The sequence below is a fragment of the Gracilinanus agilis genome, chromosome 5 (genome assembly GCF_016433145.1).
Source record: "Gracilinanus agilis isolate LMUSP501 chromosome 5, AgileGrace, whole genome shotgun sequence".
NCBI classification, from domain to species: domain Eukaryota; kingdom Metazoa; phylum Chordata; class Mammalia; order Didelphimorphia; family Didelphidae; genus Gracilinanus; species Gracilinanus agilis.
In genome coordinates, this window is record NC_058134.1 from 186722815 (window position 1) to 186928010 (window position 205196).

The following is a 205196-nucleotide window of genomic DNA, read 5'->3' on the forward strand; positions in this document are numbered from 1 at the left end:
ATATATATATATATATATATATGTATGATGCATCTTAAAGAAGAAAAGGTTTTTGAGAAGTTTACCTTCACTTTTTCCTGGCTGTGTGTGTTTCTTCTGTGTGTGACTATATATTTGTATCTGCGAGTAAAGAAGAAAGAAGGTATATTCTGTAATGGAAAGGGAAATCAAGAATGTAGTGTTTTCTTGAGGTGGAGGGGTTGGTTATGTGGCCAATTTTCTTTAGTTTTGAGAAAATGAAATGAGTGAAAGTGGTAAAATATGAAAGATAGTTTCTTAATAATAGAAGAGGGGTTTCATATAACACAGGAAGATAGGAACCTAGGAGGTATTTAGTAAGGCTCACATTGATGGAGATGAGGAAGTGAAAAATGGTAGCAGGGAAGGGGAATTTTCACCTCTGTAGCCTGTCACTGAATCTCAAGAATTTTGAGTGGAAGAACTTTTAAGACAGTAGACTTGAATACTAATTACAAGCTATGAAACATATACTGATAATTCTAATAGTTCATTAGAAAGTGGCAAAACAAATGACTATGTGAGGTTAAGAAAGGAGTATTGTAAATGACTTCAAGTTGATTAACTTCTATGGGCTTCAGTTTCTTCATCTGTAGTGTAAGGGTAAAGGGTTGGATCAAGTTGGTTATAAGCTCTCTTTTAGCTAAAAATCTGTGATTCTTGAGTCAAAAGGAAAAGGCTTACACCTCATCAGAATGGTCTAGCTATAATCCCAGACACCATTTTGTTTAACTCAGCACTAGAGGGAGCAACACTGCTAGACATGAACACCTAACATTTTAAAATGGGATCTTAATAACTGATACAAAATACTATATTGACAACAAAATACTATATTGAGTTAATAAAAAATAAGAGCATTCTCACTTCTTGATAACATCCCTAATTTGCATTAATAGTTAGGCTATGACTTTTAAATGTACTAAAAGGGAAAATGAGCCTAAATTAATGAGGCTCCTCAAGAAATTGTACATGAGCATGTTGGAACATGTATGTATTGTTACTGGCCATGGGAGCTCCCAAAGTTGGAATTTCAGGTTCACAAATTTGAATGGATTTGAGGAAACTAGCACAAGTTATCCTCACAAATGTTTGTTGTGGGTCAGTTGCTTTCAGCTATGTCTACCCTTTGTGACCCTATTTGGGGTTTCCTTGCCAAAGATGCTAGAGTGGTTTGCCATTTCCTCCTTCAGCTCATTTTACAGATGAGGAAACTGAGACAAAAAGGGTTAAGTGACTCTCTCAGGATCACACAGCTAGTAAATATCTGAGCCCAGCTTTGAACTCATGAAGATAAGTCTTCCTGACTCCAGGCCCAGCTCTCTAACCTCTGTGCCACTGTTACTCATCTCTTAAAAGGAATATGTTATAGATACTACCATATTTCCTTCCTAGGACAACCTAAAGCACAATTCCTTTACGTAAGCATTTGGTGCAGATGAAGTGGAAATCTTGATGATAATAACAGTAGCCCATATTTAATCTTTTCTTTCAATTTTATTTTATTTTCAACTCTGCGTTTCCCTAACATCCCAGAAAGTAAGTAAAACAAAACTCAATATAAATGTGCATAGTAAGTCAAAATTTAAATTCCTGCATTAGCTGTGTCCATTATACCCAAATATATATCCCAGTCTATACTGTGAGTCTATTACCTCTCTACCTGAAGGTGGGTGATATGTTTCATTATGAGACCTCTGGAATAGTTGGTTCCTGAATTAATCAGTTTCTAAGTTTTTGCAAGTTGTCTTTACAATACGGTTGTTATTGTATAAATTGTTCTCCTGGCTCTTCTTACTTCACTTTGCATCAGTTCATATAGATCTCCCCAATTATTTTCTCAAATCATTCCTTTCATCATTTATTAGAGCATAATAATCTGCCACATACATATACCATAAACTACTCATTTTCCAGCTGATAGATACACTCCTCAATTTTCAATTCTCTGTCACTACAAAAATGCTATTATAGATATTTTTAATCTATGTGTGCTATTCATCTTTCTTTGATCTTTACTGGGGTATTGGCCTAGTAGAATATTTCTGAGTCAAAGCATGTGTAGAGTTAATAGTTTTTTTTAGCATAGTTCCAAATTGCTTTCAAGAATATCTGAACTACTTAATACATTAATAACCTCTCCAACATTTTTCATTTTTGTCATTTGTCAACTTGATGGGTATGAGGTAATACCTCAGAGTTATTTTAATTTTCGTTGCACTAATTATTTGTGATTTAGGTCATGTTTAATATGGTTGCATAAAGCTTGGATTTCTTCCTCTGCCTATTCATAGCCTTTGATCATTTATCCATTAGGAAATGGAATTTATAGCATTTTGTGGATTGCAAAATAGTTTCCTTAAAACAATCCTATTAAGTAGGTAATGCAAATATTGTAATATTAACCTTAGTTAAGGAAATGTATTCTCAAAGAGAATAAATTATTTGATCATGGGCATGTTGTTAATAAGGGTCAGTCAATTCATCAAAAAACATTTAAGTGCTTGCTATATATCAGACAGTGTTTAGCAATGGGAGTACAAAGAAGGCTAAATCTACCCAGGTTCCAATGGCCTCCCAATCTAATAAAAAGGACAATGTGTAAATAAATAAACTAGTTACTTACAAGATGCAAACAAAATGGAAGAAAGGCCACATTAGAGAAAAAGATACTGGCAATGAGAAGAACAGACGGTAGACTATGCAAGCTCTGAAAATTATGTAAACAAATTAGAAATGCTAACAATTAAAATAAACAAATTAATTTAATTCTGAGAGTCTACCTTATATACATCAGATTATCAAAGATGAGGGAAAAGGGAAATGATAACTTTTGGAGATTCTATGGGAGGGGAGGCACAATGCACTATTGGTAGAGCTGTGAAATGGTCCAATCACTGTAAGCAGCAGTTTAGAACTATCCCCCCCACCAAATAACTTTGTTATCTTGAACATCTAGACTGTTTCTAAGGGTTGTTGAGCTTGCTTTTTAATGGATGCCCTAGTCATACTCAAACTTAGCAGCTAATGATAATCTACTCCACTAATTCCATCAGGCAATCTTCTTTATATTTCATAAAGGAGGATAGAGCATTAAATGTGTCTTTGCATTTTATATAATACATCAACATCTCATCTCTGTTCTTTGCCCCCTTTATAATTTCTTCACCTGTGTTTTAGGAAGGGGCTCTTTCTTTCTTTTCATATGTTTGACATTAAATATTTGCTCCTTGAAAATATATTTTTCTCATACTGACTAGCTAATTTTTAAAATGCATTTTCTGAATGTTACTAACTTACTGGGATCTAAGGGGGGGGGGAACCTGTTGTTCTAACTTAATAAAGAAGACAGAAAAAATAAACATTTTTGATGTATTACATTTGAAAAGGAGAAACAGAACCTTTTACTATATGACTGAGCCAATGCAATCCTTAGTGTTTGTCTAAACTTGGTAAATACCCTTATGATCTATTTCCTAGATTAGACTTTGCTTTCTTCTCATCCAAGAATAATATTAAGTTCTTGTTTTTTTAACTACATAACCTTCATTCATTATTTCTTAATGAAGTTTACAGATGTCATTCTAAATCTCACTACTTGTCAAAAATCACACGCAGAATATATGTGTTTGTTTAAATAGATGCATATATGTGCATGATTGTGAGTCTTTAGTATTGATTTTTCTTTTTGAAAAAATTTTAGTCCTTTGCATTCATTTAAAAACAACAGGTCTTTGTGGGAGATGATCTCTTAAACTGCTATTCTTTTGCTTCCCCTTGACACCATCGCATAATTCTGAACAAAATTCACTGCTTAAATGACAGTTTGCCTTACTTAGGATCATATTGGAATGTGACTGTACAATTGCTACCAAGTTTTGCTCTAACTTGCACACACTTTCCTTCCTCCCTCAGTCTCTGGTTCTACCCAGGGTGCCAATCCATGACAACCTCTGTACCTCCTCATAGCTAGCTCCCTTGCAATCTATTTGCCAAAGAAAGTTTCTTTTAAAAAAAAACATTTCATTGATATTTTTTGTTTTTGCATCATGATCATATCCTGTTATCAAATTGAACCTTCTCTATTGACATGTATAGAAGAGAGGAGATATATGGCTGCATCTTTTCTCTTGGTCTTTTATAGATTTTTTCTATTACTCAGAGTTCAAATTCATTTTAGTGACTTGTTCCATTATACTCTTGTAGCTGTTGTGTTTATTCTACTCTTGGTTCTACATCAATGCATATAAATCTTCTCATAATGTCTATAAATTCCTAATATTAATTATTTTTTGTTGAACAATATATTTTATTATATTTGTATACCAAATTTTTTCAGTAACTTTCCAATTAATAACTCTCCCTTTTGTTTCCAGTTCTTTGATAACACAAAATATTTTCTAATCAGTATTTTAGTTTATATTCGACTTTCCTTTTTCTATCTTTGACTTCCTTGGGGGCATATGAAATTGGATTATTGAATCATAGGGTATGAATAATTTAATCACCTTTTTTAATATTCCCCAAATGAAATTTAGATTATTTAGATCACGTCAAAGTGCATTGGTGTGCTTGCCTTTCCACTGCCACTCCAAAACTGACTACTTCTATCTTTTTGTCATCATTTAAATTGTGCGCTGTGAGGCGTTGCTTCTTGCTATTAACTATAGCTTTCAAATCTTTTTTTGAAAGTTTCATGCCTATTGATCACTTATCTAGTAGGAAATAGCTTAGAGTAATAATTTTTGTCAGATTGATATATATATTTTAGATATTTGACTTTATTGATTTTACTTTGATGCAAAAATCTCATTTTATTGTTTATTTAATAATTAACATTGTTGATTTTATTTGGGCAAAAGATTTTAAATACTATTTTCTAGTAAAAATGATTTGTTCATCTTCCATAATCTTCTCTGTCCTTTGGTCTAGAATTATTTCTCTTCCCCATAGTTGTGAAAAGTTTTCCCTTTCTCTATCTGTCTCTTTCTCTAAAACAAGACCATGCTTTATCGTATTCAGGTTTGTTTTGAGTTTATTGGGGAATATGGCTTCTGGTTTAAGATGATACTCTAAACATAATTTCTATAAAACCAATTTCCAATTTTGCAGCAGTTCTTCAGAGACAGCAGTTGACTCAGTGGACAGAGGATTGGATCTAGAGACAGGAAGATCTGAATTCAAATCTGACCTCAGCATTTTTTAGCTATGTAGTCTTAGGTAAGTAATTTATCTCCATCCTATGGAGAAAGAAATGGTAAATCACTGCAGTATTATTGTCAAGAAAACTCCATGGAAAATATTGGTGTGCTATGGTGCATGGGGTCATGAAGTGTCAGACTGAACTAAAAATCTGAACAACTTCTAAAACACTAGATTACTATATTCAATTGTTTCTAATTTTTGTTTAATTAGTCCATTATACTGATCTATTTTGTTATTTATTAAAAGATTGTCAAATAGTTTGTTGCCTACTTTTAAAAAAACATTTTTGAAGAGTTGAAATGTTATGATCCCTTTACTCACATTTATGTTCTTCAGGATGTATTTTAATACTGTTTTGTTCTATAATGTGTCTTCTAGGTAATTTGACTGGTATATCAATAAACTACAAATTATCTTAGATAGTATTATCGCTTTTATTATTGGCTTTTATGAACCACAAACAAATATTTCTCTATTTTGTTCTCCTTTTATTTCTGTAAAAATGTCTTATAGTTGTATTTATTAATGTCTTGCCTGTGTCTTGGTAGATTGACTACCAAATAATTTTTTATACTTTTTGTAGTTATTTTGAGTAGAATTTTCCTTTTTATTTATTCTTGATTTTTATTATTAATGTATAGAAATACTGACTATTTGGGGGATTTAGTTTCTATCCTGCTACCTTGTTAAAACTATTAATTTTTTCATTTGGCTTCTTCGTAGATTATCTGCTATCTGTAGATTATCTAGATATTATTTTTTAAATAGTGACTATTTTGTCTCCGCTTTGCTTCTGTTTATACCTTTAATCTTTCACCTCAGACCTTCCCCTCTTCTGAACATCTCTGTTATTGTTGAGAGAACTACCTTTCTCACAGCCAATCAGGCTTGAAATGTAGGTGCCATTCTTAATTCCTCATTCTCTTTCACCCCTTTCCCCAGCCAATGTCCAATTCATGGCCAATATCTGTTGAGTCTACTTCCACAGCGTCTCTTTAATATATCTCCTTCTTTTGTCTAACACGCCATCACTCTGGTGCTCATCACTTCCCATCACTAGTGTAATAGCTTGCTGGTTCATCTTCTTGTCATGTCTCTTTCCTTTACACTCCATCCTCCACTTAGAAGTCAAAGTTATCTTGTTAGAAGTGCAGGCTGGCCATGTCACACCTCCTTCCTACTCAATAACCAGTGGTTCCCTGTCATCTCCAGAATCAAATATAAAAATCCTCTGTTTGGCATTCAAAGTCCTTCAGCATTTGGTGCTCTCCCTGCCATTCTTATCTTCTTATATCCTATGTCCTTCACCTAACTGTGATCCAATGACACTGGCCTGCTTGTTACTCTTTGAACAGGACATTCCATCTTCCAACTCCAGGGAACCCTATGCTTGGGACACCTTTTCTCCTCTCTGCCTCCTGGCTTTCCTGGATTCCTTCAAGTCCCAAATAAAAATCTCACCTTCTGTAGGAAGCCTTTCCTGATCTCCCTGCATTCTTTTGCCTTCCCTCTGTTCATTATTTCAAATATTTCCCATGCATTGTGTGGTCTGTACTTGGTTGTTTGCATATTGACTCCCTTGTCAGACTATGAACTAATAGATAATTTTGTTGTTCAGTTCTTTCAATCAAGTCTGACTCTTCGTGACCTCTTTTAGAGTTTTCTTGGCAAAGATACTGGAACGGTTTGCCATTTCTTTCTCTGGCTCATTTTTCAGATGAGGACATTGAGGCAAACAGGGTGAAATGACTTGCCTAGGCTCATGTATCTAGTAAGTATCTAAGGCCAGTTTTAAATGTAGGAAGAGAAGTTTTTTTCACTCCAGGCCCCATATTCTATCTACTGTGCCACCTAGTTTTCCCCAAGTTGTCATTTTTTATAATGTTAATAATGTTGTATAAGCTATTTCTCAGATTCCATTCACTTCATTCTGCATCAGTTCATATTGGAAAATATTTCCAGTTTATTCTGAAACTAACCATTTTGCCATTTATCATAGTTCAGTATATACCATAACACAAATATGCCATAACTTTCTTAACCATTCCTTTGATTGTTTTCAAGAGCATAGATATTATGCAATTTGTGCATATGCATTTAATGCTGAGATATATATAAATATATTTTATACATAAATAAATACATTTTAAATTATTAAACATATTAAATATGTAAACATATTTAATATTGTGATTTTTTGTCTGTGGTTCCTATAAGCATAATACAATTTCATTATTTGTTTCTTTTAATTTTTACTGATTTTTATGGTTACTACAGTTGAGATTGATTGCAACTCCTGATTTTCTGAGAGGTTTGAAACATAATAGATTTTATCTTTTTATTTTCCCTTCTATATCTTATAAAGAAAAATGCTGGTTATTAATTTTCTTGGGGATCTCCGTGTATCTATATGAAGAGTTATAGTATGTTTGTGCTTTCTATTAATTACATATAGAAGTATTTTTAATATTAGCCACTGTGGTTTCAAAAAGACCCATGAGTCAGTATGGAGAAGAACAGGCTTTTGTGCTGCTATTAGAAATGACAAATATTAGAAATATAAAGAAAATAAGGGAAATATATGAGGAGATGTAAAGAGAATAAGAATAATACATACTGTGATTACATTAAAAATAACAGTCACAAAAAAGGAACAAAATGCCTGTTGTAGATGAGATAAAATAAAGAATAGAACAGTGAAATTGGAAAATTATCATCTACTTGTGAAACTCACTTTTTTTATTCAAGGGACACAGACACAGAGATAGGGACTTGAACTGTGATTTTATTTGTATAAGGAACTCCTACTTGAGGAAACTTCTATGTAGAGGCAGCTAGATGGCTCAGGGAAAACCAAGTTAAAATCCAGCTCAGACTCTTACTAGCTATGTGATCCTGGGCAAGTCACTTAACCTCTGTTTGCCACTGGAGAAGTAAATGGCAAACTACTCTAGTATCCTTCCCAAGAAAACCCCATGAAAAGTATTGTGCAGCATCATCCATGGTATCACAAAGAGCCAGACACAACTGAACAACTGCAATTAAAATCTTTAGAGAATTACCTAGAGCACTGAAAAGTGAAGTGAGGTAATACGTTAATAAAGAGGTAAGATTTGGATGTATCTTGATACATCAGATAGAGTACTATAGTCAAGAAAACCCAAGTTCACATCCAGCATCTGATGTTTCTGTCTGTGAGACTTTAAGTAAATCACTTAATCTCTGTCTAACTCAATTTCCTTATCTGTAAAATGAAGATAATAATAGTCCCTACATCCTTGGTTGTTGTGAAAATAAAGCTAGGTAATTTTTAGAAAGTGCTTTGTAAACTTTAACATTTTATATGAATGTCAACAATTTATATGATGATGATGTCATGCTTATTTTCATTCAATGCTAAACCAATACCATTTCCAAAAGAATTTCAGGCCTAAACAATTTCAGTAATATGTAAAACATCAATGTAAAGAAAAACATGCTAGGGATTTTTTGCTTTAAATTTTCCTGGATTCCTTGGCTTCATTAAGGGAATGATAAACTCTGATAAACATATTGATAAAGTGAGAGAAATTATTCCAGAATGAAATTCCAAATTGAATAAAAATTGTCAGACTTATTGCTGCCAATCTAACTACCAAAGAATTATTTGACCAAAGTAGAAAAAATAATAACAAAATTAATTTAGAAGAACAAAAAGCCTTTGAACCTCCAGGGAATGAAGAACAGCACTTCCAGATGTTATAAAATAGCATGTCATAGAAGAATAACCTAAACTATTTGGAATTGGTTTAAAAATAGTAAAGAAGATCAGTGAAACATTATAGAGAGCATAATCAGAAACAAACTCAATAAACCAATATTCAATAAACTCCAGAACAAAAAGTACTTGAAGAAAGATGCCCTATCTCATAAGAATTGCTAGGAAACTAGAAAACAGTTTGATTTAAAATATAAATTTAGAGTTATAAGTTTAGAAAACACTTTTATTTAAAAAATAAGTTTTTACAATTTTTACCACAGTAGGTTCCAAGTGAACATGGGTAAAAATGTAACATTATATTTAAAAATTGTAGGGAAACGATGGAGGGAAATTTCACAATTATGGTTATAGCAAGTATTCTTACCAAATAAGGAATGGAGGTGATCATAAAAAATAGACAAATTTAATGACATGAAATTGAAACTTTTTTGATGAGCAAAATAAATGCAGATAGGATAAGAAAATTGGCAATTGAAAAAAGTTCATTTCTTCAATTATTATCATGAAAAGTCTGATATTTAAGAGGGGAATTAACACGAACAATAATAATAATAAAATAGCCACCATTTACATAATGCTTACTATGTACCAGGCACTGTACTAAGTGCTTTACAATTATTATTTAAATTGATCCTCACAATACCCCGGAGAGATAGGTATTATTATCCTTATTTTTACAGATAAGAAAACTGAGGCAAATTGAAGTAAAGTGACTTCCCCAGGGTCACACAGCTAGTAACTGATGCTATATTTGAATTCAAGTTTTCAAAGAACTCCATACAAGTCCCATAGAACTTATCTACTCTGCCACATAGCTGAATCAAATGCATAAGGTCTCTTACCAGGCTGCTTGCTTCTTAACATTTCCCAATAGGCAAATGATCAAAGAATAAGAACAGTTCTCAATATAATTGCAAACTATTAACAAAACATCAAATATTGTTTGAAATCAATCAATCAACAAGCGTTTATTAGGAGTCAACATGTACCAAGCACTGAACTCATTGCTGAGGATACGAAGACAAAAAAGGAATAGTTTCTTCCTTCAAGGATCTTACATGTAAAATGTTTTATCATTTTTAAAGCACAAAATAATAATTAGTTATGATGATAATGACTAGAAGCAAATCACCAAATAATAAAAACAAATGTAAAGTAAAACAAGCTTGAAGCTTTATCTCACACCTGCAAAATGTCAAACAAGGCAAAACATGAAAAAAGTTAATATTAGGAGACTTAGGCAGTCCACACCCACTAATACACTGTTGGCAATGCTGCACATTGGTCTATTCTTTTAAGTAATTTAGAATCATGCAAAAATGTGATAAAAATTTCCATACCTTTTGACACAGAGCTCTCAAAGACCTAAGAGACATAAAGTTCCTATAGTTGTCAAAATCTTCTTAGGATCACTTTTTTTTTTTGTACTTGCAAAGAACAGTTAGTACCCATCAACTGGGGAATTATTAAACAAATTTTAGCATAGGAAAGTACTAGAATATAATTTCATATAAAATTGTGGATTTAAGGGATTCAGAGAAATTTAGGAAAGTTAGTATGAATTGATACAGGGGGAAATAAGAATAATCAGTGAAATAACATTAATAAAACTTTCAAAAAATCTATTATAATTTCATACTCATCTTTTTTTCTTGGATTTCTGATATAAACAGTTTGAGGACAAATAATGGTGCAAGTATTATTCTTTTGTATTTAATGTTTTGTGTTCTATTGCACAAGTGAAAAAAGATGCCTCCTTTTCAGAAGCAATTAAATAAGAATTCTGAACTCACTGAAAAATCTTCATGACAACTCCAGTAGCAGACAGGACAAAGGAATGACATGTATCACTTCCAGGTTCTACGTTGTATCAATTTCTTCTATTAGATCTCTCTATTTTAAAAACTTTTCATTCCAAATAGTTTGGAGATTACAAATAATACTTTTACTCATATTCATAAATAATTTAAATACTAACAATATTTCCCCATTTATATGTAAAAACCTTTTTAATTTCAATTTTTAAAAATTGTGTTTCAAATTCTCTCCTTTCTTCCCACCCTCCCTCTTTTGCTCTTCTTCCCACTCCCATTCCTCCCCAAAGTGGTAAGAAATTTGATATGGATTCTACATGTGTAATCACTTTTCCATATTAGTCATTTGTGGGAGAGATATCAAGTGAAAAAAAGGAAGAGAAAGTGAAATATAGTATGATTTAATGTTCTGAATTAAGAGTTCATAAATTCTTTCTTGGAAAGCAAATTTTTGAGGAACAGGTCCAGACAAAATGGTGGATTCCTCTCATAAGCCCATATAATGGAGAAAAAGAAAAGAAAAGAAAAAAATGGAGTCAAATTTCATTTTCTAGCTTAAGTTCCTTTTCCCCACATTTACACCAATAGGACATGATGAGCTAGTCCTAAGTAGGTAGTAACCTGCCAATGTGAAGGAGGGAGGGGACTGAGTCACTTAAGGATTAGGATAAAAGAGAGCCTGCATGCTCTCACTCCTTGTACTTGCTTGCTGGCTGTAATACCTCTAACACTGGCTTGTGAGTATCCATTCTCAGGAGAGCTTTTGCCATATTAATACTCAGTTCAAGATTCTTTTGAGTAGGTAGTTGTTCCTCTCAGCATTTTTCATCATGCGTTTCTGGGACTATCTTGGACCACTGCATTGCTGAAAATAATTAGGTCATTCACAGTTCATCAAAAAATTGCTGTCACCATGTACAATGTTTTTCTGGTTTGGTTCACTTCACTTTGCATTAGTTCATATACATTTTTCCAGATTTTTCTGAAATCATCCTGCTCGTCATTTCTTATAGCACAATTGTGTTCTATCACAATCATACACCATTATATTATTTGTGACAACTAATTCAGCCATCCCCAACTGATGGACACCTTAATTTCCAATTTTTTGCTACCAAAAAAAGAATGACAAAAACATTTTTGTACCAATAAATCCCTCTCCATTTTGGGGGGGGTGGATCTCTTTGGTATACAGACCTAGTAATGATATTGCTGGGTATGCACAGTTTTAGAGCTCTTTGGGCATAGTTCCAAATTATTCTCCAGAATGATTGGATCAGATCACAATTCCACCAACAGTGTACTAATGTTCCAATTTTCCCATTTCCCCTCTAACAGTTATTATTTTCCTTTTCTGACATATTGGCCAAAGTGATAGGTGTGAGGAAGAACCTCAGAGTCATTTTAATTTAGATTTCTCTAATCAAGACAGATTTAGAATATTTTTCATATGACTATAAATAGCTTTGATTAAAAACAAAACAAAACATTGTTCTTATTGTTTGGGACCAAAATATTTTACATCATCATTATGGGCAACATTTCAGTCTGTGCTGCTACTCCAGTTTCAGTCTATCCGAGTATAAAATTAAACCTATGTGGAAACTGGAAAACGTACATATCTCCCTGTTGTTCTGTCTGCTACTGGAGATGTTCTGAAGATGTTTATAGTCTAAAGAGGATGAGCTTCTACTTCAGAATTCTTATTCAAAGTTATTTGGGGGTTTGTAATTTAGAGTGTGGGGATTTGTCTGTTAGCTTATAAAAAGAGAGCTTCTGGCACATAATTCTAGCCACCTAGTATATCTTTCTAGATACAATATAATTATCATGATTATATTATCATAATCATCATTGCTATTATTATAACTAGTTCAATATAGAGATCCAGTGAGAATGCTTAAGGGCCAAAGCAGAAATTGTTTCCCTCAATAAGTTTTTGTATTTAATTCTTCAGATATTTTAGTCTTAAATTCTTTAAAATCTCCAATTTTGAAAATAAGAATTCTTAGAAATTTTGTATGAATCTATGAAGATAAAACAGCCCAATAAATAATTATTAATTTTCTATTATTTCAATCAAGTGGGGAAATATTTTTAGGGATCTAGTATCTATCAAATCCGATGCTAGGTGCTGGGGAAACAAAGACAAAATAGAAACAGACTTTGCCCTCAAGAAGCTTTCATTCTTAGACAGGAGACAATATGCTTCTATATCTGTAAGGTACTAGCTAGGTATAGACTACATGTGGAAAAATAACAAGAACACAAGTGAGTATGACTAAAGCATGAATATTCTAGGCAAAATGCTCTGAGAAATTTGAGGGGAAAATCCTTGTTAGGTATATATTAGGAATGGGAGTTCAAAGGAGAGATGGTATATAATTCAGATCTTGAAAGAAGAAAAAGATGTCATTGAGAAATGAGTAACTGTGTGTGTGTGTGTGTGTGTGTGTGTGTGTGTGTGTGTGTGTGTGAATTTCACTTTTTGGGGGTAAGTAGTACCAAAGACACTAAGACAAGAAAGAAATCCAGTTTTTCTAGAACAGGTTATCTCAAAAAGGATTGAGTTAAGTTGAGAAAAGTAAAGGATCTTTCATTGCAGCAAGTATATTGTAATCACTGATATCATATCTTCAGAGACATTTTATTTACATATTTTATATTTAAAAATGAATTATAGGGGCAGCTGGGTAGCTCAGTGGAGTGAGAGCCAGGCCTAGAGACAGGAGGTCCTAGGTTCAAACCCGGCCTCAGCCACTTCCCAGCTGTGTGACCCTGGGCAAGTCACTTGACCCCCATTGCCCACCCTTACCAATCTTCCACCTATGAGACAAAACACCGAAGTACAAGGGTTTAAAAAACAAACAAACCAAAAAAAATGAATTATATTACATTATATTTTTTCAGAAATCTATTTTGCACTTGAAGTAGCATCATCACAGGACATGAATAGGTTATTGTGCCTAGCACAAGTTCTATTTAAAATAATAATCTATTTTTTGCAAATCATGTGCCAACGATTCTATGCTGTTTTGGTCCTGCCTACTTTAAGTATCACCAAGGAGGTAAGGACACCAGAGATGAATGCCTCCTAATTTCAGACAGAGATGATCCCACATTACGCTCTCTAATTATTAGCAAGTTTTGCCCTAACCTTGGAACTGGCAGAAGGTACTCACTCCATGTCAGGAACTAGTCCATTCCATCCCTTTTATTTATGGGGAGAGAGAAGATACAGGAACATGTGAGAGGCTGGTAGAAGACACTGAGGGGAAGCTTCAGAGAAATTCTGTAATCACTGACTTGGGGACATCAACAGAAGTTATGAGACACGACACTGACAGGATTCGATGCTTCTGAAATTTATTGCTGAAATACATTCCAGCTTTGAGAGCACTTAGTGAGTTTTCGTTTCTTGCCCTCCTCTCTTTCTCTCCTTCCCCAAGATTGTCAATTTCTTGGTTTATTTATCTTTCTCTTTTGTCCCTTTGTGATTATACTGCCAACCATAAACTATGTGTTAAATTACACTTGGAGGGATAATTGGGTCTCTTGCAAGAGGAAAGAGGTAACTTTAAAACATTTTGCAAGAGTAGGCTCTCTGGCTAGGGCCTTGAGATGGATAAGACATTTTTTTTAACAAACTCCCAAGGCAGAGAAAATACTTTGCTATTTTGGGGGTGGGTGGGTGGGTTTAGGGTCGATGAATGAGTCCAAAGCAATGAAAGGGCCTATGTCACCAGTCACCACTCAGATTGTTACTGAGTTGGTTCTGAATCCTCTTTCCTAGGTCTGGTTTGAAAGAAAAGCTTGCTCAGGGGGTAGTTCAGAGGGAGTGATTGGAGAGAATGTAGAGAATGGCATATCCCAAAAGCTGGATGGGGAGTGAAGTAAGAATGTCAGTTCCTCTCAGCATAGTTCAGCACACCATTATAAATTAGACCTAGAAATCTGCTGCCAGGAGGTTTTATTTTAGCTGGACCTGAAATTTTGTGGGTAGGGAACTCTCAAAGTATGTTAGCCCCTGCTCTACACATTAAAGCCTTAGAGAGGTGCCCATAGCAGAGATTACTCTATGTTCCCAGGGCTACAAAGCTGGGAGATTTGAATCTGTCTTCATGACTGAAGCTACTTCTACCACTATTCCCCTTCAGCAAGCTACCTCATAGGATTCATTATTACTGGTAAAGTCTCTTTTGGCGTCCAGGTTGGAAACCAAGAAAGAGTTTTTATCATTACAATGTGAGGTCCTTGTTTTGTTTTTGTCTTTGCATCTCTAGGGTCTTACATGGTGTCTGGCACACATTTAGTGCTTAGTAGATGTTTGTTGATAGGATGACTTGACAGGTTAGATGAAGAGTGTAAGAACACATCAACACATTGGCAAAAATGAAGTGGACAACTGAGGTTAATTATCTGAATAATTGACTTTAGAACTGAGTATTATCTTTGGTCCTCAACTATCTAGATTAGCAGTTTTAATAGAGCAAATTGTCCTAAAATAATTTTTGCTCCCACTTTTCTTACGTGCAGACCAAATAGCAGTTGCAAGAAAAACAGAGTGTACTTTTTCTTGAGACCCCAGGGAAACTCTGCTAGAAGCATCAATATGTGGCTATTGAAGTTAGGGCTGGGCCCCTCTATCTGGTAAATAGTCAAGCAGGCAAATAAAAAATCTAGGCATCTCTCAATTATGAGTTGCTGTTTTTGTGTCAGAGCAGATGTCTATAGGCTTATCCTGGCTTTTCCCCAGGCTCTGCCTGATGCATCCATCAGAAAGTTTGCACCACACTTTCTCTGACAAAACTGAAGTGTTGCCCCTCTAATGGTGCAACTACCTTCTAGAAAGAGCCAATTCTTTCCTAGAATGCCTAGAGACTATGAAACCTACTCCAGAAGAGCCAAAGTACAATCCTGCTCATGTTATAAGGTTCCTTTCATGATTTTTTATCCCACAGGAATAAAAGTGGCTGCCATTCACCTGTCTCTGGGAGTTAACTCCAAGGCCAGTGTCCACCCTGGGTGTTTGCCAGTGATATTGACATCACATGGGAGTCATTCCATGGCCTGTTAGCTCTTCACTGTGACCCTGGGAACTCGGCTTTTAAAAATTAATATAGTAACTAAAAATACATTTATTGAAATATCCTAAATGTCAGGGAGAGAGAGGGATTAAGAGCTGATAACTACAATGAAGGTGGTGGTGGTCAGTGAATTGTTGAGGAGGGCCAAAAGAGAAGGTTTACTTTAGGATTTTTTTTTTAATAGAGTATTTTTAGAGACAAAGAGGTGGAAAGTCCCCCAAGCTGAGCAGGGGAACCGACCTCCGCCTTTTTAGGGGCTGTTTTGTGCCCAGGTGATCCTCTTAGCTGCGACCTTAGCCAGAGAGAGGCTCAAAAGCTCAAGGGCACCCAAGATCCAAAGAAACGTTTCTATGACAAATCACGCAGCCGCGCAGCTACCCTACACACACGGGTATTCCTTTAGGAAGACAGGAGTGAAATAAATAGCCCTTGTCCCAAATCTGTTTCCTTATGTGGCGAAGAAGTCGACGCGTCGAAATGCACACAGCAATTCCATTTTTAAAAAAAGCAAATTACAAATGAGTATTATATGTATCTTTGATATTGAAAATACCAACTCCGGTGACTCCTACTGACTTTCAGAGCCTAAATCAATTGAGCAAAGGAATGTTATTCTGGAATTTAAAATATCATACCGAGAAGAGCGTTTAACCCTAGTAAATTTGCTATTCAAGTGGGGGGTCTCTGAAAAGGAGGCGATCGGTGTTTGGGGGTGGAGGATGAAGGTGGAGTGTGGGGGGGTCCTTAAATCGAATGCCTTTCGCTCGATGTCTCTCGTTCCATTTCCTGCCTCTGAAGCAACAGTGTCTGTCTGGGCGAGAGAGTACTTCGTGCAATTTAGAAACTCGATAGGAGGCAGCAGCTGATCTCAGACCACCCTAAAAATAATTCGCGGCAGGGTTCTACGTGCTTCACTCGCGAAGGCAAACTCTATCAACCCGAGTTAATGCTGCTATAGTAAGGGGGCAAGACAGGCTCTTAAAAATTCTTTTAAGACTAAAGGTAAGCGACCCATTTTGATCTAACATTTCAGGAGTCACTGGGTGTGAGTCTAATCTCCCCCTACCTCCCCATCCCCCTTCCCCTAACCCCTGTGATTTTGTCTTCAGGTCCCGGGACTGGCTTGCGCAGAGCCTTGGGGGAGGGGAAGAGTGGGGAGATGCGAAGCTTAAAAGCTGCCCCTCCTGAACCAATGGAAAATTTTCAAAAGTTTCAGGGTGCCTCTCCCTCCCTACCCCCTTGACATCTGTAAATTTGTAGAATGGTTTTCCAGCTTTTCCAGTGTTTGAGGGTGTTAGGGGTTCCGTTGTCTTGGCTCGAAACAGGATCTTGAGAAAACTTAGCAAACTAGCTTGTATAGAGAAGGTAGCAGCAGCACAAGTGTCCCGGTAGTGGTTGCAAGCAGTAGCAAGCACGTGGCTGTGCCGTTTGCTTTTTACCTTATGAACTTAATGTGGCCAATTCTCACATTTTTCTTTGTATCCTTCTAAAACCGGAGAATGTTGGAGAGGACTTTCAAACAGGAGAGTAAACTTCATTCAGGCCGCCAGTGGCTAACTAGTGTTGATTTTGACTAGTAGTCATAGTTGAATTCTTAGATATTTCTTCAATAATCCTTTTTTTTTTTAAATTTTAGAAACATCATATTATCTGGTTATTTTGTTGATAATTCTTAGAAGGCAGTGAATAATGAGTTCACTCTTACAACTTCTTGCTGAGGAAACCAAGGCTGTGGGTAACAAGGATAAATTGAAAACTTCATGTGTGCAAGCCTGCAGAGATTTAGATAATTTCTGAATATGCCCAATGTCATGAACTAAGCAAGTACTTTATAAATCTTTGCTGAACTGAACTGCATAGCTAACATGCATATAACACATAACATACATATAACTTATAAGATGGAGATTTTTGATATTGCTTATGATACCTGTTCTGGGTTGTGGGAGACTTTAAAATTGCCCAGAACTTAGAGACTCACTCAGAAGTAATGATTTGTGTGAAATACTAGAGGAGGATGGACAATGTATCAGTAATAATAATTTTACATGTCACAATAACGCTCTATCCTTTGATCCTCACAACCCTCACAGGATTAATTTTTTGTTAGTGTTGCATCTCTAATGGAGGGGATTTTGGTAAAAACAAATAAGTGACAATTATCAAACTTAATACTTATTTACAAATTTGGAACAATACTACTTTTATAGTTCAGGTTGCCTTTGTTCCCATTTTGCAGATGAAGAAATCAACCAAATAACCTTGTAGTTCTACATTGCATTTTGATAGCAATAACTGAATTCAGGTTCCCTGTCTTAATATTTATTCATGTTTTAAAAAAGGAATATTTCTAATAGTAATAATGCTACTAAATTAATAACACTTAATGAATTTGAATGTTCCCCCCTTAAATATAGGGATACTGTTGAAAAGGAGCTCAAAAGCATGCCTCAATATTTTTTATTTATATTCTTCTAGAAGTCTTAATTGCTATTTTCAGCATAACACTTAGATTTCTTGGAACACCTGGTACACAGCTGTTTTGAAATTTTTGCTTGAAAACATCAATTTTCCCAATATCCAAAAGGTATTTGGCATTTCTTCATTTTAAAAACAAATTTTTATTGAAATATTTTTATACTACCAAAATTTATTCATTGGCATCTCTTTCAAATATATTTTGGGAACCTATAAATGAGAAACAGTACATTCCACTTATTCTTCTTAAAAGAGAGAATGTTCTTTGTTTTAAAATTTTCCTCAACCATTCTCTCTCTATATTTTTTGTGGCCACCCCAAACCTACAGGAGTATAAAATTAACTTGTGTTTTCATGATTTGAAATACACCAGGAACACTGAGTTATCCCCTTCAATTACACTAGAAGAAGCCCCTGGGAAAAAAATAATGAAGTTGGATCACTTGACCAGTGACTATCTCTAACCTAATATGTTTGCAAAGGAGCATGGTTGAAAAATGTCAAAAATTTGTTTACTCAGGAATAGAAATTTTGCTTCCTGAATAGCAACCACTAATGCACTTCATGACAAATTTGTTTGCCATAGGTAAGATATTGGTGTATCCCATGAAATCACTATCATCACATCAAGTCTTTACTGAATACCTGTCTTGCTATGTGTTATATAACTATATACTTATATATTCAGCATACCAAAATAAATAGAATCCCTTTCTTAGGGTTCTTCAGGTAGTTCCCCCTTTTTCTAATATGTACCTGTCTGAAAGAATGGCAAATCATTTCCTAGGATCTACCCATTTTTGTATTCTGGGATGGCTGGTTAGGATGTGTTTCTCTTTTATCATAATAAAATGATCTTTTATCATAATAATCTTTGTCATCAATTAAAATATTGAATGTGAACACTGTGAATAATAGTCTCTGAGGCTCTTGCTAAATATATGCACAATATTATTAACATGTAATATTCAGATGCTCAACATGAGCACAATTATACATATCAACAGTGTTGTAGTGGGAAGAATGAATTAGGATACTCTGTATTACCAGACCAGTTGTGTTATCTTGGGCAGGTCCCTTCTTTTTCTGAGTCCTTGGTTTCTACATTAGTACATAAATAGTTTAGAATAAGCAGTCTCTGGAGTCCCAATTCTAACATCTTTTGATATTATTCACTGTAGTATGGAAATTTACCAAATATTTATTAAAACTAGTAACCTTGTAGTTACTAGTCCTAAAAACCTTGTAGTTAGTACTACAAAATACTACAAAGTAACTTTGTAGTTAGTCCTAAAAATACGACCTTGGGGAAAATATTTAAATACTTGTAATCAGTGATTCTTTAAAGGAAAAGGATGACAAGTAAAAACTATCATCCAGGACTGTGGGGAAAAAATTATGCAAAGGATGTTGGGAAGATTCTCCTCTCCACTATTTAGGGTATAGGAAAGGTGAGGTTAGAAGATCTCTATTGGTTCTTTAGGTTCTGTTAATGTAGATGAAATGTTGAAAGAAACAATTGAGTGAAAAGGGAAAAAGGAATATCAGTAAGTAGGAGAAGAGATTTAAATGAGAGATTTGGGTTGAAGGAACAAGTTGAGAGCTAAGGGCAATATATGAGATGAAAAGGCTGAAATAGAAATAAGGAAATGATTTAAAGACCTTTATGTCAACTATGTGAAGTACATGCTAAAGTGTGCTTCTGATCTTTTAGATAACAAATTAAGGGTGATTTAAGGTGAGCATAATAATTAAAGACGGTGTTGCCTATTCTTTGAAATTTAGATCCCTGAATATTAGCCCTGGTTGTGTCCTTGTAAAGTTTTTAAACTTGCTATATCATTATATTTCTTGCTTATTTTCTTAACTCATCCCTAAAATCCCATCTCACCTTATTCCAGGAGAATCTTTAAGATTTAAGACACTGTGTATGAAGTACCCAGAAATCATTAGGAGAAATGGGTTACATAAATTAAAAGTATCTTTTCTTACAGCTATAATAATGATGAAACTTCAAGGTTTAAAATCTAGCTAAGAAAAGCCAATACCAACTTCATCTAATTGAGTGAAATACAACTGATACTCTTGTTGCCTTGTATTTGAATCATTTACACATTTATTGTGTGAGTATATTTTAACTCTCCCAATATTTTTTCTACTAAATTAAGATAACAATCTCAGAAATTTTTCACAGTGAAAGGAAAAAGGAAATTTTTTCTTTTTTATTTTAACTCAGATGAATAAATTAAGAAAAGAGGAAAAGAATAGTTTACATTTTAAATTCATGCTTCAAACCATTTTTAATTCCCTTTCCCCCTTTGGATAAAGCAGTGTTTTATTACCATTTATCAAATATGTTATCTCATCTTGATTTTTTAACATTTGAGAAGTATATTTTTAAAACATAGAATCATCTAGATTTAGAGATGATAGTGGTATATCAGTATAAAGGAGTGACTCGTTTACTAAATAGGAATAAATAAGCTGTTAATACTTAGATGACATAGAATGGGCACTTTTAAAGTTCCCTGAAACGACTCCTTTTAATGACTTAACAGTTGATCCACTACATGCAGACTTCTCTGTACTGCTCTCAACTTTGAAAGAAAAGTGATTAGTTGATTTTTTTTCGTTTTATCATTTCAAAAAGATTGAGGTTTCATACATATAAGGAAAATGATATTTCATATTTTTGGAATCTTATAAACTGTTAGTGGCTTTTAGAGAGAGTAAGACAACTTCTTTACGGAAGGATACAAAAATCTTCAGGATACTAAACTTAAAGAACTTTTAAGGCCACTGGGAGAAGAAAATGTACATTCCCTTTCATATGGCAGGAACTCAAAATTATCCAATAATCGACAAAGAAGCAACATAGATCTAGAACTGCAAGGGATATTAAAGGTCATTCAAGCAGGCCATTTCATTTTACAGATGATAAAACTAAGGCCCAGGAAAGTTAAGGGAGCAGTCAAAAGGTCACATAAATGATACTGCTATTGATTGTTTTTTCAGTCATGTCCAACTCTTCATGATCCCTTAGCAGATGTATGTTTTGTAAAAGAATCATGAATATATTTATATTTATAACCATGCATAATTAATTAAGACACAATTATTATATAATTAGCTATATAATTAATAATTTTATTGGAAGGGCCTCGGGTTGGTAGAGAAGGGGCAAGTCTTTTTTAAAATTTTTTCTTTAAAATTTTTTTTTATTTAGAATATTTTCCCATGGTTACATGATTCTTTCCTTTCCCCTTCCAGAGGTGACAAGCAGTTCCACTGGGTTATACATGTATCATTGTTCAAAACCTATATCCATGTTATTTATATTTGTAGTAAAATGATCTTTTAATGCCCAAACACTAATCATATCCTTATAGAACTATATGATTGATCATATGTTTTTTTCTATGTTTCTGCTCCCACAGTTATTTCTCTGGATGTGGATAGTGTTCTTTCTCATAAATTCCTCACAATAATGTCCTGGGTCATTGCATTGCTGTTAGTAGAGAAGTCTATTTTTATTTGTGCCATAATATATTTGTCTCTGTCTACAATGTTCTCCTGGTTCTGCTACTTTGCTCTGAATCAATTCTTGGAGGTCTTTCCAGTACACATGGAATTCCTCCAGTTCATTATTCCTTTCAGCACAATAATATTCCATCACAATCAGATGCCACAATTTATTCAGCCATTTCCCAATTGATGGACACCCCCTCATTTTCCATTTTTTTTGCCACCACAAAGAGCATGGCTATAAATATTTTTGTACATGTCTTTTTCCTTATTGTCTCTTTGGGGTTCCAAACCAAGCAGTGGTATGGCTGGGTCAAAGGGTAGGCATTCTTTTACAGCTCTTTGCATATAATTCCCAATTCCCCTCTAGAATGGTTGGACCAATTCACAACTCCACCAGCAGTGTATTAGTGTCCCAATTTTACCACAAACAATAGAAAATAAGCAAAAGTGATGAATAAATGAAGTGTGAAATAATTTGCAAAAACCCTATCCCTGAACCTCCCACCCTAGGAATGGACTGGAGAGAAGATATTTTCTCTATTTAGGGCAGGCTATTATAATTTTCAAATATTTAGTTTAATTTCAGTTGTTTTGTGGTGGTGGTTGTCATTTACATTGTTGTATTCATTGTACATGTTGTTTTCTTGGCTCTTTATTTCACATCAATCTATGGAAGTCTCTCCATGCCTATCTGTGTTGATCATATTTGAAATTTCTTAAAGTAAAGCCATATGCTATTATATTTACCAGTTTTTTTAGTCATTCTCCAGCTGATGGACATCTTCTCAATCCCTTCTGTCTGCTCTTAGCTGCTTTGTTACCACAAAAAAAAATGCTGCTCTGAATATTTGGGTACCTGTTGGATTTTTTTTTTATCAATGGCATCCTTGGCTATAAGTCTAGTAGTGTCTCTGAGTAAAAGAGTTTGGACATTTTAGTCATTTTATTTGCATAATCCCAAATTGTTTTCCAAAATTAGTCTATTCATTTATATTTCCACCAGCCATGAACTAGTGTGTCTATTTTCCTTCAATCCCTCCAGCATTGACTATTTTCATTTTTGTCAATGCTGACAATTTTCTTCTTTTGAGATGAAGATTCAGGATTATTTTGATTTGCATTTTTCTTCTTACTAGTTATTTAGAACATTTTGCTTAAGGTCATTATGTATGTGCATTTTGTATGCCAAATCTTTATCTGAGAAATTGATATAAAAATTTTCCCCCATTCTGCTTTCCTTCTTATATTGAATACATTGGATATATTCTTATATTGGATACATTGGATACACTCGATATTTGTGCAGAAGCTTTTCAATTCCATGTAATCAAAATTCTCTTTTTAATATTTTGTAATTGCCTCTTTTTCTGATTTGATTAAGGATACATCTCTTCCCATAGTATGATGTGTTTCTCTTCTAATTTGGTACGGTGTGATTTTTAATATTCTGGTTGTATCCATTTCAAATTTATTTTGGGATACGGACTAAGATGTTGGTTTAATTCAGACTGGTTTCCAGTTTTCCCAAAAGTTCTTATCAAATAGAAAATCCTTTCCTAAGTAATTTATGTTTCGGGGTTTATTAATCTTTGGGTTGTTACGTTCTAATTCTTCTTATTCTCCTTTGCTAGTCTCTTTTTAATTTTTAAAATTACCTTTATTACCCTTTCAGAAAGAATTCACAATAATACTACACAGTGATTTTAAACATTTATTTATGCCTGGTTTCTATGTGAATTTAATATAAACTGTACCACTTTTTTCTTTTAGAAAGGAAGGTTTTGAAATAGCCTCACTTTTTGATTGGGTGGACATGCTTACTATAGACTCCCTGGTCTGGAAGATGCTTATCTCTTGTCCCCCCTGACTCCTGGCATCTGGAAGACTGCACTGTGACCTGGACTGAGGTCATCTGTCCAACCAGAGAGACCCAGAAGAAGTAACATCACAGGGGTTGTAAAGTAGGGTTTGAGGAAGCAGCAGGGGATATGGTTCTTGGCTTTTGGCCTGGAAGCTTGCCTGGTGGGGCAGCTCACTGCCAGGCTTTGGCTAGGAAGCAGTGTGTAGCCCCCTTGACTTTCCCTGGCTTGGTCTTTCTTAGCTATTAAAGAGAAACAGGAGGGGAGCCATGTGACAAGGTGCCTTTCTTTCTCTCCAACTCCAACTTTTAATATCTAATAATTATAAATTAAAATACAGTTTCCAGATAATTTTAATTCTAACATTACACAGTTTAATCATGATTATGATTGTCTAGAAACAGGGTCCCTAACCCAAGGCAGCTTTAATGCATTTGCCCTTCCCGTAGCATTATTCACTTTTCACTTTTCAACAATAATTGCAATTTTGATGATACTACTTAAATACTTATTTTTTGTTTTTAAGTGGAGAATGACCTTAAAAATAATGATGTTTTGGTCTCACATAGGTCTGAGGATAATTGAGTAAATTGCCTTAGGAGAGTCATATTCCTCTCAGAAGATGCCAAGATTATATTAACATGTTAATTTTGAAAATTAAAGGTACATTTGGCATTTGCTAATTACAAAGTTCCTATGCAATTAAAGATGAAGACTAGTAACCTGAGAATAAATGGTGCACTTTGTCGTGGAATTAGAGATAAACCTGCAACCAGCCACATCTCTTTATTTCTTCTCAAATATAATTTATGTTCAAGAGGAACAGGAATGATGGGTTCACATTTTTTCACTGCAAGGTGTTTTCATAATATTCTCCCTGATCATATCAATGTCTCTCGATAAATGTTCCATTATACTGTCAACAGCTTTGTTTTTTTGGGGGGTGCATAAAAATCCACCAAGAAATACCCTTGTCTTTGATGGCATTGATTATGTGTGGAGATCATATTTGGAAGTGGACTTTCACCCAGGTTTTCCAGATTTCTTACTCTTACTTCTTTATCTAATAGGGCTTATATCCTGTGCTTCAAGGGCAATGGTGGTCTCTTGTTGGTGCATGACTTTCAGGACCAAAGCCAGCTCTTAAGGAGGCATCCCAGAGCCCTTGCCCTTGGGCTCTGTTGTCTGGAGGATGGGTTCCCTAGCTAGTGTATTCCCTTTATCTGCCTCTCTTCTTTTCAACCAATACAAAATCATTTTGATATCTGACATTTTATAATAAAATTTGAGATCTGAAAGTGCTATGTCTCTAATTTCTATCCTTTTTTCATGCTTTCCCCTAATATTTTAGATACTTTGGTCCTCCAAATGAATTTGTTGATCATTTCTACTGTTTTCCATCTGATTCTCCTTTAATTTTCAGGTCTTTTTTCCTTTTGAATTCATTTAAAAATTTCTAGTCTTTTAAAATTCTTAATGTACATTTTCATAGACATTTTTCCCATGAGGATTTCATTAAATGCATCATCTAAGTTTTAATACATTCTTTCATTGTTGTAAATATTATTTACATAGTCATTAATTGGCTTTAGGGTTTATTTTTTATTTTTATTTTTTACAAAGGAAATACATTTTATGGAAACATAGTTGCCAAAATACATATATAAAGACATGAGTTCACTGAACCAATCCCAGGTTAAGAGTCCCTGAATTCTAGTTTTATTCTCTTACAGAAGACCTATGCATGGTCCAGATAAAGAAAAGTGTTTTGCTTAACAACTGTGATCTTCTTGAAGTTAGAACCTAGGCTTCTGGAATGTATATGAGTTCCTTCCTCTACATTAATATTCACTGGGAAGGTATTTTATTTGTGAGATTGGCCTTTCCAAAATCATCCTTTTTTTTTTTTTTTTGCTGAGGACAAAGAAAGTTATTACTTAAATCTCTTGTCCATTACATCCTAATCATGGTCACTCACCTAGTATTTATTAGAGGAAAGTCCTGAAACTAAGTTTTTCTGACTTAAAGTGGAGTTCTCTACTATCCTATTTGGCCTTCTAGCAGAAGGCTGTTATTGGAAAATAATTAAATAGGTAGTTAGTTAAATTTTATTTACCAGAAAAATCACATATAAGAACATACTGCTTTTATGCATTTAGCATTTTCATTCAATTTCAAATTGGTTTAATTTCTTTTAATACCCTTACCTTCAGTCTTAAAATCAGTACTTCGTATTGGTTCTAAGGCAGAAGAGCGGTAAGGGTAGGCAATGGGGCTTAAGTGACTTGACCAGGGTCACACACTAGGAAGTATCTGAGGTCAGATTTGAACCCAGGACCTCTTGTCTCTAAGCCTGGCTCTCAAACCACTGAGCAACCTAGCTCACTCCATGGTTAATTTTTTTCATTGATTTTTATTCATTTCCTATCCTTCTGATAGAAAAAGTTGTCAACTGACATGTGATAGGAAAACTTGTGTTCATTGAGCCTCTGGTCAACTACTTTTTTTGCACTTAACTAAAATGTTTCAGTTATATTTTTATCTAAACCTGTTCTCATACTTACTGAAATCTTCATCCTTGTAAGTTTCTTAAATAATCAATTAACTTTTTCTTATCCCTTTCCCTTACTGTGTTATCCCTTCTCTTTCCTAAAATCAGTGAGTTATATAGATTAATATTGATGATACTATTTTCTCAAAATAAAATTAAGGAAAATATAAGAGACTAAAATATTCTTAATTGTATTAATTTACAGATATTTGCCTTTTTTATCTGCAAAATTCCAAGATCCTTCCATATTCTAAAAATTGAGTTCTTAATAAAAATTTAATAATAGCTTATATAATACTACTTAATTTTTTTCCTCTCTTTTCCTAGGAAAATCAGCAGGAAAAAATGAGCCTTTCTTTTTGTGGTGACAACATTTCTTCTTATGACATCAAAAAGGGTGTATTACAAAATGAGTGTTTTGTCGATGCCCTTAACCTGGTCCCTCATGTCTTCCTGTTGTTTATTACCTTTCCAATATTGTTTATTGGTAAGTAATCTCTTATTCTTATCTGTTATAACTAGATAAGCATTGATAAAAATTTTATTCTTTAAAATATGCAGTAGAAGGGAAAACTGATTACTAGTTGAATGTAGTTTCTCACATTTAGTGGTATGTGATCCGTTACAGGCAAAATCATTTTAATATGCTGTAGAGTTATGATAGAAAAATTAAGAAAAAGTCATAGGAAATAAAATGGAGAAGGAAGGAGAATAGGTTCAGTGATGGATGAAAAGTTAAAGGAAATGGGATTGCTTAACCTACTGAATGGAATGCATTACATTTAAAACATTTTTTATTTAGAATATTTTTCCATGGTTACATGATTCATGATCCTCCTCCCACCCCCCTCTTTCTCCTCTCTCCTCCCAAAGCTGACAAGAGTTCCACTGGGTTATAAATGTATCATTGTTCAAAACCCATTTCCGTGTTATTCGAATTTGCAGTAGAGCGATTCTTTAACATCACTATCCTAAACATATCCCTATCACACTATGCAGTCAATCGTATATTTTTCATTTTTCTCTTTTTTTCTTTTTGGACTTTTTATATTTTTTTACATGATTCATGTTTTTACTTTCCCCTTCGCCCCCACTTTAACCCCCCTCCCCATATCCAGCGCAGATTTCCACTGGTTTTAACACAAGTGATCAGTCAAGACTTATTTACATATTATTGATAGTTGCGTTGGTGCAGTCATTTAGTGTCTACATCCCCAACCATGTCCACATCAACCCGTGTGTTCAAGGGGTTGTTTTACTTCTGTGTTTCCACTCCTGCAGTTCTTCCTCTGAATGTTGGTAGAGTTTTTTTCCATAAATCCCTCAGAATTGTCCTGGGTCATTACCTTGCTGCTAGTACAGAAGTCCATTACATTCGATTTTACCAGAGTGTGTCAGTCTCTGTGTACAATGTTCTCCTGGTTCTGCTCCTTTTGCTCTGCATCAGTTGCTGGAGGTCTTTCCAGTTTACATGGAATTCCTCCAGTTTATTATTCCTTTGAGCACAATAGTATTCCATCACTAGCATATACCACAATTTGTTCAGCCACTCCCCAGTTCAAGGCCATACCCTTGTTTTCCAGTTTTTTGCCACCACAAAAAGCGCAGCTATAAATATTTTCATACAAGTCTGTTTATCTATGATCTCTTTGGGGGTACAAACTCAGCAATGCTATGGCTGGATCGAAGGGCAGGCAGTCTTTTATCGCTCTTTGGGCATAGTTCAAAATTGCCATACAGCATGGTTGGATCAGTTCACAACTCCACCAGCAATGCATTAATGTCCCAATTTTTCCACATGACCTCCAACATTCATTACTATCCCCTTCTATCATTTTAGCCATTCTGCTAGGTGTGAGGTGGTACCTCAGAGTTGTTTTGATTTGCATTTCTCTAATTATTAGAGATTTAGAACACTTTCTCATGTGCTTATTGATAGTTTTGATTTCTTTATCTGAAAATTGCCTATTCATGTCCCTTGCCCATTTATCAATTGGGGAATGGCTTGATTTTTTTATACAATTGATTTAACTCCTTGTATATTTGAGTAATTAGACCCCTATCAGAGTTTTTTGTTATAAAGATTTTTCCCAATTTGTTGTTTCCCTTATGATTTTGGCTGCATTATTTTTGTTTGTACAAAAACTTTTTAATTTAATATAATCAAAATTATTTATTTTACATTTTGTAATTTTCTCTAATTCTTGCTTTGTTTTAAAATCTTTCATCTCCCAGAGATCTGACAAGTATACTATTCTGTGTTCACTTAACTTATTTATAGTTTCCCTCTTTATATTCAAGTCATTCACCCATTCTGAATTTATCTTGGTGTAGAGTGTGAGACGTTGATCTAAGCCTAATCTCTCCCATATTGTTTTCCAAATTTCCCAGCAGTTTTTGTCAAATAGTGGATTTTTGTCCCAAAAGTTGGGCTCTTTGGGTTTATCATACACTGTCTTGCTGATGTCACTTATCCCAAGTCTATTCCATTGATCCTCCCTTCTGTCTCTTAGCCAGTACCATACCTTTTTGATGACCACTGCTTTATAGTATAGTTTAATATCTGGTCACCTTCTAGGCCACCTTCCTTTCCAATTGTTTAGATCTAGTTTTAATTGTTTGGAAAGTGTTTTATAGTTGTGTTCATATAATTCCTGTGTTTGTTTTGGTAGAAAGATTCTTAAGTATTTTATATTGCCTAGGGTGATTTTAAATGGTGTTTCGCTTTCTACCTCTTGCTGCTGTGATGTGTTGGAAATATGTAGAAATGCTAATGATTTTTGTGCATTTATTTTGTATCCTGCAACTTTGCTAAAGTTGTTGATTATTTCTACAAGCTTCTTAGTTGATTCTCTAGGATTTTTTAAGTATACCATCATATCATCTGCAAAGAGTGATAGCTTAGTCTCCTCTTTGCCTATTTTGATACCTTCAATTTCTTTTTCTTCTCTAATTGCTACTGCTAGTGTTTCTAGTCAATGTTAAATAATAGAGGTGATAGTGGACATCCTTGTTTCACTCCTGATCTCATTGGGAAGGCTTCTAATTTATCCCCATTGCATATGATGCTTGTTGATGGTTTTAGGTATATACTGTTTATTATTTTTAGGAAAGATCCTTCTATTCCTATACTTTCCAGTGTTTTCAATAGGAATGGGTGCTGTATTTTGTCAAAGGCTTTTTCAGCATCTATTGAGATAATCATGTCATTTTTGTTTGTTAGATTGTTGATATGGTCAATTATGTGAATGGTTTTCCTAATGTTGAACTATCCTTGCATTCCTGGTATAAATCCCACCTGATCATGATGGATAGTCCTCTTGTTCACTTGCTAGTATTCTATTTAAGATTTTTGCATCTATGTTCATTAGGGAGATTGGTCTGTAGTTTTCTTTCTCTGTTTTTGATCTACCTGGCTTTGGAATCAGTACCATATTTTTGTCATAAAAGGAATTTGGTAGGACTACTTCTTTGCTTATTATATCAAATAATTTGTATAGTATTGGGATTAGTTGCTCTTTGAATGTTTGATAGAATTCACTTGTGAATCCATCAGGGCCTGGCGATTTTTTCTTAGAGAGTTATTTGATGGCTTGTTCAATTTCTTTTTCTGATATGGGATTATTTAGGTATTTTATTTCTTCTGCTGTTAATCTAGGCAATTTATATTTTTGTAAATATTCATCCATATCTCCTAGATTGCTATATTTATTGCCATATAATTGGGCAAAATAGTTTTTAATGATTGCCTTCATTTCCTCTTCATTAGAGGGGAGGTGTCCCTTTTCATCTTTGATGCTGTCAGTTTGGATTTCTTCTTTCTTTTTTTATTAGATTGACCAGTACTTTGTCTATTTTATCTGTTTTTTCAAAATACCAGTTTCTAGTCTTATTTATTAATTCAATAGTTCTTTTACTTTTGATTTTTATTAATTTCTCCCTTAATTTTTAGTATTTCTAATTTAGTTTTCATCTGGGGATTTTTAATTTGCTCACTTTTTAGTTTTTTAAGTTGCATGCCCAATTCATTAATCTCTGCCCTCCCTAATTTTTTAATATATGCATTCAAGGATATAAATTTCTCCCTGAGTACTTCCTTAGCTGCATCCCATAGAGTTTGGTAGGATGTCTCATCATTGTCATTCTCTTTAATGAAATTGTTGATTGTTTCTCTGATTTCTTTTTTGACCAACTGGTTTTGTAGAATCATATTGTTTAATTTCCAATTGTTTTTTGATTTTCCTGTCCAGGTGCCCTTACTAATTATTATTTTTATTGCATTATGATATGAGAAAGTTACATTTATTTTTCTGCTCTTTTGCATCTGTTTGCAATGTTTCTATGCCCTATTACATGATCAATCTTTGTGAATTTGCCATGTGCAGCTGAAAAGAAGGTGTATTCCTTTTTGTCCCTATTTATTTTTCTCCACATATCTATTAAATCTAATTTTTCTAGGATTTCATTCACCTCTCTTATCTCTTTCTTATTTATTTTTTGGTTTGATTTATCTAAATCTAAAAGAGGAATATTTAGATCTCCCACTAGTATGGTTTTACTATCTATTTCCTTCTTCAGCTCTGCAAGTTTCTCCTTTAGGAATTTGGATGCTATACCGTTTTGTGCATACATGTTGAGCACTGTTATTTCCTCATTGTCTATACTGCCTTTCATCAGGATGTAATTACTTTCCCTATCTCTTTTAACCAAATCTATTTTTACTTTGGCTCTGTCAGAAATCATGATCGCCACGCCTGCCTTCTTTTTCTCATTTGAAGCCCAAAAGATTTTGCTCAAGCCCTTGACCTTAAACCTGTGTATGTCCACCTGCCTCATATGTGTTTCTTGTAGACAACATATGGTAGGATTTTGGTTTCTAATCCACTCTGCTATTTGCGTCCGTTTTATAGGCGAGTTCATCCCATTCACATTCAGAGTTATAATTATCAGTTGTGTATTCTCCAACATTTTGGTTTCCTCTCTTAGTTCTGCTCCTTATTCTTAAACTATTTCCTTTTAAACTAGTGGTTTGTTTTAGACCGGTCCCCCTTGTCCCCTCCCTTGATTTACTTCCCTCTCCACCCCCTTCCTTATTATTCCCCTCTTTTTATTTTTTAAGGCCTAATGAATTCCCTCTCTCCTCCCCTCCCATCCCTTTTTTGACCTCCCCACTCCTCTGCTCCCCTTGGTTGATCCCTTCTGACTTTCTCAGTAGGGTTAGATAGAATTCTATATCCCAATGGCTATAGCTACTCTTCCCTCTCAGGGTTAATTCCACTGAGAGTAACGTTTTAATATTACTTCTTAATGCTCTCTTCCTCTCCTTTTTATAATAGTATTGATCCCCTCCCTTTCCCATGCTCTCTTTGTGTGGTATAGAATATCCTATTTTTCTTATTCATTCAAGTTTCTCTTGATGCCATCTGCTATTTACCCCCTCCTCTTTTTTTCCCTGCCCCATCTCATCTTAGACCATTTAGTGCTCCAACCTCTCCCTATGAATAATTATTCCAATTACTATGATAGTGAATACAGTTTTTGAAAATTATACATAACACTTCTCCATATAGGAATACAAATAATTTGATCTCATTAAGGCCCTTAAAGAGATAAATTTAAGAATAAGAATTTTCTTTCTTTCCCCTCTGTCTCTAATTTACCTTTTTCATGTTTCTCTTGATTTTTGTGGCTGGATATTGAGTTTTCCATTTAGTCCTGATCTTTTCTGTGCAAATATTTGGAATCTTCTATCTTGTTGAATGGCCATACTTTCCCCTGGAAGTATATAGTCAGTTTTGATGGGTAGATGATTCTTGGTTGTAGACCCAGTTCTCTTGCCTTTCTGTTCTTTTAGTGTGGAGACTGCCAGGTCCTATGTGATCCTGATTGGGGCCCCTTGATATCTGAATTGTCTCTTTCTGGCTTCTTGTAATATTTTTACTTTTACTTGGAAGCTCTTGAATTTGGCTGTTATGTTTCTGGGTGTTGTCTTTTCAGGGTCTAGGGTAGAGGGTGATCTATGGATCCTTTCAATGTCTATATGCCCTCTTGTTGTAGAACTTCAGGGCAATTTTGCTGAATAATTTCTTTTAGTATGGAGTCCAAATTTCTATTAATTTCTGGTTTTTCAGGAAGACCAATGATTCTCAAATTGTCTCTTCTAGACCTGTTTCCTTAATCTGTCAATTTCTCAGTGAGGTATTTCATGTTTCCTTCTATTTTATCAGTCTTTTAACTTTGCTTTATTTGTTCTTGTTGTCTTGAGAGATCATTGGCTTCTAATTGCCCAATTCTAGCCTTTAGAGACTGGTTTTTCTTTTCTGTCTGCTCTATCTGGTTCTTCAAGGCTTCCAGCTGTTCATTTTTGGTCTTCAGTTTGCGTATCAATTCATTTTATTTCTGAGCCTCACTTTTCAATTGCGAAATTCTGCCATTTAAACTGTTATTTTTCTTACCATATCTCTTCCATCTTCCTCATAATCTCAGATTTGAACTCTTCAAGATCTTGTGATCTTGAAGTTTCATTTTTTTGGAAGGTTTGGATGTCTTTAATTGTTTGTCCTCCTCTGTTTTCTGTTTTTTTCTGTGCAGAAGTTATCAAGTGTTTGAGCTTTTTTTCTTGGTCTTCTTGTTTATTTCTTGGGTCTTGATTGGCATCATTATGTTTTATCTGCCAGAAGTCTGAGTAAGGCAATCTGATTCTCTTTGTATGGAGTTAGGGAGCTGTTTTTTTCCTGAGACTTCTTTGTGAGTCTATTGGCTTCTCTGGGGACCCTCCTGGGTTCTCTAGTCTAGCTGTTTTCAGGGTCAAGCCCCCATGTTCCTAGCCAGCTGCCCAGAGCTTGGGACTTGGCCCACACTTGCTCCTCCACCTGAGATTTTCCCTTGAGTCTGAGCGAGCTGGGTGCTTCAGCTACCTCTCTCAGCCCCACTCCCGTGTCCAAGGTCTTAATTTTCCAGACTCCTGGGGTCTCTGGTCTAGCTGTTTTCAGGGTCAAGCCCCCGTGGTCCTAGCCGGCTGCCCAGAGCCCGGAACTTGGCCCATGCTTGCTCCTCCACCTGAGATTTTCCCCAGCCCCACTCCTGTGTCCAAGGTCTGAGTTTTCCAGATACTTGGGATCTCAGGTCCTGCTGCTCTCAGGGGCAAGTTCCTAGTAGTGCCAGCTATCTGCCCAGGAGCTAGATTTTGTGCCCCCTCTCTCTCTAACTCCGGAGCGCAGTCTCTGACTCTGGTACTGTGGATGGGGTGGGGGAGGGTTGATCTGCTCATGCTTTGATGGAAGCTATTTTCCCCCTTATAGTGTGGAAGTGCCAAAATCCCATGTACCTTCGATACTGAGCCCTATTGTGGGGTCCCTTCTTTCATCTGGATTTTGTTTTCTTATCCTTTGGATGTATTCTGTGTCTACTGATAAGGAGAGAAAGTGGCCCTGCCTCTACTATGCCACCATTTTAACCCAGAAGTCTCATTCTATCCCTCATATATTTTTCTAATGCATTTCTGGATGCACAGTTCTTTCCCTGGTTGTGGATAACATTTTTCTCCTAAGTTCCTATGGATTGTCCTGAATCATTTCATTGCTACTGGTAGAAAAGTCCTTTACATTCAGTTGTGCCACAGTGTATCAGTATCTGTGTACAATATTCTTCTGGTTCTGTTACTTTTGCTCTGCATCAATTCCTGGAGGTCTTTCCAGTTCACATGGAATTCCTCCAGTTCTTTATTCCTTTTAGCACAATAATATTCCATCACCAACATATTCCCCAATTGAGGGACACCCCCTCATTTTCCAATTTTTTGCCACCATAAAGAGCATGGCTATGAATATTTTGTACAAGTCTTTTTCCTTATTATCTCTTTGGAGAACAAACCCAGCAGTACTATGGTTCCAAATAGTTCCAAATTGCCCTCCATAATGGTTGGACCAATTCACAACTCTTGCCACATGCCCTCCAACATTTATCCCTTTCCTTTAGGAATGTATTACATTGAAGATAATAATGAGTTTAATTCAACAAACATTTATTAAGAATCTGTCATATTTTAGGTATTGTGCTAGATAATTGATGATATACAGATAAAAGTGAAATAGTTTCTTCTGATCTCAATGAACTTACAGACTATTGATGTGAAAACCACATAGTTAGGTATATATTTATGTGGAATAAATACAAAAAAACCCCAACACAAACAGATGAAAGAGGTCCTATGTTCTAGTGCCTACATTAATAAATGGAGAGAGAAACAGCTACTTTTAGGATTGAATGCTATTGAATTTGTTCTTTATTCTTTTATAAATTGGCTTAGGTTTTTCATTATTTCACACCTAAATTTGTGTTTTTGAAACTTCTACCCTTTGCTTTTTGTTCTAGTCGGCCCTTGGGATCTTGAAGAATGAGGTTAATAATTTTCTGTAAAAGAGTTATTAAAATATTTGTAGCCACCTTTCTTACCTTTTTCTCAGTTCTACCCCCATCCTCATCCCATATCTATGCTTCCCAGAGCTCAACAGCTCTAATTCCTTAAATGGATCTTCAAAAGCACAAACTTCACAAATCCTGGATATTGTCCAAGTCAGCAGTATCCTTCCCACAATATTCCCAGAACTGTAAGTCAGAATAGAATGTAATTTTGCCTTATTTGTCCTAGATATTATTCTTTATCCTAATGGATTCTAAGTGTGGACTAGTATTTTTGGCTGCTATAGCATAATATTGATCCATTTGGATTTGGAGGTTTACTAAAATACCTATATTTTTCTCTGTCTTGTATTTGTGAAGTTGATGTTTTGAATCCAAATGTAAGATTTTTAATACATCTCTAATTACACTGCATCTTCAAGAAGGGACACAGGAAAGATCTAACCAATGGAATATATAAAGTTTCCTTCACCATTATAAAATGGTGATTCACTTTGTGGCAGCTATGTGCCATAGTAGATAGAGTGCTCAGCCTCAAGTCAGGAAGACACATCTTGTAGAGTTCAGATCTGGTCTCAGATATTTACTAACTGTGTGACTGTGGGCAACTCGATTAACCCTCCTTGCCTTAGTTTCTCATTTGTAAAATGGATAGAAGGAAATGGCAAACCACTCCAGTATCTTTGTCAAGAAAATCTCAAATGGGGTCATGAAAATTTTGACATCAGCAACATCAACTTAAAATAAAGTCTGAATGATATCATAAAATGAAGTCTAATTACTGGTGTACTGAAAGGGTTAGTTTGTCAGCAAGAATGAGAAAAATATTTTCAGCTAGAGAGAGCATTTGTTGTATGAATTACTAAGAGCACTATGCGTATTCAAATTTGAAAAGTATTTAATGCATTTCTTATGTTCTATGCTTGGAAATTGGCTGAAAATTTAGCACATATGCTGGCCTTTGGCCTCAGGAAGATCTGTGGGAGTCTGTGGGGAAGATAAGGAATTTTAAAAAATGTAATTAGTGTATAAAAATTGAGAAACCAAGAAATGAAGTATTTTAATAAATATTATAGTGCTTTTGTGACTATATAGTAATTCCTTCCTGAACAGAAACTCTAGGCCTTTAATAATTATTTTGTCACAAGGATAATCTAAACTCATACCAACTTCCACTCTAGGAATGTGGTACTTTACATTCATTTAAAAGGTACAGGAAGGTATGAAGAGTGCTAACATTGAGAACTCCAGTGGGGTCCCTTTTTCCAAAGAAAATAAAAATTTTAACTTAAGATTTGAGGTTCTGCAAATTTTTATTTAATAAGATGGACTCTGGCACTAGGTTACCTACTGGATAGCTTGGAATCAGGAAGATGAGTTCAAATGAGGCTACAGACCCTACTAACTTTGTGATCCTAGCAAGTCACCTTAGTTCATTTGCCTCAGGTCCATTATCTGTAAAATGGGGATAATTATAAAACCTCTCTCTCAAGGTTGTTGTGAAGATCAAATGGAAAGATCCTTGTTAATCTCTTAGCATAGTGTCTGGCACATAGTAGGGGCTATATAAAAGTTAGCCATGATTATAATAGTTATTATTATACCAAGCTTCATGATGAATTGATATTTTTAATTTGTTGTTTCTGATAAATGAATGTTGTACTCAACTGCTGCTAGAGAAAACAGATTTACTCTACTCTTCGCAACTCTCTTTTCAACAATATATTTGCCATAAATTAATTGAATTATTATTATTAGAATTATTACTAGAAAGCCCTAATCTCTCTAAAACTGTTTCCTAAGTGAGAATACTTTCCCATCTATCATGGATAGATTTAGATTTTCTTACTCATGAGAAGTTCTAAATTATTGATTAGAAATTGAGGAGTTTTTTTCCATACAAGTTGAGTAATTAATGCTTTTTTATAATGATTTAAGAAAAAATGATATATTTCATTGGTGAGAGACCTTCTTGTGCTCTTTTCCATGTATTTAAAAAAGAAATTTAGTGAAACTCACATACTTAAAAATATGTAGCAGTTATTTTTGAGATACATCAATGTCATTACTAAATAGTATTGATTCAGCAATAGTTTTATAGAACAAGTGAAATAATTTATAAATAATTGGTTAAATATTTTTTCATTATAGCCTAACCTTATTTTGTCTTGCCTTTTCCTCCTTTTTCAGGGTGGGGTAGTCAAAGTTCAAAAGTACAAATTCATCACAATACATGGCTTCATTTCCCTGGACATAACCTGAGATGGATTCTTACATTTGCTCTCCTATTTGTTCATGTTTGTGAAATAGCCGAGGGCATTGTTTCTGATGCGTAAGTCACTATTTAGCTAATGATATCACATTTGCATTGGTAGATACATATATGGTAGATACATAAATACATGAATGCATACAAAAGGTTAGAATTTTCTAAATCCATAAGGAGTTACAGATGTAGCACTAATATTCTGTCATGCCATGGCATTAAATTTGCCTTAATCCTTTTCTTGGGACATGATTTGTTTAGTAATTTATATTAAAACATCTTTGATTTGAACCTTTGTCATTCACTTTGCCCTTTTCCTCTCTTAGCCATTATAATACATAATTCTTGCTTCCTTCTCTAATTTTTATGCCTATATAAACGTAGATGAATGTAGAAATCTTTGTTTCTATATATTTTTCTTGATTTCTTCCCTCTGTACTATATATTTATCCCTATCACCTCTAATGAGTGAATATTCTTTTGTCTTTTTTACATAGCTACCCAATTCCCCTCATAACTGTTCTGTTTCCTCCATATTTAATTCTCAAGTGAAAAAGTTGGATACAGTCTAACAGCTCAGGAGAATGATATGATTTACACATTTGCACCAGCCATAAAAGCTTTCGGGAATTAGTCTTTGACCATTAAATCTACATTTTATGGAACTATTTTTATCATGCATGGAGCAAATGCTCTTTTATAGCCCTGAAAATAACTTTAAAACCTATAGTTATTTTTATAATAAATATTGTAGCAGTTAAATTAAAGAACCATAAAAATACTAAATTTTTACTTGTTGTCTACAATATTATGTACATATAATAAAACTTTCATGTATTTGGCTAATCTGAGTATAACTTTAAAGTTATTAGAAAGGTACTAAATACACATTGCTGAAAGGTACTACCAGTCAACTTACTATGAAATTAATGGTGAGAAGGGGAGATTTCTAAAACTTTGGGTGAGAAACAAAGTTTAAACTTCTGTCAAGGAAATGAACAAAGAAATGTAGCTTCAGAGGTAGAAGTTATGTCATCAGAGGTAGAAATTATATAACAGACATAGGAATGAGTTTTTCTTTGACAAACTTTTGGATATTTAAGATGCCACCATTCACATCAGATAGGTGACTACCTGGTCCATGGAATCTACCAGAGACTGGCTATTTTGTGAACCTGTGTGCTTCTCTTCCTTCCCCACAAAAAATATGACATCTGTTTACATAAATATGTACAGAGTCCTCTGAAAGTGGCATAAGCTTAGAGATCATAAGTGGTAAGAAGTAATTCACAGCTCCTTGTTGCTTAAAGATTTTTTCCCTTTGTGGTGTGTTCATGAAGTCCTCTTTTAGTCATGATGTAGCTTCTTTTTCTAGAGTTCTGATTCAGCCTTTCTTCACTGTATTAACTTGTAGGGAGCTTCTAGGACTCAGATACTTATGGGAAATTAAAAATTCTATGACTCTCTGAAGATCATGAGGTACTTCTCTGATTGAGATGCCAGAAAAAGAGACCAGGTCAAGACTGGAATATTCTTCCTCTCCATAAGCAATTCCTTCTTAGGGAGCTAGCTGAAATGGCTCTCCATTATTCAGGAAGATGCTCAAATTCCCATTTCCAAACTAGTTTGCTGGTTTCATACAAAATTCACAGGGTATGTCCAAGTCTCCTCAGTCAATCACAATAGACTTCCTGTTGTAGCTCATAGTTAAAATGCCTTTGATTAGTGGGGTGATCAAGTGGTTGACCTATTTGACTCTCACTCTTAAAATGGTATGATGGATTGGATAAACCCAAATATTTAAAGGCAATGTGCAATCCTTTGAAGTCAATCACTCAATGAATTTTATGATGCTTATACTGTTTGCCCTGTACTGTCTCATGTATTGGGACTGGGTACAAAGAAAGCTGAACTATGGAGTAAGCTGTTATTTCCCCAAGGACACAGGTCCTAAAATAAAAAAGAAAGAGAGAGAGAGAAATGAAAATAAAAGGAAGGTGGAAATGGTATGGTATATCTAACTAAGGAGGGTAGAGAAGGGTTAATTTAGTACAAGCTAGGATGATAGAGAAGATTTCAAAAGAAGAAACACATGTTCCCAAGTTACTACTTCTAAGGAAACATGTTGTATTGAATATTTATTTATTTACTTTTATTTAAATATTTGTTAATTTCCCAACTACCCTTAAGGGGATGTGTGAGTATATCTCACCACATGTAGTAGAATGTTTTCCATTCAAGAAATGTAATTGGAAGAGAGACCAAAATAAATACTAATGAAACCTGAAAAAATTAGTAATAGAAACTCTGGGGACTTATTACGCTATTTCTTTTAGACAAATGGAATCTCGTCACCTTCATCTCTTCATGCCTGCTGTTATGGGATTTGTGGCCACAACGACATCAATAGTTTATTATCACAATATTGAAACATCAAACTTTCCTAAGTTGCTTTTAGGTAAGTGAAATTGATTTTTTTTTATTCATTTTCTTCTCTCCACAATGCTCTAAAAATCAGTAAGAAAAAATAGTTATAGCTTATTTATTTCAATTGGGTAATTTATCCACAAAGAGCTACAAAACTAGTTTTGTGCACTTACAATGATATCAAAAAGTTTTCAATAAAACATTTAATTTAAAAATTCCTTCACTCATTTAATTCTGTTTTCCTTTTCAAGACTTGGAGTATTTTTCTGGATAGGAGGTCCACTATGACTTTGGAAGTAAGACAAAACTCATATTATTCTCCTCCCAGATCATATACTTCTTCAAAAGAATTAGTTATGTTCATGGGTATACAGCAGGCAGAACACTGCACATGCTATAAAGATGATGCTTTTATTTTCAATATTGATTTTGCAGTTATTTTTGTCTTGCAAATCTTGGTGCTAAATCCCTAGTTTTGTTGAATTGGCAAAGATCTCCTTTGCATCTCTTAGATCTTCTTAGTGTTAGGGCCTGAGTAGAGGTGAGGGAACCAGTAGAAAAAGCCACAAAAATAATAAGTACATTAGCTAATTCCTCTTGCCATGAATCCTACTGAGATCATTGCCTAGGATCTAGCTCAGAACCTGAGTCACTTGAATTTAACAACTCTCAAGGAAAGAAGTGATTTCATATTAGACACATTTTTTTTTATCATTGCGATTCAATATAAGTTTAGATTCTCTTCAAGAAGAAAAGATGAAGATTCAATGAAAAGCAAGTTCAGTGATAGCAAGGACATGTAGGTGGCAATTATTTACATTTTGATTTTTAGTTCCCGAATATTCCATAGTAGAGCTGAAACTCAACTGAAATTAATTTTAAGGAGGAATTTGATGGAGGGATATTAACAAATGAGTTAATAGACTATTGTTCTAATATAGTTATATATAGTTGTGAAAGGGGAAAAAATGTTGTGGAGGTAAGTTACTGTAAAAGCCACTTGGTACATAAGCTAATCCTGGAGTTTATCTTTTATTTAGTTGATGTAGCCAGTTTAGGAGGTATGGAAATATTATAGTGTGGAATGAGCTTTTAGAAATTGTAGAAAGAAATGACTAAAGGGACAGTTGTGTTGCTCAGGGGATGGAGTGCCAGTTCTGGATTTGGGAGAATTGGTGTTCACATTTGACCTTAACCCTTGGCAAGTCACATAACCCCAGTTGCCTAGCCTTTACCACTCTTATGCCTTGAAACAATATTTGTATTGATTCCAAGACAGAGAAGGTAAGGCTTTTTTTTTAAAGAAATGATTAAATCAGTATAAGTGATAACCTCTCACTTTTTTGTCTTGAGTAAATTAAAATTTAGAGGTGTGTGTGAATAAAGATCATCCGATTTAATTTAATTACACTAATTTCCAAAAGAAATAGTTCATTAAAACAAATTGCAAAACAGTTTTCATATTGTTAACGTCTATACATATTTAATATATTTCTCACATACTGATTAACTGTATTAATGTGCATGGTTTGATGAAAGCATGAATTAGTTTAATAATCAGTTCTTTATTATCACGAATAATAAGGAATAAGATAATTGAAATAAGTAATCCCAACAAAAAGCAGTGTGATGTAGTAGAAAGAGCTCTGGGCTTGAAGCCAGGAGAAAACTGGATTTGAATCCTCCTCTTGATATTTACAAGCATTGCAATGAATTATAAGAGCTGAAACTCGAGTCCTCTCTTATAGGGACTAAAAGATAAAATTATTGGAGACAAATGTATTATGCTGATTTAAATTTAATTCATGGCCTTTCCTTCAATTTAAGCTTTAAAAAAAGCCTGAATGTACTATATAATTCTATTTTAGTAGCACAGTTAAAAAAGCAAGGATTTATAAGGAGACCCTGAAAATCACATAGGATGTCAGTATATTTTTGTAAGTTTTAATTGGTAGGAAAAATATCTTTTGACTTTATTGTCTGGAGCTTTAAAAAATAGTTGCTTTCTAATGTAGTGGGTGCTTGTGAAAGTAGCACTGTGAGAAAACAGGAAGAGCACACACACACACACACACACACACACACACATATCTTTTTCTTCTTTTGTCTGGGCTTGTTCTTTCATCAGTGTACAGGGACTTTCTCTACTGATGAAGCTCAGTACCTTTCTCACTGCAGCATCAGCATGTAACTTCAGAAAAATGCCTGGTAGGTTAAGTGACTTCCCCAAGGCCACAAGCTAATATATGTCTAAGTATGACTTGCACTCAGGGCCAGCTCTCTATCCACTAACCCTCTCTACCTCCCACTCTCCGTGTAGATTTCCTTTGAAAGAGATCTAATTAATTGTCTTTGTGCCTTAATTTTCACAGTGCCTTACCCGGTTCTTAATACATTTTTATTGATTGATTAATTTTATTTATTCATCTTATATTTTGTGGAAGTTTTTCTATAACAACAAGGTGACTTATCAATGGGTGGGAAAGAAGGAGCTAAATAGAACTTTGCCCTAATTTATTATATTTTTGTTACTGCTGTGGTCTGCTTTCAGTTACAGACCTTTTTACTCCATTTGCCTTTAAAGAAAGTCTTCCCAATGCAATGGCTTTGTCAGATCTGTCTTACTATAAAAACCAGTTTCCAGAGATCAGGTTTGAGTACATTAAGAAATCAGAGATCCTTAAGATATGTGAGGATATTACAATAGGAAATGAATTTCAGAGGAATACTAAATCATATCTGACTATCCTAAAATGTCTCGTTTGTCTCCTCTCATGTGTTATTGATCTTCATATTCATCAATATGGATGGAGATAATACTAGAATAAAGAAGATTTTTAGAATTCATCATTTAATGTGTCATCTTTTTAAAAATTCAGGTATTTATAGAGTGAATACAATGATTGATGAGCATCATAATGATCTGCTCTTTTATGTGAAATAAAAATTATGTAGAAACAAAATATTGAAGTTCTGGATCACCTGTGGGTAAAGGGGAGGCACACATTTGACATGAGCAGGTTGCCATGAGTTGGCATTGAAGAATTAAAAGATGAAGTGGTATAATAATACTAAAATACTGTGTGATTGAAAAGGAATTTGTATTGCTTACCTGGTAAGACTGAGGAATAGGAAATGCAAAGCCTTAGAGATTCCGTTAGAATGCTTACAGTATTGAAAGAAAGTGAAGAAGATGCCCAGGACATTGGGGAGACTCTTTGTGGTGAGTATATGGGAAGAAAAGACCCACACAGAATGGGTTGCAATCAGCATTGATGTGGTTACAGATCCAGTTCAACATTTCTGCACATTCTATAGAAAGTTACTATCTATGCATGCAAACCTTCATGAATTTAAAATTAGAATTCTAACATTTTTGTTATTGCATTTTATTTTTTCAGCCCTCTTTCTTTATTGGGTAATGGCCTTTATCACAAAAACAATAAAGTTAGTTAAGTACTGTCAGCGTGGCATGGGAGTATCTGAACTTCGATTCTGCATCACAGGAATGATGGTCATCCTCAATGGATTATTGATGGCTGTAGAGATCAATGTTATTCGAGTTAGGGTAAGAGTTTTATGATTTTTGTTTCATTTCACAGGTTTTGATTTGATCAAAATATCATATTTATTTTGAAACCAGGGGTATTTGAGAGATAGAGAAAGAAACAGATATTCTTTATCTATATTATTATCTATATTCTTTAAAATACATATATACTTTAAGAAAACAAAATCACTAAGAATCAAAATTTATTAGCCAGATAATGTGTACATGTATGTGCACTTATGTGTGTATGTGGCCATATATAATTATGGTATAAGGAAAAAGGTACTAGATTTGGAGTCATGGGACCTGCTTTCAAATCTTGTCTCTTTGAATTACTACCCATTCAATATTGGGCTAATTATTACCTTTAATTGCCTCCTGTACAAAATTAGGAGACCAGGCATTCTTTGAGGCCTCTACCCTTCATAGCTGCGATCTTATGATTCATTTCATGGTCCCTTTCAATAAAAAATTTATAGATTTAAAAATTGGAAAATGAGGAGGTGTCCCTGGATTGGGGAATGGTGAACAAATTGTGGTATCTGATAGTGATGAAATGCTACTGTGCTGTAAGGAATGATGAACTGGTTTCTGTATGAACTGAAGAACTTCCATGTCTGATGCAGAGTGAAATGAGCAGAAAGAAGAAAATATTGTTCACAGAAAGTAAAACATTGTGGAATGATCCAATATAATGGACTTTACTACTTGTAGCAATGCAATAATCCAGGACTCTACTACTATTCACATTGAGAAAAAGAGCTGTGGGAGTAGAAACTCAGAAGAAAAGCATACGATTTATCGCTTGTTTATATGGGTATAGGAAATGGGGTTTTGGTTTTAAAAGATTGCTCTATTACAAAAATGAATAATATGGAAATAGGTATCAAGTGATAACACTTGTATAACCCAGCGGAATTGCTTGTTAGCTCCAAGAGAGGGAAGAGAAGAAGGGAAGAAAAGAAAATGAATCATGCAAACATGGAAAAATATTTTAAAAGAAAAAAGTATAGATTTAAAAGTTATCATACATACATTATTATTATACATTTAGGCTACTAACATGTATAATTTGGGACTTCAAAAAAATATTTAAGACTTGAATGATCTGTTTCAGATGTTCAAATTAACTGAGCAATTGCCAAAAAAATCCAAAAGCCTTAACTTTTGCAGGTCATCACTGTCAAAAACCTCATAGCACTCACTAGCCAGGAATTGCACGACAGCTAGTTTGTAAATAGTGTTGGGAACTGGACTGAGCAAAGTAGCTATCCAGGGTGCAGTACACACCGAGTCTCAATGAAGGATACTTAATAATTTCTAGTAAATATAAAATTTTAATGACAGAAAATTCTGCTCTTCCTGACAGGTATTTCATTATTTTGTAACTATTTATGTATCAACTATAGAAAACATAGAAACTTAGAGCTGAAGTGACATGTAGAATTTTATAAAATTGAACTTATACATAATTAATGTCTAACTAGATATAACATTTGAGTGGTGGCACAGTTTGAAGTGAGTTGAAAAGTAAACCAGTCAATTAGACCTTTTTTTTAATAAGTTGTAATAGGAGCCACTGCCAAATGGGAGTAAATAAGAGGACATTTGCCGAAATAATGTACTGAGTCCTTTTTGCCCCACTGATGCAGTCTTTTTTCTGACCTTATGTCTCTTTAAAATGGGGTAAAATTCCTTTGACAAACCTGAATCATGAATTAACAATAGCTGGGATTTAAAGAATACTTTAAAGTTTTGTAAAGTATAAAATATATAAAATATACACATATTTTCTTATTTAAATTCTCTCAACAAACTTGATGTAGGTTCTATTATTATCCTCATTTTATAGAAAAAGAAACCGAGGCCATGAGAAATAAAATTCATCATCTATGGTCAAATAGCTAATATGTGTTTAATTTAGGATTTGAAGTCAGGTCTTCCTGACTTCAAGTTCAATACACTATCCATGAAGCTGCTTAGCTTCCTCCAGCCAAAAATAAAGTATTGTGATGGTCAACACCCTTCAAAACTAACAAACAAACGAACCAATAGCAATAGTGTCTATTTTGTGTTTAGGCTTCCATGTGGCATGTTTGCTTCTTTTTTGGCTTTCTCCTTGCATATCTCTGTGCTGTTTGTTTATATAAACCAATTGGAAACTTCCAGGTCTGTGAAAAAATATCCGTGTCTCTCACTAGCCAGTTCCCAAAGGTCCTCTGTCTGTGCCATCAGAGGAGAACCAATAAAACAGACCCCAGAGAGATCCTGCCCTACCTTCCTAGAGGAGAGTACCCTCACCAGTACTAATACGTTTCCCTGCTACGGATATATCAGAGAACCCAGGACAGTTGGTGAAGGGCAGAGACCTAGTGAAGCTGGATCTGGTTTCAGCCTTTCTGGAAGACTTTTAGTGACTCTCTTACTCCTTCTACCTGGTCTAAAGGTCTTTCTGCCTTGGATAAAGGAAGCATATAGATGTATTTCTTTTATTCCTTTTTATTTGTCTCATCCCACCATTATTAATGCCTTCTAAGCACTCAAAGAGTACCAGTGAGGGGCAAGATTCCCTCTTTGATGCAGTGCTTTGCCTCTTGCTGATTCTCTGCTGCAGCTCCCACTGCTCTAGGAAATCTGCCTTCCCTTTTCCCATTTTACTCATTTCCTTATAATAGTCATACTTGTCAAGAGGTATCTTAGGGCAGTAGAGAGACAAATTTGGAGTTAAAAATCTGTTGGTTCAAATCCTGCCTCTGACACTTGCTTGGAAGGCACTGGCTCTATAGCTGAAAGTTATTCAGCTTAATGAATCTCAAGTTCCTCATCTGAAAAAAGGAGAAAACAGAAGACAGACAGTCTTGTTTTGTTGATAGGAATAAATAAATGAATATATGTGATTTGCTTTGCATAATTTAAAGTGCATACTAAAGGGCCAGCTATTATTAATTGCACTGAAGTATTCCATTTTGTTAATATACCACAGCTTATTCAACTGTTACTTCATTGTTGGAAATTTTTGTAATTCTCAATTTTAACAAAGATTTTCAGAAAAGCATTCACGGCATAAAGCATCATGTACTTGGATGCCAAAATTGTGGTGGCAGGGAAGGGAAGAACCTCTTATTAAGTGCCTACCAGGCACTGCGGTAAGCATTACACAAATGTTGTCTCCCTGATCCTCACAGCAATGCTGTGAGGTGGATGCTATTATGTCCCTTATTTCACAGTTGAGGTAATTGAGACAGACTAGGTTTAAGTGACTTACCCAGGGTCACATAGTAAGAAAGTGTCTGAGGCTGAATTTGAACTCAAATTTTCTTGACACTCACTCTATCAATTGAACCATCTAATTGCCTCATGTAGAGAGAGTCCTTGATGGAGTCAGGGCTTAAGTCCTTTATTTGATGTGTATTAGCAGTGAGACTGGGCAAATCAGCCAACTTTCCTCAGTCTTAGTTTCCTTATTGGGAAAACTGATATTATAACGGCCTCTTAAGGTTGTTATAACAAAAGTGGATAGAGTGCTGGGCCTGGAGTCAGGAATATCTGAGTTCAAATAGCTGTGTGTCCCCGGGCAAGTCACTTAGCCTGTTTGCCTCAGGTTCCTCATCTGTAAAATGAACTGGAGAAAGAAATAGTACATACACCACCTCAATATCTGTGCCATCCATATCATGGGATCATGAAGCATCAGACATGACTTTAAATGTCTGAACAACAACATAGAAATAGGAGCTGCTATTATTATTATTTTTAATCACTTAAAATATTCAAAGTAATTGAGAGAATAAATCTAGTGGACTGAGAATTTTTCTTGGTGTCAGGAAGAATAGATTCAACTACTGCCTCTGCCACATACTAACTTGGTGACCATAGTGCCAAAGACAGCTCTCTAAGTTCTAAGATATAGATTTGTTTCTGATCTTCACTGAAGGGAATGCTTATACATCAGGAGATCTTCAACCCACAAAAAACAATGTCCTTGATAGCAACAACCCAGGAGCAAAATCCGAACCAAAGAAAAGTTGTTCAAAAATGTAGCAAATTTTAAATATAATTAACCCAAGTGATATATTGATAAAGATTTTGCATCGCTTAACATTCCATGGTGGTGTTTTTTTTTTCCTTTTACAGAGATATGTATTTTTTATGAAGCCTCAAAAAGTAAAACCTCCTGAAGACCTTCAAGATCTAGGTGTGAGATTTCTTCAGCCATTTGTGAATTTGCTTTCAAAGGCCACATACTGGTGGATGAACACACTTATTATATCAGCACACAGAAAGCCTATTGATTTAAAGGCAATTGGAAAGCTGCCCATTGCAATGAGGGCCATGACAAATTATGTTTGTCTGAAGGATGCGTATGAAGAACAAAAGGTAAAGAATGATTGTTCTTGTTCTGTTCTCATGAATTCAGCGAGCTGTCAGCTAACTCCTCACCACACAATCTTCCTTCATTAACCACCTGCATGTTAGATTCATGCCGCCATATTGCAAGTCTTGCTAAACACAGAGGCATAGTTAGTATAGGGAAGTGAGGACTTCGGTCAATGGAAGTCTTCAAGTGGAGGTTACTAGAGATCTTGCAGAGAAGAGGGGTCAAACTCTTGGTCAGATGTGCATAAACCAGATTAACATGTAATCGGGAAATAATAAAATGAATAAAATGAAACAAAACCTATAACTTTATATTTATAAACTAAATCAATATGTGGCTCACAGGGGATTACTTTTTTATTTTTAAACCCTTGTACTTCGGTGTATTGTCTCATAGGTGGAAGATTGGTAAGGGTGGGCAATGGGGGTCAAGTGACTTGCCCAGGGTCACACAGCTGAGAAGTGGCTGAGGCCAGGTTTGAACCTAGGACCTCCTGTCTCTAGGCCTGACTCTCACTCCACTGAGCTACCCAGCTGCCCCCCACAGGGGATTACTTTTAATGGATGTGGTATCTTTTTTCTTTTGAGACAAAAGGACTAGGGCTAATGTATGGAAACCAAGGAAGCAGATTTCAACTAAATACAAAGAAAAACTTTTCTCATGATTAGATCTGTCCAGAAGTAGAATTAGTAGTGGTATAAGAGGATTTAGAACCGGAAAGTCCTCTTGGAGATCATCAGGTTTATCTTTTTCATTTTAAAGGTGAAGAAATTCAGTAAATAAAACAATTTGAATGCAGAACCAGAGTTCTTTCCTGGTAATATATTGCAGTGGGGAAGAGATCGCTTCTTGTTTCAGATATCTTCAAGGAGAGAATATCTGACTAAGGTGTCAAGGTTGATATAGATGGGATTCATGCCATGGTCAGGAGTTGACTAGGCCACCTCTGAGAATTGCCTTCAGACCTTCCATTCCTATGGTCCTGTGACTTATTTCAGTATTTTTAATATATTTTTTCCTGAATGCATACAGAAATGATTTTTAACATTTTTCCCTGATATTTTGTGATCCAAATTCCCTCTCTTCCTTTACCCCCTGCTTGAGGTGGCAAACAATATGATATATTATACATGTGCTATCATATAGTATATATTTCCATATTCTTCATATAATGAAAATAAGACACATATTGCACATTCAAGAAAAAAACTCATGAAAGAAATAAAGTGAAAAATGGAATGTATCAACCTATTTTCATACCCCATTAGTTCCTTTTATGGCAATGAAGAGTCTTTTTCATCATGAATACCTTGGAGTTGCCTTGGATCTTTGCATTGTTGATAATAATTAAGTCATTCACGATTGATCACCTTACAATATTGCTCTTGGTATAATATTCTCCTCATTCTTCTCACTTTGTTTTGTACCAATATAAGTCTTTCCAGGTTTTAAAAAAATTTTCCTATTTTTCATTTCTTATGGCATGATAGTATACCATCACAATCGTATACCACAATTTGTTCAGCCATTCTTCAATCAATGTTTGTTCCCTCAGTCTCAAATTCTTTGCCACCATAAAAAGAGCCGTTATAAATATTTTTGTACAGTAAGTCCTTTTCCCCTTTCTTTATTCTCTTTGGGATATAGACTTTGTAGTGGTATTGCTAGGTCAATGGCCATTAGAGTGGTTACAAATTACTCCCTAGAATGGTTGAATTAGTTCACAGCTCCCCAAATAGTGTATTAGGGTCCCAGTTTTCCTACATGCCCTCCAACATTGATAATTTTTCTTTTTTTGTCATATTAGCCAATCTGATAGGTGTAAAGTGTTACCTTGCAGTTGTTTTTGGTTGTTTTGCATTTCTCTAATCAATAGTGACTTGGGAGTACTTTTTCATATGACTATAGATAGTTTTAATTTCTTTATCTGATAACTACCTGTTCATAGCCTTCATTGTTTATCAATTAGGAGATACTTGTATTCTTCTCAATTTGACTCATTTGTCTTTAAACCGAGAAATGAGGCCTTTGTCAGAAACATCTGCTATAAAATCGTTTTCCAAATTAGTAGTTTCCCTTCTAAACATAGTTAAACTGATTTTGTCTGTGCAAAACCTTTTAATTTAATGTAATCTCATTTACCCATTTTACATTTTATAACGTTCTCTTGTTTAGTCATAAATTCTTCCCATATTCATAAATCTGATAGGTAGATTATTCTTTGCTTCCCTAATTTGTACATGGTATCACCCCTTATTTCTATATCATGTACCATGTGGATAATAATAGAACCTATATCAAGTTTGTTGTGAGTATTTAAATAGGAAAATATGTGTATATTTTATATACTTATACTTTACAAAACTTTAAAGTATTCTTTAAATGCCAGCTATTGTTAATTCATGATTCAGCTTTGTCAAAGGAATTTTACCCCATTTTAAAGAGACGTAAGGTCAGAAAAAAGACTGCATCAGTGGGGCAAAAAGGACTCAGTACATTATTTCAACAAATATCCTCTTATTTACTCCCATTTAGCAGTGGGTCCTATTACAACTGATCTATTTGAGTTCTTCCAGTCTTAAATTTCAGTCTTAAATCATAAAACAACTCTTATAATGCCACTATTAAAAAGAGGAGGGGATGGTGAATTTGCTCAAGAAGTCATGTCTTCTGGAAATTTTGTTCCCAGCAAACTAGATATTTTCTACAGTCCTCATGACCTCACAAGCCTCTTCAAAATAGAAAAAGATAAAATAATTTTAAGTGAATTCATGATTAAAAACACCAAGAACCCTAAAAAGGTAAAAATTCTATGAATTAAAAGCAGAAAAGGCTAATCTATAACCCTGAATATGCTCAGTCAATACCTGCTCCTCCATCAATCATCAAACTCCCACATCAGGGTTGTATAAGCTAACCAATGGGCTTACAATAGAGCTCAATTCTTTCCTTCCTCTGCTCTGAGTACAGAAGAAAACCAAGAGGCACAACTTTGCTCTGGATTGATCTTTAGCATGGCAGCTCTTTGTATTTCAAAAGTACTCAGCTAGAGAACTAAAGAATTGCAGAAACTGAAACAAGAGGCTAGGATATACTATATATGTATGGTGATTCACTAATACTGGAAGAAAGGGGATTGATATCAAAATGAGGTTGGAAATGTGTAGTAGGAGCTTTGATGGTTTTCAGGTCTGGCCCCCAGGGAAAGTATAATAAAAAGGGAAGGAATCATGAGTGAGCAACATGGGAATATAAAGAAAACAGGATGGAATTTCTATAGCTCTCAGAAGAAAGTCAATTCAAGACCATGAACATAAACAGATAAACTTTCAGAGAAGATAGCCACAATCAAAGAAAATATAACCCCTTAATCACTTAAACAAGTCCAGTTTCCTATGAATAGATATTACATAACAATGGAAAATACCCATACCTGATGAGAGAGGAAACTTTGTATTCTCAAGAGAGCATAGTATCAGAAGGATATTCCTAAATAGTTTTTTAAAAGATGAATTGTAAAAGCAGAATTTGTAGGCTGCAAGCTAATAATAATACTTTTTTATTTCTTTGTTATTTTTATTGTTATTGGTTGGTAAGGTGGAACAGTGTGAACAGAATGCCCGGGTTAGAGCCATGAGTACCTACGTTCAAATCTGATTTCAGACATTAGCTGTATAACCTCAGGCAGGTCAATTAACCTCTTTGGCTTCTTTTTGCCCCTTTTTTGGATATAATAATAGTACTTCCCTCCCAAGGTTGTTGTGAGGGTTACATGAGATAATATGTGTAATTTGCTTAGCACACTGCTTGGCACTTAATAGGCTCTATATAAATGCTATTTTTAGCTATCATTATTAGAATAAAAAAGAATGTATTAGAATAGAATAGAGAGAAAAAACTGGTTGGGGTTGTAAATATATAGAAGAGAAGAATTGTAAGAAGAGAAGCAAAGGCAGTAATGTTATAAGAAAATATGATCTCCATTCAAACAAAATGTATTGATCTCCCATGTAGAGTATATAGAGACAATATAAGAATTATAAATCTCCTAGAAGAGCAAAAGTACAAAAACTTGAATATCATAATTCAAGAAATAATGCAAGAAAACTACCCAGATCTTCTGAACACAGGGAAAAAAGCCAATTAAAATAATCTATAATCATCTCTCTGGAATGGGGAAAAAAAACCTTATGATGCAATTCCAGTGACAAAAAAAAAATTCACAAGCAACCAGGAGAAAAAATTTCAAATGTAAAGGAAAAGAAATTCAAATTATTCCAGGCTATTCTGTACCCACCAGAAACTGCATCAGAGAACTAAATAATGTAGATCTCCAAGGGTATCTGTTAAACTTTAGTCTAACTTTTAATGAAAAAAAGATACATATTAAACAAAAAGGGGAATTTAAAGCATCCCTACATTGAAAAACAAATTTGAACTATTTTCTATTCAAACACCCTAGACAGTAAAAATAAAAAGAACATCAGACACTCCATTAAGAGATTTCTTCCTTAAAGTACACAAAAAGACAAGAGTGAACGTGGAAGCCATATAAAAGAAGTAATGCAAAAAGGGGCTGAAACATTATGGCCATACCTCACAATACCTTACCTCTGGATGATTCAATTTTTGGGGGGTGGGAAAATAAATAACAGAATTATAGGGTGCTTAGATAGAGCATTCATTTTGCCTCAAGAGAAAGGGAATCAGAATACATAGGGATAACTGACAACTGACACCCAGGAGAGTATGAAATCATAGACCTAGAGAAGAAATGAATGGCGAATGAGAGAAAATATTCATTGGGAAACCAAAAGGTAATAATGAACTGTGGGATAGTAAAATTGCTGCCATGGAACAATATTTCTATCCTTTATATCACCTACAGGATATTTCTAAGAGTGAGGCACAACAGAAAAATGGAGCAAATGGGTAGGATCTATAAGATCTCGTATGTAGAAATGATTTAGAAGTGGGAACTCAAAATAAGTACCTTAAATGCTTGAATTTCATGAATAGTGTAGAGACTAAAGAAGGAATAATTAAGTATTAAAGAGTCATGAAACAAAGAATAAAAGTCTATAATAGAAAAAAACATAAATAATGAAGAGAACGAGGGGGAAATTATTATAGAAAAAGACATGGAAAATAAAGCTTAAAACTATCGAACAAGAGAAAGGGAAGATTATATTAGATTACTTAACTGAGAGGGGGAAATGAAGAATAATTAAATGGATAAAATGAAGAAGGAAAATGGAACGAATCAGTTAAGCCAGTGATTCCCAAAGTGGACGCTACCATCCCCTGGTGGGTGCTGCAGCGATACAGGGGAAGTAGTGATGGCCACAGGTACATTTATCTTTCCTATTAATTGCTATTAAAATTTAAAAAAATAATTCCCAGGGGGCTAAGTAATACTTTTTCTGGAAAGGGGGTGGTAGGCCCAAAAAGTTTGGGAACCACTGAGTTAATCAAAACTCTAAATCTAGAAAAAGGCATAAAAATTGGAAAAAGACTTGAAAGTTGTTCTTAAGTAGATTAAGCTAAAATAATTGTTGATACAAAATACTTTCATTGATAAATTTTTAGAAAGCTAACACAACTGAAAAAATAAGAGAGCAGAAAAATCAAATGAAAAAATAATAAATGAACAATAAATCACAAAGCCAGTAGAAAAAATTATCAACATCCAATGTGAAGAGCTGCATGTTACCAAATTTGAGGATGCAAAGAAAATGGTAGAATAGCTTTGAATATAGGAAATGCTAAAATTGACAGAAGACCAAATAGAGATCTTAAATAAACTGCTCTCAGAAAAATAATGAGAACAAGCTGTAAAGGAAATACCAAAAACAAACAAAAAGCCTCAACCCCTCCTAATCCTGATGGGTTTAAAACAAAATTCTTTAAACTCTAAAAAGTTTAGTACCCATATAACATAAATTCTTCTAAAAAATTGAGAAAGGAAAGGATCCATACTACATATACCTAAACCAGGGAAGAGTAAATCAGTGAAGGAGAACTATAGACTAATATTAATGAGTATTACAAAAATTTCAAATAAAATCATGTCAAATAGATACCAATTCATACTGGGATACATCAACATTAGGTAAATGACAATATAATTAATTGGATTAAAATCAAAAATATCTGAATCTACATGATTTTTGCATTTCAGTAGATAAGGATAGATAAAGTCTGTCAAAGTTCAACATTCTTTACTAAAGCTACAAAATATAGTTATAAGGATCTTTTAAAAAACATAATAGAAGTATCTAAAACAAAAGCAAGTATTTTATATATACTGTGGATACATGAGAAACTTTACCAATAAATGTGAGTCCTCTTTCCCACAAAATTATTTGATATAGGTCTAGAAATTCTAGCACAATCAATAAGGAAAGAGGTGATTGAAGATATCAAGAAATATTAAGAAGAGAGTGAACTATTCCTGTTGACTGACAGCATGATATTTACTTAAAAATATTAAGGATGAACAAATACACCAATTGAGAAAATTAATAGTTTTGGAAAAGTTGTAGGCTACAAAATGAACTCTCAAAATCAATAGCAATTCTATTTTTAAATTTAAAAAATTATATTCATTTTTAACATTGTTTATTACTTTAAGTTCCAAATTCTCTCCCTCCCTTCAGCCTCTGTCTTATACAGTGATAATGAAAGAAATATGATACCCATTATATAATTTGTCATCCAAAACATATTTCTGTATTAGCCATGTTGCAAAAAAGCAAGAAAAAGAAAGGAAATGAAGTGAAAAAATGAAAATATATATGCTTCAATCTGTACTGTTCATCAGTTCTCAGTCTGGAAGTGGATAACATTTTTTTATCATGAGACCTTTGGGAAGTGGCTTGGACCGTTGTCTTGATCAAAATAGTTAAGTTTTTCACAGCTGATCACCCTTATGATATTGTTTTTTCTTTGTACAATATTCTCCTGGTTCTGCTCACTTCATTTTTCATCAGATCACGTAAGTTTCCCAGCTTTTTCTGAAACCATCCCCTTTATCACTTCTTATGGCAAAATTCCATCAGAATCATATAACAAAACCTTTTCAACCATCTTCCAGTCGATGAGCATCTCTTCAGTTTCCAATTTTTGCCACCTCAAAAAAAGAGCCCCTATAAATATTTCTGTACATATAGATCCTTTTTCTTTTACTTCGATCTTTTTCAGACACAGACCTAATTGTGATATTGCTGAATCAGAAAATATGTACAGTTTTGTTGCTCTTCGGGCATATTTCCAAATTGTTCTCCAGAATGGTTAAAAGTAGTTTACAATTACACCAACAGTGAATTAGTGTACTTGTTTTTTCTTTTCTTTTTTTTTAAATCAGGCATAAGGCAGTTTTTTATTTCCTATGCACAAAAACAATGTTAAATACAAAAGGCTTTTATAAGCATTCATTGTCAGAAAAACCAAAAGTATAGAAGTAGCATTAATAACTATTACTGAGATTTAAAATTATCCAAACATAAGCATTTACTGAATAGGCATCTTACATTTCATCTGTATTTCACCTAGGATTTGCATGATTCCCTTCAAAAAAGATGTTCTCTGGCAAATGAAGCCAAAGGTTGTATTCATCCTCTGGTTGGTACACCATCTCTTAAAACAAAAAAAAATGTTTTAAGTTAGCAAAGTCAGCAAAACTAGCCAACACATCAAATGTGTCTGAGAGTATATTCTATATTCTCCACCCATAGTCTCTCACCTCTTCAAAGAAGGGAGAAAGGTACATTTTCTCAACCCTTCTTCAGGCCTTAGCTTAGTCATCCTGATATCAATGAAACAAAACTGGTGGACTCATAGAGGAATGGATACACATTCATTGCTGGTAGAATTGTGAACTTATAAATTTTGAACAGTGATCTGATAGGAAGCAGCAAAAATTATCAAAATAATCATATTTTGTAATTAAGCATGTCCATTATTGGTGAATTTATCTTAAAGTTGTTATTAAAAACAAAACAAAACAAGATATTCAAAAATGGCAGAGCTATGTATAATTAAAAATATTTATTTCGTTCAGTTACATGTAGAAATATTTTTTTCTTATTACCACCTGGTTTAATTTTTGATTTAATTGATTAACTTAATGCAGAGTCCAGGTAAGCTTTACTCATACATAAATGAGGAAACTGAGTCCAGGAAAAAGAAGGCTTTCTTCTTACCCCCAAAGGACACATAGTGGCACTCAAGCCTAGAATTTAGGTCTTTTGGCTCTTACTGTGCATGGTATGTTATTAGATGAGGCCAGCCAACAAAAATCTTTCCTGGGCCAGGAAAAGATGGATAGTTAGATGTTGATGATGATGATGATGTTTATGATGTTGATATTGTTGTTGTTTGTGATGATGATGTTTTTGATGATGCTGTTGATGTTGACAACATTGTGGATGATGTTGATAGTGTTGTTGTTGATCACGCTGTTGATGATGTTGAAGAAGATGATGATGATGATGTGGATGGTGAATTGGTTGATGATTAGCTTGATGTTGTTGGTGTTCATGATGTTGTTCTTGATGTTGATGTTGTTGATGGTGTTGTTCTTGATTATGTTGCTATTGATGATGATGTTGTTGATGATGATGATGAAGATGGTGATAGATGATGATTGAATTTGGTGTTGGAGGTTTTCCTTCCATTTGAACCTTGATTAAAATTTCCTGAAGGCTCTCTCCAAACCCTTCTTATAGGAAAACAAATCATTTGAACTTATTGTGTCCCTTAAAAAAAGTTTTTTTTCCATTTCTTAATTACCTTTTGGTGATTCTCTTGAGTTGTGTTTGAGGATCAAATTTTCTATATAAGTTCAGTCTTTTCTTTATGAATGCTTAGAAGTCTTCTATTTTATTAAATGAACATACTTTTCCCTGCAAGAATATAGTCAATTTTGCTGGGTAGTTGATTCTTGGTTGTAGACCCAGTTCCCTTGCTTTCCACAATATATTCCATGCCTTCTGGTCCTTCAATGTGGATGTAGCCAGGTCCTGTGTTATCCTAACTATGGTCCCATGATATCTGAATGACTTCTTCTTAGTAGCTTATAATATTTTTTCCTTGGTCTGGTAGTTCTTGAATTTGGCTATTACATTCCTAGATGTCAATTAGGAATGAAATGCAGGAGGTGATCTCTGGATTCTTTCAATCTCTACTTTTTCCTCTTGTTTAAGAATGCCAGGGCAGTTTTCTTGGATAGTTTCCTGTAGAATGATGCCCAGGCTTTTTCTTTTGTCATGATCTTTCTGTAGTCCAATAATTCTTAAATTGTCTCTCATGGATTTATTTTCCAGGTCTGTAGTTTTGTCAGTTAGGTGTTTCATATTTTCCTCAATTTTTTCATTCTTTTGATTTTGTTTTTATAGACTCTTGCTGCCTTGTGAAGTTATTTGCTTCTAGTTGTTGGATTTTAATTTTTAAAGACTAAATTTCATCCCTGGCTTTTTGGTCATCCTCCTTCTGGTCTGTTTTTCTTTGTATGTTCTCTTTCACTTTCTTTGTCTCATTTTCAAGCTGGTCAATTCTGGCTTTCAAAACACTCTTTTCTTGCTTTAGTTCATTTGCCTCTGTTTCCAGATAACTTATTTTGTTTTTAAATTCTTTTCCCAATTGTCTTCAGCCTCTCCTAATTTTTTTTGAATTTTGTTTTGAATTCTTCCAAAGCCTTAGTCCAATTTGCTGGAATTTCTGCATTTTTCTTGGTGTTCCTTGGCCCTCCAGTGTTCCATTTGCTCTTTGTTCATTACCTGGATAGAAGCTGTTGATTGTAATTTCTTCTTTCTTTTTCTGTTGTTTGCTCATATTTTTCCTTGTTACCCTTGTCATTGGCTATAATCTTGCTCTTCTGAATATTTTCTGGATCTGTGGGTTTGGGCTATTCTGTCCTGCTTTTTGCTCTGCTGATTGCCTAGATTAGGCTTATGGAATATTAATGAGCTCTCAGGTCAGATCATCCCCAGCTGGCAGCAGAAGCTGAAGGTGTAGGTAAAGGTATGAAGGTTGAAGGGTGCTGTGTTTTCTGTACTGTTATCAACGTATTCTGTAGTGGTTGCAGCCTTTGCCCTGAGAGCTTAGTCAACAAGGCTCTCAGAGGAGTCAGTAGGGGAGGGGTATTGGAGATTGTACTTACTGCCCTCTGAAGTCTTCTTATCTGCTCTATTAATAGTCTAGATAAAGCTGATCTGAGGAGTTGTATGTGCCCTGAAGCCAAAATCTTGAGAATCTGAGGCTCAAGATGAAAAGTGGTGGCTATGACTAGGCTGCCCTCCCCCTTACACCTTTCCTCCAGCTGCCTCCCTGCTGGCTGTGGTTAGAGCCTTGAGCCTGGCACAATTGTGGCAGCAAGGCATTCCCTCCAGGCTGGAGCCCTCATACCAAGATTCCAGCCACTGCCAGAGACTCAGCACAGTAGGTGGGGGAGGCGTCCTGGGACCTTCCTTCTTCCTTTTCCTTAAACCTGAGAATTCAGCCTTTTCTGCGTACCTTTTAAGTTGAATTGAGTAGGAGGGTCTCCTGGATCTTCCTGTTGTTAGATTTGGTTTTCTGTACCCTCCAAGCACTTTGTTTTTGATTGATGTGGAAGGGTTTTCACTGAGATCTGAACTTTTGCTGCTTCTAAGCAGCCATCTTGATTCTGTCCTAAACTTGTTTTTTCTGCATCTTCTCTAGCATTTGTCATTTTCCTTTTCTGTCATGTTACCCAGTCTTATAGGTATAAGGTGGTACCTCAGAGTTGTTTGAATTTTTGATTCTCTTATCAATAGTGATTTAGAGCATTTTTTCTTATTAATAGAGGAAACTTGATTTCTTCCTTTCCATTCATATCCTTTCACCATTTGTAAATTGGGAAATTATTCTTATCTTTATAAATTTGGTTCATCTACCTAGGTGTTTGAGAAATGAGATCTTTATCAGAGAAACTTGCTGTAAACTCCCCCACCCTATCCCAAGTTTATTGTTTGCCATCTAATTTTGGCTGCATTGGTTTTGTTTGGGTAAAAACTCTTAATGTTTGGGTGATCAAAATTATCCCTTTTATATTCCATGATTAATTCAGGTACTCATTTTGTTTTAAACTCTTCCCTTACCCATATCTGACAGGTATTTTTTCCTATGCTTTCTTAGTTTCCTCATGATATCATCCTTTATGTCTAAATCATGTACCTATTTTGACCTAATCTTGGTATATAGTGTGAGTTATTAGTCCATGCCTCATCTCTGCCAATACTGATTTCCAATTTCCCTAGCAGTTTTTATCAAAGAGTAAGTTTTTATCCCATGATGGATTATTTTTGTTTTAGAATTCTATTATGAAATTAATGTTTTGGGAAATGATTACTACAGTCTAACTTGACAAAATAATAAGGGAAATTATGGTCTCATAAAAAAGCCAATAATACATATTTTAAAAAGAGGAGAAAGGAATTTATGGCTTCTGTTAATGAAAAATAAGTTAGGTGCTTATGGGAAATGATGAAAATTACCCTAAAACAAATTGCTTTGTTTTGGAAATGTATTATGAAATTAATGTTTCAGGAAATGATTACTGCAGTCTAACCTGAGTCATCATTTTAATTATACCTCTGGGAAGAATATTTCACAACTTCATTTTTAAAACAATTTTTAAAAGTAAAATGAACAATAACATGGTTGTTAAATCTATAGAGTAAGAAAAAAGTTAAGCTCTCTGTGTAATGCCTTTAATTTGTGATATGAGATTTCTAAAAAGAACTTATTCTAATCTGAAAAAATATGTAACATAATTGAACTATTTTTTTACCTAAGCTAGGCAAGTCAGCTACAGTATACAAATAACTATCATATTTATTTTTCCCTTTAGGGCTGATGAATAATTAATAGTAAACTTGGAAAACTTGCTCCAAAATATCATAGTTACAGAATTAAAGCTATTGGTTTGAATGTCTATTCTTTATTTATGTTTCTTTGGTTTATTTCCCATTTCCTAGCAAGTATGTTTATTGTAGCTATAAGTAATGATCATCATTAGAAAAATAATTCATTTTTAATTAGGAAGACTATATAGCAGAGTCTACAACCATTTGGATACATCAAACTCGATTCTCTACTAATGTGATTAATCATTATTATTGTTATTGCTAATAACAGACTATATGTTATGATTAAATAGTCTATTACATGATATTTTCCCTTCCCTTCCCAGAGTTCTCAAAGGCTATGCCAGTAGAGCAAAAGCTTTGACAGGTTAAACCAAACTGGAATGGCTTTGAATATTTGCTTGATGGTAACTCATATGACTGTTGTCCAAGAACTAGCAATGCTAAATTTGGAGAGGCTCTGCACAGCCAAGTTTGTCACAGGATGGTATTTTTTTTTAGTTATAGCAATTCTTAAAGAGCTCATCTAGATTAAAAAAGAGGTATAGGTTCAGCCTAAACTTTTCCACCTCAGTTAAGTAGAAGATTCTTGGGTAGGAAAATTCTGGTTTACCAATAGGAATCAGGAATTTACTTTTCTTTATTAATTTTCCATCAAATCTTTTTTAGTTTCCACTGTATGTACTGTGGTAAGACTAAAAATGCATGATATTCAGACAGTGTTTTATGAAACACTTATTTTAGCTTGATACTCCCAAGAACTGAAAAATAGACATTAAACATTATATTAGTATACATCAATGGTCAGCAACCATTTTGGCCATGAGGCATGTGGAAGGAGGAGGATGGAGGCAGAAGGTGCTGGAATATGGGGCAGGGGCTGAAGGGCCCTCTGGGGCACATCCTGGGGCTCTGCCTGGACTGGCAGGTCAGGAGGTGGAGCCAGATATGGCTCAAGAGCCATAGGTTGCCGACCCCTGTTATACATGGTCATGAAAAATAGATTCACTCAGATTATTTTATGAATATTTTTCATATTTTTGGGAACATGCATTGTATTTCCACATTCAGTGTTGTATGAACTGTTATTATTATTAACATTATAGTTGCTAGAATCAATTATCAGTCTAATACAGGGGTTGGCAACGTATGGCTCTCAAGCCCTATCTGGCTCTTTTAAGGGCCAGATATGGTTCTTTCTGCAGGAGCCATAAAGTCAAATTTTTTTTTTCAGGTGCTGTTACAGGAGCCGCACTGTGAGCACTGTACAGCTCTCATGAAATTACATTTTAAAAAATGTGGCATTTGTGGCTCTCACGGCCAAAAAGGTTGCCAACCCCTGGATAGATGCCATTTAAAATTTCCTGGTTTTCTTTCAGAAAAAAGCAGCAGACCATCCCAAGAAAACTCCTTCCATCTGGTTAGCCATGTACAAGGCTTTTGGGCGACCAATCCTGCTGAGCAGCACGTTCCGCTACCTGGCTGACCTATTAGGTTTTGCTGGACCTCTCTGTATTTCGGGTATAGTTCAGCGTGTAAATGACACTATGGAAGTGGCAAATACAACAGACCGAGTAAGTTTATGGCACTAATCAAAGAAACTCATTACTGTCACATTTTTCTTTGTTATTTTTTCTTTGTCAATTTCTAAAATGTTTGTTTTCAGAGAATTTAATGCAAGTGACATGGGTTGGATTAACCTTTGTAAGAAAGAAATATCTTTTAGGTACCTATGAGTCAGGCACTGTAATATTTCTTGATTTCTATAAGAGTGAATAATCAGGGGTAAAATATTCCTTAGCATGAATTCTTAGGTTGTTTTTTAAAGCTCTCAAAGAAGTCTGTAAAAAAAAGCTTGTTCTCGGAATTATCTTTCTTCTCTGACTCTTATTGAATTTATTAATCTACTTTGCTCTAACATAAGTAAAATAGTTTTCATCTGATGATCTTGGGGAAAAATTAATAAATATTAGCTTCCTACTTTCTTTTGGATAAAGGTAAATAGTAAGAAATAAGATTTCCTACTTACATAATTTCAACATAGGAAGCCAAATTTATTTGTTGATATTCATGACTATTCTTGGTTCTGGGGATGTAAAAATGGAAGAAAACCAAGTATCTGCCTTCCAGAGGTTTATAAATATAGTAGTAGAGATAAGACATGTATACAAATTACTTTAATACAAATAGGCAATAAGTACAAAGGGAAAATTTCTTATAAAGTAGTATGAGAAAATTTAGGGATAAAGAAATTGTGTGTGTGTGTGTGTGTGTGTGTGTGTGTGTGTGTGTGTGTTCAGGGAAAACTTTAGGCATGAGTTGGGACCTGGGTTGGACTTTGGAATCAGGAAAAGATTTCAATGATGAAGATGTGGATAATGAAAATGGGAAAGGAGAATGAGAAAGCGGGAAAGCTTCATTCCATATTAAAATCTGTGATAAAGAATCAGAGGAAAAACCAGGCATGCCTTTAGGTGTACCTTTGATTTTTGCTTTACAAATTTGGATTGGTAAGGATTGATTAAAATAAAGGTGAGTAAAAATTTTTTTAATTCTATAGCAGGTGCTTCTGGTCTAGACATAAAGAATACCATCTATGAGCTAAACTTCAGGAAGAACAGGTTGGTGAAGAATGCTAAGGAAAACAAAAAAGAGGATTTTTTTATTCTATCAAAAAAGGAAGTAGATGATCAGCATAGTAGGGGGTGATGCTAATAGCTTATGGAGAGAATGTAAAACTGTTCATCTCTTGTTTTATTTCTCTTCTCTCTGACAAAGGCAAAGATCTATCCACGTCTAGAGAAAGAACTATTGGAAATATAAATGCAGATGTAAAGATATGATCTATCACTTGTTTATTTGGGTATATGATTTGGTGTTTTGGTTTTATAGCATTATTCATTTGTAAAAATGAATAATAAGGAAATTAGTTTTGAGTGATAATATATGTATAACCCAGATTTGGATTGCTTGTGAACTCTGGGATGGTGGAGGAAAGAAAGAAGGGAGACAACATGGATTATATAACTGTGGAAAACTTATGTGGAAATTTGTTATTAAAATAAAATATATATAAAGCATTAAATAATAAAATAAATACTACTATTAATCACTATTTTTTGAATCAAAGTAATAAAAAAGGCAAAGACCTTTGGACTGGAAAGGACAAATTACAAATAGTTAAAGGAGAAATAAAATAGCATTTAGCTACTTTTGATGAATTCCTATTAATTGTCCCAGATACACTATGTCCAGGAGAACTAACAAATCTAATAAACGTGATAAATGAATCTGTCAGTGATCTTCAGAATATCATGAGATATGAGGGCAAGTTCACCAGGATGGGAACTCAAATGTTTCTCTAATTCATTATATTGTTGTTGTTGTTGTTTTAAAAAAGAAGAGAATGGATTCTACAAATTTCTATACCAGTTGGTTTTATTTCAATTCCCAGCATAATTATTAAATCACTAACAACAGAATCAGAGGTCATGAAGAGCTTGCATTTCTTTGTCAAGAATTTGTCATTCCAGATAGTAACCTAGTTTCATTTTATAAGATAGTTTCTAAATTTCTATAGAAATAGTTTACTTAGATTTTAGCAAACTAATGACTATTTGACAAGTGCTACTTGTCATGCACTCATATGGAAAAGATGGTGAAATGTGAGTTAAATGACAATACCTTTTAGGACTAGGACTTGGTTGAATGGCTAACCTCAAGGAGTAATAACTTTGGAAGAAGGTCTCTAGTCAAGTGTGTTAGAGATTTGGGCTTGACCCTATGTTTAACATTTTTAAGGGCCTGGAATGCAGGCATAGAAGGCACAATTATCAAATTTGTGAATGACATAAAATTAGGAGGGATAGCCAAAACACTAAATGAGAATAAGGATCCAAAGAAGATCTTAACAGAACAAGAATTCATTGGGAGGTAAAGGGCTTTATCTCTCCATCCCTTTCCCAATAATTTAGTACTTAACGTAAATTTTGGATATGGGTAGGATATCTGTTGGACTATATGACTTTTGAGTCCCCTTTGAACTCTAAGATTACATGATTCTATCAGTCAAAAGTACTGTAGACTTGCAAATGTTGGTGGTTGGGAGTATGGCAGCTCCCTCCATAGAAACAGACCATCATGTTGTATTTCAATACTAGAAAAAATTTTTTATACTGAAGTGATTGAATCAACTTTTCCACACCAATATTTTATGCCAATATTAATTTGTGGTTATTAGTCTAAATTACACTTATGAAGTTGGTTTTTCTATATTAGGTTTTAAAAAAAATCATAATTCCCCTGGCCTTGAGCACATACCACTATATGATCTGATGTCTGCAATAGGTTTGGTATCATTACGGTGAGCCTTTTGGGAGGAAGAAGCTACCATGTTGCCTACAGGGGGCAAACTAGAAATGGAACAGCACTTCGAGCCTGGGCAAGATGGTGCTGGGAACCTGCCCCAGCAGTCTAGGTGTCTCAGCAGGCAGGACATCTAAGTGGTTGAGACCGAATGAGAACAGCCAGAGACTCAGTAAGCTTGCAGAAAGCTGTTCTGATCTGCCATCTGCTGCCTTTAATTTTTATACCTTTTTCTTAAGATTGCATGCATGTTGGCATGATTTCCATTCCCACCATACATTTCTTCTTAGAGACAATGTATTAAGACATACATTAACTTTGTTAATTAGTAACTCTTCATTCTCCAGCGACTTTCAACATCCCCCAAGGTGTGTTTGATGTATCTCTTGGGCTACAGTGGTGGGAAAGTACAGGAGACAATTTCTCCATTTATCATTCATTGTTCTTTTATGTTGACGTATTGTACCAAATCAGGGTTCAGGGAGGGGGGAAACTTGGAGATTGTTCAGGTCTGTTTTTTCAGGCACCTGTGTATGGGAATGAGATATCTAAGTTAGGGTTTTAAAATCTTAAATCTTTAAAAAAAACATTAACTCACTATTTGTTGGTTTGTTGTGAAGTGACTTCTAGGGAATTTCTTTATTACTGCATGTAAAGATGGGAATTTCCTAGGAGTTTGTAGTGGGGCTGTAAGGGCTCTAATAATAGCCTATAATGTTCTTCTGTATTTCTCTGGGGTTGAGTGAGGATATTGATCACAATAATTAGTGTTAGTAAGAGAAGAGTACCCCAGGGGTGTCTGAGAGAGGGGTTTCCATCCTTCCTGAGGCTGCCATGTACTTCCTCAAGGTCCCCCCTGTGACCATGTCAGACAGGATGGGTTTTGATGGCTTCTAGCAAGATGGAAAGTGCCAGTCTTTAAATACACACACATACCCCACCACTACCACCAGCACCACCACCACCACTATGTTCTGCTGAAATCACTGATTAAGGATTTCCAGTCATCTTGATTGTACCCCTGCATTCCCAATTACTGAAATTCAAAAATTTGTAGTTTTTAAAAACTGTGTAGGATCATGTCAATTACTAGTTTAAAGAGCTCTCTATGGACTTTAGTCCAACCCATTCCCATTCCACATCTATCTTAATCATCAATTTAAATTATCATGGGCATTGGTTGTCACTATTGGAAGAAAATTCAAATTATATATATATATATATATATATATATATATGTATGTATATATATATAGTTAGTCATGTGGTGTTTGGAAGACTTGAGAAGATGAAGAGTCTCAAGAAACTGAAACCCATTTGCTTATTTATATTCATTAAACTTTTTTTGGTTAAGATATTACACAGCTCATTTCATATTTCTATTCTTGGCTGCTTTCCATTAGAAACATTATTTTTTGTAACAAGTTTTCATTATTTCAGTCATTATTTCATTTTTTCATTTTCATTCATTATTTCAGTTGATCAAATAATATGGGCAGAGTATTATGCTTTAGATCATAGGGTTACAAAGGAAATATAAGACTTGGATCTCAGCCTCAAAGTGTTTAAAATCTACTTGCTTCTCTAATGTGTACATCAAATAAGATAGGATACAATAATGTTCATTCAGGTGATACAGATAAGGCCAGTTGGAATTCAAAATAGGAAAGATCAGTTAAATTGATAGTCTTAATGTGATTTAATGCAATCATAATGCAATTTAATTAACATGAACTGGGCAGCTGCCTGATGTAGTGTTTAGAAAGTCTTGGGGACATGGAAATGAATTCATCTGGATTCTAGTTTTGTGTCATAGAAAGTTACTGAAATTCTTACTGACCTGGGCAACTCTCAAGACTTTAAGTTCTACAGCCTTTTGGCAATGGCAGAGAATTTCCTTACCAGGAATAGATGGAAGTATACAGATGACAGTATAGGGCATATATATATATATATATATATATATATATATATATAATTCATTTATATGCAAGGCACTGTACATTTCCCCATCAAAATGACAAATAATCCCTGCCTTCAAATATCTTGCATTCTACTAGGAGATAAAATACTTAAACAAACAGTTTAAAGATATAACTTAATGAAAGAGAACACCACCACTAGGATGGTCAGGGAAGGCTTCCAAGAAGAGGTGATGAGTGATCACATTCTGGGTATGTGTAAAGGCAAAAAGGCAAGAGGCAATGCCAAATCTAGAATTATGCCAAGAGTCATAAAACTGTGTAAATCTTTTGACCCAGCAATACCACTATTAGGCTTATTTCTTGAGGAAATCAGGGTATAAGAAAAAGAAACTGTATGTCCTAAAATATTTATAACAACTCTCTTTGTGATGGCAAAGAACTGGAAATTGATGGGATGCCCATCAATTGAGGAATGACCAAACAAATTGTAGCATATGATTGTGATGGAATACCATTGTGCCTTAAGGAATGATGAGCAGGTTAATTAAAATAAACATGGAAAGGCTTACAGGAAATTGTGAAGAGTAAAACAAGCAGAACCAGGAGAACATTATAAAAAGCAACAGAAATATTATTTGAAGAATGATTTGTGTATGTCCACCTCCAGAGAAAGAACGATAAATTAGAATAAGTAAGACAGTTTTATACACACATATTGTTTTGTCAAATAACGCCTTCTCGAATGGGAGGAGGAGAGGGAAGGAGGGAGGTATTTGGGAATATTAATGTAATAAACAAATTTAAAAAGAGAAAAAGAGACAATGCCAAGCTCAGGGAAGAGTAAGCAAAGCACTTTAGTTGAATTGTAGGGTATGTAAAATGGAAGATTTTGAAATAAGTCTGAAAAAGTAAACTGGATTCACATTATAAGGGGTTTTAAAGGAGTTTATCATGTGGAGGAGTTTGTTTGTTTTTTCTCTAGGTAATGAGTGCAGGAAGATTCTTGGGTTAAAGGAGTGTCATGGCCAGATCTGGGTTTCAGGAAGATTATTATGTAGGGCATGGAATTCTTGTATTTATGAGATTATTGTGCAATTTAAAAAAGAAACAGTTGAAATAAACTCATACAATTTTAGATTTTGAGCTAGAATACACCTCATTGACCTTAAGAAGTGAGGCATAATTTTTGTTTACTTTTTTGAGAACATATCTTGCATTTTTTTTACACTTAAGGTAGTTCATCCTTTAAATAATTTTATAATTGTGATATAGCGTACTATACCTGGCATGTTGGTTTTCCTAATCTTTTTTTTCTTTTTTGTGGCAAGGGTTCAAGTTCACTTACCTCAAAGGAATTCCTTGAAAATGCTTATGTTTTAGCTGTTCTTCTCTTCCTGGCTCTAATTCTACAAAGAACATTTCTACAGGCTTCCTACTATGTAACCATAGAAACTGGCATTAATCTTCGTGGAGCTTTGCTGGTAAATGTATTCTTCAATATATTAATGTCTTCAAAAATATATCTAATTATAGTAATGTTTTTAATTTTATGTGGTCTTTTTTCTTTAAAATAAGTAAGCTATATCAATGATATTTTGTTATACTCTTTGGGATAATTCATTTTATACTGAGATTATGATGTTAAGTATTTGTAGACATAATTCATATTTCATCTCATAATACATATTAAGGTCATAATTATGTGAATCATATTTAATAGAAAGAATATATGAAAAGAATAAAACATGGATTTTCAATCCATCTAACTAGTTTAAAAAGAGATTTTTGAATTCTGTACATTTCTTGATCTTAATATCCTCATTTAGTAATGAACTAATCTTTAGTAAAACTATAATTTTATGTATTTCATTTTTTTCTTATAGGCTATGATATACAATAAAATCCTGAGGCTTTCTACATCTAATTTGTCCATGGGTGAGATGACTCTGGGACAAATCAATAACTTGGTCGCCATAGAAACTAATCAACTCATGTGGTTCTTGTTCCTGTGTCCTAATTTATGGGCCATGCCTGTTCAGGTAGAGCATCAAAGTAAGGTTTTAATTTATTTTAAAAAAAGAAGTGGAAAGGCAGTTAGCTTAATAAAAGCTATTTGGGAAACAGTCAAAAGAAACCTTTTGCTTTAGTATTAGTTTTCTGCACTGAAAAGGGAAACATAAATATAACCTTAAGTATGTAAGTCTTCACTTGTCTTAACCCAATGCTTCATTTTGAGTATTGAATACTGTGACAATGGAGAAAAATGTTGATGTCTTATTTAGAAGTAATGCTTAGAGTACAATCCTAGTGACTATACATCTATCCTCTGAAGAATTGCCCAGCTAAGTTTGAAAAGAGTTATCCTTAGGTTGTACATAGAGTAATTGATTTTTTGCCAAATCAATTCTCAAAGACCATCTATCAAATCTTAGAGGAATTTCAAAATGTGTCAGTGTCTACAATGAATTCATGTATCCTTGAAATAATGAAGCATCAAGCATTTAAGAAAACCTAACTTGTTTAGCACCATTTGATCAATAAATATGGAGTTGTAGAAAAAAACATCAAGTTGAGAATACCATAATTTTTGTCTTGGCCTCTGTCAACTAGGTAAACTTGGATAAAGCATTCATTTTTTTTTTGGATTTCATTTTTCTCATCTGTAAGGAAGTTTGGACTAGTTGATCCCTAAGGATACTTTCAATCCTGTTTGTGGGTTTCCCAAACCTCAATAACTAGATATCTGAGTGTAATATTTATATATCAAAAGGATTTTGTACATCAAAAAATATTTACCACTAGTTTACATTATTATTTTCAGTGTACAAAGGATTCATAATTTCATGAGCATGAATATTCCCTTTGCTAATGCAGATTGAAATTCTTTTACAATTTTATAAGTGATATTTAAGAATTTCATTGTTCCCCCAATTTTATCATTCAGAAACCATCTGTTAAAAAGACTCTCCAAACCTAACTAGATTGGTCCTTTGTAGGTATGTATATATGTATGTATGTATGCACGCACACACAGAAGAATATATGTTATACATAACATATATGATAAATGTATAATATATTCTATGGAATATATAAAACATATAATTATGGCTGTATAATACATTACAATATGCATCCATTATAGTATATATCACATATGTACATTGCTATATAACCTACATAGTTGTAGATTATATATGACATTTAATATATCAGAACATATATTACATAAATCATATATTATGATATGTAATATAGGTATTACCTTATAGTAAATATATAATGCATACATGCTGCATATATAACATGTTACACATTTACAAAACTTTTTGTTTCTAAATCCATTTATAATCCATTCCTCCCACTAAATAAACCAAAAAGAAAAAAAGAAAAAGAAAACTTTATCTTGAACATTTATAATTCAGATGTACAAATTCTCACATTACCCATGCCCCCAAATATATCTACTATAATTTGGAATATCATAATTTGTAGGGATGATCTAAAATAGGGAGAATAGTCCCTTGATTTCCAATTCTGTGGCTAATATAAAAAAGAGCAGTTAACTTTTTTGTATATATTTAGGTCTTTTCCTCCTTTCTCTGATTTATTCAGAATGAAGATCCAGTAGTGGTATAGCTGAGCCAAAGGGTATGTGCATTTAGTAACTTTTTGGACTTAGTTCTAAGTTACTTTCCAGAATAGCTGAATTAGTTCCCAGCTCCACCACACATTTCATGAATGTACCTGTTTTACTCTATCTTTCCTTCTGATATTTGTCATATTCTCTTTTGTCATTTTTGTCAATGTTATTGATATGATGTAGAATCTCAAAGTTGCTATACTTTGTATTTTAATTATTTAGAGCATTTTTCAGAAATTTATTGATGATTTTGATTTCTTTCTTTGAATAGTGCTCACTTATCTATGGAAGAATGGCTTTGTTTTAGAATTTGAAACATCATATATTATAATAATTATTATATACTATATATACACTATTATGTACCTTGGATATGAGATATTTTTCAGAGACGTTTGCAACAAATTTTTATTTACCAATTTTCTTCTTGATTTTTAAAAACTGTATTAGATGTTTGTGCAAACACTTTTAAAGTTTTTATAATCAGAATTGCCCATTTTATCATATGTGATCCACTTACTTGTTTAGTCATGGGTTTTTTTTCTTATCTGTAAATCTCATGAGTAATTTTTTCATAGCAGCTCTAATTTTTTTATTCTATGATCTTCGGCTGTAAAACATGTGTCCATGTAGAGCTTATCTTGGCATATGGTGTGAGATATAGGTCTAAATTTTATTTCTGCCAGAGTTAAATAATCTTTCTCTCAGTAACTGGCATCTTTAGATTTGTCAAACATTGAACAACTGTACTTGTTTGCTTCTCAATGGTTTACACACAAACTCTTGCACTGATTGACTTTTCTCTGAATTTGTACCAGTTAACTTTTAGTATTTCTTACTTAGGAGTTTAGTTTCAGATTCGTTAACTATTATACTACCTGCTTTCTTCTTTTTTTTTTTTTTCACTATTACCCTGATTCTTGGTCTTTTATTCATCTCCATTTGAATTTATTATTTTTCAGTCCTATAAAATAATCTTTTGGTAGTTGGATTGGTAGAACACCAAATAAGTAAATTAATGTTTTTAGCATTATTTTTTTATTATATCAGCTTGACCGACCCATCAGCAATGAATGTTTTTCTAATTATATTGGTCTCTCATTATTTCTGCAAAGAGTTTTTGAGATTCATGTAGTTTCTGAGTATCTTGGTAGGCACATTCCCAAATATTTTATAACTTCTGTAGTTATCTTTCTCTTTCTATCTCTTTTGGGAGGGTTTGTTGGTAATATATAGGAATATTAATGTTATGTGTGTATTTATTTTATATTTTGCAATTTTGTAAGATTTCGTGGTTAATTTTTGGTTTTCTCTTTGGGGTTCTCTAAATAAATCATACTTTAAGTCCAAAAAGCAGCAATATTGTTTCCTCTTCACTATGCATATTTTAAAATTTCTCTTTCTTACTGCTACAACTAGCATTTCTAGCACTTTGTTAAACAGTGTTAATGATAAGAGGCATCCTTGTTTCACTCTTGATCTAATAAAAGTCTAACTTTTCTCTGAGGAGATCTAGGCAAATACTATTTGTGATACTTACAAAAAGTTTTTAAAAGTAGAAATGAATGCTAAATTTCATTGAAAGCTGTTCAGCAACTATTGACTTAATATTCTTTTGTTATTATATTCTAAACATTTAAAAAGTGGAGATAAGGAGTTCTTTTTTATCTTAGGGAACTTATTTCATCTCTTTGTCCCTTAGTTTCCTTACATGTAAAATGAGGAGTTTGTACTATGTGGCTCTTATTCTTTCTAAACTTAAACCTATGACTTGTTCATTAGTTCTTAATGTTGGATAAGCTTTTGCAAAAAGTGCTGATAATCAGATCAACATCAATATTTTTCCATATCTTATTTATAATAGATCAGTTTGTAACTATTAAAATGAATACTTTCTTATTTTCAGCTTTTATTTAATTTCATGCTGATTTTAAACTTTGTTCAATATCATATAAGGGCAACATCAGATATGCCAAACTGGTAAGAGCACAACATGGAGTCAGGTTTCTCCTGATTGTCCCTCTCTTTCTGCTTGGAAAGATCAAATATTTAGTTGCTATAAGAGATTTCCAAGTCTTTTGAGTTCTTCATTGTGTTTACTATTTGACATTGGCTGAGCTTCTGAAGAAAGTAGTGATAATCAAGGTTATGTTTATGTCTTTTTCTACTTCTATTTCCTATGTTAATAGATTAGATTGAAGCTATCACAATTGTTTGTAGTGTTTTCTTTTAAAATTTGCTGCAATTAGATTTTGATTTCAATTTTCTCTTACTGGTTGTTGGTCTGCATTCAGAAAGCTAGTACTTTTTTGGATTTTTTAGAAAGCTGGTTCTTAAACATTCGTCAGAATTCATTCACCAGTAACCTACTGATTTTACATCTAAAACTATTTTCTTTCAAAATAAAATAAATTAGAGGAATGTCGGGTGTTTTCTATATCTAGAGTCTTCAGACTCTCCTCTGAAAGAAAGTATTCATTTGGGGAAGAAGACTTCTAAGGTTTCTTACAAATGTGACTACTTTTTGTTTACTAAATCTGAACAATATATTCCAGAATACTTTTCCCAATATCCCTTGGGTCCACTTTTGCATTGAAGTCGCTGAATCTCAAAGTGTTTGTTGACAGGGTTTGGAGGACATTGTTAAATTCTTCAAATAAATTTCTTACCTCTAATTTTTTTCCACTGCAAAAAGTGGTTTTTGGATCTATATAGTTTTTGAGTATCTTAGTAGATACATTCCCAAATATTTTATAGCTGTTGTAGTTATTGTAATAGGATTTCTCTTTCTAGCTCTTCTTTTGGGATTTTATTGGTAATATTAAGGAATGTTAATGATATATGAGCACTTTAAGAGTTTTACATGATTAGTTGTCACATGAGTAAGTCCTTCATTTCTTTTGGACGCTTGAAGAAAACCACTTTGTTTTTCTTTCCAAAGAAAACCAGTGAGCCATCAGGACATTTGACTATAGCTCCCTTTTTTCTTTTGGTTGCAATTAGCCTGGCAATATCCGTATTGATGTGGTTCGGTTCTTCTAATAGTATATCATTTTGTTGGACTTTGGACAAAGATTTTTCTAGATTTTAATGTCTTATAAATAGATTAGTATTTATTAAATGAATTCATAGAACCTTCTTATCTCTTTCTCATTATTATTATCATGGTCACTGAAGAAGCATAAAGGGACCACACAAGACTTAAGCACATTTTGTATTTTCCTTTGTTTCATCTATTGTCATAACCAAATAATTTTATTTTTAGTGGTCCATCTTCTGATGATGAGCTTCTTTTGGCTAGCTTTGTCTTTAGGCAGAAGACTAAGTATAATGTTGATGTGTGAAGCCCATTTAATATTTTATTATATGCGAGAATTTGTTCTTCAGTAGAATAACCTTCAAGAACCCAGAGCCACCCTATAGAGGCACTGGAGTAAGCCTTTATGGAGGCATCTTTATCCCTTCTGTTGAATATATATATATATGCATGTATACGTGCATATATAATATATAATACTAATAATATGTAATAATACATTCATATGTATCTATTTATGAGATCAAATGTTGATAAAAATTTAGGAATTGGGATAGAGAATTGAATTTTAGTGATAGTGAGGTTTGAAGGAGGGATGTCATGGGCATGAGATACTTAGTTGAGTGCCTAAAATATTTTCAGTAAGCCTAAGGTAAAAACATTCCAGGGGAGGAGCAAAGACTAACATCTCCTACTTTATCATTTTATTTGGGGATTGTACTGGTTGTTACTGCAAAACAAACTTTCTCAAACTATAGATTGTGTTTCCCAGGGAAATAAATGTTAAAAGTTATTGAGACTATTAATTGAGAACTCCAAGCAAGTTGTTAATGACAGATACTGCCAAATAATAGCTGAACTGGCTTCTTCTCTTTTTGTTACATTTTGGCTTATCACCTATGTTTTGGTCTTACTACTTTTTTTTAAATCCTTACTATGTATTGGTTCCAAGGCAGAAGAGTAGAAAGGGCTAGGCAATGGGGGTTAAGTGACTTGCCCAGGGTCACACAGCTAGGATGTGTCTGAGGCCAGATAGGAACCCAAGACCTCCCATCTCTGGGCCTGGTTCTCAATCTACTGAGCCATCTAGATTCCCCCTCTACTAGCTTTTAATATTGACTGTGATTCAGAGAGAGAGAATATTGGTGAGGATCTTGAATTCTTCAGTGGCTGACAGCACTTTCAAAAAAATAAATGCAATTTTAATGTTATTCCCTCTTTGGAGATTGATGTAGATCAGGCCAGGAAATTGGGTAACCTCAGCATCTTCATGAGATAAAATGATATGGAAAAGCAGAATGGTAGATAGTTAGACTAAGAATGAATTCTTTGGAGCACTTCTTTCCAGATAAATCACCATAAATTCAACTGTTGAAAAGAAATTGATTTCTTAATAGACGGTGGTCTACCTGGTTCTTTTTCTTTATTTACTATATTTTAAAGAGTATTAAGTTTTCCACTAAAAATAATTCCCTTGTGAGTTTTCTCTTTGTTTCTTCCTCTTTACATGTGTTTTTCTCCTTAGATCATAATGGGAGTGATTCTGCTCTATAACTTACTTGGATTAAGTGCACTGGTCGGTGCAGCTGTCATAGTTTTGCTCGCGCCAATTCAGTACTTCATAGCTACAAAGTTGGCAGAAGCTCAGAAGAGCACTCTGGTAAGTTCCATCATTTGGCTCATCTCTTAGGAAAATCTCGTGCTGGTATTTATTTTCAAATATAGAAAACTGATACATATTTCTTAAGATAACTTGAAAGGATATTGGTTATGTATTTAATCTTAATTCTTCAATTTTATGTTATCATAGGCAGAAGACATGAATTTTTCATATTCCCAACATAGTTTAATAAAGTATTAGAAGTCCAATACTTGAAACTCTTGGGTTTCCAAACCCCACATGGACAGATTTTGATATTATGAATTACCCTCAAGTTATAAGACTATGAAGCCAATTCTAAAATATTTGCCTAAGGAAGGAAAATTATATTTAGAGCCTTTTGATGAATGGGATGCAAAAAAAATAAGATCAAGGGGCAAGAAAAGGGTCAGTTTTGGTGCTTGTGAAAACTAAATTTCCCTAAAATAGAATTACAGTATCTGATGAGGCGTGGAATTTAAGTGAAAGATTTTAGTGTCAGCCTTTTTAGTTAAGTATGCTCCTGGTCAGCTTAGTAAGGAGAGAAAAAAAAATCCTTGACCTTTTTTGGTTCTTCTATGCCCTGGAAACATTTCTTATTTGAGTATGAATTGGCCCATTTTGAAGGAATATTTGAGAATCATGAAATTGTTGACGGTACATTTAGAAATAAAGTTTGATGAAATACAAGCGAGTGTTCTTGGTAAACCATCTTACATTTATCAAGGCTTTTGCTGCTGAAAGTGTTTCTCATAATCAATTTTCCAACTAGTCCGTAGCATGTATATCTTATACTTTTTGCACTCTAACCTTGCATCTCTGTGACTACTAATGGAAATGTCACATGGAGAAATTATGCCCTTGACACACACGTACACTATATCTTACATGGAAGGGGGTACCTTGGAATAACTATAGCATGCTCAAGAAACCCTCTGAAGTCAAAATGCACTCAAAACATAGATCACATGCACCTTCTAATAGGTTTTCTTCTATTAATCTTCCAGGAGACAGAATTATTTCAAAGCAAAGGCATTTCAAAATACACCATAGAAATTAAAATAGCAATACTACATGCACTCACAAACCTAACACACTTTGTCAGCCGTACGTGCTCTGTTAGTGAGAGATGTGGACACACAGAGTGATCACATAGGGAAGCATGTGTCTAAGGAATATATGTGGTTATGCTATAAGTGTGGAGAAGGAACTCTCCTTTGATGGTTCAGGACCATTAATGTTTCTATCTGATATCATCCGGCTGCTTTCTATGGACCTATTATAGCCCCTGGGCTATAATGTCTGCTTAAACAGCATCACCTCCTTCCCTACATGGCATGATGTCGTCTCAGAGTCTTCCAAATCCTCTCCATGTCCCCATGGAATGTGTTATAAAGTTGATTTGAGAGTGTTTTTCTTATTTTTTTGTCCATGGTACAGTTTATATGATTTGCCTTATTCTAAATTTTACTAGTTATGGCTTTGAAAAACACAAGTCATGTGCCTCAAAAAGATAGAACAAGCACACTTTCTCTTTGTGATTCTGTATTTTTTTAGCAGACTTCTTAAATTAGTGTCACTGTTTATCAAAGAATCAAAAGACACAGAAACTTTTTTGATCTATAGGGTTTTTAGAAATCATGTCATTGGTTTTACAGATAAAGAAACAAGTCAAGAAAAGAGAAGTGACTGTCTCCATGTCACACAGTGGAATAGTGCGCAGGATCAGAATCAAACTTTTCTTTTATTTTTCAGCCTAGAGTTCTCTTTCTCACGCACATCACTACATTGTTCTTTCATTTAAAAAATTCTCACATTATCTTATTTCATTATTTTACAGGATTATTCTACTGAAAGACTGAAGAAAACAAATGAGATCCTGAAAGGCATCAAGCTTTTAAAACTGTATGCTTGGGAGCATATATTTTGCAAAAGTGTAGAGGAAACAAGAATGAAGGAACTCACCAGTCTCAAAACTTTTGCACTTTACACATCACTTTCCAGTAAGTTCATAAAATTAAGAGTTGGGCAAAATATTAGAGATGATTATCTTGATCTCCCTCATTTTATGATTGAAGAAATTGAGTACCAGGGTAGTGAAATGACTACTTAAAGTTACATAGATATTAAGTAACAAAATCTGGAATTGAACTTGGGTCCTCCTGACTGAATCCTCTATCCACTATCCCTCTGCCTCCTATTGCCAGAATAGTTTTAGAAGCAACTAAAAATTATTTGTGATCTTCTTGGTTTACATTTGTGGTTCTGAAATTCATGAGATTCATGTGAAAGAATGGCTTTTTGCCATAACATTCAATGAGACATTCAAGACACTACAGAAAGACAATTTTTAGTAAATATGTTCTAATTAATTATGTATTTCAGATGTTATAACATTTTACTTGGGAGAATTCCTATTCGTATCCAATACAAGGACAATTTAAAATATTTTATCATTATACAGATTCCAAATAAATTCTCAATTGCCCCTATATGTATTCTTTTACTTTTTAGATTTTGCAAAGAAATTTCAAATGCTAAATCTTTTCATTTCCCCCACTCCCTCATATTGCGTTTTTGGAGGTTTTAATTTTAAATCAGGTGAAACTGATCTCAAGCATTTTTCAGCCACTTTTTCTGTGGCATAGAATGCTATGTGCACTTGGAAAATACTAACTAATCTATATTAATATAAAACTTCATTTAAGCCAAACAAATCTGCAACAAAAATATAAAGAAGCCTGGATCAATATAATTTAATGCTGGTGTTCTTGTCATTGTAGTCAAGTACCACTGAAAGTCAAGAATAATCTATATTTCAAAGAATATTTCAGATCATCCTGGGGGGATTTTGTTGTGGTTGTTCTCTTATCAGGTTGTTAAATATCACATAAACATAAGACTTAGAGCTGGAAGAGATGTTAGAAATTTCGTTAATATTTTAAAAACCAGTTCAGTGATGAACGGGTGGATGAGTTAGATATTGTATTAGTAATAGCCATATTAATAACAAAGGGGCATCAAGTTAGTGGTTTCATTTGACTGCTTCTGGAATATTAATGAAAAGATACAATCTTATGGCTGAACTGATTATCTTGAGGATCAAATAAAAAAATTCCCTGTTTGGCTTTTCACAATCTGTTCCCTCCCTATATTTCTGGATTTCTTATGTTTCTTATATTTGGTTTCCCTCCACATATGCTATGATCCAGCTACAATGACCTTTTTTTTAGTGTGCCTTTCACTAGACACTGTATCCCAGTTCGATGCCTTTTCATCAGTTTTTCTCCAAGCCTGTAATGCTCTCCCTTTTCAACTCCTCCTTTTAGCTTCTGTGGCTTCCTTCAAGAATAGCTTCAAATCTTACCTTCTGCAAGAGACCTTCCTGGGTTCTTCCCTTTCTCCACAATACTGGATCCCCCCATAGTTAGTGCTTCCTATCAGAGATTACTTCCAATTTACTTTGTAAATAGATTTATTTACATAGTTTTTTACATGTTGACTCCCTCCTAAGAATGGAACTCCTTGAAAGCAGGAACTGTTTTTGTCTTTCACTATATCCCCAGTACGTAGCACAGTGCTGAACATATAGTGAGCACTTAATAAATGATTGTTAACTTGTCTTGATTTGACTTGAATTGAAGCCATACAGTACTTATCCTAAGCAAAAATGTGTCGTATGTATTCAGGAGCTCTCCAAATCCCCAAATAAGTATTTATTGATCATAAATACTATGTATTCAGAATTGTGCTAGAGACTATGGGAATGGGAGTATAGAAGAAGCTATGATATAATTCCTTCCTTTAAATGCTTTATAGTCTTTTTAGAGAATACTAATAAAAATGAAACAAAAATGACCAATTCAAGCAACACATTCTAAGAGTTCAGAGAAGTTGGCCAGTGAGGGGTGAAATACTTATGACTGAGATAAGACTTGCAGTAGTCCTTAAAGGACTAAAGGAAAGACTATTCAAATTTAGGAAAATCACAGATGTGTGATGTGGGAGAAACCCACAAACTGGAGGAAGCTGACTTGACATGAGGATATTAGAGAATAGTGGGAAAGAAAATCAGATGAGGTAGGACCAATCGTGGATACTTGTTGAGAAGATTTTAGACAGGTTTGCATGAGGTAATAAGGAGATAAATAGCATAGTCTAATTTTAACAGAGGCTCTTAAGATCCAGTGCTTTAATGAACAGGAATGATTCTTGTAGTAGTAACTCTAGGCACTGAAAGACCATAAAGCAGATGTTTTGAGGTAAGTGAAACTTTCAGTGCCTCCCAAATAATATTTCATAGGTTCTCAATCATCTGTGAGCAAACTGATTCTCTAGGAGGCTGTCCGTGAATGTCATAAAAATGCCCCATGATGCTGCTCAAATTATAACATAAAAAGGTTCATCTAGGTCTAGGGTCTTGTTCAGGAGTTGCACAGCTGGTGTCACAGGCAATATCTGGCCATATGTCACCCACTATGCTGGATTGCCTGTGTCCAACATGGCATTAGTTTTGTTGTAGTCATAAGGAAGAGAACATGTGAACCCACATGCCTGGTTCATCAAGGACCTGGGCTTTGGGAGAGCCCTCTCCACCAGTGTAGGCTCCAACCCATCTCTCATTTACAGAGGAGCCGTGTAGGGGGGCTCAGACATTTGCCCCTGGTCAAAAGCAAGATTCTGGTGTGGAGCAACCCTCACCACTCTGCCTCTCCCCCAGCCCTGGAGGTGGCAGGAAATGAGGGCTTCCACACACACACAACAACACTTCAATATGTGTATTTTGAACAAGAGGAAAAAAAGGAAAGCATAGAGTGCACATTGGAGTGTGTTTTTGGTCATCCTGGTTTTCATACCCCACATAAAATTTGGGCCATAGATTTGCCTTTTAAAATTTAAATTTTGCATTTGTGTTTTTACATTTGTTGGTCATTTGACAATGGTTTCTAAAGTGTATACTTAATGACTAAATATATGTACAAGACTTTAATAATGGTATGGCTAGTGTACTGTTTTTGTTGTGTGGTCTAAATATGTGCTTTGTATAATGTACATAAATAGATTTTTTTTACAAAGGAAGCCATGTCACACAAAAGGGCAGGATTTTATAACTTTGCACATATTTATTTTTTATAGTTCTAGAATTCACACAGGGTCATTCAGAAATACATTTTTTCCATGTACTTTTGGAAGTTCATGCTTGAATAAAGATGTTTTGTTTCTGGGACCAGAAAGGAATATAGATTACTCCTGCTCTGTCAAAAAAAAAGTAACATGGCACAAGGCATTTTTCTAAAATATCTCACCATGGTGCCTTCCCATGATACTAGCTTCTGCTTCGTACCTAACTGGAATGCCTATCATTTCAGTGATTCATTCCTTTGGATCAGAGTGAAATAAGTAATTTGGAGTACAAAAAGGATAGCATGGCTACTTCTAAATATGTTAGTCCATTCTTTTAGATTAATTTATCTGGATTAGAACTGTAGCCTCATGCAAAGAATAATAAATCTAGTGGCAAAAAAAATCTTGGTTTAAATCTTAACTCTACTGTTTTTAATTGCATGACCTTAGATAAGTTCTCTGAGGCACTTCTCAGTGCCTCAGTTTCCTCCTCTGTAACATAATATTAGTGACTATTTCACTTTCTATTCCATAGCATTACTATAAGGAACATATATTGCTGTTGTTCAGTCGTTCATTTGTGCCTGACTCTTCATGAGCCTGTATGGGGTTTTCTTGGCAAAGATACCAGAGTGGTTAGCCATTTCCTTCTACAACAGATGAAGGCAAATAAAGGTTCAGTGACTTGCCAAGGATTACATAACTAGTGAATGTCTTGAGCTCAGATTCAAACTCAAGTCTTCTTGACTCCAAGTACAACCTCTGTTCAGTGTGCCACCTAGCTGTTTCCAAGGCAAACAGAGGTTAAGTGACTTGCCTATGGTCACACAGCTAGTATGTATTTGAGACTGGATTTGAACTCAGGTCTTCCTGACTACAGGCCCAGTATTCTATTCAATGAGCCATTCATTTACCTCTAAGGAATATATATAGAATATCCTAAAAACTGTAAAGTGCAATATGAATAAAAGCTATTGTTATCAGAATATTCATAATAATTTATATTTATATAGTATCTCCAAGTTTGTTTTAGACTACATAAGTTTGATCCTCACAAGAGCCCCTAGAAAGTAAATACACAGGTATTATTATCCCTGTTTACTAGATGAAGAAATTAATTTTTAGAGCAGGGAAATAACTTGCCCATGATCACATAATTACAAAAGATAAGTCAGTATACCCAAAAGACTTTAAAAGACTGTCTTCCTTTTGATCCAGCCATACACTGCTGGGTTTATACCCCAAAGAGATAATAAAGAAAAAGACTTGTACAAAAATAAATTGTAGACATTCTCTTTGTAGTAGCAAAAAATTGGAAAATGAGGGAATGTCCTTTGATTAGGGAATGGCTGAACAAATTGGTATCAGTTGGTGATGGAATACTATTGTGCTCAAAGGAATAAAGAACTGGAGGAATTCCATGTGAACTGGAACGACCTCCAGGAATTGATGCAGAGTGAAAGGAGTAGATCCAGGAGAATATTGTACACAGAGACTGATACACTGTGGTATAATCAAATGTAATGGACTTCTCTACTAGCAGCAATGCAGTAATCCAGGACAATTCTGAGGGACTTAGGAGAAAGAACACTATCCACATTCAGAGGAAGAACTGTGGGAGTAGAAACACAGAAGAAAAACACCTGTTTGATCACATGGTTCAACGGGGACATGATTGGGGATGTAGACTCTAAGCGATCGCTCTAATGCAAATAATAATATGGCAATAGGTCTTGATCAATGACACATGTAAAACCCAGTGGAATTGCTCATTGGCTATGGGAGATGGTTGGAGAAGGGGAGGGAAAGAACACAAATCATGGAACCATGGAAAAATATTCAAAATTAATTAATTAAATAGATTTTCAAATAAAAAAAGGAAAGATAAGTTAGAAATACAGGTTTCCCCCCCCCCAACTTTAAATCTAACATTCTTTCCACTACAACATACTGCCTGTTATCTTTGAAAGCAGAGCAGAATACTTGTGGAATATGATATAAAACAGTTAAGTTTTTATGGCACAGAATAAGTTCATATTGAAGGGAGAGAAAAAAATCAGGTGCATGAAGTGTCTCAGTGTTGGTTTATGTGTGACAGAGGAAAAGGAGGGCATAAATGACTAGAGGGAGGAAAACTTTATCTTCTTGACAATTTTGAATAGGACTATCCATGGGAGCTCCAATCTGAACCGGTTGCCAGTCTATCTCTAGACTTTCCTTGGAGATACAAACATACCCACATATACATATTTATATTTGCATATATGTATATTTAGTTAGTAGGAACTAAGAATTCCTTTAGGTTGGGAAGTGGAAGTGGTTCCACTTTACTCTTAGGGAAAGCATAGAAAAGTGATGGAACCTCAGACTTTGAGGTTAGATGTAGGAGAGTGTGTGATAAGGAGCCTGAAAAGCTTCATTCACTTCCCTGCTCAGGGAATGCCTGTCCCATACATGAACGAGAGTCAAAGGGAAGATGCAAGACATTTTCCCCAAATTTTTATTCTTCTACAACATTTGAATGACCCGTCTACGCCAATACCCCTGAAACTGAACAACCAATCATTACTCAATGTCTGAGTTCTTGACTAATCATCAGAGACTCCTCTTAGAGCTCTTTCTTAGCTGGAGTAGCTTGTCTACATTCCTGATGTCTGAGATGATATCTGGGAGAAAGGGCAAAGTTCCCCTGCCTTATTCCATAACAGAATTTCCAACTGCCCATTGCCAAGCAGCCTTGTGCAAAGTTTGTATATACAGCACTTCATTCCCCAGTGGTTGGTTTCAATTATTCAAAAGAAGGGCAAAGCTATACCTTTTTGTTAAATTTGAGATAAATTCAGTTTGTTCTAATTGGGTAGTTTAAATTTGAATTTGAAACGATAGGAAATAAATTGTAGGAGTGAACTAAAGGAAAAGGAAATATTAAGAATAGGATAGTGGCAGTCATGAATAAAAGAGCTGCAGTCAAGACTTGGCCTCTGCCTAAAACGTCTCCATGCTTTCCTCTAGTCTTGGTTTAGTCTAAGAAAATACTAATTTACTTCTGGAGTTGTGAACATTTCTTTTGCTCTGCTGTTTAGAAGGCTAGAAAGGGTTGTTCATTCACAGTTATAAATGTTATAAATGATGAAATCGGTAATGTAGTAACATAGAGATAGTGTAGAATCCTAAATTCCAGTTCTAGATCTTGCACCATTTGTGTGACTCATCATCTCTGTCCCTTTTTCTAAGACTGCAGTGTTCTTTTTTATGAGAAACGGTCATGCAACATTGTTATCTTAGATGTTTTAAAAATATTCCAAATATTTTCATTGGATTTGGTATTTTAGCAATGGAGGACAAAATCTGAAAATGTTTTCCTACTTTTAAATTAGTTACTGTATTTAATTAAAGACAAACAGAATAAGCACTCAACCATTTTTCTAAGCTACTTAAAGTGGTATGTGTATAACTGCTTTCCTTATATGAATACTCTTTCCTTTAGAAAAAGGCAATTATGAAATTGTAGAGGAATTACTGGAAGTGATGTGAAAGCCAGGTCCTTGACTTTCCCAACATATATCTTCTTGTTAAGCTTTTATATTTTGGTTTCTTCAGCTAACCAGACAGCAGATCTTCTCTATGGGGATAGAAAAGAATTCAGTGTATGTAATATTACACATAGAAATGTGTCATATCCTACTTAAAAATGCCCAGTTTGCTTCACCATCCTTTACATTTTGCCAACAAAAGGTTATTTATTTCCTGAACTCTATTATTTACGATGCTTCAAATGTTATTTTAATAAGCTATAATTTTATAATAAGAGGAAAATATTCTTCTATTGGGATACCACATGGGGCTTGGATGACTGTGGATAGGAAGTACTAGTTGGGGAAAATTTGTGAAATGTTATTTAACTTTATCCCTTGTGTCTCTTAGAACACTTACAATAATAATAGGGGGTTAATTAATTAAATTTAAGAAAATACTTTCACAGTTGAAAGACTCTAACATATATGTTTTATTTCCTTCCACAGTTTTTATGAATGCAGGGATCCCCATAGCAGCTGTTCTTGCAGTAAGCAGACCTTTCTTATTCCTTTTAGAAAACAAACAAACAAACAAAAAACCAAATGCCATTGTTTGTAGAAATGAATTTCCAGCAAATGTAAGGGTAGCGATGTAGCTAACTGTAACTCACCCTCTTGTGGATTTCCTTTTTTGCTTCAAAATCTATATTTTGTCAGATTTGGCCCCCTGATGTTCTTATGACAATGATTATAACAACCCAATTGTTAATATAATTTTGATTTTCACGTTATATTTCAAATGCAATCTAAAAGCAAACAATTTATTTATAGGAATTGAAATGGCTTTCCTAGATTAAAAACTGATAGCAGTTTCAGCGATAGTACCATTCTTAAGAAAAACCTTAAAAAACACTTCTCATTTCTTTGGAAAATTAAATACTGATTACACTACAGTTAATTAACAAATTCAATTCAATAAACACTTTAAAAGACCTATTTTGTTCAAGTGAGATGAACTTGGGTGAATTTTTCTTGCTTTCCTTTTTTTTCTCGTTTTGGCATTATTAAGAAATAAGTAGGATCCCTTAGGAAATTTCAACCCCTCTGACATATAAAATCAATGTAATTTTTTATGAGGCTTTTGGAGGCAATTCCTAATGAAATCTTTGTTTGTGATTCTATAGACCTTTGTGACTCATGCTTATACAAGCAAGAAACTCTTAAAACCAGCAGAAGCCTTCGCTTCACTGTCACTCTTTCATATCCTGGTCACACCACTCTTCCTGCTATCCACAGTGGTCAGATTTGCAGTCAAAGCGATTATCAGGTATGCATTCTCTTTAAGAGTTCTACATTGGTTTTATTTGGTCCCTTGGAAACATTATATGCTCCATACTGTTTGAAAATTATTTACTCACCTTATGGTCTCTGAACACAGTGATAGTCACTATGGAACACAATCTCTATTTCATGTATTTTGAGTTAATTCTGTTTTTTTTTTATTTTGTAGTTACACATCTCAAAGCCATGATTCTTCCTTGTCTTTTCCCCCCACTCTCCTCTCCTCTCAAACAATAATTAGCAATTAAGAATTACTGCTGCCAAAGTAATCTAAAAATAGTATTCTGAATCTTTTTTAGAAGTTCCATGCTTCTTTAACTTAGAAATATTTGGCAGATTGTTTGGAGGAATCCTTATGCATTATAAGAATGTTTTAAATTATTTTAAAGTCTTAAACTTCTTTCTTTCCTAATGTCTAAAAGATATCTAAAGCACATAAACATAGTGATTTTCTAGCATAATATTTGTGTCCACATGGGTTGTATACACATATAGATATAGATCATGGATGGCATGGATAGATGTGATCTGAGGTCTGGCTGCTTTTTCAGAGAGGATGGCTAAGGACCTTATCCACGTTGCCAGCATCCCATGTGGAGAAAAAGGGCAGGGGGAACCAAGGAGTACCTTCTAGTTGAGTATCAGTTGGGTGCCTTCTTTGGCTATCAAGCTACGATTCTGCAGATTGCTTCCCTTTTCCCCTTTCTAATCTAGGGCTGATGGGTACAAAAGGCACTTTACTGACTGATACTGAGGGAAAAGAGTAAATACCCCTTAGCTTACTTAACTCCTTCCTGCCAAACACTGGTTTCACCAAAGAGCATCACCAATAGCATATGGAGTATAAGCCCCAAAGCAAAACAGCAAAGAGAAATGAGAGAAGTTAATACAGATTAGATTACAACCAAGGATCATGCTTGTGTAAATGAGCTCTTCAGCTGCAACTAAGATAAGATCTCAGCCTAATCAAGGACACAACAATTTTGTCCAGAGGCCCAGTATTTGCAGTCTAAGGATTCCTGGAATGTGAAGAAGCTAGTTTCCTATGAATATATGTCATTCCTGAGTTTTTTTGGTTTTTTCCTCCCTCTCTAAGCTTCTCTATAGTGTCCTCTTCCTGTATCATTCATTTCTACCCAGATTTTCTGGAACTAAGTCCTTTTTATAAGTGCTTAAAATTGTGCTCATCATTCTCTCTGTGAATCAAGACTGGGGAAATCTCCCTCCATACATAGCACATAGCAAAGGTCCATCCCTCCTCTCCCTGCTTTGGTGAGAATCAGATTATATTCACCTTAATATTGGAAGGCTCTGAATCTATAATTTTAGGGAATTTGTATTGTAGCATGTCTTTAGGTAAAGAAGCAATAGATTTCAGCCAAACTAACCTAAAGTTTTTTATTTATATAACTATATGCACAATTATAACTATATATACACACATATATTCCCTTAAATTTAGAAGGGACCTCAGATATCATCAAATTGAACCCCTTCCTGTAATAGATAAAGAAACAGCGACCCCACTGAGTAAAGCAGATTTCCTAAAGTCTCTAGTTTCTGTGACATTATGGCAGAATTAGGACTAGAAGATAAATTTCCTGACTTTCTAGTTTAGAGCTCATCCATGACTCTAGTGGAAGTTGTAATAAAATGAAATGATGAAGTTATATCACAATTAAAATGTTATAGCAGGGGGCAGCTGGGTAGCTCAGTGGAGTGAGAGTCAGGCCTAGAGACAGGAGCTGTGTGACCCTGGGCAAGTCACTTGACCCCCATTGCCCACCCTTACCAATCTTCCACCTATGAGACAATACACCGAAGTACAAAGGTTTAAAAAAAAATGTTATAGCACAATTCATTTCTCAGTAGTCTGAATTTAATTATGATAGGATTCAAAGCAGGAAAGAACCTTCAAGGTAATGTGGTTCAAACCCCTCATTTTATACATGAAAAATCTGAAGCTCACCAAGGGAAAATGACTTCACTGAAGTCATGTAGGCAGGAAGTAACTGAAGAGGGGTTTGAACTTGGATCCTCTGATTCTAGGTCTGATTATGTTTTCTGCCCCTTTACAAAATGTGTTAGATTTGGAGCTCAGCTCTTCCAAACAATTCATGTTCTGATTTTCCCTATTCATTATTATCTCTTTTCACTCTGTCTTCTGAAAACTATGTAGATCATGCATTGATTTTTGCAGCAATCCTTCTAAATTAGGTCTTTCCTTTAGAAGGGAAGTTAATTCAAAAATAAAATTCGTAAATCATGGAGCATCTTTTATTTTGATCTCCATTTTCATTTTCTTCACTAACACTAGTTCCTTTCATGATTATATTTTTATTTAAAAACATTATCCTGTTCAGCAACAGAGGTAAAAGAAATGATAACATTAAAAGGTATAACTAATGAAATCAGTAGAATTATTCATATTAAGAGGATAATTAGAAAATTTAAGCCCTTTTTATATTCAGGAATTGCTAAACCTGCAAACAGTTCTAATTTAGTAGGGACTGAGAAATGATAACATTATCTCAAGAATGATGTATTCTACTTTATCCTCCCATTCCCACAGTAGAGTGAAGAGGCAATTGCCAGTTTGATAAAAATGAGGCTGTCCAAAGGGCTTTGTTCTCAGACATCTCTGATCTTTCCTAGAGTATTTTCTGCTTATGTTGGTTCATAGGCTTGGTAGAGATGGCAAGCCAACCCAACTTACGCTGTTTGTTCATTCTGGGAACCCAAACTAGAGACTCCCTAATATGTGTTGCATTTTGCCAAATTGGCCAGAATCAGCCTGTGTTTTCAGCTGTGCTTAGGGGACCCATGATCAGTCTTTGATGCCAGTTGGCCTACTGAAAGTTGGACAGTATCATTACAAATCAGAGAAACTAGTCAGCTGATTTCAGAATGTCCCTTATAGGATTAAAGAAATAGCAATCCTTGATTTTAAGACTTGTTTGACTAGCTTCTACTAATGGCCCCTGTACAGAGCATCAGCGGATATTCTCAATACCTTGAAATACTTTAAATCCACCCTTATGGGGAAATTTTAAAAAATGATGAGGGTAAGAGGAGTTTCTTCAGAAAAGGATCATCTTAGCCAATGAAAGTTCTCATCACCATACTCTATAACTGGGACTATACACATGAAATCCACTAAATACCTGAAGCAGTTACCTGATAGTTCAGACCCTATCCTCAACTTTATGCAACCCATAAACCTTGAAATTACTAAAGTTTTTTAGTGCAAAATAGGCTTGTGCATAAAAGCTGAAGTAAAGCAAAATGCCCTCCATGACATAAACCCTGAACAAGACCCACTAGTGCTTTCTGGACTAGGTCCTCATTGATGAGTCCCCCTTTACATTTATAAATATTCCTGAATTGGATTTTCTTTTTAATTTCATCATAAAACATACTGAAGATATTCAAAGATGCTTAATCACCAAGTGGCTTTTAAAGGCACTCATCTAATCATATTCAGCAAAAGGCATCTGGGTTTTGGGAAGTTACCCTCTGGTGGCATGCATCTGCTCCTCTGGGGACACATGCGGAGTAGATACTCTGCTCCTTGTGATTCCTGAGAAAGTCATCAACTTTCTTCCCTCAACTCTGTTTTTGTGGAATGGTGCTACTTGATTGCCAAGGAGCCTGTGAATTATGGATTTAACAAGTCAGAAATGAGCTCTAAGACTTTGCATTCTGGTAAACATCACTTTCTTTCTGACCTTACTCAATTTCTGTGAGAGCAAATTTTGATTGTTGTTGTTGTTTAGTTCTTTCAGTTGTGTCTGACTCTTCGTGATCCCATTTGGGGTTTTCTTGACAAGGGTATTGGAGTAGTTTGCCATTTCCTTTTCCAGCTCATTTTCCAGATGAGTAAACAGAGGAAAATAGAGTTGGGACTTGTTCAGGGTCACACAGTGTCTAAGGTTAGATTTGAACTCAGGTCCTTCTGCCTACCGATCCAGAGCTCTATCCACTGTTCCACCTACCTGTCCTAAAGTTATGATTACACAGAAGCAGACAAGCATATCTGTTTTATGTAACATTTGTTCAGTATAGAATTGTTGAGTAATAGTACATCAAAAGGAAAAAACAATGAACAAAAAACTGATAAAACATCTACCGAGTGACTATGAATCTGGCCCTCTTTTAAAGAGATTCCTCTTGATTTAGGATCAGTTGAACCCAAGAGTTATAGGAAATGTACAGTTTGAATTCTCCCTTAAGTAGGCAAAGGCATATAAACAAGAGATTTCTAAAGGAATGAGTTTTATTCACTATTTCTGTAAACCTATTACAGAATCAATCTGTATAATTCTTTTACTTTTCATGAAAAAGTTTTATTGATAAGTTTTGTTAATATATCACAGTCATTTTTGGAAATATTGCCCTGCTGCCTTTTCTCCTAACTTTCTTTTCTTTTTTAAAAAATTATTTATTTATTTAGAATATTTTTCTATGGTTACATGATTCATGATCTTTCCCTTCCTTTTTCCCTCCCCCTTCCAGAACTGACAAGTATTCCCATTGGGTTATAAATGTATCATTGTTCAAAACCTATTTCTGTATTATTCATATTTGCAGTAGGGTGATCATTTAAAGTCAAAATCTCCCATCATATCCCCAAGAACCTTTGGTAACAAAGGAAGAGCAGTTAAGCATAATTACTGTTTCTTAAGATTTGAAGCACCTCACAATGGCAATGTATACAGTATTGTGCCTTAGTAACCCTTTGTCCTCTGCCAAGAGGAGGAACTGTCTCATTTGTCATGCTCTGTTTATTTTTCAGGAATAGGTATTTTAATCATTTGACTGAGTAGCAGGTGGCAGAGCCCTGAACCTAAAATCAGAAAGATCTGAGTTCAAATCCAGTTGTAAAGACTTCCTAGTTGTGTGACCCTGGACAAGTCACTTAACCTTTATTTGGTTTGGTTTTCTGAGGCACCTCACAGGGTTGTTGTGAGGATCAAATGAGTTGTGAAGCACTTTGCCCAGTGCTTGGTACATAGTAGGCAGAATATAAATGTTTATTCCCTTCCCCTTGACTAAATACTCTAACCTGTGGGTTGAAGAATAAGCTGTTATAAATCAGCTATGGGAAATTTTCTACATATTTACATAAGTAGGAATATCCTCTTCTGTGTACAGATGCTGGAGGGTTGGGAGTGGGAAGGGAGAACCTGTGTCAGTCAACAATCTAGAAGCATTGTTAAGTGTTTCCTATGTACCAAATACTCTGCTAAACACTGGGTTGCAAAGAAAGACCTAAACTATTTCCTGTTCTCAAGAGGCTTACATTCTAATGGGGAGATAGCATGTAAATGGAAGGTAATATCAGAGGGAAGGAATTAGCAGTGGGTACTGGGGAGACACAGGAAAGACCTCTTGCACGTGATGGGATTTGAACTGCATCTTGAAAAAGGCCAGGGAAACCAGGAGGTAGAGGAAAGAACTTGAGATACACCCAGTGAAAAAGAAGTTAAAGGTTTGTAGATGGAATGTCACGTAGAAGAACAGCTGAAGGAGGTGTAAGAAGACTGGAAAGGTAGGAAAGGAACAGACCGTGAAGGACTTTAAAAGCCAAATAAAAGATCATATATAGACCCTGAGATTGGTAGGAGAGTGACATGATCAGAATTGCATTTAGGGAAGAATTCTTTGGCAACTGAGTGGAGAGTGGACTGGAGAAACGTGAAGAACAAAAATTAACCAGAAGTCTCTTTCTGTAGTCTAGGCTTGAGATGATGAAGGATGCATTAAGTGGTGACAGTGTAAGTGGCGAGAAGGGAACACGTATGAAGGAAGTGAAGATAGAAGTAAACAGATTGGATATATGAGGTGTATGTGAGTGAGGAGTTGAGAATGACACAGTTAGATTGCAAGCCTGGGAGACTGAGAGGATGATGGTGTCCTTGATAGTGCTAGAGAAGGTTTTGGACAAAAGGATCGACTTAGAGAGAAAGGCATTGAGTTTGGTTTATGACATTTTGAATTTGAGATATCCAAATAGATGTCCAGTTTCAGATGTCTAAGAGAAAAATGTAGATTTGAGATGAGTGTAGAGGAGAAGTTATGATTGGAGAAATGGATCAGACAATCTTCTGTATATAGATGATAATTGAATCTATGGAGCTGATGGGGATAGTGTAGAGGGAGAAGAGAAGAAGGTTTAGGACAGAGTCTTTGGGGGCGCCTATTTTTAGTGATTGTTACCTGGAGGGAGATCCAGCAAAGGGAACTAAAATAGATTGTTCAGACATATGAAAAGAACCAAAAGAGAGCAATATCATGAAAGCTGAGAGAAGAGAGAATAGTCAGACCATGATTAACAGTGTTAAAGTTGCAGAGAGATCAAAAAGATTGAGGACTGTGAAACTCATTGGATGTAGCAACTAAGAATTTACTGATAACTTTGGAGAGAGTATTTTCAGTCGATTGATAACATTAGAACTGCAGTGAGGTTAGAAGAGAGTTAAAAGAGAAATGGAGGCCCTGATTGCAGAGGATTGGCTCAAGGAATTTAACTACAAAAAGGAAGAGATATAGAATAATAGCTAGTTGAGATTTTATGATCAATTGAAGATTTCTTTTGTTTTTTTGAATGGGGGTGACATAGGTGTATTTTTAGGTAACAGAGAAGGAGATAGAAAATATGGAGCTACTGAAGATTAGTGAGAGAATGGGGATCATATAAGGGGAAGTCTTCCATGTTTGTCTTGGAAAGGAGAACTACATCCTTCTGTGAGACAAAGGCGAAGGAGTATCTAGTGAAGGAAGACAGCTGAATGATATGTAACGAGGAGGAGAGAATTTGGAGCTCTTGGCAAATGGCCAAAAGAGGGTGCCCATTGGTAGTCTTTATGAAGAAAAAAAATATTTTGAATAGTTGCTATATGAGATAACAAATGAATTAGGAAGGTATAAAACAATTTCTTTACCATGTAGTCAGCACATTTTGGTGACTTTTCCCAGCATTATTCAATTTAGGCTTAAAGGAGTATATGGAAAGAGTAACCCAAAGTCAAGCATTTAGCAAGGAATGATGATCAGTGAGGATGAAAGGGCAAGAGACTATATTCTGTAGGACAATGGAGAGCTGAATTTGTTCATTATGTAATCTTATGGCTTAGGAGGGAACTGAAGGATTGAGGGATTGAAGGTTACAGTAAAGATGAAGATCAAAGATAGGAGCTGTAAATCAGAGGAAGAGGTGATAAAATATTATGATTAGATGAGATAAAGGAATTTTGGAATTCATAAACATGGAATAGGACATTTGTAAGTGATTGCAAACTGGAAGGCATGACCATCTCTATGTGTAGTTGAGTTGATATGGAGGAATAGAGCATGAAAATTAAGCAGACTGAAGACCTGGGAGATTAGGGTATTAGAAAGAGCATAAATATGTATGTTAAAGTCCTCTAATGTCACTTCAGGAGAAAATCTATGAGCTGGGCACTGAACTCATTGAAAGAGGAAGGAAGGAAGGAAGGAAGGAAGGAAGGAAGGAAGGAAGGAAGGCAATCTGAGGGTCAGTAGGTAATAGCCACTCAAATCCAATAAATTTTAATTGAATGAATTTCAAAAGATGAGAGGTTAATGAGTTATGCTGGCAGAAGGAGTATCCCAAAGTGGTAAAATGGAACAATTATGGCTAGCATTTTATATAGTGGTTTGAGTTCTGAGAAGTGCTGTCTATATGTCTCATTCAGCCTTTAGAACAATCCTGTGAAAGGTTCTGTTATCATCCTTATTTTATAGAGGAGGAAAATGAAGCTTCAGAGGGTCACGTGGTTAGTAAAAGTCTGAGGCAGGCTTCAGATTCAGGCATTCCTTTCTCCAAGTTCTGAACTCTGTTTATATACTATCTAGCTGCATAAGGTGACTAAATTATATCCATCTCCCCCAGCTCTATGACCAATAAGTTAGAGAGTATGAATATGAGAAAAAGCACAACCAGTCTGAAAAGAGTAGCCAGGGTTGTTCTGTTATCAGGCAGGACTGAGGCTTCAATGAAAGCCAGAAGATGGAGGGATTATGAAAGGAAAAGTCTGAATATGAAGGAAAGCAAGTCTGTCTGCTTCTAAGTAGGTGGTCACACATGACCCTAAGAATTCTGCAGGAGTGAATCCCTAAGGATGCTTCTCTAACTTCTCTTCACAGTTCTCAAATGTCAGCCATCTCCATGTCTGTGCCAAGTGTAAATGAGTTACAGAAGAGAACATTAAAAAGAGTAGAGGAAGTTAAACTCTTCCTTATAAGCAAGGATCACAGGCAAAATCCCATCTTTGTATCTCCGTAACCCGTCCACAAATTACAGTGAGATTTTTCTAGACATTTACACAATGGAACTGAGAACTGATATGAACTAACTTTGCTTAAAATATCAGAGTAGGGCTCAGCTGTTTATATATAAAGACATGATGTGCAAATGAAAGATGTGAAGGCAGGAAGCATTTTATTTTTTATTTTAAGGTATTAGCATGTATAAACTGCTTTTTATGATCAACTCCAAAGAGCACATTTCAAGAACACAATTATATAGAGTTGATAAAAAAAAATTAAGGAGCAATGAATAACATATGTGAGAATAAAGTTACAAAATTCATTTTGATTATAATCCAATAATCAACAAGCATTATTAAGCAGCTACTTGGTGCACACACTTTCCTAGGCACTGGAGTTACAGAGAAAAAAATGAAACATTCACTGCACTCAAAAAGTTTATGTTCTAAGAACTGTGGGAATAGAAACACAGAAGAAAAACAATTGCTTGATCACATGGATCGATGGGGATATGATTGGGAATGTAGACTTTAAATGATCACCCTAGTGCAAATATCAAAAATATGGAAATAGGTCTTGATCAATGACATATGTAAAACCCAGTGAAATTGCGTGTTGGCTATGGGAAGAGGGTTTGAGGAGGAAGGGAAAGAACATGAATCATGTAACCTTGGAAAAATTCGCTTAATTAATTAAATAAAAATTAAAAAAACAAAGCTTATGTTCTACTGAGGGAGAAAACAGGAAAGTTTACAAAGTAGAACTTTGATGACCAAACACATGCCCATCATAAATAATGCGTGGCCTCTGTTTTCCTAGAAATAAAATGTCAATTTTTTAAAAGGTGGCCTGCTGCAATAGATTTGATGTATTTTAGTGTAGCTATGAAGAAACACAATTTCTAACATAAATAGGATCATACTTTATGAATCACAGTTAACATATTAAATTCAACTGACTTTTCTTCATTTTATAAGTTTGTTGAGGATAAAAACCACAGAGGTTTATCTGAGATGATTTAGTCCTGACCATAAATGCACTAATGATTTTTTAAGGGTATCTAAATATGTTTTTCTATCAAATAAATGCAGGTTTTATTGACCTTACTACTAAGCATGCTTATGTCCACTTTCATGATTCCTTCTTAATAATGTGGATCTATATTCCTGTCTTACCAAACTCTTACAAGAAGATAATTATATAATTACATTTTTTGGTATATTTGGAATATTTTATATTATTGGTATATGTATGTTTGGTGCATTTTATATGATTTTTCCTCCTTCCTCCCTCCTCCACCAGATTATGTTTTCTTGATTTAATAGCTAACTAAACCAATTTGCCCTAAGGGAGATAATCATAGATTAGATTATAACTTGAAGAAATGAGATTTATATGTAATAGGATCTTCAGAAATATTAGGATAATAACATATGGTTTTCTTGGCAGATTTTGGTTTATTCTTTTAATTTAATTCAATTAGTTAATTAATTAATAGAATTAATTCTGATTTAGACACATGGATTTTGATATGAATGTGCAACATCAAATTGGAAATGCCCAGTAGAAAAAAATAAATTTAAATTTAAAAGAATTATTCTTTAATTCAGCTCCATTTATTCTATGATAATCAATCAGCTAGCACTTATTAAGCATTCGTCATGTAACAGAGCAAGATCTGGGGATATAGAGATGAAAGTAAAAATCCTTAAGCCTGGCTCTCAAGAAGCTCATATTCTAATGAAGAGCCAGTATACACCAACATAGAGATATATAAAATACATATAGAGCAGCTTCAAGGGAACCTGAGCAGAATGGAGCATTGGCAGCAGGAAAAACCTTAGGCAGAGGGTGATATGAGATGAACTTTGAAGGAAACAAGAGATTCCAAGAGATAGAGGGGAGGAGAAAGTGGTTTATACGCATGTGAGAGAAAAGACCCAGAAGAAGAAGGAGTATCCTGTGTGAGAAACAGCAAGATAGTTAGGTTGGCTGGACTGTACAGGGTGTGGAAGGATGAACTAATAAGCCAGCAAAGGGAGTTAAGAGCTTTAAGTGCCAGACAAGCTTATATTTGATCCCCAAAGTAATTGGGAACCGCTGCAGTTTAATGAGTGGTGTGGATGAGAGAGATGGTCAGAATTCTGCTTTAGGAGAATCACTTTGGTTACTCTGTACAGGGAAAGCTTGGGTTGGGAAAAGACTAGACTAGGCAGATAGAGCATTTAGGAGATTATTGAGATAGTCAAGGTGGAAGGTGAGGAGAAGCTGAAATAGTGTGGTTACCGTATAAGTGGAGAGAGGACGTAGGAAATAAGGGTGAAAGTACAAATGGCAAGGTTGGGCAACTGATTGGATATGGGGGGAAATGCAAGTGAGGCGCTAAGATTGATGATAAGGTTAGGACTCTAGGCAACTGGAAAGATGGCAGTGGTACTTTTGATAGAAGTAGGGAAGGTTGGAAGTGGGGTGTATTTGGGGGGATAGAATTAATTCTGATTTAGGGGGGCAGCTGGATAGCTCAGTGGATTGAGAGCCAGGCCTAGAGATGGGAGGTCCTAGGTTCAAATATGGCCTCAGACACTTCTCAGCTGTGTGACCCTGGGCAAGTCACTTGACCCCCATTGCCTACCTGTACCACTCTTCTGCCTTGGAGCCAATACACAGTATTGACTCCAAGAAGGAAGGTAAGGGTTTAAAAAAAATAAAATTCTGATTTGGACACATGGAGTTTGCTATGCATGTGGAACATCCAATTAGAAATGCCCAGTAGAAAGCTGATGATGAAGGACTAAGCTTGAGTTATTATATCTGAGAGTCATCTGCATTCAATTCAGTCTAATGCATCCAACATCTATTTATTCATTGCTTTCTGTGTGCAAAGCACTCTCTTTAGATCTGTGGAATACAAAATATTTATCTCTGATAAAACTCCTGGCTTTATAGCTCTCAAGATTAGATATGAGAAAAGATGATTATGTATATTGCTGTGGATAATATGTATAATTAACCTGTGGAATATTTACATATTACAGAATAATGAAGATGATGATGATAATGATAAATCAGTGAGGCATGGGCAGTTTCTTCTGGCACCTCCAATCTTCAGGAAGGGACTAGTGACAGCCAAAAGGAAGATGCCTTCTTGGAGGAGATAGCCTCAGTCAGAGGGAGGAGGGGTCCCAAAGATTGGCTCTTCTCACTAATCCGTCTCCCCATGGGCCCAGCCATTAGTCATATCACAAGTGGCAGGCTTTCAGAAGATTATCTTCTCTCCTAAGCTCAATCTATTCATGGTGTGATGAGTAGTTGGGAAACATTTCAGATTCCGTCTCTGTATTCATTTGGTGGACCTTTATGTCAGTTGCAAGTAGGGTGGCCAAACCTAGGTGAGGCCAGCCAGGGTCGAGCTGGAAGTAGCTTTGGAAGAACTCCAGTTTACTAGGCTCAGAAATTTGTTGTACTTCACCCTGTATTAAATTCATCCCCAATTCTACTTTTTCTAATACAGAATAGAACTATAGACTGGTTAGAGCGAGTGGCAGAATCAGTGAAATTTTAAGTCATGCTCAGAGTCTAATAAATTTGATGAGGTAAACAAATGAGATTGGCTGGTACTCAAAGGATTCAGAGGTTTTGATCTAGGGGGGTCTTTAGGGATTCTTTTGTTCAATTGTCTGATAACCCAAATAAGGAAACTGAGTGTAGATCAGAAGAGGGAGATGACTTGGCCAAGGCTACTAAGTTACTAAGGAGCAGAGAAGGGGATGCTATATAATAAAAGGTATGAGCATATCAATCAATGCAATTTTTCCCCACTTTGTTTCTTTTGGCAGCGTCCAGAAGCTGAACGAGTTTCTTTTAAGTGATGAGATTGGTGATGACAGCTGGAGAAGTGGTGAAGGTTCTGTAACATTTGAGTCTTGTAAGAAACACACAGGAGTAGTAAGTTCTGTTCACCAAGTGGGTTTTTGTTATGTTGGACTCTGTTATATTTTAAATGGGAGAATATTAAAGAAGATTGTCATTAGTATGGTATGAAATCTTTGTGATCTTAGTTTGGGAATAATTTTTTACCCAAAAGTAAGGACAGTTGCCATTGGATTTGAAAACTCAATTGTATTAACCTGAAAAGCAATGCCCAAATCAAAAAATAATAATTATATCCCTCTACAAAGTAATAGTACTTTTATATGAATACAGAATTTCTGATTATAAAGTACATTATCTGATTCTTATCAACAAGACAGGTAATATCGTTCATTTATTTTTTTGGATTTGCTTATTTATTTAATGAATGAGAAAACTGGATGTGAGTTTATAACCCGACAGAGGTTAGACTAATAGCTATTAAAGCAAAGGAGTAGGAAACTTTTGACTGAGATTTGTTTTATTTTTTTTAATCCAGTTTAGTATTCTTTCTACTACATAAAATTACTTTAATCATTCTATTTTATATTTGTGTAGCACATTACAGTTTTCAGAGCACATTCAGGTACGTCCATTTCTAAAAATTACAAAAATGGTGAGACATACGGCGAATTCAAAAGGAAACAGTTTCTAATTCATCCAAGCTTTAGCCAAACCTAACTGCAAAATAAGCTCACAAGATTAAATTAACTCTTCTTTTGGTTTTTATTTTGAAAATTTTCCCATAGTTACATATTTCATGTTCTTTCCCTACAAGATTACATTAACTTATCAAATACTAAACTCAAAAATTACATGTAAAGAGCATCTTAAAATTGTACCTATAATAGTTATTTCAATGGATATCATTGATGGGGTATTTCTCTTACTGGTGTAAATCACAATTTTTTTTGGATAAATAACAAACCTTCTTTGACATTCTTGTTCATGTTCTTCCAAAAATTCTGTAAGAGAATCTTCTAATATTCTGGAGACATTGCATAAAGTTCTAATAGAAGAGATGCTACTGTTTGTGGATGACATCATAGTGAATATCTCAAGCTACAGGATATTACTCAATCTCTTTAATGAGATACATGATTATTCAAAAGTGATAAACCTTAAAATCTGAGAGTGAAACATTAAATAAATGAGAAATTCCTACTTGTACCTATATTAGTGAGAGGTACTACAGAAGAATAAGGAGTTGGAACTAGAAATGAAGAGAAAGAAGAGATCAGGGTGGATAACATTTGGAAAATTGTTCAGTGCTTCTCTTGATTCCAAGCTGGTTCCTGGATGCAAAGACAAAATTATCCTGGTGATGCAATATGTTTTTGAAGCTTGAAAAGCCTTACATTCTAAGGAATTAAATTTTCAGGTGATCCAAAAGAGCCATGGAAGAATGCAGATTATGGCTTTGTATCAATAGTCTGTCATATTTGAGGTGGCTTGTGAAGTCTCTCGAACAATAGCTTTGATGCCATTTCCTACATAGAACCTTTCATGATGCTCCTAGGTATAAATACATTCTTCCTCTTTAAATTATTTGAATAAATAAATGAAAAAGGACTTTTTAAGTGCTTATCACATTCCAGGCCTTGAGCTAAGCATTGGAAATATAAATATTAAAAGCAAGATATTTCCTGTTCTTGAATGGAGCTTCAGAGTTTTCAGTGTAGATTCATGTACATTCTTTCATTGAATAGTCAGTATCTGTTGGGTTCAAAAGGAAATAGAGGAGTCCCCAATTCATTCAAGCTTTATCTAAACCCAACTGCAAAATAAGCTTACAAGTTAGAATTAGCTCTTATCAAATGCAAAAGTCTTGTGAGGGGACATTTTAAAATTTAAGAAATCCTTTAAATTGGGCACATAATAATTATTACATATATTTGTGAACATGGAAGGGAAGGTAATCCATATATGAGAATGGTGTCCAATCAAGGGCTCTGAAAAGTCACAGAGAAGGTGACTGGAGCCAGAAAGCAATTGTCTGACCTGTTTCTTCCAGGAATGGTGGTTATGATTTAAGAACTGGAGAAGAAGGCAAGGATGAATCCATTTGTTCCAGTAGAATATCCTTCTTATATTAGTAAGATCGCAGACTAGTGCAGCATGGAAGAGGAATCTTGTAGTGATATTTCAGTTGAAAAGAGGGATAGACTTTGAGGAGCAAGATCAAAGAGTTACATGCATGGAGCTGGAATTCTCAGAAGATAGCTGCTAAGTTGGATGGAGAACAGCGTAAATAGAATTGATTAGAGGCTGGCAGTAAAAAAAAATACCTAAAAAGCATATAGATTCTTCAGAATTTTTGTAAACATACTATATTTCTTAATTATTAATATCAATTGAGCCTCTCCCAAGAGGGAAAGTTATGTTCACTAAAGATGTATTCAACCTTGTTCGATTTTTTAAAATCTTGTTTCTTTTTGTTTATAATAATGTGTCAATGGTTTTAAGTCCTGCAACATTACAGATACACCTAAGTGAAATGATGAATCAATTAAAGGAGTTTGATCTAATTATTTCCCTCATGAAAATTAAGCTGATGGATAAATCTTTTTTCATACAGATTAAAATGGATAGGAAGATGAGCCATCCATGGAGCTCATCCATCAGTTATACTTCATACAGATAATCAAAATGGACAGTGAGCTAGACCTAGAGCTGAATATGAGAAGGAGCATGATCTGGAGTGATTTTAATGATCCCAACATTCTCTTTGAAACAAAGGGCTATCTTTTAAACAAGATTCTTCACTATAAAGTGTAACTTGTAGAATAACAGTCTATAAAGAATTAAATTGAGGGTCACCCAAAGGTAATGGGAAGGTGCATAGTGGGAGTAAAAAAGCTGCAACATATTACAGCTGAAGAATAGTGTAGAGTGCATCATCAGAAGGATATGTGACTGGAAAAAATGACTGGTCACATAGCAGAAATGTGGAATAACCAGTGGACAGCCTGCACATTTCATTACTATCTACACATTGTCATGGCATCAAGAGGAAATCAGTCAGAATGTTAGATAGAGTTGCTGTGGAAAATTTCTTGCTAGTCACAGACTTGAATTGCACAGGTTGAGCAGGCAGGGATGGAAAGAGATCTGCCTCGTTGGACAGAGAGTCAACATTGACAAGATCACAGGTCCATCACACTATTGAAACACTGAACTAACTTCTTTCAGGATCATTTGTCGTTGTTCTAGATCCAAACCACAAGACTACAAACCTTTAAAAAATGGAGTGAAAAAAGCTGTGCGTTTTAGAATAACACTAATGGAAACTCTTCCCTGAGTTCACTAAAGATACTATGTATTCTGTCAAAGTTTAGAGCTAAGTGGTTTTGGCTGTAGAAATTCCATGGAACATTAGTGACATTTTGGTGCCAAAGTTTCTTCAAATTACATCTGTGGAACTCCAACTCACATCTCTGTCAACACTTTCCTTCCTCCCACCCTCTCCTTAGTTTAGAGAAGAGCATGAAGTCATCTCCACTGACCCTCTTTGGGGGACAATACTACTACAGAACTGAATATGTCTAGAAGATGGATTTTCATGCAGACATTGTTGTTGGTATTATTATTGGAAAGCAGATTTAGTTTTAAAGTACAGGACATTTTTCTAATTTATCTCATCCAGGGCATTATCAGGTTTATATGAGTACAACACAGGCAAAACCTCCAGTCCCAGAAAAATGATTCTATTTAGGTGTAGACCAGTTTATTGAATTACTTCTTTCTTTGTTTTTATCAAATATAGACATTACCAGGTGCTTGTATGATCTCTTGGCACAATACATAGAGATAGGAATGATGTCTTGCCGGCCTTTAAACTAAGTATTTTTTCTGGGAACCTTTCGGTTTCACTCAGGCTAAATCTTGAACCCCTGGACTCAGAACTCAAACTCTGGAATCTTGGTCAGGAACTGGATTTGAACTTTATGTGTTATGGCCCACTCATCGTAATGGATTTGGCATTTGCTTTCTTGTTTGTTTTGTTTTAAACGTAATATTATTTGTCCTTTGTTATTCCACTGAATGGCTTTTTAAAATTACTGAGCTGGGTAATTATTTTATAATGAAAACTACACCCAGGAAATTCCTGAATCAAATCTCAAGCTCTCTAAACTTTTCCATGTCACAAATTTATAGAGATAAGTTTTCTTGCAGCTCTAAGGACCTTTACCTATTTCTATTGAATATGGAGTCAAAATGGAGCCCTGGGGATTTTGGAGAAAGACAGTAACTCATTTCCCGTCATTACCTAGCTCCGATACTTTCTTCTACCTTAAGTTTATTAGATCTCTCAAATCAAATTTTCAGCAGCCATCTTCATTAGAATGACATTTCAGAGAGTTAGTAATCCTGTGCTGGGATGATTTTAAAACATTGATTCTTAAGTGGGGCACACAAAAGAACACATCGTTACAAAGAAAACTCATCTATCTGGGGAATCAGAGCTTTCTGGATTCTCAGTTTTTAATCTCAGACAGATGTAAATTTATTTGGGCTTCCTCCTGAGGGATAGGGACCTGGACCTGTAATTTAGCTGGTAGAATAAAATCCCAGGGGAAGAAACTTCCTCTACCAGTGCTGGTCAGCTCCTTGTCTATAACCAGTCTACTTAATGGCATTGTATAGAGCATTCAAAGCTTCTGTAACTTGCCCAGGGGTCAAGCAGCCAGTATATCAGAAGGGGGAATGTAAGCCTGGGTCTTTCTAGCCATGAGGCCAACTCTGTCCCCTTTATTAGCATGATATTTTCAGTGATGTTGTCAGATGCCATCAATGGACATGAAAATGGCATCAAGGTCAGCTACTGCACTGGCAGTATATTATTTAACCTGAAAAGGCTGTAAGCCAAGACTAAACTAGAGGGAAATTTGGTGTGGACACAAAGGACCGTGCCCTCAGGGCAGCCTCTGAGACTGACATACATCAGAGCATGGATTGATTTTCTGCCACTTGTGTGATTTGTGACCTGACAGTTAACAGGGAAAACGGAGGCTCTCTACCAGTCAGCATCACACTATCCACACAGAGAACCATTACTTAAAGCAAACCAAGAATTTTTTGTGGTGGATAATTTCACTTACTTTGGCAGTATACATTCCAGGAATGTCCACAGAGATGCTGAAGTTGATGCATACGTTGCCAGAGTTAGCTCAGTGTTTGGGAGGCTCTGAAGGAAAAGTGTGAGAGGAAAAGATATCAGGCTGCCTACACCAGAGGTCTACAGCGCTGTTGTGCTGATCTCATTATTGTATACCAGCTCCATGGCAGGAAAAGAAATCGCTTCCATTTTAATTGCCTCAGGAAGGTTTTAAAGATCACCTGGCAAGCTAAGGAACCAGACAGAGATCCTTTCTTGAGCTCAACTGCCAAGTTATTCAGACTCTACTGCCGAGAGCACCATTGTGCCAGGCTGGTCGTGTTATTGGAATGCCAAATGTATATTTGCCTAATTCAAATGCCAAATGTATGCTTGCCCAAAAAAGGCTATTTTATGAAGAACCCAAAAAGCAAGCACTCACACGGAGCTCAGAAGAAGTGACATGAGAACACTTTCAAGATCTCTCTGAAGAATTTGGGTACCGATTGGGAGACGGGGGAGACACTGGCACAGGATGATCTTGCGTGGCACGTTCACATCAAGGAGGGCTCTGTGCTCTATAAGTAAAACAGAATTGCAGTCACTCAAAAGAAACATGAGATGTGCAGATTTAGAGACATGGCTGGCCCACATGTACCCATAAGCTATTAGCACCTCGCCTGCAGGAGAGCTTTCTGAGTTTATACTAGTCTGATTAGCCACAGTTGAACACATTGTACATTGAGACCGACATAGTGGTGTCATTTTGCCCCCCTTTGAATGTGAAGGACAACAACCAAACCGTCTCCTGGGCTATGTTGCTTCTCTTTCTGCTCAAGACAACTATAATTGTATTTCATGTAGATCTTATGGCACTTAAGTAGTTGTGAAAAGAATTTTTTTTTCAAACATGGAAACTGTGGATCATTATACATTTGATTATCTCAATAATATAGGAAAATGTTTTATTATTCTCATTTGATATTTAAATAATCTTATGAGTAACAATAGGTGGGCTACAGTTATGAAATGAGAAAACAATAGGAGAATCAGATCATTTGGGATATATTAAATGTAAAAAATGTTTTTTCTAATTTCTCTCCCCATCTTTTTGGCAAATGGAGACATGACGGGAAAGGTATGATTTGTATTCATTCTTGAAGGTATTTCTTAATAAATACATTTTACATAAGGTCTTTGTCTTGAGAAATAGCATCAACAAAATCCTACTTACTTTAAAAATTTTCATCTGTACTAGTGATTTCAATGGTAGAGGGAATTCCTGTTAAGGAATTTCCCTCTGTCAATACCAATCAGTAAATGTTCTGCAATTGATTATCTTAGAGAATTACCTAAGGCACAGACAGATATAGATGTAAAAATAAATATTCTTAACTTCTTGCATTTAAATTTTATTATGACATAATGGTTAATAGTTTCTTTTTTTTACCTCTGCAATGACAGATGTAACAAAGAAAATAAATAAGAGACTTTAGTTACCAAATTAATCCTAATAATCCTAAATGGAAATAGTCAAAATATGTTCTTTTTGGAATTTTCCTTTGATGGTAGAGGTGTTCAAATATGAATTTCTTTTTAATTAAAATTTTTGTATTGTTTCATAAAGGCAACTTTCCTTATTATTTTTTTTACAATCTGGAATACAGCAAACCAAAACTATAAACAGGAAACAGCCTGGAAGATATAACCTGGACAGTTATGAACAATCAACCAGACGAATTCGTCCACCAGAGACGGAAGATATTGCAATTAAGGTTATTTAATTTCTTGAATTCATTCTTGATTCATACACTTCTACTGTTTTCATAGTATTATTCTGCCTAACTGTCCTTCAAATGTCCTTGCCACAAATTATCTCTTTGGAATTAACCAGTAAGATGAAATCACTAAGTAACTTTTATTTCTCCTGCATCCATTTCCCCCTTTCCCTCTATTAGCTTCCTTACTCGGGGAAGAGAATATATTTTTAGATAGTTTTAAAAAAACAATCATTTTTTATTTGGGGATCATTGTTAGTAGTAGTATTCAGCGTATTTTCTCATTCAGTCCAGTATTAGGTTAAAATAATTTATAATAGTAATATTCTCATTTATGAATTCTAATTAAGTAAATAATATTATTGTCCTTGGACAGAAATGGGTTCTTTTAGAATCTGTATTGTCACCAGGTAAGCTTGTGGACTGAAGGGTCTGTACATGTTCAGACTTGTTATTTTGCTTGAGATGGTCAGTTCCTACAGTTGACAACAACATTTATATCACTTCAAGGACTTTAACTCTGTTCCCAAGATCAAATCCCACTTCTGACACTCTCTGGCCTCGTGCAAATCATTTCACCTCCATGGGTTTTCATTTCCTCATATGGAAAATGATGGGGTTGATCTCGGTGACCTCTAAGGTTCTGGGGTTTCAAGATAATATTAATGACCTCAAAGTTTTAAAAGATTAAGAATGCTTCATTGATTTGACTTGAAGAATTGATGGTTTAAGAGTTGATTTCTTGTGTCTTTGCACAAGGCATTTTATGAGTGTGTAGAGGGATATTATGTGATCATTAATGAGAAGGCCTAGAGATGGAAGGTCTTGGGTTCAAATCTAGCCTCAGATACTTCCTGAGCAAGTCACTTAACCCCCTTCCTCCTTGCTTAGCCCTTACTGCTCTCTGTCTTGGAATCAATATAGTACTGATTCTAAGACAGAAGGTAAGGGTTAAAAAAAATGTTAATGAGAAAGAAGCTGTTTTCAATTAAGAATAGAAAAGACCTGTACTTGAAAAAAGAAGCAGAAATAATTTAAATTAGATACTAGGAAGACATTCCTGGTCAATAAGTAGGGGTAGTTTAGGACAAGAACTGCCGTTGGCTATAGGATGAACTCTGTAGTTTAATAGCTTTCTGTTGCCCCCCAGTTTCTTCCTTTCTTTAAGCTATTTGTACTGTTGTCAGATGGTTAGAATGCCACTAATTTGTGAGCTTGGGGGGAGGGAGGTTGCTTTCTTACCTTTTAAAATATATATCCAACTAAAAGTGGGAGACTTTGCTTTTATCAATATTTTTATATTTTTATGTTTATATTTAAAATTAAAATGTCTAATCATTTTAAAATAAAATTGATTTTATTGTGAATGATTCTATATAAAAGTATTTACCATACTGTCTTATCCCTACATCTTTCATTTTTTTCCATAACCTTGTTTTCTAGGTGACAAATGGGTATTTTTCATGGGGGAGTGGTTTAGCCACATTATCCAACATAGACATTCGAATCCCAACAGGTAAGAGTCTCTCAGGGATTGTTCTGTGAAATGTCCAACAACTGATTAAGTATTCAGAACCAAAACACAAAGGATTATAGCTTGATGAGGCAAAAAATGGTGCTGATATAAAAGGTAGTTATTTAGATACTATGAATCATGGTCCAATATAAGCATCATGGTTTAGTGAGCAAAGTGCTTCACTGGAAATTATGAAATTTGACATTTAATCTCTTTATTTTAATAAGTGATGTCTATTATTTACTCCTTATTTTAATAAATGATGTCTATTGTTTTCATTATGTTCTTTTAATTTACCTTCTAGCACAATTTTTAGCTGATGGGGAAGTTATGTGACAAAAAGTGAAGTAGAAAACTGTCAATTCTCAGGAAAATTTGGGTAAACCTAATGAACTATTTAAGTGTAACATTTTAAGATTTTTGAAATATTTTTGATATGACAAAATTTAGGATTTAAGACTAGATATACTCAGATAAAGGTAAAAAAAATAATAGTGACATTTATCTTGAAAATGCAAGGAAAAGGACCAGTCATACTCTCGCCACAGTTACCTATTTCATGCTAAAATAATTTATCAGAATCATAGGATTTTAGGTTGAATGAACTTTAGAAAGAATCCAATAAAAAGCCTTTATTTTGTACATGAGGAAAGAGAGCAAGAGACATTCCTAGACTGGCTAGGTCAGGATTTAAATGTTGAATTTCCAAAGGTTGAATGTAGAGCTCTTTCTTTATTTCACACTGGAGATATCTTGAGTCCCTTAGAGAACTTTAATTTTCAGAGTACAATGAGATCAGGTATTGATTTGCATTTCCTTGCATTTCCAGTGCTTAGCACAGTGATCAACACATAATTGTTGGCTCTCTGTTAATTGACTATTGACTAGAAGGGAACTTATCAATCATCTAGTTTAAGACCTTTATTTTATAAGTGAGGAAATGAGATGCTGGAAGATAAAATAACTTCTCTAAAGTCACATTGGTAATAGCAGAGTTGGAGTTCCAACCTGGCTCCTGTAATAATAATATCTGTAATAGGACAATAGCTATATTCAGATAGTGCTTTAATATTTGCAGAGTTCTTTATATATCATCTAATTTAACAAATATCTACTGTGTAAGTTATGCTATTCATTTGGATGGAAAATCTCTATAACTCATCAATCAGCATATACAAAGTATGTACCTTAGTGATATCAGGGAGACAATGAATTGAGTCAAGAATTGACTAGGAGAAGAGTAGGCTGCATTGCTTCTGGAAAATTGCAAAATTCTTTTAATGAGTTCAAGCTTCTTCCTGAAAAGGCCCATCTTTTTAATTACAATCTTCTTCCAGAGATGACATGGCTACAAGCCATAGAATCCTACAGTCTCCAAAAAATCAAAGTTAAGGATCAACCAAAGGGCAGTGAAGAAGAATGCAGAGAAGGTGTGGAACATTACCAAAAATGACAGCAGAAAAGTAATATAAAGGATATAATAAAGGAAATGTTTGAGTGAAAATGTAACTAGAAATGATGTATGGTAAGAGGAACTGATAATTGATGGAAAGCTGATATAATCTGTTGGTTTTCTCATAAAGTCAAAAGAAAGTAAAGAAGACAACCAGAACATTGGGCAGACAGATCTCTTTATAGTTAACTTATATTAAGATATGGATGGCAGTTATATACAGGATGAGTAGGAATAAATGGATCACAGTCTGCATCATGGAATATTCACATTGATGATACTGGAGTAGTATAAAGGACATAAAATGAAATATGAGCTTTTTGCAGTGTTTTCATATTACATTTGATATGAAGCTTTCAATCTTATCCCATTATTGAATTTTGTTTCATTATTATAGGTCAGTTGACAATGATTGTGGGTCAAGTAGGTTGCGGAAAATCTTCTCTTCTTCTTGCAATACTTGGTGAAATGCAGACACTGGAAGGAAAAGTTCATTGGAGCAAGTATGTTCTTTTTAAAATATTGCTTTAACTTAAAACTCCATTCTGTAACTAAAGAACAATGAAAAAACTTATATCATTTATAAAAATACAGTTTAATGTTATAGAGTGGATTTTCATGATAATTCTTTCTTTGTTTTCCTTCTACTGTTGGATTATTCTGTTTCATTTTCCTTTGTTAAACTTCATTCATATCACATACGCCTATTGTGGGTGCCCCTAAGTTCTTGTCCTTGTCTCTTTTCACTTGGAGATCTCATCAATTTTCATAGATTCAGTTGTCATATTTATGCAAAATGTTCCCAGATCTATATAATCATCCCTGTCTTTCTCCTGAATTCCAATCCTGTACCACCAACTGCAATCTTTGTGCCATCCTTGATTCTTCACTGCAGTTCATCTCAATCCAATCAGTTGCCAAATATTCTAGTTTTTAGCTTTGCAATATCTCTTATGTATATTCTCTTTTTACTTACATTGTTACTATCCTAGTTCAGACATTTATCACCTCTTACCTATCATATTGAAATTGCCTTTCCTTTCATTTCTTTTCTTTCTCAAATTTCCTCCCCCACTCCAGTCCATTCTCTACTTAGCTAGCAAAGTGATTTTCCTAAAATTTTCCTGAAAAAATTACTTTCCTACCACACATTTCAGGAAGCTCCAGTGGTTTCCTGTTACCTCCAGGATCAAAAAAAGTCTTTTGTTTGTCTTGAAAAGCTCTTCAAAATGAGGCCCTTTTCTATCTTTCAAGTCATCTACCTTTCTTGCTTCTATACATGCTATGATTCAGCCACATGGGCTACTTGTTGTTCACTTATGACACCTGACACCAATTTTGGTGCCTTTGTTTTGGCTATTCTCCATGCTTGTAATGTCTCCATTCTTTCCAACCTAGTCCATGAGATGACTTTTCTGTGTGGATTGACATTTCTATTTCATCCTCACTAGTAACCTAAACCCTGCTCTTTTGCTCTATTTTGCTGAGCTTCAGGTCTCCATACCACTTCCCAGCCTGCTCCATGCTGTGCTGCCCCATTTGAGCTCCTTTATGAGCCTTTACTCCCTTTCAAGCTCACTTTTATGAAGGTCTTCTCCCATTAGAATGTAAGCTGTAGTTCTTTCATGTATTTGTTTCCCAAGTGTTAAGCACAGTGTTTGGTGAAAGGAAGTGCTTAATAAATGCTCTATTTATCACTTCTGCCTCATAGGACTCCTAGCTTCCTTTGAGGCATACCTTAAATGCCACCTCCTGAGTAGGCTCTCCAGAACCACTCTTCCAGCACCATTCCCCCTAAGATTACCTATGTAACATATACTCTATAGATTGCCATATATATCAATATATCTATTCATTTATCTCTCTCACTGAATGTAAGCTTCTTGAGGATAAGGTCAATTTTTATTTCCTTTGTATTCCTGGCACTTAACTTAGTGGCTGGCATAAAATACATGCTGTTGACTAATTGACAAAATTAAATAAAATAATATCAGCAACTTAGAAGATATTTCCTAGTCCTTTATGTCTTTTTTCTGCCATGGGAAAGATATTATATTTGAAATTCAAAAGAATCAAGCCAATGTTCTTCTGCCTTATTGGATGATGAAGTTTTCAGCTAAGGCATATGTTCCCTTGATGTTCTATTTATGCATTCCACTTCTTCTCAATAGCCAGTTTATCATACTCAAGGAAGTGTCATGGTTAATTCTGAACAACTGGGAAAGGAATTCAACCTGTGATTTCTTTGCTTTAGAAAATTCCTGGGTAAGGAAATTCCCTTTTACTAATGTAGCTCTACACTTTCTCTGCAGTCTTAGAGAGATGCTTATAGCATAGAGAGGGAATATAATAATTTCAAGACGATAATATAATATTTTAGTAGTTAATATTGTTTTGTTAACAACCATTCTCTGGTATCACTGTATCTAAGAATTGTTAGTTAAAATATGTATTATGAGCATTTAGACTGGGGAGCAGTAATCACTTAGCTTTAGTGAGACATTACATGTCGATCAGAAAAATTAGCTGTACAAATAAATATATGAGGGAGAAGGGTTGACACGGTAAGCAGTAGTTTGTATGAAAAAAAGATTTAAAAATTATAGGGCAAATTAAGCTTCATATAAAACTTGTATGTTACAATGGAAAGGTCATAGGCTCTGGAATCAGAGGGTCTAGGTTGAGATACCTGCTTTGCCACTGAATTGGGTAAGGTATTTAACACTTCTGGCATGAGTTTCCTCAACAGTAAAAGGAGAGGGTAAGATTAAGTGACTATGATATTATGATCCTATGAAAGTCTTATGTCAAGAAAAATGGAAGTGAAAGCACAATAGAAAGAGTGATGAGTTTAGAGGCCATGTTTGTCAGGGACAAGCTCTGTAATGTTGATGTCCTTTTTGAAATGCCAAATAGTAAGTGCCATAATCCAAATGTGATCTCACTTGGGTATAGTACAATTGGATTTTTACCACTCATCCAGAAACTATGATACTCAAGTGTTCAAATTAGGCACTTTTAAAATTACCCAAATTAAGTGTATTTATTACATAGTGACATCCAAAGGCATGGATTTTATCACTGACTTCCTTCTTTGATGTCATCTCCTGTGAATTTTAGGGTTTCTTTCTGTTTCTTGAAGTCTTCTTTTCTTATGGCAACATTTTTCATAGGAATATAAATTTAGCCCTTTAATCAGAAGTTCATTCTTGACACAAAGGGTCTAGATATAATTTCAGAACCTCTTGCAGTTCTTGTGACTCTCGGTATCTAACAGTTCCTAATGGTGACTACCAGCAGTCCTTATATATTCATGCTAAAAGAGCTTCAGAACATAACAATTTTATTTGCATAGGGCAAATAGACTCTGATCTGTTGCCCCTTCCAGTGGGATCAGAGATTTGGAGTAGAAAAGTCCTTGGAAAGCATCTAGTTAAAGCTCTGTTTTTAAAAGTGAGGATACATTCATATTAGTTGACTGAAATTGCTCTCTCTAAAGTTAACAAAAACCTTTCACTTGCTAAACTGGATGTGCTTTCTCCAGTTTTAAGCCTTTTTGAATTATTACTGTTGGTCGCCCTCCTTGTTAAGTGTTTCTGATACTACTTTGTTTTGGTTTGCCTCCTAATTGAATGACCCCGCTCTCAAACTCCTTTGCTAGTTTATCATTCTTAATTCTTTCTCCTTCTATAACTTTTCTTTTGGTAATCTCATCAGATCTCATGAGTTTAATGATCATCTTTGTGCTGATGACACCCAGATCTATTTATCCAATCCTACTCTCTCCTATGAGCTTTAATCATACGTCACCAGTTGCCTATTAGATATTTCAAACTGGATTCTCAAAGACATCTTATGTCTAAAGTTGAATCTTTCCCCCCAAACTCTTCCTCTTCCAAACTTCCCTTCAAATCTTTCAGGTTCATAATTTCTGGCATCTCTTGGACTCCATGCTCTTCTTCATTATACATATTGAATTGGTTTCAAAAATGTTCACTTTTCTACCTTCACAACATCTTCCTCTTTAGCCTTCTTCTTTCCTCCCACACAGCACCTCAGCTCAGACCTTCGTCTGGTTTAATCTACATTATTGCAGCAGCCTCTGAATTGGGCTCCTTCCCTCAAGTCTCTCACCACTCCAGTTTGTCCTACACAAATTAATTTTCCTTAAGCTTAGGTCTGGCCACATTACTCCCCCACTAAAATAGTTCCATGGGCTTGCTATTTGCTTCTAAGATAAAATACAAACTCTTCTATTTAGTTTTTAAGCTCAACACAGGCTCACCTTAAGCTGTCTTTTTAGCCCCCCTGAAAACTACTCCATGTCTTGCGCTCCACAGTGCGGCCAAGTTGACATGCACTCCTTTCTTCATACGTGAAACTCCATCTCCCATTCCTTTGCACTGCTTGTCTCCCATGATGAGGATGTATCTCCTGAGCTCTCTCCCCTTTTTAGCACCAATTAAGGCATAAAATCTTTTTTTTAACTCCTCCCCAACTTATAGTGCCTTCTTCTCCCAATTCTCTGAGATTAGTGTCTTTTCCACTGTATCATTACATCTTGTAGCAGAAGTAGATAGCATTTATGTCTGTTGATAATTTTCTACTTATCCTGTTTATACCTTGTTTTGTATATATCTTTCTTTGCATATTGACTCCTTGAATAAATCATAGACTCCTTGAGAGCAGGAACTGTCTTTTGCCTTTTTTTGTATCTCCAGCATTTAGTATAGTGCTTGGCATATAATAGACACTTGATAAATATTGATTGATTGATAGTTTAACTACACTGTGTATATTTGTATTTAATAATTTTTTATTTATGCTGTATCCGTATTTTATATGTACTTGTTATGTACATGTCCCCTTTATAATGTAAGCTCGCGTGAGTAGGCATTATGACATTCTTGATACTTTTATTCTTACTGCCTAGCAGAATATCTTGCACATAGTAGACACTTTGATAAATGCTTTTTAATTAATTAATTGACTGATTAAACTGATTAAAACCGAGTTCCAAAGAAGCTATGTGATCTGCCCAAAGCCTTTTTTGGTAAATGATCAGACTGGGATGGGAATCTTTGTTTTCTGATTCCATATCCATTACTCTTCCCACGGTAGCATACTGCTGATCCCAAATCTTATACCATATTGTCCCCAAAAGGATCCTAGCAAGAAAAGGAGTCAACTTTGCTCTTTCACCAGGAGTTCTGTACCTTCTTCTCTTTCACCAGCAATTTTCCTCCCATGTGTGTTTTCCCCCTCTGTTGTTCCTATCTTCTGTTCCTGTGATGGCATCATCTTTTATAATAGCAAAGAACTAGAAATGAAGTAGATATTCATTATTTGGAGAATGGCAAACAAATTGTGATCTGCAAATGTAAAAGAAAAATATTATGTCATAGGGTACAATTGATATGATGATTTTAGGGAAGCATAGAAAGATGTTTATGAATTTGATACAGAGTGAAGTAAGCAGAACCATGAAAATAATATACTCAATGTCTATAACAATGCAAATGGAAAGAACCACAACACAATCAAAAATGTAATTTAAATATAATTTCAAATATTACAAAGTACAAGCTTGATCCTTAAAGAAGAGTTATGAAAGATATCTCTTGTCAAATGTGTGGAGCATCTGAGAGTGGAATATTACACACATATGTGTATATATGTATTTGAGTATACATACATGTACATATATATGCTTTTTGAGATATTGTTTCACTTTGATTTTTTCTTTTTCCCCTTTTTCTTTTAAAGATATTATTTATAGCACATATCTTCCTGGAAGGAGAGAGAGGGAAATATATATGGGGAAATTTAGGTAATATAAAATAAAGGTTTTCAATATAAATGTATTTTTAAACATAAAAAAAGAACACAATTTCATGTGTCAGAAGAGGGATAGGCCAAAGGCAAGTGATTATTTTTTTAAAGATGAAAGGTGGGAAGGGTTAGACAAGATGAGGATCAAGTAACATTAAAAGAATTGATGCAATTATAATAACTGTAAAATGGCTTGTTACTGTTGTGGGAGCAGTTTCCAAATAGTTGTCTCTGTACACTTAAAGCACTGACTTTTTAGAGCAAAGATCTAAATTAATATCAGATTAGAAGAAAAATAAGATGAAATTATGACCAAGAATTGAGGAAATTCTAGCTTGATCTAGTCTGAAATGGAAAATACAGACATCAACACAAACTATCAGCATTTCCGAAGGGAGTTTAAAGTGATATAAATCAACTGCCATAATTAGGAGACTAAAGGAGTCTAGAAAAATATCTTGGTCAGCAAACACTTCTCTTTGACAAGTGTTGCCAAAGGCAACCGCGGTTTAGAATACACACTTGGTTTTAAAGGCTTATGAAGGAGGATGGAGGAAGATTATGACTAGTATCATCTCATAAAATGGAGAAAAGCAGTGTACAGAAAAAAACCAGAAGTTTACATAAAGCTTTACAAGAGGCTCAATTTAGCCAGATCATTCCAAAGGCCAAAAAGAAGAAAATATAGGAAATGATGCCTAAGCATTTTATAACTTTTTTCCATCAATGACAATATAACCGCATTTAAACTCTAACATCACTGTCCCTGATGTCTCAAAAAAGAGAATAGAAATGGAACTTAAGAAAAGGAAAATGGAAAGTTTCTGGGCCATACCAAGCACACATTAGAGGATGGCTATGTTAGAACTGACATGATTTTGAAGACAATGAGGAATGAATTCTCAAGATGTTTGCAAGAGGAGAGAATATCAAATGCTTAAAAATTAAGCCTTGTATCATGGATAAAAGCACATGAGAAAATATCCAAAGTCAATAATATCCCATTTTACATTTCTAGAAAATCTTTATGAAAATTATGATACTATATGATAACCATTTACTAAGTCCTGTTATGTGCCAAGTACTTTACTACGTGATAGAGAGATGAACAAGAAAGAGAAGTCAGTCCCTGTCCTCAAGGAGCTTATAATTTAAGGGGGGAAACAGCACATATAAAGAGGCTAAAAAAGGCAAAGGGGAAAGGATACTCAGCACCAAGGCATGAAACCAAGCAGAGAAGTTAATGGCAAAATAAAAGATGTATGACATTTTGAGCCTTGGGAGGAGATTTTTTAAATTATACTCTGCCCTCCAGAGACAGACTAGCAGCTGATGAGATCTGAGTAACATGACTGAAGCAGTCTTCACAATGATGAGTTTTTTGGTGATGAAATGATCTGAAGATGAGTAATAAGTCTATCCTGGTGTGGCATGATAAGAATAGTGATGGGTTTCCTCAATGAATATTAAAAAATAGGCTTTTATAAATTATATTCTAAAGAAGACTACCTCTTTATATTTACATTATTGATCACAAACTATAGGAAAAAATGTATATAATAGAGAGAAAATAAAAGATCCTACTGTGTTTATTATTGATCACAAAAAATCATTTCTTTTGTTAGAGCAAAATATCACCCTATAGGCTCTTCTCCAGCAAAGTATCTTCAACACATATACATACATAAGAGATTGCTTTAAAAAGATAGGAACAAGGACATTTTGGTTTGGTATCATTTTTTTTTCTTTATTTCAAGTGAGGCATAGAACATGGAGATTTGTGTGAGTTTAAGATATTTGCTATTACTTTAGTAATACCTAGTACTGATTCCAAATAGAAAAGGCATCCCTGATGTGTAATGACAACCTCAGGTTGTTGATTGCATCAAGACCTGGAATATTGGACATCATTCTAAATGAGATCAAAGTCATTCAAAACCACCTGAACCTCGTCACAACCAGTATCCATTATGGATGAGAATAATATAGTTTCTCTGAGTTAGTAAATATGTGTTTTTCAGCTGAATACACAGAAATGTAGTATTTTATGTCATTTATTGTTATGAAATTCTAACATTTGTTTCTCTTTGAAATCAAAATAAAAATCATATTAGGAATTTAAGTATTTAATATAGCTAATATGTGCACATTCATTATATTCATTTTTTGAATAATGAACATTGTTTACCATACTTGCAGTGTAAATGAATCAGAGCCTTCTTTTGAAGCAACCAGAAGGTATTATTTCTATTTTAACTGTGCTTAATAAAAATAACTTTTCTTTCTCAAACTTTCCTTGAAACCTAATCTTTTACTCCCTAGTCATTTTGTTGTTTCTTTTTACTTAACAAATCATTCATTAGAATGTGTTAGCCCAGTTTTAAGGGCAGTGGTTCTCAACCTGGTTATGCACATTTATCAGTTTAACAGAAATAAAAGTATTGGGCCAGAGAGTTTGTTCACAGTAAGTCACATAGTCTTGATCTCAGCAAAAATTGATATTATGTTTTTTAATCCAAATTGGGATTGAGTTCTACCCACCTAAAATTACAGGTGGGAGTGAGTGGGAACTAAATGATGATGGAACAATGGAGTCTTCCATTCAGATAAGGAAGGAGACCCAGAAGTAGCACTGCTAAAAACTTAAAGAATCAGAATGGATTTTTGTGCCCAAGGTTGGTCACCACTGTATGAGTATGAATACATCCATCTAAGAAGCAATATCTGCTTATATTACATTCTCACATCTTTAAATCCTTGAAAATTGATATTATAGGATAAGAGTATTTCTAACTAATATTATATATACTACATATTCCATATACTACATATTTCCTTCTTAACTTTAAATTGCACTTACTGATCTCAAACTAACATTGAAAGTTTGATCTAAAACTGAACTGGATCTCAAATTCCATCTTCTTCTTTAGTCTCAGTTCAGGGACAGTTTCCTAATTATTGCGTATCTGATTGACAGACATCTGGCATAATATCTAAGAGTAATAAAAAGATAAGTTTGCAATTACTATGTTGTATAAATTCTTTTAATATGTAACTAAAATTCATTTTACTTAAATATAGTGGTCTTCTCAAATATTCTTTTCAAATACAACAGTATCTTAGGTTCAAGTAGTATATAAGCATTCAAAATGTGCTTTTTTTTTTAAACGCATACCTTCTGTCTTGGAGTCAATACACAATACTGTGCATTGACTCCAAAGCAGAAGAGTGGTAAGGGTAGGCAATGGGGGTCAATGACTTGCCCAAGGTCACACAGCTGGGAAATGTCTGAGGCCAGATTTTAACCTAGGACCTCCCATCTCTAGGCCTGGCTCTCAATCCACTGAGCTATCCAGTTGCCCCCTAAAATGTGCTTTTAAAATATGACTAAGCCACAAAACATATCAATCACTTATGGTGCTATTGGAAGTCTGACCTTTTTTTAAGGATCAGCAGAACCAAAAAAAAAAATCAATGCTTGGAGACAGTGGCTTAAATAGAATAGTAAAGATATGTAACTATGCAGGATAGTTCATGACTATTATATTTAATGATTTCTAAACTGCATGTATAGTTGCATTAATCCTGAAAACTCAGTTTGTGACTTTATATTTTAAATTGTAATTTCCTATAATTTAGACATTTAGAGCTTAAAAGTTTACATTCAAATGTTTTTCTACACACAAAAAAATGCACCTCATTTTCTTTTTGATCAAATGCTAGCCTTTTTAGATTAGGTATTAACAACAGTTAATTAAGAAGATTGGTGGATTTTGAAAATATCCCCTTAAGGTCCTTTTTGTTTCTGTTTTTAAACCTTTTGACTTTCAGCTACAAGTGAAAAAAAAATGCACTTTCTTTGTATCACTCCACCATTTTTATTTGCTTGTTTTTCCAATTTTGCAGCAGGAACAGATATTCTGTGGCCTATGCAGCTCAGAAGCCCTGGCTATTGAATGCTACAGTTGAGGAAAATATTACCTTTGGGAGCCCTTTCAATAAGCAAAGGTGATTATGAATTAATCATAAATATTAATCAAAATCCAAAAAATGCATTATTTTTAATTATTGTGATTATTTTTCAAATGACAGATCCCCATTTCCTTGCTTTTCCTTTCCATGACATACCACCAAGATAAAGGGGGTTGCCATGTGAAAAATAGGATTCAATGGAAAGCCTGTTATCCTTAACTATTTGGACTTGTCTTCATATGGACATATGTATGAATGAACACATGCATATAGATATGAGAGTGTGTATTCATTTCATGTTGTAGAGGGCAGTAGGGAAAAGAAAAGAAAGAGGGAATTAGAAGGGGAAGATGACTGAGGTGGAGTAGAAGTATAATTATGGGACTGAGGGGAAAGATTCCAGGCACTGGGAGTGAGAAGGTATGCCCACACTTGTTTAGCCACCACTTTGTGGCTTGTTTGTTATTCTGAGATCAGGTTTCCATCATTATTCTTATTTTGCAGAACAGTTAACTTCATGAAGTGGAGGGAAAAAGAGAGAGCTTGATCTTAATCTTAAAGAATAGGAAGTAATTTTATAAGAAGATAGAGGATGGGCATTCTAAGAAGTTGGAACTATCTAAAAAGTGAAGACTACCCAAGACCCAAGAATCGTTCAGGCCATAGTGTGGTCCTGATTTTCCTATTCCTATCATATTCCATCATTCTCCTTGTCCTCTAAGCTAAAAAAATTAATCATCCATGATTCTTCCTTTCCTTTTCCTCCTAAGATTCACATCTGACTTGATTAGATAGTTTGTATAAGGGAAGTAAAATGCTGTAAAGGAAGAGAGAGGCCAAATTGTGGAGGATTTTGAATGCCAGATTGATCTCTCTGTGTTTTAACCTATAAGCAGTGGCATATATTTTCAAGTTTTGATCATAGCAATTTTTCAGGAAAATTAGTTTTATGGTAGTATGTAGAAATTAATGGAAATGGGAGAGGAATACTTGGGACATGGAGACAAGTTATCCCACAGCTTTTGGTGAAATGATAATGATTTCTAGGGCAGTATGATGACAATGGGAACAGAAAACAAGTTATAGGAACAAGAAATGTTTTAAAGGAATGTTTGATAAGATCTAGTGAAGTCAAGAATGATTTTTACGATTCCAAAACTAAAGGCACATGAAAGAAAAAGGAAAGTCAAGGAGAAGAGCTTATTTAATTGGTATAGTTTTTAAATATGGAAAATTTACAGACATCCAAATGATTTGATACATTCAGTAAATTTTAAGTTTGGAAGTTGGGAGAGTATATAGGACTGAATATTCTGATTTTTGTATCACCCACATGAAAGTAATAGTCAAGGGAGGGGGAATAAACATTTATTAAGAGTATAGAATATGCCAAGCACTGTGCTAAGTGCTTTACAAATAGTTTCTTATTTGATCTTCAGAATAACCATAGAATTAGATACTATTGTAATCCTCTTTTTACATTTGAAGAAACTGAGGCAGAAGATAGTTAAGTGACTTACCCAGAGTCACACAGTTATTAAGGGTCTAAAGCTAGATTTGAACTCAGATCTTCCTGACTTTAAGTTTAACACTGTCCATTGAGCTTCCTAGCTGCCTCTGACATTGAAGTCTTGAGAGGTGATAAACTCTTAAGAGGGAAAGAGTATGGAGAGAAAAGAGCCTAATGATTAGCTGTCTCATCTGACCACAAATTTAAGAGATTTTCTGTATTTCATCTAAAGTATAGGCAGCCCTTAAAAAGCACGAGATTTGCACTAACATTTGTAAGTCACACTACATTACCATGATATTGTCTAGTTTTGTCAGCTCAAGATAAGTAGGACTGTAGCATATAGCTACCAATGTTCCAGAGCTGAGGTCCTGAGCCGTAGAACCCAGGTCTAAAATTGCTCTTTTCTCTGAAGGTACAAAGCTGTCACCGATGCCTGTTCTCTTCAGCCAGATATTGACTTGTTACCATTTGGAGATCAAACTGAAATTGGAGAAAGGGTAAGGTAAAAATTAGATCATCTACAGTTTATTTAAATAAAAGACAAATATGGAGAAGAGCTTTGGATTTTTCTCATTAACTTCCCATGAAGTATAACCATAGTTCATAGCCTAAGTGGTATGTATTTCACTAATCCTAGTAACAGGACTGCAAATGGTGTCTAATGCTGTCCACCCTGGGCAGTGGATATAATTGATCTCTCATGGCTATTAGACTAAGAAGTCCTCCAATCCTAGTCACCATAAATACTTAAGGAAATGTCCCAAGACTTTTTCTTTTATACACTACCCCACTCCTCAAAATGTAATTCTGTTTCAGAAAGGCTATCTCTTATGGGATTATTGAAATGATTTTAGGAGTCTAAGGTCACTCAGGATGATCAAGTTGGTGATAGGAACAGTTGGTGTCCTATTGCTATAGAATTCTGAGTATACACTACAAATATCCTGGGATAGAGGAATTCAGAGGAGTCCTTGGTAGGAACACCAGACAATAGTTGTCAGGGTAAGATTAAATGTTCTTTGAATATCTCCAGAACAATTTTATTCATCCTATCTAGTTATTCTCAAGGTAGAGTGTCTATAATAGCCCCAGTCATTGTCTTGCATGATAGCAAAAACACAATTTGGCAGGAAACTGATGTTCAATACTTGATTGAATTAAAAGCAGTATTTATTCCAGTGGAATTGCATGTTGGCTATGGGAAGGGGGTGGGAGGAAGGGAGAGGAAGAACATGAATCATGTAACCATGGAAAAATATTCTAAGTTAATTAATTAAATAAAAATTTAAAAATAGTGTTTATTAAGTGGTTTTGTTAACTGTGTGTCATTTGCACATCAAGATTATTACCTATAACTTTTACTTTGCAACCCTAGAGTCTAATGTATCTCCTCTGATAGATTGTCCTTTTTTCACTAGGAAAAAATTGCTTTAGACCTATCTCCTAATATTCAAGCAAAATTGGAAATATCTCTACATCCTGAAACTATTGCTATTTGACTACAAGAAAGCATGTTGCCACATAGGGGATCTTGCTGAGATAATAACTTGTAACAAATCAAAATAAAGAATCAGTTGGTAATTTTAGGAGGGAAAAGAAACATAATCATAAGTAACAATTGCTATTTTATGGTTTCTTTTTATAAATAATAATTTATATTACATATAGAAAATATATTATAAATAATAATTAAACAGCCACATATTAAATTAATTAAAATTTTGGTCATTAGAGTTATCATCTTATGAATGTACCACCAACATTAATTAGAGATAGATAAGTGATGAAGTGTATAAAGTATATTAGAGGCAGAATTATGGCTTCAGATGTTTACAAGTGGTATGACCCTGGATAAGTAACTTAACCTCTACTTGCCTTAGTTTCCTCAATTGTAAAAGGAGGAAAAGAATAGCACCTCCCTCACAAGGTTGTGTGAATTTAAATGAAATCAAATGCTTTAACAGTGCCTAATATATAGTAGGTAATGTATAAATGCTTATTCTTTCTCTCTTCCCTTCCTCTTAGAAATGATTTAAATTTTAAGGATTAAAAATGACCAAATTTCTAATATTAAGAAGGATAGTTGTGTTTAAAAGTAGTTTTGACTTTATGGGTTGTCATACGCAAATCATTTTCTTTACTCAAATGACTGATATTTATGATCTGTTGTGTTTATTAGGGGATTAATTTAAGTGGAGGGCAAAGACAAAGAATCTGTGTAGCCCGAGCTCTCTATCAAAACACCAACATTGTCTTCTTGGTAAGAATATTTCTTTTGCTTTCATATTTTTTTATCTTAAAGAAGTAGACATTTTAAGACCAAGAAAAGTGTTTATTTAGCAAAGAAAGCATAGGTTAAATTTATTGTCTTATAAAACACAGCATTAGGTTAGACAGAGAGGACGCTGAAGAATAACAGATGACGTAATGCCCAACACTACCTACACAACATAATAGGGTATTGCTAAGTGGCTCAGGTTGTCCTCCCAGACATCTGAGAGGTCCAATGAATTGCCGAAGGTTGACTAGATTATAGTGATACATCAGGAAGGATTTAAATACTAGAATTCAATTTCAACTGCCACAATTACAATTTAATAAATATTTTTAAAAGAATTATTCCTATAGGTCTCCCTGACCCTAGATCCAACATACTACCCACTGTGCTACCCAGTTGCCCTTGTGATTCATAGAAATACTGAACATTTTCAGGATTTAATTTCATTTCTTCCTACCTTATTGATATTATCAACAGTCTCAGTTTTCTTTGCTGATTATTATTTTTTAAAATTTAAACCATTATATCATTTGCAAATAGCTATTCTGTCTCTTATTTGCTAATGTGGTTGCCTTTAACTTCTTTACTTGTCATACTTATTATTGTTGGCACTTCTAAAACTATTTTACATAACACTGAGGTAAAGAGATCTCCTTGTTTTGGCCCTACATTTATTGGGAAAGCCTCTAAGATTTCTCCATTGCAAAAAGTGATAGAGTTTGCTTTTAGATACATTATTTTTATTATTATTAAACAGACACATCTTAGATAAACAGGAAATTCCTATAGTATCTATAAGAATATCTTCACTCTCATTAAAAAAAGAACCACACACAATACTTTTAAATTGTTGCTATTTTATTAGTAGATTTTTTCTTTTTTGCTTACTTGTTTATTTGTTTTTTAAATGAATGACTTATCAGCCTTCTGGCTATAGAGATGTAGATGGTCAGATAACCACCTTTGATTTAAGCCATTTTAACTTAAAATATTTTTAAACTAGTGTATTCCAAAAAGGACTAAGTTTTACCCTGAGATAAAGCAAGTATTTGAACCAAGAGAAGGTTTTTCATCATGTCCTTTGCATCTGGTGCTAAATGTTTGTTTTAGGGACAAGAAAAGTAGTTTCACTTAATGAAACCTATCTAGAAGGGCATTGTTTTGGATAGCATTAGTTATGAGTGTTTAAAGTAGATTTGTGGAATAAAACAATTGACATTTTTATGTTAGTACAGTTTAAATATTTTTAAATGGATCTATACATCTATCTTTCTAGTTTGTGTGTCTAGCAAAAAATGAAAAATATTTTTTGTCAGATTCTACTTCTACATTATGTGATTTTTGGTTGCTTTGCTTATAAAAAAGATTGCTTAGTCTAATTATTTTCCTGATGTCGAACCATCTTTATAGTCATATAATTCCATTTTTGTCATAATAAATAATTTTTGGATATGTTACTATAGCCTTTTGCTAGGATATTTTTTAATATTTCCTCAGCAATATAAGAAGTATAGCTGCCTTATGGAAGGGGTTTGCTAAAATGTTCACTTTCCTCAATTATTAAGAATAATTTTGTAACATTGGTACTTATTCCTCTTAAATGTTTGACTGAATTAATTTGTAAGTCCATCTGGATGTGCAAAAAAATGGCCCTTTGAAGTAGTTTTCTTGATGGCTTGTTTAATATTACTTTCTGAGACCTGGTCAGCAAACCTACCTGATTTCCCTTCAGGTATTGCACCAGGCAGGCTATTGGCAGGATTTAGTACATATACAAATAAGTATAATACAAGATCAGATGTGCTGAGGGCAAAGAAAAAGTTCAGCAAGCGTTCGAGGGAAATTTTTGGAAGAAGAGTTCACTTTCAATTTGAGTGCTCAGAAAAGACTTCATGGATCATAGGATCATCAATACGGTGCTGGAAAGGACTTAAAAAACCACCTAGTTGAGATTCCTCATTTTACACATGAGGAAACTATGTTCTGGGAAGTTAAATGATGGACCTAAGGTAATAAGGAATAGTCTGTCAAGTGAGAGAGGTGAGACTTAACCTACGTTCTCTGACACTGGAGTCAGCATGAGGAGTCAGTCAGTATCTGAGCTATATATATTTTTAAATTTAATTTAGTTTTATTTTAAATTTTATTATTTTTATTAATTAAAAATATTTTTCCATGGTTACATGATTCATGTTCTTTCCCTTCCCTCCTCCCACCTGCCTCCCATAGCCAACACACAGTTCCACTGGGTTTTATGTGTCATTGATCAAGACCTAATTCCATATTATTGACATTTGCACTAAGGTGATCATTTAGTGTCTATGTCCCCAATCATATCCCCTATTGACCCATGTGGTCAAGCAGCTGTTTTTCTTCTGTGCTTATGCTCTGAGCTATATCTTTAAGAAAACAAAGGATTTCAATAGTTGCTGAGGAAGGAAAAGTCTTTTCCAAGCATCAGCCATGACCTACTAAAGTATACAGATGCAGACAACAACAGGGGAAAAAAATCAGTAACAATAGGTTGTCCAGTATGTCTGGAATTTAACTTTTTGTGACTCTGTGTTCCCATTTGGGGTTTTCTTGGCAAAGAGAGTGGTTTGCTATTTCCTTTTTTCATATATTTTACAGATAAAGATATTTAGGCAAGGTTCAGTGACTTGCCCAAGGTCAGCAGATTGTCTGAGGCTAGATTTGAACTCAGGTTTTCCTGACTCCAGGAGCTACACAGTATCCACTGTACCATTGAGCTACACTTGTAGGAGAATAATCTCAAATATAGCTATGAAAATTGGTGGTTTTCTTGTTGCCCTAAGGGGTCAAGCTTTAAAGTTTACTTTTATCCCATAAGGCAGCAATTAGGGAACTTTCTGAAGGTTTTTAACTACAAGATTGAATTATTTTAATGACCTGAACATTACAGTTATCCCAGTGATAACATGAAAGATGGACTAAAGGATGGTGAGATTCCTGGCTGGGAAAACTATAATAGTCTATGCAGGGAGTGACAAGGAACTATGTTAGGATGGAAGCAGTGTAAAGGAAAAAAGGGAACAGATGTGAGAGGTTCTATGGGAATAGAATTGACAAAATTTGGTAACTGATTGGATGTTGGTAGTAAAGAAGAACACAAAGTCTAAGACTGACATTTTCAGCTGGAGTGACTGAAAGAATGATAGTGTTATCAAAAAACAGGGAATTGGGGCAGATCAGAGAAGGAAAAAAAATCACAGGTGACTAACTCCAGTTTTTCAGTGCCCTCTTCTCCTCTCAGACCTAAGAAAATTATTATATGTATATTGGATGACCATTGCATATATCTGTATTTTATGTGGTCTGCAAACAATTTTGCATTAATTTATCCTAAACTTTCATTTTCTTTTTTAATAGTTACATTAGTGTTGTGATTAATTAAGATTCTATATAGTTTTCAAACTGACTATTTATAAGTAGCCTTCTTCCATCTGATATTTTAGTAGTTTGGTTTTTTAACTCAAATGAATGATCAGAGACTTATTATTAAAATAAATCTAGTTTGTTTTGGCCCAATGTATCTGCCATGAATTATAATGTTAAACTTTGAGGTTTTCATCAATTATATTAATTATATTTCCCTTCTTCCTATCATTAAAATGCTTGATTACCATTCCCTTTCTATTTCACTGATTAAATTTATTGCTTAACAATGCCATAAATCATTATATAAATGAGTTTTAGTTTTTTTCAATAGTGTCATTGTGGACCATGTGATAATGGAGTTGAGAACACACCCTGGGATGCATATCTATCTAAATTGACATAGAACCATTGATGAGAATTCTCAGGCGTAATCATTTGTTCCACAAATGGATCAAGTAGTTCATATTTCACCATTTTCTTGATAAATATATCATGGGAAACTTTGTCAAAAACTTTGATATTTCCATACCTACAAATCTAATAAATGAATGAAACATGAAAAGAAAATATTTTCACCTGAGTTGTTCTTAGTCAACCCATAGTGACTCTTAGTGACCACCGTATTATTTTATAAATGCTTATAAATCAAGCTGTTTTAATAATCATTTCTAATATCCTCTTTCTGTGTAATTATGAATGTCAAGCTGACAGTCCAAGGTTCCTTACTTTCTCCATCAAAATTGAATCTACAATACAATAGATTTTTTTGGCAAATGAAGTTGTCAGTAAATTAAAACCAATATTTATCTAATGTTCTACTTTTCTAGAGCTGCACTCCTCTCATATGATTATTAAAGCTTGTCATGTAAAAGTTTTATAATTTTTAATAAGAAGCATTCTTATTTACTGTATCTGGCAAGGTGGTCTCCTCCAAAAATACGATTGCTATATATCACTTTTAGAAAAATCCTACCCTAAGTGGTACCCTTTATTCTACTTCTACTCTTTGGTTCATTAATTCCAAGCAATACGACTTGTGGTTCCAGATATTTGTTCTTATAAACATCTGACCTGGGTTCATTCTTTGAGATTTTTCACTAATAACAGAGCAATAAATGTCCTTACCCAGGGGCATTCCTGGAAACATAAATATTGTAGTTCATATCTTTCTAAGGGTCCTGCTTCCTTTTCTCCTCTTTCCCCTTTTACCTCAGCAAGTAATGAAGATCATAAAATAGTTGAAAAAAGAAAAGATTTATGAGTAACAGGAATTAGTCAATCAAACAATAGAAACAATCCCCCCCTTTCAATGCAATTCCTTCTCTGAGGTTCCAGAATTCTTTCTCCTAAGCAACAGTCCTACCAAAGATTTAATTATTCAATAAACATTTACTAAATGTTTTAAAGTTAAATGTTATTATTCCATGCACTGTGCTAAATTCTGGAGACACAAAGAAATGTAGAAGATAGGCTTTGTTCTCAAGGATCTCACGGTCTAATAAGAGAGACAATAAGCAAAAAACAATCCAAGATATGGACAATGATTAGGTGAGATATATCCTTGTGTTCATTGTCTCTTTTCTCAAGGATCTGCCTGTGTACTTTTTATTTGCTGCACTTAATTGTACCTCCTACTCTTTACATCCTCAGCCCCCACAGCTCTCAGAAAGCTCTCCCTCCACCTGAAGTCCTTCTTGTGTGGTAGCATAATTAGTAGTATTGCTCCTGTTCTAGCAATCATGCAAACAAGATGGAATTAAAGCAAATTTCCCCTAAGCTCCAGTATTTGAGTGCCAGGACCAAAGAATAGTCACAAGGACATAAGGCTAAACAGAAGACACAACTATGGCTCTAGAGCTTCTAGAAGAGATAGATGTCTTTTCTCCAGCTCACACAGATTTGTGTTAACGCTATAAGAGGCAAAAATGCATCCTGTTCTGAAATTTAATTCTTCTTGTTTACTCAAGGTAATAATATGCAGGGTACAAATATTGGATAAAATACCAAGATTGGAGTCAGGAAGACCCGAGCTCAAATGGGGCCTCAGGTGCTTACAAAGTGTGACCCAGGGCAAATATTTGCCTCAGTTCCCTCATTTATAAAATAGTTGAAGAAGGAAATGGGAAACCACTTGAAGTATCTTTGCCAAGAAAACCCCAAATGGGGTCAGGAAGAATTGGATGTGACTGAACAATTAAATATACAGGGGGAGGAACATGAACTCTGTCGTTCTGAAGATCTGAGCTTGAATATTATTTCTGCAACTTAATATCTATGTTAAGAATGTTAATTTCCCTCCAAACACCTCAGTTTTCTCATCTTTAAAATGAAGAGGCTGGACTATGATGGTTTTAAGAACCCTTAACTATTTTAAATCTTTGGTCCTAAATTCAGCGTAGCAAATGTCACCCAAGTCTTTGTATGTTAAAAGTTACGGCTCCTATTATACACAGCTTTATCTTCTGTATGCAATCATCAGTCATTTACATTTGGTCATCCTCCTCACCATTACTGTTAAAGTTTTTAAAAAATAATAAACTCTAATCACCATATTACAGTATTATGGTAATATAACTGTAATATGTTAAAAATGCCCAGCAAAACAGACTTGTTCTAGTAAGTTTTGAAATATCATCACATCTTTTTGTCATAAAATCTTTGTTTGTTGCTGTGCAAATTACCAACACTTTGACTTGTCAGAGGGAAAAAGGATAAGCCAGTTTGTAAGATGTAGAGCTGAAATAAGGTAAATGTTAAAGAACTGGCTTTCCAAAAAATGCATACACTAAATAATAATTTCCAAGATTAATCTGCATTATTAACATTTCTTCCATCATTTTCTTAAGTCTAGACAATCAGAAAGACAATAAGTTTCTCTCTGATTTGTAGCATTTTTCACTTTGGAAGGCATAAATACTCATATTAAAAATTTAGCAATTGGCTTTTGTTAGGAAGGATAAGCCAACTCCAGCACATCCCTAACTAGATGGATTATTAGAGGTCATCCAGTTCATAAAATTAGTTCACCTTCATTTTATAGATGAGGAAACTAATGCCCATGGAAGTGAAATTACTGGCCCAAGGTCACACAGACATCACAGGCAATTTTAGGGCCATGGTCCTGATTCTTCTCCACCAAGCTATTACTATTATACCTTTACAGCAACCCAGAGAAAACTAGACTATGAAAATTCAATTTAAATACATTTTACATTGCTTATTTACATGCATAGAATTTACCAGAATAATGGGGAGTACTCGGGGGGATTGTTTAGCCTCTTTACAAAAGGAAATATTTTCTTTTGCTCTTTTGGAGCCAGAAATAAGTCCTAAAGACATCTGGATTATAACTATGGTGGCTTCCTGAATTACTCAAAACCAGCATTTTCCTTCCGACTCAGTCTGAATAAACGCAGCTGCCCACATAACCTAGAAGTCTCTCTAACTGAATGGATCATTGAGATGTGTCCTCAGTAGTGAGAGTTCTACATCTGGATTATTTTTGTGGAAACTAAAGCTTAAAATGTGATTTTTAAAGAGTTTCATAATAACCAGTTTCACATTTTTATTACTGAATAATTCTGTTATCTCATAATAACCTTGGTGGTACTTCAGATTTTATATGTTAGTGGTGTCATCTCTATTAGTGAAATTTCAAATAAACAGACTGTTTTCTATTTTTGCAGAGTATGTTTTCCCTTTTTTCTAGAAAACATCTTGCTCACATGACATACTTATATATTTGCTGTTGGTTAGTCATTTTTCAGTCATGTCCAGCATTCCATGATCCCATTTGGGGTTTTCTTGGCAGAGATACTGGAGTGTTTTTTTCACGTCTTTCTCCAACTCATTTTACAGATGAGGAAATGGAGGCAAACAGAGTTAAGTGTCTTACCTAGGGTCACACAGCTACTCAGGCTCTGAGGCCAGATATGAACTCAGGAAGATGAGTCTTCTGTCTTGGTCCAGTGCTCTACCCATTGTGCCTCCTAGCTGCCTAATTTTATTTATTAGGGATTTATTTCTTAAAAGCAGCTGGGATATATCCTAAAATCAGTAGAGTGTTAACTAGACACATATGCAACAACACATAGTTTTAGATTCAGGATAATAACCTGGATGGGAGACCTAAACTTGGCAATTTCTTTAATTTTCCAAGAATGACCTTGAGTAAACCGTTGTTAGCTTAGAAGGAATGGAACCAAGCCTTCACTATAAGTCACCGAGTCAGACAGCATTTATTAAGTACTTTCTATGTGACAGCCCTTGTGCTAAGCATGGGAAAAGGCCAAAAAAAAAACAAAAAACAAAACCCAACCCTCATAATTCCTGCCCTGAAGGAGCTATTTTATTTAAAATGCAAAAAACCCTATATACATATTATATATATATATATACATATATATATATGATATTTGGAGAGCAATTTCAAAGATAAGCATTGGGGTGGGAGCCAATGGTGAGTATTAGGAGATGAGATTAGCAGTGGTGAATAGAGAGAGTTTGGGAGTCAGCCAGTGAAAAGACATGGAATGGAGAAGGTGGAATATTATGTCAGAAGAAAGGTGAGACTTTCATTGTCACCAGATCATAGAGTAGGAGGGAAGGATGTACGGTATAAAAGGACCAGAAAAGTAAGAAAGGTCCAGGTTGCAAAGGGTCTTGAAAGCCAAACAGGAATTTTATCTTTGAACCTAGAGTTAATAGGAAGCCATATGAGTTTATTGAGGAGGAGATGACATGGTCAGACCTTTGCTCTCAGGAAAATCATTTTGGCAGCTGAGTGAAGGATGATCTAGAGTGGGGAGAGACTTGTGGCTGGAAGGCCAATAAGAATATTGACTAAAGTTACAAAGGATTTGGTAAAAAATAGCAGCCATAAAACAAACCTGTTGAATATTTTAACAGGAAAATTAAGCAGTTACAGATGTCTGCTATATCTTAAAGAAAATCATTAACAAAGGAGGAAGGATTATAATACTTTTATAATTAATATAATTTTTCTTCTGCTTAGGAAGCACCCAAAAAGGGTTTACATTAGTGGTTTTTAGTAATAAGTCATTAATGGAATCCAAATGCATGTAAAGGCAAGTCCATCTTTTTGTAGATATCAGTAGCACCTCTAGTCATAATCTACAAGGCAGAATACAGGAATTGCATGAGGCACTGGCAGAAAAAAAAATCTGTAACATCCTATTATTCTTTTATGTGGTTACGGCACTCTTGTGTGAAAGTCTATAATTGATGAACTTTCTTTAAAATTTCCCAATTTACATATTCAAATGCTACATTGCTATGATTTTTAAAAATTGTGATATTACTAGTTTTTTGCATTGTCTCAATACATGAATGTGATACTTATGCAGTCAATTTTACTGTCTTTTATAGAAATTCAGTACTATTTCTCTATTTACACATATATTTTTCCTAATGAGTACTCTAAAAATCCTCAATCATCTAAGAGCATAAAACTCTACTTTTCCCAAGTCATTCACTTTAATCCTATTAAATTTCCTTATTTCCAACTGGGTAGTCTTCTTTATGTCTATTATTTAACTGCATAGAATTATTTCTCTGGGTCTGAAGTCATTGTTAAATATTTAATAACTGCTACCTTCGAATAGTTGAAGTTTTTATCATGTTAAGTATCATTTGTTATTTAAGAGTTTCATAGTGAATGAGAATATAAGACACAAATAATCTTCTTAGTTCTGCTGTTATCATAGCATATTACTTTAGGCATCTTCATTTATAAGTGGGAAGGATTTTACTATGAAGGAAGGAATATCAAAAGATTTGACCAGTTTGCTCCTCCTCTACCATTGTTTTTAGTACTTTCTGGAAGTTTAATGGAACTTTATGGCCATTTACATTTTAAATGGAAAGTTAAAATAGTTGCATTTGCTTATGCATCCCATATCAAAATTCAGTGAAAGATGTTAAATTGGGTGAAAGCATGATCTTCTCTGAGGCATCTTGAGGCAAGGATAGAATAGAAATTGATTGTTCCAACTCAACTAGTACTAAGGATTAAAGACTTTCTTTACTTAAAGACCATCTCTTCCTCATCCATTCCTAGAGGTAGGGAGCTTAAGTGGGCAAGCTGGGTGGTACACTAGATAGAGAGTGTGTCCTGGAGTCAAGAAGACTCATATTCCTGAGTTCAAATATGGCTTCAATGACGTATTAGTTTTGTGAACCTGGCAAGTCACATACCCTGTTTAACTCAGTTTCCTCATCTGTAAAATGAGTTGGAGAAGGAATAGCAAACTCTTCCAATATCTTTGCCAAGAACTTCCCAAATGGGGTCACAGAGAATTGGATACAACTTCAACATCCGAACAAGAGACTTAGAAACCAATTGGGAGCCTGTTGAAGGAAGGGAGCAGGTAGGGAAGGGAATAAGCATTATATAAAACATCTGCTGTTTCCCAGAACTGTACTAAGCACTTTACAAATATTTTCTCACTTCTTGACAACAACACTGTGAGATAGGTGCTATTATTATTATCCACATTCCACAGTTAAGGAAGTAATTTGCCTAGTAAGTATCTGAGGGCCAAATTTGAACTCATATTCCTTACTCCAATCCTAGTGTTTAATATTTCAGATGAAAGATTTTGAACTAGAATATTTATGTGAAAAGAGAGAAGAGGACAGATACAAGAAATTCCATGAAATATATATACATATATATATATATACACAAAAAGTATATGTGTATATAAATACTAACAAGGCTTGCTTAGATATAGGTATTGAGAGAAGGAAAAAAATTAAGGTGAACTTCAGAATTTGGATTTCAGTGATTTGAAGGATTTTGTTTCCCTTAATAGAATTATGGAAGTCTTGCTATGACATACATTTTGGGAAAATATAAGAGATTCTGTCTCGGATATGTTGAGTTTGAAATACCTGTACCTACCTATGTAGATAAAGTATTCTGCATAAAAATAACCAAACCTGTAGGAACTCTCCTTTTTAAAAGCTCATTTAAAAAAAAGGGAAGAGAAAAAGACACAGAGATTCTGTGTAGTGAGCATGCTTAATGAGCAGAAGAAAACTGATGGTTCAAGAATGGAGATAAACATAGAACAATCAGACAAGCAATGGAGAACCTAGAGAGGTGTTGCAAAATTCATGAAGGGAAGAAAGAGTGGTCAGGAAGAGGGGCTGGTCAATATTGTCAGAAGCATCAGAGGAGATAAGCAATGTGATAACTGAGGTGGGGAAATGTCATTGGATTTCACATTTAAAGAAGTATTTTTAACCTTAGAAATTGAAGTTTCAATTGAATGGTGGGATCACAATTTGTAAGGCAAGAATAAGAAATGAGAGGGAATGGAGGCAATGCAACGTGTAGAGAGGATTCTTTCTAAATATTTATCTGTAAAAGGTCAAAGAGATTTAGGACGAGATAAATGGCAGAGTCTAGTGAAAGTTATTTGAGGAAGGAGGAAATCTTTGTGTGTTCATAGGTGGTGAGAAGGATTAAGAGAAAAAGAAAAGAGTGAAAATGAGAGAAAAGGTAGGAATTATCAAGGAAGAATGCTTCAGGAACCCATGTGAATGCGTGGAATGAAGAACACAAATGAAGGCATTAGCCTTGATAAGGAAAAAAGGGCCAAATTCCATCATCAGAGAAAAGAGTAAAGGATAAGAGAACAGAGGATAATAAAGAAGAGTTTTAAGCTAATAAGAACCAATGTGTGAATACTTAAGAGACTATGTACATTTTGCAAATAATTTGAGGGAATAATACTATCCCATTAATTTTAGATAAAATTTTCAAAAGAGACAAAATTTTAAAACACCTTTCCTCTTCTTTCCTCTCACAATGCTGTTTGATTCAGGATGATCCATTCTCTGCATTGGACATTCATTTGAGTGATCATTTGATGCAGGAAGGGATTTTGAAATTTCTCCAAGAGGATAAGAGGACACTTGTTCTTGTGACCCACAAATTACAGTACTTGACACATGCTGACTGGGTAAGAGCTGGAAAGAGATCTTTAGTGATTGATACTCTCTAACTTGCACCTTGCACAATTAATGACTTGAAAATGTTTTCAGTGATTTTAAGAGTAAATATTATTAAATTTGTAATTTGTATAATCCATTTTTAGATCATAGCTATGAAGGATGGTAATGTTCTAAGGGAAGGAACTTTGAAGGATATTCAAAACAAAGATGTTGAACTTTATGAACACTGGAAAACACTTATGAATCGCCAAGACCAAGAATTAGAAAAGGTAATTGTAAATAGTCCTAAAATATCAAGATGGACTGGAGGGCATACTGATTAATCCTTGAAACTGTCTAAGGTAAATATCAACAATTTATGATTTTTAAAAATGGCATTGTACACATTAAAAAACCAATATTATAGTAATATTTATTTTAGTAATTAAGATAATAGTATGACTATGCAATAAAATTCTAATGAAATTATTTGAAATGGTGACAAAATACATGAAAAATATATAATTACATGTATATTTTATACAACGTACAAATGTATGTAATTTAAATTCAGTCTTCAAATGTTATTTGTATGATCTGGATTGTCTCTGCAGATAAGCCATTTTGCTATTTGACCTCTCTCTGTCTCTCTCTTCTCTTTTTTCATCAGTACAATAAGAATTTATTTAGATCTCATGACATTTCTTAGGCAAAGAATCATGGATGAGAGCCAAAATGACTTTGAAAGAAAGGAATGAAGGTGGACCAAGGAAATAATTATAGAGTGTTCAATTATAAGTTGACTGAGAGGATAGAGAAACTGGAGACCAGAGGAGGGGGAAAAAAGTAATGTTCTATGTAACCCAAATTAAAGAATTTGCAAGTTGAAATTGTTCTTCTATGATGACTAGCTATGACTAAGTTATCCGAGTTCCTAAAAGAGATTGCTGAGAAATTTGAAAAAAGAGAATAAATATATGGACCACAACAAGAAAAATGAAAGTATTCTTTTTTTAGAGCTCATATTGTTTCTATTGATTCCTCTAAAGATCCTAAGGCAGAAAGGGAGAATTCTCATAGGGAAAAAAGATACATTTTGAATATTTGAAGAGACTAGAACAAATCTCAGAACCATTCAAATGATTTTTCCTATCAAAACAAGATTTAAAGGAACAGTCAGCAAGTGCCCACTTAGGGATTCTGTTGGGAGAACCTTGATTATATGCTTATTGGGGATGACTCCAAGAGACATTTTTATAGGATTTAGATGCCAGGGAAAAAAGAGTATGACGAAAGCTTTAGGAGAGGGGCAATTTATGGTTTACTTTGGAAGAAATATCTAGGAAAAAATGAGAATATTGGCCAGATTTTATAACAAAAGCATTACACAGGCCAGGAGTAATGTCAATTTAAATGTATTTAGATATGATGGAAAGACATATACCTAAATACATATGGATCTGGGGAGAGAATAAAATATGGACTGATATATACTTAAATTCTTCACATATGAAAAGCATGGTAATGACAATGTATTAGGTATAGAACAATGAATCTTTTTAAAAACAAAATAATTTTTCTATTACTTGTTTTATGGCAAGAAATAACAATTACACAGTATCAGAGAAAAATGGTTTGGATGAGAAAGAACATAGGGCAGGAGAGAAATGAAATTGATCTATTGCAAGGCCTTATAGGTTAAGGGCTCACAGATGTACAAGGAGAAAAGAGTTTATTAAAGGGTTTGGGAATGTGAATGAGAAGGGACTTGAAAGAGTAAAAAGGAAAGGAGTAGAAGAGACAAAAAGGATTAGAGATTTTTGAGCCTGATTTATTAAACATTATTCAAGTATAGTTCTAATTTTAATACTATGTTTTTATAAAACTATAGTTTCATAAAACTTCTTTATAAAAAAATTAGTATGAACAATAGTATAGATCATGTTCTAACAAGATTTGTTCACATTTTCACATCAGTTTGTATTTTCTTGGCTCAGTAATTTAATACATACTTTTCTTTACTATATGCCAATGAGGTAAAACTTTTTCTAATGGATGGAAAGGGTTCCAGCAATCAATTACTACATTTATTAAATACCTATTATTTGCTGAGAGCTGCACTTTTTCAAGAGGGATTCAGAGACTAAAGTAAAAGAGTCCTTGCCCTCTCTTAAGGAGGACAACATAATTGTAGTAAAATTATGGAAAATTACAAGGTAAAAGAAGAGGATATGAAGACACTAGAAAGTGGGGGTCCAAGAAAGGCTTCATGCAAGCCAGAGATTTCTAAATCAAGATGGCCATCAATCAGTGATTGCCTTAGATAATGCTAACCCACTAGAGTAGGAGTCTTGTCCCCTTTCTACCTTTCCAGTTTCCATATACCTTATTCCCTTCAACATACCCTGTGATACAATGATGGTGGCCTCTTTACTGTTCCTTGAACATGGCACTGATTGTTTTTCACTGGTTGTCTTTCATTCCTGGAAATGTGTCCCTTTCCATTTCAGTTCTCTTCTTGGAATTTTCAGGAAAAATCCAAGTTCTGCAAAAAGCCTGTTGTATGCCTCCTTAACCTTAGGACCTTCTCTCTCAGACTTTCTCTTATTTATTCTTTGTATATCATGTGTGTACATAGTTACATTGATGTTATTTTTATTTTTTTCTTTGTATCCCCAGAACATAGTACAGTGCCTGGTAACATAGGCATTTAATTAACACTAACTGCTGGATAGTTGAATTTAAAGATCTGAGTTTGAATCTTAGCTCTCCTATTTCCTATTTCTGTGACTGCGGTCTGGTCAGTTAACCTCTCTAGAATCAATTTCTTTCTAAAATAAAGGTGTCTTTTGGCTCTAAGTCTTAAGATCCTCAAGTTATTGTACAATGTTAATCATAGGATATGGAAGCTGACCAAACAACCTTGGAAAGAAAAACTCTCAGAAGAGCTATGTATTCAAGAGAAGCCAAAGCACAAATGGAAGATGAAGATGAAGGTAGATCATTTCTTAAAATAGCTTTTATAAATACAACATTGGCATTGGAAATTTTATTTTTTTTTAACCATTGAGTTATGTGTATACTTTGGGTCTGATGAACAAGGTAGAAATGTAGGGATGTTTTAGAGAAAAAGATATTAGGTCTAATGGGAATTATTGTAGGAAATAATGAAATCTGAGGAATAGAGTGTGAAACAATAAACAAACGTTTATTGGTCATTCATATGATGCCTCTCATACTATTATACTTGTGGGTGTGACAGTTGTTAAGAAAAGGTAGTGTGGAAATGGAACAAGAGTTAGACAGGGAAATCTGAATTTTTTCCATAATAATATATAATCATGTTACTAATAAGCTGTTGATTGTTATACAAATTCAGTCAAAAGATGCTAGAGGGCAGTTAATGCTTTTGAAATAAACAAGAGTAAAGATGTAGGTTAAAATGTTTCTATTTTGATCATAACAATATAGTTTTGTGAGGTTCTCATGACAAATTCAGAAATAATGGGTCCAAGAATTAGGAAACTATTTCGTTGTAATTTTCTGGACCTTATAAAAGTAGATTGGGAAAGAGGTTTCTTAGAAATTTTAAGAAACAAGATGAAATATTTAGATTCCTTTGATATTTCTTGACAAGAAATTTATAACATAAACCACTTAAGAAGTCTGTGAGGTAAATATGCAAGGATATTTAATTTGTTTTCTATGCTATTTTCATATATGGCTAAATTTAAGTAAGCCAAATGAAAAGACAAGATTGTTACAATTATAAATACAAGGAAAAACAGCAACCACAAAACATTTTATTTGACCACTTAAATAATAGATAATAACTAAACAACAGATAAAAACTATTCAGAATTATTTACTTAAATTTCTTTGGGATATTTAGTCTTTATATATTTTGGAAAGTTGTGAATTGACTTCTAAACTGATTCATTAATTTTGAGTTCTCAAGTAATTACATATTTTAAATATTCAATATTATCTACCTGTGGACTTGCAGATTATTAGCAAGTACTATTCATCTACTATGAATATGCACACACAAACGTAGAGATCCTGTTTCCTAAGAAAAAGGAATTAAATACACCTTATAGAAATTAATTCTTATATAAATTTTATATGTAGTATGTGTTATATACATAAATTTTATACATGAATTTATATCTACATTATACAGCAAATAAAAGACAAATCCAGGCTAAAAAGTATTGACCAGTGGGAATTTTTGAAAACTATAGACCAAGGTATTGGTAGAGTATTTCTTCAAGTTTTTGATTATCACTAATTTTGGATGCAACATATCTACGATGTTGATAAATGTGGGAAAGGAAAAATTTTTAAAAACCTTAACAGTCTGGTAGCCTTTTTTTAACCCAAGGCAAGGTACTTTGGAAGATTTTCATCAATTTAAGATTTGGCTCCTGCTCAGAAGAACTGCTTTAAAATAATTTTAGCTGTGTTTTTCAATACTTCTTGTGTTTTAAAATAAATGAAGGAAAATGAACTGTACTTATACTCCTTAACAACATGAAGTTTTATCAAATTTTTGGTATGCAGAGGAAGAAGAGGAAGAAGATGAAGATGATAACATGTCCACAGTCTTGAGGCTCAGGACTAAAATGCCATGGAAGACTTGCTGGAGATACCTGACTTCTGGAGGATTCTTCTTCCTTTTCTTGATGATTTTTTCCAAGCTCCTGAAGCATTCAGTTATTGTAGCCATAGACTACTGGCTAGCTACATGGACATCTGACCTTAATGGAAAGGATAATATAAGTGGTTATCAGGTAGAAAAAATTTTTCAAAAATCACTAAACAAAATATTGGGAGGAACGCATCAATCTCCTACTACTAGGCTATAATCATATCTTGGAATCAAGTCTTCCTACAAAGATTCCTTTTAGTCCAAATTAGAGTTTCACATGCTAGAGACCATGCTATAATGACAAGGTAGCACTTAGCACAGTGCCTCACACACAGTAAGCACTTTATAATGTTTATTGATTAACGAGAAAAGTGAGATTATTCTTCCTTTCTGAATTCAACCATTCCCTTGCCCTGTTAAAATCTGCCCTTACTGACCCCCATAACTTTATATGGTATTAAATTTGATAATCACTATAAGAGAGTTTCTTTTGCTTCTTGTGTATATGTTCTTTGGAAATAAGCCTAAATGTAATTACTTAGTGAAAATTAAAATTTGGTAGTTAATGCCTTGATGAAAGCCAGATATAAAAATTAGAATCTCCTTCAATTTAAACAGTTAGTATGGAATAATGGGTGGGAAGGATCATTTTGGTGCCTGAGGGAGAATTCTCAAATCCCTCAATCTAGCCCAATTTTCCTTTAGAAAAATGGAGGAAGGATAAGCTAGAAGCCAAAGAAGAAACGATGAAAAGGACATTGTGCATCCTTTTTAAAATTCACAAAGTCTTTAAAATTTAGACGTATCTTTTGTGTCTTTGACTTGAAATTTTTAACAATAGGAATCTTATTTTGTTTCTAATAATCAGTGCATGCTTTTTGTTTATTTTTGGTGTTTTTTTTTCCTTCTAGTCTTATTATGTGGCTGGATTTAGTATACTTTGTGGAACAGGTATTTTCCTTTGCCTTGTTACATCTCTCACTGTAGAGTGGATGGGCCTCACAGCTGCCAAAAATCTTCACCACAACCTCCTCAATAAGATCATTCTTGGGCCAATCAGGTAAGGAAATGTCATTACACCAAAACAAACAAAAAATTTCATTACATATATTTTGGTAGCATAGTGAAAAAGGCTTTCTGTAGTTCCTTAGAATTAATGCTAGAGATCATTCAAAAAGTCTGAGGACTATGCAAAGAAAGCAAGGAAAGCTTAGGCCCTTCATCTTTAAATATTTAATATATGATTTGTTTATTCTGTAGGTTCTTTGATACAACACCCTTGGGGCTAATCCTCAATCGTTTTTCAGCTGACACAAATATCATTGACCAGGTGAGCATATCACTTTTTGTCTTCGTTTGGGTAAGATCTTGATACTTAATTCTTCACTAAATTTATACTCTAATATTTCATCTTGGAAGGAAGATGACTTAATTTTCCCATCTTAGATTTCCTTGAATTTCCTTATTTGCATTTATATTTTATCTCTCCTCTCCAAAAATAAGAGAATAAAATTTCCTTGAGGGCAGAGCGCATATCACTGTAAGTCCACACATAGTACAAAGTCTTATGTATAGTAGATGCTTAATAAATGCTTTGGGAACGAATGAATTAATGGGTTCTTAAAGTCTATGTACCTAGATGTGATTGTGTCCTAGCATGTAGATCATGAACAAAAGGGGCCATTGATCTCTTCTAGAAGTTCTCATTAAGTCTCAGTTCTTTAACCAAAGGACTCCAAAGATGTTGCTGATATTCCAGTGTACCAGAAGAAATGGAATGCCAGAAATACTCTGTTTAGTCTAGATCCACTATGGCTTTCTAGTGAGGTCTTTGATCTGGCCCAGAGTAAAAGGAAAACCAGTATAAAATGATGGCTACCTACTCTTGCCATTACTCTCATGAGAATTCAGAGAAGGGATAAGGGAAGGTTCTCTACTAAATTCCAGGTGAGAATGCCTCCATCCAGTTGCTTAAATTTGCTCAGATGGCCCCCATCTAATAATGGTCCCAATGATACTGAACATAATAATCTGCTGGTTTTAAAAACACAAAGACTTACTTTTGCATAACAATATGTTTAATCTGAAATTTTTTTCCCCTCAAATTGCCTATGGAATAGCACATTCCTCCTACTCTGGAATCTTTAACCCGCTCGACTTTACTCTGCTTGTCGGCCATTGGGATGATCTCATATGCTACCCCTGTATTCCTGGTTGCTCTTGTACCTCTTGGAATTGCCTTTTACTTTATCCAGAAATACTTCCGTGTGGCCTCTAAGTAAGTAAATAGAACAAAGTTTGAGTATTGCTATAAACAAAATGACTAATTTCTTGCATCTGTCAAAGTAGTTTTTCCAAAAAAAAATGATGAAAGGTTATAATAGATGAACAAATGCACTGGATTTTATAGTTCTCATGAATTCCTTCTGTTCAGCCCCCAGTTTTAACTGACTGGTTTCTTTTCTGACTGTGACAGTGTCTAAAAAGTCTATAAGTCCAGGGCATTCATTCATGTAATTCCTGAACTATGAATAAGTATTTATTTCCTAGCTAACACATTTATTTCCTAGCTAACTACTAACACCATTAACCTCTCTAACCAACTAGACATTCGATATTGATTTTAAAGTGAAAATTGTTAGGGTTAGGACAGTTTAACAAGTTGACATAAACATTTATTACACATTTAAGACTACATACATATCCGGAAGAAATATCTATTTCTATGTCTATGGTATAATTTCAGGTAGGGCAATAAAATATATATAGCAATAGAGTAGTTAGTAAATCTTGCTTATGTGCTCCCTTGGTATTGTCATGAAACTAAAAGAAAGCAAGGAAGCCGTCATGTATGTTGAGCAGACACCCTGTGGAAATTTTATTTTACTATAGTTATAAATATCAAATAATTTTTAAAATCATTAGAATCGAGGCCTCATAATTTTAAATAATTAGAATATTTCTTATTTAGAGCTTTAATAGTTATGTGGCACAGTGGATAGAGTGCCAGGCTGGGAGTCAGAAAGACCTGAATATAAATCTGGCCTCAGACACTCTATGCCTCTGGCCAAGTCACTCACTCCTGTTTGCCTCAGTTCCTCATTTTTAAATGAGCTGGAGTGGACAGGTGGGTGGGTCAATGGATTAAGAGCTGGGCCTAGAGATGGAAGGTCCTAGTTTCAAATTTAGCAGTGTGACTCTGGGCAAGTCACTTAACCTCTATTGCCTAGCTCTTGCTGCTCTTCTGCCTTGGAACCAATGCACAGAACTGATTCTAAAACAGAAGACAAAGGTTTGAAAAAAATTGATCTGGAGAAGGAAACAGCAAACCAATCTAGAATCTTTGCCAAGAAAACCCCAAATAAGGTCACAAAAAGTCAGATGACTAAAACAGCAGAACAATTTAGATCATCTGAAAATAAAATTTTGTGTTAATTGTGTTTTCTCCTACTCTGCTCTCATCAGTCAGTTAACTGTCATATCATAGTATGAGATAAACTTTTAGGATGTCAGGCGAATAGTCTTTTTATTCTAAGAATTACATTCTGTATTAGAAAAAAGAATCCTCAGAGTTAGAAGAACCTTAAGAGGTAATCAAGTCTAAGACTTATGTCATCCTTGGAAAAAATGGTCATTGAACCTTTATTTCAAGACCTTCAATGAAGAGATGACCCACTAACTCCATATTCATCCTACTCTAATTTTGGATAACTAATTGTTAGGAATTTGTTTTCCTTATGATGAATCATCATCTGCCCATTGTTTACACTTCTTTCATTTGGGGAATGGGGGTGTGTGAAGTAAAACTAGTCCAGTTTCTTCCAAGCAGGAGCCCTCAGATAGTTTTCCTGCTTATTTCGAAATCTCTTTTTCATGCTAAAAATATAGTTTCAATCTCTTCCGTTTATCATATTGAAGCTCTTCACTCTCGTTGCCCTTCTATGGAGGCTCCCTAACTTATCAGTGTCCATAGTGGTGTCTAGGATTAAGTGCAATACTCTAAATGTGTGTGACCATTGCCTCTTTATTTCTGAAGGACATGCCTCTTTTAATGCAGTTTAAGATATTATAGCCATATTTATTCTATCTTGTATTTGTAAAGTTTATTTTTTAAACCCAAGTGAAAAAGTTAATCCTTATTCCTACTACATTTCATCTTTTTGAATTTGTCAATGTTCTAACTTCTCAAGATCTTTAAAAATCCTATCACAGAGCACATTAAGCCATTCATCACAACTTTATGTCTTCCACAAATTTTATTATGTTTAATCTATACCTTTTATTAAATTCATTATAAGATTTGCCCCTCTCCCCACCTTTGGAAGAGACTTGTGATTTCACTGATATAGGGTATTTCTGATAAGGAAACTCTCTGCCATCTTAGAGAATTGCCAAGACTCATGTGGCATAAGAGTTGGAAAGCCAAAGTAAGAGTCAGAGAAACCTGAATTCATGTCCCATCTTGGGTACATACTGTTTGTGTGACTCTTGCCAAGTCAACCTCTGAAGCTACCTCCAGGTAAACTTCACCAACTTCCTGCCTTCCACAATAGGAACAACCTCTGGAAGAACTTTTGGCCTGGGACCACATCCTCCTAATAGAGGTGACTGTCTCTCCTGTAATACTGATTTAAGATAAATCCAGCTACGCTTCAGTTCTCTGGAAAGCAACTTGTTCATCATATGCATAATCCACCTAGACTCCTCAACTCTGTCCACTTCACTCAATGGTTTTAGAACCATGAACCATGATCAGATCAATTCTGGATAGGAATCAGCTACTATTAATCTATACTCTTTTGGCTCAGCTTATCATCCCTCCAACTTTTTGGACCAAAGTACCAGCCCATTACTCTCCTATTGGTGTTGCTGTCCCTATTCAAATGTCAGCTCTTTGAAGGCAGGGACTATCTGCATTTTTATTTGTATCTCTAGCATTTGGCACAATACTGAATGCTTAATAAATACCCTTTTTGTTTAGTCATTCCATCATTCATACTCAAATAACTAATAAAATATTAAATAGTATAAAGCTAAACACAGATCCCTGAGATTTTCCTTGGAGGTTTTTTTTCCCCATTAATGGAAAATCATTAATGACCACTCTCTGAGTGAGACTTAAAAGACACTTCCAAAATGCAGACATCAGTCCCATCATGCACATATCACATAATTTATTTCACCAACTTGGTCCTTTGGTGAAATTGAGGTGAAGTGCTATGTATGTTTACATTTACAAAAAATAAAAACTATTATTTCTAGAAGTGAGTAAGCATGACAGAAGGGATTCATTCATGCAGACATGAACTTAAGGACACCTAAAAGGACAAATGTGCCATTTGACACAGTATATTTGCACATAGTTGGGCTAGTAGGATGAAAATTTTTATTACAAAATTTATTTTTGTAATAAAACATAAATTTATAAATGTATTTTATATATATTATTGTGTATATTATATATTGTATATATTATGTTATATATACAAATAAATGTAATAAATAAAAAATTATTATAAAATTATAATATCTGTTTTTAATTGTTTTAAAATACATTTGCACAAATAAGAGAAATTATAGTACAGTTTAAAAATATATTTAAAAATTCATATATCATTATTCACTAGGTTTTTCTGGATTTAATAAATGTCTACTATATGACAAGGAATATGTTCGGTGCTGAGGATAGAAAGCCCATAATAAAATATGCCCTGCATTCCAGATACATTTTATTAGGGGAAAACAACATGAACACAGACAAGTTGAACTAAATATATATAAAATAAACACAAAGTAATTCCTGGGCATGAGAGTAAGGTAGGAATAACAACTGGTAGAATCTGAATATGCCTTGTATGGGAATTGGCCTTCCAGCTGAGAGGAAGCTAAGGATTCAGAGAAGTTCTAGTGAGGATGGAATACAGTCCAGGCAAAGCAGACAGCCTGTGCAAGGGAGCAAAAGTTGAAATGTTGCAGGAAACAGAAAGTTTGCCAGTTTAGCTAATAACTAGAGTGCATGAGGGGGAGTACCATATAATGCCTGGAAGGTAGGCTGGAGCCAAATTGTAAAGAGCTTTAAATACCAGAATGAAAAGGTTTTATTTTGTAGCAAAAGCAATAAGAGATCTTTGAAGTTTCTTGATCAGGGAAGTGACATAGTCGGATCTGAGATTTAGGGTTATTAACTTGGAAGCTCTGTGAAAGTTAGCTTGTGGAAGGGAGAGACCAGCAATATGGAGCTGTTTGCAATAGTGCAGATTAGGACTGTTTTTAAAATGTTGAAGATTTTGTGAGTGGAGGGAAAGAGCCAGATGCTGTTATTGTGGAAGAGGTAAAATCAGTAAAACTGGAGAACTGATAATATATGATGGGAGAGAGGAAAGAGTGAAGAGTTGAAGGGAAATCTGAGGCTGCAAATCTGGATGAAATGGGAAAGTTTTAGGAAGGTGGGATGATTTTGAGGAAAAGATAATGAATTCTGCTTTAAATATATTAAGTTTGAGATGCTATGGGGGCATTCATTTGCATATGCCAAGTCAGCAACTGATAATACATGACTAGAGTTTAGGAGAGAAACGAAGATTAAATATATAGAGATCTGGGAGTCCTCTACATAGAATTGAACGCATAGATTCCTTTTTAGCCTGGATGCCAGGAATATAACAAATTGTTAGATGTTCCTTGGGATCATCCTAGGACCAAACTGATCTCCAGTGGATGGCAGAAGGCAGTGGATAGAAGATGAATGTCTTTCTACTTTGTTCTATTCCATAGTCTATTCCCAGACTCAAGGGTCTGAAAAGTGTGTAACTTGGCAATAATCATGGTTTTTCTTAGTGGGTTTGAAGTCAGAAAAGAGGAATGTTCATGAATCAGAATAGCAGGGTTAAAAAAACAAAAAAAGAAGTAGTAGGTGTTGAAGGAATAGCAACCCCTTTACTCCCTACCTACTTTCCATTTTGCCTCTTTCTCTCTTATTTTTTCCTTTACTAATCTGTTCTTTTTGCTTTTTCTTATAACCTTTTATAACCTCACATTAGGCTTGCTAATGGTGCCCACTAACACTGCCAAGCTTGGTTTATGCTGTTGGCACTCATAGCTGATGAGGTTACCAGACCCCTGACCCAGAAGGCAGCCAGGTTGCATATCAGTTGGAGTACTGGTTCTGGAGTCAGGAAGACTTGAGTTCAAATCTATTCTCAGTTATTTATTAGCTCTGGGACCCTGGGCAAGTTACCTAACCAATGGGCCAAATTCTTCAGCTAATACAATATGGAAAATAATAGTACCTACCTCGCAGGGTTGTTGTGAAGACCAGAGGAGATCATATTTGTAAAGCACCATGCACAGCCCCTGGCACATAGTAGGTACTTAATAAATACTTGTTCCCTTTCCTTCCCCAAAGATGCAATCAATCAAATCATATGTAACAGAACTAAATCCTGTACAGGAGATTAGGTCAGAGTGGCTTTGGGAAGTCAATGTATTTGTCTCCAAAAAAAAGGCAAACAAACAAACAAACAAAACCACAAAACCCCTGCATTTTGCAGTGCTGGAATGTCTTGCCTTTGCTAGAATGCCTAAGGTACTCTATTCATAAACATTTTGGTGAGTGAAATTGCTATAAGAAAGGCCACACATTTTTTGAGTACCTAAAATGTGATGTGTCCTGTGATATGAACCATTAAATGACTGTGTAGCTCTACAAATATGCATGCTTTAAATATATGATCAAACAGCTCTTTTATTTCTTGGTTTCACTAATTTTACGAACAAGACTCTGTTTATTCTAATCTCGTGTTTTGCCTAATGGCTAGAGTCAGTGCTACTTCCTCTTAGCCTCTGTGCACATTTATAGACACGTCCTTGCTGAGATTAAACACAATATATGTTGTACAAATAGCAAAGGTTTTCTTTTAATTAAAAAAAAAATCTTTTAATGCCTGATCGTTACCTTTTTGGAGCATCTCTAGGAAATATGAATTTTTTTTTCGAAATTGAGTAAGTCCAGGGTTTATATTTGTTTGGGAGGTGGGACTGGTTGTCAAGAAGGTCCCAAGTTTGTCACCAAAGACACTTTTATTGATTCATCACTTTGTTCCTGTCTAACATGCCAAACATATGCCTACAAATTCTCTTATACATGTGACTTTATTGTATTAGAACCAGAGAATGGCTGAAATCAGAACCTGGTTTTTGAAACACAAAGTATATATTCTACAGCTAATATCTATTTATTATAAAAAGAAGGAATCGTGTGAATGTGTACTTTTATGAAACTCTGGTAGATTCATTCCTTTGACATTTACTGAGATTACAGAGCATCAGGGAAAGAACACTGGGTTTCGAGTCAGATGCCTTAGATTTGAATTTTGGCTTTGCTACTTAATTGGCTTTTATCAATGCACATCTCTCAGTCTTAATCTCTTCATTTTGAAAATGAGAGGATTGAACTAAATGATCTCTCAGTTCCCTTTCGGGTCAAAGTCAATGATCCTACTTTGTACTCAGTATCATACCATATCAGAAAACTAATGATAACTTTATTTTAGAATAGTTCAGCCTTTGATTTCCTAATTGTTTCTTGACTTTAGTTTATTTTTGCATTTTGCCTTTTTCATAGAGATCTCCAGGAGCTGGATGACAGCACTCAACTGCCTCTGCTTTGCCACTTTTCAGAAACTGCTGAGGGCCTCACCACCATTCGAGCCTTTCGGTTTGTAAATGTGTTCCTGAAATCCCAAATCGCTCATTTAAGTAATAAACAGATAGTTATGGAATACACGGTCTTTGCTCCAGGTAGCATAGACCTGTGAGTGTCATCCTCAAAGAACCAAAGATGTTGCAGCTTTCATAGTTGTGGCCAGCCAAAGGTAGAGTGAAGTATCACCAAACTTCTAGTAATACCTATCTCTGTGTAACTTGGATGGACTAGGAAGGAGAGAGGACAGAAATGGCCTAGAAGAAATGGCTGTGTGGTGTTTAACATTCTGTAGTTTGCAACAGATAAAGGCATTTCTAGCATACTTTTCAAGTATGCAGGGGACTCAAAATTGGGCAGGATACTTAACACATTGAATGACAGTGCCAATATTCAAAAGGATGATGAAATCTAAAATTATGAGCCTAATTTAATAAGATGAAATTTAACAGAAATAAAAGTAAAAGTATATTTAGACTTAAAAAGCAAATGGAAGAAGCATAGAATGTGGATAGACAATATTTCTTATGGAACAGTACCTTTTTTTTTTGAGAAGCGTGAAGATCTATGATTTTAGTGGCATAAAGAACTACTTGTTCAAAAATTTTGCTCCACCATTGCAGATTGTCTGGGACACTAAGAAGTTACATGATTTACTCAGAATCAGACTGCTATAACATTTATTTCTATTCACCTTATTAAATATGACTGCATATTTTAGCTTATGATCTTGTAGGTTAAGTGTTTTGAAAAAATCTTAAAGTGCTACATAAAGGTCAATTATTTTTACTATCATTATCATTACTTCTATGTACTCCTGGAAAACATATAGGGATTTGGGGAACTCTAATCTCAATATAATTAAACAATTTTGCATGGCAACAATACGAGGAAAACAAGTTAATTGGATTTGGGGGCTGCCTTCAAGGAGAGTTAACCTCCGAAAAAAAAAGTAAATGAAAACCTTCTGGTAACAGATTTCATGTGGAACATTTCTGGGATTCACAATTTTAAGGAGAAACTGATAAAAACAAATCCAAGGCAGGGGGAGAGAGAAATTGCAACCAACTCTTCCAGTGAGATGGAGATCATATCATGTTATATTATTTTTAAAATTTTTTAATGATTAATTAAAAACTTTTTCCATGGTTACATGATTCATGTTCTTTCCCTCTCTTCCTCCCAACCCCTCCCATAGCTGATGCACAATTCCACTGGGTTTTACATGTGTCATTGATCAAGACCTATTTCCATATTATTGATATTTGCAGTAGGGTGATCCTTTAGAGTCTATATCCCCAATCATATCCCCATCGACCCATGTGGTCAAGCAGTTGTTTTTCTTCTGTGTTTCTACTCCCACAATTTTTTCTCTGGATGTGGATGGCATCTTACTCTTAAGTCCCTCAGAATTGTCCTGGATCATTGCATTGCTGCTAGTAGAGAAGTCCATTATGTTTGATTGTGCCACAGTGTATCAGTCTCTGTGTACAATGTTGTCCTGGATCTGCTCCTTTCACTCTGCATCAATTCCTGGAGGTCTTTCCAGTTCACATGGAATTCCTCCAGTTCATTATTCCTTTGAACACAATAGTATTCCATCACCAGCATATACCACAATTTATTCAGCCATTCCTCAATCGAAGGGCATCCCCTCATTTTCCAAATTTTTGTCACCACAAAGAGCACGGCTATAAATATTTTTGTACAAGTCTTTTTCCTTATTATCTCTTTGGAGTATAAACCCAGCAATGGTATGGCTGGATCAAAGAGTAGGCTGTCTTTTAAAGCCCTTTGGGCATACCCCTCCAACATTTATTACTTTACTGTCACATTGGCCAATCTGCTAGGTGTGAGGTGGTACCTCAGAGTTGTTTTGATTTGCATTTCTCTAGTTAAAAGAGATTTAGAACACTTTTTCATGTGCTTATTGATAGTTTTGATTTTTTTATCTGAAATTTGCCTATTCATGCTATTTGCCCACTTATCAACTGGGAAATGGCTTGATTTTTTGTACAATTGATTTAGCTCCTTATAAATTTGAGTAATTAGACCTTTGTCAGAGGTTTTTGTTACAAAGATTTTTTCCCAATTTTTTACTTCCCTTCTAATTTTGGTTGCATTGGATTTGTTTGTACAAAACCTTTTTAATTTAATGTAATCAAAATTATTTATTTTACATTTTGTAATTTTTTTCTAACTCTTCCTTGGTCTTGAAATATTTCCTTTCTCGAAGATCCAACAGGTATGCTCTTCTGGGTTCACCTAATTTAATTTTAGTTTCCTTCTTTATATTCAAGTCATTCACCCATTCTGAGTTTATCTTGGTGTAGGGTATGAGATCTCTCCCATACTGTTTTCCAATTTTCCCAGCATTTTTTGTCAAATACTGGGATTTTGTCCCAAAAGCTAGGATCTTTGGGTTTATCATACACTGTCTTGCTGAGAACATTTACCCCAAGTCTATTCCACTGTTCCTCCCTTTTGTCTCTTAACCAGTACCAAATTGTTTTGATGACCACTGCTTTATAGTACAGTTTAAGATTTGGCACTGCTAGGCACCCCTTTCACTTTTTTTTTCATTATTTCCCTTGATATTCTTGATCTTTTATTCTTCCAAATGAACTTTGTTATAGTTTTTTCTGATTAAGTAAAAAAGTTTTTTGGTAGTTTGATAGATATGGCACTAAATAAGTAAATTAATTTGGGTAGGATGGTCATTTTTATTATGTTAGCTCGTCCTACCCATGAGCAATTAATTTTTTTCCAATTATTTAGATCTAGTTTTAATTGTATGGAAAGTGTTTTGTAGTTGTGTTCATATAATCCCTGTCTTGGCAAATATATTCCTAAGTATTTTATATTGTCTATGGTGATTTTAAATTGAATTTCTCTTTCTAACTCTTGTTTCGGGGATGTGTTAGAAATATATAGAAATGCTGATGATTTATGTGGGTTTATTTTGTATCCTGCAACTTTGCTAAAATTGTTGATTGTTTCCACTAGTTTCTCAGTTGATTCTCTACGATTCTTTAAGTAGACTATCATATCATCTGCAAAGAGTGATAGCTTGGTCTCCTCATTGCCTATTCTAATACCTTCAATTTCTTTTTCTTCTCTAATTGCTATCATGTTATATTAAAATGTAACTATCTTTAAAAGTTTTTAATAATATTTTAATTATTTAAAAATTTTGAAATGCCTTTTCAATTTCTACTATTAGTTTTACTTGTATTCAGTATAGATAGGAAGACTTTAGCCAGGCTATTCCCTTTACCTCTAAAAGTTTGAAGAGTTGGAACATGAATCTCTGAAGACTCTTCTGACTCTAACCTTTTTTATATTTTATGTAGTAATTTGGTACAACTTCCTAATTTTACATATGAGAAAATGGAAGATCAAACAAATAAAATAACTTGCTTTATAACTAACAATCTGTGACAGAACCAAGAATCAAACCATGTTCTCCAGTTCAATGTTTGCCACTCTGTCCGCTGTACCAAAGTCTGAGATGCAATGAATTGCAATGAGATGCAATGGATGTGTATAAAAATGGCTTTATTAAATTATAAAAGTACAAATAAAAATCATAGCTCCTACCAATGACTTTACTTTTACCAGTCAATCAGAGAATATAATTAGCTTCAAAATAAATCACTTCATAAAATGGAATAGTAAGAAAAGTAGCAATAAAACATCTGTTCCTATAAACCTGAGACCCCCTCTTCCCACAAATAACTACATCATCAGTGAAAAGAGAAGGTTTCTTGCAGAAAATGCATGGAGAGACATACATGTTGGGAACACCTATTGCAAAAGCACACATCTGTAGAGACAATTTTCCTTTGTTGTTTCAGGGCTTCTGATGTCTTCTAGTGATATCATTACACTGCTGCCATTGTGCTTGCTACCAGCTGGTCTCTGCCAGTCTCTGGAAGCTATTTCCCTAAACCTTGCTCCACTGGATCTTAATTACTTGGTGGCCATTCCTCTGCAAGCTGCTGCCTCACTAGGGAAATAATGAGAAGAAATAGAAAGGAATAACTCCCCCTAGATGTGCACCTATGCAAATTCTCTCTACTTCCAGTTTCTGGCTTCAGCTTAAGTCTTCAGCTCTAGTGTTATTTTGTCCTCATGAGAAGAGTAAACTGCCATATTCTTTTAGTTCATAAATCCAGAGTTTTTTTTCCAGCCTTTTTTTTTTTCTAAAGAGAAGCAGCTCCATTTGTTAGTCATAAGACAAAGCCATTCCAAAACAAATAAACAAAGATCCTTCTCTGCCTTTTCCCTTTATGGAATAGTATGTCTATTCTTGTCTAGTAGGTCTTGCACAGGAAAAGTGACAGGGTCCTTCCGCCTAGCTAATATGCTCAGGCTTATTCTTTTATTTGGACTGAACTCCTGGACGGTGGATTTGGGTCTCTTGGAGACCTTATTCTGGCTTATGTTGAGAATTCTCTACTCTTTCTGAATTTATTTTCTAAGGCTAGTCATTATTCATGTAGTGGTTACTTGCCTAAGAATTGCTAAGCAGCTCTGGGGGTCAGGTTTCCTTTTTTTTAATCTTAAGACCTGCTTCTTTCTCCCATATAGATAAATAGGCAGAGGAGAGGCAAAGAGACAAAGAGAGAAGATCATTGTCTCTCTTACCTGAATGGCCATTATTTTTTGCTTTTCATATATAGATCCAAAGAGAATTTTAAATACTCATATGCCAGGAACTGTTCTGTTTGTTTATTTAAAGTCAGAAAAGGCTTTCCATCCATCCTTATATCCCTGTTATAGCATTGCTTTCTATAACTTCACTTTACTTAAAGGATCTGACTGATGAAGACAAAACTGGATGGAAAAATTCAGAATCAAAACACTACCATACTCAACTTTATGTATGATAACATTTTTGCATCTACCCTAAAAACTTTAGGTAGTATGTATACTTTCTGTAGCAGGAACATTTTCTCTGTGAAAGGGTGCGAGTTTTCAAATTTATATTTGAAACAAGCTGTAGGTATTATTTTTCCACTCCAATCACGGTTATCACTCATCTATGATAACCATGTCAATGATAGAGCAACATTACATTCAAAACTCCTTTGTTCACCAGAAAGAAATATATTTACCAGAAAGAGAGTTATATTTCCAAATGGTTACTAATCAGTGGATATTAGCTTTCCAAGAAAACCTCAAAGCTCTGGAGGCTCTGGGTAACTTGAAAGAAAGGAACAGATAATAATGATTACTGACATTTATATGGAGTTTTAAAGTTTACTTTCTTACAATGACCCTCTCCATTAAGTAGCACAAATTTACTTTTTTTTTTAATAATGAAGAAACTGAGGCTCAGTGACATTAGATAGTTTTTCCAGGGGTGAACCATCTGGCAAGAGCCAGGTTTTGAATTCAGGCTTCTGGATCTAGAACCAGTTGTGTTTTTACTTTATCACTCTGGCTAATCCGATAATATGTTAGCAAAGATTGAGGTTTTCTAGAAGGTACCTTTACCATGGGTACTAGTCACCAAGGCAGAATTTTACTATTACTCTTCCAAAAAGAAGTTTTCTTTTCAAACTCAAAATTATTGTTAGCTATATGGAAGAGTAAAGTCTATTTGCCTTTTGTTCCTGTTGCTTCTAATCCCATAAATCACATAAAAATATTAATCTAACAGCAAAACTAACTAGTAACTTGCCCTCCATCCAAAATATGCTGCCCTTTATTCATATTGGGGGATCCTTTAGAAAGTGTTTAGAAATGTGAGTTTAATAAACTTTCACACTTTTCCCAGCATAAGACCCAGAGTGAACTAGAAAACGGAGAGCCTGAAATATGGGCACGGTCCTGCTAGCGGTACAAAAATCTCCTGGTTTTGGTACTGTCAGGAATCAAATGTGTCCTTTTCCACTTTTTCATTCAAACCACTTAGATTTTCTGGTGTCATGGGGTTCTGTTGGGAAAATAATATTTACTGATTATACTTTTAGCCTTTCCCTGTATTCCAAGTTTATAGTAAATTAGAATGAAACATTGAACTCCCTCAAGTAGCTCAGCAAAGTATCATAGTTAAATTAGACTAAGATTTTGGTATCCTTTCCTGTTTTCTGTCTGATAGAATAAAGGTCTAGGAATGTTCAAAAAGATGAGCTGGATGTGGATGAAAAGATGCAGATTGAGTGTGTCAAAGTTTCCATTAGAAAAACAAAAGGTTTCTTGCCAAAGAGAAACACACAGAAAGAATGTTCACTGCATTTTCATCCCTCCCCACTCACTGCTGTGTCAATTGTTGCCAAATCCATTTATAAATGGTTTAAAAGTGCAACTGAGATAGTACCACAAAACTTAAGAAATACTAAGGAAAGGAATACTGTCAGAAAGGGCAATTTTTAAAGTTGTTCATTGTGATGTTATTGGCTTTGTTTCCACTTAATCAGAATTAACTGTACCATTGGGGAGAAGAGTGAGGTGGTACACTTTTAACTTTTTGTTATTTTCTAATAGTTTTGAGGCAGAAAAAATGTAAATTTGGTCACCAGTCGAGTAAATGAGCTTCTCACTCAGATCATAAGAAGAAATATATTTTAGGAGCCACATTTTATAAAGAACTTTAAGACACTGGAGTATATCAAAAAAAAAAGATCTTGACAGAGGGTCAGTTAAGGGAACTAATGATGTTTAGCCTGGAGAAGGGAAACAAGGGGGTTAGATGAAATAATCTTTTGAGATCCTTTTCCAATTTTAAATTCATGGTATGATAGACTCCTAATTCACCTGTGTCTTTAATCTCTCTGCTCTCCAATCCATCTTCTGCATAAACAAGAGGACATGATAGTTGTCTTCCTGTGTTTATTAGACTTTGATGTAGATGAAATATCAGACTTCTTCTCTTGATACCAGAAGACAGAACTAGAAGCAATGGACAGAAATCACACAAAGACAGATTTTATCTTCATATATGAAAATACTGAACAACAATTCACAATGGTCTATTGAGCAATGGTGGAATTTGTTTTGTTTGATTATACATATTTGTTAGAGGTTTTTGTTTTTCTTTTTTTTTTTTGATGGACAGGACATAGCAGAGAGAGAAAATAATATTAATTGAAAAGAATTTTAAAAACAATTAGCACAGTCCAAAACTGTAATCCAACAAAAGCTTTCTTGGGAAGTAATTTCTCCATCACTGAAGACCTATACACAGATCTCTGCATGATTGCTTCTTGGCATGCAATAAAAGTAATTCTGGTTCAGATATGGGATGGATGAGATGATCTCTGAATTCTCATTAAAAAAAGAAGAGTAGAAACAAATTGTAAAAAGACTCTTGATTTGTCAGCTTTGAGATCTTACAGTAAAGTGATTCTTTCATTTTCCTTTATCTCATCCACCAATGTATAAACATATAGAACATGTCTGAGTTACATATATAACATACTTGTAACATTCATATTACATATACATAATACAGTAATATGATAATTTGGTACCAATCAAGTATGTAGTGTAGCACATTTGATTAGTAGAAACCAGATATTGTTGACTTACTGAATTATTCTGTTTCCTCTGACCACCTACATTGATCAAGTAATTAGAGTTTGTCTTGCATCTATGACATCAGTGTAGTTGGATGAGCAAGGAGGATAGATATGCTGCAAACCTCTTGAGTTACTCTTTGATCATAAGATATAAATAATGGATTATCTCAAGGTCTTAAATTTTTAAAAATGTCTTGTACTTCTGGAATGGTCAAATAGGAATACCTCTCTGGCTTTAGGATGATATCTAGTTTATTTATTTCAACATAATCCTTAAACATGAAGTCCGTGCAAAATGATTCATGGCTGCTGAGGTTGTACAAACCTCACTACTTTGATTTGGCATCTCATCAAGATCTGAACCAGTTTTTGTGATTGTATTATGCAGCCCTGCTATTGTTGCTATTGTCAGGGGAAAATAATGGAAAATGAAAAGAAACTATTTTTGTAATTTAGGGAAGATTTATTACCACATAGCATGACTTTTTGTGAGAGAATAGAACACATGTTCAAATGAATAAGGTTTTCATTAACAGCTTCATTTGTAAATCAGGTTATGGAGAAATTATCTTAAAAACTTTGAAAACAAAATGAACAAAGTTCATCACAGATAAATATTTAAGTTGTCTGACCAATACATTTTTTCAAATACTACAGGAACAATATAGGTCACTGTAAGATCCAAGATTATTTTTAATAAAATGACCCAGTTTTGTAAAATCATAAGATTTATTGGTGGAAATTACTTCAGAGGTCATCTACTGAGATAAAGTCCAATATAGTAAATAAATACTTTAGGAGCAAAAGAAAAAAAAAGCATGTCTCCAAAAAGAAAGGATGATATAACAACCACAAGATCCCCTGAGTAAAACTTGAACCCTCAAGAAACTTCAAAGTGGTGAATTAGAATTTCCAAAGTGGGAAGTTCTGGCATACATAAAACTGCAATTAAAATCAGTAAAATAAAACATAAAAAAGGAATGATGTGAATCTTGATAGCTTAAAACCATGGTTAATCTGCTGGTTCAGGCCACCCTTGTTTCCATATGATGGAGATCTATAACCACTCAAAAAAGTTTGGCCTGACAATCCACTCAGGAATTACCAAATGGATGAAGAATATCCATTTTATATGATCAGTAGTATTTTTCCATTAGTACGTGTGTCTAGAAAAAAATGAATACATTTAGTTGATCTCAGGGTTGACCAGAAACAGGACAGCAAGCTACATTATAATGCCTTTGGGACTTGCCAAGCAATGTGGAAACTAAAGACCCCTATTTTTAATACCAGTATTCTTCCTGTGCTTCTGTGGGGTAGCTAGATTTAGAATGTTTCCAAAAAAATAAAATATATTATCATGTAGAGTGGCAGTGGAAATTGCATGGTAGGTCTGAGAAGATACACATCCCTAATGAAGAACTTCAAAGAAATATAAAGAAAAAATATTAAGGAAATATATGATAGGAAGCAGCCTGTTTTGTGTTGAGGATGAGGAATAATGGTTGTTCAACTGTTGTATTCCACTGCTATTCTCACAACATCAGGAGACAGCAAGGAAAGCCTTCAGGAAATTTTTGGGAGGACATAGACAAGTGCCTAGTCACAGGATAGGAAGGTAAAGATGGATTGTAGTTTGTATCATTGAAGGGAACTCCTGAATAAGTGAGATAGCACATATCTTTGTGTATCTGATTTGTTTTATTTTGTATTTCCTTATCTATATATTAATGTCCTCTTCAACAGAATCTAGGCTCCTTGAAGGGAGGAATGTTTTCCCCCCTCTCTATATGGTTAATACCTGGCTTAGTGCCTGGAACATACTATTTATAAAATGAATGCTTGTTGATTTAATCATTCATTGTTCAAAAAAAATAATACTATACCCTTTTATCAATACAAATTAATCAAGGAAATATGAAAATAAAGATTGGCCTAATTAGAGATTAAAAATACTTTCATAAATGATGAGTGTGTCAGAGCCAAAATCAAAGGAACCACAAAAAATATAGTAAATATGACAATAGTATTTATATATACATATATAAATTTATGTGATACCACTAAATTAGTCTTCAGAGACAAGTTTTTCCCCTAAACACTTGCAAGGGAAAAATAATCATGACTTGAGAATGCACCTAAAATTTTAGAAGATAAACAATTAATAAATCCAAAACAAAGCAAAAAAGGAAAAATTTAATATTAAAGGAGAAAAGCATATTGAAACAAAAATAGATACAATCTAAAAAGCAATTAAGTGATAAGCCATTAATTTTAATTTGAAAAGAAAATAAATTGTTAAAATAAAAAATTAGGAAAAATTACAACAAACGGTGAGAAGAAAATGTAAAATGTCAAAAATATACTTTATATGTCACAAAATTGAAAATTCAAATAAAATTAATCATCTACTATCATAAAAACCCAATTTAACAAAACAGAAGGTAGATTGCATAAAAAGGCAACCTCAAAAAAAAAATCAAACAAGCTATAATTGAAATGCCATGAAAAAAATTCAGAATCAGTTGGATTCAAAGGTGAATTATATAATAATTTAAAGATCTACTAATCTTTCTATAAGGTATCACATTACCTGATTCCTTCTATGTGATAAATATTATTCCTATTCACAACACAAGGAAGGATAAAGCAGAAGTTAGAACTGTAGACCACTTTCATTGATACTGATAATACTGAATGCTGTAATTTTATTGGTTAGTGTCTCCTAGGCTGAGTACTCTTGCCACAAATATGAATCCGTCTAACTTAGAGTTTCAGCAAAATACAACTGCAAAGTAATCAACATTACCCTACATCGCTTATTTGGAAAATACTTAAAAATACCACTTAAAATAACCACAAAATATATTAAATACTTAGTAGTTAACCTACCAGGTCAGAAAATGGGCTTATATTAATGAAGCTACAAATTACATTTTATACACATATACCTAAATAACCAGATTGATATTTGATGTTCAAAGCTGTACTGTGTTAATAAGGATTGCAGTGATATCTAAATTAATTTACAGATTTAGTATTATATAAATCAAAATACAAATGGGATGTTTTATATAATTAGATAAAGCTATAAAATAATTTATAGGGAAGAAGAAAACTTCAAGCATATGAAGGGCAACAAGAAGAAAGTATAAAGGGATAATGCTAGTCATCTTGAGTGAAAAAAAATAAAGTAGTAATTGGCCCGAATGATCCAGAATAAAAAATAGACAAGGAGATCAGTACACTAGGTTATTTAGTAAAATTTAGAAGAAAATCTCCTATAGCAGTGTATGTGCAGTAAACATAGGACATCAAATTACTCAATATAGAACTCATGACTCAATAGCTAGGGAAACTGGGTCCAGTTCAATGAAAGATAAGTTTCCATTAAAGTCTTATATTTTATGCCATGATAAATTCCAAGTGGATATTGAGCCTAAACATAGAAAATAATATCATAAAAATTAGAGGCAATAATAATGTTGTTTAATACCTATAGATATGGGGGAAGGAGGTATCCTTAATTGAACATGATATTGAGGATATTCTAAAAGACAATTTTGCAAGCAAGTATAAGAAGTAGTGATACCCCCCCCAATCCAGACGGGAGTTGGGGGGGGTGATCTTTGCATTAAACTGACATCCAAAACCTATTGAAAGCTAAATAAGTTTGTCAACCATTGTGACATTTAGATAAGCAATTAAAAGATAAAAACAAAGTTTTCAAAATAAAAAGAAAAATTATCAGCATCTGTCTGAAGGTGTTCAAAATCACTAATATTCAAGTAAGTGCTAATTTAAAAACTCTAGTTGGCAATGATTGTAAAAAAATGAAAAAACGAAAAAATCAATATTAGAGAAATAAGAGGAAAACATCATGTTAATTTTCTATTACTACTGTTGGAGCCAGAAACAGGTCACTGGCAAGGAGAAAACATATATATATATAAAACAATTAATAATAGCAGTCTATGAAAGCAAAGACTTGTAAGTAAATTGTATCTAACAATTGAAGAATTCTATTTAAAAAATTTTGGCATGTAAATATTTTAGAATATGACTTTGCTTTAAGGAATGATAGATATGAAATTTTTAAAAGAATACTTACAGTAAATGATACAGAGTAAAGAAAGATCCAAAAGAATGACTCATAACTATGGAAATAAAGACCACCTTGAAAAGCAAAGAACTTCTGTTTCAAGATAATGGATGTTGGTGTTATCTCATTAAAATTAAAACAAATAGCTTAACCAAATATATTTGATATTATATAATATTTAACAAAAGTTATAGAATTTTGTATATAGCATATATTTGATTAAACTTTAAAATTATATGATTGCATGTTCAGTCACTGGAAGTCACTTTTTTTTGTGGTTATGCTTATCTCTTTTCAAGACTATATTTTTTGTTTTGTTAAAAAACAAATTTGCCAGTTAACAAAAGCAACTATCTTCTGACAGTTCTTTTTTCTCAGCTAGAGAGAAAGAAAAGAAAATCTCTGTTTGCACCCTCTGTATTAACACGACAGTAGAGCAGTAGCAGTTGACCTTTATTTTAAGTAGGAGTCCGTTTACTATTCGCTCTATCTCCATTAATTTGTCACTATGTTGAGCAAGCAGTGAAGTAGTAGTAAATGACTGTTTTTTATTATTTCTGCCATTGTGTGGATAACATCATAACTTCTTTTTTGTTTTCTGCAGGCATGAAACCAGATTTAAGCAACGCATGCTAGAGTTGACAGACACAAACAACATAGCCTATTTATTTCTCTCAGCTGCCAACAGATGGCTGGAGGTCAGGACGGTACGTTCATTTCATGATTTCGAAATGGAAATCAAACAGAAATGGTCTAAATACAAAGAGGGAGGTGATTGTAAGAACCTATCTCATGCTGAAATTCAGCATCAATTTTGTGTTTATCTATCCTTTAAAATAGGTCAGGTTTGTTTATGTTTTACATGAAATTTGTTATATTATCCCAGCTAATGGTAAGACAAATAACTCCCAAAAAGGTTGTCACATTTGCCTTTTGATTACATAGGTTGATGGAAGGGCAAATATTTGTATACATTCAGCAAGAAAGGACTATTCACCTGCGTAAATATGATGAGTGAACAGATATATTAATGTTCCCTGCTGCATTGTCCTAGCTTGATAGATACATTTTATTTTCCATTATCTATTTTAATGAAAGGATGTTATTAGCTTTAGTCAATCTATCGTTCTCTCTTTATTAGTGCTGCTGCTCATTTTGGGTTCCTCATCATATGTTCACATCCTTTGCTTCCCCCTCTGTCTTTTCTATTCTTTCATCTTTCTCTATTTCTGCTATTATTTAAGAAATATCCTCTTCTCTAGCCTGGCTTTCAGAGGGCTAAAACTCAGGCACTGTATATATTAAAAATATATATCATGTATATGAAATATATATAAATGGCCCTGGGGAGGATTCCTACACTGGCCCAGGTTGAAAACCTGCTGGGGAGAGGGAGAGGAGTTAGAGTACAGGTGGGCACTGAGGTTAAAGGATGAAGGTGCATTCGCCATACCAGTGAGAATGTTTCCGAGGCATGAAATATGAACAGAGTTACTGTAGATACTGATGGGTTGGTTATAGAGCTTTAAAATGTCTACCTTTGAGGAAAAAAAATGCTCACCTACTCATTGAGCAATATGTTCATTTAAAATATTTTGATCAATATTATCTCCATTGAATTTTAGCTATGTCTAGTCTTAAATTCATTAGTCCCTTCTATAAAAGATTTAGGAGTGAAGAAAACTGTTGGAGCATAGACAAGGCTACCTAAGATAGAATGTGTTTAGTTGTTTCACAAATACACTGAATGATGCTAAACTTGTTAACTGAAGTCCCTCCTAGTGTCCCATATTCCCTCCCTTTGTTGACACAGATTCCCTGCTGAGCAAAAAAAATGACTCAGCTACACTAATACCACTAAGTTTCACAACATTTAAATTAATATCTGGCTATCAATGTGCAGCCTCTTCCAGAATAAATGGAGAAGGGAATGCTCCCCCTTGAATGACCTTTGGATATTGAAAATGAATATTTTCCTAATTTCCCATGCAGAACCTGGATTTTCATTTGAGTGTTAAATTTTTATCCTCTCAGAAGAAAATAATCTCTCTTAAAAATTAAATTAAACTCTCTAAAACAGTCAAGTAAAAATATGCTACCAACAGGCAACAGAAGATTAAAAACAGCCTTAACCTGTTTTTCTCCAATTCATTTGAGAACAAATCTATTTTTAAAGGCACAAATATATTTACTTTGAACTTGAGGTGAGTGGGCATTGACTAATATCATGGGTTTCTGCCCTTCAGCACTTCCTGCAATCAGGTTAATGGATAAGTGTTTAATATGAGTCTTGAAGGAAAGCATGCATTCTGTCCTCATGACCAAAAAAGAAGATATTAGTGGCTGAAATCTTCCAAGAAGAGGAAAGTCAGACAAAAGTGGAAAGGGAAAAAAGCATAGAAAAAATAGCTCATTACACCCAGCATCCATATGGAAAAAATAGGGTACCATTAGCTGGAAATCAAAATGCTTGTTTGAGGCAACTTTTTGCTAAGTGGGTCCTTCAGAAAATGGTTGAAGGTACTTTGTGTGTCTACATTCAATCAAAACCAAAATGCTCCCTCCCTCTCCCTGTTCCTCTCTCTGTACCTTTCTCTTTCTCTGTTTCTCTGTCTGTCTGTCTGTCTCTCTCCCCCCCCCTCTCTCTCACACACACACACACACACACACATTGGCATATATACATATATGTGTGTATATATTTACAAATATGTGTTTATGTGAAAGACTATATATGTGTGTATAGTTCCTTGTATCTTACTCATAGTTAGTCCTTAATACATATTTGCTGAATTTAATTGAGTAATGAATATCACTCTGATATTATATACATATATAATATGGCATAACTAACCTGGGGATAGAGCACTTAACATGTCTTTATACCAAGATAGATCTAGGGTAGGAATTGTCCCCTCCCTGAGAAAAGCTTTTTTTGTGATGATTGCTTTGTCTAGGTCTTGTCCTACAATCCTTTCATTGTTCTCCAATGAACGTGATTTTAGTCATCTTGTAGACCATCTCCTCAAGCATGACTGTGGTGATTAGTCAGGTTACCAACTCGATTAAAGCAATTCCACTGTCCTTTATGGAATACTACCACTGATTTCAGCTTGAGTGTATTACAGCTAAACTTATTTCTCTGTCCCCTCTTTTAAAAATCCTCATCCTGTCCTCTATTAAAGTCCTTACATGCTACCTCATGGAATGAGAGCAAATTTGTACCTTATCACAGAATCTTGAGGTGGAAAGTATTTCAGAGGCCAAATAAACCCAAATATGAAATAAATCCCTATTACAACATACCAACAAGTGGTTCAAGACAAGACCTTCAATGATAATTCATTCTTTTTCTGGATAATTAATCATTGGGAAGTTTTTCTTGATTTCATTCCAATTAAATAAGGACCTCCAATTTTTTTTTCCTTTTGCATCTACTTTCTTTCTCTGGGACAAGTCTAATTCCTCTTCCAGATAAAACATCTTCAAAAACTCAAAAGAAAAGTTTCCTGACTCCTCTTTTACTGGCTATAAGACCCTAGACAAGTCATCATAGCCTCCTGACTCAATTTTCACATCTTGAAAATAATAAATTTTTATTTTCCAGATTATATGTTGATAAAAATTTTCAATATTTTTCTGATATTTTGCAATCCATGTTCTCTTTCTCCCTCCCACTCATTTTCCTCCTCAGAAAGGCATGGAATATGATATAGCATGTACGAATGTACCAAAATAACACATATTTCCATGTTCCTCATGTTGTGCAAGGAAGCACATATTGCTTACACTAGAGAAAAACTGATGAAGAAATAAAGAATGGTATGCAATTGGAGTCTTTCTGCTCCTTCTATGGGAGTGGATATCCTTTTTTCGTCATGAATCTCTTAGAGTTGTCCTGGACTTTGCTTTGTTGATAATAGTTATGTCATTCATAATTGACCATTATATGTTATTGTTGTTTCTGTTTACAATATTTTCCTGGTTCTGCTCACTTCATTTGGCACTACTTCATATAAATCTTTCCAGGCTTTTTATGATCATTTTTTGTCATTTCTTATGGCACAGTAGTATTCCATTACAAGCATGTATAACAATTTGTTCAGCCATTTTCTGATTGATGGACATCCTTTCAGTTTCAAGTTCTTTGCTGTTTCAAAGATGCACAGTTTAATGGTCCTTTGGGTATCGTTGCAGATTGCTCTCTGGAATAGTTATATCAGTTCTCAGCCCCATGAGCAGTTTATTAGTGTCCCAATTTTTTCACATCACCTCCAACATTTATCATTTTCCTTTTTGGTCACACCAGTCTGATGGGTGTGATGTGGTACTTTGTAGTTGTCTTAATTTACATTTCTCCAAACAATAGTGATTCGAAGCATTTTTATATGACTAAAGCTATTCATTTCTTCATCTGAGAATTGCTTGTATATTCTTTGACTATTTGTCAATTGGAAAATGCTTTGCATTCCTGTAAATTTGACTCAATTCTCTATAGATTTGGGAAGTGGTGCCTTTAATTCAGAGAGATTTGCTATAAAGACTTTTTCACAGCCTCTTCGCCCTTTAATGTTGGTTGGCTTGGTTCTGTTTGTGCAGAAGCTTTTTAATTTACTGTAGTCAAAGTTATCTGTTTTATATCTCATAATGTTCTCTGTGTCTTGTTTTGACCTAAATTCTTCCCTTTTCCATAGATCTGGCAGGTAAACTATTTTGTGCTCCCCTAATTTGTTTATATCACCCTTTTTTCTTAAATCATGTATCCATTTTGATTTTACCTTGGTATATGGTGTGAAGTGGTCTATGCCTAATTTCTGCCATACTCTTTTTTAGTTTTACCATTAAGTTTTTGTCAAATAGGTATTTCTTCTTCCAAAAGCTTTTCAAACATTAGGTTACTGTGGTCATCTACCACTGCATATTGAGTGCCAAATCTATTCCATTGGTCCTCCACTCTGTTGCTTAGCCAGTACCAGAATATTTTGATGGTTACATCTTTTTAATATACTTTGAGATCCAGCATAGCTTTCTTTCATTAATTCCCTTAATATTCTAGGTCTTTTGTTCTTCCTGACCAAATTTTTTCTAACATTGTGAGGTAATCTTTGGGTAGCCTGATTGGTATGGCACTGAAAAAGTCAATTAATTTAGAAAGGAATGTCATCATTTTTATATTGGTTCAGCCTACCCTTGAGAAAATAATGTTTTCCAATTGTTCTATTTGTGTGAAAAGTATTTTGTAGTTGCAATCATATAGTTCATGTATTTGTCTTGGCATATAGATTCCCAGGTATTTTTATATTGTCTATACTTATTTTAGATGGGATTTTTCTTTCTATCTCTACCTTTGGGCTTTATTAGTAGAATAGAGAAATGCTGATGATTTATGTGGGTTCATTTCATATACTGTAACTTTGTTAAAGTTGTTAATTGGTCTTGATTATGTTTTGATTGATTATCTAAGATTTTTCAGGTATACAATTATATCATCCACCAAGAGTGATAGCTTTATTTCCTCATTGGCTATTCTAATTCCTTAAATTTCTTCTTCTCTTATTGCTTTAGCTAACAATTCTAGCATAATATTAAATAGTTGTGTGATAATTGACATCCTTTTTTCACTACTGACCATTTTGGGATGGTTTCTAGCTTATCCCCATTATAGATTTTGCTGATGGTATTAGATAGATACTGTTTATCATTTTGAGGAATGTTCCATCTATTCCAGTATTCTTTAGGGTTTTTAATAGTAATAGGTGTCTTATTTTGTCATAAGCTTTTTCTGCATCTATTAAAAAACTTAGTTTTGTTATGGGTATGGTCAATTATGTTGTTAATTTTTATAATACTGAATCATCCCTGCATGCCTGAAATAAAACCTATCTTGTCACAATGTATGATCCTTTTTGTATACTGCTATAATCTTCTTACTAGTATTTTGTTTAAAATTGTGTTAATATTCGTTAGAGATATTTGTCTATAGTTTTATTTTTCTGCTTGTTTTAAGTATCAACACCACATTTCTGTCATAAAGGGAATGTGGTGGAGTTCCTTCCTCTATTATTTTTCTAAATGGTTTATGTAATATTGGAATTAACTGTTCTTTAAATATTTTGTGAAATTTACTTATGACTCCATCTTGGGCTTTTTTCTAAGGGAGTCCATTGATGGCTTGTTTGGTTTCTTTTTCTGAGAAAGAATTGTTTGAATGTTTGATTTCCTCTTTTGTTAATCTGGGCAATTTCTTTAAATATTCTCCTATTTTATTTAGATTGTCAGATTTGTCAAATAATTGGGCAAAATAACTCCTAATAATTGCTTTAATTTCCTCTTCATTGGTTGTAATATTTTCATTTTTAATATTAGTTATTTGATTTTCACCTTTCTTTTTTTGATCAAATTAATGAATGGATTAACTATGTCATTGATTTTTTGTAAAACCAACTCTTTGTTTTATTTATTAGTTTAATTATTTTCTTACTTTCAATTATATTAATTTCTTCTTTGATTTTTAGGATTTCTATTTTGTTGTTTAATTGGGGGGGGGGTTAATTTGTTCTTTTTTCTAGATTTTTTAGTCAAATTCCAAGTCCATTGATCTATTCTTTCTCTGTTTTGTTGCTTAAAGATATAAATTTTTCCCTTTGTGCTGCTTTGCCTGCAACCCAAATATTTTGATATGTTGTCTCCTTGTGATTCTCTTTAATGGAACTGCTTATTGTTTCTATGATTTGTTCTTTGACCTACTCCATTCTTTAAAATAAGGTTATTTAATTTCCAATCAGTTTTAGTTTTTTCTCCTCCAATCCTTTGTTCAGTTTAATTTTTTATAGCACTATGGTCTGAAAAGGATGCATTTAATATTTCTGCTTTTCTGCATTTGATTGTGAGCCTTTTATGTTCTATTATATAATCATTTTTTTTTGTTAAGGTGCCATGAATTTCTGAGAAAAAGGTATATTCCTTTCTGTTCCCAATCTGTTTTCTCCAGAGGTCTATCAAGTCTAACTTTTCTAAAATTCTATTCATCTCCTTAATTTCTTTCTTTTTTTCTGGTTTGATTTTTCTAATTCTGAGAGGTGAAGGCTAATGTTCCCTACTGATATGGTTTTATTGTTTATTTCTTTTTGTAATTCATGTAGTTTCTCCTAGAGAAATTTGGATACTTTACCATTTGGTGCATAAATGTTTAATATTGATATTACTTCATCATTTTATGCTTCCTTTTATCAATGTGTAATTTCCTTCCTTATCACTTTTAATTATGTTAATATTCACTTTTGCTTTATCTGAGATCATAATTACTACCTCTGCTTTTTTAACTTTAGTTGAAGCAGTAGTTGAAGCAGTAGAAGAAGTAGATTTTGCTCCAGCCCTTTAACTTTACTCTGTCTCCTGCTTTAACTTTGTCTCCTTACTTTAAGTGAGTTTCTTGTAGGTAGCATATTCTGAGATTCTGGCTTTTAATCCACACTTTTATCCTTTTATGTTTTATGGGTGTGCATCTTGAAAATAAGATAATATGGCATATGATATAGTATATAGAAAGATTTGGACTCAAAAAACTTGGATCCAAGTCCCAGATCCTTCTCTCATTAGTTTTGTAATCTTGAATAAATCACTCTCTGTCAACTGTATTTATTACAGGTGAGAATATTCTTGGATTCTCATTATCCCCTGTCCATTTCTATATATTAAAATTTTCTCTAGATATACAATCTCAACTTATTCACAAAACATAACTCTGAAAAGTAATATAAATAAAAAGTCTTTCTTCTCTTTGTTTTATAAATTTGGATGTTAACAAGAATGCTTTGACTTCAAGTTTCTAGGTTATTTGTTAATATAACATCTCTCTGAAAATATAGTTTATTGGTATCTTTTGTTATTTCATCACCTCTATTTCCTGTGTCCTTCTCCTTTTTCCCTCCCAGAGAGCCTTCTGACCTTATATACAGTACTCTCCTTCCATGGTCATTCGCAGCTTTTCTAATAATTAGAGGGTAGGGGCGACTTTTCATATATTTCCTTAAGGACCAAGGTGGACCTTATAGTTTCAGGGAGTTTTATTTTAATTGTGTTATTGTTGTTCTTTCCATTAACAAGGTTGTCACTGTGCACAAAATTTTTCCAAGTTTTGCTATTTTACTTTGCATCAATTTTGTATCAGACTTTCCATGCTTCTCTTGATTCATCATATTCATCCATTCTTAGAGCACAGCAAAATTCCATTAAATTATTGTATCATAGTTTGTTTAATGATCCTTTGACCAATGAATATTTACTTTGTCACTGCCAAAAAATGTCATTATAAATATTTTTGTGTATGTATGGTCTTTTGGGGGTACTGATCTAGGAAGATATAACTATTAATGGAATTTTCCCAATAATGGGCATTGATTGACATTTTCACTTTTTAGCGTAATTTTTCATCATAATTCCAAATTACTTTCCAGAATAGTTATAATAGTTCAGAATTCCATCAGTAGTGCAATAGAATATTTATCTTCCCAACCCCTCCATTATTGATAATCCTTATCTTTTGTTGCCTTTGACAGTTTGCTGGCCATTAGGGAAAATCTCAGTGATTTTTTTGCTTTTCATTCATAATTAGTGATTTGGAGCATTCTTTCATATGATTAGTAATAGTTTGTAATTCTTTTGACTTTTTTATCATTTGCATTTATCTCTTGGGAGAATATTAAGCTATAGTCCAATACAACTTAGAGTTCAAACTATTTCAGTAAAATTTTCCTTCCTTTTTTCATTCACTACACATTACAACATTGTGATTATTAGACTACTTAAATGTATACACACATATATCTAAATATACATAACTCCATTATTTAATAGACACTGATTTCATCATTGCTTTTCCTCCCTTCTCCTTAAAAGACTGAAGATCAGTAGAGGTGTAGTGAATGGATTCAGAAGTCCTACGTTCAAGTCTTGATCTTGCTACTTACTGGTTATGTGATCTTGAACAATCACTTAAGTTTTCAGAACCCCATGCCTGTTCATTTGTTCAGTGAAGATGATGATAATTATGTCTGTCCACCAGATGGCACTTCTGGTCACTCAGCTGAGCCTCTTTAATAAAAGAGTTACCTCACACTTAACACTAGTAATTCCAGTGCTATCCTAGTCCACTCAGAAAATATTCTGGAAAAGTACCAAGCTATCTATTTCTTTCAGAATGTGAATGACTTTCTATCCTTAGCTCTTTCGGTGTTAAGATCTTTTAAAGTATTATAGATTTGCACAATGAAAATCAGTTGTCAAACTCCCACCTTTGGAAAAACTGACTTCCATTTATTAATTTGCTATATTTCATTGAATTTTAATGTGTGGCAATAGCATAGTAGAATCACTTATCCAGAGGAGCAGATAAAATCTATTAAAGTAATATTTACTGCATTTTATGCTTGGCATAGAATCATTAAAGATAATGAAACAATAAAAATAAAATGTCCTGTGAACTATCGCTGTGCTTCACTTCTGAAGCCTTTCATATGTCCTGGTAGCAGCCAGATTATAGACAGAATGTTCCAAAACCAAGAGTTATAGGAAATACAGTTTCAGTTTCTTAGTGTCCACAGCCACCCTTCCCACTAGAGCACAGCTTACAACTGATTTTGACTTGTAAATATAGGAGGGCTGGTCATTAGATAAAGTCTAAGAAATGCTAGATCTCTCAGATCTGGGCTGAACAAGAATTTACTGATCTCTACAACATTCTCAATCAGTGTCCCACAGATAAAAAGAATTTCCCTTTCTTGCCACATTTAGATTATCCTTTGAAGAACTGGGGGAGTAGACTTGATGGTAGGCCACAACAAGGATAAGTTGTCCTGGCCTAGAGTGTCTCTCTGACATTGAGACTTTTGTCTCTTATCCCTCTTGTCATCCATCAAATTTAATTTGAAATGTTAAAAAATAAATAAAGGTTAAAATACCAACAAATCAAAGAATGATAAAAGTCTAAAAGAACAAAATCATTTGGCTGGTAGAAACATGAGTTAGAGTGTGACCACCCGAGTTGCTCTGGCAGCAAATTAAGTATTTTTTTCTTTGGATGCCAAGTAATGAGGACTTTACTTGTGTGAAATGTATCACTACAACATAACCTTTGAAAGCTGCTTATGTTTAAAAAAAAAACACAATGTTTTCTCTTCATTCCTTTGCACTAAACAATTCCAGCTTCTTTGGCATCTGCATTTCCATTTGCAAAAATTGTGTAACTCTATCTAAAGGCTGTCTTTCCAAGGCTTTGTCTTGCTGTGTGGTGAAAGGATAAAAGAATATTCACATATAATGAAGCCAAAAAAATGAAAGAATGTCTTTAGAGTCAACAGACTTAAAATTAAAATACTCCCAGGAGTCAGTCTATATGAGGGATTGTGAAACAAAGGGAAAGTTGTGTTGTAGGCAATTCTAGGTGATTTCAGGAGTCTAAAATAGACACATAAAATGCCAGGGCACCTCGTTTTGACATCTTGTTTTGTTTTAATATCAAATCACATCTCCTGCTGCAAGATATTGTGCCCAAAGAAAGATTTACCTACTACTTTTTAGTTGTCTTCAGGGATTTTTGCATATTTTCCATATTTATAGATAATCGCCACTTTCACTAAAAATCCATTTACTAGTGTTTTTGAACCAATAGAAATTAGACCATGCATCTTTTTCTTTTTATGCCATGTGTCTCTATACCTAGAAAATAAATCCTTCCTTTGTCTCGATGGTGTCAGATATGAAATGTCTGGACCATCTAGATTCTTCAGGTCAGTTCATCTAAATATGTGGAAACCCTTCTCATGAGTTGATACTGTTAGTCAGCAGCATTTGAATCAGTATTTTTTTTCCCAACTCAATTCACTGAATCGATTGATGATTTGGGTATTGTGTAACCACAGTACTAGTTACTGCTGTTAAATTAAATATCCAGATTAAGTATCCAATCTGAAGTTAACTGGGATTTCTTTCTTTGGTTTCTCCATTCAATTGCCTTTTCAGTGCCTATTTGCAGTGCCCATTTATTGACAAAGAAAACTACAAAGACCACATTGTTATTCAATAACTCTTACTAAAGTTTTTATAATAAAGAAGGTAGAAACTAGAAGCCAAAATGAGATCCACAGCTAATTTTAAAACCATGGCTTCAGTGAAAGCCATCATTAATTTAAAAGTCTCGATCGTTGATACTGTTGCATTTGTTACTGAAAAGAAGGAAATGGAAGATTTTTTATTTTTACCAGGAAACTACTCAGTAGGTGGTGACTTATATGATCTTATGCTACATGTTAAAGAGGAATAGTAGGATAAGTATGAGAATACGTACGATGTTAACAGATTGTAAAGAGCCTTGAATCACAGTTGAAGGGTCTTACTACCTACTAGAGATTCTTAACAATGGAGTGACATGTCCAGATTTATGCATAGGGAAGAGTATATGAGGGATTATTTAGAAGTACAGAGGAGAGATGAGAAGACTTATTATAGCAGAATATTACAACAATCTAGGCATGCAGGAATATGAAAGCCTATATAGAATAATGGCAGTGGGAACAGAGAGAAGGAGGGTGTGAGTGTAATCATACAGGTAGAATAAAAAGAAATGGTTAATTAATTGGTTTAGATACGAAATGTGAGGGAGAGAAGTAAAAAAAAGTGTAAGATTTCAACATGAGACTGGTCCAACGTCAAAAATAGTTTTAAATTAAATACAACAGGTTTTAGATAGTTAATCCCAATTTGAACATCATAAATTTGAAGGGTCAGCACTGCACTAAGGTATAGATATCCCATAGGCTGCTGGAAGCATAAATTAGGAGTTGGCAAAAGAAATCTAGGGCTAGAAATGGAGATTTGCAAGTCATCTGGATAGAGATAATAATGGGAAACAGGTAATCAGCGTGCTTATATTAAGAGTTTAATATCTATTGGCTATGTTACTGAATTCTAAGAATACAAAGACAAAGGTAAAATAGTGCCCGTCTTTAAGCAGCTTCTATTCTCTCAGAAGAGACAAGAGAAGGAAAACCTTATGGTAAGGAAAGAGGTAAGGACTACTAATTAGAAATAATACCTTTGTTGGATTGAGAGCCAGGCCTAGAGATGGGAGGTCCTAGGTTCAAATCCGGCCTCAGACACTTCCCAGCTGTGTGACCCTGGGCAAGTCACTTGACCCCCATTGCCTACCCTTACCACTCTTCCACCTATAAGTTAATACATAGAAGTTACAGGTTTAAAATAAGAAAAAATTAAAAAAAAAAAGAAATAATACCTTTGACATTAAAGAGAGATGTTAAGCCTTACTTGGGGCTAGAAACGAATGTGTCGGGTTATGGAAAGACCTCATGCAGACGTTAGCATTTGAGTTGCAGCTTAAATGAACCCATAGGATTGGATAAGATTTCTAGGGGACAACGAATTATTAAAAAAAGAAGAGACAGGTTAGAAAGACAATTAGGAAACTTCAGTGGAGTTAGAAATGGATCTGTTTGAGTGGAGGACCAATAATGTATGAAGTTCCAAAAATCGTAAGGAAGAGAGTATATAAAATGAAAGGTCATGGAGGATTTCATGGATATTGCCAGATTTCATATAAATAAGAATGTTACATAGAACAGCTCACAAAATGTGTATATGCTTGAGCAACTGCCTAGATCAGAATTCTCTTTTAAAAACAATTAGCAATCTTCCAGGTCAGCATTATTCTTACATGAAATTGTGAACCCAAGGATATGTGTCTTCAGGCTCCCTCCCCCTATTTCAGTACTTTTTTAATCCTATTTTAGCATTCTCTTCTTCTCCAGGCATCCAATAGTCTCATGAGATGGCGTCTGCTGTCAAAAAAGCCAATGATCTGATTAACTTATTCACACCATAATTTTATGAATTTTATTTACTACCCTACCAAAAATAGTCATATATTTAACAGACTGTGAAAAGAAGCTATGCTTAATCTAAAAGCACAAATTGTTAATGGTGGAATTGGGGATATCAGTACACCTCATACCACAACAAATGGGCCTTATCCAACTATATAAGACCTACTTAAGCAACAGCAGGAATGAGATAAAAGCAAAGCCTTTTAATAATTGTATTAAATAAACTTCTTAACTATTAGAGCTTTCCTAGAATGGACAGTCTGCCCTGAGAGGTGATATTTCCTCTCTCCTTCAGAGGTTTTCAAGCAGAACCTTCTGATATGTTGTAGCAGAGATTGCTTCCACTAGATTCCTTCCACTATACTAGATGACCATTGAAATCCCTTCCAACTCTCAAATTTTGTGGCACTCTGCAATGGAGTGCTTAACAGATTATTGTCAGGAATGGAATTTCTCCAAGCAAATAAACAATTGCTTGACCCTGCCTTTTTAAAGGCTCTAAAAGAGAAGAGCAAAAACAAAAGCAAAAATCAAACAGCAAGGATAGTAGATTTTAAGCTGTATGAAACTTTACAGTTCATCTAATTCAGTCTCATCATTTTATATATGAAGAAACCAAAACTCATAGGCATCAAATAACTTGCCCACATTCACACGAGCAGTAAGTAGGCAGAACCAGGACGTGTGCTTTGCCACTGTACTTTTTTTTTTAACGCTTATCTTCCATCTTGGAGTCAACAAGGCAGAAGAGTGGTAAGGGTAGGCAATGGGGGTCAAGTGACTTGCCCAGGGTCACACAGCTGGGAAGTGTCTGAGGCCGGATTTGAACCTAGGACCTCCTGTCTCTAGGCCTGGTCCTCAATCCACTGAGCTACCCAGCTGCCCCCACCACTGTACTTTTAAAGTGAAATGTTAAATTTACATCTACATGGTTGAAAGCATCAAAATAATGGGTTGCTCTTTATTTCAGGGGAAAGTCAAGCTAGGACTAAAAGTATCTCTTAAAATAATAAAGAGCTGTTGGTTTTCTACCCTTCCACTCAAACTATATCCTACAGTCTCCCACCCTTATTCATTCTAGCAATATTCATTCAGGCTCAATAGAATCACTGGCATTTCTAAAAATATTGTCCACATCAATAGTTCATATGCCATGACTGAATTTTAGCATACTGAAAGTGCATACTGGACAATGAATCAAGAGTTCTGATTTCTAGTCCTGGCTCTCCAACTTGTTAGGCATGTGACCCTGTTAATTCACAATTTCTCATCCTTAAAATGGAGCTTTACCTGCCTCAGAAAAAAGCATATGCATATGTTACAAAGAATTGTGTAAGGTATTCCAGAAGGATAAAATATCAATGTAAAGGACTAGATCATCATTTCTTGAAGCAATTTTACATATGGGCTGAAGCAATGTATAAATACATATGTATCCCAAAATACAAAAACTTGAAATTACAATTTTAGCTCCATTGAATTGTCAAAGATATAGTAAAAAAATATGTTGACCAATTTACTTTTGACAGCAAATTCCATAGATGTAAATACTGCTTGGCTTGCCTTTTGTGATAGGATAAATAGATGGGAAAAATAGAATAAAGAGAGGCCACATATCTGGGTAATGACCCCTTTTTAAACACCTGGTATATTTCAATTAAATAGATCTTGATTGGTCCATTTTTCTTATTTGCAAGTATGATGCTAGTTCTATACAATTGCATGGGGACAGTATCTAACCTACCTTTGAAGGTTATCTACAGTTTGTAAATGTCCACATGCTGCCAAATAACTGTATATTCTCTTTCTTTTAAAATATTTACAGCAGAAATGAATATTTAGAATTTCTTTCTTTAGCACTGAAAGAGAAGTAGCCAAAACACTTTGCACAGTAGGAGGTCAAATATTTTGGAAATAAATAATATATTTTTTGCTATTCTATAGCACCTTTCATGCAAGTTTCAAAAATTTTAAAAACTTTAATGAGATCAAAATTCTCTCCATGTTGCATCTTTAAAATAGCATTTTCACTATAGAATAGTGGAATGTGTCCTGGATTTTTAATCAGAGTCACTGGATTCAAATGTCTGCTTTTCCTCTCACTTCTGTGTAAACATTAGTAAATCACTTCATACTTCTAGGTCTTAGTTTTTTCATCCTAAAATAATATATAATATGTGATCTCTATTAAGTCAGATCATGACCAGTCTGGGGTCCTTTATCTACCATGATTCTTGTGAGTGTCTCCTAAAAATCCACCATATTGGAAGGACTGGAAACCTTCTATATGTCCAGTAAAGTCAAGTTAACAAGCCTTAAGTATCCACCATGTATCAAGCACCATGCAAAGCTCTTGGAAAGAGAGGCAAAAAAAAAGAGAGGCAAAGAGAGGCAAAAAAGATCTTTCCTCTCAACGTGCTTATAGACTAATTGGAGAGAGACTTTTTAATTTTTATAAGTATCCATTTAGTACACAGTTTGTCCATCTGTTAGCCCTCATTCTTGTTCTCTACCTGACTCATCTTCTTTTCCAATCATAAATTTTCCCCATGAAAGATTTTACAATGCTCTTTTGCAAGTAAATCATTGTGGTGCCTGTTGTTATTTATGACCACCATATGTTTACTGAACTTTGGTTTACCTGAAATTTTTATTATTCCAAGATCTTGATATTCTATGAATCAAAAACATATTAGAAACAGAATGTTGGTATTAAAAAGATAGGTCTTCATATCAAGGGAAAATTGGAACTGTTGACATTTCTGTAGTTTTCTAAATGCAATTTACCCCATTTTTTCCTCTAGTCAATTATGAGCCTCACCCATTGTCTGTCTGCATTACCTGTTCAAGATAGAAATACATAATGAAACTCACATCCAATTCATTTTCATAGTCTGATCCCCTCATGAAACAAATAATCTGTTTTCATGGTCATAAAATGAGGCAGATCTATGATTAAGCTGAGACACTTCTTGATGCCAAGGAACTTATATTCGCCTAAAAGAATATGGTATTTCCACAGATTAGTAAATATCTAATTATATGAAGTTCTGCATTAAGGGTGGTGAGCAGTGTTTTCCAACCATTCTATTTTACCTACTACTGGCTCATGACTCAGATGAATCTCTGTATAAACACTCCTTTGCACTGGGAAAATATATCAAATGATCTATATCTTCTTTAGTTCCAAGCCTTCAGCCAGAGACAATGTCCTTACAAAATATCTCAGGGATAGATCTATTTTTCCCCCTTCTTTGCGAATACCTCCACCCAATAGCCTTCTTATTTCTAATAAACACACCCAGCCTAGCAAAGGTCTATGATTAATAGTGTGTTTAAAGACAAACCAAGCATTTGAAAAAAGAAAGCTAAACACACTTTCCAGTGCCTATTATAAGGAAAGGCGTCAGGCTTCCATTATGGAGCCCACAGGGAGAAAGAGAATATACAGGATTGCTACCTTGCGATCTATAACCAGGTTGATTTTCCACATGACTAGTCTGCTCCAACAGCCTTGCTCTAAAAGTAACAGAATTTGAGAGCTAGAAGGCACTTCAGTGGCCATCTGTTGTAATCCTAAATCAAAGTAATCTCGTATTTACCAAATAATCATTGAGCTTCTGCTTCAAGACTTTTAAAGGGTTGGACCTTTCACACTTTCACATAGCTTTATTATTTAGGAAGATACTCCTGAATTTGACTGCCCTCCAAGGTCAAAAGGAGCAATCTTATCCTCCAAATGACAGCAATTCAAATACTTGAAAACAGTTTTTTCAGTCTCCCCCCACCCAGACCTCTTTCTTTTCTAAGCTAAATCCAATTCTTTCAACTCATCCTCATGTAGCATACATTCAACATATTGGTTGATTTTCTCTGACACCCATTAGTGAATGTAATTAAATGCAAATTTTTAACTTTTAATGTGCCATTCTTCACATTGAATGATGATGCTAGTAACCCACCATCAGTAAGGCTTTTCTTTTGAATTGTTTTCAGTAGTGATAATGGAGTCATCACATGTATCCATACTCTTCTTCAATACCCTTTGTGACCAATAGTACACCTTTTTGACAAAGTTAATAAAATATGCTCTATTCGTTTTTTTAAACCCTTACCTTGTGTCTTAGAATCACTACGGTGCATTTGTTCTAAGGCAGAAGAGCAGTAAGGGTTAGGCAATGGGGGGTTTAAATGACTTGCCCAGGGCCACATAGCTAGGAAGTATCTGAGTCCATATTTGAACCCAGATCCTCCCATCTCTGGGCATGGCTCTCAATCCACTGAAGGATACCCAGCTGCCCACTCTATTCATTTTACTAATAATAATACATAAAAATTAAAGTTTCAGTCTTTTTTTAATTAACTGAATGCCATTTTCTTTGAAATAATGTCACCTGAAATCAAGGACACACACCCTCTCTCTTTCATAGACTTGAATAGATAAAATTCAGCTTTGGGGACTCCGAACCCCAAAGAGAAGAATGTATCATTTTTCTTGTATCTTCTGGCTCATCTTATTTCTTCCTGGAGTTATTCTAGGAAAATCTTCTTAACAAATTTTAGATTTTCAGGGTCTTCCCAAAAGGAATTACAGAGTCCCTTCTAGAAAAGTTTGTCAGTATATAAAGTAGTAGATGTCAAAAAGAGGACAGTGTGTTTCCTTTACCATAAAAGAAACAAAATACCAAACAGTAACCTATCACAAAGTATTTATAGGAGCCAATAGATACATAACACGCATGAAAAGGATGGGTAAAAGAATGGATCATTCTATTATGCTGTCCAAGAAGGTAAAGAGTCCTGGGAGACTGACTTATAGGTCTATTGTTGAACAGATTTTCTTTTTACCCCAGTCTGCATTTATTGAGCAAGCAGGTTGAGATCCAGGTCTTCTGGCTAGTCAAGTTATAATTTGGGCTTTAAGATACCAGGATGATTGGTGTTGTCACAAGAAGCACTTCTTACTGTCAAGTCAGCACATGAGCTTCAGAATTCCCAAACTCATGAGTGCAAAGTCCATGAACTAAGCACCAGGGTTAGGAAAATCTAGATCATGATTACTGTCCAATCACTTTTCCTTGAAAGAAATAAACCAAAAGAGAAAATGAGGGATATGTGATAAAGGCTTAGGCTCATCCACATTTACTCTCTGCCATATGCATGTAACTGTTTCTAGGGAGAGAGAAAAGAGCAAAATCCACTTAGAAGTTCAAGAGAAAGCTGTTACAGTCCTAAGCCAGGCATTCAAAAATACTGGAAAAAAAGAGAAAGGCAAAGACTCCATCCTCTCCTTTTAAGCCTACTTAGGGAGCAGCTCTTCTTGACTCAGTGACCAGTTTTCTTTGGCATAACTCCTACTTTCACATTCCTATCTTCATCATAGGGACCAACTAATAGTCTTGGGTCAGACATAAACTCTTGCAAGGACCCAAAGTATGTATATCAACAGAAGTGCTTTCCTCAGCCTCATCACCCTTGTATTATAAAAAGATTATATTTTCAAGAAAGTATCACTTATACAGTCTCTAGATTGTGCCAGACATATGGCTTTAACTAATTTCTGGAATGAACTGGTTATTTTCTACATTCAGATATTTTCAAAGAAGTGGGGTACTCATTATGAAGGATATGATCAGATAGAGAGATAGATAGATAGATAGATAGATAGATAGATAGATAGATAGATAGATAGATAGATAGATAGATAGATAGATGGATGCATTGACATATCTGGCTTTGGGCAAGTCATTTTATCTACCACACCTCACCTTCACTCATCTTTAGACTAAATGATTTATAAAGTTCCTTCCAGTTCTAAAATTCTATAGTTCTGTTTCTGCTTCTTTTATCTGCAACACAGTACATTTTCCACTTCTACATACCCCAACCAAACTGGACTTTGCCCTACCCCCTGAATAATATCCCACACTTTCCTGCTTCTGTGACCTTTGCTCATTCTTTTTTCCTTTTCTTAAAATGTCTTTAGGAATTGCAATAGCAAAAAAAAACAAAAAACTTTTCATCACAAGGTGCCAACTTACTGTTGATGCTTATCTTTGTATTTATTGAGGTTGGTCCTCAGTAAAAAACTTGTTAATCTGTTACTCTAGCCAAAATGGAAACTTTTTCTAGCATGATACAGCATACCAGAGTTTGTGCTGTGCTTGCCTGACTTTCCAGAATTCAGAGCCACCACCTTATCACAATGAGGCACAGAGTAAGACTTTTTAAAGATATATTAAAACATTCTATTGTCTTTATTACTTGCTGATTATCAGAAAGTGTTTGATGTGTGAGGACAAAATGTCTAAAAAGTCTTATAAAGTAGAATGTTCCTCATATGTATCAAGATCATTCAGAATTCCTTGGACTTATACCAACAGAAATAACTATATTCAGTGACCGTCTGATAATAAGCAAATGAACTGAGTCATAAAACAGGAAGACATATAGTTTTATACATATATACATATATATATTTACGAAAAATATTTACCAACATGATCGAGGAGATCCAGCACAGAGTCCAGGTTGAGAAGGAATTGTCTGTGGATACAGAGAGTCTCCAAATGCTACTGTTAGTTGCATCAAGTAGCAGGACAGCACAGAACCTCCTGGAAGGGGTTTTATAACAATTTAAAGGAGTTTAGCCTGCATTTTCACATAGGAAAAACCAAGTGTATTCGTAATATTTATTGCTTATACTTCAATTAGCATTTGGATGGACTTCTTGTAGAGTCTGTCCAACTGATATGTATACTTAGAAAAGATTGTATAGATGGTCAGTGAGCTGATCCCCAAGTTGAAATAGTGGAGGAGATGGGGCTGTATCACTTTTAGAAAATGACTAAATTCCCTTTCTGACCCCAGGGTTCCCATGAAAGTAAGTTCCATTTTCTTAATACCTGTATTATTCTATCAGTGTTGTATATGGCATGGAAACATGGAACCCCTTTGATTCATTCTAGAGAACCAAAAATAAATGTCACACAGAGAGCAATGAAGGAGGATGTGTGAATAGGTTGCAACATAAAACCAACGAAGAACTCTGCAGAAGAACAGGAATAAAAGAGGTCATCAAAATTGTGTAACAAGAAAAAATCATGGTATAGACGCACAACAAGAGTAAGAAATAAACAAAGAGAGTGCTCCACTGGTCAGCTCACAATGCCAAGAGAAATTGAGAATGATTTCATACTTATTAGGTATATTCCTTACAGTAAACTTTTAGAATACTATGAAAAATAGACACACAGTTTGAGTAAGGTCAGGATGTGTGTCATTGGAGAGACGCCTGAACTGTTGAAATCACAAATCCATTTGAATATTTGAGAATGTCTTTTCTATAATGCCTCTTTAATTGTGCATCTTATAAAGCCCAATTCAAATGTCATATCTCCAAAAAGGAGGTTGCATAGTAGAGTGATTGGGACTTGGGACATGTCTGAATCCCAATTTTGGTTGCTACCTATATGTTTGTAGAAAGTCTGGGCCTCAGTTTCTTCATTAGCAAAATGAGGAGCTGGGGTTTGATGGCTTCTGGGATCCTTTGTAAGTTAAAAAATCCCATTTGATTCTAAAGCCTTCCTTCTCTTATGCCTAATAATAAGCAGTTTTATTTTCCTTCAGCTTTTGCTTAGTCCTCTGTATGTACCACTCTTCTGTGCTTATCCTGTATAATTTTACATTATTGTTATTTTTGCATGTGTCACCTCTCCTAATGAGGGAGAAAGTGTGTCATGGCTCACCTAGCACCTAGTACCCTTAGATGCATACATTGGAGATAGCTAATAAATGTTCATCAGATTGATAAAATGGGCTGTTGTATGATAGAACAGGATGTTATATGATACCTCAGACAAAAAACTGACTGGCATTTTAGCAACTCCTTTCTTTACTGAGTTTCTGAGAGATAAATGTTCTAAATTTTAATAGGCAGCCAGAGATAGAGTCCTGCCAAGGCCATGACTTGCATACTAAAGAGTTCTAGCACTAGCAGTCACAGATCACTGGTGAAAAGCCATGAACTAAAACTCAGACACAAATAAAGGCAAAGTGCTAAAATTAGAGACACATATAATTGCCAATCTGAACAAAGAAATTTTCCACTTCACGTCATCACTGACATTCCTCTGAAAAGCTAGATATTTAGACTTATAGGACATATGTGAAATACTGAAAAGTACTTTCTCTTCTATAGAATTCTCTGGTGATTACTCCCTGGTGGAGAAGGTAGGCCAGTCCCATTGAGTTGAAAGTTTTTAAATAACCAATTTTTGATTACTTTTTAGGATTATTTGGGAGCATGTATTGTTCTTACTGCAGCTGTTGCATCTATTGCCTCGATTACTGAAACTTCTTATTCTGGTCTGGTGGGTCTGGGTCTCCTGTATGCACTTACGGTACGTATAAAGGAAAATAATTTAGAGGAAAATGGATTTGTGTAAAAGATTATACAAATACATATATATATATATGTATATATATATTTAAAACCAACATATTGTTATCTTTCTAGGTCAATTCTCGTTAATATGTTGTAGGGGAAGAACTTGAAATAAATAGCGAAATGAGTGTCTTCTAAGTACTGGATTCAGACCAAAGCCAAACAAATTCAGGACAACTTGGACTAGATTCAGGCTCTATGAGCCAATTTTTTTTAATTGCGAGAAACTCCCTTCTCCCTCCCTCTGCACTCTACTGTGTGCACGTGCGCACGTGCATGCACGCACACACACACACACACACACACACACACACACCCACTCAGTTCTCAAACTCAAAGTGCTCTGAAGCCTATAGAAAAAAATATATATTACTTGTTTAACTACACTCTATTTTCTGTATTGACACATATGACCTTATATTGACTATGGCTATAAATTAAGCATGGGAAAATGAAGGAATTATTAGAATAATGAAGGCCACCAAAAAATTCAAAAGTTTTTTTTTCCCTTTTTCAGAGCAAGTTACTATTATAGACTTAGGGATATAGGACTCCCTAGTTTGTCCTAAGTATATAGATTTCATTTATAGAGATTTTCATTTGGAGAGGTAAAATAATGTTGTTACATATAGTAATAATTTAATTTAATAATTTAATAATAATTGGAACTTATAAAGCACATTATATACTATTGGATCTGAAAGTAGAATAAGAAACCATATATATCAGAGGTTCTTAAACAAGGGCCTATGAATTTGTGTGCATATTTTATATTTTAATAACTTTTAATATAATTGGTTTCCTTTTTGATCATATTGTATGTATTTACAACATTCTTAGAAGAAATATATAGGCTCCATTAAGCCATGCCACAAGAAAGGTTGAGATCTAATCCAAATAATCTCCCCTACAACATAAATGACATATGGTCATTCCGCCTTAGTTGAGGATTTCCAAGTAAGGATTGCTCACAAATTTCTAAGGCCCATTTTACTTCTTGATAGCTTTAATTATTAGCAAATTTTTCTATGCATAAAACCTTAATTGTCCTTTTTCTACTTCTACTTTTTGCCAAAAGTATTTCCATCAAACGATTAGTGATTACATCAGTCAGTCTTTGCTGAATTCACCCAAGTGTACTATCTTTTAACTCTCCTTTCTCCTTTCTATCAAAAAGAACAACAGAAGAAACATTGCTTTGGCACATTATATCTACATAATTGTCCTGATCTACCAGTCTAATAATCCTTCAAATAAGGAAATGTGATTATTGTGGCATTTTCTGTTAGGTCCCTTCCTTGAATTTTATTTTCTTTGGATTTCTAAGCATCCCTACCATTATTCTTTTTCCTACCTTTTAAGTACTCTCCATAATATCTAGCTTGGTATGTGTGTGTGTGTGCATATGTGTGTATGTGTGTTTGTGTGCCTATGTGTGGAACAAAATTCCACATCATATCCCTTCCACATCACAAATTTCCCCATTGTGGTTTCAATATATTGTAGGTCAGCATAAGAAATTAAATGGGAATTTGGGAGGGGGGGTTTGCAGAAGCCACAGAAAACACAAAAAAGGCTAGAAACTCAGAAATGCTTAAAATATATGCATAGTATTGCATAATATCAACATATTTTATCTTTTAATACCACAAATAATGACTTTTTAAAAGTTAAAATGAGTAAAAAATTTGTGAAAAGAATGCTGAGCAAAAGGCTAAAAACCATCAAAAGGCTAAAAATGTAGCGATATCTTTAAAGATTTAGTAACTCATAAATGTATAAAATCTATTAATATTACCTGTAAAGTATGTTCAGTATTATTCTCTGTAAATTAGTTTCATTTGTTTCTATATTCATTAATTTTTAAATAGTATTTTTACTTAACATTGGCCCAAGTATAGACTATGACCAAATACTTGAGGTAAATCATACAATAAGGTATTATAAATACTCCATAAAAGAAAAACAAAAAAAATCAAAATGATTTTCTAGAATGAAGAAAGGGCCAAAAAATTTAACATGAGTTTTCCAGATGCTGGGGGGGGTGGAGTTGCTGCACCTCTAAACCTCATGATATGGAAGGGATACCCATATGTGTCCACACACACACACAAACACACACACACACAGATTGTAGATTCCTGAGGCCAAACATATCATATTTGTTTTATAGCTTCATGGCACTGAGTATATGTTAAAAACATAGAACTTATAGTTAAAAGAATAATTTTTAAACTATTATCAAATACCAAATCATTACTTTAAAATAATTCATTTAAAATGATTAACTTTCTTGTCTTCTACATAGATAACAAATTATTTGAATTGGGTTGTGAGAAACTTGGCTGATTTGGAGGTCCAAATGGGAGCAGTAAAGAAAGTGAATAGTTTCTTGACAATGGAGTCTGAAAACTATGAAGGAGCAATGGGTATTGTTCTATATGTTATTTACATTTTCTTTTGTTTGAGGTAAAATTTCAATGTTATTTCTTTATTTTAATAACTAGTCAAAACTATGTTGGAAGTTCAAGTTTTTTTGGCAAAATGGAAATGGGGTAAAGGAAATTATCTGGATAATTCAAATTGAAAGGAATTTTTTGTTTGAACTAATCACAAAATGCTTTAAGTCTTAGCTTTATCTATACAGACCTTTTAAAATATGTAATGTATAAGCAGCCACAAACAATTAAAACTTTAAAAATTAATTATGTGATTATTACTGAAGATCCTTTCTGGCTGTTGAAGGGAGACCAATATTTCTAAAATATTTGTTTTATTGGTTATCATCTAACAATAGATTCTTTATTACTTGATTTAGAATTGAAATTCCAAAGAATCATATAATTTTGGACCTAGATGTGACATTTAAAAGCAATCTAATCCAAACTCCTCAGTTTGCAGATGAGGAATCTGAGTCTGTGAGAGGTTAAATTAATGGCACAGCTGGGACTAGTATCCAGGTCTGGAAGGGTCCCAGGAGCTCTTCAGAGTTCTAGACCTTATTAAGCTATATGATAAAAATGTGGAGCTTAAGATGGATATCAATATTGGCATGATTATGAGCTTTGCTGGGCAAAAATAACTGGCAAGAATTTCCTATCTGACATCTGTAAGGAGTACTTGAAAGTTGGGAAGGCAAGATCCTCATTAATGATCCCAAAATAGAGAAAGAAAAAACAACTTTTAGTTCTGAACTTCTCACCCAGAATGGAATTTTACATAAATAAATATCACAAAATCCATTTCGGTGTTAATTCAAATTTAGAAAGACTTTAGTCTTAGTTGTGGAAGAATAGGGTTTATTGTTTTTAATTTTGTATACATTTTCCCAGATCCATCTCAAGTTCCAGAACACTGGCCACAGGAAGGAGAGATCAAAATTCATGATTTGTGTGTCAGATATGAAAACAATCTCAAGCCAGTTCTTAAACATGTCAAGGCTTACATCAAACCAGGGCAAAAGGTATGGGAGCTTTTGTGGTCATTATTTTATTAATATAAGGTTTGGCAATTGATTAGTTTTACAGGAGGAGTGAGAGTGAAGAAAAGGAATGACACCAAAGTGACTAGCATGTGAAAATGAAAAGATAGTGGTGTTGTCAACATAAAGAGGGAAGTTTAGAAGAAAGGTAGCTTGGGAAAAAATATAATGAATTCTGTTCTGGATGTGTTGGGTTTGGTATACTCTTTATTTATTCTTGTATATGGACTCTATCCCTCATTGTAGTCCAATCATGTCCAAGTCTTCATGCCCCTATTTGAGGTTTTCTTGGTAGAAATACTGGAGTAGCTCATCATTTTTTTCCTCCAACTCATTTTTCAGATGAGAAAACTGAGACAAACAGAGTTAAATGACTTGCTCAGGTTCACAAAGCTAATAAATGAAGCCAGATTCAAATTTAGGAATATGAGTCTTCTTGACTTTAGGCCTGGCACACTAAATGCTGTGCCACCTGGGCCCATCACTACCGCTCCATTTTCCATTAGAATAAAAATCTTTAGTCCTTTTTTGTGTCTCCACTCCTAGAGCCAGCTATTTTAAATGTCACGTAATGTACACCTAAATGTTTGTTGCTCTTGTCCTAGGTTGGCATATGTGGCCGGACTGGCAGTGGAAAGTCATCATTATCACTGGCTTTCTTCAGAATGGTGGATATCTTTGATGGTAAGTTGCTAAGAATTTTCTGCTGGACCTTTTTGTTTTCCCTGAAAAAAATATACTTGCCTTCTAGTTATTTTTATAGTGGTGAAAATAAAATATTTCTAGAACCAAGTACTGTGAAATATGTTTAAATCCCAGTGGTTTTGAGACAAGTTTCCCACAAGTGGATCAGGGTCAAAAATTGTTTTAAAGATAGAAAAGAAAAGCCTACAGCTTATTGCATTTGAGAAAGTAAATTATTTAGCCTTCATTCTCCTTTCCATAGATTCTACTTTAAAAATCATGTTAAATTGGGTAAATATACATATGTGTATATATATATATATATACATGTACATGTACAGATATATGTATATATATAAATACAGCAACTTTCTGTGGAAGAAAGGAAATGGATGAGAGAGATGCAATGGAGGTAGAATTGATAGAACTTGACAAGTGATTGAATGTAGGGAAAAAGAGAATCGAAGATGTCTCTGAGGTTTCAAATCTAAGTAACTGGAACCAATAGGAAAAGGGAAGTTTGAAGGCAAATTAACATTTAGGGTTTGATAATAAATCTTGTGCATGAATTTCATTAGACTATTAAAATTATATATACACATATACTTGACAAATGTATCACACATTTTGTGAGTAAGGTACAGTATTTTTATAAAAGATCATACCTTGTACAATAATATTTACAGGGCCAGTTATTAGTACTAATAGTCACCATTGTCATGAGAAATAATAATGCCATGGAATAATAGAAATTTTGTCCTGAAGAGGACCCATCATATTGCTTGACACAGCAATTTCAATCTGGTATTCTTGAAGGAATGAGTATCAGTCACTCAACTTAAATATTAGCTCAAGAAGGTATATATTTAGAATTTACTAGATCGGTGATGGTGAACCTTTTAGAGATGGACTGTCCTGCCCTGCCCCCGCCCCACCAGAGACCAAGTGCTGCCCACCCCCAACCTCAGACATGGGAGAGAGAAAGGGAGGCGAGGGAGAAAGGGAAGAGAGTGGCTCAGGTGCTCTACCTAGGTAGGGAATAAGTGCCTCCATTGGGCTGGTGGGCAGAGGGATGGGTGATGAAAGGTGTCTATGGATAGGGGGAAGGGAGTGGCCTGAGCCCTCCACTCAGACAGAATAAGTGCTTCCACTGGGCTTCTGGGCAGAGGGGCAGGGAGCAGCTCCACCAGGTCCCTCTGCCTTTCTAGTACTTGACTCTGGTGGGTGACAGTGCACATACCCACAGAGAGATCTCTGCATGCCATCTTTGGCATGTGTGCCATAGATTCATCATCATGGGACTAGATCAACTCTGGGATCTTTTCTAGCTCTGAGATTATCTGAGGGGAGATTCCAGGGATAGATGAGATTTTACACTAGAAAATACATTCTTTTGTAGCAAAAGAGAAGGAAAAGAAATGGAAAGAGCCAAGAATTATATAACACACCCTGTGCTAAACACTTTATAAATACCTCATTTGATCCTTACCCTGGAAAAGTAGATGTTAGTCTGACCTCCATTTTACAGTTAAAGAAACTAAGGCAAACGGAGGTTAAATAACTTGTCCAGGGCCACACAGCTAATAGGAGACTGAGGCTGGTTTTGAGCTCAGATCTTCCTGATTCTAAGCTTAGCACTCTTTCCACGATGCCACCTAGCTGCCTCCCAAAAGGGGGGCAATATTATGTTGCATTTGTGACACACACATATTCCAAGTTTGTTGCTTACCTAAGAGTAAGGGTGGTAAATATTTCATGATAGGAACAAACCAGGAGCATCACCCATTCCTTTTTCTTACTTAAGTTGAGCAACTGAAATCCCTTTCCCTGAGCCGGGGAGGGGGTGGGTTGATTTCATGCCCTAAGAACAGATCGCCTCCACTGTTTTATATGAACACTTGATCACATTTTTAATATAGGTAAGCACATTTAAAACTGACAAACTTTGGAGAAAATACCAGCAACACTGCAAGGTCAAGGGCAACGTGGATGGCATCTGCTGGGAACTGCTGGCACTGAAGCAACATTTCCTGTCCCTCTTAACTAAATAAAAGATGATCTCTAGCATTTATGATGTCCTTAGACCTAAATAGCTTGACACTTCGTTAACATATGATGTTAATAAAACCAAGGTCATGATTTAGATATTCAGGCAGATGAGTTAAGTTTTTCTCCAGTTCTTAACTACAGACAATACTTCTAATTCCCTCAAATATGTTGAAAAGCTGGTCCTGAGGACCCCCGGGGAAAGAGAACAAATTATATATAAATTATATAATATAAAAGAAATGCATTCAATACATAATATATAAATAATATAAAAATAATTTATATATATAATGTTTTATAACAGAAAGAAATTATATATGTATGCATATACATATATAAATCCTGAAATATATTGGGGAGAAGAGATAAAGTTAGGCAAATCTACTTTACTTGATAAAGACACCATGATCATAAAAAATACAACACAATAATTCTTCCAATATATTGGTGGAACACTTAAAACTTGACATCTGTATCAGTTTTTTTTCCTTTCCTATTCCTTTTTTACAATACAAAGAATCTCTAGAAAAATATTTCTTCTGGCTTCTGTGAGTCATATAACTTCACAGAATAAAAATAATTCATTTTTAAAAAGCAATGAAAATTATGATTTTGGTCATTAGTACATATAATTTCTATATGGCAATTTTTATTATTAAAATTTTGTATTCAACTTTGACATTTCACCCCTGAGGCAAAGAAGAATTCCATCTTTACTAAACAAATATAATTTTATTGTTAACTTTACTACATGTTAACTATATTTGTTTATTTTAAACAGGAAAGATTGTCATTGATGGGATAGACATTTCTAAACTCCCACTGCACACCCTACGTTCCAGACTTTCAATCATTCTTCAAGATCCAATACTGTTCAGTGGTTCTATTAGGTAGGTCTCTGATTTGGTGTGAGAAGTGCTAAAACAGCTCTCAAGTGAGGAAACATTTATAAAGCATATACTGAGGACTAAGGTGCTGGGTAAGATATCATGTTTATATACCCTCAAAGGAATTATATCTAGTAAGGAGATAGACAGTAATATATACAATATTACATGAAGTCATTTGCCAAGAACTCCTCCTTCTGCACTTTTCCCCATATCATATCTCTCAGATGTCTTCTATCTCCTCCTTCATTCCAGTTTCTGATGAAGAGAGGGCCCTTCTCTTTGCTAAAGCCAACCTCTCCACAGTCAGTCTTGATCCCATCCACCGCCTTCTGTCTTCTCCATCAAATTATCCCCACTGTTGTCTCCACACTCTCTAATCTTGGATCTCTTCTTATCTACTGTTTCCTTCTCTTCCACCTACAAAAATGCCTGTCTCCCCAATCTTTAAAAAAATAGCCTCAAAAATATGCATTTAATATGTACTTGTTGGCTGATTGATTTATAAAGACTTCTAGAAAAAAAGTATCCTGTGAGTTCTAAGGGAGTAGGTTGTTATTGATGTGAAGAATTCAAGAAACTTCATAGAGAGGTTTTAATTTGAATTTTAAAAATGGATATGAATCCGTGTGTGAATTAAAGTAGAGAGGGAAAGTTAAGAAATAAAATGAGTGTTACTTTGAGCCCTCCATGTATATGCTAAAAAGTTTACAGAAGATGCTATTCTCTTTAAGTATGTGTATAAAGATGTCTGCAATAAAAGACTAGGGCTGTTTATACAAGGCACAATTATGCAAGTGATAATGTTTGAAGTTTTCCCATTAGAAATGTAGCACTTAGATTCACCAATTTTATTATGGTTAGCCTTATCTGAAAGATTCAAAACAGAATGTTCCTGAAGAATTAAAACATAAGACAATGCCAGGCATGATATTAGTTCACATTTCTTTTTTACAACATATCAGTGCTGTCTCATTTTCCTTTTCCTTTTTTTTTTTAATACCATTATCCTTTCATTATCACTTCCCTGTGCTAATGTCACTTCCCTATGATACATTCACTTCCTTGTGATTCTACCTTAGAATCTTCTTTCCTTATAATAATGTATGGTTAACCAAAACAGACACATTGTAATATATAAATATCATAACTACAACTCTATCGAGCACAGTGCTTTGCTGTGCACAATAACGTGATTAAATATTCACTTCTTTTTATTGCTCAACAAATTCCACTTGACTGATAAATTGATTTTCCCTTACAGATTTAACCTAGATCCTGAATGTAAATGTACTGATGATAGACTTTGGGAAGCTCTAGAAATTGCACAGCTCAAGAATATGGTCAAGTCACTTCCAGGAGGTCTGGGTATGTCTTTGAACACACCAATTTAATGTCTTTTTTTTTAATCTACATTTGCTTACATTCATGGTCTATTCATTTGTAGTGAGTTCATCTGTATATCTGTAGTAAGTTCATTAGAATAACATGGAATTAGCCTCCTTAGCCTAACATCACTTTATACAAGACTTTTTTTTGCTGTTTCTTCAGAAGTTAAATCACTTGGAATGATGTCCTAGAGGACCAGCTTTATGTCAATAGATGTTCCAGATTTAGACAAAATTCTTGTGTATCTATACTAACCATTTTTAGGGGGAGAAAATGACTTTCACATTTCCCCCATTCTTATCAAATGCCTATGAAGGCATGCACATAACTCTTTAAAATAGTGTTCCCTATGCATACAGAACCCGCTATTAAGTGCTGTTAATGAGAGGTCCATTTGGTATTGCCGTGTTTCTTAGAGTGACTAGAATTGTGTAGAAGGAAACAACCTTCCATCTACACAGGCTTGTATTTTGCTACTTGGAGTAATTAGTGTTCAAGGAATTTTTGCTTTAATATCAAAAGTAAAATTTTATGTGTATCCCACTAGTATGTGTGACCTTGGACAAATCACTTAACCTCTATTTCAGTTTAGTCATCTGTAAAATAAGATAATAAAAGCACCTACTTCCTAGGGTTGTTGTGAGGATCAAATGAGATAATTAGAAAATGTTTAGCATGTAGCACCTGACACACAGTAAGTCCAATACAAATGGAATCTTTATCTCTGTCTCAATTCTTAGGGGAAAAGGTTCAAGGAATATTTACAAATAATAAGTGTGTATTAACCTATATTTTTATTTAATTTAATTTTAAATTTAAATTTAAAATTTTTTGAAATTTTTATTTAATTTAATTGATTAATGTAGAATATTTTTCCATGGTTACATGATTCATGTTCTTTCCCTCCCCCGCACCTCCCATAGCTGATGTGCAATTCCACTGGGTTCTGCATGTGTCATTGATCAAGACCTATTTCCATATTATTGATATTAGCACTTTTGTGCTCATTTAGAGTCAGTATTCCCAATCATATCCCCATCCACCCATTTAATCAAGCAGTTGTTTTTCTTCTGTGTTTCTACTCCCAGAGTTCTTCCTCTGAATGTAGATAGTGTTCTTTCTCATAAGTCTCTTAGAGTTTTCCTGGATCATTGCAGTGCTGCAGTAGAGAAGTCTGTTACATTGGCTTGTACCACAGGGTATATCCGTCTCTGTGTATAATCTTCTCCTGGTTCTGCTCCTTTCACTTTGCATCAATTCTTGGAGGTCATCCCAGTTCACATGGAATTCCTCCAGTTCATTATTCCTTTGAGCACAATATTAACCTATACTTTTAATTTAATTTGATAACCTAATTGGTTATTTCAAGATTAATTTAACTTTCAAGTTGATTATTCCTTCTGTCCCCCTCTTTCAACTATATTCGTGAGGGTGGTTACTACTTGGATTATGATCTACCTGGTTCCACTAATTGTATTTTGGGCACTTTATAAGACATGGAATCCATATTGCCAGGGTCTCTAGATTCTGCATTCCAAATAGTAAATTGCCACGAAGAGCCTCCAACTTCAATCTGAATGTCTAATACAAATGTGTAATCATTGTCAGAAATAAAGCAGTAGTAACAGGAAGGGTAGAGTTAATGAAGGTAACTGGGAAGTTAACCTGGACTAGACATGACAACTTATAGCAACTGGAAGTTATTGCCATTCAGATCCAAAGTAATAAAGTCCACAACTGTTGAGTAAAATGTGCCTTGTTTTTTGTTTAGTCATTTTCAGTTGTGTCTGATTCTTTGTGACCCCTTTTGGGGGTTTTCTTGGCAGAGATACTGTAGTGTTTTGCCATTTCCTTTTCAAGCTCTTTTTACAGATGAGGAAACTGAGGCAAACAGGGTTAAATGACTTGCTCAGGGTCATATAGCTACTAAATGTCTGAGGCTGGATTTGAATTGAGGTATTCCTGACTCCAGACCTGGAATTCTATCCACTGTGTCACCAAGTTGCATGTGTGTCTTATCTGGTATGTACCTTAGGTATATTTGTGTCAAGAGGAACTTATCCAAGGCAGATGAGGGTTTTTTTTAAGATCCTAATTTAGTTGTCCGGGAAAGACATCCTACCTTTGAGAGTTAATTAAGTGGTCTCCCTTCTGAGTAAAAACTCACATAACTAAGGATATGTCATATCATGGAAACTGATATTGGGAACTTTGCTTCAGAAGCTTTATGGTGAATTTTACAGACATTCTCAAAGAGGTTGTTCTAAGGCATCTCAAGACTTCTTTTGATGTTTCCTTTGAGGTCCCAGCCAGCCAACATAAGGATTGGTAGAATTAGACATTAACCCATTGTATTCTCATTCCTTTTGTTTTTCCTCAGCAACAGCATACCTAATCAATTACAATGAACCAAACCTTCATTTAAGTGATAGGTATATAGCAGAGAGGTATAACAATTTTCTGGGTTGACAAATCTGCATTTAATAATATTCACTTTGTAAAATGTCAGCATAATAAAATGGGAAACGAATGAATTGAAAGGGCCATAGCATACTTGGGAGCCAGGCCCCTGCAGGACCAGTGAAGGGATGAGGGATCTACCCTCTGCCCCATCCCTTTCCCTACTCCTCTCTGGCAGACTGTGGAGATTCTGGTGGAGGTTGAGACCGCATCTTTTTTCTCTGGATATTTCCTCATCTGCTTCTCTGCTGGCTGTTTTATCCATGACACATTGGGCATCATGGTGAGCAAGCTGGCTAGGGCATCTTGGGAACATGGCCCTTCACATCCTGGCCATCTTTGCCTTTGTCTTGGTCATCTTTAAGAGCTGCTTTATGACAGGTGGGGTCCTGACCTTCTTTGTGGAAGTCAGCAATAACTTCCTTATGAAAAGAATGATGATGAAGTTTAGCAACCATCAGGACAGTGTTTTCTACAAGGTCAATAAACATATCAACCTGGTCATGTACTACCTGCCCTACCCCTCACCCTCCTGCCTACCTCATCACCTTTTTCCTTTACTATCTGGGCCAGAGGACACCGGGCCCCTTTCAGCTCAGCATCTTGATGATGTTGGATTCGATGATTCTCATCAATTTTTCCACCCCTCCTTCAACTAGACTTCTGTTCAGATAGGGCTTCCCCTTGGTATAACAAAGACAAGTTTCTGACTGAATTGGTCCAGTCCATCATGTGGTAACTGCAGAGACTTACTTTAATCCATGTGGCATAGTTCCTCTTCTGCCATGGGTACCTATTTCTCTACCAATTTATATACACTATTGAGTTGGGGGAAAGGGCTATGATGTGCTATAATGGAAAAAATCAAATACCGTAGGTTTTAGTTCCAACTCTGCCACTGAAGCTAGACACCTTCAAGCAATCTATTTTCTGAGACTCCATTTCTCTCTCTGTAAAATGTTAGTTGAACTCCAACTCCAACTTTGCTTCCAGCCCTAGAAATTTATGATTCAATGATAATACACTTTTGGCCCCAAACAAAATGACTTAGTATAATGGTAATTAGAATTTATTAAGCACTGTGCTTTGGTGCTAGGGATAAAAACACAAGCCTGAGACAATCCCTGCCCTTAAAAAGTTTACATTTTACTGGGCAAGAGACAACTACCTTTGCCAAAATTGAGATAATCCAAGTTTTTCTGCCTTATTCAAGCTTCCTCCTCACTATCTCCAAAAAAAAAAATCATCTGTTAGTGGAAGTAGTCCAAAGAGTACTTTGCCTCTGGAAAACAATATTGTCAGTAGCCTGTGTGTTATCTTGGGACACAGTGGCTTCTTCCCAACATATCCTTCTATTTTGTTCATGGAAACTTTCACTTGTGCTCCTCTGACATAATCTTTGCTTCTTCTTGATCTAGATGCGATTGTCACTGAAGGTGGAGAAAATTTTAGCGTGGGACAAAGACAGTTGTTTTGCCTTGCCAGAGCCTTTGTCCGCAAGAGCAGCATTCTCATCATGGATGAAGCCACGGCTTCTATTGATATGGCTACAGTGAGTGAATAGCTTCAGTTTTTAAAGTTGACTTAACTATGGTTTAAGGGAATGTGCTGTATAGGAGTGCCTGTTGAGCTTCTCAAAGTCCAGGTAGTTGGCCTAGATTATTGGTCTATGTAGCTTCTTGACTAAACATCTACAACAAAAGAAGAAAACTTTATACATATATGTTTATACATGCATAAAAAGGTATACTTGCATATATATATATATATATATTACTCTGTATATGCAGGCATTCCATTTATCAATGAAGATTTGAAACTATCCTGCAGCATTTGGTACAAGAAAGTAGGCTGAAGTTTAAGTGACAGCCAGCATGCATCAAAGGTGGAATTTGAGTCCAAATTTTCTAATGCTAAGGCCAATTTTCTATCTACTTTACCTTATGCTATTCTCTCTCCCTCTCTCTCTCTCTCTCTCTCTCTCTCTCTCTCTCTCTCTCTCTCTCTCTCTCTCTCTCTCTCTCGTAGTATTTATTGGGATATCCATTTTGTGCCACAGGACCTTCAGAATTACAAACAGATTAGATTGGGACCTCCTTTCTTCAGAAAACTCATAATATGATAGGGCAGGACTCTCTCTCTCTCTCTCTCTCTCTCTCTCTCTATATATATATATATATATATATATATATATATATGTATATGCATATGTATGTATTCTTGGCAAGCAATGTAGAGTGCATAATTTTAAAATAATTTTTCCTTAGACAAGAATGGAAGAATTAGCAACTTTCAAAAATTCAAGGCTGAGCTCTGGGATTCCAGTTGAGCACTGACCTAATACTTAATATTTTTTTCTAATTAACATAAAAAACCCAAACTAAAATTGTTTAATGACATTACATGGCAACAATGCCCATTTAGAACCATAATTTTCTGTTTTAAATATTAGTGTGGTGTTTTACTGTCAGTACCCTACCCTTACACACACACACACACACACACACACACACACACACACACACACACACACACACACAGATAAAATCCTTTTAAAACTATTATAGGGGTTGAGGGATGATGGGTCAATTGATATTTGGGTGTGGAATGTTGCATATACTTTCAGATACAATTAATGCATACATTGGTTTTCCTAAAGAGTTGTTATTCCTTTTCTTTTTAACATTTTTGGTAGAAGGAATAAGGCTATGAAGGAGAAGGAAGATGGCTGTATTTGAAAATAAAATAGTGATTTAATTTGATGCTTTTGAAGAGTGAAAAAAACAAAACATATAATGAATCAAGAACAGGTAACAGAAGTTGGACAGAGCATGGAACAGTCCTAGAAAGACTGTCAAGAATTACAAAGCCAGAATGATAGGAGATTAATGAAGGGGGACAAAAAGGGGTATTTTTTAAAGCTATACAGAGAAGAAACTAAGGACAACAGAAAGTACTTTTTCTTCTTAGTTATGTTAACCTTAAAAGAGTGAGAAAAAGAATGACTTCTGGTGCCTTTGTTTTACAGGAAAACATTTTGCAAAAAGTGGTAATGACTGCCTTTGCAGACCGCACAGTTGTAACAATTGCTGTAAGTATGGGAGACATTATTCATTTGATCCTTCTCAGTCCTTCATTCCTAAATTTGGCCATCTTCCTTGACTTTTGAATGATTAAAATACATTTATATATTAAATTAGTTATTCCTCTAACAGAGTTACTGCATATGTGCTCCCCAAAACAAGAGAAAATTATCTCCAGCTTAAAATCTTTAAGTCAAAACTTCCAAACTATCTTTGGGTACTTCAGTTTAAAAATAAACTGTATGTGTGGATCTATGGCCCTAAATCCAGAGGAATTCATTTGATGTTTATACATTTAATCCTACTCTTTTGCAGTGGAAGGCTATTCCTCCATGACAAAGATATTAATTCATATGGAACAGTTCTATTCTTCAACAGATGTTTCACTTGCTTTCCCAGGAGCATAATCTGGTGGTCTGAGCAGCAGTTTAGGAATCAGGATTCCTAAATTTGATTGCCAAATATGCTACTGGTTTTCTGCACCTAATTTAAGTGCTGTCATTGATACCACTGAGGAAGAATAGTCACTGTCCTTGTAGCATGGTTCGACTTTACTTAATTTTGGAAAATGCTATGTTCTTGTCATCAAAATGACTGCAGCATATCATTTTCATGCTGTACCTTTATCTTAAAACTTTTAAATAATTTATTGTATTTCCTACTTGATATAAATTCTTGGGTTTTTTTCTCCATCTAACTTCTTTTCCTTTCACTGGTTGTTGGGAAAATTCTTGCTTGTATTCAGAATCTATTATTCAGAATCTTTATCTTTCAGTAAGCCTGGACATCTTCCCTCCTGCTGACTCTTCCTCTTGTTCTCCTTTCTGTTCTTTTCTTTCCAGCATCGAGTGTCTTCTATCATGGATGCTGGCCTTGTTTTAGTATTTTCTGAGGGTATTTTAGTGGAATGTGACTCTGTTCCAAACTTGCTTGCTCACAAGAATGGCCTCTTTTCCACTTTGGTGATGACCCACAAATAGACCATCACAATCTACTCAACATTTAAAGCATCTCATTCTCTGGTAGTTATTTTACCAGCTTCTGTACCATAATGTAAAGATAACTATATACAAGGGTGTGGAAGTACAGTGGAGAGAGTGGCTTGCCACTGGCCTATATTGCCCTAAAGAAAAAAATAATTGGCTTGAATGGGATAAATTTATATTATTTAAATTATGCAAATGTCTATAAACATATGCATATTAACATAAATTGGGTAAAATAACATGATTTTAATTTGATGTCAAGAATGAATCTATTGCCACTAGATTAATTTTTTCATCTAAAGGGCCAGTTTCAGTGTCTCTCAGTGTGTTACTTATGTGCTTTCATAAATATTATGCATGTCTGTTGTTTGGTTTTTGAAGAGTGATTTACTGAAATTAATTTTCTGTGGCTTAAAGTCTTGCCAAGATGGCATGCATGGAGTTGCTGTACTGGTCCAAATTGGCTGTGTGTGTGTGTGTGTGTGTGTGTGTGTGTGTGTGTGTGCACGTGCATATGAGTAGGGGTGATGTTAAGAAAGGGCAAGTGGGAAAGATGGACGAGGAGGAGGACAGCTTACACAAATTTGGGAGAGAAATGATCCCCACCAACCCTGATAAATACAAAAGTGTGACCTAGAGTTTTTCTTTTGCACCCTGCCTAACTCTGTACTCTCTCAGTGTCCTCCTTCTATCATATCTTTCCTACATATTTAGCCTTCTTATGACCTGAAAAAGAAATAATATATTTGTAAAACAGTTTTCAAACTTTCAAATGTTGTATAAATGACACTGCTGTTATTGTTGATCGTTCCTTATTCCATGGAAGGGTTACCTGATAAATTCACTGAACCTGCCTGGTACCACGTAAGTTGATCCATGTAAGCAACAATCTACTTTACATCTTGCAAGTCTGGCTATGATTCCCATTATGCAGAGGACATGGGGCTACTACATAGCCTGGCATGGAAGATTACCTGGCATGCACTGGTACATTGCAGGAACATTGTATCTTCTTGCCTGATTTCTGCTCTTTATGTTGTTAATAGTTCCTCGTGACTCAATCCATGTATCACTTTAACCACCTTCCTTTCTGCAACCCACTTGGAGGATAAGGTACCATTTGCTTAACAGAAATCTTTTTTTTTTCTCAATTAATGGTGGATTTGGCTGTAAGGGAGAATCATGGTTGGGACCAAAAGTCAGACCATCTCTTCTCTGAAGCCCTAGAAAAGGCCTTTACAGGGAAGGAAATAAGGAGGAATTTGCCTTTTTTTTTTTTTCTGTGATAAGGGTACCTATTTTTTCCTTAATTAAGAACCTTTCTATTGATTTTATCGAATGACCTAGAAAATTAAGGAAATATCTTAAGAAAGACTTGTTTCAGGCCAAAAACTCTCAAATACTGAAGCACTAAATGTTACTCACATATTAAAATGTATTGTTTCCATTGGCGATTAGATTAGTTCCGTCAGAAAGAATTAAGAATTTTGTCAACATTATTACCACTGACAGCATTTTATTTTTTTAAAATAACAATAATTTGGATTAGTCAGATGAAACTAAACTACATTTGCCATCTTGGCCAAAGTTTCCAACTTTTTAGTCCTTATCTTTTAATATAAATACAATGTTAGTGTAGCAAGCCAATGTTTATGGCAATCTATTAATGGATTTGGAGGCCTACTTGTTTCTTTCAGTGAATGGTTGAATTAATTTTTTAAAGATATCAATTGTTAGGAAAAAGAAGAATTAGGGTTTAGTTTAATTTTGTTTTTATTAAAGTATACATGTGTACAGCAAACCTTACACAGCCCACCAAGTCTGTTTTTTCCAGAGAGAAGAGTAGCTGACCTTATTCAAAGAAAAGTTCTTATAAAAAGAAAAACAACTCACTTCCTTCCCCCATTTCCCCAAGGGCAATACTTTTTTAATATTCTCTGTTGTGTATATTCAAAGCTAACATAGCTTATGATAGTACTAACAATCCATAGATTAAAAAAATAAATGAACAACTTCTAGTTCCTGTCACACTCCATATGAGTATCATCTGTTGTCTGGGAGACAACTATAATATCAAGCTTTTTTTTTTTTTTTTTTTTTTATCCTGGGACTCCATTCTAGGAGCATAGGGCCACAACCAGTAAGCAATGGGACACACAGTCGCTCAGGGTCACCCAGCTGGGAAGTGTCTGAGGCCGGACTTGAACCTAGGACCTTTCGTCTCTAGGCCTGGCTCTCAATCCACTGAGCTAGCCCAGCTGCCCCTACTTTAGGTTGCAGTTTCTTTAGCAGATGTAGTTTTTACAGGGTGGGGTTGCTAGCCCCACGCCCAACCCTCCTCCTTATCCGGGCTAGGGACCGTCCTTGGCCCAGGAGTGGTAAGGGTGGGCAGTAGGGGTCAAGTGACTTGCCCAAGGTCACATAGCTGGAAATGTCCGAGGCCGGACTTGAACCTAGGACCTCCAGTCTCTAGGCCTGGCTCTCAATCCACTGAGCCACTCAGCTGCCCCAAATATCAATCTTAGACACTGCAAATGTCCCCAGAAAACTTCCCACTGCTGAGGTACCACAACACATTTTTAAGGATTAAAATGGGGCTACTAAGAGAAGCCACTAAGAAATACTGGTGAACCAAGGCTTGCTAAGCATGCTAACATAATGTTGATAAATGTATAATAATAAATGATAAATGCAGTTTTTTTAATTGTAAGATGAGGGTAACTCCATAGTTCTCCCAAGATTCACCATTAACAGATACTACCACCACCACCACCCCAGTCTTTGTGAGGGATTCAAAAAATGGGGAAAGGGGGGCAGCTGGGTAGCTCAGTGGATTGAGAGCCAGGCCTAGAGACGGGAGGTCCTAGGTTCAAATCTGGCCTCAGACACTTCCCAGCTGTGTGACCCTGGGCAAGTCACTTGACCCCCATTGCCTACCCTTACCACTCTTCTGCCTTGGAGCCAATACACAGTATTGACTCCAAGACGGAAGGTAAGGGTTTAAAAAAAAAAAAAAAATGGGGAAAGGTGAGGCTTCCTGAGTAGCTCCTTGCCTGGTCTAACAATCATAATTGTTTCAAACAAGACACTCTCATTGTATGCCAGATAACCTCTCAAAAGTTTCTTCCTGCCTTTCATAGCTTGCCATAATACGTTAAACTGTGACATTGGCCACAAGCATAGGCTGGATCTAGACAAGGAAGTACAAAATTATGCAGAGAATATTGATATGACTGTAACCAGAGTAAAATTTCTGGAGCTTTATGTGGGAGGATCCATGTGTATGGAAAATCTGCTTTCTCTTCACTGCAGTCCTTCATCCACCCTACACTTCCAAGCACTTTGCTACCTCTGTCCCTAGTGGCACTCTTCCTGAGTGTCCTGACCCTCTCTTGGTGTCTGCCTTTCCCCAGAGGCATATCTGCTTTCCCCTCACCCACCTCTTTCCCAGAGGGTAAGTTGTAGAGAGCTGTACCCTGGGGAACATACTGTCCCTGGCCCAGGACAGTTTTCCCATACTAGGGTAACCCACCTTGGACACTACAATTCCTACTTAGATCTCTGGATACTGGTCTACCACAGCTCCTTTTAATATTCATTAAATATCATTCATTCATTCAACAAAGAGCTATTCAACTAGTTTATCTGATCACTATGAAGACAAGCTGCAGCAAACCATAGAGAGATTACATCCTGATCTAAGTGAAGTTCTTTATATATCTGTGGCCATAGTAGCAAGGATTTAGAAGTCTACAAGTAAATGGTACCTCGTTGTATAAAAAAGTTAATGTACTTCCTGCATCTCTTTACTTACAGACCAAGAATAATGAATTCATTTGATCATATACCTAAAATATTTTCTTTGAAAACTGTTAATTTATGCTCCTGAAAGACTGTAATAATAATATATTGGATTTGTCTTCTCCCCATACAGCATCGAGTTCACACTATCCTGACAGCAGACCTGGTCATTGTGATGAGGCGAGGGAATATTTTAGAATACGACACTCCAGAAAGCCTCTTGGCTCAGGAAGATGGTGTATTCGCTTCTTTTGTTCGGGCAGACATGTAAAAGAGGGCCTAAATGTCATTTACAACGTTAAAGCAAAACTCAACTATCATCTATTTAATGGAGTATCTTTTCTAATCTTTGGGGAAAAGTGTCATTTTAACTCTTTTTCCAATTTGTAGCTAACAAAGAGTCCTTCCTATATGAAGGACACTTTTAAAAATAATAAAAAATATCACTTCACCAAAGAGCATACACATCTTCCCAGCCTTAGCTCGCCTACTGTTTTTTATGTTTCTCCTAGATAGCAATTACTTCTTGTTGTTTCATTGTCAATACAGTAATGATGAGAAGGCCTTACCTTTGAGAATGGCAGGGTATATTGGAACAGTTAGACTACCTATGAGGATAAAGTTACAAAGTCCTGATTTGATCTAACCTCATCTTTGGTAATTCTTTGCAGAGGATTCTCAGCAACATAACCACTTCATTTGTATTAATATATTTTCAAGAACACTGATCACAAAGCATTCATACTTTATTATTGATGTCTTCAGAAGATGAAGTAAGGAAATAAAAAAGAATTCACTCTCTGTATATTGTACTTTTACTACACTGCTTAATCCATACCGATGAATAGTTTTTCTCTGTCTCTATCTCTTGGTTTGGCCTGTTACAAGGAAATCATCAAATTTCTAGTAAATATTAAATCACACTCTAATTTAGCAATCCTTGACTGACAATTTAAGGATTTGGAAAACATACTCAATCTTTCCTACATCTATAATTAGCAAGAAGAGAGTTTAATACATCAAGAACACTTTCTTCTCCAACATTATAAGCTTCTTGAGGCTAAGCATTATGTTTCAACCATCCTTATATCCTTCCATAGCTTCACACTTCATAAATGTTTAATAAATGTTTGTTGGACAAATTAATTTCAGGCTTAAATGTTAACTAGGATAAAAAATAAACTCTTATTTGTTCAGTGATTGAGTAGTTGCATTCTCTCTCTTCTGTTGTTCTCATTTGTAAGCCCTAGAGCACTGCCCTACATTCGAAGCATTCTGTGGGTACCCACTCAATGACATAGCTCATGACCCTCTGTTGATGTGTTTAATTGGCCAGACAGGGAGACGCATTCCTTCATAACAAAAGACAAAAAACATTTAATCAAACAAATAAAGTAAGATAAGGGAAAAAATCATCTTAAACAAATATAGGCTATATTCTTATATGTATCACAATTATAAAGAACTGGTATTGGGGATGGCACATATTCATACATGACCAGGAGATTTCCATGGACAGAATCCTAGGAAGGACCCACATGTCAGACACATGCATAGCTAGGATAACGCATACCTCCAACACTGAGGAATACAGAAGTCATCTGGGAAAGTTATTGCTCAGCCTTCTGCCAGGTATCCTATCTCTGTGCTGAACATCACATCTTCCCTTTTGAGTTGTCTCTGCTGGGCATGTTCTGTGGTCTTTTGTTTGCCAAGCTACTATCTTCTACCATCTTCTGGATCTCAGCAACCCTGACTCTTCAGGGCCAGCTGCCATTCTCTATTGTCCTTATCTGAAATGCAGCGGCTAGAAGGCTTTCTCTTTGACAGAGTCAGCTACTATTAATGCATAGTTTATGGCTGAATGTGAGCCAAATGAGCCAGATGAAGCAAGAGACAATAAAAGCTAATAGAATACTTTAAGATGAGATGGTCTATTGTTTTATTACTTACTTCTGAGTTGATTCAAAAATTTTGATATAAAGCAACTGTCTGATTTAGGCTTGTATCGTAATTACTTGTAACTCCTCTTACCTTCCTAACTGTGAGCCTGTGTCTCTAAAAGCTATTTCAGGAATTGTACTACAAAACAAAACAAAACAAAACAGGTGCTTCATGGAAGTCACTTTACTAAGATGAGCTTTACTATTAGTTAGGCATGCAAATGAAATTTGGGTAAACAAAAACTAAGCTAAGGTAGTCACTTACTATCCTAGTCCATATTCCTGCCCTTATTAAATATCTTTTCCAGTAACAAAATCTCCTTGGTCCTTTTTGTTTATCTCTCTTTAACTGACAAATGCTCTAAATATATAGACTACATCATAGTCTTCCAGTTGACCCTAAACAATGAAATTCTCTATAATATCAATGCATTCAAAATTCAAAAACACTTATTAAAACATATTATTTGTCTTTGTATTTGTGTTCAACCTAATATAGGTGGAATAAGTTTTATTTTATTTTTTAATTTAAATTTATTTTTTAATTGATTAAGAAAAATTTTCCATGGTTACATAATTCATGTTCTTTCCCTCCCTCCTTCCCACCCCCCTCCCACAGCTGACGCACAATTCCACTGGGTTTTACAGGTGTCATTGATCAAGACCTATTTCTATATTATTGATATTTGCAGTAGGGTGATCCTTTAGTCTATATCCCCAATCATATCCCCATCAACCCATGTGGTCAAGCAGTTGTTTTTCTTCTGTGTTTCTGCTCCCACAGTTCTTTCTCTGGATGTGGATAGTGTTCTTTCTCAGAGGTCCCTCAGAATTTTCCTGGATCACTGCATTGCTGCTAATAGAGAAGTCCATTACATTTGATTGTACCACAGTGTATCCGTCTCTGTGTATAAGGTTCTCCTAGTTCTGTTCCTTTCACTCTGCATCAATTCCTGAAGGTTGTTCCAGTTCACATGGAATTCCTCCAGTTCATTATTCCTTTGAGGACAGTAATATTCCATCACCAGCAAATACCACAATTTGTTTAGCCATTCCCCAATCAAAGGGCATCCTGTCATTTTCCAATGTTTTGCCTCATTTTCCAATTTTTTGTATTATAAATAGAATATCTAGTGATACTGATAGTAGATTCTCTTAGGCATATCTTGTCCAAATCTAATTTTTATAAATATTTAAAGTGTATAGAAAAATGTTTTAACATTGTAGCTATCTGCATGTTTCTATTGTTGAAACCTAACGCATAAAATAAAATATAACAAATCTAATTTAAGACAGTCAAATTTCTCTCAAATAATTCTACACATCTAATGGAGAGATAATTATTTTTCATATTGGTTTTTAAAAAAGTCTTACCTTTTGTTTTAAAATTGATACTTAGTTTCGATTCCAGTGCAGAAGAGCAATAGAGGCTAGGAAATTTAGTTTAAGTGACTTGTCTAGGTTCACACAGCTGGGGAGTGTCCGAGGCTAAATTTGAACTTAGCACCTCTTGTCTCTAGACATGGCTCTTTGTCCACTGAGCAACCTAGATGCCCCTTTTCATATTGATTCTTGAGCATTACAAATCTCCAAAATGTTTTCTAAATCATCCTAAATGTATTTTATTTTTGTAATGTTAAAGTTAAGTATATTTGTGTTTTATTCCAATTCTTTGAAAATCAGTAGTCTATATGGCATATATAACAAATCTCTATTAACTATATTTTATTAATCAGAACTTTTCATTCCCCAATCATGACAGATAACTGAAATTTTACTAGAATTTTGATTGATCAACAAATAATTGTTTTTGAGTTTGTTATGCGTTTAAAATGTCCTTTGAAGAAAAAAAGGTTCTTTTTCACATTCCTAAAGGCTGAGAAGAATCAAATTAGCCATCTGTAATCAGGCTTTCTAAAAAAATTTGCCCAAATCTATAGCTTCATAAAAGTTTCACTAAACCACTAATATTTATCAGAGCTAATTTTGTTGACATCTTGCATTCCGGGCATTGTCTCCTTCACCCAGGATGTACTCTCTAAGAAAGGACAAAGTAGCTTTCATTTATTCATAAATATTTATTGTATGTACTGTGTGAAAAGCACTTTGAAAGAGAGATACAAAGGTTAAAGAAGGCATGATCCTTATACTTATGGAATTTTCAGTCTAGAAACTCATAATGTAGTCAGTGATACAAATTGTAATGATACACTGTAATTACCTCCAAAAATATGACATCATACAACTACAAAGTCAGTTTGAAGTTAAACTGACAAGAGTACCATCTCTACTGATCTATCACTCTAGTAGTTGTCAGCATCACATAAAATTGTTCATCACTGAAGTTAGTTTACAAAGCTGTCGTGAATGGATAGAATTGATTTTTATTTTATTTTTTTGGATTAGTAATTTATTTTTTATATCTTAGAAAAGCAAGTAAGTTCTTGAAAGAGTTCGTTGAAAATTTTTCTAAGTATAAGTACGTATATATAAAGTTATATAAATATAAAATAATATATAAATATATAAATACTCTCTACATTTGAAAAAGCACCCACATATATAATTTTCTTTGATGTTCATAAAAAACAAAAAGTACAAGTTCATTAGCTCTATGTTAAATATAATAATTCTCAAAAAAATTATCAAAGTATGTTTTCTCTACATATATTACCATGCTAGATTTCCATTTGCAAACCATATTATTCCTTCAACTCAACAATCATTTGCCAACATGAAGGGCTTAGAATTTCAGTGTTGGTATTATTTGAATCTCTGAGTCCAGCTAACCTTAAAGCCGCAAGGCAAAATGGAAATATAATGAATTATAAATGATGAAAACAGATTTTACCACTAGCTGTGTGTCAATGGATAACCCATTTGAGTTCTCTGTGATGCAGATCCTTCACCTGTATTATAATAAAGTTACTTGTTTTCAAAATATATGCCCACATGCCAGCTTTCTTTTACATACTAAATTATTCTTACTTTATTCACCTGAGTGACTCTTATTTTGAATGTTGATAGTTTTCAAAAGATTATAAATTATAGGTTATACAACATTACTTTAGCTGTTGAGACAGTACATGATTTTGCTTGAATTGACCTGATTTCATATTTACTTTAGGTCCCTTTCTAGAACTACTCATCTCAATAATTTTTTCTGCATAGAATTTTGGGGGAAGATTCTACCAAGTATAACAGTAATATATTTCATTGTTTTTCATATCATAGTGGAATATTTACTCTGTTTTTCAGGATTTAAAATTTTGATCTTCTGTTTCTATACCACTATGTCTTTTTTCAGCTATTTTTGTAACATTCTTAAGTTAATATTTTTAGAACTATGATGAATAGTTTTATTAATTGCCTACTAGCCTTTGATGAAGGTGAATTGCAGGTATATAAGCTTAACAAGATCGTTATGCCCGTTGGCATAATACATAGCCAAGTGGGCATACCTTTCTATCATGTTCAGTCTGAGGTTGGTATGGCTTGCTGTTATAGATCTTGACTCTTCGGGTGGTCCTTACTCAGGCTGAACCCTATTGCCTCAGGTAGTTCGCAGGACATCTGGAGATCATTCAACATTTATTAAAAAGATTTTCTAAATCAAAGAAGGCAGATATTTAGTAAGGTTGGGCAACAAGGATATCTTAGAATTGATTTAACTGAATGATATTCCCTTGCCTTAGCAACTCATTTTCCACTAACTAAGCATGAGAGTTTCTATAGATCATTAAAGCTGATTGGTTCTTGGGCAATAAGGAAGTGATATCAAGAGCCAATGCCTTTAGCAACCTGAGTAAAACACTTTCCAAGGATAATAATCTCAATTCCTTTTCAAGAAAAACTAGTTCAGCTTACATAGGGGAACTGTTTGGGATATTTCTTCTTCCCTGATGCTAGTTGAAATACTTTCCCTTTTCTCCTCATCCTTCGATCTTTCCACAGGCAGTGTTCTAAAACAGGTTTCAGAGACATCTGGGCCAGAAAGCCATTCTGTCAATCCAGATCTCTCCAAATATCTGCCAACCCAGAAATACTAAGAAATAACAAATTAAAAAGTAGCTATTTTCAATTAAATTTATCATTTTAGAACAATCCTAGGTTAGCATGTCCATTGCCATTGTTTTCCTAGAACCAATTACATCTGAGCTTTTCTAGTCCTAACCAGAGCCCATCTAGTACATAAGTACCTGTTGTACTATCGATCCCTCCTCAGTTCTATCTTCTTGACCCATTTTTACCCATTGTCAGCTCAGATTTACTGGTCCCAAACCCAGCCCTACCTGATCAAGCAAAATATTGTCTAGGCCTCTGGACCTAATAAGCCACTTCAGATACCTCATCAGGATCAGTTATTCAGTTTAGCTCCTAAATATTAACTTGCTGACAAGCAGGATGGATTCAGAAAAATCTGGGAAGGCATATGAATTCATACAAAGTAAAGTGAGTAGGATCAGGAGAACATTGTAGAGAGTAATAGCAATATTAATATCATGGTCAACTTTAAAAGGCTATGCTGATTAAAGCAATGATCCAAGACACTTCTAGTGAAGGCATGGTGAAAAATGCTATCCACCTCCAGAGAGAGAACTTATAAACTGAATGTAGGTTGAAGCATACTTTTAAATTGTATTTATTTTTATTGTTTTATTTTGTTTGTTTTTTCTCTTTTATAACATGTATAATTTGGAAATGTTTTGTATGACTTTAGATGTATAACATCAAATTGTTTGCCTTCTCACAAAGGGGGCAAAGAGTAGGAAGGAGGGAAAAAGATTTGGGAGTTCAAAAACTTTTTAATGTTTTATATGTAGTTGGAAAATAATAATATGGATGGCACTTATATAATACTTAAATGTTTGTAAAAAACTTTAATTTCATTTTATCTTATAATAGCCATAGATAGGTGTCATTATTATCCTCATTGCCTTTTTACAGATGAAGAAACTGAGGTATCAAAAGATCAAGTGACTTGCCTAGGATCATATCTAGAATAGATCTGAGGCTGGATCTGAACTCAGATCTTCCTGATTCCATATCCAGAGTTCTCTCTACATTATTGTCTTGCTTCTAGGGACTGATATTTCATATTTCACCTCAGCTTTGCGCTGTCTCCCTCAATGACCATGTCTTCTGGTCAGTCCAATCAAGGATTGAGTTCCATTTCTGTTTGGTAATATTCAGTCTTGGCCCAGGTCTGCTTTCCTTTGCTTTAGCCAAAGGAATTACACATACCTTAGAAGGTTTGAAGTGTCTGGAGGATTAGAGACTACCTATATTTCCACTGATATCCTCAAGCCATCCCTGGATTAGCAGATGGCAGTGCTTACTTTCAGAGCCAAGAACACACTAAAAATAGATTAATTGCTCCATGAGGAACCCAGAAAAGAAACTATAGCAGCCTAAGGGGAATTTTGTGAATACCTCATGAATGGGAGAAAAGGACTTTCATCAACCAGAAGCTGGTAGTACCCCTTTGCTACATGGGCTTACTAAGCTTTAGCCCACTTTCCGCTGAGCTCTGTACATACTTTGAGGAAGAATGTCACTGGATTTAGGGGAGATTTTCTGAGCCAAATCTTCTTACTGGCTTACTATTGTAAATACTCCCTTTTAAAAGCTTCTTAAAGCTAACTAAAATTATTTTCAGCTGGTAATATTCGAGGAGAAGCAAATAGCTTAAGCTGAAGACATTAGAGAAACATCCTTTACCCCTGGGAAGCACCCCAGGACCCACAAGGGGAGATGTAGCAAAGCTCTGAAGACCCAAGGATGGCTTGAGAGAGTGGAGGTTGGGATAAGGATCTGCAGAGTTTATACAGGCTACATCTAGCACGGGAGATACAAAAAGAAGCTACACAGTTCCTGGTGCAGGCCATTACATTGTACTTGGGAAAGGCAACAAAAAAAATGAGATAGAGTTAAAAGAGGGCTAGTGTGTAGGTGGAATAGTTTGAAAATGGATGAGAAAGGGTGGCTTTGTTGTGAGAAAGATGAGAAAAAAATTAATCTATCAGAACCAGGGATACCAAGATATTAAGGCCTAAGTTCTGGTGATAGGAGGAAGAAGAGGACAAAGCAAAGATGCCATGGTTCAGAAATGACTGGAAAATAGCACAGTCACCTGATTCTGAGCAAAATAAGGTGAAAGATCAGAGAAAGAGAAAGAGATCTCCAGCAGATGTTCCAATAGTTAAATTCTCCTAAACATATTATATAGGCATCTAAGTGTACAGTGGATAGAATGCCAGGTTTCGAGTCAGGAAGACTCAATTTCATAAGTTCAAATCTGGCTTCATATTTACTAGCATGATGGATACCTTGTGTTATTTATATTGGTAGATATCTGTACAAAACTTTTGCCTTACTTCTTCCTTTTCAATTTATTTTTCTTTTATTTTTAAAACCTTTACCTCCTGTCTTAGAATCAATAGTGTGTATTGGTTCTAAGGCAGAAGAGCAGTAAGGGCTAGGCAATGGGAGTTAAGTGACTTGCCCAGAGTCACAAGGCTAGGAAATATCTGAAACCACATTTGAATCCAGGGCCTCCCACCTCTGGGCCTGACTCTCAATCCACTGAGCCACCAAGATACCCCCCTCTTTTTCAATTTAAAGCCTTTTGATTAGGTTTTCAAGACTCTAGACATCCTTAATAGTGTTTGTTTGGTACATTCTATACATAACTGTGGTCTGAAAATTTAAATGCCATTTTCAGAGATCATATTCTTAATCATCTATTTCTCCAATCTGATTTTCACTTATATGTCACTTGTCTTTAATAGGCAGCAGTGGTACACACAAACACACACACACATACACACCACCCTGAGTTTCCTTCCCCACCTCATTTATTTCAAGTCCTTCTCTTCCCTTCTTCCCACAAGCTCCTCATCCAGATGTTAAAATGATTGCCACTTCCTAGCAAGAAAAATCACATTGTTTGTCTTCTCTTCAGCATCCAGGTCTCTTCCATCCTTGCAAACGGTTTCCAAGACCTTGGCATTTCCTCGAGCTCTTATCCTGTATGTCTTCTCCTTTCAAAGCTAAACTTTTTTTTTTATTTTAAACATTTATTAATATTAATTTTTACATGGTTACATGATTCATGCTCCTCCTTTCCCCTTCGCCCCCCACACTCCCCCCACCCATGGCCGATGCACATTTCCACTAGTTTTGTCATGTGTCCTTGATCAAGACCAATTTCCAAATTGTTGGTAGTTGCATTGGTGTGGTAGTTTCGAGTCCACACCCTCAATCATGTCCACCCCGACCCATGCG

The 205196-nt window shown here is 34.6% G+C and overlaps 1 protein-coding gene and 1 pseudogene across 1 annotated transcript; one reads left to right on the forward strand and one right to left on the reverse strand.

The window, feature by feature from the left end:
- Positions 1-16807: 16807 nt before the first annotated feature.
- Positions 16808-197163, forward strand: ABCC9 (ATP binding cassette subfamily C member 9). The gene is made up of 39 exons (XM_044678314.1): positions 16808-16886; positions 26628-26787; positions 36912-37053; positions 39324-39445; positions 42816-42982; positions 47099-47341; positions 60610-60804; positions 66849-67001; positions 67404-67559; positions 73726-73860; positions 75680-75842; positions 82986-83026; positions 83663-83805; positions 95948-96056; positions 102786-102893; positions 104340-104412; positions 106263-106368; positions 113897-113935; positions 115604-115705; positions 117595-117679; positions 119362-119442; positions 130713-130850; positions 130986-131111; positions 133721-133817; positions 135385-135614; positions 136384-136532; positions 136733-136802; positions 137593-137750; positions 144096-144188; positions 156409-156511; positions 176992-177102; positions 179455-179575; positions 180479-180609; positions 181233-181311; positions 184142-184250; positions 185512-185615; positions 189515-189648; positions 191125-191187; positions 196100-197163. Exons 2-39 carry the CDS (start codon positions 26646-26648, stop codon positions 196235-196237), a joined length of 4659 nt encoding a protein of 1552 aa, XP_044534249.1. The 5' UTR covers positions 16808-16886; positions 26628-26645; the 3' UTR covers positions 196238-197163.
- On the reverse strand, positions 24433-24904 carry LOC123250019 (annotated as a pseudogene).
- Positions 197164-205196: the final 8033 nt, after the last annotated feature.

Excerpts from the sequence above, each read along its gene's own strand:
- ABCC9 (XM_044678314.1), top strand. The coding sequence starts at position 26,646 with ATGAGCCTTTCTTTTTGTGGTGACAACATTTCTTCTTATGACATCAAA. Across the intron at positions 37,054-39,323 it reads GAGGGCATTGTTTCTGATGC|ACAAATGGAATCTCGTCACC; the intron begins GTAAGTCACTAT and ends TATTTCTTTTAG. Across the intron at positions 113,936-115,603 it reads TCTTTTGAAGCAACCAGAAG|CAGGAACAGATATTCTGTGG; the intron begins GTATTATTTCTA and ends CCAATTTTGCAG.